Here is a 270,454-nt window from a genome sequence, read left to right as displayed (position 1 = left end):
TGGGCGAGCCGGGAAAACAGCGCCTCGCAGGGCGTCTCGTAGATAAGCATGATGACCACAGAGTTACTATCAGATCGAATGATACAAATTACGGATTGCGAGCCACAGAGCAGCAGCTTGAACTGACCGTCGCAGCTTCATTAGGGATCCCGGAACCCCACGGCAGCCCTCAGGGACGGACTGCCAGCGCTCGGGACTCCGCCACCGCCTCCTTCGCACGGCGGCCTCTCCTTACCTCAGCCGCGGGCCGGCGGTCTCCGGCTCCCTCTGGCGGGGCCTAACCGTCCCTCCGGCTCTGGAACTGCCGCCCCACGGGCGAGCCTCCCACGGCCGGGCCGCCCCTCCGCCGCCATGGCGGTGCGGCTCGAGCCTCTGCGCTGCCCCTCCTGGCGCCGCAGTGGCCGCGAGCTGCGCCCGGCTGGCTGCGGGCGGGCCCTGCCCTCCGAGAAGGGTCGCGCCCGGCAGGCCCGGGGTTGTGAAGGTCGATCCCGTGACAGAGAAGCCCCGTCTCCCCGTGGCAGCAGCCTCTGAGCCGCAGTCCGTTCAGCTGTGCCTTTCAGCGTTGTTCCCTGCTGGTGGAAAGGGATGGGAGGACGCTGCCTGCGCCTCAGTCCTTTAGCCTGTCATCACTGAAGTTCCCCGAACTTTTTGTACCTTGCTGCCACCATGAAGAAGCAATAGTGGATAATACCCACCGTTCTAGGTGACTTTTCTTTTAGCACCTCTCACCCGGGCCTTGCCCGGGGTTGAATCAGGACAGCACACCTAAGGGGATGGGGCTTTTCAGACCCTTCTGGGCACGGCCCTGGAACTGATGGCGCAGCTGTGAGAAGCGCTGAGATGGCAGCTCTGGGAATTTCTTATGGTTTGGTAGCCGCTGCCTTAGGAAGATCTCCGAAGAGATGCTTCTTTGTTGTGCCTTTCAGGGCGATATCTGAGGAGAGGAAGGAACCTCTCCCTAGGTTATCTTATCCCTAGATAAGCCGTGTTTCTTGTAAAGAATAATCTCATTTTAAATGTGAATGGTCTCCTTTAACAGAATAAGCTGTTTTATCGCTTATTTCGTCTGTACAAAACACACCAGATTTGTTGCTAGAGATAAAGCTTTAGCAAAGGACAATGTTTAACAAAAGTATCAAAGGATTTCTCACAAAGCAATACTCAATATACACTTCACATTAGTAATACCAGGAAAGAAATAGATAGTCACTGTAGATCATCCATCTCCAGAGGAAAAGAACTCTGCAGTAGGTTCTGTGTAAAACTTCTAGCAGCCCAGAAGTCCCTGCGTGTTATTTCAGCTGTGTTTCACTGAAGATCAAAGAACAAAACAGTGACCCCTTAAATACGTGCTTGCATTAAACTCACAGTGTCAACCAATATGCCAGCATTACACACCTGGATGAGTGTATGGAGATCAGAAAGTGTTAAATTGCTGGTGGATTGCTTTCCCTTCATTGTTTGCTTGCCCAGCATCTCAATGGCAATTGTTTGGGTATGCTGCAACAAATTACGTTGCAGAAGGAAAACTAAATACTGCCTCAGCTTCCACAACAGCATCAAGCTCACATTGTAGCTCAGCTAAATCTTCCTTTGAGGTCTTGGCCAGACAATTTGTTATTTAACACACCTACTTTTATTTTTTTAATAAAATTGTCTTTAAAATGTATGGGGCGCATCGGAGGGTATGAGGTATACAAGGACGGACAGTGCACTGTCAGCCAAATAAGCAGCTAAATGCAATAAATAAGTAACGAGAGGAAGCAGAAGGTCCTGAAAGACAGGTCCATAAAGATGCTGAAATGCCCGAGACAGCAGTCTCACAGATGGGCAAATAATAAAACTTTGCTGCCAGACAGCCACCCCGCACAGAGGACATGGAAGACAAAGCTGCCACTTCTCAGGGCAGGTGCGGGAAGGCTCTAAACACAGGCACAGTCACTCCCAGGGCTAGAAATACATGGGAGTAGTCAGAGAGATGCTAATTAGAGGTCACAAGGGAAAGGAGAATCTGTTCCTATTTACAATGATAGGCTCAGTGCGACTGTCCCAGAGGGATTAGGTAGTCTGCAGTTTCCATTCACTAAAAACATTTGACATCGTGTGGTAATGATGATGTGACCCACTCAAGAAAATCTGGAATTGATCTCTCTTCTTCCTTTCTCCAAGGCAAGAAGGGCAACAATCACCTCATGCCACATGTCCAGCAAATCTAAGACATGAGGTAGGATTTCTATACCTTTGAAAACAGGGCAGTAAGTAACGTGCCCAGTCTGCGTGCCTGCTCAGATGTATAACAGAAATTAAAATGGAGGTGTGGGAGGGAACACAACTGTGATCTGCCACAACTGGTACATAAAGAAACGCATGAGGAAAAATCCGTTTTTTGGAAAGTGACACTGTTGTGAAACTGTTAAATCCAAGTTGATGCCATTATTCCCAAGCATTTCATTCATTCGTTACATTGCCAAAAACATTATTAACTACCCAGATCACTGTGTGCCCTTGGCTTCTCATTTCTCCATTTAAATGGATGGAGACTGGAAGAGATACTTTGAAATAGAGGACCTGTAAATTTAAGCAGTATTTGATTTTCAGAGGTGGCAAGATTTCTTAACTGCCAGTGAAATGAATCAGAGGGGCATTTGCTCAGCACTGCTGAAAATTAGGGTGGTTTTGCTCAGGTGGTGCATTAATGTGGGAAAAAGAAAGAAAGAAAGAGAAGCCTAGCTTATGCACCCGGGTTGAAGATTGACCATTATTTTTATCAAATATCAGTCTAAGGCCAAGTGCCTTAGTGGTACATGAAGAAAATCCTCATTTCATCCTTCACAAATGTTAAGAGCAGCAATTTTGACTTAGCTTCTCTTTCTTAGTAGCATTCTGTGCTCTGGAGATTCATGGGTTCACTCTATTAATATTTAGATGCTCATTGAGTTGTCTCCATTGGGGCAGAGGCAGGGTAGCAGCAGGATTGATGCCTAAAATTTCTGACCCTGGCAGTGGAAATCCCTTTTCTCTGTTCCTTAGGTGAGAAGAAACTATAAATAGATTTGTTTACCATGAAAATGCAAAGGGCCTGTGGTATATTAATTTTTCATATGGAAAAAGATATAAACAGGTTGCAAGTTTAAATAATTTACTTAGAAGAGCTAATAGCCTCTCTTTTATCTAACTCATTCATTTTTCAAACACAGATGTTTCTGAGAAACAAGCATTTGCTGGCTCCTCAGCTTTTTGCAGTTGGTGTCTTTTTAGCGGCTCAGTGCAAACCCCAGGCGATCAGCCCAACTGATCAGCCTCAGTCCTCCCTCTTCTCGCCACAGCTGGATCCTGTGAACAGCAGTGTGAGAGGAGGAAGCCCCTGTTGGTCAAGTAGAATACACAGGTGAAATACAATGGGCAAGCAATAAAGCTTTGTTGCCAAAGCAGACTAAGTCTCCGCAGTGATACTTTAAGAAATTTATTCTCAAGTCTCTTGGGAATACTCTTTCCTACTGCAGTTATTAGATGAACAGCAAGCTTTGCTGGGCTTTAGTCATCCTGCTTTTGGGTGTTACGCTGTACATAAGGAGGAGAAATGGCTCCCAAACCTTTTCTGGCTACATATTACAGTAGTGTTGAATCTGATAATTATAATTAATACTGTGCAGGAGGTTATGAATACAACAGTGCTAAATACAGAACTAGAACAGAAAATGTTTTGAAATGCACCCAAAACAAAATACTTCACAATATCAGAAAAAAATTGAAGTCATCTCTTTATTTATCACATCAGTTGAAGTCTCTCTTTATTTACAAACAATCCCATCTTTCCGAAATCTCCATTCAAGTATCAATGTTGGAAGCATTTATTTGCCAAGCATTAAGTCTAGTGAGAGACTGAATCAGGAAACAAAATCGTCTGTTGCTTTCAGTTTCATTCCCAACATGAAAGAGCATCAGAAGCACAAAAATAAAGAGTGTGTTATAAGGTATTGCTCTCACACTGGGGAAAGAAGGTTTGAAAACATACTACCTCCAGTCTCCAAGGCCTGTCAAGAATGGAGGAATTAGCAACAAAACTGGCAGAAGAGTGTCTTAATCTTTGCTGAGCAGTGCTGGGTGCAACCACTCCTGAATCTCTACCATGCAAGGTCTGATGATATGAAACCAAATCAGTGTCTGTTTTCTCACTACAGGATGGCACTTTTAGAAGAAAGCATAGTAAAGTAACTGCCTCCAAAATTCCACATTGTGAAGCCATCTGACAGATGGCAGCTGATGGAGAATGTGTATGTTTTGACCTAAATTACATATCTGAGGAACAAAGAGCATTCTGCACTTCGGGTGGATAGCTAAATCATGCTTACGTTATTTGTTAATGATAAGCTTAGCAGAGCTGATGATACTGGGCAGCATCTGTTTTCCAACAGCGATACGACCTCATGGAACAGTCCCATGTCAATCTGATATTAGATTGCAAATATTACAGTGCTAAACAGCGAGGAGTATGAGTGCAGTCCCTCTGCTAAAATTTCTTCACACAAAATACTCAATGAGTAGCTCTGGGTGTGAGATTCATTTACAGAAGCTGTTATCTATTCAGAAACAAAATTCAAGCTCAGTGGGTAAATAATTTGCTGCAGACAGCTTGGGTAGATAGACTGTGGCAGGCTGGGCAGGCTGACATTGTTCTCTGTACCCGCAAAAAGCACTTCTCAGGTTATGTGCTGCAGATCAACGTAATGGAGAAGCAGAACATCAAACATTTTCTGTGTGGAAAAAGTGAATGTGATGTTTTTGTCAGCTGCTTCCAGCAGACAACATGAATCTGCGAGCAGGAAAGAGGAAGCTCTAATATAGCAAAGATTTTCTAAAGGGCAAGTCAAGCAAGCATTTTCTGAAATTTCCAAGAGAACAAGCACACATATTCCAGGCAAATCTGCTGTCCAACTGGATCTGTTTACAACCTGCCTTATCTCGGAGGCACAGCTGAAATAATAACAAGGATTTTGATGCTGGTGAGTTACTTTACATACAGCTTATCAAAACTCAGGGTGACTTGGGAACGTGAAATATTTGCTGCAAGACACAGTAGTGTCAGAATCAGAGACTGACACATAAGAATGCCCTCATTGCTGGCCAGCTTATGGCTGTGTGTTCAGGGGGGTGGAATATGACTCGTTTCACTCTCAGGAGGGGGCTTGAGGAGGTTGTGGGACAAAGGGGGATATATGTAAATCACAGAAGTTGCAGGTCTACAATTCTAACAGTATTACTGTCACGGGAGATGGTAGTAAAGATATATTTATTCTTCCAGACTTTTGTAAGATGCTGAAGCCTCAAAGCAGTCTGGAGAAAACTGCAGTGGGACTGGGTACGACATAGTGCTTTTACTGTTAAAGACACATGATTAGCCTCCTGCTTTCTGCAATTCCTAACCTTGGTTAAGGTTACTTCCTAACCAGTTTGATGCTGACCGTACCAGGTATGCTCCCAGTGCACAGGTCTTTCCTGTAAAGGTAGTCAGCTACCAAGCGGGGATGGTTAGTGGCTCTCCCAGAAGAGGATAGTAAATTAATTTGAAAACCCAAGGCTTCCAGCAGAATTGACAGGAAAACAAAGTAGATACTGAATCAGTAGGAATCTTGCCATAGGCATCCCTGGTCCACTCCTACCAGCCATTAGAGTACACTTGGCTTTTGCACCCTCCAAGGAAGACTCACATGCTTCCACCAGCTCCTGAATCATCTTTGTGTTGTCAGAACAAATGGTTATTCACTGAAGCCAGGGACTTTTAACCAGGACTTGCTTATTAATATTCACTTTACTCACAAAGGTGAGCTATCAAGGGGAGAAAGGGCTCATATTATTTACTGCTTAAGTAGAACAATTGATTCTTCATGGAACAGAAGTACTGCACAGAGGTATCAATCAAAATCCTAGTCTGTAGCCCACAGATGTGTTAGAATGTGTCCACCAGAAGAAAGTGCCAAAAAAAAAAAAAAAAGCCTTTATCTTCCTTTATATGTCAATAAAGAAGATTTTCTGCTACCCTATCCGACTCACCCTTCTGCCTTTTTGTCTCTCTGAAGGGGATGGCAGGACATACTGCGTTACCCCTATTCAGTATTTAAAAACATAGAAATCTGATGATTATACTGCGCTCTGCCAGCTCTTCAGAGGTCTCACAATACTTCATAAATGCTAATTCAGCCTTAGAAACTCCAGTAGAGATAGGCTGGAGTCATAAATATGAGCAAACTGAGGCCCAGTGGAAGGCTATGATTCACACAGTGTTGCATCAGGAAGAGATCTTAAAAATATGGAATTTCTGCAAAAGAGCAAACTAATTGGTGAAGGACGGATCCCCATTCTCACTGAACTCCTAAGCAGTGCACCTGCTTGTCTTATAGGTGTTGGCCCCACATTAGCACTTGCCACCAGTGGACAAATCAGAACATTCCAGGATTCATAATTCTCAAAGCATACACTAATCTCCTTTATTGAACACTTCATCTCTTTCCTTACTTGCTGCATGTATCTGATACTGCTAGCTGTACAAGCTTTAAGAGGACAGGAGGTGCTTTCTTCCTACAGCTTTCTTGATGTCATTTTCTAATACTCTCCAGAGACTCCTGAACTGTGATATGGAGAAGCTACAGCTTAGCCATTCAGGTTCTAGACAAGTGCAGTACCTGCTTTTTTTTTTTTTTTTTTTTTTTAAATTAGAGGCACTATCACAGCCACAACACTTTAAGGAATTTATGACTGCAGTGCTCTATGCTGAACTCAGAGCTGTTGCTGTGATTTATCCTTGATGCCTTCTAGATAAGGCTTCTATGTTTTTCCACATCTACATATTGAAATCCATAATATTTTGGGTTGCTTGCTTTGTCTGAAAGCTACTTTTTTTTTTTGTTTATCACTTGCTAAAATCATACTTTGTTCCTGTCTTGAGGATAGATGAAAAGCTTGGAAAACTTAAGTAAATCTTTGGGGAGGGGTTCTGATGTTCAATTTTCCTTTAGTCATTAAAGATTCAGGAGTCTTACTGATGCAGTGAAAGTAAGCTCACCTCTGTCATCTTTAGAATGACAAGGCTGAATTTAGTGGTTGCTTACATACTCAATAAAGGATCTTTCCTTCCCCAACAGTCAACCAAGAAGGGGAACATTTCCAGTTAGTGCTGTCCCTTGCAGATCTCCGTGTTCTTCCAGGAGGTTAAGGTATGCAGAGGACAAGTGAAACCCGCTTTGGTTCTCTCTAAATATTTGAGTACATGACACTTCCTTTAAGAATTTTCCATTTAGCTGCCTTTCCTTCAGCATGTATGGTTCAGCTGACCTAAAAAACACATCCTATTTTTCTGCTGAAAATACTGATAGTCATGTGTCCAATGCAGCATGACACTGTGGAAGAGAAGCATTTTTCCATTCTCAGCTCATGAGACCTTTGCAATCTGTTTTCCTCTCCTGCATCCCCAGTTCATGGTCACCTTAGCCTTGCAGAGCTATAATTTGCAGAATTGCTCTGCACATTACTCTTCAATCTATATTTTCTAGGATTAAATTATCCCAATAGTGGTTTACCCTACACTATAGATACAGAGGTAGTCAGCTCTGGGACACTTTATAGTTGAGGTGCAGTGGTGGAGAACATGGACATATTGCTTGCAGGCCTGTAAATCATAGAGCTGTTCTATGTGGCAAGGAGCCCCAGCTATAAACTGTGGCAGATCCAAAGTATCTCAGCGTGTGTGCCATATTGGCAGGATCACGTGGGCAGGCAGGATAGCATGCAGGGACAATTTCCAGAGCTATGAGGAGTAAGCCAAAAAACAGCTGTGAACATGAGCTCTGCTCACACTGGATCTGAGCTAACCATTTTGAGCCATGACATAGCTGCAGACCTAGGTCAGGGCTAGCACTGTGTGGATTAATGAATCCTCTCTCTAGAAGACTGGGGAACAGCCAAGTGACTCAGCAACCTGTCTATGGCATGACCAGAAATAACAAGCTTGACAGAACTCAGACCTACATTTGGCACAGACATTGAGTACATCACAATGTGCTCTCAGGGGCACCCAGCAGCATCTGTATGATCTAGGCTTCTCATCTCAGAAGTTTCCCTGCTGCCTTTGATCGTGGATGTTTTCCTAAAGGATCTCACTCTTGTCTTCTATCCAACAGGATTTATGCATGTAGCATGAAAGAACAGGTGTGATAGATGAGATCTGCAATTTGCCAAACTATGTAACTGCAGCATCTCAGCATGCACTTTTCCATTCTTAGTTGCTTTTATTTTGCACGAGATTCTAAAGACAAAAAACCTTACATACAGAACTTGATCAAACACAACTTTGTTTATTTATTCTCCATGATGCTTCAGTTACTTGCAGACATAAGACAGATTAAACCTAGAGTAGTGCTATCTCGCCTTTCCAGGAGGTTGGGGAGGGACCAGGCAGAATGCCAAGATGGGGAAGGTACTGGAGAGCCCACCTGACACTGCGAAAAATGGACTGGTTTCTCTAGCAGGGGTGCTAAATTAATTAACTGTGGTTTTTGCAATTATTTAGTATACTTTGTACCTTTCATGTTCAGAAAAAGCAACAATTTGGAGGGAAATAATGATAAATAATTTTAAACTAGCTGATCAGGGCTACTATTTCTCCACTTCTAGCTTTATTACCAAGACTGTCAACTGCTGTCTTTTGTGACTAAGTTGTGTGCATGATTTCCTTGAAACTGGTTTAATGAAAATCATATTTGCATGCAAATTTCGTTTCACATCAGTGTCTCCAAAACTAAGCTTCTTCACAATTTTTGGCTTCCCACATCTGCTTTTATTTATTTATTTGTTTGTTTGTTTGTTTGTTTGTTTTTTTGCCATAGCCTCTCAGTTTTCTCCTTTTTTTTTGGCTGGCAGACAAGATCTAAGGTTTTGAGCAATGGTGCCTATGAAAGTTTTTGAGTTTTTAAAAGAAAACTCAGTTTTCTTCATGGAAATTCTGTTGGCTGTTTTTCTTTTTAATGTCTCTCCCATCTCTTTCCTAAGGATTTGTGCTGTGTTTTTTATTTATCCTAGTCTTCCAAACCTCTTGTTGTTTTTGTTGCCCTAAGTTTATGGCTTTTGAGCATCTACCGTACTGAGAGCTTAAAAAGTCCTACAGCTACAGATAGTAAATCCCTGGATGCTGGTTTGCTATTTCCTTGCTACAACCATTAGAGAGGACTTTCTCTTGATCAGAGTCCACAAAATTAATTCCTACAGGTCTCAGCTGGTGGGTTAGTTAGCCTCTTTGCTTTTTGTCATCAAAAGAGCATGACATGAGTACAAAGAGGCCATGAACATGGAGAACAGTGTAATTATTTCAAGTTCATATTTTTACCAGCTGTTAATCATGCCAGCAGTTTCTTCCCAATCTGTTTCATGTGCTGAATCTCCTCATTTCCTTTAATCATGAATTAGTGAACTTGTCAAGCAAAAAGTTTCTCATGAAGTCCAAGGCTGAGCCCTGACAGCCTTTCAGCTAAGTTTATTGGGTACATTTTAGCAACTCCTTTCATGGAAAAACAGTTTGTCACCAAGCTGAGAAATCACATTGATCCTGGCTGGTTATATTGTAGGGTAGTCACTTTGTTGACATATCCTAGTGCCAAAGGGGTGCTTGTAGCAAATGCATGCCATTAAATGATTGTCCAGAAGAATAGTAGCAGGACCAGGAAAGAGCAGACAGTAATGTGCAGAGCTTTGAATTTATTCATCTACGTTTCCCTGTTTGCTTGTTGGTTTTTCTTCCCTGTCTCAGCACTTTTTTTTCCCTTAACATAGATGTTCCCTCCTACCTTCATAAATTTTAAATCTTACTTCCCAGGCTGAATATAATTGAGCTGTTTAGTGGAAGCACACCAGACTGAGCATCGGTACAAACACATAGACTTCTGTAAATGTCTCAGTTTTTTGTCCCTTAGTGAAACCACAAGTCTTGGTTTGCAATCCAAACCCCGTTAAAGGGAAATTTAGACAAAATAGATTTTGTGTTTTGAAATACAGATGTATTATTAGAAACACAGCTGTTACAATCTCTTTTGCCTCTAGATATGAATGAAGAAAACCAACTCCCTAAGTTACGTTTCTTTTGTCAGAGAGTACAGTGAATCTTTATTAAGGGCCATAGCAGGACAGAATACACTGACTGCTTTCTGTAGTTTTAAAACCACAATGAAAATAGTATGCTGTGTTTTCTAGGGAGAGAGATCAATTCTCTGTGATTTCCATTTTCATGTAGTAGACATTTGGGCAAGTCACTTAAAATCCACACTCCAGTCTGTGGTACATAAAAATCAGCAATTTTTTTCATTTGCTTGCACAGTCTTTCTGCTTTTCCACAGACCTTTCCATAGCCTCTGGCAATTATTTTTCTACATTACCTTTTATTTTGCTTGAAATTAGATTTCAAGTTCCTCGAGACAGTGACCTCATAACCTGTTTTACGTTGTAGAGGCGGTTAGACTACATTAGAGCAAGTGGCTTAAAAACATATAATAAGGAAAAAAACCACAACATGGTGATGATTCTGACTTTCAGTGGTCCTCCTTAATGTGTGTCTCTACCAGCATTTACTTCCCATACAATCATTTGCTTCCCATACAATGGATTCTGAGTTAGGTTTGAATTAGAGGCTGCAAGTGGGTGGACTGCGAGTGAAGACTATGAGCACAATGCTTTCACAAAATGTTAGTTGCAGAGATCTGCTAGTAGGCTCAGACCCATATCAGTTTTGCTTGAGTATTTAAAGGCCCCTTCATCTTAGGAAAACAGCAGCTCTTTGGGAAAAGAGATTGCCTTCAAGCCATGCATGTTTCTGTGCACAACCAATTCTGCCATTGCTGGGAGACAGATATTTTCTCATGTTTTTACACTGGGTTTTATTTCAAACATTTTTTGTAATTCTACATTATAGAAACAAATGTTGATACAGCTACAAACTTTAATGTTACCCTCCTAATTCATTATTACATCCAATACTCGTTTCTTTATTATCTGAGTGCCTAGGCAGAAAATTCCACTGCAGTTTTCATAAAGAGTAAATAGAGTAGTAACCAGACAACTGTGCAATCAAAAGTCTCCCTCAAATATGCTTTGAATTCACACTGTCTGTTTCACTCTTCTTATTGCTTTTGCCAGAGTTAATTTTCTGGGTGACACAGGACAGCAAGAAACATAAAAGATTTCCAAGAAATCATTGCATTCTCAGTCTCAGGCAGCAACAACAGCAGCACAAATGGACCTTATCTATCAGCGATACAAATAATGCAGGAAAGCAGCTGATATTATAGCTTCTTGGGTAAACCTCCTTGATTTAGTGTGTAAAACAGTGCCGCTTACTGTGTAACTATCATACAAAACTCTGGAATTTATAGCAGTTGACTGTGCAAGACCATTGCTGAGTACTGTGATTTGTATGAAGTAGAACTGGGAGAGTAGAAAGCATGGGTAAATATAACACATGGTCTTTGCTTCTTGTGCCTGCCTTGTTTCATTTTTTTTTATATGCATTAGCCAGTTAGGTGAGAGACTTGGGGAGCTGGATCAAACAAAGCTCTTGTGATTGTGCTTTTTATTTTAAACCCTTGAACATATATTCATACATCTAAAGCATTATTTATCTAGCAATGTGGGTGAAGAGTTACTGTTAGGCTTGTACAGTAGCAGTTGTACAAGCAGTATCTATAACTAATTGATTATTTCTGAGAACAACATCTGATAAGATTTTGGTTTTTTCTTTATTTTTTTTTAATTAGTCTACTATTCCTATTTTTTTACCTTCATGGTACCAGATATCTGATACTTTAGAGGTATGAGGTAATAATGTAGGCAGTAACTATAAATACTGCATGTGCTGCAGATCTTAGAATATGTCTTTCTCTGACTCACAGCTTTTGGGTGTCACCAATCTGCCTGATTTTGACTAAGAGGGAGAAAGAAATTAGCAGAGAGGACCTTAGGGTTGTTGGGCAGAAAATGACAATTGTTAGTGTATTTTCTGTTTGAAATCAAAAGGAAGACAAAGCAAAAGTAATTTAAGATAATGCCTTATTTCACACCAGTGCTGTTTGTTACTATTAATTCATCCTTCTTAACGATATGCATATACTGTTGGCTCTCAAAATCTGTGACATCCTTTAGTCTTGCTTTTCAACATCTGATGAAATTGTAGTAGGACATTATGTGAAATTCCTTTGTGAATATGGGTAGGAATAGAAAAATTTAATAGATATCTGAAGGATAAACATTCAGTATCGTAAATTGTACTATGCTGTGCTATTCCTAACTGGAAAAGGCAGCATCTTCATTTACTTTTCTTCAGCAATGATCTGAATTGGTTCTTCTTCAGTGCTGGGATACAGCACTAAGTATACAAAAAATATTCTGAAGAATCTCACTTAGTCTGCATTTCTTTAGACTGCCTTAGGATGAGTTGCCAGTGTGACTTCTGGCTTCACTGACTCCTGCTGTCCTCTGGAAGAGGAGCCTTAAGCAAGCCAGGGCACTTGCTCTCGCCCACCAGATCACTGAGGGGGCAGTAAGGAGGGGGGTATCTCTCTCTGCTGATTCCCCTCATTTTTCAGTGGAAATTGAGATGCAGTCAGCTGCAGGAGGTAGGAACTCAAGTTGCCTCCCATCTTAGAATGTTGCTGTTTAATATATGATGCCCTTTTTTCACTCTTTGTTTCTACAGCTTCCACTGTTCAGATATCCAACTTTAAAAGCCTTCCCCAATTTAACTCAGAGCGCCTGATGCATCTCTAACTAGGGAGGATAATTAGATGAACCAGGCACACAATGAGTTCCACTAAGGATAGCCTGTGTGACAAACCTTTGAGAAGCAGAAAATAAACTCCCACTGGAATACACAATGAAGTAGTAACCATATGGGGATTGTGGCGTTGAATATATCAGAGAAATCAAGAAAAATGTATCTCAGGGTAAGTCAACATACGGCAGGCATAAGCAAGGCTTAAACAGTCTCAGCTTGAGCTGTGTGTCTCTTGAACAGGTCGCAGAACAAATGCTAATGCCAGGAAAAAAAGGAAAGAAAGATCAAAGTTTGCACATGAGTTAAAAGCAGCTCAACATGCAGGCGCAGCAAGTAATCAGTGCAGCAAAAAGAGCAGCATAACATATTGGAAGCCAATGCTTCTAACACCTCATTGCAACCATGGGGGTAGAGCAAAGTCCATTCCCCCACCCTGCAGCCTGCTCTTCTTCCTACTGGTATTTACAATGGGAAAAAAAAAAAAAAAGTAATCAGACCTCGTATTTCAGGACAGACAGTGATTACCAGAAGGGATTAGAATTTTAGAAGGGGGTAGAATTTTCTGCTCAAAACAAAAATTACACTCTAGGGCTTTTTTCCCCCTCATTCCTTAGAGATTGCTGCCTATCTTCTTCTTCCAGAACTGCTAAACAGGGCAGATACATTTTAAAGAACTTCTATCCCATTAGAAGCTTCAGACATCAGTCCCAGCCAGCAGCAAAATTATGGATTTTACAAAGCATCTGGTGGGTGACATCATCTATGCGAGGAACAGTTTTCTCTTTGAAAGCAATTCATACATTCGGAAACTGGTCAAACATGGTTTGCATTAAAATGGTCTATTGTTCAGTGAAAGTGAGTTAGCAATTTCCAGGTAATTCCTCTGTTACCCTGCCAACAGATCTGACAGGAGCCTCTGAGGAAATGACCATTAAGCAAACATCTGTGCTATCCATCAGCATCCCAACAGCTCCAGAAGTGGGGGCTGATGTGAAGGACCAGCCAGTTTCAGCGGAGCCCAAAGTCTGAGGCAGCTGAGATTAGCAGAAACTCTGACTTAAAGCTGATAAAGACCTAGAGATAGACTGAACAACACAAAGTAGCAAATTGCTGTTTTCCTAAATGCATTATGTTCACCTTGATACAATATATGTCAATTTTTACAATAAAAATCTCCCTTGAGAGCCTACTGCAGGATTAGTATTGTCATCTGTCTAGTGTCATCTGTCTGGTGATGATACATCGTATTGCCATCTTGTCAAAATGATTAAGTGAGCTAAAAAGCTAGACTTTTAGCACTTTCATGATAAATAAAATGTACAAAGTTCTTTTTGTTTGTCAGAATCTGCTGTGCTTCAGTAATGTGGCTCTGAAGAGGGATGGAAAAGAAAAAATGATAGTGAGAATGACACGTAAGGAAAACCATTAATCTTGAGAAAGATAAGGTTGCCTAACAACGTCAAAATTAAAATTACTCCAAAAAAAAACTTGGCAATTTTGTTTATATTTGAGGAAGAAAATGATAAAGCAACTTGCTACTTCGCATTCTCAGGAGTAAAATTTACACTATAGCTGTCAGCTAGTCGCTTCTACAATGTTTTCAGGGAAATGGAATGCACTAGTATCTTCCTTGGATCAGGTGACACTTTCAAACTAAACCTGAAATAGGCATTTGCATAGCATCTAGCACAGAATAGTGTCTTCAGTTACATCACGAGTGCAACTGTAATCTTACATCATCCTTAATGTTCAGTAAAAAAGGGGAGGTGCTGCAAGTGACATTTGTGATGGAGACTGTACTGTAGTTACCTTACTGCAAATATGGATTCGAGTTGAAAACATTTGATATTTTGAGTTTAGATATGACACAAGCATCTCCAACTCAGTAAAAGCAAACCATTAAATATGATGCAGTGTCCCTCCATGTTATCTTAGATTTATGTGCCTACTGCTATGCCTCAACCCGTGACATCACTGGTTGATGTGACCTGTTTCATATTGCAATCAGTGGAAAGAATTATAGATCAGATTTAGTCCACATAATGTAGATACCTATTAGCTTCAGTATCCAGCTTACTTCTGACTGACTGCTTAGACAGTCAGGATTTGGCAGCTTTGGAAAGCAGATGTTATGAACACCAACCTTACTTGCAGGTAATTTGGTTTATATGGCCCCAAATATTCATGTTTCATCTACTTTCTCTCTCAACTTTATAAAACTGAAAATACTTGCAGTCATTACAAGAGCACTTCCTTGACTATGGATCACGATAGCTTTAAAGAAAAGGGACAGGCCTTTTCATGAGCTCCTTCATGTCTGGCCAAAGAATTATTTCTTGAAGATGAATCCCCTTTCCTTATCTTGCTGAGAGAGAATCTGACCTTTAACAGCTAAACTTAGAAACTGTTACATTTAAGTAATCGAGAAAGTCATTTCCCTGAGCAGCTACCACTGTTTCCAAAGTTTATACTTGGAAAAACAGGAAAAAAAATACTCTGGGATATTAATAAACATGCAGTTTGTGTTTTTGAGGTCACTGGTATGAATAACAGCATGAAAGGAATAACAGTGTCCTCTTTGAGGAGAAGCTTTAATCATCCCAGTCATACACCCTAATGTCCAAATAGTGGCCCATCACCAGAAAAATTATGTGGAAGTGTAATGGGCTACAGGAGCTGTTAAACACTCCATCAATCATACCTGAGTCTTGCAAATGCCAAAAGACTACAGGATTTCTTGCTGTCCCTCTCTGGTTTGAAACAAAAAGAAAGGTCAATTTAATGAGGAATTAGGATATAATAAGTGTGCAGGATAACACTCATGTTCATACTAATGCTCCCAATTCCAGAAAGGTGGAAAGACTACTTATGCTAATTGACTTTTCTAACCAGGGGCTAAACTAAAGCTGAGGCAAAACTTTCCCCAGTTAGTTTTTAGGACTTTGAAATTGCCAATGCTGTATTCAGTGTTCTGCCCAAATAATTCTCCAGGTCTGCAGTTGGAGAAAGGAGCATTTCTTTGCATTTAAATAAATATTTTCATCAGTTCTAAATAAGAACATGCAAAAAGAAAGTGTTTGTATAATAAGGACATGCTTCATTTTCCTCGCAATAGACTGAACTTTAAAGAACTTCACTGTGACTGATAGAAACCCCTCTGCACTGGAGTTACAGCAGCACAAAGAGGAGGAAAGCTGCTGGAAGCAGGCCAAGAAAGAGTACCATTAAACATATAGGAGAGAGTGAAGTGTGCATATCAACTGTTATCTCTTCCTGTGCTCTTGCTGGAAAACATGTCTTCTAATACCCTCAAGTCACAAAGGCAGAGCTTTCTTCCCTTATGATCATCCTAATAGGTTTTAACCTAGAAATTACTGTGGCAGCAACTAAACTGTAGGCTAATTCCTTTCATTGTTCTGATCACTTAGAAGGGTAGATGTTTCTGTCTCATATTATCATTAATAACACGAGAAATCAAAATGTTATTGTAATGCAAGCTTATGCATTTGCAGCAAACTTCTATTGGTGCCATTTGGCTTGGAGCATGGCTAAAAGTATCATGGCATATTTTCCATTTATATTAATAAAATCCTATTTATTAATAGTAATACTATTAGCTTAAAAATACTTCTGTAAGAGAAAGTATCATCTCCATTATATGATGTTGAAATCTGGACAGTGCAAGCAGCAATAAAACTATACTGTGTCAGCATTTTAGTAAAAATATGTTCTGTTATCAGCTGCTGGTTGAAAAGATAATAATGTCCTTTCTGAATTAAAACTACAAGGATATTTATCAGCGGTCTTGCAAAAGGCACTCAGCATAAGGAACACACTTGTCAAATCACCTATTTGTTCCACATTCTCATTTCTTAAAAATACATGTCTTAAATGTGCATTTCATGGGAATGATAGAAAGCAAGACCTTTTGAGATCCTTACAGTGGCATCTGTTTAATCCATTGCAATGGTGGACCGATAGCAAATTGCCTTGCTGAGCAAAGCAGACTTGTAGAACTGCTGTAGGGAGCCACAGACATACCCTAACCTTTCTAATACTCTTTTATTAAGCCCCACATTGATATATTCAAGTACACTTGTTTGTATACAATTTCTTCCTACATGTTGTGCCTAAGTAAATCAGGAAACCATGCAAAAAAAGCTTTTTATCAAAAAATAAATACCTCCAAATACAGCTCTGACTTGGTCTCATGCACAGGCTCCAAGGCAAGGGCAGTTATTAGCTATTCTTAGAATCCCTTTTACTTTTATATATTTTCAGCAACAATCCTGGAATTATCAACAAAGCTTATTAACAAAGAATACAACAGTCCACATTTTCAAAGCTCACAAATTCTACAACTCAAATTAGGAATCTCTCATTGTCCAGATATATGCATGCCCACAGCTGATTTGCTTGTAGCAGTTTGCATCCATTGGGTACACAGAGATATGAGCGTCCATACCTGTGCCTCCTTGGCTGGGTGTGGGTTGATTAGCAATACACACTACACACAGAGCCTGAGCAGTGACTCCCATCTTCTAAAATCACACTAAATGCAGTAGTGAAGGAGTCCAAATGATATAGGGGATGGGTAAGAGTGTATGACTCAGAGCAGATAGGAAAGGGTAAAAACTGTTCCACAGTACACACAGCATGGCTTGTCTCTCCATTTTCTCTTTGGTAAACAAAATGGGGACACTCAGGATGGCTTTTGCAGAGGAAATAATTACCTTATAAATATGTTAAGAGCCTTGAAGAAGTCAGTGAGCACAATGGTACCAGTGATCAATTTGGTATATTATATGTAGGTTTCCAAAAAGCTTTTGATAAGGTTCTTTATGAATCTTACTCCGCTATGGACTACTATCAAAGGAGGGATGCCTGACAAAGGAGACCATATCTCTCTCCAAAGGCTTAAAGAAACTGAGCTGTCAGGATACAGAATATCCTCTCTTAAAGAATAAGTGCTCAAAAAATAAGAAGCCAAATATACCTTTCACATTCTAAAAATACCCCCTCTTGCCTCTTTGATTGTATCCTAGAGATTGTGATATTTCAGTGCTAAGTGATCCCACTATATCCCAAAGACACACGCCATGAATCTTAACATTCAAAAACCACGCTTGTTTGATCAAACAGAATGAGAGAAACTAGCATTTCCATGAATGCACTGATAATAACTGGCCCGTGTCCCTTCTGCAAGCCAGGAGGAAACCTGCAGCTGGCAGGCTGTTTGTTGCTGATAGGAGTGAAGATTTATGGTTATTTCTTTTTCTCCCTGAGTCATGCAGCCTTCAAAAAATAAAAGCTTAAAAATTTAAGCTTCAGCTTAAATCTTCAAAACAGATAGCAAAGAACAGTTGTACATAAATGGGACTAAAGTTGGCACTCATGGACTAGACACATGCTATTTCCCAATGACTGCTGCAAAAAGAGATAATTTTGTGATAATTTTGAGATTATTAAATGGAATACATTTTTTTCCTATATACCTTTGCTTTTCTGATACTTCAGAGACAAAAACAAACTAACAAACAAAACCAATCAAACAAACCCCCACCCTTTTCCTGCTACAGAATAACATATATTGGTAAATGTTTTGAAAAGAAAAAGGGAAAGAATGGGAAAGCACAGGAGTAGAGAGACTCAAGTGAGATCTTACATGATTAATTCTTTTTTACCTTAAACTACAAGAATATCTGTTGAGCACAGCCTACAAAGGTATACAAGTAGCACTCAGAAGAGGACAAACTACAAAATGATTAACAAAAATGTCCCATTTATGTGCATTTTGCTTCATATAGTGAAAATAAAATGATTTTTACTTGGTATGTATCTGGTCTTTCCAACTCAGATGACGTTGTCACAGTGTCTGTTCTTAGATTGCCACTACTTGTTAACAAGTGAATCCATCCTCTAGAATTAGAAGTAACTTGGAAAAAAGTCCCTGGACTGTGGCAACCAACTGCCCCTGCACTCCGCTTCTGTTTGGAAAGGTGTCTGCAGACTTCAGTCTGCACTCCCTCATGTTCTGAACCTATTCGTTTAGGAACTATTTTACAAGCCTAAGCACAAAGATAAACTAGATCCTTACCAGAGCAATGAGAAAGAATATTTCTTCCACACTTTGCTCTCATCCAACTTGTCTCTCCTTTCTATGTTTTGTAAGTTTTTTTTTTTTCTCGTATAATACTTCAGCACGATGCTAGGAACTGCATTATCTTGGACATAACCAACATTTTGCCCGAGGGCTGCAATGGAAATTTCTCAAAGCCTTCAAGAAGCCTTTGATTCATTAAGGTAGAGCAAAAAGTGTTCACCTTCTTTATAACTTGGACACATGGCCTGGGAACGCAGATGGTTTCAGAGTTGTTTTTCACTGACTGGATTATACAACTTTCTGGCTTACATTCTGCCTGTACTGTATCAGGCAAACACTATTTCAAAAACAAGTCTTCCTCGCATCACTAATCCCATATGTTAAAAATGTCTAAATTTAGTCACCTCATTAGGTGACTGGCAGCTTATGCTCTAAAATGTATACATCCATTTTTAAAAAGGAACAGCAGGATACGACACTTCAAATCACTGAGCTCTTAGTCTCCAAACCTAACAACTGTCAAACTCATTAACAATTTTACAGCTAATAAATGCACAAAAGTAATCAGATCTAATTATATTATGCCTTTTTTTTATGGTTTACTATGGCATCTCAGCTTGAACTTACAATTTGGCATGATACTTCTGACCTTTGAGTTTGGTCTCTCCACTTAGCAGGTAACAAAGGTTGTGTATTCATAATTTCTTCTTCCTAAGAGTACAGTGGCACATGCTGGTAGTAGCCTACTGCAGCTGTTGACTTCAGCATTTTCAAAGCTTCAAGCATTTTCAAAGCTTCAAGCATTTTCAAAGCTTCAAGGAAGCCCATTGGCATGCAAGTGCCCAGTGTTTTCTATGCTGATATTAATGGAGCTGCATTATGAGCTCCACATCAATAGAGGCCTTGCTGTGCTGGGACCTACGTCCAATTCTGCCAGAAGTCTCAAATTCTTGAATGCAATACATGAACAGCACCAGAAAGGCTCTACCATTACTTTAACAAAACTGCAGATAAGTGTTTGAACATAAAAGATCACTTTATTTCTCAAATTACAGCCCTCTCATTCTTGAAAAGGCGCATTTCTGGTCATCACTATTTTAAATATATCCTATATTTTTCTATGAAGTTAAATACTTAAAAGAAGAATCCCTAAAGAAAAGAATACAAAGCACAAGAGTCTCACTTGATGTTTTGATTTCAGCATTATCTGGTCCTGTATTCACTGTGGAGAGTTTGGCTGCTCTTTGAAACTCTTAAATAAGAAATCCAGAGCTCGCCTTCCTTGCTCTCAGAAGCCTCTGTTTTTCAGCTGTTCATGCAAACTGTTAATATAGTGCTAGAGAATGGACAGAATGGATTATGCTTGTTTAGTAACTGTAACTTGCATTACAAACATGTTGGTTGTTACAGAGAAGAACTGTGATGCTTCTTTTTCTACAAGCTCATAGAAAATGAGGATGTGAATATCTTCTTGTAAATCAGTACTACCAAGGCTTACCAGACTGCTGAGTGGTTAACTTACAAAATCAGGCAGTTCCCAAAGATACTGATCAGATCACTGCAGTGCAATCTGCAACCAGCATTCTCCCTGAAACCTGATCAGCCCAAATGGTTGGCAATGCATATCTACTGCAGTATAAAATGCTACCAAGGTCATGCAAACAATGCTGTGTGGGGGATTATTTGCACCTAATAAGCACAGTCCAATGCAGTAGTGCACTCCTACCAAGCAGCAGTGAAGGTGTGATGTCGCAACTTTTCCAATGGTTGTCACAATAAAAAATAGGTTAAAACAGTCCAGTGCAGGCAATATCATGTTCCTTCAAAGAACTGAGACCACAAAGGTGTACATTTCCCACATCAAAAATCATGCTCCTTAAATGTTTTTCATGAAAGAGTGCTGAGTAGGAGCCCCAGTGGGTGTGCCTGTGAATTCATGCCAGTTAAATGCCTTACTCCAGAGACTGTGCTCCTGACAATGCAATTGCTGTCTGGCAGGCTGATTAAGCTCCATGTACACGCACTTAGCATCTAAAGGACTACGACAAAGTATTCATTTTAAATGAATCTCGTATCTGTTCACAGCAAGGTCTGAGGTAGTTTAGAACCAGGCTATGGGAAATGGATGCTTGGGAAACATGAGAAACAAGGGAAGGGATTTAATGCACAAGACTATCAAGATAAAATGGTAATTGCTACAGAGAAGGCGAACATAATCATAGAGTTATAAACTACCACCAGCTGAGAAAGAGGAGCACTGATAGGAATGAGTGGAAAAAGTTCATTAAAATGGAACTTCTGTTTGGCCTGACTCTTAATATTTAACTTACAATATTTGAAGGAACAATAGCAACCACCACTCCACAAAGAAAACCAATATAATGAAATTGAGCAAAGCAGGAAGGAAAGAAAATTTTGCAATATAACAGAGAAAGTTAATAGACATAGGCACTGAATTGTGAAGCACTGCTATATTTCTCACAAAGAGCCCACGTGCTCAGGGTAATATTTGAATCTACAAGCAGCCAAAACAAGTATTCTGAAAAGTTGCAGATTCCTTCAAGGTTCACTTTTGATGATGCAGTTTATTGAGAAAACAACACTTATATACAACTGGAACATTGAGCAATGAACAACCAACAAATTGAACATATGTGAACATCACAATGAACAAGAAACACAATTATATTTGATTTAAATTAGATAAGCCCACGCAAAGCCTGACCTACTACTTAAATCAACAGAAAATCTCTCAACTGATTTTTCTCTTAAGGAAAACAGAGTTCAGATTATTAAAGTAGAAATTTGAAAACAGCTAGTATTTTCCATATCCACAGACAGTCAAATTAAAGCTCACTATCTCTTAACAGATTAGCAGTAATTGACTTTTAAATCTGATGTGAATGAACTGGGACTAGGTTACTGAATCCTGTATATAACAAAAAAAGGTGTAAATTTAAATAAAATAAATTTAAATACTTAATATATCCCAGATTAGAGAAAGTTCCAGGAAACACTGCAGCAACAGCAATATGATTCCAGATAGGGAGAAAACAAAAAGGAGAAACAGGCAGACTGGGGGAATCCTGTAGGAAAAAGTAAGAGCTGTGAGGACAGGAGACAAGGAGAAGTAGCTCAGACTACAGGAATCAGACCTTCATGTTACTCTTCCCATTAAAATGAATAAAATCTTGCTGCATTACATTCTCTTCATCAGTTCATCATCCACATTCAGTTAAACTATAGATTCCTTGCCAAAATTCACTACACCAAGGAAAAAAAAAAAAAAGAAAAAAAAAGAAAAAGGCATGTAAAAACACTTTTTTGCCAAGTCACTTCAACTTGTGAAACAGATGCATGCATGCAACTATATAACAGCCTTTCTACAGCCTTTGTCCTCACAACTCCAGCTATAGAAGATGCTGATAAACAATTCAGGGGACAAATCATGCTTCAAAAACTCAATATAACTTTTCATTAAAGACAAAAGTTCTTGATGTCAATTGTTAAACTTATTTATTGGATTCTAGGTACTAATCATAAACCACCTAGCAATGATAGCTCAGGAGTACAGAGACATGGGATGTAGAACAAAAACAACAGAGAAAACAGAGAAAATGAATTATTTATGGTATGTGTGCAAATTCCCTACTTTCTCTCCAGAAAGAATCTGCAGCCACTACTGTTCACTTGAATTGCATGGCACAGAGTTTTAGAGGTGCAAACCCTCATCTCAACAATAATACAGCCCAACTTAAGATATTTCAAGGCCAGCTGGTACTGTTTGGACATACAGCATTTGTTGTAAAACAGTGTTGCAAACTGCTTAATACAGGCAGCTGTAGAGATGTATCTGCCGGCCTGCAGGAGTCAATGAGTAATTGTGAAAGCTGTGAAAAACCAGCTTACCTTCTTCTAACAGAATGGATATGCCAAGATGCTAAACACAAAAGAGATGAGTAGAAGATCTGACAAAGAAATGTACTTACACTGCACTAACTGTGTAGCTCTCCATCCATTACAAAAGCTCAGGGCCTTAAGCAGCAGGAGGCACTGGGGAGGCAGATTTATACCTAAGCAGACAGAAGTCACCACTCCTTCAGATTTTTAGCTATGATAATCTAAACTCCGATGGGATTTATGTAACAAATCAATTATTCTTTTTTATTTTTGAACATTTACCTATGCTATTCTATTCGGCTGGAAGGAATGGGAAAAGAAAAACTCTGATTTCCTGATGGGCTGATAATACCTACTACCAGGGCATATTACTTAAGTGGTTGTTCACTTATTTCCACCGTTTTTATTTTTATCATAGTAATCAAATACATACAGTGTTAGAAAATCTAGTCAATCTATGTGTAAGTACCAGATACTTGCATTTTCCTCATATTATACTACATTATGTTAATCTGCGCTTTGTTTCCGTAATAAAACCATTTCCAAAGACAAACTGACTCAAATTCTCTTTGAATTTTTGGTCAGACTCTTGGTGTGACTTCTACATTACCCCAGACAACACTGCAATAAAGCTCATGAATGGCCTTTGAGAAGTCTGTCGGTGGTTTTGAGCAGTTAGCAAAATTCAAATGTAGGCATACTCTGTAAAGAGCACAAGTCACATGGAAGGCACCTAGGAGCAACATGTCTGTGTTCACTGGACTGCAGAAATGTCTTTGAGATAAGCATTTGATTTGCTCTCTTTTATTCACTACAGCCAGATCACCAATCCCTAACAACTTCGGCCAAACCAGCTTTGGACCTGCTCGCCCATAGCTTACTTAGACATTTGCACATGTTAAGCAACCGTAACAGTGATTTCACATCCTGCCACACCACAGAATATGAACATTTCACCCAGTTTTTCTCAATTTAGGAGTTTTAGGAACCTATTCTAAATTCAAGCTAAATGATAAGCTCCATTTAACACATATATGAATATGGTATTCTGATTAAAATTGGTATGTGGGATATGAATACAGTATTCCATTAAAAATTTGACCCAGTACTTTTATTACCTGTATCCTGTACAAAACCTGTGGAGCTTCTACATGTAATTTAACTAGTACAACTGCTGGGAACCAGTTCAGAGACAGCTGAGGATTCTAACCTAAACACATCAAGAGAAGGGAAAGGGAGCCAGGCCTCAAGAATTCTGGGATCCACAGAGTACTATCTTCTAAGCAGTTTTATCCTCTAGCAACTGCTACAACAACATACAGGCCTAAATGTCTACTCTTAAATACTCCATTAAATACCATTGGCTCTGGTATTTGCTGACTGCTCCAGCCACAACAACAAATTACCAATGCTTTCCTTTCATTTGCAAATTTGATGGTAAGTCATTACCTGTCGAAATAGAAACCAACAAACATTTTCTTAGGGGAAAAACAATGTATACCTTTTCTGCTTCCTCTGAAATCACAGCTGAATTCTGATTCCATATCAAGGGTCTCTGGGTGGGTGACAGTGTATAAGCAGAATGATCATGGAACAATCAGACAAAAATGCCTTCTGATCTTCACACTGACTTTAGTGTACAAAGCATGTGAGTAGACATTCACATGCATTTGGCTAGGAAACTTATTTAGTTAAAGTAAAAAAACTACTGATATCATTTGCTTTCTTTTCTCTCATGGAAATCAAGTCAGGTAATAAACTGAAGATTCTCTGATTTGTTGTTATGATTAGTAAAGATGAAGAAGCATTAAGTTCATTTCAACTTTTCAGCAATGATGAAAAACACAGAGCTCCACCATAAACTGTCATACTGAACAAGCAAAACAGATTTGCATGGAAAAAGGATTAAATGGAGCTATAAAGGAAGGAAAGTGCAATGAAAAACAGTTACTTTCCTAAGAACACTGGCCGATTCTTCCTCTCTGCTGTCTTTCATGTAATTCTTGGATTAATTTCTCTCATTGCCATTCCTGTTGTCATTCAAACTTGTTTTAGAGCTTGTTTGAAAGTAGAGCTGCACAATTTTGCTTACTTTAGAAATTCATTTTCACATTTAAATCAGTTTTACAAATACTGAATTTACTCTTGCTGAAGTTAATTTTTGGCCACAGATTTCTGTGAATAAAAATCTTTAAAATTCACTTGGAACTAGTTCATTAAATAAAGAGAATTTAGAAACTACATAGGAGTTGGCCCTAAGTCTGAATTCAATCAATGGAAGAAAAATAAGAGAAAAAGAGGACAAGGGAATTTAAAGATAGTGATAACTACAGCTGAAGTACTAACTAGACAAAATGGTTCAGTGTTGGCAATATAGTTAATTCTGTTGTCTAGAAAGCTGGCAACAGGTCTATCTTACAAGACGACAAGAATGCAATGAACAGGTGGTTGGTTCTGCTCAACCTCTGTTGCAATTAAAGAAAGTGATCATACAGTTTTGAATAATTACAGTATCTCATGACTCAGTTAAACCCTGATGCTTACAAGTGCCCTGATATGAAGCCATAACAGCACAATTTATTTCCACTGCAAGAAAAAAAACCCTAGATTTTAGAAGAACATTCAAGAGCTACATCTCATATTAGGAGTTAATAAATGCAGAGAATACTTAGCATGAGAACACTCACACAAAAGCACAGGTCAGTCCTGTGTGATAATCATCCTTTGCCAGTAGTAATATTTTGCTGGCACTGTGTTTAAGGCAGAGACTTATACTAGGCCACAAAGATTTTGGGGGTGTTTGAGGGTGGATAATGTTAGAAGAACAAGCACAGTTCAGGTCCCTTAGACACTATTTCTTTGAATAAAAAGGTAGAAATTGTTAAGTTGTGGAAGGGATAAAGACCGTAAGAAAAGACAGTGCTATACTGGCTTTTGTTTTGAATGATTTTTGGGGTGGGAATTGTTATTTCTATAGGACCTGATTCTTTTTGCTTTGAGATTCTCTCTTATCTTTTCATTAAGATTCTTGGCAGAGGACTAATGTCATGGGAAATAGACATTTTTCTTCAACAGTGAGTCATAGAACAAGATCAAAAAGAATCTGCAATAGCGTATGGTCTGTAAGGCTTATTAGTATCCAAAAAATTAATTGTGCTCATCAAAGATTACAAACTGAAAATCCTGTTCTTTCTCTGAGCGCCTAAACTTGGAACATCTGGCACAAACTTCTTTTTCTTGTTCTTTTTTTTTTTTTTTTTTAAATTAAATATTTTCTATAGCAGTGACTAACAGCTAGGTTACATCCCTTGCGTGTCCACAACTTGAACAAGTACATTTGTTTGATCAAACTGCAGAGAAATATAATCACTGACACAAAAGGTCTTAACTACCAAAGACAAGACATGCTCCATTCATCTCAGTAAGTTCCTGCATGGACTACAACTACAATCTTTGTATTTTTACTTTTCAAAAGAAAAAAAAATCCAACTTTTTGGACCTACACTTACACAAAACAATTGCACCCCCAGTAGCTAGTCTCAACTCTATCATGCTCCAAAGGCTTCTGAGCCATAACGTAATCGGCAACCAAGACTGGGCGCTGGCTCATAAGCAAGATCCTGCCTCAGAACTCAAGGCTAAATGAGGCGGCCGTGGCGTGTATTAAAAATGATAGACAATGAAGTTGCATGCATCTTCACTGACACACATCACAAGACAGATGACAACAGTGGGAAGGGATGGGACAGCATGCAAATGTCAGTACTCAGAAGTAATTTGGCAATGAAAAATACTGTAATATTCTTGATGAAGTCTAGTCAATTTTATTGGAAACAACAAAGAGAAAGCATTTCTCCTATGTTGTTTCTACTGATTCATTGCTGCCATTTGTTGTATTTCTTCCAGTTTTAAGCACAACCAGCACACAGCAGGGAAATTCTTTCAAATTACATATTGTGATAAATTAGCATACTATTTGCTATATTGATATGTAGCTCATTTTATCACTATGGTAATGCAAAGGAAAACCATATTTATCCTATACTAGCTTTGCTTTCTTCTGACAAGGCTATTTGTCACCACAGGAAATTCCATGTTCATAAAACTGGATGGCTGACATTTCCAGCATATGCTTTGAGAGGAATAACAATCCTCCTAATCAATTTTGCCAATTACATCAGTGTTTGTCATAATACCAAAACACTTCTTCACATGCTGAAAGACCAACAAGGAGCTTTTCCTAAGTCACCTGGATCTGGAAAGCGAGAGGTTGCATTCTCATTAATGTGTAAACACATCGAATAAGTGAAGTAGTAAGCAATTTAATCCAGACGTGGATGGATAATTAATTCTGTGATGTAAAATGAGAGCCAGATCCCTTACAATTCAGTGTAAAAAGCATAACACTCTATGAAGACTATGAGAAAGTTTATGTGGCCCTTAAATTCAGATCCAGGCTGAGCATATCCGTAAAGCATAATTTCTTGGATTAAAATAGCTTTCTGCAACTTCTTTCTTTTGTATTCTGAAAAATTGCTTGTCAGTGACCAGATGAATTTTCACTTTCTAGACCAAAATTTTTTGATGATCTCTTGCAAGTTGTCTTAGAAATATGAGTGAAATTTAAGTAATCACCTTCATGAGTGAAAAATAAGCTTTTCTCAAGATAGAAGTTTGATTTCAAAATTTTCCTTTTGACTATAAGAAATGACAATTTTGTGCTTTGAAAAGCCGACTAGGGTCAAGATTAATACAGCATCCATTAATTAGTTTGTTGATATCATAAAGGCTTTTCTTGACATCCCACTGATGAATGAAGGAATTTGCATCTCAGCAGGTAAACATGTTTGATATTTCCTTAATCTACTGCACAGCATTTGCTGCAGCCAAAAATAAGAGAGAAAGCAGGATGCAGAGTTAAAACAATTTTTGAAAGAGATTACTAGTTACAAAGGAATATGAATGAAGGATAACTTTCAAAAATAACACATATTCTGTACTGATGTGTTCCATAAACATTTTCTTTGCTAATGGAAGCCTTCAAGGAACAAATAGTTATTTCATATGCCTTCCATTCTGCTCAAGTCATGTTAGATTTTCATTGTAGCTCTGCCTTTTATTTTCTTCTGTTCTCCTTGCCTTGGTTAGATTAGAGAGGTAGGGTGTTAATGGGGTACTTGATGAAGATTGAAGGCCTATTTTCTCCCCCTTTGGAGACCAGCCTGATTTGAACAAATTGAGAAGAGTGAAGCAGTCTCTTCATGTCCTTGGGAAAAGCCTTTGCCATTTCAGCATTACAAGACATGGTCCCCTTTCTTCACAGTGAAGAAGAAAGAAAAGGTGCCAGCACAAGAAGGTTCTGAATAATTTTATATAATGTCAGTGGGGCAGCAAAAGCTCCCTTTCAATCTCCTTTATGGTTGGTGAGCATGCGAACGCAAGGTGGATCCAGGAGGGGAATGCAAAGAACTAGTGCTTGCAGCTCGAACAGGACGAGAAACAAGCTGCTGTTCACCAGTCCCCACCTCTGTCGTTGCCACTTCCTTACAACCCTCATCCTTGTGGGTACCACTTTGTGCAGGGCACTCAAAATGCACACAGTGAAACACCTGGAGAGAACAAAAAAGGAAGATAAACAATTAAATGCTGGCAAAAGCATGATCAAAGTAAGATGAAATCTGTATGCAAGTATGCAGGCCAGATCAGTGCAAAAGCACTGATAAGAATAAAATAAGAATGCCTCAACATGAGCTCACAACCATTATTCCATGTGACAGCAATGTTACAAGGTGATACAAGTTATAAGAGTGGAGCAAGAGAAGGCCTACAAATTATACAAACTGTTACATATGACACTGAAAATCAGAAAGATGGTTCTAAGGCAGAAAGAGATAGTTGTGATTTTTCCTTTGCCAAACAACATAAATATTTAATACATGCTATTGGAAAACAACAACAATTACATTAATTGTTTTATACATCTAATATGATTTAAGTGCATCTCCAAAAGACTGCTATTCACACACACCAGAAATGGAATTTAAATCGTTAGCAATATGATCCTATTTCAGGATTGCCCACTTCTGTAACAACAACGGTAGCTCTACAGATGTTTTATGTAGTTATGTAGAAATGTATTCAAGACTGCTCAAGGAAACTGTTACTGAAGCAGATGGAATGTGTCCTTTATTACAGTGATCAGTTTTGGAGGCTTCAAACAATACCTGGACCACTATCATTGATCTTATACGTAGCTGATGTCTTTAAAGTTCTTCTCACAAAGAAATGCAATTGCTTTTAATCCTAACTGCTCTTTCCCAGGCCTTGTCAAGTTAAAATGGACAAAATCAAATACCATAAACAAAACATAGGTATACTACATATTCATAGAGGAATACACAGTATTATATTTTTTTATCCTTTCTTTAATACAACTGAAAATCCTATTACTCTTTTTGTCCATCCTTGCACAAGTGCATATTGAGCAGACATCTGCAATGACATGTCTGCAATAGCCCCTGGGTCTTTTCTGAGAAGGTAGCTAGCTAATTCAAATTCTAACAGCATGAATGAAATGAACAAAAAAAAACAAAAACCAAAAAAACATTCACAGTCACTGGCTCTTTTTTTTTAATCTCCGTTATATTTTCTGGTTCCTTTCAATGTAGAAATTCCTTCAGATTTTATGTAGATACACTGTGATGTATGTTCATATTTCCATACATATGTACCTATGTTCACATAAAGATGCACTGCCACCTCTCTATCTGCACCATTGCCACATGTGCAAGGAATGGAAAAACGGCTTTTTCTCTGCATTTCTTCTGGTGATTTTTTTCTAAAGTCCAACTAATGTCTACAGTGGCGTGAGTTCCCTCCATCTGCTTCTGCTCTTAAGAAGCCAATTTTTGTGTTCAGTTCCATTTCTTGAGAAGCCACTTTTACATTCATTGCTCTCCTTTGCTTTTTAAAGTAACAGCCATTGACATTTTTCCAGCCATACTTATCAGTATCAGTATTTTTAGAAGAGAACAATATATCTCATCGTTGTATCTCTTTAATACATAGCTTTCCTTGAAAGGCAGTACACTCTAAAGAAAGGAATGGGTACCTATGAGTTAGAAATTCCTTATTTCTACTGTATCTTAAACCAACAAGGTTTCTCACCTGAAGTTTCACTTCCTATAGTATGTTAAAACATAGTACAGTTAGCACTGAAATTTACCTGATACTAGTCTATAACATCTGAAGTAACTAATTCTTAAATTACAACTTTTCTTGTTACCACTCTTTCACACTAAATTCTCAGCATCTGGCAAATGTTACTAACTCTGAGAATTCACAACATCATTTTCAGTTACTCTGTCACTTTAACATATGCAGAATACAGCTTGTGAAAGAATCAGATAGACCTCATGTACTTCAGTTTTGGAATTATGTATTTAAGCCCAGTACTGTTGAAACAAAAAATCTGGTATGATTTTCTCTATAAAAGCTGAGATCACACTTCAGTATCATTCTCTAATTAGTAGCATGTTAAGTTCACCTGGAGATTTGAAGGAAGGTTTGACATACAAAGCAAGTACATATAAGCTGGTGCAGTAATTTGTTAGACAAGGCTTTCCCATTAGCAATTAGATACTTTTTCCAGGTCAGTACTACTTGGAAGGAATAACAAGAGAAAGCGTACATAGTCAGTTAGAAGCATCAGATGACCTGCCTGACAAATGGTAAAAAAGGCCAAGAAAAAATTATTTTATTTATGAAGGCGGTATATCTGTAAGCTCAAGAAAAATAGTTACATTTTTATCATGTTGTAAAATACAAAAGAAATTTACTAGGTCAAGTAAATCTATGAGCATCCTATCTTTCAACACACAGAAAATATGGTGAATGAAAGATGAGTTTAAAAGATGAAAACATTTACAAAACTGAGAAATTTTGTGGTTTTTTGTGCTTGCTTTTTTTGTAGCTTCAAAAATCAGATTGTGCCTCAAAGTTAAGAGGTATGCTGTGGCAGTGTACTGACACCACAAGTAGGTAATACTTTCCTGCTTGTTACAGTTAAACTTGTGATGAGAACATGCTGCCATTAACATCTTTTGTTTAAAATGAAAATGGTTTGCCACAACATACCACTTGCTGTGGGCAAATAATTCTGGAAATGCTTACAGTCTTACGGAAGTGACTAGCAAGACTATCCACTCCAGAACAAACTGAAACTTTTGTTACAATGCTGTTATTCGAACTAGATTTATGGAAAATATCTTGCTACATACTTGGGACTTAATGACAAAATATTATACATTATTTGCTTAATATATATATATATCAAAGGAGTATAATATGGTAGTCTGTGAAAGCTAAGAATGTTCTTTTTAGAAGCTCTAGGAGCAATAAACTGTCTAAGAATTAAAATAAATTAGCATGGGGCACTGTTCTTAAAGACAAAAGGACTTAGAATGGCAATGCATTTATAGTTTCACCAAACCTTTGCATGAATAGGCATAACCTCAACTTCCACATGCTGATCTTCAGTGTAGTTATACAGTTCCATCTATCAGTAATTAAACAAAATATTAAATGCCTTGTAAATGTAAACAGACGTAATTAGAATTATGTTTAGAAGTCCATATGCCCATTACTTTTCAGGGCTATCTTTAAGAATTAAAAGCTGGAAGTAGTGTTTCTTGTAGGCTGATTTCCTAAGTTTAGTCAACATGTCTCATATTCTCTTTTAATGAAGATTAAGAAATCACAGGGATTGGCATGAGAGCAAATAGGACTGCCTATACTGATCAGTAATGGAAAAGGCCTTTTTCATGCACATATTACAAACCCAGAGGCAGTTTCTGATTCTGTATTTCTGAGTACTCACTGATGAAGACTGAACTGTCCTCCGTAAGAGGGAGTCCTTATGAAAATTAAAATATAATTGATATTTTTGGTTCGATTTAATGGTCAGCTTCTTTCCAATTGTCTACTGAAAGCTAATGTTGACATCTCATTGTACAAACAATGCTATCTGACAACTCATTCGATGCTAAGAACTAGACCCTCTTACACTAAATATCAGAATGATTGAAGGTGGAAGGGATCCCTGGAGGTCATCCGATCCAATCCTAATTAGTAATCACTAATAATCACAAATCACTAATAAGGGTAGAAATGACAAACTCTAACACCACTACCTATGGTTCACTGTAAAGGGTGAAAGTACAATGTTCTGTGGGTGTAGTACGTAGAAGGACATAGAAGGAGCTGTAGTGCCTCTAGTGTTTTGTTACATAAGGTCCTGATGTTGCAAAGACATATACATGTTCTTAAATACACAGACAGTAAATTGTTCCACTGAAATCAAGAGAATGATATTGCACTTGGTTGTCACAAGACATTTTTTCTGTGTAAGATGAATAGAAGACATCCCTCCAGCCATTGTTGGCTAACTGATTTACCAAATATGAAAGTAGTTATAAGAGAAACTTTTACAAATAAGATTTTCTTATGAAGAATGACATTTTTCTTGCTTTTGATTCATTAAGAAGATAATACAAAAGCAATAAAACCAAGTAATCAGAAACTATACACCTTTCTCTAGTTCACTACAATGCTGTTTTTATCAGTCATCAAAATAAGGAATTGTTTAAATATTAACCAAACCTGACAGAAATGCTTGTTTGCACAATGTTTCAGGTCAAAACCTGAAACACACTGATGGTACTTTGTCTGTGAAACACATCAAACCAAAATTATCTTCAACTCTAGCAACAACCTTACGAGTCTGTAGAGTGCAGAAATATTATAACACCATTCACTAATATTTAAATACAGAAAGCACTCGTTTTCATTCTGCTAGATTTCTGGAGCAAAAAGAAGGAAGAAAAAAAGTTCTCTTTAGAGGGTATTATTAATTTCATTGCAAGATACCAAAAATCGTATAATTAAATATTCAAGAATATAAGTTGTATTAACAAATCCTTACCTCATTAGCTGTGTTCTGAGTTCCAACTATTCTGATAAAAGATGCAGGCTGTTTATCAAAAGTGATTGTTTGCCAGGATCTACAAAAAAAAAAAGATAATAATAATTCAGAAAGACAATAATTCAGAAAGACAATATTACATATGGTCACCACAACTTGCAGTGAAGTACAGAGGGAGTTCATCCAAATGACAGTACATGATCACTTAAAGGGGCAAACAGAGAAACACTCTGTAGCACCTGAATTTCCAACGCAATTTGTTCATTCTTAAGTGCCTTGTCTCTGCTTCTGTGTATTCATACGCAGTTTATATTACTATAACCTCCATGCAGGAATAATATTCATAGTACTACAAACAAGAGAGAAGACAAAAGTAGATGCCCCTTTAACTACTCATGAAAAATTTCAATCGTGAAAGCTCAGTTAAAGAAAATTACAGCTGTAGGAAAAACAAACCACCACCCCAACTCATTCTGTAATGGAGCAGAGTGGGGGGCCCAGTCTTCCAAGTGACCTAATGCATTCTTCTCAGCTCAGACTGTGAGGATTTCTCCATCTCACCCTCCCAGAGCCAGAGTGTAGCTTTGTCTCTAAAAGCTTGATTGGGAACACTATACCCTTCCTGCTTCATTTGTACTCTTCTGATTTGGGTGAGGTACAACACGTTACAAGGAGCTTCATGAATGGCTGGCAAAGGACATCACTGCCAATCACACCTTTGTGCTCACAGAACACACTGACAGTAAAACAGAAAAATTAAAAAGGTCACAGGAGTTAGAGGCTCCTATGCCAGTTTTCCATTGTGGCCGATAAGTGTTTTAACACAATAGAATTTATATTACCTTTTTACTCATAAAACATGAAAGGTAGGTACAGAATACAACTTTTAGACTCTACCATAGAAGGCTTTAGAGATAAAATGTCATTAAGAATAACCAGATTAACTCACCAAACAGGATAAGCATTGGATGAAATTATACTGAAAGTGTCCAAAATACCTTTAGAAATGTTCACAGAAGAAATAAAGGACTCAACAGAACTGGAACAAAACACTTCTCACCATCAGTAAGTAGAGTGCACAAAGCCATGCAGCATTAACAGCTCTGTTGCTCAGTATGTGTTGTGCTGGAAACTTACCCTGGCAGAAAGCTATCATCTCATTGACACAAACATGGCATTTCTGAGTCTGATTTAGTCTACTACTAGGTTTACAACTCCTGTCAGGTTATATTTGCTTAAAGAAGACTGTGAGCCTGATTAAGACCTAATTTCATGTAGTTTACTAGTATTACTGCATGAAGTAATGGATGTGATTAGAGCTGCTCATCGTAATAGAAACATGAGGTCTGAATCAGTCCTTGGAGGTAGAGCTATTACCTATCTGCATTTCACAATTTATTTACAACCCTTAATTGGCTATGTTCTCCTTCAAGCTGTTTCTTCAAGCCCTAAATGAAATAGAAAATGCAAATAGAGGGTTAACATAGAATGACAGGATGGCCTGGATTGAAAATGACCACAATGATCATCTAGTTTCAAACCCCCTGCTATGTGCAGGGTCACCAACCACTAGACCAGGCTGCCCATAGCCACATCCATCCTGGCCTTGAATGCCGCCAGGGATGGGGCATCCACATCTTCCTTGAGCAACTTGTTCCAGTGCTTCACCACCCTCTGTGTGGAAAAACTTCCTCCCTTGTTCTAATGTAAACCTCCCCAGTTCTGTTGACTGCCCCAAGATCTGAAAAGTTGCCATGATCTAAGAATTTTTTTTTTCCCCTTAACAGGAGAAGATTTTACTTGAGTTTTCTTCTCATTTTAGTCTACTACAGCCAATCAGCTAACCTTCACTGCCAAGTGTAGATGTGACAATTAGACAATCGCAACATTATTTCTCTTAACAAAGTATTCCCACAGTTAGCACAATGCATACGCTTTTACATTTATTGATGTGAACTTTAATGAGAAAATTGATGATGTTAAAAATCAGATCTCTCCATCCAGTGATCTGTAAAATATTAGTAACTGTTCTATACAAAAAGGGTTCTGAACCACAGGAAAGTTCTTGAGAACAGCTTATGCTTTCCTAGCCTTTAAGATAGAATGTATTTTTTTGTAGAACTTCTGAGGACTGGTTAAAAAAGACTGCCAGATGATAGCAAGAAGGATTGAGAGAAAGGCCATAGTAGATTCTTTTAGAACGCTCATCTAGATCAGCAACTCCAGGAACCTCTTAAGTTCTTCCACTTCCCTTCCTTTCTCCTGTACTGCTGTTATTTGGATTGGATTATAATTACCCTTTCAATAATTCCAAAACATGTTATAAAATATAAAAAAACTGAAGAATTTTTGAAAAAGAATGTGAGATTTGAATGGAGCTAGGGTTTTCAGTAAATTTGGTCCTAAGAATATTTACTATTTTATTATGCCCATTATGTTCCCTTCCCACTGGGGGAAAAAAAGCCTGAAATGTTAAAATTATACACTGCTTGCAGAAGAGTTATTAAGATTCAAGAATACTGCCACCAGAGAATTAGCACTTGATGAGATAATGAGAACATCAGGTCTTTTAATTTATTCCCTTAGCAAAAAGAAAAAAGCATAGTAGAAAACAAGAAAAACTGATTTGAAAAAAGTAACTTTGGAAATAAGGAAGATCAACCTTCATCACTAAAATGCTGCAACAACTTTGACTATAACAGAGCACTTGAGAACATCATAGAAGAACCACATAGAATCACAGAATCACAAGGTTGGAAAGGACCTACAAGATCATCTAGTCCAACTGTCTTCTCATTACCCTTGCTACCACTAGCACTAAACCATATCACGCAGCTCCTCATCCAGGCGCCTCTTGAACACTGCCAGGGACGGCGACTCCACCACCTCCCTGGGCAGCCATTCCAGTGCCTGACCACCCTCTGAGAGAAAAAGTTCTTCCTTATGTCCAACCTAAACCTCCTCTGATACAACTTATGGCCATTTCCTCAGGTAACATTGATATATACAAGGGAATATCTCTCCAATACAAGTATAATTATGCAGTAGAAAGATAATTTATGCAGTGTAACTATCTATACCCGTATGGGAAGACAGATAACTGAAAAAAATATCATGACTTATGTGTGCTCTCTTTTTATACTTTCTACTAATAAAATAAATTCAGTCGGACTTCTATGTATGTATGAAGCCATAACAACCATCTTCAGTGGCATTTCTCAATTAAACAAAAGACATCCTTGGCAAATCTTCAGTTTCTTTTTAATTTTCTTATTTTACTGCAAGTTACACTTTTAACATAAGAATTTCTCCACAGAATTTTTATTTTGTAAATGTTTAGTCAAGCCATGAATATTTATTTCCTTTCCTCATGAGAAATAATAGATTTATTCTCATAATTCCTTTTACAAAAATTTCCAGCGAATTCAATGAATATCTCTGGTGTTGATGCATTCATATGTCACTATATTCAAGGAACAGCAGCATTAAACCTTATCTAAAGCATCTCTATTTTTGGTCTGGGATTAAATACTTCTGTAAAATAAGAGCCATTTCTTCACCTTGGCTCCCCTATGCCAAGAAAACAAACCTTTCAAGCTAATGACAGTGCTTTCCCATTAAGTGACATTGCCACCTTTGGACTTCCTGTATTTGTGTATTCTTTATTAGTGATTACTGATTTTTCAGTGTTTAGCTTTTTTAAATATTCAGGGAGTGTAGATGGTTTCTTTTTTTCTGCTTTCATACCCACCTTGGTGGCTGATTCTTCTGGGATTTGCACTTCAATCTACAGCAGTCTTGGTCATCACCTCTAAGATAACACTAGGTACTATCAGAGTACTCAGACTCGTACCAGGGTCCTCAAGATGAAATGCATCACTTTGGTTTGGCCAGCAAAGGTCTCCTGATAAAGTAGCTCAATTTTCCAAAAGAAATTAGCCTTGCTACAGCTCCATGGTGTTTTATTTAACACTCTACATCTCACCTCTGCCACCCAGCTTCTAATTCTCTTGTTCTGTCTGACTCCCCTAAGGAGATGCAGTAATTGATGATTAGCATTCCTAAGCCATGCTTGCATCCTGTGAGCCTGTCATATTTAATTACATTTTAACTATATTCGTCTTCTATAATAGACTGAACATAATTTAGATAATTATCTTTTGCTCTCTTATTCTCTGACTCTGCCCATCTTACTTAGAACTCCTTGCAATGAAAATCACTTTCTCTGCTCAAAGATATAAACAGACTCTTGGGCAAAATGCTTTCATCTCTCCAACAGCTGTCACTGAAAACACGATGGTTCTGTGCATCCCACAACCTATTCACTATATTCTATTCTCAGCAAAAAGAAAATCATTAGAAACCCCTCTACTTTCATGTTTTTTTTTCCTTTCTCTTTATTAGCCTATTGCAAGAAGAATGCAAGAAAAACTGATGTCCATGTAAATTATAATAATAGCTTGCCATTGCTTAAGCTATCTATAGCTTTAAAATTGCAATTCACCTCTTCAAGAATTTAATGGCTTTTCTCAGCATTTAAAATTCTTGCCTGGTTATCTCCATGAGAAACTGATAGCTTTCTAGAGATTTATTATATAGAATGGGATATAAATAGTGACTCATCCCATTTATTTTCTCCTCTTCCAGAAGGAACAAATTAAGAAAGAAGTGGAAGCTTATCTTTTATTGAGATTTTCTAATGATCCACTGGCATTACAAAAATACTGCCGTACTGTGGGATCACCAGAGCAGCACTGATTATAGCTGAAACCAAGTTCAGGCTAAAGGCATAAGAGCAAAGAGATAGATATTACTTGTAACCAAAATTCATCAAGATGTAATAACCATATCATATGCATTTCCTGGCTTGCCTTGGGTTAACTATGTGAGTTTTGAGAGTGCATGCTGAAGCTCTTCCTTTTCCAAAGTGTCGTACAACCTCCATTTTTTGTTCCTCCCTCCAAAAATAAGCAAAAGAGTTGAAAGAACAAGCAGAAATGAACAACAGTTGAAGAATTTCAACTTTCAATAAGTAACCTCCACTTTGCTTTCTAATGCTTGCCTGCATGCGTCTTATTCTGTCAGTGACAAAACACACCTCAGGTTATTTGGATGTGGAATACTTCAGTGATGACTACAACTTTTAGCTGAAATCCAGTATTCATTGTGATGAATGCGGAGACATTTGTAAAAGGAGATGAAAGGAAAAGGAAAGAGTAGTTGTGTTGACTTTCCATAGATCAGTCTGATGACTGCACTGAAAACAAGACAGCAAGCAAGTAACTACCACACGAAGCTGCCAAATAAAAAGCTGTGTACACGAGTAAGCAACCAACAGAGACAGGAAAAGCACTGTAGTACATACTGCATGGTAAGTATTACATTTCCTGCTCTATTAACAAATAATATATTTGCCTCTGTTGTAGAGCATCTAACAGTACAGATAAATGCTTTAAAAATGCTATAACATTATTGCAACTTATCTTTATAAAATAAGATCTACAGCTACCTCATAAATTGCCAATAAAAAAAACATGTTTTCCATTATAACAGTACTAAACAATAAAGCAAAATAAAACTATTCCTGCTAAAGCTGTCATTAAACAGCATATTAATTCAGAGTGCCAAAGCCATAAATCACAGAAGTCAGTCACACTTGGTGCTCAGCCACTTCCTTTTCATTCTGTTTTCCAGGTCACTAACGGGGAGAGAGAAAGTAGAAGAAATGCACTGTGAAGACTGAAAGGTCCTCTGCATTTTAGTTTTTAACTTACACACAAATTAAGTGCAGTTCTACCTGTTATCTCTGTCGACTCAAACCTGAGCCCTAAAACTGGGTTTCCATGTATTCCATCATGACAGCACACTCACAAACGAGGGATGCAAGGTAGAAGCTTGAAGTAACAGCTTGCCTTCTGCAGCTCTCTTAGGGCCAAAACTTACCAAATAATAATGCACTACTTCTACATATGTTATAGTCCACTGAAGGGATAGCAAATATATCTTATTCAGTCTACTGAGGAAAAAATATAAAACACCAAGGACTAGCAGTACTAATCGCAGAAGTAATGAAAATGGCTAAGGGAAATATAATGAACCCAGAATAAATGTAAGAATATTAGAAATTAAATATCTGTCACAGTGATCGTTACATGATCGCTTTTATATATATAATATATATAATGCCACCTCCCTTGGTAAAAATTCCCTCAGAAGTTTTTATTCTAAACATAATTCCTATAAGGAGGAGACATAATCTGGAAATAATCTGAAGAAAATGTGTGAATATTTCTGTAGTTATGATTGGTCCTTCCCACTGCAATGACAAATTCTGACAAAATACCTGTACATAGTTGTAGATCTTATACCTCTAATAACAGTTTACTGAAGTACTAAAAACCTTTTATTGTATATGATTTATTGTAGAAAATTCAAGCTTGATAAAGCAGATTAAAAATTCTGATGTAAAATATATTTAATGAAGTCTATACTTCTGAATTATTTAACAAACTCCTAGTACAAGACTGCTTTATAGCTCTGCTTTTGCAGCTTCAGTGCTTACAACCTGCTATCTTAGAAACAATATTACATGAAATGACATTAAAAAACAGTGAAATTAAGCAACAGTAAAGCTAAAAGTAGGTACTACTTTTCAAATATATCCACATTCCAATACAGGCACCCAATTACACTTCTGTATTGCACAGGCAGTTACTTACTGATTTAGCTTGCTTCGACATTTTGGACATTTTAATAAGATTTTTTTCTGTATTTCTAGAAACATAATTTATATTCTAAAATCTTACAAAAAAATGAAATTATTAGCAAATTGCTGCCAAATGTCTGACAGAATGCCACAAGCCAAAATTCTATGCTGTGTCATGAACGAGCCATGTGTTTTCTACGCCTACATCCTGAGGCTGTGGACTTGAGCATCTTGACCTACAAGTTCATTTTATTTACAAACTTTCCTGTATCGCAGCACAAGCAAAAGACAAGCATGCACAGTCCTAGAGGTTGAACTGCTTTCATTGTGTTCACTCATTACCAGTATTTATTGCTTCTGATGTTCATTTAGATAGCAAAGATAATGAACAGCCAGCCAACACATGAACATAACCAGTAATACAACTAGTGGGCTGCTTTTAACTGGAAGGACTTCTTACCCTGTAATCCTAGAACAGTTTGTAAGCTACTGATCACACAATTTGAATAGTTGATTAACAGCAAATATATACAAATATTTTTAGGGATAGGAGACAGAATCACGCTCTCTATTAATCAGTTCCTTTGTAGCATATAACGTAACACTGTATTTATCACTCTTCTCTCTTGCATTCCCTTGTGCACCACTTCATGCACCACTCATAAAAACTTCACATTTACAGCAACTGCCCTTCTGTTATTGTTGATAACATCTAATTGACATGTCAAACCTCCATGGAACGCAGTAAATTGAACCACAGCCTCTAACAAGAACGAAACAGTGAAAAAAGTAAATCAGCATCAGCACCTTCTCATAACAGCAATAGAAACACAGAGGTTTGCTAATGGAAGGCAGGAAAACTATAGCCCTTTATCCTACCAAACTGAATTATCTATTAACCTCACGGTCAGAAAACAAAGCCTGCTGACTTCAGACTCAAACTTGCGTGGGCTGCCTAGAAAAAAAAAATGTAAATACATTCACGACTGCAATAATTTTAGCGATGAAACTGAAGTGAATTACATAAAAACAGCAAATGCAACTTTTGTTTCTGTTATTGTGTTGAACAGAGACAATGTAACTGCGCTCATTTCTGGTTCTGACAAAACCAAATTTAGGCACGTTGTTCCCAACTCAGTACCTTAATACTGAAGTATACAGAGTAGAATAAATTAGGTAAAATTAACAAACATCATTTTAAAAACAGAATAAATGATGAAAGAGCATGAAGTAAAGTCAGGCAAAATTGTTGAAACAGCACACACATAAAGTTAAAGGAAACAGGCAGAATGACTTCATAAATATAGCTGAGGTGTATTAAAACTCATTAAGAAAAAAAAAAGTAGTTTACAGAGATACAAGCAAAATAATGAGATGAAATTAGGTAACACAATGTTCAGTAGTGGCATTGACAAAAAGAAAATTCTCACTTGAGAACTCAGTGTAAAGTGCAAAATGCAGAAGGGAATCAAACAGATGGAGTGTTATCCTAAAAACCACACCACATCCACAAAGTACAGAAATTCCCAAAGGATGAATCCAAAGATATAATAGTTTTTTCATTTTGTGATTATATAAAGATATAAATATATATAGATATAATAAGATTATATAAAGATATAATTTGCCCTGGTAAAAATACTACTGTGAATAAATCAATGGCTTAAAACCGCATGTATCTTTACACAGGATACTTGTAATGCTTAAGACTACACTTGTTTTGTCCACCATAAGAAAATGTTGACTTTTCCAAGTATTAATGAAATTAGATCTCAAATATCAACAACCTAATTAGGGCAGATCCTTAGAAATAAAAGCAGAATGTCATATTTAGCATAAGATGCAATGACATCTGTCTGGCCTCCTGACTATACAGGGAGATGTCAGCACTTGCTATATTTAATGACTTTGCCTGCAAGAAAGGGAGACTGCAGACAGAATAGTAATTCGGCATCTTGTTCATGAACTTTTGGGCATCTCTGTTTATTGGGTTGTTAGATGACCTTATGCAATAATCAATATCAAAGTAAACAAACACATCTGCAAAACAACATTTAAGTATTAGGCATCCCTTTTCAATCTCAAGCAGAAAAATGGGCCAGTTTCACAGGAGATCTATTACTTGCATGACTTTTTGTAGTAATATTGATTCATAAAGGCGCTGAGAGTGTGCATGTACATGCATTCAGCTATAAGCATACAAACGTAGACATTTTCAAAAGAGAGAATATGTTCTGCCTCAGTGAGTACAATCCAATGTACTGCCACAGTGCATATGGAAGGATCCTCCTATAGGATAAAAAAAACAGGCACTGCTGATACTATGGGTGTTATTGGGTATCAGTTGTATTCCCTCAGGCAGAACTGAGCTAACATCCAAACTGACATCAGTAATACTGTGATGTTTTCTTCATTGTCCTCACAGTAATGTGCTGAGAACATGGCAGTCCCATGAATAGCAGAGCAAAGCAAAAAAAGCCATACAACCTTAAATGCATGGAGCGCATGCAGAGCTGCAGCAAAAGAAGCACATGGTAAAGCATTCAAAAGAGGCATATGCTGAAGTTAGCACCACCTTGCTACTCTTTTCAAGGCTTATTTAATGACCTGAAAACTTTCTTGTGATCCTGGATCTCTGTTAAGAAACGTAACTTGAAAAAAACTAGACCTTTCTTAATCAGACTAGACTCAGCTAAAACAAAGGCCAACAAATTAAGTGCTAGAAGCAGTATTTACACACCTCGGAGTGCCTCCTGATGTTCTGAAATTGTATACAGCTCTGGTTTCTGTCTGTGAAATCTTATTTTTTATGCTTAATAACGCAAGTCTTATTTTTTCTTTTGCTTTATGAGCAAAAAATACGAGCATATAAACACCAAGTAAAATATGTACTTAATGCCTCGATTGGCTCAATAATTACACAAAATGACCCTATATATCTGTCTGACTTGCTTCAGCAGGCATTACTAGCAGCATAATGAACAGATTAATGAGAACCCTCAGTTCATTTCTGCGAAGTGCAACTTGAAATTGAGCTTAACAATGTAGCAATTTCCTAGACATCCTGCTTAACTATATTTCATCTTTGTATCATATGAATGTGTCTGCACAAAGTTCTGCAACTCTGGAGAAAACATTTCGATTACCTAGAGTTGCTATGAAATTAGCATCACGTAAAATACTGATGAGCTGTTGTTGAAGTATATTCTGTTTGACATAAGAGGTACAAGAACATTTTCACTATGAAATTAACTCCACGTAAAGCAGGATGAGCTGTGGTTGAAATACACTGTTAACGTAGCAGATACAAGAACATCTCTTTTCATCCCGTTCCACACTGCTACTTGGCAGCTCAGGTGTGAGGCAGAATAAAGGATTATACAAAATTGAGACTTTTTTTTCTCAGTTTAGGTATGACAGGATAATACATGCATGACAGACTAATAGGAAACAACAGAAAAAAAACTTAGCTTATGGAGAGCTGGAAAGGCAAAACAGCTGAGAAGTGCTCACGAGGTTTTATTATGGGACAAAACAGTCATATGAAAGTGGTTAAGGAGAAAACAGTGGTTGGAAGTGGATGCAAGTAAATGCTGCAGTGGGGATCATAGACTGCACTGTAGGAATCGGAGGAGAACAGGAGTTAAAAACTGCTGCTTGTGCTCACGTATGAGGAACTACATATAACACAGAATCATAGAATGGCTTGGGCTGGAAGGAACCTCAAGGATCATTGAGCTGTGAGTATGTAACCACATACTGCGTGCAGTTATGAACGAGGGTATTCACACTGTTCAAATATTACCTCTACAGCAAAAGAAATGTTTACGTCATGATAGATATTACAAAGATTTCACAGATGTACACACAGGAAAAAAAGAATGAGCAAAATTGATTTTGCCACTAATACTAGGCAAACAAGAACTATTTTCTTAGTCTGTGCTCTTAAACAACACGGAAAACTCTATTATGCATTCAAAAAGCTGTTTAGAACAGTTAAATTCAAAAGGTGTTTTTAGCCTCAGATCTCTCCAGTGTGTTCTCCAGCTGTGATTTGTTATCAAAGGAAATAAGCAGTGTCTGAAAACTGGAGATGCTTAAGGGACATTGGTTTGACAAAAATCTGAAACACTGGACAAAGTTGAAAATTATTCTTGAAAAAATCCCTGAGGATAGTTAAAGAAAAATAAATCTGTTAATGAATCTTGTGTCAGTGCCTCAAAGGGGCATCACATGGAAGTATTCCACATAGAAACTATTAAAAAAAAAATTGAGGGGAACTCATTTCAGAATTTAGAAATTGAAATACTTATTGCATAAGATAATAAACAATGGAAATATGAAATTAAGTTTGGAAGCTTTTAAACATCTATCATAACAACAGTATACTTTGCATATCAAATAGCAAACGAGTTCAGAAAAAAAACCTGACATAATGCAGTATGTTATAAAACTTCTGAAAATAAAGTCATACCCTCCACAAAGAAAATGATAAATCTGTCTCTAAACTACCATATAGACAGTTAATATCAATTGCTATAGAACTGCTCATAAATAGACAATATTAGATATTAGATTTCTTTTTCTCCTACTGGGCAACTGAACATAACACATCTGCTACCATGGATCAGATCCATTTCACAGAAAATACTCATGAGAACATTCAAAATGATACTCAGTTGATAACCTTCACGACATCCTGTTGCATATTTGTCCTTACAGGGCTGCTTTTATCAAAAGAATCACTAGCTTTGAGGCCTGACGTCCAATGGCCTTTAGATCTTGTTTTTCATTTGACTTTCTGCATTTCTATTAGCAAATTTTTCTAACAAGTGCACGCCTCTACTGTCCAACACTAACACACTCAAGCCAGCTTATCATACATGTCTTAAAAAGTAGAATGAGACAATGACTGTTTTTTATTGCTGTCACACTGGGTTGAGAAAAGCAGTTTACTGTGGAAATCTACATTGAGAATTTTAAAACTGACAATTACACAGCCACTATGCATTAACTGGCACTCACTTAGGGGAGGTAAGCAAGCTTCCCTGTGAAGATAACAAACATACAGCTTCTGTCTTCAGCCTTTTAAAACTGTGAGAGATAAGAAGGTTAGGAATACTCTGGCAGATTCTACCTTTGAGCACTGAACTATTAATTTACACAAAATACTACATTAAAAATACTATTAAAACAATGCAAAGCGGCATACTGAGAGTTTATAGGGAAACTTCATAGTTCAGTAGACTGTCAAAATCAATACATGCTTTTTAAGCTGAATTCAATTTAATTTTCTCATTGTTTTGTTTGCCACGTGCTGATCATCAAAGATGTGCAACTGAAATCTGAGCCTCTATGGGTCATCCAACCCCTTAGAATCACTCAGGTTGGAAAAGACCTTAAAGATCAAGTCCAACCACGACCTAACCATAGTACCCTAACAACCATCTGCTAAATCATGTCCCTGAGCACCACATCCAAACGGATTTTAAACACAACCAGGGATGGTGACTCAACCACTTCCCTGGGGAGCCTATTCCAGTGCCTAACAACCCTTTCTGTAAAGAAGTTTGTCCTGATATCCAACCTAAACTTACCCTGGTGCAACTTGAGGCCATTTCCTCTTGTCCTGTCACCTGTCACCCTTGTGCCAGAGATGCAGCAAAATGATTTGGCGATCTCACAAAACGCTTGCAAGGCTACGCACTAATGAATGACTTCAACAAAAGATTTTAACTCCACTGAAAGATTATGCAGACAAAGCCAGGCAGCAAAGAGCAAAGCAAACAGCTCTTATCCATGTGTCTTTGAAGAGAGAAAGAGCGAATGGAGAATATAAAAAGTAAATTCTTTCATTGCATGTATTCCATCTCTTTGAATGTGGGCCCCTGTGAAGTTTTAACTCTCTCCACTTTCATTTGCTACTGCAGCAGTAGCAAGTTATTTGTTGAGAGCCTGCTGAAGGATATTTAACACAGACGTAATGCAAGGAAGAGTAAGCGCAGGATTTCAGGGCACCATCACCTACCTAGAATTCCCTCACATACCTAAAATCTATAAAAGAAACAGAGATAATTTGAGGTACACTTTTTGGAAGGTGTTTGCGTTTCAGTCTCACAAAAAATACACATATAACGTTATTTTGTAACAGCTGGCTTGTTGCTCTGCAAAGCAGTCAAGCAGACAGTCTAAGTCCCAGGCAAGGACTTATCTCTTGGATGTCTTTTTTTTTTTTTTTTTTTTTTTTTAAATAGCAAAGTTGCATAAGCCTAAGTAATCACAATTTTTATACTTTTAAGGGCTGGGATGTTCCAGCTTTTATTAAAAAAGTAGGATTTGGCTGAGACAAACCACTGTTAGAACCTGAACAGACTTCGTTTTTTGCAGGATAGACAAATGCTGCATTCATAAATATATGTAGGCTGAAGAGATGAGGGTACTGTTAATTCCATCCTATTATGCCGTAGTCTAATTAAGGCAAATTGCTAAATGTGGGAATTTTAACTGGCTACCTAACCCCCAGGCTGAGTCAGGCACTGCACACAAGTTTGGCTCTCACCTATCCTTGAGAAATTCCTGAATTGCTTGAGTCCTTAAAAGACATTTTGAGAAAAAATCTCTCTTTTGGAGCTGTGCTGTTTGCATAATATACCTATAGTAAAGGAAGGACAAAGACAGAAAGACCAGCATGCTGGATCTGAAAGTCCCATATGAAGTAAGATACCTGTACTCTGCTCATCAGGCTATAGAACATTTCATACAAAATCTCAGCCTAGAACAGATTAGATAAAGTAGCTTAGATAAGAAATTTAAAACTCTGCACTAGAGAAAAAAAATATTTTTCATACATCAGGAGTACCTTCTTCATTACCTGATAATAGTAAACCAGACAAACTGCACCATCTCTGCCTTACTGTAGCATTATTTAATTTTCTCACTTTCAACTTGCTGCAAGATTTATTTTTAAACTCCCAACTACAGAAACAAAATTAAAAACACAGATCCATACATATTCCTATAAGAGACTGGTTCAATTTTCTCTTATCATTAAAATGTTTCCCTCACTGTACTGAAACCTTGCCCAACAAGTGAGGGACTTGATCCAGTGCATGAGTCACTGACTTATAAGTCTTCTGTTCTTTAGAACCAGGTCTTGTACTTACTGAGAACAAGTAGTTAGAGGCAGTGTTGAACACTATAAATCTGCAGACTTTAAATTTAAGACTCTCATTTCATAAGGTGGATATATGTCTGTCGGAGTAAGCTAGTGAAAATGCAATTTTCTAATTCACATGATAATAGTTCCTGAAGCTTTGAGAACTTCCAGAGCAGTTATGTTTTGAGTCAGTACTTTGAAGTATATCATGAAGAACAGCCACCTTTAGTTCAGGAGTGCACTGATTTTTGTCCAAGGTTAAGGGTTTCAAAAACATGTTTTGAACACAGTGAAAAGATACTTGAACTAGGATGTCAACCAGCAATTTAACCCACACTGCCCAAATGCTTCTTTTGATTGTCCTAGACTATTAGTATCAAAACGTAAAAGAACAGCACAAGGCATTGTGACTCTCTTTTTTCTGGTTTCAGCTTCCCAGCGCTACCACTGCTGGGGCAAACAGGATGATGATGTTTTTTCCATTAAATTGAGATGTCTTTGAGCATGATTACAATTCTGTCTCCAGCCAGGATTTCTGCTCACCACTACCAGGGCTCCTTTACAGGCAGTGAAAGCACCTGTCAATTTCTTCTTCACCAACACCCCTAAAACTACATTGTAACTGCATGGAACATAAATTTTAGCAATTGTGTATCAGCAGTGTTGCAACTTGGCACAAGCACAGGACGGGTGAGATCTGTCTCCATATTAGCTAATAACTTCAGTTTTGCCCCACGAAAAAGAGAAAACGTGTCTTCTGGAAAACTACACAAGAGGGGAAAGAAGAAAGGAAATAAGTTTTTTCAAAGTCTGAACGTCCCTAAGGATCATCATAAGAATCATTCAGGAGATTGTATACTACCAACATTCACTGAATGCTGAGCACACCTGACTTCTGGATATGTAGCATGGATAATTTTGCAGCATATCTTTTAATTCCAGCTGGAATTAGAAATATCAAATTGTTTAGGGTGGCTATCAACACTGAATAATTTTTCCACATTAGATTTTTATCAATGGACTCAATAATTACAGAAAGGCCAATGGAGAGTATACATCTGGAGAGCATTCATACTTGAATTCTTCTGGTTGAAGTATACAAACAAAAATGAAAGGGTTTTGTTGTCAGTCTTCCTTTGGTTTTATCTTTTTAAGAAGCATGGTTTTCTTTCCTATGGAAGGGTCCTGTTCAAAAGCAGAGGTTCTGTCTTATATGCATTGACCTCATGATCACCACAGAGAAGACGTTAAGCTTAGATAAATGAGTTCAGTGGTTGACTTGTTATGGTTTGGGCCCTACTCTCATTTCTTCCACTCCTTTCAATTCTGTACAAGGTATTTGTGTGCTCTGATAGGGGCAAAATGCATAGTACTCATCTGTCTCTTCACAGATTCTGGTTTGAAAGTCTAGATATTTAACCAGATATGATGCTACAACTTTGTGATGTTGTATTTGAACAGTCTGGAATTAGTTATCCACAGGCTATATAACCATCATTCCTTTCATAGTTGAGATGTCATCTATGTAAAGATAGAAAAGAAAAAAGAAAAAAAGAAAAAAGAAAAAAGGAAAACCATTTCTCAGTTCTGCTTTGTGCAAATACATGGGAAAAAATCAAACTCACTTGCAGGAAATCTTTGTGCGATCAGCCACCATGGTCCATTGCTGCTGATTTGTTGAAACCTCTATGTAGTAGCTGTAGCTTCGATCATCACAGTCCCAAAGCAGTAACCTAAGTATGAAGAAGCAGTTGAGTATAAGTAAAACAAATGCCAAACCAAGATGCTTACTTATGTTTCCTAGTCCTGTACTTCTGCCTCTTAATCCTTTTTATATTAATTTTATATTAATATGTCTCCAATGCTCAGGAAGGTCTTTACTGTTATTGCCATCTCAATGTTATCTCTATACTTATTATCCTAAGGCCAGTAACTGACTTAAAATAACCATCTTACTAACACTATTCTATGACATTCACCCAATTACTTCTAGTTTATTTGAAAGTCAGTAAATGAACTAATCTATTTGGCAAGTGGCATTGCCTCCTTTAAACCTTAGTCAAAGATCTTTTTTCAAAGGTCATTTAAAATGGGAAAGATAAAAAGATACTGCTGACTAAGAGGATTACACTGTCTTCTTAACTAGATTTTTCTTTTTTCTTTTTTTTTTTTTTTTGTAAATATATAAGAATGTTTTTTTTTAAAAGGCAAGTAAGAAAAATGGGAAGTCTCAGTTCTAATTTATCATAATATATATAAGGAAGGAAGCATGGAATTCTTGAGAAAATTGCTAAGGAAAAAGGAGAAAAAAAAGAAAGAGGTCTCAAAGGACCCATTCCATATGCATCCTCACAAATGTGCATCTCTTCAGGAAGTGGCTAAATGTTACAGCAGAATATCCCAAGTTGGAAAAGATTCACAAAGATCACAGAGTCCAACTCCTGGCTTCACACTGCACCACCCAACATTCAAACCCAATGTCTGAAAGTGTTGTCTAAACACTCCTTGAACTCCAGAAGCTTGGGACCACAACCACTAACCTGGGCAGCCTGTTCAAGGGCCTAATCACCCTCTGGTGAAGAACCTTTTCTTAATGCCCAACCTGACCCTCCCTGACACAGCTCCATGCTGTTTCCTTGGGTCCTGTCACTGTCACCAGAGAGCAGAACTCAGTACTGCCCTTCTGCTCCCCCTTGTGAAGAGCTACAGCTGCCATCAGGCCTCTCCTCAGCTCTGGTCTGAACAAACCAAGCACCTCAGCCGCTCCTCACACTCCTTGCCCTCCCAGAACTTTCACCATCTTCATAGCCCTCCCTTGGATGCTCTCTAACAGGTTTATGTCCTTACATCATGGCACAGAAACCTGCACCCAGTGCTGGAGGTGAGGCCACACAGTACAGAGCAGAGAGGGACAACCCCTCCCCTTGCCTGGTGGCAGTGCTGGGCCTGGGCACCCCAGGGTATGGCTGGCCATTGGGGCTGCCAGGGCACACTATGGACTCATGTTCAACTTGCAACCAACAGAATCCCCAGATCCTTTTCAGCCCCTCATTCCCAAGTTCATATGCACATCCAAGACTGCCCTGTCCCAGGTGCAGAATCTGGAACTTCTTGGACTGAAGTTAAACTTCACGCTGTTGGTGATTGCCAAGCCCCCCAGTTTATTAACATCTCTCTCAAATGCCTCTCTACACTTGAGGAAGGCAACACCATACCTTCAAGACCTGTATCCAAGTCATCAATGAAAATATTAAAGAGAACTGTCCCTGAAATGGAGCCCTGCAGAAACCCACAAGTGACTGGTCAACATCCTGATGAAACCCCATTTGCTTTTGTCCTTTGAGCTGGACCTGTCAGCCAGTTGTTCACCCATCAAGTAATGTATTTGTTTAACTACACACTAGATACTTTATTCAGAAGGATACTACAAGAAACAGTTATCGAAAGCTTTGCTGAAATCCAAAAAGCTTATATCAATTATTCCCCTGTGAAATTTGGGTAACCCTGTCATAAAAGGAAATTAAGTTCATTGAACAGGACTTTCCCCTTATGAACCCACGCTGTCTGTGACCAATGACTGAATCATCTTTTATATGTTTCTCAGTAACTTCCAGAATAAGCTTCTCCATAATTTTGCCACACATTGACTTGAGATCGACAGGCTGTAAATACTGGTATCTTCTTTCTGTTTCAGTTAGAGATGACTAGATGCAAAATCAGCATGATGATAATAATGCTCTTCAAACTACATAAAATTCTTAAATTGCAATGTTCTGAAGTGCACAGTCCACATTATGTCTGCTATGTAAAACCATGCTTTGCTGATTTTGTTGTTATTAAAACCCTTGTTCTCTGAACCCTAACACAATACTTATATGGAGAATATATACCATACTGCAACATACTGCAATTACCAGTTGTTGCTATCTCTTGATCCTCAGGTTCTGTTTCCAGTGCCAGCTGACAATTCCTAGAGCAACAAATTGTTGGATTTTGTTTACCCCGGAAATTGCTAGTTAGTCAATGAACCTGCTATAGACAAGTAAACAAAGAGCAGCTAACCATCCAGAATGGCTACAAGTGCACTGATGACTTAAATCAGAGTAACGACAGCCACGCACAGAGAACTGTGAAAGCCAGGTAAGACAGCCAATCTGGGTTCATTCTTTAGCTGAGTGGAATAGCTACTGCAGATCCACACTTTTCAAAGTGTAATAGACAAGGATCCAGTAATGAAAATAGCTGAGACGTTTGAAAAGAAAAGCAACTTGTGCCACTCTGCAGATTTTCCCAGGCAAAGTTTCAAGCTGCATCTCTTTAATCATATTTCAGAAGAGTGTTCAAGTTTTATATTATGAATTCACTTCTTGTTGAGAAAATCTTTCTTGCTTTTAGCTGCTACTTCTGCTGGAAGAAACATTAACTGCAAACATTATTGCTCACTTATAACATTGAAAAACAAGACAGCTAGAGGGGAAAAATGACCTCACCATTTGCTGAACACAGAATCCTTTCTCTTACAGAGAAATATTGTCCAAAGAAGTAGCTGGACTCTTCAGAAAGGGCTTATTAAGGACGTGTGACTGTATTGTTGCTTTAAAAACAGTGCTATTTCCTTCTGTTTAGAGCAATCTGGTTAGTTCTTTATTTTCCATTTTGGAATCCTAGCATTCAAAGTGGAATTGGGTCTACAGGACAGGCAGATTTTAAACAAACTCCCTCAATGCCCTCAGCTAAGCCCAGCTCATTAATATTATCAAAAATAATGAGCCATCAAAAGTAGCTTTAAGAAGCTCAAACAAAACACTTAACAGAAGCCTTTTTGTACATTTGAATACTCTGCAAATGAAAAAAATTCAGAGCTGGCAGAAAAAAATAAAAATAGTTGCCCACAGCAACATTTAAGACTTAACTAAAAAAAAAAACAAAAGAAAGAAACAAAATCCAACCCCTGAGGCCTCATCAGATCTTCCCCATTCTGCTTTTCTACAGCTAGAAGGTGTTCAAATACTGAGACTGAATGAAGCACACTCTCTGTTTTAAAAAACAAACAAACAAAAAGTTTATGAGTTAAAATCTTTCATCTGTTAACTACTAATATTATGGTAGTTGAATTGATTGAATATCTATGTTTAGATGAATCTTCCAAATGTTAGAAAGACAGAAAAGAAAAAAACATACATAAATTTGTTTTCTTTTAAATGGTTGCTAAAATGTAGCTAATTATAGTTTTCAATAGGATCCTTTTCATCATAGAAGCTCAGTCCTGTTTCTTTGATCGAAGTTTTCAAAGAGTTTGAGTATCAGAAGCATGCTAGTGAATGTAATTACAATTAACAATACTGTAATCAAAACTGGCTTGGCTTCTGAATAAAAGGCTAACTGGAAATATGTATAACATGTACTCCTTTTAAGAATGTGTGCAATTGCTCTCTCCCAAAACAACTTAGCCCAAGTTAAAAAGCTTGAAAAAGCATATGACTTGGGATTATTACAAAACAAACAAACAGTGAAAGAAAAGTGGGAAGAATCTTTCCCAAAATAACTCAGCATGAATGCTTAATATAGCTTTTTCTTTCTTTGGGACTTGTGAAAGAAAAAAAAAAAATTCTTACTTCACCTCTCTGCAGTTTCTTTTGTAAGAGACAGAAAGAAGACTTTACCATAGAGTCTAGTTCAAATTTATTCTGCATGAAATGCCTTTCTGGATAAGCAGTTTGATAAAACGAATATTCACCAGTGCGCACTGGGCACAAGGATCACTTTTTATGCCAGGTACAATAATTTTTCAAACACATCCCAGGCAAGTTACCAGGATAAACTTTTGTAGAGAAACTGTGTTTTGCTATGATGGATATTAATTCACTTCAATGAAAATGTCAGGATTTGCACTGGAAAGGCATCTCTTTAAAGTAAAATTCCCTGTGACCCTAGAACTCTCTATATTAAAATAAAAAGTTAGATTAGCTCTTGTTGCTAACCTGTGCCCTCAAGATAAAGAAGGAAAAACTGTACAAAGCTTTATCCACATCATTCTCTGGAAGATCATGAGTTTAAACATATGGCTAATATGCCACTTCCTTGGGCATTTAAGTGTAAGCCTGTAATCATTTAATGTGATACTATTTTTTCCATCACATGCTGAAGACGCCTCATTTTACACAATAACCAGTTTTCAAATGTAAATAAAATTTCATGTTATATGTATGGGAAACTGACTGTATTGTCTGCTACATCAAAAGAGGCTGCCGTACTTTCTCAGCAGTACCTCCCTGAATGTCATGTGTTCCCCTGTGATTGATTGTTCTGTGCTTGTGTGAGTATTCTGTGTTGTCTCTGCAGAATCCCCCCAAAGACTGTCACTGTTTAGTTCAGGCTGCTATATAACTATTTAAACAAAAGGTGATAGCAGAATACCAAACAATAGTGGTGAAACTTACATGATGGCATTCACTTTCTAAGTCAGCATTTATCAAATACAGCATACATATTTCATAGTATTATGCTCATAAACAATTTGCATGCTTACAGAAATTCCAAAGACAATAGAAAACCAAAACATGAGGTAACGACATTTGTTCAAAAATGGGGAAAAAGAAAAGCAAGCTCATGGAATGAGTATTTTTTTTTATAAAATTATAATCACATTTTTTACTCTGGTTGCCTATAATCTCCTTATATTTTCTGCAGCAGAAAGTTAATCTTTTTTTTTTTTTTTTCCAGGATACTCCAAATGAGTCAAACTCCTGCATATTTTCCATGTGCTTAATGCGATCGTTTATTCTGAGTCATGATCTCACGCTCAGTTCAGGCAAGAATAGAAAATGAGCAGTAAAGAAAGAAAAAACTTTGTAAGGAGAAAGTGGTATTGAATATCAGAAAGTGTAAAAGCTGTACAGGATGATGATATAAGCAAACAAAAAACACATTAAAGCTTCCTGGTACCACTTATTAATTTAAGAATTAATCTGAATACCAAAAACAAAAGAGTTAACCATGAAGTATGGATATTAATAATAAAGTATTCAAGGAGATTAAACGGGGATAAATGTTTAATCTACTTTCACAGAGATGCAATACATTTGTATTTACTTTAATCTGAAAGCCACTATGGTACAGAAGAATTCTGCCTCCCTCTGCTACATGTTATTATAGCAAGTCCTGCTCTTCACTCTATTTTGGAAATTCATAGAAAAAATATAAAGCTATCAGCCAAAATTGCAGTGTAATAGCATTAGTTTTCTGTACAAGATAAATGTAGGGGGAGTTAAAGCTATTGTGATATGGCAGCCATTTCAGTATTAAGGCTTTAGCCATTTAAAAGTTAAAAAAAAGGGAATTATGTCTATTATGTTAAACATGCCAATTGCTGCCTTTCTGCATCTAGTTATATTTAATATTTTTTTCTGTCATTGGTAAGTGCCTTTTCAGAGAGGAAAAACAGTGAGGTTATTTTCTCTACAGAAAGACAACGGTACAGAAGAAGTAGCAGAAGTATGTTTTTCACTACTGACTGTTTCAAGTATCTCAAGAGCTGTAGTATGGAAGAGTAATACAGTCATTATATTAAGTAATAAATATATTTTTAAAATTTCTATAATCTAAAGACATTCTTTATTTATAATTAATTTTAAACAAAAGCTTTTCCAGTTCTTTTCTAGCAGAATTTTCTACTGATCACTGACTAAAGGGTCATAAATAGGATCTAGGGAACCACAGGCCTGTCAGCCTGACCAAGGTACCAGGAAAGGTTATGGAGCAGATCATTTTGAGGAAGATCACACGCCATGTGGGGGACAATTGGGGGGATCAGGCCCAGTCAGCATGGGTTCACAAAAGGCAGGTGCTTCTTGATCAACCTCATCTCCTTCTACAATTGAATGACCCATCTGGGGGGTGAGATGTAGTCTTTTTCCTAGACTTCAGCAAAGCCTTTGACACTGTCTTCCACAGTATTTTCCTAGAGAAGCTGGCAATTACTGGCTTGGACAGGTACACTCTTTGCTGGGTAAAAAACTGGCTGCAGGGCCAGGCCCAGAAAGCAGTGGTGAATGGAATGAAATCCAGCTGGCAAGCAGTCATGAGTGGTGTTCCCTAGGGGAACCACTTAGGGTTTTTCCTATACAATATCTTTACTAATTACCTGGATGAAGGGACTGAGTACATCCTAACCAAGTTTCCAGACAAAACCAATTGGGAGGAAGTGTTGATCTCCCTAGGAGTAGAAAGGCCCTACAGAGGGATGTGAACAAATTGGATAGCTGGGATAAAGTTCAACGAGAACAAGTGCTGGGTGCTGCACTTTGGCCACAACAACTCCAAGCAACACTGCAGGCTTGGGGCAGAGTGGCTGGAAGACTGTGTGGAAGAAAAGGCTGTGGGTGTGCTGGTTGACTCTTGGCTGAGCCAGCAGTGTGCCCAGGTGGCCAAGAACTCTAATAGCATCCTGCCTGTATCAGACGTAATGTTGCCAGCAGGAGCAGGAAGATGATGTACTCAGCACTGGTGAGGCTGCAACTCAAGTACACATTTGCCAATGTGCCTTCTAAGCAATTAAGGCCACCAACAGCATACTGAGTTGCATCAACAGGAACTGAATCAGCAGAAAAAGGGACAGAGATTATCCTCTCTTATTTGACACTCATTAGACCCCTACTGGTATATTGTATCCAATTTTGTATCCCAATACAACACTGATATATCTAAGCAAATCCAGCAAAAGACCACCAAGACACTAGAAGCTGGAGCAGGTGCACTGAGAGACTGAGGAAAATATCTTGCTCAGCCTAAGAGAGCTTGAGACGGTGGAGGGACTCTACAGCATTTTTCAATACCTGAAAGCAGGTTATCAAAAAGAATGAATCAGGCTCTTTTCTCAGGTACACCATGGGAGAAATATAAGACAATGTTCATAAACTGAAGTTCCAGATGGCCTAAAGCCATGAGAAAACAGGAACCACATTAAAGAGAAAAAATGCGTGGTGTGGAAAACTAAATATTGGAATAAGCTGCCCAAAAAAGTTGTGGATCTCTTTTCTTGAAGGTTTTCAAGACCTGTCTATATAAAGCCATGAATAAGATGGTCTTAGTTCTTTCCTGGTAATGCTATTTTGATGAAGAGGCTGGACAAGATCACTTTCTCAAGTCCTTTCCAACATGAATGATTCAAAGATACTAAAATAAATTGACAGATCTGGCAGAAAACACACAGATAACATATACTCAAGAATCATTCAGCTCTCTGTACATTTCTAATGCATATTTGAGCACCAATAGCCCTGCTCTTCTCAATACTCAGAGTTTAGTTGCCATAGTAACACATTTTGACTTTGAGGCTTTCTTCACTGGAATTCTGATTTCTAGAAACTAAAAGCATCTACTACCCTTTCAGTTTTGTTTTTTTTTTTTTTTAAGAAAAAAAAAGTTTATGTATTTAGTATCTCTGAAACAAACATACTTAATGGCATGCTGATGTCTCCAAATGTAAAGGATGTAGACTTTAATTTCTAATTCTTCCATTAGAATCTAAACCCAATGACTCAGTTTCTGGGGGAAGAACAATTCATGACATTCTGTAGTGTGGCTAGCCTAAAGGAAGTGCTCCTAGAAATGTTATCCTACTGGAAGAATGAGATCAAGGAATTTTTCAAGTAAGCATAATAGGAAAACAGGCAATTAATATGATTTAATCCAGTCTGGAAGACCTGCTAAAAAGAATAAATAAATAACTCTTCCACTTGCATTAAGATGAAATAGTAAGACTTCCAGCTTTGCATCTGTATGTTAGTTGACCTTTGTTCCAGCCATAAATTTCCCAGAGTCAGAGATCTTTGTCACTGTCTTCCACATTGCAGAGTAGGAGACATGTTACAGAGCCATGCCAAAGAAGCAGCTGCTATGTAGTAAAACTGCCTTCTCCATTCGAAGGGGCATCCTTTCCTCATCTGCCTATCATCTGACACAGATATTAGCTTAAAACACTTGTTTTTTTTCTAGGCAGAACATGAAAATGAAAGGATGACATACTGCTAACATCTCTCTCTCCAGGCAAGGCAGGATATCATGTCTATCAGATCCTGATGCTGCTGCTGCTGCTTATTATTGTCATTTTTTAAGGAAAGATGTTCATTTTGCTTGTATCGTATATGCAGGAAAAGCCATGAAAAACAGATGAGACTGATCTCATAAACAATTAAATGCATATTCACTTAAAAATATCTAACAAAAATGGTTATTATTTCGCTCTATATGCTTTCCAATTGTGCAATTATTTCCTGACAACCAAAAATCTCATTCATCTAATACATCATTAAATATTAAGTTTTATTAAAAACAAAACAAAACAAAAACAACAACAAAAGCCAAAACAAACAAAAAAACCCCAAACTCCTGCTTAAGAAGAATAAATGCTAGCATTACATTTAATACAGGAAAGCCAAACTATTGCACTAACTTGAAGTGACAGTGATTCACCAATTTAAAGATAGCAGAAAATTCTAAGGCTGGGAGACAGAGGGACTATGAAATGAAAACAATACATTTTAGTTAATACACTCTTCTCTTATTCCTTCACACGTGCAAGTCTGTGCTGCTACTTCAAATTTAAGCTCAAAGTGGCATGAAAATGTCGTAATTACATTTTCAATTACCTCTTTAAAGATATCCGAGTACCGTATCTTTTCAGTTTTCTACTTGCGATGCAATACTTAATTTAACAATAAAAACATCAAACTCAAAAGCATAAAATATTCACTGCCAAAGTGGAAAACTGCCAACTATGCTTTTTATTCAACTTGTTGCACATGGTGAGAACAGTGCTGGACTCACAGTATGCATAACTTGTGTAGCAAGGAAACAGACAAATCAGTACACTTGTAATGGATAGAGTCTGGATTTCTGACTTTAAACTTTCATGTTTATAATATCACAGCAGTGCTACAAGCTGAAAACAAAAGACAGAGCTTTGGAAGAAAGGAACCATTTATTTTCATGATTCAGGGATATTGGAATTTTGTACTTTTTTTTTTTTTTTTTTTTTTTTTTTTTTTTTTTCCTCTCTGAACTCAGTTAGAAAGTCTACTTTTTCAGAATACGAATGTATAGTGAGTAGACAGAGAAGAGGATCCAAGAAAACCAACCACAGTCTCAGGCATTTTTTTACACCTCCTTACTGATTATCTCCTTCAGCCTGAACAGTTTTAGACTTCCATTTTTTCCATTGCTGGAAAACAAAAACTGGCAATTATGAAATGTCACATCTCACTCACTAATCAACTAGTCTAAAGAGACAACTGATAGGCAGATGGCACAGATCGTAGCAATATATACCTATCTTGGGCCTCTGCTGCTAACAAGGACCTAACCTGCAGTTTCTACATTCACTCACTAGAGCTTCAGCTTCAGAAAGCTTTCTTTTTTATCACAGAATTAAATTAAGTTCCTGACAACACACTCTAAATTTACAGAGAACAAACAGACATCAAGACAAGGTTTTGAGTGCCTGATTTTGTTAAACAAAATCATTTACATTCTGAATCTGAAGTTGGAAATTCTATTTTCTTCTTCACCTGTTTACAGTCCTGTTCTCCAATCTATTTCCAAAGCACAAAGGAAAACTGAAGAAGTGCAAAAAGCTTTTACGTTACCCAAAAGCTGGTTTGTCGTATCCACAAACATACCTACTGTGAGAACAGACCAGAAATACAATCCAGATCTATATAACATAATTAATCCAAGACTGGAAAGCAATATTCAGTTTACTGTGCCCTTATTATATACTTCATATACAAGTTAAGAGCTTGTGATAACTGTATAGTGAAAAGGAAACCTAGTTGACTCTGATATGATGGCTCTCCTCAATAAATGTTTCAGTTTTCACAATGAGATGCATATGAAGAACTGCTCATACTGTGATCACAAGTGAGGCTGCAATTGAATTTCTATTCTACTATAAATATACATCTTTAATCTTACAATTTGACTATTACTATTATTATGCCTTTGAAATACAATATTTTCTGGAATTGAACTGCTGTCTCTTGACACACAATTCATGTATTTAATTTTTAACATAACCATTATACTGAAATAAAAATGTCAAAGGACAATTACGAAACTAGACACCTCACTACCATAATTTCCAAACACCCTTTATTCTAAAGAAAATAACTGTATTCAGCAAAAGTCTCACCGTTGCCTTTAATTTAGAGAAAAATAAACCCTCTTACCGTATAGATCCAATCATGTAGGGCTGTGCCAGTTGCACTACAATAGCTCCACTCCCAAGCTGATGGCACGTGTACCCAGAATCCCAATCATAGTTTTTTGTGTCTCCATTCAACAAGGCATTGCGACTTCTACTGACGCCCTCAATCACACTGGCACAATCTGCAATTGTTGCAACGTTTTCAGCAGGAACTGCAAATTAAAACATGAGGAAGATACACACAGTGATACAGTCAGAAAACAGCTCAGAGCTCAGACAGTAATGATAGTCATTGCCAGCAAAAAGACTGGAAAAAAAAGCACCCCAAAACTGAGCTATCAAAGTATGGTCAACACAAGGAAACATTAATTCTTGTTCAATATAAACTATGAAGCTCTGTTATACAAGTGCTTCAACATTTATTTTTGGAATTACATATTCACCTAATTATCTAATTACCTTTGTTTACATTTAAGCCAATACAGAACTCTGTCAGTAACTGAGAGAGACTCCCAAGCTTTTTGAATCTCATCATTCAGTAAGATGATGACTGGACACATAAAAGCTATTTAAGATGCCCTAATCATATGAGACATCTATGTCTCACTCTTTTTTCTTTTTAAACTCCCTAGAAAAAAATTCAGATTAACAAGGTTGCAAAATGCTGTTCTCTGAACATGCAAAAATAAAGGTTATCTGTTTATTCTTTTTATGTGGTAAATCACATTGAAAACACCATTTTAGCTCAACGATAATAAATATTCTTTGAAAAAAAAGCTAAGACTGTCAGCTTCTGATGAAGAATGACCAATATATGTGTGGTAACAATGAACAGTTCAGCACAATTTCCAAAATCTCATGCCAAACAAACTAGAAAATCAGAAAAAGAACAAATAAGCCAAAAGATGAAATGTATAAAAAATTTGAAACACTGACAACTAAAATATAAGGTTATTTGAATTTTCACATAGGGAAACAAGTAATGTATAGTATAGATGAAAATGGATTTATGCAACATCTTAAATCCACTTCAGAGTGAAAACTTAATAACAGACAGTGATTTTCTCTAAAATATATATTAAAACTGCTATATCATCTGAAAATAGCTGACATACTGCTGTAGGAAATCTCAGAACAAATTTTAAAGTCTCCAGTAGCCACAAAAGAGCTAATTTTCTCTGAGGAGCTAGGATTCCAGTACCTGAAGGGGGCATACAGAGAAGATGTAGAAGGGCTTTTTATAAGGGTATGTAAAGATAGGACAAGTGGCTTTCAACTGAAAGAGGGCAGATTTAGATTACTTGTTTGGAAGAAATTCTTTACTGTGAGAGTGATGGGGTCCCAGAACAATTTGCCCATAGAAGCTGGAAATACTCCCTCCCTGGAGATGTTCAAAGCCAGGTCGGATGGGGCTTCGGGCAATCTGGTCTAGTGGAAGGTGCTCCTGCCCACCATAGGGAGTTGGAACAAGATGATCCTTAAGGTCCTTTCCAATCCAAACCATGCTGTGATCACATGATTCTGTGTTTTAAGTGTGCTAGTGGTGCTGGGAACAGAATCTTAAAGTGGAAAAAAATCTGCTCATCTGCAACGTGCTCATAAAATGAGCTCATTGGCTCATTACAAGCCAAGTAATAATTCAAGGTAGCGAAAAAATAACAGTTTTCCCCAAATTTACTGCACTATCAAACTTGATAACATCACTGTGTGCTCATCAGAAACTAGTAAAGTCAGTGCATTCTTATTCTAGAAATGTCTTGATTTGGTATTATTAAACAGAGACATTCAGAAATTCTCAGATTCCTATGGGGAAGAAAGAAGCAGACATGAGGTGTACTTCACTAGAAATTATCTGAATAAAGCAGAGACCAACAATGCAAACAATGTCCACAGGCATCAAAACGGAATTTGCCTTGGTTTTCTTTTCTTCCCCTCTTCCCCGGCAGTAAGAGAACTTTCTGAGTACCCATTTTACTTAGGCATTAAAGCATCTTCTATATAGTGCTGCTTTTTGTAGGAAACAGAAGCTACCAGGTTAAAAAAACATGTACAAGATACAATGTCAAAATGAATTTTCATGCCAACACTCTGTGGAATATTCCAGACACTCCATGAGCTACATAAGTCATTAATTGAACACAATACAACTCAGTTCATAATATATTTTACCTGTGTGCCCTGCAAGCTTCACCCTGCTCATTTTCACATTTATATTTCTGTACTTATCCACAGACTCACAAGATGTTACCCTGATTAGCCTAACTCCTTAACAGCCATACAGAAACTGTATTAGTGTACATTCACTGCCTTTTTTTTTCTACAACGGTTAATTAGAATGTGATTCTAACTAATTGTAGCATGCAGAAGGTGTCATACTGCTTCTTCTCTCTAGGGGAGTCTGCCACTCCCTATTTTGAATGTTTATTATCTTCTTTAATATCTGCTTGATACATTTATTAAAAACACCATCTGGTGGGGTCTCTGATCTATGCTGTATTTTCAATTCTTCTGGTTTTCTTCCTTTCTCCCATTAGATTTTCTGTTTAAATTCGGGTCACTTGTTTACAAGCATGTACTGCCAAAAACCAACAGTCTTGTTTCTATTTTCTTTTTTTTTAATTCATCAAGCATCCAGCTATTACAGTAACCAACTTTGTTAAAGAAAACAAAAGAAGAGATTACAAATATGGATTATTTTTTTCCCCCACTGTTTATACTCTCACAAATTGAATTTGCTTTTAGGGAATGGAAAAGATGTTTGCTAGCAAAGCATGCACATTCTGCAAGCAAACAACAGGAGGTGATTGAAGTTACATTATGGCAGCATCAAAACATTTATTAAAACTTACTTTTTTCCTTGGTCTTAAGCTGCAGTATGGAGCAATGAACTGCTTGGTAGTATATTTAATTATAGTAATATTATCTTAAAAAACTTGGATGCTTTTTAAACTGTTCAAATGCTTCCAAAATATCTGAGAAATAATCTGATTTATAAAGTAAGCTTCTACTAAATTGTAAACACCAATCTATGCCATGGATACTGCAATTGCTGAAACACACACAGTAATGCATACCACAGGCATAACATCGGAATGCGAAGACTTTAACAGTCATGTCTACAGCTTGAAAGAAAGAAAGAATTACAATTTTGACGGATTTTAAAAGAAAATTCCACTAATAATATTTTTCAACTAGCAATTGTCAGGTTGGATTAAAATAATTACATAGAAGACTGATTTTTCAGGTGCTGAGGCTTGTGATTTTCTGATCCCCAAAAGCATACCAAAAGCGTACAAGCCATTAGAATTGGGCATACTTTTACATAATTGGCAACCAATTATCTACCTACAGAGCTGTTTCACTGAACACTAAAGGCTGTCTGAAGAAAGCAATGACAACAGTCATTTCAGAAATGTCCTAGGAAATAAGCCTTTGTTGTAGCACTGGAAACAGGAAGAAAAAAAGAAACGGGAACCATACGAGCAGATCTTTATCGAAGACTGAGTAGCAGCTATGAAACTGACCACATCACTGTCCTTTTCTGTTGTAAGAGGAAAAAAAGAGGGTTTCTTGCAGTATTTAGATGGTTGTAAAATTTTAATAATTTCCTAGGGCTATGGTTGCAGAAGAGATGACTTACAATGCTGGGGAAACTCGCATTGCTTTGAAAGAACACTAACCTCTAAAAAGAGAAGATACAAAATGAAATAACTCCGTGTGTAGTTAACATTAAACTAGACATGAAAACAGCACCTCTTGTGGCTTCCTTGGAGAGAGTCAGCAGAATGAATGCTGAAACAATACAACTGCTTTCTGTCTGTTATACATTTAAATGTGACTTTTTGCTGTTGTTTTTTGTTTGCTTTTCTTTTTTAATGACTGTCAGTGAGCAAAAGATGGATGATTTTTTCTTCATTTTTTTCCTTTACAAGTACTCTTAAGGTACTGAGTAGTGCATAAGTAGATGTTCACAGTGATTCATACGTATTGAACAGCATTCCCCAGAGGGTGAACAAGGACATTCCAGTGTTTTATATCTATCTCTTGCTCTTTGGTCATTATTCATTGTTCCCTCTTCCATATGTAATGCACCAGTTTAAAAACACTCTGATAGACTGAGACAGATCACAGATAAACACAAATTCATGTAAAAGCCTTCCACGTTGCACTGCCTATGACCTTAACCAAGCCCAAAGTAGGACGGTGGACTAGGCAAACTTGTGTGCTACACAGTCCTTAATTACACCTCAGCAGGGAGCACTGATTAAAGGTTTTTTAACCACGGGACTACAAAAGAAATTAATATTTTTCTCCCTTTGCAGCAGATAAAAGGTATAATTTCCTATACATTCAGGGGAAATACATGTATGAGGAGCTCCTGACCCATTACTGTAGCCTCTTGCCATTGGGTAGGTTAGAAGGTATTACCAAGCATCACATCATACTGGGTACTGCATCTGCATTCAGAGGACTATGCCTCCTGTTTGTAAAAACTTTAATTTGTTTTGGATTTCAGATTAAATATTAATGACTAAAGACCATTCAAAATTCAGCAGCTCACATTCATTAAAAACAAACACTGTGCTTTTGAGATTTTAAAAAATTCGCACCCCTGTTAAACAAAGCAGTTAAGTCAATCTACTGTGAATCCAATACGCAAAACTGCTAATGTGCATATGCATTTAGAGATAATATGCCAAAAGGAAAATTACATTTCCACTCTAGCATCTGCATTAGAGAATAATTTCATATGATTGAATTAATTTCTGTCACTTACTTCATTTAACAAGACAACAAAGTGTATACCAACACAGAAACAGCAAGATGGTGCTAGAAAAAGTGCTTCCTGCTACTTCTAACTCAAAACTGTTAGTTAATTGTCAATGGGTGGTATCAGGACCACATCCAGTATTGTGCACTAACACTGTCTAAACCATCTTGCATACAAACTTTTAAATGTAACGTGTCAAGTTAATCATCTGCAATGAAATCTTAGTATCTAAAATCACAGCAACACAAAACTGCTATTATGATGACACTTCATTTTTATTATATGTTTAACAGTCTTTTAATCTTCACTTTACAGTGAAGCCATTAAATCGATACTATATATTAGTAATAACATGTCTGATAAATTACCCTATTTTTATATACAGCTTTCTGATCAAGTTGAATAGGTTTAATGAAAATTCAGTAATTACTTCTAAATCTATAGGATCCCTAAACAAAAACCTCTGTGGTCTTAATATTCTGGAATGAGATTTGAAATGAGGAAGTCCTTGAATAGTATCTTCAGTGCTGTTCGATAGGAGTTAGGGTCACAAAGGCCTTCAGAAATATGACCATAAGACTTTCAAGGAATGAGTAACATTTCTTAATTAAACAGTTTATAGAAAGAGCAGTTACGGTATTAAATTAGGTCAGAACAGACATTTAATCCCATACTACATAAACAATGAAGTCAATAACTTGACCCAATACAACTTTTTTAAGGGTTAAGAATGAAGTTTCTATGCACAATGAAACTTAGAAGCAACCCATTCCGATTATTGCATTTTCACATATTTCCTGGAGCTTTCCCAACTGCTTTCAATTCACTTCTACCTATCCAGTCACACAGAATAGAAATAAAATAGAAATTACAGCGTTATGAATCACATTAGAGCATTAAGACACACCTTTGCCAACTATTCTATTTGTAGTCACACAAAATTTTTTTTATGGAACTGAGACAGTCTGCTTGATACAGTGAGTCAGACAAAATGTTTCCTTAACAGTAACCATTACAGGTATGTAAAACCAAGCACTAAATGGATATAAGGTCATTTTGCTGGATCAAAGCTGTTGAGAGTATTTCTAAAGAGGAAACAGACATAATTTCTGATAGAACAGCCACTGTCCCTGCACCAATTCACAACTGGTCTGTCCACAAGTGGTTCCAAAATCTTCCCATTTGTCCCTTTCTCACCATAAAATCTGCATATATTCAACCACCGCTGCCTCATTTGCAGTCATAAGTTGATCCACATATTTCCTCTTTCAATTAGCTACTCTGTGATTTCTCACTGTTTTAATTTTCTAAGAATTGCATTGACTACCATCATTTCAATATAAAAAGCTCTATGGACCTCTATTTGCTTATTGTAAATTACATCAAATGACATACAGTTACAACAACTGATTTATCCACACTGAAAGACTGCATAGTTCCACAGTTCACCACTGGATACTTAGTATATAGCCAAAACCCTGTTTATAGTAACCAAAAATGGGTTTGGATAGAAGTGGTGGATCTAATTAGAAGATTCTAGAGCAAAGAATCTATGCAAGGACCATTACAATGTCCTTGTGGTATGTGCTGTGATCTCTCACATGCTAAGGTATGTAATTCAGTACATCTAGAGCTCCATGAGCTCTAGAGTCCATTCATGCAAACATCCTGTTATTTCTTCTTGTCTAAAGGGGTTGGAAAGTCCAAGTCCCACTACATGTTTTCTAATACAAAAATGCAAGAAGTATGTCATGATGTGCTACAGAACTTCTCTTAAGACTGAAGTAGGTTTTTCATATCACTACCAAGAAATGATCCTTCCAAATTTTAACAACTATCAGGAGATGGTTTCAAAACTTGATAGCCCAGGATGAAGAGAACTATAACCACAGCATAGGTATCACCAGCACCTATTGATAACTAATAGATTCTAAACAGCATATGCATCATTCCATGTAATTTTGCTGAATGTCAAATTTGTAATCCCACACTGGCTCAAGAGAAGGGTGTAAGTTAACAGCTATCCTTACAAACTCTACATCAATGGCTGCTCAGAGCTCAGTGAATTTTACCTAGTAAGTAGTGAACCTAGTTTACCATATATTCATGCATATTGTCTTTTTCATCCTCTACTTGGTTCCAATTTCCTCTTCACTGTTAACACTCCCAGATGTGTAGCAAGATACTCTGCCATTAGTCAGCAATTTTCTCATTAATTCACACTTTCAAATGTCACCAGAAGTACTTCACAATGCACTCTACTACACATACACTGCATTTCCAGTTGCATTTTAGGAGGGCAGCCTGTTCTGAACAAGGAATAGAATTTCTGTTGTTCAGTGACTTTGTATGCAGCTGCGTTACCATTTGCAAGGCTCAGCACATTTTTATCTCTGATAGTAAGATCTGTTGTGAAAAAGAAAAGTGAAAATGATAGAAGTTCTCTGTAGTGCTAGGAGGCATGGAACATTTTTATATGGGATCGGAGCCCATATATCCTTTTCTGTAAAGGTAGCAGATAGAACTGGAAACAAGCAGAAGACAACCTACAAACATCTCCACAATTTAACAGACAGATGAACAAAAGTCATGAAGCACTGAAACAGGAAATGGCAAGGTGATATGCACATGGCATATGTTGGCAAGAATGCTGTGGAAATTTGATCATGGAATACAGACATATTGACAATCTAGCAACAAAGTGACTTGGCTCTAACAATCACAGCCTACATTCTATGATTTACATAACCATTTATAATATACAACTGGTGTTTGATGGAAGGTAACATATGATCATTCTTCAAAGCACAAAATATGTAACTACAATAAAGCATCTGTCGTAACCCAGTAAGTTTTAATAAGGTCAAATAGAGTCTCCATCTCTCAGATCCAGTTTTTCAGAGTCAGACTGTTTTCCTCAGGAAAAAAAGTTGAAAGTATGCCTCACTAAAAATCTTCCCTCTGATGCTTTTTTTGTGAACTGTTTTCTCTTCCACCTACCAAAGGTGAATGCTTAAAAATTAAAATTTTGAACTCTTGAGGATTTTTCAGAATAAGCAACAATTTGTGATACTGTATCACACACAGCAGTAATAGGTGGTCTGAAAAAAAAATGAACTAGAAGGATTCTGAGTTTGAGTAAAACCACAGATGGCAGAAATCACTCCTACAAGTATACAAAACTAATTATTTTTCCAATGAATTTCAAGAACTTGCTTATCTGAGTTTATAGGAAAGAAAGCTCGGTGATCGCCATACTTGAATTAAGAAACCTACACCAAAACTTACTTTGACATAACTTACTTATTTTGATATGGTTTAGTAAACCATACCTGTCTAGGACTTCTATCTTAAGTAATGCAGTATTACAGAGTCGTAATTAAATTAGTATTAAATAATCTGTTTTGAGCACCAGAAGTAACAGAGATGCACCAGCATGGTGTTCTGGGAATAATGGTAGTCAGTATAATGTTCTGCCATGGATAGATGTGCCTAGAACTCTTCAGGGAAAAATCAACAGAGTTCACTTCTAGCAGCTGAAAGCAGGCTGCATAAGAGGCAGTAAGTGCCCAAATTCATCTTCACTGCAAGAAATAGCTCTGGTTACTCCATCCCAGTTAGGAAGTATAAGCAAACCTACCTGGAGGCAATAGCAACCACACTACCACATGGAAGGAAAAATCAGATTAGGAGCACAAAGAGACTCAATAACTAGTGGTTTTGTCAGCAGCAGTTAATTTAATTTGAACTTTCACATTCCTGCAGCACTACTAATTGATCCATAGCACTGGAATTTCAAAGCAGCCACAAGGACGAGCCAACTAATTCTACGCATACAGCATCATATAACTCAAAGATTTCCATGTGGAAAGGGAAGTACAGCAAGTGTGAAGTCATAGCCAGTCTTAAAAGGCAAGTGTACCCAACAGTTCACGTAAAATGGAAGCAGTTGCATTTCTTACCTATCAGACCCTTCTCCAGAGCAAAGGTTTTGTTGGTAAACATGCATTCAAATGCCACAATATGGAAAACTTTGTTCACTGTGTTGTGGGTTCCAACGATGCGAATATACCTATGGAAGGGGGAAAAAAAACCAAAATGTTTCAGTAGGACTGTATCGTGCCAAACTGTACAAGAGGGATTCATTTGCATAGAATCAAGTAATTGCTAAAAATAATTGAAAAGGAATAAAAAACAGAGAAATTTCACAGCAAAATTTGGTAGGGTGCCAAGAGAAAAAGAGCTGAGAAATGTATTAAAATCTTTCCAGAGTAATATGCCCAGAAAAACAGGAATAGACAGCACAGATGTATACTCAAGGAGACTTAAAAGCATGGATGTCCAACCTTTTGGTTTTCTGGGCCACGCTCAGTGAAGAGGAATTGTCATGGTCCACAAGTAAAATATATCAATGTCTTTGTTGCTGTATCTTTTATTAATCATACTAAATATCTGAACAGAAAAATTTTGTGAAACAAAGCTAGCTCTTGGTTTCATTCCTGGCTGTGTAAGTTGTACATTTAGACTCTAATTCAAAATCAAATAGAGCTTCTCTTGAACATCATAACTTATTCACTTTTATATTACCCTGGAGGCTTCACATTCTATAAAGTCATTAATCTTGACTCAGTCTGATTCCTTCATTTTCAGAAGAGATCCAACAGTTCCTACCATAAATTTTTCATATAAATGGAATATTGTACTCTATTTCAATAAACATTGAACAAACAGCATAGAAAACTATCTTGAACAAGTACCATCATCCCACAGAACGGGTTACCTACAATACAGGAAGCGTTTTGTGTTAAATGAACTCATTTCAATTAAGAACCACGGATCTTTAGCAATATCACTTGTCTGCTATATAATACAATCTTTCGCTTATTCAGTACAACTAAAGTTCCAGAGTAATGGCTGCTCACCAACAGAATAATTCTGGCTTGTGTTCATCATATCAAATTTTAAAGAAATGCAGATTTCAGTTCTGTGACAGTTACTGACCTCTGATCCTTTTAGATAATGTAATGAGTTCATTGAAAAACAAAGTTCATCCATTACATGCCTTTTTCCATTTACAAAATGGATATACAGATGCTCAACATTTCAACTAATTTTAAAAATGACTTATATTATAATTGCTTGAAACAAAACAGACACAGGTATGTTATTCTCTATTCGACTTGTAGGTCAATTATCACAACTAAGAACGATGCAGAACTTAGCTTTTGCCATGTAATTACAAGTCCTGCAAAGAACATGGCAGGAATGTTGATTCACAATCAGGGAAACAGGAGTTCCTCCCCAGACACGTTCATGGAAGTGAGCCAGCTGCTGTTAGCTGATATATGAATGCTGTACTTTGCAATAAGGTGGCAAAAATTGATACCAGCCTCCGTTTTTCTTAACACACTGAGGGTAATCTGTAGTGCACAGTCAGCCACAGCAACAGCAAAATCACAACAGCAAACCAGAAGCAAGAATCACCTAATTCACTGCGGTATGAGATACCCTACGGTTTCTACTCACAAAGCACATGAGAGTAACACTGGACAACAGATTCAAAATAGAGTTGGCTCAGAAGCATGATGCTGATGAGAAACTGCAACGTTACCCATGTCAAAATGAACAGTAAAGTTTTAATTTAAAAGATATAGATTGCAGAAAAACGTCTATTATAACTCATGATATGCTTGAAAATGCAGATTTTCCTAAGCAGTTCTCAGACAGAAGGAAATGCAACTGAAGCACGATTAACAGTAAAAGCATCCTTCATGAAATCAGAGCATATGCACCATCTCATCATTTTGTTGGAGCAATTTATTAGATGATATACAAGATTACAGGTAACAACATTAGTAAGTACAATTATTTAGCAAGTGCGCATTTACGAATGCTTAAAATGCACAGAATGTGAGCTAAGTGATCACTTTTAAAGGACAGTTTCAATATCAGCAACAAGTACATTACCATTACCATCATCACCATCACAAGTACAAAAGGAGTTTGAAACACAGATTTTCCATTGAAGTGATGTGTAGGTTATGGAGTATGTACTGACCTTGAAAACAAAAGCTTCCATCTTTCCTTTTGTTAGCTATATTTTCACAATCTCCAAAGACTACCATTGACTTCTACTGCTTATTGAAAGCCTTAGAAATCATATGAATATTAGCTGTTGTTCCCTTTATTTTTATGTTCACATTATCCATAAAGAGCTGAACAAAATTATACAACACAAATTGAAAATGAAATTTAATGCTAATTTGACGCACAAGACACTGAAGAAAACAAGTGTACCTCAGTTATCTTATATCCACTCCCAGTACCATATTCTAACAGAAACAAGAACAGCCTGGTAATAAAGTACTGCAAAACCTGGGTGGGGTTCTCCGCAATAGGTTCAATCAAAAACAAGGGAACTCAGTTGAAATCATAGTTAAAACATCTCTCATAGAAACTTAGGAATTCCTGTACTGACAATAGCTTAAAGAAAAATAGTGTTCATATGATACACAGCCTCAGCCTGCAGTGCAACAAAATGAAGGAATTCTCTGTTTTAGTTACACTACTCATCTCGGTTGATGGTATCGTGGTCAAAACTGAAGTTATACTGCATACAATAGATTTTAATAAAGAATTTCTTAAAAAAAAAAAAAATAAAAAAATCAGAGAAACAGTAAACTTACTAGGAAGGAGATAATTATTACTTACATTTGCATACCTACTGATTTTGGCTGGGAAAGAGTTAATTTTCTTTACACTAGCTCACACGTTTTCGTGTTTTGGATTCACGACCTAAACAGTGCTGATAAGGCACTGATGTTTTTGATTAATGTTTGAGAAAGATGGATATCAATAGCACTGAAATGCTTTAGAAATTTCATCCACATGTCAGACTTCTCTAGTCACTCAGTGTGACTAGTATAGTCATGCTACACTTGGCCTTGAGATACCCATGACAGGACTACCAGAAGAATCTGTGTTCTCAATATTTATCATTGCATTAATAAGAAAATTATTTTAACTAGAGAGAAACAGTGAGCTCTGCTGGATCTTGGTAGAATCTTAAGCCATAAAAAATTGAATGAACGATCCAGGTTGATAAATCAGGCAGCCCTCACCCACCCCAGAGCAATTCTTCACCTTTACTTGAAACTATGACTCAGGCAGTTTGTTGCAAAATACAAATACTCGTATTTCTGAACAACTACATTATGTTTTACTTCTGCTCTTTTCATTTGTGCAGCTGACGCATTTAATTCAGGCAACAGCTGCTGCTGAGAACACTGCTGATTCAGCTATGGATACCCTGAGGGGACTACCAATACCAAAGATCAGCTGCCTGCATCTTAGCAGTACTTGGGGCATGTGTGGCAAAGCATAACAATTATGCACCTTTTTAATCCTTCACTGTAATAGCACCAGTAAGGTACAGACAAAGTCTGGAATATATTAAGCACAGATTCTAAATACTTAAGAAAACTAAAACAGAAAACTAAGTTAAGAGAGGTAATTAACGGATACTTTGCACTGATATCCCACCCTTAGTTACTATCATGGCAACAAAGAACAGCAATAGGGAACTAAAATAAATAACTAGACTCAATATGTACAAAACTAGCTCTTAAGAATTTGGCATTTTATTTTCATTTTTGGAACACAGTGTTTGAGATAGTAATGCTAACACTTCATATATACTTTAACTGCCTAGAAAACATTAATATTTGCATTCTAATCACTGCCTCAGCGATGTACGAGAATTTGCCCAGCACACAAGGGTGTTAGAAGACATTCTGTTTGTCTTTCAGTGGAAAAGGAAACAGTGCTATTCATAGCCACCTAAACATCATTTATTGACAACTCTGTAAAATCTACAATCCTTCAGTCCCACACAGCTGAATCAACAGACTCCTGGCAGAAGGGATTAAAAAAAAATCTCTTGCCAGAATTAAATCATGTGAAAAAAACAGTGTGCATAAATTAAAAACATAAAAATAAAGAATTAGGTCAGAACAAACGTGGAAAGCATTCCTGTTTTTTGATGAGTTTTCCTGCACTTAGAAAGAAAGCCTAATAGAATCTATTTTATACCAAAGGAAATCCCCACTGCAAATATACAAAGCTATGGATAAGAATCAAGTACTTAAAAGAACATTACCAAACCCTAGTGTACATGACACCCACAAAGCCTGTACAGAAACAAACTTTCATACTCGGTGTAAAGCAACAACATAGCAAATTACAACGAGAAATGTGTTTTCAAAAATGTTTATCTAGATATTCTACACCACAGATTTAAATGGAAAAAATATTGCTATGTGATAACTATAAAGGACATGTAACTGTGCACTGTATATAAGCAGCACATCAACCAACAACCTCAGCCAATGTTTTTGGTCTGGGCATATTTAATCAACTTAACACTAACATAAGTAACATCTTGTTTTCCACATGTAAAGAATAGTGAGCATGCAAGAGCACTTTTGTCACTACTAGTTTCTAGTTCTAGTTTGAGCAAAACAACACAAACAAACCCTGGAATCTAAGATGACCCTGACTGAATCTTAACACTGTGTGCATCCCTAGTGACAGTCCATTTCCGAGCACATATCTCTGCAGGGTTTGTTTCAGGTCAGATCTCAACCCAAAATAGTTGCATTTCCCAGAACTTGCATGAATATGGACATCTACAGTTCTGCATTACCTCTCAAGAGACTTTCATTCATCATGTAAATTTGAAGTCTGTTAGGAGAATATGAGATTTTGGTGTTCCGTAACCAAGCCCTACCTCTGATTCAACTCTGCAGCCAAACCTAATGTAAACACCACCTTTGTTTGTCTTTGTGCTACCTCTGCTGAAGACGTTAAAAAGGACTCATAAACTTTATCTAATGGAGAACATTACTTTTTTTTTTTAATACAGAAGAAAGCACTAGTCTTCTGAAGCCTGGTTCTAAAATCATCTGCACATGGAATCCGGAGCAAAGATGTGGGAACCCACGCTGCATCACTTTCAGGCTGGTGCAACACAAAGCCAGATTCTTTCCAAAAAGCACAAAATGTTTATCAGGACTTGTTTTCTTAAAAACAGCTATACTAATATAGTCTTATGACTTTGGGCCAATTTAGCTTACGCTGTATTATGCAGATATGTTGAAGCCTCCACATTTTATATGTACTGAATGTAATGCAATAATATTCAAGAAAATTCTTTGTGTCAAAATCTGAGAACATTTTCCACTTTCCCCAGCTTCTCATGTTCCATCAGCCTATGAATTTAACATGTAATAATCATTTCTTGCTCCAAGAGCACCTCAGCAATTGCTGTCTAGATTTCCACTGTAATCAAACTATATGAGATATGACAAAAAGAAATATTTAGAAAGTATTAGAGCAAAGCGATCTACAGCTAAGCAGATAAAAAAATGAGATCTCAACTTGCATTATGGTAACTCAACAAAGAAATAGCTGTGTTTTTGATCTTTGTTTGCACAAGCAAGCAATTTTAGATTTATTCTATAAAACTGTAGTGAAGGTACATAAGGAAAATTGTATTTAGATCTGGCATCTCAATATCAGAAAGATGGTGGTAAAGAAGACTTTCAAAAAAGAATGAAAATAATTTTTTTTTCTTTAAATAAATATGGCAATTACTGAAAACTCTTCTTATCAAAGGGTTGCTTGGATGAGCAACTTGAACACATAGAAGTATAGCAACTCCAACTATTTGAGCACACAAGCTAAGAATAAGTGAAGACTTCCAGGACTCACAAAGCAGGGGGAGGTGTCATAATTGTACATGAAACTTGTAATATTAAAAAGCAAAGCAAGCCCAAATGTCAGTAAAATGTTTTGCCTACTGAGAAATATAGCCAATGATAGAGATGAGGGGAGTCACCTACGTTAAAATTACACTAGAAATTCTAAACAAAGCTCTACCAGAAACAGCTAAGTACTGGTAAAAAAAAATGACAAAAAATATGAAAAAAAAATACACACAAGAAAGATGCAGAGCTCTTCGAACAAATCCAGAGGAGTACCACTAAGATGATCAGAGGGCTGGAGCACCTCTCCTATTAAGAAAGGTTGAGAGAACTGGGCTCATTTAGCTTGGAAAAAAGAAGGCTCTGGGGAAACCTCACTGTGGCCTTCCAATATTTGAAGGGAGCGTATAAACAGGAGGGGCAACAGCTGTTTACAAGAGTGGATAGCGATAGGACAAGGGGGAATGGTCCTAAACTGAGACAAGGGAGATTTAGGTTAGATATTAGGAAGAAGTTTTTGACATAGAGGGTGGTGACGCACTGGAACAGGTTGCCCAAAGAGGCTGTGGATGCCCCATCCCTGGAGGCATTCGAGGCCAGGCTGGATGTGGCTCTGGGCAGCCTGGTCTGGTGGTTGGCGACCCTGCACATAGCAGGGGGGTTGAAACTCGATGACCATTGTGGTCCTTTTCAAACCAGGCCGTTCTATGATTCTGTGAAATAGATTGAGATTCAAATTTAACACACTACAATTCTCACTATCTTCTTTTCTCTACAGAAAGAAATCTAAATTCTTTTTTCCCAGCATAACTGAAATGCTTAACACCATTTGCTCCTATCACCACACACCTTAAGCAAACTCTTAACTGTGAGCGTTCTTTACAGACATCTTAGAAATAATTTAATTAAGACTGATATTCACATTGGCACATGTATCAGATACTGCAAAATGAACAAGAAGAAATTATAAGACACTTTTCAGAACAGGGAAACGAAAGTCTGATGTGAGACAGATCACTGAAAGCATTGACCAATTATTTCTAGAACTAGGATGTTGGGAGTTTTATGAGAAAAATCTGTTATGGTATCAATTAGCAATATCACTTGCTATGAATATTTGAGTGCTACCTCCATTAATCAGTGTACATAACCTGCACTGCTTACACTTTCCAGTATACCTGAGATCTAAATATTAACTACTGTAAGTTTAAACTGAGCAAACTAAGGACAAATTGAGTATTATTTATAGGAGTGTTCAACAGATATGGACAGTTCAGTACATTCAACCTGGCAAGCTTCACAGTTCGAGGTATTTTAAAAATCAAATTCTATTTTACTGCAAAAAATGCAGAAAACACGGAAAAAGATGATCATAAATATGGACTATGAGTAGGTCTGTATCACCTTGCACAATCAGATCGGCAGCAGTGAGAATGAGGAAGAGAAGGACAATGACTTCCAATACCTGAAAATACATGTCAGAAAATTCAAGTGTGACAAGAGTGGAATTATTTTATTTCAAAGCTTTCCTCAGAGCATTTAAGGCAGACAACTACCTTAACCTACGTGTATCTTGCTCTAGCTGCTCCTCTGTTTCTGCAATAGAGCGGAACTACCTTGTCAAAGGTTTTCAAGCTGCAGATAGCTTCTTCTAGGTGATATTTATCCATCATAACTAAGTGCTTGAAAATTAGCCATGAAGTTTTGTTCTATTCAAATATACTTTAAGCCTAAGAGCTAAAGTTGCTATGGTTTTGATAAAATTACAAAAATCATTACATTTCTAGGAGCCAGTTTGGATTTGTCTGTGATTGACACCTTATCACTAATCACAATCTGCACTGGGATACTAGCTTGTTCATGAATCCAACTAAAATGAAAGACTGAATATCTTTACCGATACATGCAGTAAAGTCACATTGCTATAAATCAAAATGTTGCATATAATGCTATATTAAGGGAACTTCTAGTTTACCAAAACCCTTTCAATATTCTGTCAATATATGCAGCCCAAGCCATACAAGTACAGTTAGTGCCACAAGCATCTAGGAAAAAAAGAGCTGAATGAAAGAATCATGTTTCATTTTGTGTCTGTTAAAAAACATATTTCCCCTGAACAACGTAGAAGTTAGGGTTAGGTTACATTTTCACGTAGTGTTTCACTTACTGGATTTTTCCATGAAAACTGAAAAGTTACAGGTGGCCACACATTATCACTTATACCACTGGTGGAAGAAAGATCTCACTGGGGCAAATGTAGCAATTTGTCATTTATACAGTGCCTTCAGGTTAGCATAGCTTGACATTAATAGGACACAACACCACAATATAATCACTCTGCACTGCAGTGAAGTGCATTACCATTATGAACTACAATGGGGGGCATTTCACGAAAATAGCTGAATCTTGATGAATAGAATCACACTACTTTTTTCTTTTATCAGTAACAATGAATCTTCCTTGATCTCCTTTAGTAACACATTTCAAATACTTAATAACAGATCACACACAACATAGAAAGGACAGGAAAAAAGTCAATATCTGCTTGCGTACAAATTTCTAACAGTTGTAGGCTACTCCAGCAGTGAAATTAATTTTATGGCCATGGAATAGCACAAGCATAATGATCTCCTTCACTAAAAATACAGAAATTCAAACAAAAGGTATCTTCAGCTACATAAGATCACTTGTTAAAGACAAAACAGGATTTCAGTATCAGGCAGGAAAATGTTAATTACTGAGACGAAGTTGTCTCTAAATCCCTGTGTGAGATAACCTGCAATGAGGGTGGGATAGTTGAAGGGCAGTTTGAAAAACAAGTTGAGATTTACTTCACATCTTTTATTTCAGAATCAATCAGAGCTTTGTCTGGATAGCTACTTAAAGACAGAATACATTAAGCCACGATCCTTTTAGCCATCCATATATTATGAAGTGTCAGAGAGATGCTTCATCACCTGTTTCAAGAAAAAAAAAAAAAAGAAGCAAACTCTCTGTATATAAAAGTTGTTTTGTAAATGTTGTGAATTTGCAAACGGATACACTTAGAGTCAAGTTACGGTGAAATAAAGGCTCCTTAAGCAAATGTAATGATCCTCTTTGGATCCTACAATGTAATAAACTTCTCCATATGACTCTGCCTTGTTTAGTACAGAAAGATGTACTATGTAGAAAGGATAAACTTCTTCCTAGCTTAATCACTGAAACACACCTGAACTTCTGAAAGCCCCAATTCACATAAGCCTTCTTGATATTTTTCTGTCATTACATGCAGTACTACGCTCATGATGAAAACCACTCAAAAGTAGCTTTAAAAATCATCTTTTCCCTTCTTTAAGAAAAGAAAATGTGAACGAGACCTAAGTGCTCTGACACAATCTAAACTTTTATCACATTCAGTATCTCTGATAACACTTTTAAACTGGTGTCCCACATCTGCTTTTTTATCTTGATAGCAGCTAGAACAAGAATTCTGCCCATGCACCACATCTGTATCACCGACAAAACAGAGCTCCTAAAACAAAGGCGTGAATTTTAAGAGGAAATTGTTTTCTTTTACTTTTGCCTGCTGTTGGGTACTGCTGAACTGATGTAGCTGGGAACATTTTAAAATGTGTCTACTCAATGAAGAAATCAGCCATTATATTTGAACCAAAATGAAGAGTTAAAAAAACCAGAACCAACAGACAAATGAAAATCTTCATGTTGAATACAATCTGCTGCACAATCTCGCAATTAGAATCTTTTCAATACTTCCTATCCTGCACACAGCAATGAGACAGGAAAGATGAAATACATGATTTAGGTTATTAGCTCTAACAGCTGTACACTTAGGGCTGTGCAAGGGAACAAGTGAATGGCCTATCAGAAACCTGCACGGACAAGCTGGCATTTGAAGAAAAAGTGCTGAAATGGTGTTTTCACATGCTTGTTTAACCATAGCTGTTCTGATATCTGATAGCTCACCATCATTATTACTTTTACTTGGCCTTCCCTAAGTGGCTATGAACATACAGAATTCTCAAACTACCTTTAGAATACTACATCACCTTTCAATAGCTGCCACTGAAGGGCATTAGCTGGTATCGTACCTTATTCAAGAACAGTTTCTCCTCTAAGCAACACGATTTTTGCTTCAGAAGTGACAGCAGAACTCTGTGGTAAAGAGCATCTCTGGAAGGAATCTTACCATATAGTTATATTAATCTTGATTCTACAGATATACTTCATTAGTATATTAATTCAATTCACTGGAATGTGTTGTAACACCTTTTACACCCTCCACTTCAGTTTATTAAGTTGGTAATTGTAATTCAGCACTGCATTATTTTGGAAAGAGAAGTAGTTTATAGATTATCTTCATATATATTAACATAGTGTTTCAGGAGGCAGCTCCTCATTGTTGTTTAGCATTTTATTCCTGACTGTAATTGATGTCAGTTATGACTAGGAGACTATTATTTTTTTCCCCATAATAATATTATTCTGAGTATAATGAAATAAATCTATGTTAGGAAATAGTAGCAGCCACTATTACTTATTGCTGTATTTTCATTAACTAGAAATGCACAGGGAATACAGAACAGTACTTCAGTTTTGTCCCTGACACAGTGGAACACTTGAAATTCAGAACTAACCTTTGAACATCAGAACTAACTTTACCCGTTTCCTCCCTCACATTTCCTCCTGCTCAAATTTTCACACTTCATTTTCATTTTCATTTTCAGCAGTCTCACTGTATGTACTCCTCCCAGCTTATGCCCACTTTCCCTTACCTTGGCCGCTCACCGCAGTATCGGCGATTGCAATTTCCCTACTAGGTCACACTTCCTGAAGTATGAATCTTGATACAATAAGAACAAAGCTTCCAAAGTCATGTTGAAGCTAATAAGTAACCTGCATAGTTTTCACCATAAAATGATTAAGAATCTGACTGCATTCATGTTTAGCTGGTAATTGTGGTATAGATTGATGCAATGTATGTCCTTTCATGTAAATCATCTTCATACACATCTTCCATCTACTTCACATTTAATTAATTATAGAGGCTTCCTCACTTCCAACAACCCTCAGCAGCTCAAATACATCAAACCCAACTACAATAGACATGTATACATGTTTGCAAGCAATGTATACATATTTTAACATTGTTTCATATTGCAGATACAACCACAATACACCAGCACTGCTCGTCAAAAACATCACACACAACTTCCTGGGCCATTTAAACTCTTTTCATTATTTATTTTTTAAACAGTTAGCAAGAACAACTCATTACATTACTATAGTCTCAAAACTTGTAGTCTTCAATGTGAAAAAACAGCAATCCAGTGTTTCATAAACTTTCAGCTGTACTTAATGTCAGGAATGATGAACACTGAGGTTCTAACATTTCCGTTTCTATTCTGAGTAGCATCTTATCATGAAGATTTAGAAAAGCCACATTTACAGAAAAACTCCACAATAAATTTATTTCAGGTTTACCCATTTCATAAATTAATCTACTATTTTTTTTAACCAGAACTATTGGAAAAGATAAAATCCCACCCCCTGCATACGCTCAAAACAACTGCTGTCTTTTATTAAGCCTTTTTCCTAGTAATTGTGAAATGGCTATGATATTGTCCAAAGAAAAGCAGTACTTTATCAGTCTCTTGTTCTTCCTGGGGAGAGATCCCTCAAAATAAACATAAAAATAAAAATCTCAATTCCTTTCTCTATCACAAGAGAATCAAACTCTTCTAGACTTATTTTCTGTGACAGTTTTTCCTTGAGATGTAAATCATTACTACTTTGGGGTTAAAGACAGCTATCAGAGGAGATTGCAAAGTATTGAAAAATCTTCCCCAGCCACCAGTTAGTGTTCATTCACTTTCAGATTCTTAGTGTTATGTCAGGAAAAAACAGATAAACCAAAGAATTCAGCTGCTTTAAAATATTAGGGAAACGTTTATGGAAACATTTTAAACTGATATCAGGGAACAAAATCCAAGAGCATGCTTACTTAGCAAATGTGACCGAACCAAATGAGTGGAACAAGATGGTATGCTAAACATGCCATTTGAATGACACAACCTCATTAGTATTACACTGTACAATTTGGATTCAAGCATAGGTAAGTTCCATGGAACACAAGAAACCTCAGAATCTAAATAGATGGAAGGTGCAATTTACCTGCCGTTAATCCACGCTGACCAGATTAGACTTAAAACTTACATGCCTAATTCATGTTAGGATCACATTTTCATTTTGTTATATACACAAACCATAGAAATATGATTTCTATATAACCAAAATACATTTGTAATAATCACTTATACTTAGAAATTCTTCTACATTCACTAATTTTCCAAAAATGAGGAAATAAAACAAAAATGTTATGACCTGAACAAATTTCAGCTTCAAAAAATTTAAGTAGCTGGAATACTAAAATACATTTGTCCAATGTTTGAATCTCTTTTTATACATAATGATCAAGTTCACATAATGACCGCTGTCTGAAAACTTTACAAGTAGATACTACTGGATCCAAACCATCCCGTTAAATGAGCTTAAAATTCTCCTAAAGGAGAATATTTTAATCTCATAGTAAAAAACAGCAAATATTCTCACCTCACACAACTGGGATCTGATTTCATTGTGGTATTTGTTAACAGATTCAGACTTTAAAATATCCACCATGTTTTGTGAAGGAAAGATCTTTTAGCAGAACTTGTGTTCCCCTTAAGCACTGTGACAATGTGAGAGTTTATCTGGTTGGATCAGTTCTGTTCTGCATCATGCTATTTTTGTAAATTGTAAGAGAGCACTGAGTTTTTCTAGTTTCTCATTATACAAAGCTACAGTTGTTGTCTTGCACAGAATCAGAATAATTTTGAAAATATCAGGCCTGCGTTGACAATGTAATTTGTAAACATTTCAAACACTTTTTCTATTGCGAATTAACATATTTTTGTTACAGAATATCAGTAAATATCAGCATTTAGTTCCATACCTACAGCTTCATTTTTTCAACTCTGCTTCAAGGTAATAATAACGCACACGCATACAAAGAAAAGAACACCCACAATGAAAAAATGACATATAAAATGACGTCTTATTATAGCACAAATGGAGAGTACTGTAACTGAATCTGTACTCCAGCCATGTTTTTTGTTTTGTGCCAGTGGTCTTCTAAGAACGTCTATTCTACACCAAAAAATTCAACCTTGAAATGACTCTCATTCTCATAAATACTAATCCCAAAGGCCTGAGATATATTTAAATTAGAACTCAAAGTTAAACCTTCATGACTTTTGAAATATTAACTTCTCATCATAAAAAAAACATTTTCAGAGGCATTACCTAAATTTTATGCTGTGATATCCTTTCTGGAAAGTGAAATTTCAGACTTGCATTTCAATAACAGATTTGGGCTACAGACAGAATTTTATTTGAAGCAAGACTGAAACTGACAAGGCAATGAATTCTTTGGCCTGGAAATAACTGCCTTGATTCTGAAGAAACACAGTTTAGTTAGTTTTGAGAAGAATTCATATGTAGCTGACTTACTCCTTTCTTTTTAAAAACCTTGCTGGAAATATTCTGTTACCAATTTCATTCTATGTTTATATGCACAGTTTGTGCCAAAGGATCAGGATTAAACACTGCTCCAGAAGATGAGGACAAGCAAGGCTGATTCTTTTACTGTTAATGGATTAATGCTCTCTGGTCTATTTTTTTTTATTATTTTCATCTTTTAAAGATTTGTTTATGACCTGTTTAACATCAGTACTCTCTGCAGCATAGAGAGTACACAATATTACTGATAATCAATAAAAGCTTAAACTAACTGGTTTTAATCTACAACAAATCCAGTCTGAAAATTATCTCCATGCCATATCAGTGTGTAGTGAGTCAAAAAATACTTTGTGTCAGTGGAGTTCAGAATGATGACATGTGCTAAAAGAGAACTCGTTCAGAAGTTACTAATGCTAGTCACCAACACCTAGCACCCTATACAAATTCCTGGGCAGAAACATGCCAGTTCCAATAGCGATCTCTAAAGTCCCCATATTTGATATTTTCAGAGATCAAAGCATCCAAGCACGTGGTTGTAGAAACTCTATCTGAAAATTAAGTAGTGGTGAGCCCTAAAGAGGGCACAGCTGCATCATAACCATAGCTCACCTGAGCTCATAACATTTTCTACCTCCTCAACCCTTTTTAGAACGTATGACTACGTTCAGTGAATTTCCTCGATGACAATTAAATAAGTATACATATGCATGTGCCAGAAACTACTATGGAAATCAGCTTAAAACCACACTTAACAGCTAAAATGGACACTAAATAGGAGGTTATGAGCACTGAACATCAAAATGAAGTGAAACTTGTCATAACAGTTATAAAGATCCAATCAAAACTGTTTAAAAGCTCGAAGAAGTGTTCTATGCACCCTTATTTGCTCAAGGACACACAAAAAAAGGATTTTCATATGATGAAATTCAAAATGACAGTGAGCAAGTGATGATTAAATGAACTTTGTACACATTTAGAAAAGTGCTCCTATATAGCTTTATAAAGTTTTCTGAGGTGAAAAGTAGCAAAGTTAGCTTCCATAGACATGTGGGTAAATAAAAAAATAGCACTAAGGGTATCAGATAAAAAGATAAACCTTACCTTCTTGCAGCACAGAGATCATGCTTGGATATTACCGTTTTGATTTTACACCTGAGAAGTATTTCTAAATATTTTTGGTTTGCCTGCAGCGTATTTGTTTTCTTTCTCTGTTTTATTTTTATAGGAACACCTCAACACAGAATGGATGAACCTTACAAAATAATGCATTAGCCTCACTCAAGCAGGAAGGAGGCACAAAATGGGCCTTGAATTTAATTTAACATCAATAATACCACTAGTAAATGTCCACATTCAATAAATCTGTAGGTTAAAATATGGAGCAGGTAAACATCTAGCATTTTATGTAAGTTAATTCCAATTTGTCAAATATATTGGTTTTGACAACACAGAGACCGCTGTGGGAATCAAACTCATTTTGTTTAAAAATATCCACAGCAGATAATAGAAGATTTGCCAGTATCATAAAGAATCATCTTATTCAAATCCAAAAACATGACAAACTTTCAAAATCTACCACTAGAGAAGCATCTCGCACTACAATTATTTACTAAGAGTTTTTTATTCCCCTCAGTAGAAAAGAATCAGTTCATGAAGTGACATAACCTACGAGTTTAACAGTGCAGAATATAATGGTCAACAAGACTAGAGATCTTCAAATATCAGTATGAAATTTCAAAACAGACGACTTCAAAGAAGCAGGACCAGAGATTAACTTAAAGGACAAACGACAATGGTCTCACCATTCCCCATCCCACAAAAGGAGAACATGATAATGATTTGATTTTTTTCAATGATATTGAGTTTGGGTTTTGTTGCAACCTTAATACATCAGTACAGCTCGTTTCCAATTCAAAGTCTCTAACCTCCCTTTTTTTTTTTCTTTCTTTCTTTTTTTTTTTTTTTTTTTTTTTCCTTTGTAATCCTTGCTCTGCTGAATTTAATTGCCTTGGCAATGCCAGAATAGTGTCTGATCCTAATAGGTCAGCATTGATCGCTCTAAACCAATTGGTTCCTTCATTACAGAGAAAATGAAGTAAAGAGAAAGGCAGGTGAGCTCTCACACAGACAGCTGGACTTCAGCTTCTCTTGCCCTTCTTCTCCCTCATTAACCAGCAACCAATCAATCAGAAACCTGCTCAGAACCCACAAAAACTATTCATAAGTTCTGACATTGAATAATTTTAACAGATCACTAAAGTAAAGAATATTTGAGGTATCTATCTGTAGAGGTTTTAGAGCCCTTACAGTTTTTAAACTGATGTTCAAGAGAAAGGAAAATTGAAATGTTATACCTCTCATGAAGTCTAGAATAAATCTTAAATCTAAAATAAAATGTGGGTTTGTTACTTGCCAAGACAGGAATACATGCTGTGCCCTAATTTTAAACATTTCTTATTGTGAAGACCTCTGAGGATGGAGAGAGAGGGAGACTGTAACAAGGAGAAATATCACACAGCACCCCTGTCCCAGCATACAGCTCATTCTCTCCTATATTTCTGTAGTCTGTAGTTGACGTAACTCGAAATTCCAGTGAATGTTCATCATTTCTTCCTATTATTTCACCTTTTTTAATATTTGAACAATGCTTGTATTTCCCATCTCTAATAGCCCCTTACTATCAAGCTACTCACTGCTCCTCATTTGCCCGTACAATTGCAGTAAAAACCCTTTACGTCACTTTCCAAAAACTACTAAACGTTCAAATCACTCTTACATTATCCTTCCTGAAATGTTATCTGTAATGACATTTTTACAAGCTTGCAGTCTACTCTGATACTTTCTTTTTTCTTCTTTCTCCAAATGTAAATTCTGTAGAACATGCCTTGTCCTTATGTTTCAGCCATTGAAAAGATTTGTTATTTTACATTACTGTCAGCTCAAAATACTGCCACTGAGGCAATTCATAAGAAGAAACCAAAGAGATAAAGCAATAAATATATAAGCAGGGAAAAGAAAAAACATTAGGAATTAAAAAAAAAAAAAAGTGAGAAAGTCCTCAAGAGACTTAAAAAGAGAACAGGGGAAACAAGGAAAGAATAAAGGAAAGGCAGTAGACAAACAAATTAGGTGAGGAAACAAAGAACAACAGTTCTGCTTTGATTAGGACAAAGACAATTCCAGTAAAAGAAAATGAAAGCTACTAGTCTGCAAAATCTTCAGTGGTTAGGAACAAGGAGACGGAGAAGATGATGAGGTCAATAAAAGGAGAAATGGATTAAAGCGGTTGTAATATGTCTTTTCCATAATAAGACCATCTCTTTTCACATCATGTTCTATCTAATCAAAACCAAAACCTCACTGGGAGCTCATAAGAAAAGAACAAGAGAGACTTTGCAACTCCTTAAAAGCTGTTTACTAAGCCCAGGCACAGTGAGAATTTGTGGGACGAATGGAAAGAAAAAAAAACTACTGGGGACTTGAACTGAATACTGAACTTGGAAATTGCATTTTGGTGCAAGAAAGTAAAGCAATAGGAAACAAGTCTTGGAGAGGAGATTAAAAAAAAAAAAAAAATAAGAACAAAGAAAAGCCTCCCAGAAAGCTCAACATGAAACCAAGTGATTCAGAGCTTCTAAGTTTGCAGTGCAATTTTAATTCTGTAATCCAGCAAAACTCAGATAGGGCAAATGGTTATGGTCACAATTACAAGATAGGAAAGCTGGAAAAAATGATTCTTAAAATATGAAAGAAAGGAAATGCCTTCCTTTTATTTATTTAATAATGCTTGCACAGCATTTAAACAATAATACTTCCTATACTGAAGCCACATTACAGAACTGTGCCTCCAATCTTGGTGAACAAGGGACCTGTAATTCCTGCACAGAAATAAAGCCCTGCAACAGTGCACTGATAAGACAATTAATCTGTGGCAGGGGAATGAAGATACTTATTTTGAGTATTTTGTAAAATTTTTTGTGGAAAGTCATCTGCAGTGAAATAAAAATTGCAGTATTTTTCAAGACGTTTCTAAAGAAAGGAGATTTAAAAAAGACAATCCTTTCAATTTAAAAATTCAAGTTTTTGACAGTTTCTCAAGAATTTAATTTCTTTTTTTCTTACATTACAAACTTATTGCATAAAAATGCGGCACTTCTAGTAGAGAGAATTGGAAAATAGAAAGAACCAACACATCATTTTATGGCCCAATGAATTAGAAAAAAATTTAAAGGGCAACAGAACACAGCAATGTAACCCTTTTATGTGCAAATCATCAGAATAGCCATTTCTCTCTCAGTTCTCTCTATTTCTCCCATAACAAATAGGCTCTCTCTCAAAATTATTTTATTTTAATCTCTGTATATGGAGAAAATGTTTAGATTATTGTTAAGAAGAAATCCATGGAAGTGATTGATTGAATCTCTTGGACTCATGCAAGAAAAAAGTTTCATTTCATACAGTCATCTAAGGCTGCAAAACACCTTTAAGATCATCTATCCAAACCTCAATGCACCCCTACATGCCCACTAAACCATGGCCCTCAGTGCTACATCCACACGGCTCCTGAACACCTTCAGGGATGGTGACTGCACCACCTCCATGGGCAGCCTGTGCCACTGCATCACCACTCTTTCAGAGAAGGAATTTTTCCTGTCATCCAACATGAAGCACCCTTGGCACAACTTAAGGTCATTGCTTCTTATCCTATCACTCACTACCTGAGAGATGAGGCTGACCCCCACCTCACCACAGCCTTTGTTCAGGTAGATGTAGAGAATGATAAGGTCTCACCCAAGCATCCTCTTCTGCAGACTAAAGAAGCCCCATTTGCGTAACAGAAGCATGATGTGAACAGGGAAAGTCATTTCAGTTGGGATAAATATTATCAATCATATGCTATTTATCCCAAATTGCTATTACAGCTCTCAATTATGCAGTAAAATGAAATTACCATGGACAAAGAACTTATCTAATTCTCTTGCTAAAATTTCTTTCCTTCTAATTAAATAGTATTTACTGTGAAAGATCATAAAGAGTATTTCTATCATGAAAAGGGAAATAAATATCCACACACAAGCACAAACACCAGTAACACAGAATCAGCTTGCTTTTTATTGCTGCATCCTTTATCCCTGTGTCATTCTAAAGCCTTGATTTTTGAAAAAATGACATTACTATTCAGGAGCACAGTCTCAATTTATCAATATAGTAAACACTATAAACAGTCGTGTATTGTACATATGCCCTAAATTAACAATTTGATTCTACTTAAGCAATATAGCTCGAGGCTGATTCAAGCTCCCCAGGTCTGTATTGCTTATCCTTTACCACTGAATCTCTCTCCCTAACACACCCACCTATCCACATGCTAAATCGGACAAGAACTGGATGATTACACCTGTTGTGATTGCTGAGTATGGCTTACTATTCAGAAACAATCATACAGAAATGATAGAAAAGAAATACGGACATGTTAAACAATTATGTTAAAGCCGAAATACAATGAGGGAGCTTAAGTATCTTTCACATAACCAGTCAGAAATGACTCCTAATGATAAACATATATTCCAGTGGATTTGTGAGAATGCTACAAAAGAAAAAAATCACTACAAAGGAAACATGTTTCACCATACTATTCACTGTGTCCTCATGAACAGTAATCAATAAATCAAGAGATTAGGTGCTTTTAGTTTTGGCATATCACCTCCAAACTCATGATACAAGTGCAGACAACAGGAAATCAGAAGAAACACCAGGTTTTAGAAAATAATAATAGTATTGCTTCTATGGTTATTTTCATGTTGCTTTTAATTGAACTACCAGTTTGAGTTTTGCACAATTTAGAAATCATAGACCAGAAGTCACAGAACAAAAAAAGGTTTAAAAGAGAATTTAAGAAGCCATGTAGCCCATGCCTCTTGTCACTCTGTCACAAAGAAAGATCAAGACACATTAATATCTTTCCAGAAGGATAAATGTCTAATACATTGTTAAAATTTCCCAGTTAAGGAAGCTTTCACAACTTTCACTATTTTGAGTTTTTTTAGTGTCAAATCCAACCTCTTCTTGCTATACTCTGTCTATTATTTCCTGTCTTATTCATTGTGAAGACAAGGATACCTTTATCTCTCCATTTATACATCTTTTTTTTTGATGTGGTGATTTTTTTGTTTATTTTTTTAACTTTGAGAGGTCAGGTGTTTTGTTTTAAACTCTTCAAAGGCTCTCAGACCTCTCTTCTCTGAATCAATCCAATACAAGTTTTTCTATCTTCTCTTGTAGGTCAAACTATGCTGGTTCTTAGCGTTACCTTCTAGACAATTTCCACATTTCTTCAAGTATGAAATGGTAATGCCCTCAGCAGTCCAAAATTAGCAATTCAGATAAGACTCAATTGAATGACTGATGCCAATTCATCTTACAAGCTATACTCCTACTTTTGTATTCAATTAGATTTTTGGTTTGGTTTGGTTTCATTTAATTGGTTTTATGCTGAAATACTATCCAGTTATTTGTTCCTCAACCTGTGTTTTTTAAATCATTCTTTTCCCTGCACAAGCACAAATTCTTGCATTTGTGCTTCAAAAACTGTATTCTATTCATCTCAATCCACGACTCCAATTCGTCAAGATCCTTTTAATTCTGATTTTGTCCTTTCACATAACTGAATACCCTCTTCATTTCATGCTACTCTCTAATTTAAGGTAATATTTCTTTTTTCAAAGAATTAACCATATACTGAGGAGTACGGAACACAGGAAAGACTACATTAAAAAAATCCCCATTCTTGTATCTTTGTTTTCCATTTCCATATAACTACGCTGACAGGTGAAGCTCTAGTTTTATATCCACTTTATTACATTTTCATCTAGACCGTTTCTCTTGCATACATATAGAAAGTATGATATGCAAGCAAGAGAATGATATACATACAGAAACATGATAATGTTACTGTCAAAAACTGTACCAAAGAAGAAACATAACATGTACTGATTTGTTTCTTCTCCATGCCCTGATTTTTTGCCTCCGAAGATAAGTAAACTGACTATGTTTTTGACAAATATAATTTAGCTGATGGTAATTTCCTTATCTTCTTGTGCTTACAACTTGGTTCAATGAATTGCTTAGGTATATTTTCTGGGAACTGAACTGGTGATTTACGATGTAGTTCCCCACTCCTTCCTTTTTTCGCTTCTAAAGGTGGGAAAATAACAAATTTGGTGCCCATTACTTACTTTTCATGAGTTAAAAAATTAAAATCAATAACTTCTTTATGTGAATGGATATAAATTATACCTACTGGTTCTAATGCTGTTTTCTGGGTTTTAGAATGAAAGTCATATATTTAAATAACTAGACAAACTAGGACTGTAAGTAATAGCACAAGAGTTTTATTTCTGATTTTACTTATACTGATTGTTAGTTGCTACAATTATTGCCAGGAGATGGGAGACGTACATATTGCAAATTTTCAAGACATCTGATAGTTAGAGCTCACCTTGTCATGTTTCTCAATTTGCACTAAATTTTAACAGTTACAGAACAAGAACTTCCATGTCCCTAACATGATAATTTCTACATACACTTCAATAGTAAAAAAAATATAAAATTTTGGAATTAACTCCTATGTATCATGAAGTTATGATGATCTATACACATATGCAACATCAAAGAAAGCAAATTTCAGAAGAGGAGAAATTGCCTTAAACACTATTCTCTACGTGATATAAAATGAGAACACATAAAGAAATTAAACAAATGGCTATAATCTTATAAATACATATTTGTGGATAACTGTTGGAAAGTCAGTTTAAAAGAAAGCATTTGGGTGGGCATATCCAGCTCTAATGGTAAAGAGTGAACACAAACTGTACCAACAGCTCTGTTCTAACATGATGAAATAACATTCTTTATCATATAAGGCTAAGGACCATTTATAGACCTCCAACAGAAGGCTGAGAAGGGGGGGAAAACTGAGATACTGCTCTATTCTAACCTAACCTTCCTACAGAAAGAACTTAAGACACAAAATGATACAGGTCTCTTTGCTGCTTACATTAAGAAAACAACAATGAAAAATTCCACAGCTTGTGGACTTCTTGAGAAGATTCCAATCTTCAGAAACTACTGATCACGACATCACAATGGTAGTATCAATTTTCAAAAATACACTCACCTTGTTTTTAAATAAATGTCTAAAATCATGAAAAGCATGATATGCCACATGCTGATATCTGCTGGATCTATGGAGTATAAGTAAAGATTGTACAACTCAAAAGAAGAATTAGCTCTCCACAAAAACTCTGTTATAGAGCAATAGTGAACTGTTTTTTCAAATCTGCCTCATAGCACCATATATGAAGGTTAAAATAAAATTAAGAGGGGAAGTATTTACATTCTTTTTCCTAAATAAAAATCGGGTAGTGAAAAGCATAAACAAAAGCTAATTGCTAAGAATAGCAATTAGCTATGACTTGTTCTTCCTCTGTAAGTAAAAAAACCAAGGATATTAAAATACACAATGTGGAGACAGTTTTTACTTATTTGAGATAACTATGTTTTATAACATGGTTAAATGGGAAGTAAAACAAAGAGGGTAATACACTATCTTTGTTTTATGCAAATATATTGTTGTTTCAAAATTCAGAGACCCAAAATAAGTGAGTAAATAGAAATTCAATTATGTCAATAACAATTCTTATTATGCTTCCCAACAGACAGCTGAAAACAGCCTTCCCACTTTAAATAAGCAGTCTGAAAAAAAAAAAAAAAAAAAAAAGTTGAATGTAAAAAAAAAGATAAAATTAGAACTTTGGGCAAAAGATTTGCATCTTCCAATCTGATGACCTCAAAGATACCTGCAGTTTTTCTCTTCATGTTGAGCAACGATGAGCCTATCATTGTGACATTGTGTTGTTGATGGCATTGTATATTTTTCTTGAGGTATTCTAATCCACCTAATTAGGAAGGATGTCAGGTGAGAAACAGCAATACGATAATAGCATGAGGTTTTCAAACAAGACAGAAGGTAGAGGAATAGCTTCCTTCTCTACTCAAATGAAGTGTATAGTCTTGAGTATCAATAAAAGTTCTTTATAAATGAAATTCGGCACTGTAACTACTGAACAAGTATTAAACTAAGTCTTTTAAAAAATACCTTCAAGCACTTCTTAGTATTTTTGAATATCAATTATTTCAAAAGTAGCAGTATTTAGGAATTTCCACAAATGCCTATGTAAGTCTCAGAAAAACATTCTAATATTAAACATTTTCTCCTTTATTACTAAACTGTTTTTAGTACTTTAGTACTAAACTACAACAGCAAATCATGGTTTAGGTACCAGACTAAAAACAGTAGTATCCCATTGTGGATTTTATGGAATCTATTTTTCATGTCTTTATGGAGAAGAACACTGAAATGAAACTCAAGAAACTATTTGCAGTTAATTTTCACCCTTGGATCATACTTAGTTTTGCAGCAAATTTCTTCACTATGAATTCAGCTAAAATATTGCTATATGCACTTGCTTACCTTATCATCCCGTTAACATCTTATTCTTTATTTTTAATACATACTAATACAAACAATAGATTATTTTTATACAGAACACTATAAAATAAGAACTGCATGTCACCACTGCACTAAACAAGTGTGAAGTATAATAAACATTCAAATTACTATATTGTTCCAGGAGTCTGAAAAAATGCTCTGATCATCAACAGGAATAAGAAACTTGTCTCAGTCCAAGATCAAATGGAGAGAATCAAGTCATAAACAAAACTTAAAGATTTATTTTTATACTAGAATTTTTTCTGAGTATGAACAAGAAAACAAAAATGCTTAGCATCCCATTATTGGCAACACATATGCTAGGACTATGAAGTATGGAACTTCCCTGAAATACCACAACAAATTAGATTTAAAAAAAAAATAAATAAATAAAAAAAAATTCAACATCAGGGCTAACCAAAAGTTAGAGCATGTTGCTGATGGCATTGTCCAAATGCCTCTTGAATGTTCACAGGTGCGGGGCATCAGCCACCTCACCAAGGAGCCTGGTACAGTGTTTGACCACTACTGTGGTAAATAATTTTTTCCAACTGTCCAGTTTGAACCTCCCGTAATGCAGTTCTGGGCCATTCCCAAACGTCCTGTCAATGATGACCAGGGGGAAGAACCCAGCACCTCCCTCTGTGCTTCCCCACCTCCAGGAGCTACAGAGCTCAATGAGGTCACCTCTGAGGCTCCTCTTCTCCACCCTAGACAAATCATGTGTCCCCAGCATCTCCTCACAGGACATGCCTTCCAACCCTGTTACCAGCATTACTGCACTCCTCTGAAGGCATTCAAGTACCAGAACATCCTTTTCATATTGTGGATGCCACAATATTGTGCACACAATATTCAAGGTCAGGCCACACCAATGCTAAGTATAGCAGGAGAATCACCTCTTTCGAGCAGCTGGCTGTGCTGTGCTTGTTGCACCTCAAAATGCAGTTTGCTCCCTTGGCAGACAGAGCACGCTGCCAATTCATGCTGAGCCTGCTGTTGACAAGAATCTCCTGACCCCCTTCTGCTGAGCTCTCTCCAAACACTTGTACCCCTGCCTGGTGCAGCACTAGCATTTTCATTTTCATGCTGTTGATCATTGCCCAATTAGAAAGTAAACTGCTCAAGTAAGACAGATCTGATGTATTGTCACCAGTGTGGTATGGGATCAATTTCCCAGACACATAAAGTATCTGTAAAATTGGAAAAATATGTAAGCTATGGACTTGAATTGTAGTATAAATTAAGTACATTAGGATGTACTTTATTATCTTATTAATGTACATATTTATAGGTTAGAAATGAATGCTAGGTCTTGGATAGCTCAGAGAAAGACTGAGTTCCCAACAATTTTCTGCCAATAGCTTTCTGTCTTCTCTGTAAAGAAAGATGAGCACTTTCCTTTGATCACAGATTACTAGCTGACAGTCTAACTGATGAGTTGAAATGTGAGAGTCTAGATGGAAGTCACCTGAGTATTCCAAGTACTCTGGGCATTACAAAAGGGTCCTGACCATCAACACCACAGTGGCCCTAGATAATTTGCTAAAATTAGTTTGGAAACAAAACAAAACCAATAGACCAAAAAAAGAGCTAAGAGTATACCAAATTATAAGAATAAAAACTGCTGTGAAAAGTCAACTATGATATTCCTCTATTACACTGGCATTTTTGTTTGATGAATGAACAAGAGATGGCAAACAGAAGTCATCCTCTGAAAACATGTACATAGGCATATACTTGCAGTTCTCAAAACAAATCTTTCACATTTCAGAGTTAATTATTTTAATTTAATATCTCAAATCAAAATACATAAAATATGTCACATAAATCGTTTGGAAATAAAAAAAATATTGAACAACAAATACAAACTTAGATATTTTCAAATAAAATGCATGAGAAAAATATTTTGAGAATTTCAGCTCTGTAGCTATGACATTTTGTACTTTCAGTTAACATCAACAGATTTCAGTTTTGAAAATAATACTAAATCCACAAAATGAGCCTGAAAACTGGTTTCATTTGTTTTTAACACTGAGATAGAATAGAATCGATTTTATCTATTGATCATTCTCCTTGCCTCAGAACCATTAAAGGGTTGTAAAAAAGACATAAGCAGTAGATTCTATATAGCTTTGCTAGTTATAATATTGTCCTTCTGTGTGAAACAGTCTGGTTTTGATATGAGACCACATAACAAGTAACCTATTCAACCTCTGTCTATCTCAAAGATTTATTTATTCAGCCCATTCCAATATTGTCTTACAGTTAATATGAATACAAGAATAAAACCAGAGGTAACAAACTCATTCTGCAGCTTCCCATAACAGCTGGACAGGGAATATTTCCAATCAAATTTATTTTTCAGTATTAAGAAACCTTGATACATGTAATGTACTTCCAGAGTGAACACAATGTGGCTTCCAAAGTCAATAAATGGCACATTATCATTCCCCCTTTCAATATGTTCATTTTATCTCAAAGAGATAAGAGCCCAAAGCAACCATCTCACACATCTCCCCTTCCTTATTATACAATCCACAGCTGCAGGGGTCAATGTTGCTGATGACATAAAAGAAGAGGCTGGAGCAGCCTCAAACACTACTGAATTACCAGGAATGGCAATGATTCAAACACACGGGTCTCTCAGAAAAAGATGGTGAAGGTGTTAAAAATCAAAAAGAAAATTATACAAGAAACAAAGAACACAGCAGTCACTACCGCAGTCAGAAAAGCAAGATTGTATACAAAGTGTAAATTCCTCTTCAAACATATATAAATCAGTTTTATTTTTAAGCTAAAGTGGTCTATTTGTAGTTAAGCTTTCTATTCACTACCACTGTTTCCAACACTAGAAAAAACACATGCAAAGAATATCTTTCATGGAATATGTTTGATTCTGAAATTACCAATTCCAATTAAAAACAAACAAACAAACAAAAAAAAACAATCAAAAGCAAACAAAAAACCATTAACAAATTTTTCAGAGAAAAAGCAGGACTTCATAAAATTGATTTGTCTTTCCTAAGGACTTGTGCTATCTCCTGATAAAGTTGCATAGAAAACTCTTAAGACACAAACAAGCCATTAAAATTTACTTGAAGGATTAAACAATGGCTTTATTTCTGTGACAAAATAACCATAATGATTTAAGATCCTTAACTAATATATATCACTTTCTCACACTAAAACTATTTCACTCTGTAGTTCTCCTGGTTTTACAATTGCTATGTACGTGCAACCTGAGCAGGAATAGTTTACACCCCTCATAGTGGCTACTTTATTATGTTATGTCGCACAAAGTATATTGCCTTATAATGCACAAAGCCTGTACCAGAAATCGACTGTACTACAGTAGATTAGTACTGATGAATTTCTAACGGGTAACAAGAACATACAAACAAACAAACAAAAAACCCTAGGAATTTTAACTATATTCCTGAAAGAAAATTTTACCTCCAATTAAATTAATGGCAACAGCTAACTGTCGCTTAACTCAAGTTCTGAAGAGTTGGTGACAGTCAAACCTTCTATTTCTAATACACTACTCATGTTCTCCTGTCATTCATGTCAAGATTTAAATAATGAATACCACACGTATTAGCAATGTTAAATCATTTTTTCTGCAACTTCTTCTAGCTCAACAGATGCCCAGTGGGCTTTCCAATATGCTCTATTCTATGAAAGTTAGTTCAAGCCATGATAAATTAGCAGTCAATCACTTGTTATGCAAATTGTGCCTAAGTCTGCTCTAAAGCTGTGAAAAAGTAACTACTGCTATCCTTAGTGTGCAGATAAAGGTGAATAAAAGCATCAAATCACTGCATTCCACACACAAATCCTGGAAATGCTGCATTTTAAACTGAATGACTGACGTTCATCGGGTCCCTACACATCTCAAGGTACTCAACTCACACTTTTCCCTACGTTTCATGTTTGAAGGGCTACATCTCCCTTAATTCCCCACTCCTGCCATCTCCGAGTTACTCAACCACCTTCACCCATGAACTCTCATGCGTTTCCACTTCTTCTGAATGCCCTTCTTAGGACAGGTGACCTATATTCTTCCAAACATTTGCTCCTCTGCTTAAACAGATATTGCAGTACTCCAAGGACAGAGCTCTGAGTTCACCCCCATCTTTCCCTCTTTGTTGTCCTTTCACTTTCCCAACAGACACAGTAAAAATTAAAATAAGGGATAATATTACACTGCTCTGTGCCATTAGCAGCCACCAACAATTTCTTAAAGTCATAAACTTTATGAGATGTCTAAAAATGGCAGATGTGCTAAGCAGACCTGTCACACAGAAAGTCTTTCACTCTCCCTACAGTTTGTTAATAATAATAACAAAAACAAACAAAAAAATCCATCAGCTTTTGCCATCAACATCTAAGCAAGTAGTTGCAATTCTGGAAATGACTGGATTTATCATGAAAAATGACTGAATTGGAATGCATCTAATTAGAGAAACATCACAAATGTCACAGAATTGCAGGGGTTGGAAAGGAATTTTAATTTTAACATCTGCCAATTAAGATAAATATACCATTATTAATTTTTCATACTGAAAACTATTTCAATGCAATCTTCAGTTCCTCTTACTATTCCTTAATGGTCAACACTTGGAAAATTCACAACTGATATTTAAAGCAGAACTATTCTTGTTACTTTAATGGGACTGTTCATATTACCTGCCACAGGTAGAAAAGGTGTTTATACTAAAAATGTACATTCTATATGGACACATACATACATATATCATAGAATATCATATAAACATATCAAATACAAAATTCAGGACTGCCTTTATTCAGCATTTCAGACCACTGACATTACACTTAGATTCTTCATATATGTGGATAGATTCCTCAACGGTTTTCTATCCTTCTCCACTATGTCTGCACGTGAGCTCCCCTTCAAAAATAATAGAAGACAGTGTTGTGTTCTAGACTATCAACCAGAGAATACAATAGAGTTTCTGTTTTTGTTTTTGTTTTTAATCTTGTATTCAAGTTTTTGCAGATTAATTCAAGAACCAGAAATAAATATGAGCAACTCAGAGGAATAAGTTTCAGTAGCACAGCCAAAGCTAAGCTAATATTAGCATCATACTGTACTGGCAGGAGTCACTCATTTCTTCCAGTTTTAAAAAGCATTAGTAGCTTTAGCTTTAGCTCTAAGAGATCAGCTAAAATGTCATTGGGCAACAATTTGAAGCCCACAGTGAAAAGACATTAAAGTCATATTTAGTTATGATTCATTGCTGCTGCCTCAACATGAAATGAATAAGGCAGCAAATTGGAAAACCTATCTACAATTTGTTCTGCTAATTTTTTATGTTTTTCAAAAAAGCTTTATGACAAGAAGAAAAAAAGTTACATGCTTCAGTGCTACTGAAACTTAGAAAATAATTAAAGCAGAGCTTTATCCCTTTCAATTAAGTGCATTGTTTAGGAAAAGGTATTCAGACATCAGCTGAGGGCTTTATAATCTTGTAGGTATTTGTGTAAGGTAAAATATCTAACTAAATGCCTACCGTACCAACCAAAAATTAAAGTTAAAACTTCTACTTAATGAAGCCTTGAGTATTTAATTTAGAATCCTCTAACACACGCACAAACATTTGCCAGAGAAAGCTGTTCACCATGGAAAGTCTCCCAGTTCAGTTCTTTAATAGTGAGGGCCTTCCCCACTGGAAAGCTTTGAAATTGCTGCCTTACTTTACAGGTCAGTTTGCGGCTATCTGTTAACACTTTATTGCAATCCTTGATTCCAGCAGCCTAGGAAAGCATAGTCTAAAGGCATACCCTGAACCCAGACATTAACACTGTTCTGACTACGTGTTACAATGCAAACTTGATCAAAGACTCCTGAGCTTACTACAAGCACAGTTATTTCTGTAAGGTCAAGTGCAATGCTGTAATATTAAATTAGGTCCTGTATCTACAGCTACACCTGTTGTGGCCCAGCTAAATACACCCTGCAGAAAAACCAAAAGGTGCAATGTATCACAGAACAGTGACACAAATCTCCACGTCAGAGGCTGGTTCAGGATTTTCACACAAGGTATCATGGTACAGGATAAAAAAACCAAACTTTTAAGATGCAATATGTCATTGTTCTAGATTAACCAAGATCACTGTTCCTTTTTAACGAACACTGTTGTTAATGATAGAATCACAGAATTGCAGGGGCTGGCAGGGACCTCAGGAGATCATTGAGTTCACCCCTCTGCTAAAGCAGGTACCCTATAATAAGTCACACAGGTGGGCATCCAGACGGGTCGTGAACATCTCCATTGAAGGAGACTCCACAACCTTTCTGGGCAGCCTGTTCCAGTGCCCCATCACCCTTAATGTAAAGAAATTCTTCTGCACGTCTGTATGGATCTTCTGATGTTCAAGTTTTAGGCCATTACACTGGTACTATTCATTAGTTTTGCCCTAATTTGGAATTCAAGTAATTGTGTCAGACACAAATAACACATTTTCATCATTTTAACTGTACAAAAATTAGTGGTATCTTACAGGCATCACACACATCAGAGAAATAATCTGCCTAGCATCTTTCCATCATCTAAAACTTTCTTAGATTTTTAACAAAGCATATTTGGCACTGAACTCTGACAAAGCAAGGTCCAGGAACACGGACCCCTACAATCTGATGATTCTGTATGGAGAAAGTGAAATATTTTTTCAGAATAGTGTTACAAAACATCACACAGAAAATATTTAATTGAGCATGCTGAAGACTGAATACTTGTTCAATCAAGCACATTAGATTCAAAGGCATTTTATTTTCCTTAAATTCAAATTCTCATAACATGACTATTTGTTAGAATTATATTCACGTAACTCAACTTTATATTGATGACATTTTGAATTAATTTGGGAATTTCCATAATCTCAGCTCATCTGCTAGTTTCAAAACAAAATTACTGAAGACAGTCGAACTGATCTAACAACTTTTCTACCAACCAAAAGGTCTCACTCTATGTCTGATTTTCAACCTCCTTCCTTACACTACCCCTGGTGCTTATTTCCTACACCCATTCAATTCATCAGGAAGTAAAAAACTACACTGTTGTGAATCAGTGAGTAGAAACTGTTCATAAAGAGGCCAGACATCAGAGCCAGCACAACAGACAGAAGTGACTACATTCTCCAAGAATGGGGGAAAAGACCTCCACTCTTTTCAACCTTCCCAATGTTCACCTAGGATTTTACTAGCACTTAAAACTAACCCTACTTCTGTACTGTTTCATCTCCTAAATACCTTCAAAGTAGTAGGAAACAAAAAGCTCCTTAAAAATCAGAAGAATTACTGTAAAACAGAGTATTTCAAGAAATTAAACGGGCAGATGCTATTCAGCAATCACCAACTTTGAACACTTGTTCTCACTGCACTGCTTTGAAGTAGGGAATGAGCGGAATTCATATTCTAAATAAGGTTTACTGAGGTACCCAAACAATAAATTATATACTTGAAACTCCCCAGAAAAACTAAAGCAAAGTAGAGACTAACAACTCCTATATTAGTTCTTTAAGCAAAATACCCTGACGTCTTTCTAATTAATATGAGGGTAAAGTGTCATCAACAGATGTAACAGATGCAAGAACATGACATAGGGAAAGTATTACTATAGCTTGCACTAAATGCGCTGGTTTTGTTACCAGCCAAGCTGTTGTACTTTTAGAAACACCTTCATTGTGTCATCAGGTCACACTAAGCTGTATATAACAGACCTAGAAGGAAAATTGCATGCAGGTTGCACACTACCCTGTAAGAAGGTGTAGGAAGAGCTAAAGTTGAGTCCATATAATCCTAACTACCAAAATGTTATAAAATTACTTATGACTCTGTAAAATATGACTAAAAATCAGAATCTGAAAAGCAATGCTTTGACTAGGTTACATTTTCAATGTCCCTTTCATTTTCTTTCAAAAGGGAAAAAAGTAGGATTTTCCTTCCAAAATTACTAACATATGAGCGTAAAACAAAAACTGCAACATAATGTATCCAAAGCAATGAAACACATACATCCCTCTAGTAAAATAATTTACATGATATATCACTAAGGAAATTTACTAGCAATATTCATTAGTTTTTTCCCCAAGACACTACTTTTCCTATTCATTCTATGCCATTTCAGGTCTGGTTAAGATATAAAATCTCTTTAGGAAATATTAAGACAACATTATACAGCAATTTACAGCTTATCTGTCAAACTGCAATAATGCTGCATTTCTTATCAAACAACCTAACCTCGCATGAAAATTTACCCTACAATAACTTCACAGTTATTTCAGGTAATAGCAAAATTAAGAAAGCTTTCAATAACATAATCATGATTGGTTGTGCTGAGCTTTATATTGTGTACCTATTTATGGGAATACATATGCAGCATTCACTCCCACTTTCATGGCTTGTTCTGTTTCGAGCTTTCTTAAATATAGTTTCTTGATGTGACAGCAAAAAAGAGGCATGATGAAGTGCCCCATGCACCTGGAAAACTGGATCTGGTAGCTGCACCACCATCATTGTCCATTACCTAAGAAAGGAGGTTAGGTAAAGGGAATTTGAAAAAATCTTGGTTACTGCAATTTTGAAGGTAGTTAACACTGAAATAATAGACCTTACGCAAAGACTGATACCAGTATTTAAATTACAGCAAACAAAACAATAATGAAGACTAAGGTCAGTCTGATGATCCAGCTGGAAAAGTTAGAAAAGGATATGTCACAGCTAAACATTTCATCTCTCACAGAAATGTTTAAACTGGGGAAAATAGTGGGAATTTTGGTTGACTTTCGGTAGTTATATATGAAATTTTCATTTCAGTCAACCAGGTAACAAATTTGCATTCTAAGTTGTAGACATCCCTAGTGAGGAATCTTAAAGTTAATCAAACTGTAGTGATTAAAGAGTTCTTCAGCATATCATGATTTTTTTACCCTCTCTCAAAAGGAAAGAAACGATCAACCTTTTTTTCTGGCTGTACCATCATTGTCAACAATGAGGTTGGGAGGCATTATTTCAACCGTTATAGCTATGGAATTCTGGTAACAAAATACTGTATCAGTGAGTGCTGACACTCTGTAAACTATTGAATTTCAAACAAAAAAAGCAGCCACGATTTTTACAATGTTCTAGCAGCTGTTTAATTTCAGTGCATTCTAACTTCTAAAAATGCACAATAAAGTGCTTTTGTACTCTTTTACTATCTGAGTTTATACCAAGAACAAAAAACATTGCTGAAGAGAACTCTAGGCTTGTATACTGAAGTTTTAACTTCAGCAGTGGGAGATAGAAATGCTGGCACTACTACCATCAGGTAGGCCAACATTTGACTCCTTTGTTTGACAATCACTCTAAATTTGATATTTCAACAAACACAACATTCACTTCTGATCAATGGGTAAATAACAGAGATGAAAAAAAGCTGATACAGTGTCTAAACATTCAAGATTCAGTAGAAATGGCAACTAGGTTTAATCAACACAGTTTTACTGTTAGCTGTAAGTCAACTTAAACAAAACCACAGAAGGAATTCTAGAAGCATTAGAAAACCGAAGACAGAAAATGATAGATTAATTGAAGATTTGAGAACTCATTTAAAAAAGGAAAATGTTCAAAAATAGGTTTAGCTTCAAAATATCCTTCTGAATAACTTCTCATGAACCTGAATGCACCATAAGAAAGTTTTATTTTAGTGTTTTGGAGCGTTTTTTCATTTTAAGTTTTCATTTTTTTAAGAGATGTAATTAAAAAAAAAAAAGCTAAAATAATGTCAGTAGCATCTTACTTTGATGTACTAAAAAAATTATGTACACTTGAGTAAATCATAACATTAAAATTTTAAATAGCTTGCAATGAAACCATTACTGTCACTCAACCACATTTCTACACTTAGAGCCTGCATGTTAAATACAAACTGATTTGGGATTTGAAGAATTTGAAGAATATAAACTGTTTATCATTTAATGTGAAGATGGAAAAATGTAATTTTTTTTTTTTTTTTCTGGAGAGAGAAAATTCTAGTGACTGCGTAGCACTCTCTAGTGGCAAAAGTTATCTTATTCAGCTCGGTATTTGCAGTAAGTCTAAGGAATTTACCAGTTAAGTTACGCAATAATTTTAGATGACTGAAAATATGGTAATTTGATACAAGGGTAATTTGGAAAAGGATCTATGCTGTGGGTTTTTTGGTCTTATTTTTTATTTTTCTCACCACTTACAATCTGTCATACACAACTTTTCTCTACTGTATATCAGATATTTTTATGAAGGTACCGATGCTGAAATCTAATCATCTTTAAAACTCTTTAAATAATGTCTGAACTCCTATCTTTGGGGGATATTTCACAAGCAACAAAAACAGACAGCATTTGCATTACCATTTATTTACACTCTCCGCTTGAAATGTGTGGAAATACTTTCTACAGTCTGCATATATATTTCTTTTTGACATAGTCTTCCATGAGGCTGACAACACTTATAGCTTATGAATGAAGATTTAGATACCCAACTTTATTCACATATAATCATGTATTTTATATATGAGGGCTGCTCTGAAAGTAATGCCTCCTATTATATTATATTGGTCCACAATGTCAGTGGCAGGCGTTGATGGTATAGCAGTAGAGTTTGAATCATCCCATCAATATTCCATTGCATGTTGTTGTTGTGTGACAGATGGCAGAAGAGGGGCAGTCTGACAAAACAGTGTCTGACATGGAAGTGCATGTGAAGCAAAGGTGTGTCACTGAATTTCTCTGAGTGGAAAAAATGGCGCTCACTGACATTCACAGATGCTTGCTGAATGTTTATGGAGACCAAACAGCAGACATGAGCACAGCGAGGTGGTGGTGGTGCATTTCAAAAGTGGTGAAGCAGGTCATCTCTGCTAGTACACATTTTTACGAGTGTAGCATGCAGGCTATTGCTCGTCACCGGTGAAAATGCATAGCTAATGGTGGTGACTACACTGAAAAGTAGAGTTTTGCAGCTGAGAATTTGCTCTATAAAATAGTGTTATAGTGCTCTTTGTATCTGCTGTAGTTTCCATTGAAATAAATAGGAGGCATTACTTTCAGAGTGATCTACGTCTGATTACGTATTTTATATGTAATAAACATACCTAATGCATACAAAGACAATCTCTATAAGCCTGTCTGTCAATGACTTGCAGTATAAAGTAAAAGGTCAACTTGAATTTTTAAAACCAAGTAATTTCTATGATGAATAGTAGTTTTGCATATATATCAACACAAACTTTCTTGTCAGTCACCAGGGAACAAAGACATTGTTGGAAGAAAAAATGACAGCAATAGCTGAATAGGCTCTGACCAAAGCAAACACTTAGCAACCCAAAATCAGCCTTGGAAAGCAATCCAAAAACTCTGCATTCAAAGGATCATCCAGTGCTGGAAAAATGTAAAACTTATGGAAACACCTTAGTGAGATTAATTTTTACTCGAGCAGAAAATTTACATGTGTAACTTCTGGAGTATTATTGGTTCTGATACCTCTTTCCAGCCAATTTTATTACCTAGCAATTAACTAGAAGTCTTCTCTCTCTAAAGAGAAACAAAGTAAACCCTGGAGTTTTTAATAGGTTTCTACTAAGCAGCTAGAATGCCAGACAACTATCCTGAAACAGCATCAAGACTGCCTTATGAACTGATAGCTCATGACAGCGTTGGACTTCATCGTTTACTGCTTTAATGAGCACTGTACTATAAACTGCAGCATCTTCTGGAAACTTTAATAAGGGTGCAAGATAAAACACACATCACTGTCAACTTGCAAGTTCGAAGTAAGAAGCACTTTCTGTCAAAGAACTTTTCTTCCCATGTAGAAAGCCTCTGCTAGAACAGTTTGTACCGTTTAGCTTTCATTTTAAGAAAATAACTGTACAATGGTAGATTCTAGCTGGAAAAAAGCAGTGGTTTTAACACTGTAAAAATTCATGCCAATCCTTTTCAAAATTTCACTGAAGCTTGCTCTATCAGACTGTAGTACATTTATTCTAAATTAAAAGATTTTCTGGAACATTTTTGATCTTTAAATTGAATTCAATTCATGGAGTATGTAATGACAAGTATGCAGTTGTTTCAAGAAGTGAGAAGCGAGGAAAGGAAATCTGCCAGTAGTTTAATGAAAAATGTAATAAGAAGTTCAGAATAACCAACAATTAATAGTTCTCAAATATATAGCCTTCTAAATCAAAAGAACAATTTTCATAAGCATTATAAATTCAGATTTAAAAAAAAATAAATGTGTTATTACCCAGCAAGCTAAATAATCATTCCCAGCTTGACCTTGACTGTAAGTGACTTTTCAAATTAAATATTACATTTATGAATAAGCATAGTATTACTTGAGCATACACTGTGAATTTAAAAGAATCACAGATTATATTTGTAAAGTACCTTTGCTCAATCCTCCTGAGAGTAGCCTTAAAATCCTTAAAAAACAGTTGTGTGTTCACGCATGGGTATACACACAAATGTGTGTGAGAAGGTGTAGAAAATATCACTGAAAGGCACAATCATGTCTACAATTGTTACATTTTTCTTAGTTAGAAGATAATGCCAAAGAAAAGAGGAAATCTGCAGCTTATATCATAAGAAAGTAAGTTTTATTGAACTACTTTATTCTACTTCGCTCAAAAGGCTTTCAGTTAGAATTTAGCACCTATATGGGGTTAAATACATGATACACGGTTTTGCTTGCTAATGAAAAATGTGACTGTATATTTCATGTTAAACATTATTTTACAGCAATTTAATAAGTGATTTCTCTCAAGCATATTGTTTTTTTCTGTGAAAATACACTGTGCCTATATGATAGTTCTAATATACATACTGCTCCAATACTATGTAATGAACTACTCTGCAGACTGAAAGACTCAGTCTCTTTCAAAAACTGCTCTAAAAGCATTTTGATTGGAATAAGAATTTGAATTGAGAGCATGATGGCTCAAACTGTGACAAAATGTAATATTTTGCTAGCATCTTTCCTTACTGTCAAATAAATGGATAGCCTACATATAAACTGTGAGATTTCCTGCTTATATCTCAAAGTTGATCTGTCTTTGCACTGCAAATTTTAGCATAACACTATGGCCCAAAGAGCAGCAGTTTTTAAATTTTTTTTATCCTTTTTAATCTTTTTTATTATTATTATTATTTTATTTTAAATCAACAGGAAAGCAATATTCACGCAAGTTTTCATCCTCCAGCCCCTACACTCCTTTCCAAGTAAGAATGCAAATGGCTCCAGTTCAACAGAAAACAGAAAGGCATCCAACAGCAGAGACAGAAACTCCTTTCTGGGCCCTTAATGAGGTCTCCAGAGTCCAAGGCAAACTGATAACAAATTGTGCTTTCCACATATCGGGAAGCGGGGGCTGTGAGAGGGGAGAGGAAGAAAACCCTAGAGCTTGTCAACAGAAATTAATTGAACTTATCCATGCCAAAGAAAATGCCAGTAATAAACCCCCCCCCACCTAAATTAAGGCTTTATACCATACAATAAAAAAAATAAAATAAAATTATGGCAGTAATTTTATCTTGGGTTTTTCAAGAGCTTGCTGATTTTCTTGCACTCAATACAAAAATCCCAGAGGAGCAATGCAGGCAGCAATAAGGCAGACTTCTAAAAAAGATACCACTTAATTTCTCACTCTTTCCCTTGCACTATTGCTATTCATCCACTTTTATTTAACTGAATTTTAACTCTATCACTGCAATATGCTGCCATCAGGTTTCTCATTGTACAAAGGTAGTAACTCTCATGTCTCACTATTCCCCTAAGAGGGTATTAGATCTCTGCAGATTCATCAGTCACGCTGTTTTCCTAAAAGCAGTCAAGAGATTCCAGATAAATTGGAATTAACAAAATGGTTTAAACATCAAAACAGAAAAAGATTTTAAAATATCAAATCTCAGTCTGGGTCAGATGATAAACTCTCTACACACAAGTAACTGGCACCGTACTTCTTATTCCCTACAGGCAGCAAAACAAAACAATCATGAATTTGGCAACTGCTGAACACATATTCTGCTTCACCCGCTTATGCATCTTACATCCTATTAAAAATTCAGCAACTAATACTGGATGCATCTATTTAATATAAAGCATTGGAGCCTTTCATTCCAGGACTAAAAATAAGACTTTCTGGTTTAAGTTTGTTCTGCAAACGAAAGCAAATTAGTGGGTATATTTTAGCTATATTTTCTTCATCTGCAAAAGGATGATAACTTCAAGTTAGAGGAAATTTTTAAAAATTATATCAAAAAGTATTATCTGCCTACCCTATGAAACCTACAGAAAAGATAAGTGACATCCTTTGCTGCTTCACTCTATTGTCAAAACAGAAAATGAGTATATCTACACAGCTCACACATTTAACTGTTGTGTTATTGAACAGCTTATACTGAGATGTTTTTGGTGTGTTAGAAAAACGACTGCCAAAGTTCTCCAAATCAATCATTTAACAAATTGGGCCTCACTCACAGATCTTTCACACTCTTTAAAACTGTTCAAGCAAACTATAGCCATGCATTTGATGGAGTTCATAGCATCATCTTAAGTCATTGTCTCAAACTGTTCCCTCACGCTGCACAGTAATGACTGTGCATGAAAGCACAGGAAAACCTCTCCTCTGTAATACAGTCTTGAAATTATTCTAGCTTCACCACTCATCTTTGAGGTCATCTGAAAATGAAATCTGTCTATGCTGCTGAACCATTAGAACTATCTAGGCTTAATTTCAGCCTAGACCAAGTGGCTCTCCATTCTAAAGCAGTGCTTGAGAGTCTGCATAGCCCAGAAGCTATTCCTTACCACAGGCAGTGGGAACAGTTAATCCATTCTGGAAGCTGAAAGAATTTAATTAGACAAATGTTGCCAAATTGTGACATTTGTGACACAGCTTATTTCAGGATTAAAGAATGGGCCTTGGAACTATTCAGTTCATCACTTTAGATATGGTTGTAAACTACTTGGAAAGGTTTCAAAACCCTATTACAACAATTACTGGAAGCAAACATACTTTCAAGGTAGAACAATACATTATTGAAATTTTTCTAACGTCCCTAAGCACTCTTAAGCCTTGTCTCACACTGTTCTTGCACTTGCACACATTATGTCCACATTTAACACATAACGCCCCAGATCAGCCTGTCTTCTGTATACAGCTTGCTTCACTCCTTGGCTAATACCCTCAGTTTAAAATACCTTCTTTACTTTGAAAGCTTATCCTCTCCTATTCTCCTCTTGTGTTGAGACATTTTAAACCTCTCCAATCTCTTCTCTCAGAAGAGATTGCTACAAAATTCTTTAGATCTTATTTAATCCCCCTGATCATGCTAATACCGTATTTTTGAAGACAGTCTAGAGAAAGCCAGCTGCCCTTATACAGGATGAAATAGCTGCTTTGTTAGTTCAAATAAGAACCATATAATTGAGATCAAGAAAGAAAATTGTGTAGTATTCGCTTCCCTTTAAATACAGTAATTATCAGGTTGATTTTCTGATAGGAACTTACAGAATACAACAGTGACACTGAAAGAACTGCATTATCCTGCATTTGCATTGATCCAATTATATTATGCACAGATATTCAAAAATGTGTTATAAATAATCTTGACTACCTGGCATATACATCTGCCACTTCACTTGCTATAGAAGATGCATGGAAGCCAGCAAAACATTTGATGACTGCATCCAATTTTACCACCGGACAGGAAGTGGTAGAAAGAGAAAAGGGAGCCTAATGCTTGATCCTTGGAGCTCCTGCTCATATTTAACTCAGCAGATACTGTCTTTCTGCAAAAGGAGGCTGTGAGAATTTCCCTCAAGTTTAGCATGGGAGAACAAACTCTCAGTGCAAGCTTAAGAGGTCAAAAGGGAAGGGAGGATCAGTAGCTCAGCCTCAAAAATCCCTACTCTGAGCAACCTCGAGCAGAGGGCAGCAGATGACCAGAGGGAACCACTGTTAAATCCAGTAAGGCCTTCTGAAGGAACATGAAGAACCATGTTTCAGTAACTAGAGCAAGAAAACAGCTGTCTTAACATTTATTTTTCTGATCCAGAATGAATCATCTTTAATTCAGCACTGGCCTGGAACACTCTATATTACTGTTCAGTCATTTCTGCTAGTCAGCGTAGCTGAATAATTCTAAAAACCAGGAGCTGCAAGGAAAAGCAGTAAAGTGTGAGAAGAAAAACAACAGACATTCAGAGAACCCCAGAAATAAAACACAAAACAGTATGAAACCTTTTTCTCCTTAAAAAGAAATCAGCAGAAATAGGAAAGAGACAGCAGAGATAACCAAAAAGTTCAGTCTCATCTATCAGCCTGATATGACATGCATTCTAAAAAAGCACTCTCCATTGTTTGTGGTTCCTGCAGTGACCTCTGTTTTATCTTAAGTACTGTAAGTACTCCAAGTAATTTCTTTGGCAACCACTTATTTGGTTCCTAATTTTAACAACCAAAACAAATTCTGATCTGAACGATTTCAATAATATACGTAGAAACAATATGAAAATGAGTTCTGAAAATGAATTCAAGGCACCCAAAATAACTGAAAAATAAAAGAATGTCGTTTTTCATTTTTATAGCTGCTTTCAGAACTTTGTCTGAAGGATTACACTCTGCAGCTATTCAGCTGCAAAATATTACTTCTATTCCATAGATTTTGAATGTGAACTATTAAATCTATTAGATCAATAGTCATTCCTCCCACCTGCACTTTAGAAATTGATGTAACGACCATACAATTTCCATACTGCAACATTTCCTTTTTATGTAACACAGAAGAGAACTAATGCATTTAACTTTATCAATTTCATCACAGTAGTTGCATACAATGTAATGTATGAAGCTACATAAAGATGAGATTATGTATTTAACCACGATGACAATTTTAAACAATATATTGCAGGACTTCAAAATAAAATGAAGTAACAAACGTTTTTCAATGCCTAAATGAATCCTTTGCCCATGCAATTTTATTTTTTTTATGTAGCTAACAAATTTGGTGGTTCATTTCTGAACAGCTCAAACACTCATTATCCACAGTACAAACTGGAAAAAAAAAAAGTAAGTTTAACTGAAATAAATAGTCAGAGAAGAGATACTTTTGAGTTAGATGGCTAATTTTAAAATACTTATAAACAATACACCTGTGAAGTCCTGAAAGAAGCTCAAGAGGCTGGTCAAAAACTGCGCTGCCTCTCAGTTTTCCTATCTCCCATCAGAAAAAAAAAGCAAACACCACATCCACCACATTTAAATACAATCATCCTGAAATAAGCAAAACAATGCATTATTCAGTAACATTTTAAACTGTGTTGCCTCACAGTAGAGCCAGTAGTTCCAAAGCTAATAGAGGATACAGGTAAATACAGGATAGGCAGACACAGTCTGCATTTTGTGCATTACTTGAAGCAATACTTCTTATCAGATGATTTGGAAGATTCTTTAACAAAAATTTTTTGAAGAAACACATGCTAAACAAGTCTGTAATACAGAATAAAACATTCAGTCAAATCTTCATTTGCCGAATGCCTTTTTTGCATTATTTTAGACACAAACTAAGACTGTTAATCAAAATGAAAAAAATACAGATGAAATTGTATAAATTCAAATAATTCATTAAAAACTATATCACAATACAGAAATAAACACCAGTGAAGTAAGGGGGCAACTCTCTGTTGCCCCTTGAACTTAGACCTTCAAGCTCATCAAGTCCAACCACAACCTAACCATACTACCCTAACTCTAACAGCTCTCTGCTAAATCATGTCCCTGAGCAATTCCTTACTTCAGACCAGCAAAATAACTTGTTCTGAAGATATCCTCCAAAATTATTTTTTCTTTCAATATCAATATATCAACAGCAATATTCATTTCCTAAGCATAGGCCTTACCTGCACCCTGTCCTTGTACTAACATTTCTCCAAAGAAGCAGTATTACTCTCTTCCATCACGTATCTCTACTTCATAACATGAACACTCATAACAAAAAACACTTCCCAAATGAAAGAGTAACTATTCACATCATTTAGCCCCAAATGGGAAAGCTACTCTGTAGAAAGGAGTCATCTGAGGTTCCCCAACACTGTCAATAAAAAAAGGATCGTCTAAAAGGCCATCAAAATACTATTTAGGTTCTAGTTCCCTATCAGGTCTCAGGGGAGTTTCTCTGCTCTTTGTTAAATAAACATGCAACATAGGAAAAATAGTTTCCTGCAACAATATTTTACCTTAAGTTAATATCCAGAATTATGTCGCTGTGAAGTCACCCAATCTTTATCCTTGTCACGCTGTAGCTGTGAAAAATTATATGAATCTGTGCTTTGATATATGAGAGTAATGACCTCCAAACAATTCTTATATACCAGAAAAGTATATATCTAGCTGCATATCTTTCAGCAGAGCATCTCATCACATGAAAACTAAAGCTAGCAACCTCAATCTCTAGCATTTGTACTGCTGAGAAAATAACAACCCAATACACATGGAAAGTTGACTTAAAAACACTCTCCTAAATTTTTATTGAAATTTTAGCAACGTAAGAATTCCTAATAACAAATCAGTTATGAATAACATAAGGGAATCAGTTTTTGGTGAAGAAGAATAAACTATTAGCAAGTATTTTGGCACACTATTAATCTGTAAACCAATCCATAAAAATTTGGATTGAGAAATACTTATGAGTACAGTGTCCAGAAGATAGTCATTTTCTAGCTATTCTGCCACGACCATCATCAAGACAGAAAGATGTTGTCTTTTGCACGACTAGGACAGCTTGCTTTGATTGCCTCTGTCATCATAAAGATGATAGGAAATCAACATTTCTGGTGGCTGTAAATACTTTTCCTTATACTTTGCTTGTACATCATTACTACAAACTCAACTTGCACTTTTAAGGTGGTCTCATTCTCTACAAAAGTCCAAGAGACTGCATATTATTTATGGAAGTGAAGTACTCTAGATATGCTGACTCCAAATCTGATTAAATTCCAGATACCTATGGCAAAGACCAGTTAGGAGGTAATGTGAAAGTGACAATGCATACCTAACGGAACTACGAATTGGAAGTCTACATAGAGCTTATAGTATCTTCCCACAAATCACACGACACTTAGGAACTCAGAGGTAACTACAAACTTTCCATAGTGCAAAGAATAAAAAGGGTTGATGGCTGAAAATACAGGTTTTCTAACAATCACAGAATCGTACAATGGCTTGGGTTGAAAGGGACCACAATGATCACCTAGTTTCAACCCCCCTGCCGTGGGCAGAGTCGTCAACCAAGAGCCCAAGTGCCCAGAGCCACATCCAGCCTGGCCTTGAAATTAATACCAGCTTCTATTAAAATGATGAATTACATGCTCTTCTATGTAAATCACATGAAATTACGGTGAACCTCTCTTTCTCAACTATAATTCAGTATACATGAATGTGTTTGACTACCGTTGGGAACGTTGTCTTGTTACTAGTCTGCAGAATGTCAATTTGCTGCAAGAGGAGAAAATACATTTATAGTTTCTAGTTTCACACAAGAGTGAATGTCAACGGTTTATGGGCTGGTCCGGCCCAGTTCCGTGACCGGCAGGGCGGAGGGATCTGCGGATCCGCGCCTCTGGGAAAGGGGAAGCAGGGGACCCCAAAATACTTGAAAACAACAGCACTAATCTGAGGTGGAACAAATGATTTTACTAAATATAGTATTAGTAAAATACAATGAGAGAGAGAGAGAAAATCTGTTTGAATTGTATAGACCTCACCACAATGCTGGGGTGAGAAGTGCAGTCCAGTTGAGTGACTGAAGTACAGACGGCAAAGTGCAGATGGCGAAGCGCAGGCAGCGAAGCGCAGATAGCGAAGCGCAGACAGCGAAGCGCAGGCGAAGAAGAAGGATCAGGTGACCTTGCATGGAGTTATATCCCCTTGCTGACCGCAAAGCCTCCTGGGGAAATGCAGTTCTTCTCCGTCGGACGAACATTCGGCAGATATCAAACCCCACCCCCAGTGCATTACATGATGTTATGGTGTGGAATACTGATGACCAAAAATCATAAAACCATGACATTCCACCCCTTATTCTACATCACTACATCATGCTTAACACATGGGATTACAGACTGCACTCCCCCAACATCAAATTCCCTTGTGGTACACACTGAACATCCCCGTTTTTCTGCATCACCCACCAGGTGGACCCAGGTCCCTGGGCAAAGACAGTTCCGCGAAGAGGTTTGCCCTTCCCAGAAGCAGGAAAAACCCAAACTGCTTTTCCTAACATGTTCTTTACATGTACTACAGGGACCTTATCTCCCTCTACAATATGTAGGGAGCTGGATTGGGTAGGACCATCTCGACTGATTGATCCTCTGGTGTTAACCAGCCAGGTGGCTTCTGCCAAATGCTTCTCCCAGTGTTTAAATGTTCCGCCACCCATTGCTTTCAACATGGTTTTTAACAACCCGTTGTAGCGTTCGATCTTACCAGAGGCTGGTGCATGATAGGGGATATGATAAATCCACTCGATGCCATGTTCTCTGGCCCAAGTATCCACAAGTGAATTTTTAAAATGAGTCCCATTATCTGACTCAATTCTTTCCGGGGTGCCATGTCGCCACAGGATTTGCCTCTCCAGACCTAATATGGTGTTTCGGGCGGTAGCATGGGGTACTGCATATGTTTCGAGCCACCCGGTTGTTGCCTCCACCATGGTGAGCACATAATGCTTACCATTGCGAGATCGTGGCAAAGTGATATAATCAACCTGCCATGCCTCCCCATATTTGTACTTTTGCCATCGCCCTTCCTCCCAGAGAGGTTTCATCCTCTTAGCTTGTTTAATTGTGGCGCATGTATCACAGTCATGAATGATTTGTACAATGGCATCCATAGTTAAGTCCACCCCTCGGTCTCTGGCCCATTTGTATGTTGCGTCTCTCCCTTGATGACCTGAGGTCTCATGGGCCCACCGAGCTAAAAATAACTCACCCTTGTTCTGCCAGTCCAGGTCTATTTGAGCCACCTCAATTCTGGCAGCTTGGTCTACCTGATGGTTATTTCGCTGATCTTCTGTAGCTCTACTCTTGGGCACATGAGCATCTACATGACGCACCTTTATAACCATATTTTTTGTTCGGGTAGCAATATCTTTCCATAGGTCAGCAGCCCAAATAGGCTTGCCCTTTCTTTGCCAATTATTTTGCTCCCACTGCTGTAACCACCCCCATAAGGCATTTGCTACCATCCATGAATCAGTGTAGAGATAGAGCATTGGCCACCTCTCCCGTTCAGCGACATCTAAGGCCAGTTGGACAGCCTTTACCTCTGCAAATTGGCTTGATTCTCCTTTCCCTTCGGTGGCCTCTGCAACTTGTCGTGTGGGGCTCCACACAGCAGATTTCCATCTGCGATGCTTTCCCACAATACGACACGATCCATCTGTGAACAGGGCATATTTCTTTTCATTCTCTGGTAATTCATTGTATGGTGGGGCTTCTTTAGCACGAGATACATCTTCTGCTGGTGGTGTTCCAAACTTTTTACCTTCAGGCCAGTCCATGATGACTTCTAGGATTCCTGGACGGCTGAGGTTCCCCATCCGTGCTCGTTGTGTAATCAGTGCAACCCACTTACTCCAAGTGGCATCAGTAGCATGATGGGTGGAAGGAACCTTTCCCTTGAACATCCAGTTCAGCACTGGCAGTCGAGGTGCCAGAAGGAGCTGTGTTTCAGTACCGACTACTTCGGAAGCAGCCCGAACCCCTTCATACGCAGCTAAGATCTCCTTTTCAGTTGGAGTGTAGCCCTCCTCCGACCCCCTGTAGGCTCGACTCCAGAATCCCAAGGGTCGGCCTCGGGTCTCTCCTAAGGCTCTTTGCCACAAACTCCAAGTGGGGCCTTTCTCTCCAGCAGCAGTGTAGAGGATGTTCTTCACATCCTGTTCCATCCGTACTGGCCCCAGGGCCACAGCACGGGCTATCTCTTGTTTAATCTGCTCAAAAGCCTGCTGCTGCTCAGGACCCCACACAAAATCATTCTTCTTCCGTGTCACCTGATAAAGTGGGCTTACAATGAGGCTGTAGTTTGGAACATGCATTCTCCAAAAACCCACTACACCCAGAAACGATTGTGTCTCTTTCTTATTAGTGGGGGGAGACATGGCAGTGATTTTGTTGATCACATCTGTCGGGATGTGACGACGGCCATCTTGCCACTTTATGCCTAGGAACTGAATCTCCTGGGCAGGTCCTTTCACTTTGCTTCGCTTAATAGCAAAACCAGCACGGAGAAGGATCTGGATTATTTGCTCTCCTTTCTCAAAAACTTCCTTTGCTGTGTTGCCCCACACAATGATGTCATCAATGTACTGTAAGTGCTCAGGAGCACCTCCCTGTTCCAGTGCAGCTTGGATCAACCCATGGCAAATGGTTGGACTATGTTTCCACCCCTGGGGCAAACGGTTCCAGGTATACTGAATGCCCCTCCATGTGAAAGCAAACTGTGGCCTACATTCTTTGGCCAAAGGAATGGAGAAAAAGGCGTTAGCAATGTCAATGGTGGCATACCACTTAGCTGCTTTTGACTCCAGTTCGTATTGGAGTTCTAACATATCTGGCACAGCAGCACTCAATGAGGGTGTAACTTCATTCAGGCCACGGTAGTCCACCGTCAGCCTCCATTCTCCACTGGCTTTACGCACTGGCCATATGGGGCTGTTAAAAGGCGAGTGAGTTTTGCTGATCACTCCCTGATTCTCTAATTGATGAATTAACTTCTGAATGGGGAGCAAGGAATCCCTGTTGGTGCGATACTGCCGTCTGTGCACCGTTTTTGTAGCTATCGGTACCTGTTGCTCTTCCACTTGTAGCAACCCCACAACAGATGGATCTTCTGATAGGCCAGGCAAAACAGATAACTGCTTAACACCTGTGTCTACAGCAGCTATTCCAAAGGCCCATTGATACCCTTTGGGATCCTTAAAATATCCCCTTCTGAGGTAATCAATACCAAGTATACATGGAGCCTCTGGGCCAGTCACAATAGGGTGCTTTTGCCAGTCTCTACCAGTGAGGCTGATTTCGGCCTCCAACATAGTCAGTTCTTGGGAACCTCCTGTCACCCCATGAATATAAATTGATTCTGTCCCTTGGTGACTCGAGGGCATTAGAGTGCACTGTGCACCAGTATCCACCAGGGCCCTATATTTTAGTGATTCTGATGTGCCAGGCCATCTAATCCACACAGTCCAATAAACTCTATTATCCCTTTCCCCCCCCTGGCTGGGGGCAGGGCCCCTCTATTTGTTACCTCCGTTGTCTGCAGCAACTGGAGCAATCACCTTTCTGGAGAAGTTCACCTTGGTGGTTGATTTGTCTTGTAATTCTTTTACCCGTGCTTGAAGTGCTGGAGTAGGTTGCTTATGCCACTTCTTCATATCTTCTCCATGGTTGCGTAGGTAATGCCACAAGGCAAAACGTGACGTGGTCTTACTGTTGTCACTTGTTCGAGCAGGAGGACGTCTTCTTTTGATAGCTGAGACGTTGGATGACACTGACTGGGAGGAAATCAAGTTGATTAGCCCCTCAAGTAGGCTGTTTTGGGAATTCTGTTCCTCATTGGATGTATCTGTTACCACCATGTATTCATCGGCATCAGGCACGATTGATAGTTTACCTATTATATCTTCTTGTTTGTTCTCCATTCTGTCCAGCTTTTCAGCTACTTTTTCAATGGCTGAAACACAAGCTCGTAGAGGGCTTAAATGTAACTCAAAGTCTTGAAGTTTATTAAGCAACTCATTTATAAGGGGTCTTCTTTCCCCTCTGCCATACATAGCTGCAAATGTACTGGCGTACCTTTCTGGTGCAGTCTTTGTGAATGTACGCCACATGTTTGGTGTACACCTGGCTCTCTCGGGATCATGCTCTTGGTCTGGCTCATCAGGAATGAAATCGGGGCTATGTAGTGTTTCCACCACAGCACATTCTCTCAAATAACGGATGCCTTCTTCCATATCAGCCCATTTCTTCTTCTCAGGCATCAGATCGTCTTTGAAGGGGTATCTTTCTTTTACAGCTAACAACATCCGCTTCCAGAGGGTGAAGGCCTGGTTCTGGCATGTACTAATACCTCTGTCAATGGCTGAGTCCCTAGCAATGCCACCCAGTTGGCGAGCTTCTCTACTATCTAGCCACACACTGTTGGCCCCATTGTCCCAGCATCGAAGTAACCAAGTAGCAATAGGCTCATTTGGGTGGCGTGAGAAGTCTTTTCTCAGACTTCGAATTTCATTCATTTTCAGAGATCGATCAACAAAGGTAACAATATCTTGCTCACCTCTTGCTCTTCCAGGACTTCTTGCCCTTGTAGGTGTTGGTGACCGTGGTCTTACTGAGGGCCCCTCCCCTGGACTCAGAGGTGCTTCTCTTGGCCCTCGGAGCCACTCCTCTGGACCTCTTTCCTCCTCTTTTTTCTCTTCTAACTGAGTCGAGATTCGCTTTGTTTTCCGTCCTCTTACAGGGGCAACTGACATCGATTGTGGTGCCTCCTGTGGTTGATCAGGTTGGTCAGTTCCAATGCTCTCATCCTCCAGTTCAGCTTGGAGCTTGTTTCGTTCGATTATGACAGTATCTAGCTCAGATTGGAGGGTGTGTTGTTGAGATTGAAGATTGTCGAGCTTGGATTGCAGGGAGTCTCTCTCAATTCGGAGGGCATCTCTCTCAGATCGGAGGTTTTTCCTCTGGAGCAGGAGACTCTCTCGCTCATTTTGAACTTTTTCCCTGAGACTCTCCCTTTCAATTTCAGAAGCTCTCTCTCTCTCCAGGATAGTATTGAATAAGGCCCGATAAGCATTAGCCAGGCCCCAAATCATATGTGCCTCCTCAGAACTGCCCAAGCCGCAACATTCCTGCCTTAAATAGCTGTTTAGACTCTCGGGGTCTTTCAGGTGTTCTGGAGTAAAGTTCCATGAGACTGAAGATTTCCATCTGTCTAAAGTCTTTCCCAGACCTCTCCACACTCCCTGCCACTCAGTATTCTCTGGTTTTGGGGAGGACATGCTCAAAATATAATAAATACTAATACTGAGCGAAATGATGAGCAATACATTCAGGGAGATTAGTAATGCGACTAGGTGTTCATTCAAAAACTGCATTACAGGCTGAAAGGTGAGACTGGAAACCTTAAAAAATCCCAGTCCTGTAAAATTGACAGCTGTCTCCGGAATTGTAAGCCACATTGTACGAACGTGCCAGGTCCATATTTCCACCCATGTTTTCAATTGATTGTATATGCCGATTGCTCCATAGAGCAAGGTGGCCAGCTTAATTAATGCCCAGTATGTTTTGAGCATTAGGAAAGAAGAGGCAGCAGCGTGCAGCCCTTTAAGAGTCAGTTTCACTACAGAAAGCATTTTTTTTTTTTTTTTTTTTTTTTTACAGAGGCAAGATAGTAAAGCTCAGAGTTTACAAATATCCTACGATACTGGCAGTCCGCCTGGAGTTCTCAAGGTCACGTTTTCAGAGAGTAGTGGTAAAACAGATAAGCTTTCCCAACGGAACTCTCCGAGAGCAGAGAGTCTAAACAGCTAGAAAGCAACTGTTGCCCGCATTCTCCACCAAAAATGTCAACGGTTTATGGGCTGGTCCGGCCCAGTTCCGTGACCGGCAGGGCGGAGGGATCTGCGGATCCGCGCCTCTGGGAAAGGGGAAGCAGGGGACCCCAAAATACTTGAAAACAACAGCACTAATCTGAGGTGGAACAAATGATTTTACTAAATATAGTATTAGTAAAATACAATGAGAGAGAGAGAGAAAATCTGTTTGAATTGTATAGACCTCACCACAATGCTGGGGTGAGAAGTGCAGTCCAGTTGAGTGACTGAAGTACAGACGGCAAAGTGCAGATGGCGAAGCGCAGGCAGCGAAGCGCAGATAGCGAAGCGCAGACAGCGAAGCGCAGGCGAAGAAGAAGGATCAGGTGACCTTGCATGGAGTTATATCCCCTTGCTGACCGCAAAGCCTCCTGGGGAAATGCAGTTCTTCTCCGTCGGATGAACATTCGGCAGATATCAAACCCCACCCCCAGTGCATTACATGATGTTATGGTGTGGAATACTGATGACCAAAAATCATAAAACCATGACAGTGAATTATTTCAATTTCATTCACTTTAATTCAAAAGAAATAATATCGATTTCCTATACTGAAACAATTTGTTTCCCTTTCATTTACACACTTATCTACTACAGCAAGATAAAATATGACCTAGGAAGCAATCTCTCTTTACAGCTGTGATATATGCTTTATAATTTAGTAAAAGCTGGAATAATCAGTGATAATGTCTTCTAGCCCTTCATTCTGTTTCGATCTACTGAAGTTTTAATATCAGTTTTCATCTAAATATACAATAAATCCTTCAAGGTAAAAAAAAAAAAAAAGAAGCAAGGGATGAAATACAACCTGAATGGGAAGGACGTCTATGAATGCACATATGCAGTGTTCTACCTATCTTTAGTTTTCCAAAATATTAAATCAGAATTAAGAATACTCTGGTGCCTTTCTTAAAGAACAACAAACCTTAAGTAAATCATTATTACTAGCAAAAGAAAAGAAAACAAACAAACAAAAAAGTGGATTTACATTAAATATAAGGAAGAAATTCTTCTATGACAGTGGACAGTGCAGGAGGTTGTCCTGAGAAGCTATGAATGCCCCACAGCTGGAGGCAATCAAGGCCAGGTTCGATGGGGCTGTGGGCAGTTAGATCTATTCAAAGGTATTTCTGCCCATGGCAGGGGTGTTGGACATGAGCTTTTCAGTCTAAACTGTTCTATGATTCTGTGATAATCATTTTACCCAGTAAATTGCCCTCCTACTTATTCTTTCGTTAAAGTAATAACTACAGAATAAAAAAAAAAAAGAAGTATATTTTTCACTCTTTAGTTTATAGTTCTTAAAAAGTGAATTTTATACATAGCAAGTTTATTAATATGCACTAAATAATGTCACTGCTGGATGTACACACTGTAAGGCACAGTTAAGATAAATTACATTCTTTAATACTAGGTACTCAAGATTTTATCTTTTTTTTTCTTTAGATGTCCAAGCAAGTGACATTTCAACTCTTTAATTTCCAGACTAAAAAGCTTGTTACAGAAACAGCATTATGTTACTGTCTCTTGAATATTTTTTAAAAATAATTATTTTCATCTCTTCCTACTATCCAAATTTTGGAACCATAAAAAAAAAAAAAAAAGGGTGTCTGAAAAGCCAATGCAAAAATAAACTTATAACTTTGTATGATTTGACATCACATACTACCCTCCACAAGTCCTGCACATTGAGTTGAAGAAGTTGAAGAAGTGTCAAGCTATTTATTCATAAGATCTTTTCGAGATTTTTCCAATTCTTAGCCACTTCAGAACAAACCAGCAAAACAATCAAATTTACTCCTCAACGCCATATAGGAGAACTTGAAAGAAAATATTGATTTTAACCCCAGAATTTATCACTTATTTTAAAAGACGGCAATTGCACTCATTAACTAAGGAAAATGTTCCAAATCCCTCTTTCCCCAAAGAGAAGGTGTTACGTAACTAGTTTATAACCCCCCCGTTGGTCAATTAATTCTGAAAGTGAAATAAGTTTCAGGTTTCTTTAATTTGAAAAATGCTGTCAATATGAGGTAAAGATAACCCATGAAAGCTATTAATTTGCTTCTAAACAGATTAGGAATGTTCTCATCAGTGCAGCTGCAAGTCTTTTCTTTCTTTTTTGGAGCAGTCAAATGCTGCGCTGATGGCAAGTAACTCCAAAGCGAGTAGACAAAAAGGCATGGAATCACAGAATCATAGGATTAGCTTAAAAATGATAAATCACATGTGTTTTTTCCTATTATCGCCACAGTAGAAAACAGTTTATTCTAAAATACTCTTCACCTCACTTTGAGATTTTCTTTTTAAAACATGCTGTGTATTTTGTGCCCTCTCTTTCTCTGCTCTTGCTTTCTTTCCTTTACTCACTTCTGTCCACTGCAGATGCTTATGCAACTTTATACAAATAGTCTATTAATTCAAATGTGTTCGGTTTTGCTTTTAGTTCTTTCCAGCTTGACTTTTTAATTTTCAACTGGTGGTGTCCTATCTTCTCAGCCTGTTTTTCCTAGCTGAATCTGGGATGAGAAAGCACAGTCCAAACCCAACAAGCTCCGGTCTATCACAGGTTCTACAAGCACTTTTTCAAAGAGCAGAGCGACACTGAATCAGGCAATGGACTTCAGAGCTTTATCATTCATACACTGGTTCATACCTTGAAGAAGAGCTACCTAGAAGATAATTATCAGTTTCTGAGTGGAGAAGTTAAACTACAGATATGTTTGCTTTACTACAACATTCTTAATGTCATCCAAATTATTCCACAGCTGTGCTTGGCCCAGCACTGTTCGACAGATCACTTTATAAACTTAGAAATTGAGAAGACAGAATACACAAACATATTATTAGGTTTCTCATATAAAATTTGAATACTAATAATGTGTGATTTTAAGTGTGGTACAGTTTTTTAGGCACATCAACAAACCAGGCCCGTTATTTCTAAGCATGACCGTGCCTAGAAATAGGGAGAAAGATAAATGCTTTATACAAGGACATCAAACAAATTCCACAGATGGCCATGATTGATAAACAAACTAAAATAAATGAGAATTCTTACAAACTTGGCAAAAGAAAATCTCCTTGTGTAAAAGTCTGTCTTTGTAAGCATGTACGCTTTCACAGTTAATTCTAGCTTTTGGAAAGCAATAAAGGGTTGAAGATATTTTCTAAATACAGATTTGTCTTATGCAGCAATAACTTTAAAACTGATCTTGCTGTAAAATTATTATGTACAATTTTATGATTCAGTGCTTAGGTGTATCTTTATGTAAAGCTGAATAGCTACTAATAATTTTCAATTATGTTGGATTTCTCATGAGATGTAACCACTTAAAAATAGACCTAAAAACAATTTCTGAATTCATAATGAACACATAGAAGTTCTGAATACATACTTTTTAAAAACAAATTACAAAAGTACAAGTCAAACAACAAGAATGTGTAACCTAGATCACTTGAAGTTGATTGCTTCTTCTAAACTATAAACCAAAGAACAAGACAAATCATATATTTGCAAGATATATAAATATATTTGCAATTTAAAGCCAACAGACTGGCCGGGCAGGCTTTTTTTCACATTTCCATACAAGCTGTATTAACTCCTCTACACACACTTGTTCACAAACACGATTTTCAGAAGATGAGCTGTCTGGCAGGTTGTCATCAACTGCTTAAATTCACACTACATTTTCTGCTTTTTCATCAAAGATGAGTTGGGTTCTTTAAGTGAGGATAAGTGAAATTATTATGGCACAGACAAAGGAAAGAATTAAGAAAAAAGCTGCCTTGATAAAGTTCTTGATGAAAAATGTTATTGATTCTGCCTGCAGAGAAATCAGCTTCAATATGGCTACAAAAAGAACACATTTGCAGCCAGACTCAGAAGTGCACACTTAGGATCAAAAGTACACATGAACTAAGATGAAAGGAGGATCTTTTAAATCAATAAACATTCTGCCACAGGCAGGCAATAGCCTTCTTGATCTTCCACAGAAGATTTACACCATTTTAAAAATCTGAGACTATCTCCTTATCTAAGAAAAAAAAAAAAAGTCAGACTGAATACATACTGAAAAGAAAAATGCTAAAAAAAAAAAAAAAAAACCATGAAAAAACACAGAGAGAGGAAGATAAGCAAGCAGCACCTAACAGAGACTTCAGAAAACCATTTCCATGCATTTCAGAAGTTTAGAAGGCAAGGGTCAAGAAACATGCCAAAAAAAAACACCTTGATGCAAGCACCTTCTAGAAAGAATGAGTAGCTCTTCTCCCCATCCTCAAAACATAAGGAAATAAATAAACAAACCAACAAAACCACACGCACACAAACACACGAAAACCCAACCACAACAAAACTATGTGCCTGAAGTGAAAACCAGTTTGTCAAAATAACATCAGTGAAGACTTTAAAGGTTTGGAATAACATTTCAAAATTGTTATCATTTAATAGCATGTTACTATAAAAACAAGCCATGATACTTTCCAAATTATCTTTTGACATTACATTATCACTGTATTGTATACAGTATTTAATTAGTTAAAGATTTTAAGCTTTTAGTTATCCAGAGATAAAAAAATTTCCTTACCCAGAAAGATATTTTTTCTAAACTCTGAAACGTCAGCATTGCTGCACAGTTAGGAATAAAATATTTTCACAGCAGTAAATGCCTCCCAAAGCATGCTACACAAGCTAGTCAAATTAACATGTTGCCTACGTAATCATTCATATTCCCCATGTACAGTAAGTAAGGGAAGGATGTCTCAGTTGCACAATGTTAATCAATACATTTATAAGAAGTCATTTTTATAAGGCTATTAATGACAGTCTTCACCCCTTTCCGATGCTTTTTGGACCTTCTGAAGGCCCTACCAGTGCTCATGCCAACAATTCTCTGTGTTCTTCAGTTACATCAGTGATTTAGCAGAGATGGATTTTAAGTGAAAACAACATTCAAAATCCCCTTTTTGATGTCTATGTGCTTTTACTAAACACCACTCTACAGGGGCACCAGGGTTGGAAACAGAATAGCTTGTTTGAAAGAACACAAGTGCTGAATTTGAGTTGCAGACACTGTTTTCTATTTTAAGTACCAGGTAAAGTGTTTCAATTGCTTTTTCCTCAAGAGTCAACTCCTCTCTTGTTTCAACATGTCCTCAGATTGAGCCATATTCCAAATGCCGTTTGGCAAGTTACTGCATCTCTACTAAGCACAGGAACACTGGGTACTACAGATAAGGTTTTCAGAGATGTACTGGTAAGGCTGAAAGTGAAAGACTTCTGCTTAATCAGTTACTAACTTCAATGCTTCATACAAGAGGAAAGAAAAATAAAGCAACTGTGCCACCACTGTTAGTAAGCACACGTCTGAAGCCATCTGACTGAGGTGAATTAAGGAAAAAAGAACTTGTCTAACCTATATTTTAAAACAACACCTCTTTGCCTGTCACTACCTTGCCTAATGTTGGCAATTACCAACATTATAAACTAAGGAATGTTTAGAACTGTGTTCCTATTGAATCTTTTTTACATTTTGTCTTTTTTTTTTTTTCCTTCCAAAAGCTCAGGAGAAGCAGGGTCTAGAATTTAATTTGTCTGCGCTCAGGTAGAGGATTATAAATGGTGTAATCACTAGTATCAAAAACTCTTGAGGCACAGAACAAAAACAGCACCTGATACCAGTCTGCTTAATAAAAGCAAAGTGTCTGTCTCAGACTTTTGTTACAGTGACACCTTGTGGTTACATTTGATTTGAGACCCCTTAAAATTTTCAATTTTTTCTAACAGCTTTAAATAGGTTTTCATGACTTGTGAACTAGGATAAAGCACAGAGATGAAACTGCAAAACAAAAACGAAAGCACAAAAAAGTGAAAAGGATAAAAATACAAAAGAGCACTGCCTGTTTGAAGACCTTTGGAATTTTTAACATTCATTTGCTGAGGTCCCAGTGTCCCACAAGTTCTTCCCATGAGGGATGTACAGTAATGTCCTTAATTCTATATCTACTGTGGATAATTCACAATGCTCCATACAGTAAAAAAATCAAAGTCACAGTAAAGGTTATAATAGACATGATGCAATAAATGACTAAGCAAGAGCACTGGGCTGGTCTTAATTCATTGTATATAAGTTACAAGCATTTTACTCAACAACTGTCAGAAAGTTGCATCCTTTTCACTCTGCTAGTGTGAAAGAGACACTGAATTTGGTTTCTAAAATGGGTAGTGACTCAAAGAGTTAATTCAAGAGAAAACTGAAAAGATTTAAAGAATGTAAAAGATAACTCAAGAAGGCAACTATCCTTGCCAAATGTTTCAGGTCTAATTATCTCTTTATAATCTACATTTCATCAATTGCTCTACTGTATTAGACAAACAGGCTGACCTTCAATCTGGCATGTTCTACTCTCTTGTTTTGAAAATGGTGTGTAAAATAAAATCACAGTCAATAACCTCCCCAATTCTCCATTACTCCTCAGTCATCCAATACAATGTTACCACAAAACACTTTGCTTTATGACAAGCAGACAAATTGAGGTTGAAACAGAAAATCAATCTGGGACAAGTCTTTGGATAAGGCCATAGAATTGCTGTCCTTTTGAAGGAAGATTAAGAGAAGTCCCACTCTAACGCCCTACATCTCTCCAAATCTTCTTGCTTACAGGAGGGAATAAAAAAAAAAAAAGGCCTAGTAACAACCTGTCCATTTTCTACCAAGTGGGGGAAAAAAAAAAAAAGAAAAACAACCTACAAAAAAAGCAACAACAACAAAAACAGAAACAAAATCAACAACAACAACAACAAAAGGAAACCAAACAAAAAACCAAGTACCTATAAACTCCATGAGGCGTTTCATAATTGTTAGATGATTTAACAGAGATACCTTTAAGCTTAGACTTTATCAGACATGCGACCATTTCAGAAAGAAAAAACAGTAACAGCAGAATCACAGAACTTACAGGGAAAAGGTGAAAATGCATTTTTCTGCATCATGAAAAATAAAACGCCAATTACACTCAGAATGGATGACGAAAATGACAGGAATTCAGTTATTTCTGGAATGGCTCACAAGTAACCCACCATATTTTTTCCACATAGACAACTGTTTTCTGCAATTTCCTATAAAGCAGTGACCATCAGAGTAAGAAAGCCGTGACCATCAGAGTAAGAAATCATTCTTTGGGGGGGAAAAAAACCAACAACAGCGCTTCCCTTTGTTGAAGATTCCAGTAATTGCTGAGTGATTAAGAAGTCTGTCTACATAATAATTACTACACACAAGCCCTATATATAGGGTATTTCCTCTAGAAGGCAAAGCGTAATGACAACAGTCTCTTTGGAATATACAGAGATACTAGTTTCTCTACCAAGAAGATTAACATAGATTTTGCTTGGGCCAATTTGGTGTGACTACAAGTCTCTTCCAGCATTCCCAGCACCTCCAGTAAAACGACACTATCAGCTCAAGAATGAATAAGCTCATCCAGCTGCTTTGTGCTTCACACAACACTACTCAAACCTCCTACACCTTAATTCTCTCCTTTCTCTCTTCTGCAACTGTGAAAAACACTTTTTCAGTGCAACAACAGAAGATACGTGAATATATATGAAAATACATTTCCAAGCCATAAAACAAATATTTAAAAGCATTTAAAAGCTTTTGACAGCCAACGAATGATGTTTACTTCTAAGCGAATTTAAAAATTAAAAAAAAAAAAAGAGAGAGAGAAACTACCAGAGATTTCAAAACAGGATATCTGAAATTAATCAAATGCAGTTATATCAAAATGCAAAAGTGACATTTTCTTTTGTTTGAAGATGGCTGATGAAAGTTGTGTATACCATACATTACCAGAAAGATGTAACATAGTAGCAAAACCCAGCAATTTTTCTGGTATCTGCATTATTTAATGACAGTCGTGCAACATTGCATTCAAGCACTAACCTGCAAACGCGGGCAGGAAAATACAGGTTCTGCCAGGACCGACAGAGGTATTTAGAGTGATCGATAACTCGAATCCAGTCTAACTCATCCATGGACACCTCAATGTAGTAGGAGTAGGACCTTTGGATTTTAAAACAAAGGATGGGTTAGAATATGAACAGCCACACCTTGGATATTAACTTCTTCAACTTCTTCTGGATGTCAGTCATGCTGAAAAGAAGGCTATTTGCTCTTACCACAATCCTGCATCTAAAATATCTAGACGAGATCCTTATTCTAAACTAGCTTTGATACCAAATTCACATGCAGTTATGTTGAGACATTTTCAGAATGACTTGAAACATCCTAACACACAATCTGCAGTAATCAGGTGATCAAGTGAGACCATCACCTTAGAAATTCAATGGCAACTTTCAAATTCAGTGATATTTAGCCATAAAATAATTTCTATTCCATCTGCATGGAATAAATCTAAACTACCAGTGATGCAGATATTACTATTGCCATATCAATAATAACAATAATAACATCTCCCACAAAAAAAAAAAAAAAAAAAAAAAAGCTAGGGTGGCACAGAAACTAATGAAACTAAATACTAAACCACAAAACCACCATAATCTCTGTATTTTATGAACATAAGAAGTGTTTCAGTGAGAATTATTGGTGATAGGTGGATGGTTGGACTAGATGATCTTATAGGTCTTCTTCAACCTTGGTGTTTCTGTGATTCTGTGTTGAAGAAGTTCACCCTCTCTGATTCGGCTGCCACAATGATGGCTTGTTCTACTTAAGTTCAAAATATTTTTGAGTAAACTGTGCTAAGGAGAATGTTTTCCACAATCTCCACTCCCAGCTTCAGCAGCTGCTAGTTGATTTACATCTTGTAAATGAGAGGCAATTTTCAAGCTACCAGTTCTCTAAAAAAATTCAAGAGAACTACTCACTATTTTCACCTCTAATACTTTTCAAAATTTCATTGAGTTTACTTGGTTGATCTGTGACAAATAGTTAAATATTGTAAAAAGTTGTTTATTGCACCTTTTAAAGTTTTACTTTTCAATCTTTCCAAAAAGAAAACATAAAACTTCAGCTGAACTCACTTCAAAGAATTAAATAGCTAAAAAAAAAAAAACTTGTTTTGAATGATAACTACAATTGATGTTCTAAATAAATTTTAATTTACCCAAAAATAATAATAATAATCAGTAGAACATCAATGTTTTTTGTTCTAAAATAACACAGCTTGCTCAAGAAAACAAAACTTTTGCAATTTTCATTTGTTAGTCTACAAGTACAAAAAAAAATGAAAGATAATGATGCGTTAGGAATATAAATAGCATGTTCTATTGTTTTTTGAAAGAATATTGCTTATGAATACCTGCATTAGATATTTTCTAAATTAAAAATTTTCTGTGATGACATTTTAAAGTGCTTACAGCAAGAGCAGGGTTGGTCTCTTCTCACTGGTGACAGGACGAGGGGAGATGGCCTCAAGATGTGCCAGAGTAAGTTCAGGTTGGATATCAGGAAAAACTTTACAGAAAGGGTTGTTAAGCACTGGAATAGGCTCCCCAGTGAGGTGGTTGAGTCACCATCCCTGGGTGTGTTTAAAAACTTTGGGTGTGGTCCTCAGGGACACAATTTAGCAGAGGGTTGTTAGAGTAGTATGGGTAGGTCGTGGTTGGACTCGATGATCTTTAAGGTCTTTTCCAACCTGAGTGATTCTATGATTCTATACCAAACAAACTTTTATTCCCTGAATTACCATCAGAGATGTTATCTCTTGACAATTTTGATACACTGAAAAAACTCTAAAAAAACATTCTTCCAATGTGGGATGAGTCGGTCTGCATAAGAACTAGAATACCCAATTTTACATTAATAGTTGGAAATTAAATTACAAATAGAAAACAAAACAACTAAAAGTATTTAAATTACATAACCTTTCAATAAAAATATACTTAATGAAAATAAAGAATATGCCTGACATGTCAGGAGATATTTTAAGACCGCTTAATAAGGTCTTGCACATATGTAACAATGATTATACTTAAAAAACAGTGTTTTCAAATAAAACTTGTCGTTGTCATCCCCAACATGGTATCATGCTGTTTTCATAAAGTCTTTATAAACATTCTGCATTCTGTTATCACAAGTGAAAATGCCTTCCCCTCTTTAAGTCAACTTGGCACCTACCGACTGTCTCTGTCCCACAGGAGTATTCGTATGTGGTTGATTATTGATGGCTGGCCGAGTTTGATTTCAATACCAGAACGGCAGTCGTCATCAATTGGGTGTCGAGAGAAGCCATGATCCAAGTCATAGTTCTGAGTATCCCCATCTAATAAAGCAGACTTCAGCTCCCCTTTTACAACCTGGGCTCCATACTTCATTGTTGCAATATTTTCTCCTGGTACTAAGAAGAAAAGGAAATAACTGTTTAACATTTATACTCACATCATGCAAGTTAGATGTTCTGAACATCAACTGTATTCAGTTAAAATGAAGATTGACTGCATTATCAATTCTCCAGTACTGGTTACAAACAGACGCTCAAAGAAAGAATTACAGAAGGAGGGTCGGCACAGAGCAATACCTCCTCTGTAAACCCATTCTTTCCAGCAATCCACAGTTCCATTTCCTAAACCAGAAGATACTGTTCTTTGCTGTTTTATACAGAGATGTAAACTTTAGAAATTATTTTCACTGTTTTAATAAAAGCTATTTTATAATTCCACAGTATAAGATTATGACCATGAAGTAATAATGCATCTTGAAAATAGATTTTAGAAATTCTGCATCTTCCATTTCATTTGATGCCACCTAGATCTCACATGATATAAGTAGTGATCATTGATGAGTATACTGTACCTATATTCTTAGGGTGTTTCATGATTTTATGGAATTTTAATGTACCTTCCCTTATTCAACTGTCATTTTCCACTCGAATAGAAATTTTTGGACTAGTCAGTCTCTCCTTGCAATCAGTCTCTCACAATCTCTCTCATCACTTTGGGGCCTTTCTTTCTGACTTTTTGCCTTAAATTCAATTTTTAAAATTTATTTTTATTTTGAAATAGAAGGAAGCTAAAACCACGTGAAATGCTCAAGACATTAAAGCCAAATGAACCTGAGTAAAAGACTATGAAGTTAATGGAAAACTTTTTAATATGTTGGCTCAAAGCTAAAGAAGCCAGTAAAATAAGCCTCCTTTGTCACCATTTCAAAGTCTCCCATCAAGAAAACTGGTGATAATAATAGCTACCTACAAAGCAATACATTGACCAACTACTCTGTTAAAAAGACATTTTTAACAGCCTTTTTTGAGGAGAGAACCTGGAAAATATGGCACTGATGTTAAAAAAAAAAAAAAAAAAAAAAAAAAAAAAAAAAAAAAAGTCCACCCCAAACTCTTCAAATATGTCAGCAAGAGAAGTATGAAATTTAACAGGATATTAATTAACCTAATTGGTGCATCTAAGGAACATTCAGTGGTACACTTGAGCATACAACGTTTAAAGAGGTAAAAAATTTAACCACACTGTATTGTAGTATTTCTACACAAAAACTATAAAAGAGGTAAAGCACAACTGTGAAATTGCAAGTGGTCATCAGTGCTCCTACAGAGAAAAACCCAAGTGTCTGAACTAGTACTAAAACAACATAGAAAATCAAATTTTTAGACAGCTGTGATTTTGGCAAAGATAGAAATTGTGAGATTACAAACATCTTGTTATTGCACTGTAAGGTTGCAGGAAAAGGAGTCACCAAAAAGGTACCATTCCACTTTGAAAAATGTATTTTCTGGACAGTCAACAGAATGTTTTGTATTTATTTTTACAGTATCAAAGTATTAACTCAGATTTTTAAATATTAAGTATTAACTTCTAAAGAAAAACAAATGGGAGATGCAATTCTAGGAAATCTGTTATCTTTTTCAAGGCTTATTCTACGTGACTGACAGACTACAGGGCAAACTGTCAGAGAAAACTTTATTCTTTGCTGTGGGGCAAATAGTCTATACATCATATACTACATACAAAGCAACAGTATCTTCAAAAAGCTCAGCATTAGATATTCTTGTTGGATTAACAGTGAGCAGAAATAAGAGAAACCAAACAAAAGGCTTTTCATGTTTTTTGTTTTTTTTCTCACAAATTGTTTCCACTAAGCAATTTGGAAAATCTGTTTATGCTGTTTGGGCAAACATGTCAACAGTAACAAAAAATCAAAAACATCGGAGAAAAGATGGATATCTCATAAACAAGTCAGCATCAATGTAAAACCATTGAAATTCCATTTAGCACACAACAAATCATTTTTCCCCCAAAAGATTTTTTACTAAAATAACAATTCCTCAAGGAAAATACATTCTTAAAACAAAGCACATATTCGAGCAATTCCTGAGACACAAACCTAGAAAATATGCTGACTAACGTTATTTCCCACCTGAGGAATAAAAACTCAAAGAACAAGTTAACCATACCTTCCAGACAGCTACAGCACAGCAGTCACTAAAGAGGCAACAAAACATAAAAATGCTTACTTAACATGCCCCTGTAGTTGAGATCCATGTCCCGACTTTCAGAACGAATCTTAATGGCATCTAGGATGGCATCAGGCGACAACAATCCGGAAGGTCTTACAACATTTAGCAGTTCTGTTAGACTCATTAGTGGCAAACGCACTGCTTGCATGATTTCAGCGTGGTTTTCCTTGGGGTTATGTTTACACCAATTCATCAAGGCTTGAAAAATGTCCTTCTCAGGAGCTGCAAAAGAGTCCCTCAGTACGATACTCAGAAGAGCAGCCTGGAAGAACGTAAAAAAAATACAAGGGGGGAAAAAAAAGAAAAAAAAAGAAGTTTTTGTTTGTTTCTTTTTTTTTTTTTTAGACAGATCATTTGAACTTGTAGTTGTTAAAAATAAACTCCAAAAGAATGACTACTAGAAGCAGCACATAGTAGAAGCAAAAGTCCTCTTAAGATTCCTGATATCCAATTTAGTTTCTCTGATTAAGAAACAACAAAAAAATCCACATTAGTCTACAGTAACTGCACTAAGAGTATTGCTCAACAAGACAATCTTCAGTTTCAGTACTGTTTTTATGCCTTTAGTTTCTTACTGAAGATCCAATAAATCTCTAAGATAAATATTAAACAATATTATTAATCCACTATGAGAAAGAAGATGGAATGGAAATGTGGGAAAAAAATCAATTTTATTCCAAATTATATTAAATTACATAAATAAATTTAAGGTAATAAACAACATAAGAACTAATTTGGGGATTTAGCAGTACAATATAAAACATTCCTTTAAACTTAGACTGACATAAGATGACTGATGCAAAAATGTCAACTGAGGGTTGGAATTCCTTTTTCAAACCCTTTCTAATTACATGGGTATTTTTATCCCTTTTCTTTTGGGACAAACTTGGTAGCAACAGGTAAAACCCTCAGTGACTCCTACAAATGCAAATGCAAATAATCCACAGATAGCAAAATGAGAACAAAAAGAACTGAATGGATTCTGACTTCCATTTAACAAGCAAAATAATTAGAAGTCTGCCTCAGAAAGGCACAAATCTCTTCTATATGGCAGGATTGGTTACAACAAAGATTTCAGAAAGTATATGCCTTCAGAACTCAGATTTAATAAGCTGAGTATGACAGACTACCGTAGGGAGAAAAACATTCTTTCCCTATACAGCTAGCAAGTTAGTCAGCAAAGCAGAAAGCATCTTGCACTTATTCAAGGAACTGATCCATCACAGTTTTTCCACTAACGCTTTTAACACTTTTTTCTTTATTTGTTCAAGTATAATTAAGCTATCTTTCATTCAAGATACTTTGCTGCTTCACTTGAACACTACTTGAAAACATTAAACCACTATTACGCCCAGCTCAAAGACCATTCCAGAGAATGTGGAATAATTCAATAGCACAGAATTGCCTGAATCTTACACAAATATTTATGCATCCAACAACAACAAATATATTAAAACAAAATTAAAAAAATACACCCTGCAATACCATCATATTACATGATTTCAGGCTGCACAAATAATCAGCAATATAAATCACATGAAGCCTCAGGATACTGCAGCCTACACTGTGGAAAACTGCCTATGACAGAGATTGCCTATATCAAGAAATTAATAAAATGGAGTACCTTCTATCTTCAACTCTTTACAACTACTGGGCAACATTCAGAAACCAAGTTATACTATTCCAAGGACAGATAAAAAAAAAACAAGGTAAAATTAAGTTTTCTGGACCCAGCTACCAGAATACTCTTGTTTTTAGCTACAGTGAGTGGTCAGAACTAAATTTCTAAAAAATTCAGAATGGATCACCAAGGTTTTTACTTCATCTTGGTCTGAATACTTTCAGTATTCAGTCTCAGTCCATGAATACCAAGAGATAACTGTTAACTTACAAGCTTGTATTTTACACCATTAGTATTTAATCATGAAATGTATGCAAAAAAAATTAATAATACTGAAGAAAAATGCAAACAAAAACCATACCTTAGAAAGTGACAAGAAGCCTTCACTGGAGAGTACCTCCTGAGCATTTCTATCCATGAACATACAGCACATACAAGTCAATTTGGGAAGGGAATAAAGACTGGCAACATCAAATGTCATACAAACATTCTGAATATTGAGTATGGTGCAAAGATACTCAGATGTGGAATCCTCCAGTTCTGGAAATCCATACTTATGTGCCAGGCTTAGGAAGTCTAGGAGGACCTCCTCCTTCTCATCTCGTAGTGTGGCACGACCAGTGTAAATATATTTCATCAGCATGGTAAAAGCTTCTGCAGTTGTGTCCTGAAGAGGAATTTCTGCTTCAGGCTGAGATTCTCTCATTCCACCATACAGCAATGCTCTACAAAGAAGATAAAATTTAAGAAATTTACAACTTAGAAATATCTGTTTTATTAACAAAAACAAACAAATAAACAAAAAACATACAAAAGATAAACAAAATGCCAAGTAACAACACAGGGGATGCAAAGGGGATGCATTTCCCTACAGCTACAAAAGAAAAAACCCTACATGTCATTTAAAGTGCAGCTGACCACTGAAAACAGTGCATAGGAGAGAATAATATTCTAATGCATCATGCTTTTATTCTGTGGAACAATTGTTCCATCTCTACTTTGAGCAATAGTTGCAAAGCAGAAACTCAGTTGGGTTTTCTGTTGCTACTGATTTTGTTTGTTTGTTTTCGTGTTTAAATAGTGTTAAAAGTGAGGAAGAAAGAAAAAAGAAAAAATGGCAGAAAACAAATGAAACAACTAGTTCATCACTAAAACAGCAGTGGTGGATTAAAGTAAGGAATAAATGATCAAGAATCTGGGACTTGCTAAACCCAACATGAGACAAGCCTAAAGATGTCCTGAATCTTTAGAAGGAAAAAGAGAACTAAATACACCCATAATCTGTTGGATTTTTTTTGTTTTTAAAGTGTGGTATAGAGTTTGAACACAATTTGCTCTCATGCTGCAGTTTTGTCAGAGGTTTATGTTAGTAACTAAATTACAACCTAAATTCATAACAATCTTTTTCCAGAAAAGTGATTCTATTTAGAGTGAAAAGCCCCAGATCTTTAGAATGAGATGCATTAGCATTATCCCTAGTTTTAAAATATCCTAATTTGAGTCAAACAGATCTTTTCAAATACTTGATTTCAACACATCAAAAGTAAACTTCTGATTAATACAGTCCACGGAAGCACACTATCCATGCTCTGAGAAATCAAAAAATTTTACAGCAAAACTTTCCTGTTCCAAAGTTATTTTTCTCCTGAATTTATGAAAATAACTTCAAAGTCCAATTTAATGAAGGTCAAAAGAATAACATCATGACATGATATTTATCTTCTTATATCTGGACACAATGACTTGATGTGCTGGGAAACATTCGCACAGAAAAGGTCACACTCAATGGACAGATGATTACACGCTGAAAAGTTCATAGAGAAACAATGTTTATCTTATCTGCATGAAAATTTGCAGTGAGCCCCACAAAAGCTGTGCTTCACCTGAAATAATGGCACCTCGCAGCCAGGATCACTCTGTGTGCTGGAAAACGTTTCTTTTCCACAATGAAGGTAACATCACTATATTCTTCCCCATTCATCAGAGCGCCGATGTGCTCTGACAGAATGTGAACATGGTCAATCTCACCAACAGCTGTGTAAGGACGAAGCGGATGGCTGTTACTCATCTTGGAGGGATGATGATATTGATAGCCTACAGAGAGAAAGAAAATAACTGCTATAAAGGGCACATTTAGAAATAGCAATGATGAAAAATGCAGTTATGAAAAAAGAAAGGAATAGTGAAAGCTCTCTCTCTGATTCTCTCATATATTACGAGGAAAACAAAACAAAGAGGTTTTCTATTAAAGGTAATTTATAACAGGACTCAGGGCAGCTCCCATCAAGAACTCTAGTCAAAAATATTTCAGAGAATTCCATCATCTCATTCCTCCATCAATCCATTTACTTAAAAATCTTAAAACAAAATGAACAAAAATTAAACAATTTTAATTACAATCACCATTATAAATAATATTATTTGTCTGAATTAAAACGCAAACAATTACAGAGAAAAAAGTCAGCTGGCCAATTTAACTTAATCTCAACTCTGAAGCCTCTACTAAAATCAGCAATGAGTAAAACCAACAGTGTTTGTAATCCATCCTTGAAGGATTCCAATCAACTTTTCAGAACTGGAAGAACATAAGTATTCAAAGTTATGCCTGATGCTTTAACAGACTAAGACTCAGTGGCAAGAGCATCCAGAGGACTATTTCAGTCTTCAATCAGGTTTTCTTGTCAACTTTCAGTTTACTTTTCAACAAAAAAGGTCAGCTCCCTCACATAATAATCACCTGTATTTTCACTGTCACCTCCTGTGCTACAATGGGCACATTTTCAGTGCTAATGTGAGATGGTGTGTACAGAAAAATGAAACCATATACTGCATACAGCTAACACATTAATCTTCTACGTGAAATACTCATGACATGAATGCATTTTTAGCCCCATTCTGAAATATAAACAAAAAATGCACGTCTATTTCCAGGCATTTTTACAGAACAAAGAAAGGAAAACACATGGATAGGGGTAAAGAATTGTATGTGCTTCAAAACACCTGGAAACTCTTAATACAAAATGAAGATATCACAGAAACACCATTTCAAAGAACTCTAAACTAGAAAAAGTGATACAGACAGCAAATCAGACTGGAGAAGAAGATAGCATAGTAAATAGTGAATTGATCTATGACAGATCACAATATGAGTGGGAGCAGAACCCAGCTTTCCTCAGGCTGTCTCTGCCATCTGAATTAGAAGCTGTATGCCCACAGAGGCATTAATGTGGAACAAGCACTACTGGCCAAGGAACTTGAGGCAGTCTAGCTGTAACACAGAACACTGTATAAAGTTATTCTCCTACACTGACATAAGAATAAATTATTTTTTATGTTTGTTTTCTTTTCCATGACTGAATGTTTCCTCCATCTGCATTGGTTTATTTACATTTATGTAAAGCAACAGTGCACCAAGCAGATCTATGCAACAGATCCAATTCTAGTAACGTTTGCTTTGTAACAAGCAAGATTAACTTAATTCACATCAATCAAGATGCAACAAGCAACGGTATTTATCACAGCATAATTACTTGAGAATGCATAGACAACAGTGAAATGGAAATGTCCTCAAAATGTAAAACCCTTTATTACATTAAAGGAGCAAACAAAAGACTGAGTTTGTTACTCAGCTGCAAATCAAAAACATCCATATTCCTTCATACTTTCCATATCTTTTAAGTCTGTAAATACTGTTGTTGATCTTCATTGTTATGCACAATAGCCAGGCAACCCAATTACATACAAATTACATGCGTATTATCAAACAAAATTTACCCTCTCTCCTGCACCAGTTCCACTTATCATTAATTAGAGAATTTCATTTAAGATGCTACAAGCATGTATTAGGATAGGCACATTTTGGTTTTAAAATCTATTTTACTTCCATTTTCTCTACATTTTACTTTTTTGTTCATCCAGGTTTGGGTTTTTTTCCTGTAAAATTGGGAATAGATACTGCTTGAAGAAAACTGGGAGACAATAAAAGTGCTAAAATAAGGAAAAGCCATTGGCTGCATGCTCATTTTGTTTGCTGCTGCTGTAGGTTTTGTCATATGCCTACAGGGCAAAGGGTCCAAGAGAAAATTGTTCCCATTTCACATAAATGAATCAAGAAAGAAATAGAATCAAAATAACACTTCCCTGTTAAGGGTACATAAACCTACCTCTAAACAAGCACAAAGTCTGAGCTGGGGGCACTTGCTAATAAGCTGATAATGACAGTCTGATATCAACATCCTGGACTTAGGCAGGTGATGATGAAAGTAGAAATTTCCAAGCCCTTTTGTGTCAGATGCAAACTAAATTTGTTTCATAGATGTTCAGCGCTCCCCATACTGCTGGCATGATGCATTATTCTAGATTACTAGTTTCAAACTGCTCACCGAAACTGGGGGATACAAAGAATAGCTGCAAGCCCTGGCTGAACAGCCTTTCAAATGCTCAGTGATGCAGAGGGTTGAAAACTTAGAAGTCTATGAGAGCTATGCACATACTTTATATTCTTTCCGTGGGTAACACTTGTATACTGAAGAACTCAAATTTATTTACCCATCCACTACACACTTCTAATGCAAGTTTCATCAGTTTTTCACACAAAGCAGCACTGTATGAGAGCCATCTTGTCTTTGAAATGTAGAACCAAGTAATACATGACCTCAGATCCTCCCAGACTGGATTATTTAGAGGTGTTCATAGAGCCAGCCCTTGAAGAGACCTGCCCATTTCTTGTTTGAGAAAGTGGATAGTAATATACTGGTTTAGTTGTGGCGAGTTGCACAGTTTACCTGTGTAGCTGAACTTTACAACCAGCATTCTTGGTTGTAACTCAAAGTTTTAAATACAGTAAAAAAAAGACAGAAGCTGCCTGGAGCTCAGCAAAATCCTTTATGATGAACTCTCCAGCATCTTCTGTAATCACTGACATTCCATTCAGATACAAGCCTTTGTTCTTCCTTGTGATCAGAGAAGAACATTTAACAAATTGCAGATAAAAGGCCAAGCCATTTATAAACCTCTTACTAGCACCATAACCTAATTTCCAGGAGCTATTAACAGCTAATCAGGTGCTTCAGAAGTCAGCTGCTGCAGCTTTGTTCACGCCACAGATATAGGATAAGTACAACAATCTTCTCAGTAAGTTTGAGAAGCTATTAACATTGAAATGATTTTAAACTGCACCTATGATGTCAGAAAAGTCTACAAATCTCTTCTCTTCAGAATTGAAACAGAAGACCCACATCCTGGTGGCCATCTTACTACTAAAGATGCAAAAAATGTGGCCTACTATTTATCGTATAACATAACACGCAATGTTATACACCATGTCAAGGTTAGAAAAAAAACACCAAGTCAGTTTCCAGCTTGCTATATTTCCTTTCTGATAAATAACCTGTAACACATCATAGCATGCAATACTGTGATCTACAACATACAGCAACAAAAACCACAATGACTTCTTGACTAAACTGCAGCAAAGACCAACACGATGTCACCTCCCCTGCCCCATTTGGGCTATCATTAAAGACAGCCTTCTGAAAAACAGCGTTGTTTCACTTGAAAGGGGGAAGAAATACTTTTATACTATGCAGAAAAAAGGATATAAGAAATTGACCATGAATATGTTGAAATTTCTTTTTCTTTATATTTAAAAAAAAAAAAAAGCCAAACACCAAAACTACTGGAAGTTTAAAAACAATTATATGGAAAAAAAATTAGCACGTAAACAGACAAATGACAGAATTAAAAACTTTGTGAAATAAGTCCAGATTATAAATATGGAGTTAAAATTTCACATCCCTGAAACAACGGCATTCCCATCTGGTTATATCACAGTAATACAGCCCTTGTTAGAATTACACAGAGAATTTTCTTAAATGCTATTTATACAAAAATATTATTATTCTCTTAAGTCCTGGTACAATAAAATAACATCTCTGGATTTGATAAATATTTCAATGTGTACAGAAAAAAAAGTAAGCACTTCGATTCTGTCAGAACCACAAAGCTCCTTTGGACTTCTGCGTAACAGTAACAATATTCATAGGCAGAGTGAAAACTTTGACAAGGAGAAAAAGCAACCAAAAATAACACCCATATTCCAAAAGAGAAATTGTTCACACTGCAGTACGTTCAGGTTGCAAAGAATTTCAGTTTACATATGTAAAGCTTTCATAAGCACCTGGAGTAAAACAAATAATTCTATGGCTTGATGCGAGCCCACAAAACTATGAAAGTCTGTCCACTGTTTCTTTTAGGTTCACAGGAGAAAGGACTTATGTTTTGTTTATGTATTGACAGATGTGATGTTTAGAATTTAGTTGCAAATACCATTAATTTACTCTGTAACATCAATGTCAGGAAAAATGTAATTCAGCACTGAAGCACAAGTCAAGTAATACTTCTGAGGAAAAAAAGTATCCTTCTATCATTAATTCTCTCATCCTTTTATTTTGATATAGTATTTCCAGCCTTTGTTCCGTACAGTTCTGAGGTTTTCCATAATGTTACCCAGAGAATCAAGCTACCCTACATTACAAGGCACCAGAAAACAAGTGTTAAAAGGGCCTTTAGAAAGAAAATGGAAAAAGATGCTGTATTTATCTTAATGTCCCCCTAACTTGACAAACACACAAAATCCAAACAAAAACACAGATTCAAACACCAGGAAGAAAAAGTTTTAATCAAGATAATCCTTAAGCAGAAAGCGTCCTGCATTCTGGAACACCATTGATTAAACATGTCCTCAACTTTTCCCAATTCATTAACATACCATTATGGTATTTAGAGAAATTATGTCTCATACATAAGTCACAATGCTACAGAACAAAAAAAGTTACCCACAACACTACAACATTTTAAAACACACTGACTTACATATGAACAATTCACAGTGACACCTCATTCAAAAGCTAACTAAACAAGTATAATACTCCTGGTATTATTGGAATTAATCTGTATGAGATCTCCACAATGCACATAATAGTTCAAAAAAAAGTAAATTCTAACTTTAATTAAAATCTTGAATCACACTAACTAACTTATATTAATAACTACCTGTGCGTGTCCAAGGAACTAACTGGCCCTGCTTATCCAATACCTGATAGTAACATAATCCACACAGTATGAATTCAGAGATTCAGAATGTGAAAAGCCAAATAAATGGAATTCCCAGAACTTTTAAGTAATCAACCGTTCTTTGGGGAAATAATTAAAAGAAAACTGGATGTTAATTCTATTTACCACGTCTTTCAATGACAGCATCAGTACCAAAAACATTTTTACTTCAAACACATGGACAGTTACACACTACTACACCTTCCAGTTCCCAAGCATAGTTGTGCTACTGTTTTGCATTTTGTTTAGAGACATATTTCTCTGATAGGACAGCAGGAATAAATTCAGCTACATACCAAGAACAGTACAGCAGGATTTATTAAAACTCATGTGAAATCAATATTAGTGCACCTGATGTGATATGATTAAAATAGCATATAACTAAATTCTTAAGTTTCTCAGGAAAATATCACAGAATCACAGAATTGTAGGGGTTGGAAGGGACCTCCAGAGATCATCGAGTCCAACCCCCCTGCCAAAGCAGATAATATATTGGTGTACTTACCAGTAAAGCTCTCTGAAGGTCTACAATGGACGTAGCCTGTGGGCAGGTGACCAACTTCCTGAAAATTAGGGTTTTTTGCCATTCTGAACAACTGACAGGTGGAACAGCAAGCTCATAGAAACACTAGTCAGCAACATCCAGCTGCATAGCAGCAACTGTACCATATTCCTGAAAGAATGCATGAAACATATCACTAAGAACAGGTGGCATATAGCAGTAAATGTTAAGAATCCTTCAGTGTTCTATGAGAAATTTTTAAGTACCATTATACCATAACATTAGAAGTCTCTTTAAAAAAAATAAAAAATAAAAATTGACAATACATTTTTTTAACCAGAAAGGCAATAATATATCATAATTCATTTTCTCATTTGAAGGCACAGAGAGTGATCACATTGTTTCTCCATATGAGTCTCTTAATTAAACCACGTCTATGCAAAGCCTGTCATATGAACATTATTCCCCAAACATCCAAATCCCTGTAACTGATCTTGTCTAGCCCCAAGTGGTGGGTGAGTAGCGCTGGGTTTTGTTTGGTTGTGGGGTTTCAGGTCTTGGGGTTAAGATAGGGATGTCATCCAGAGGAACCTAGACAGACTTACAAAGTGGGCCCACAAGAACCTGATGAGACGCTGCACTTGGATTAGGGCAATCCCACATTTGTCTAAAGACTGGGAGAAGAATTCCTTTGGAGCAGCTCTGCTGAGAAGGACTTGAGGGTCCTAATGGACAAAAAGCCGGACAAGCGCCAGCAGTGTGTTCCTACAGCCTGGAAGGCCAGCCGTATCACGAGCTGCTTTAAAAAAGGGACGGCCAGCAGGGAGAAGGAGGTAAATGCCCCTCTTGGCTCTTGTGGCCCTCACTGTCCTTGTGAGGCCCCATCTGGAATACTGCATCCAGGCCTGGGGCTCTCAGCACAAGGAAAGATGTGGAGCTGTTGGAGAGTCCAGAGGAGGGCCACAGAGATGATCAAAGGACTGAAGCACCTCTCCTATGAAGAAGGGCTGAAGAAGTTGAGCTTGTTTAGCTTGGAGAATTCAGGGCTCTGGGAAAACCTCACTGCAGTCTTCCAGTACTTGAAGGAAGCTTATAAACAAGAGTGAGACCAACATTTTAGGCATAGAGAGAATGCTCACCTTAAATCTTAAAATGCAAACAAAAAAATCAGTGACAGCAGCACAGGGTTTTTGGGACAGGTCTGTGCACTGTGCTTTAAAAAGAGTGCAAGCAAGGGGCACTTCTGTGAAAGTATGATTACTGCTGCACTGAGAACAATTTAACAGTCCAGCTTTTTTATTATTTGATAACACAATGATTTAAGTCAATAGCTATTTGAGTGAATCATAGCAGGGCATAATCTGCAGTAGTACTTGTACTATGAACCCAGTAGAGCTGATAAAACACTACGTGCTATTATCATCAGGCAAACACGTTGAGCTAACTTCAGAAGAAAGCTACAGCACAGCACGGATAAGCACTGCGGGCAGGCAATGCGGAACGCAGGAGTGCCACACGCTGAGCATCTGCCAAGGTCACACCCGGAGCAACTCGGGGCAAAGCGGGCCCGGAGCCGCGGTTCCTCACTGAGGGCTCTCAGCCGGCAGTCACCCCGTGCCCGCGCAAACGCCGCTCAGCGGACAGCTCGGCTCCCAGAGAACTCAGCACTTCCGCGCGGAACCCCCGCGCCGGCCGCTCCCTCAGCGCACCCGGGTGCCGCAGAGCGCTGCGCTGCCGCCGGGCCCGGGCAGCCGACGCCGGCGGGTACGACCCGGTATGGCCGCTGAGGGGCCGGAGCCCGCCGCAGGGAAAGCCCCAGGAGCCGCCCGGCCACCACGGGCACCGCTCAGGCGGGAAGCACGCCACAACTCTCCCAAACACCCGACCGCAACCATCCGCTCCGCTCACCGGCCTCCACGACGACCGGGCCTCCAACCTTCTCAACCCGGCGCCGCCGAAACGTCAGGCGCCGCGATGACGCCATCAGCAACAGCCGCCGTCCTCCTGCGTGCTGACGTAGCGCAGCGGGCCGGGTCTATGGACGGCAGCGGGACTACAGCGCGCCTCGGGAGTGGGGTATTCGTTCCGACAAAGCTCCTAAAGTAGGAACTGCTATTCACATTCCCCTCTTTCTCTTCTGCCGTAATTCTGAATACACGCTGCCTTTCCTCAACTTGTGTCTGCCAGGCTCCTGCAAATCGGCTTGTATGTCCTCACATCGCGGTGAGGCAGTGGCACGAGCTGCACAGGGAGGGGGTGCAGTCACCGTCCCTGGAAGTGTTCGAGAGCCGTGTGGCTGTGGCACTGACGGACATGGTCAGTGGGCACGGGCTGGTGGTTGGACCAGATGGCCTGAGAGGTCTTTTCCAGCCTTAACGGTTCTGTGATTCTACGTTCTGCTTCTTGAAATTAGCAGAACTTCTGTCTAAAAAGAGAATGCAAATTTGTCTCTACTCCCACCTGGAAAAGCACTACTGCCATTTAACTCAGTGCTTTATTTAGCAGGGGGGAAAAAAAAAAAGCATTACCTTGGAAGATGCAAAATTAGGATTGCCTATAATCAACACAAACTGTAAATTTCACAAGATCTCCCATATTAATACTAAACAGGGAACATTCAGTTGGGGCTAGTGCTTCTTGTGTAGCTGTCCACTGAACTACACACCCTCAGACATACAAACATGCAGTTTACAAACTATTCCTCTTAATTACTGGATTCCATATAATTGTGTCAATAGCGTTTCCAGTCACACCTGTGCTTTGAAGTGTCATGAAACACATCTGAGTAAAATACTGTATGTAGATAAAATACAAACTGCTCAACTCTTTACAAGGGTAAATGATGGCAGGACAAGGAGAAATAGTGTTGAGGGAGGGAAGATTTAGATTTAGATCAGGGGGAAGTTCTTTACCAAAAGATTGGTGAGGTGCAGGAACAGGCTGCCCACAGAGGTTGTGGAAGCCCTGTCCTAGGGGACAGGGAGGTGTTCCAGGCCAGGTTGGATGGGGCCCTGGGCAGCCCGGTATAGTATTAGATATGGAGGCTGGCAGCTCTGCATGCAGGAGGGTTGGTGCTTGATGATCCTTGAGGTCCCTTGCAACCCAACCCCTTCTATGAAACTACTTTATTAATTTACATGCTTGTAAAACGTTGAGATTTTCCTAGCCAATAAATTTATTATAAAGCTTTAGACGTTGCATCTATATTTATCAAATAGTTTCAGACAAATTCACTCAGACTAGCATTAGTCTAAGTAACCTCTACTCACAATCTACTGCAAGATTCTGCAGTCAGCATTTGCGCTTCAGCTGAGTTCTACTTCATTTTAAGTTCCTTATTTCAGAACAAGAGCATTAGAAGGGATACAGTTTATTAATAAAAAAAAATATATATATAAGCTGCAAACAAGAGCTCTGTCTCATCTCATTTCTACAGCTCTCCTTCTTGGCTCAACTCACATCCAAGGAGCTCCTAACTTTGAAAGATATCACACTAAAGCTATACAACAATAGTCTTCAATTTAGAATTTTTTTAATTGCTGCTGTAAGATAGTATGAAACATTGTGTATGTCTTTTTCAAAGTAAGGTGAGGTTTCCTTGGCTGAGTCACCCTGAGCCAAGCTGAATGGCCACTAAAGGGATTGGTCTTATTTACTTGTTCAGGAAACTGAGAAGCCTTGAAATCCTTAATTCTGCTTAACGAACTTGGGATAAAGCTGACCCAGCATTTAAGAACACCACCAGTTTTTTGAGTAATAAGTAGACTGCCTAGGATTGGGCACAACATCAGAAGTGCTACATCTAGAGGAAGTTGGCTGAGATTGTGTAGCGACAGCTGTTAAGACTGCTCAGTTTCTTAGATCATGCTACAAAAAGTTGTAACTACATCCTCCCTATCATCTCCCTAGCATACAAGGGAATCATCAACTACACAGAGACAAGATAGAGGACAGGCCAGGTATTCTAGAAATATAGGAGGGCACACAGAATGCAAATGTGAGCTAGCTGCAGAAAACAGTAAGGTGTTACAAATTGAAAGTCAAGACTGTATATGCATTACACCTGTAAGGTGTACCTACAGGACAGTACATGTTTAAGTAGAGACCACCCAGAAAATATTACTCAAAATTTAATTTGAAGCATCTAGTTGCTTTTATGATGAGTTGCTTCATAAATCAAAAACAGATGATCTTCTGAGTTACTGTTTCTACCTTCCAATAAATCCATGGTTGTTTGTACATCTGTAGGGGGCTTTAATCGGGTAACTGTTTTCATTTTCACATTCTGTATTTCCACACCTGTACAAGCTCAGTGGAAACATGTAGCATATTTTACTTATTTCCAAATGGAAACAATATCTTGCTTCAACTTTAATGATTCTTCACATGGAGCTTTGTAAGATTACTGAATTTAAAAGGTCTGTTGTTAAGCTGAGCTGTACAGAATTAAGGATTTTTCAGACAAGGAGACAGGACAATAATATTTAATATTATACTTAATATTTGTCATTATTATCTACATTAGCACAGTAGAAAATAAATTCAATAATTTCCACACTTCTCTTTTAACTGAATAGCTAGGGAGTTATTGAACAAATTAATGAAAACTCTGCAAATTATTATTAAGCATTCTGCTCATCAAGTTATCTTCACTACTGGATTCCCAATAAATATTTTATCCTGCATGACCAGGTTACTTCCCAAGGAAAAAAAATAATCCATGAACCAAAACAGTGTTTTGTTTACCTAGGATTCAAGAATTAGCAAAGATACATGTCATACTGCTTTAGAAATGACTTTTCATCAGTGCTTTATTTCAAAGTGAATTGCAATGCCATTTCATTATCCAATAGTCACATAACTGAACTCAATAGGAGTTACGTGCTAGTAGGAAAAATCACAATAAATAGTGCAGAGAAAAATTTGCTTTGGTTTTGTTAACCAAAACTTGGCAACTCTTCATACAAATATACAAGTTTAATTTCAGTAACCATCACTGACTTTGAAGGGGCAGATCAAAATGCCTACTAGTAGGAAGCTATTTTAGATGCTCTTTTTCCTTACATTCCTAAAACAGAATTGTACGGAGCCTGTAAGTGGAATACAGCCCAGACTTGCATCAAAACACAAATTATGAACAAGCTCTAGTGTTGGAAGAGACAAGAAGAGCCACTGTTAGAATCTATGAGACCTATTACGTTGTCTGGCAATCAGCAGCCAAAAGTTTAAATACTGAATTCTTCCTGCTGGACTAATTTACTGCCTTTCCAAAGTTTCTTGTTCCGGGCACAGCTTTTTAAGTCTGGTCAATAAGGGATTTTGTTGCTTGGCATAATGTAAGTAAGACTTTCACAAATATGCTGCTTATCAGATTTCTTACCTGAGTTTTTGTTTTCTAATAAACAGGGAGGTGCACAAAGCCTTCAGGATATCCTTTGACTTAATGAAAAAAATATACATTATATATGCTCCTCGGTGAAGCTCATCAGCAATAATGCGGGATCTTTTTTTGTTAGTTTAAATCTAGGTAGTGTGAGATGATGTAAACTTCTAGTCATGCATCTTAGAAAGTTTAGTGAAATATTGGTAGAGTATGTTTAAGAGCAGAGTACATATTCGTGCTCTTTAAAAGATGGGTGAGGATTCCAAACTGGAAGCAAATAGCAGTGGCATCACAGGAGAACAGTTGGGAAGCCTCAGTTTAATTTTAGAAGAAAATCTGAACATAATTGATTCCTCTCCATTAAGCAAGAATTTCACAAATACTGTTATAGATTTTCTCCAGGGAACTAAAAGTTTGTATCTTTTATACAGTGTATTCACTTAGATCTAAGTGAGAGTCACCATATGGTTAGGATTCAAAATTTCAATCCAGTAGCCATCGGGATCCTGAACAAATGCAAGTCCTTTCATTTTACCTATTAGGAAAAAAATAGAAGGAATGATGAACACAAGGATAAAGGTAGGGCATATGAATAAATCTTAACATCAAATGCAGTTACTTTCAATTTTTTTTTTCCCTTTTGTATGAGTATTAATTCAACTTTAGACAGCTACTTCTGAAAACATCCAAATTAGCGTTTGATCACAACTAGGCCTTTGTGTGTGTGTGCTGAATTGTTAATCTGATACTTAATAAAGCTGCAATTTAAAGTCATTATGAAATCTTATCTTTTGTTGATTTTTTTATTTTATTTTTTTTTTTTAACCCCTGCAAGTGTTCAGCCCTTAATTTTGGAAACGTATTTCTGTGTTCCAGGATATTTTGGCATGTTTTGAATGTTTTAAACAGTTGGAAAAAATATTCTTCATGAAAATAGGGTCCCCTAAAGTATTCAACAGTGAATCACGACAGCACAGCTTAACATTTTATCCTAAAGAGTTAGCCACACAGTTTCCATTTTACTTGCCCTATTACCCTGTCTACTGTAAAAAAAAAAAAAAAAAGTTAATTATTATTACATTCTAGTTACAAAAACTTCTGAGAACAGCAGCTAATTCACTAATACAGGGGAAAAAAAAAAATACCACGAACTTTCTCATCCAGCCCCACAAATAATGAATATTAAATCCAAAACCTCATCATCTTTGACATTTGCTGCACAAGTTTAAATTCCTAACATTGAAAACTGCTTTTGCTTTTTTTTTTTTTCCCCCTTCTATAAACAGGACAATTCTACATTGTCAGTTTTGTGCATTTTGTAAGAGGGAGCACGGTTAGTAGGTTCCAGCACATCCTAAGGAGTGACAGCTATAGAAATGTATCACAGAGCTGTTCAGTACAAAAATCTACCAGGCACAATATATTAAAAGCAAACAACTGGAAAAAAAAAAAAAAAAAAAAAAAAGAGAGAGACTTGCATTACTGGCTAAGACTTACCATCATCTGGTTTCTTCACAAATTTCACTCCTAGTTCTTCGAACCTCTTACAAGCTTTATTGACATCAGGGACAGCAATTCCAATGTGCCCTGTGAAACAGAGTAAAAACAGTAAAATACACTAAGTATTTCTATGCATTTGAGAAAAAGTTTGCTCAGCATTTCATTCTTCTGCAATAAGTTCACATGCTTACACAAGAGACATAACAAACTCAAGAAAATCATTTCTTACAGAAAGAAGAGCATTCCAGATTTTAACAATACCCTCCTTGACAAAATTGGCCTTTTAATAATGACTTTACAATCAGAACTTTTCAGTTACAATAGCTCATGTTATTTGGATAAGAAGATTATTTCTTCCTACTGCAGATAAGTTACTCAAACTGTTTTATCTATATTCCCTTTCTAGAGAGACATCTACATAACAGGATTTTGTTGCATTTGCTTAGTTCAACAACACAAGGCTTTTATTATTAATGCTGTATTTGTAGATACTAACAGCAACACCATGCTGAACTTACAAGTAACTTCAATTTAATATGTCAAGTGGCTATATTCAGTACCAGACTTATTTCACATACAAGTGACCTTTCAAGCACTCAAAATATCAAGTTGAGCCACTTGAATGCTATCCTTGATGCTACAGATAAATCCTCCTTCCAGCTCAAAACTGGTAACCGGTGCATTATAAAATACAAATCCAAATTCAAAAATCAATCTGAACATCATTATAATCAATATGCAAGAGCAATTATTGAACTTCACTGAGTGGTTAGTATTAAAATGTGTTAAATTAAATTTAAAAATTAGCTTTATAACAAGTGTAATTGTGGTTCTTCACTCTGAAACATTTTTTATTTACCCATTTTCATGATGCATACCATGCATACATGCTGCAAGAAGTAAAATAAAGACGCTGGTAGTACTTACACTTCAAAGTAGCTTACTAGAAAAGTCTTTTCGTCTATACAAGTTTTACAAGTTTACAAATCCCCCATGAAATAATACCTTAACCTTTGCATTGATTTCATACAGATGTTTTATAAAGAGAAAACTGAAACTCCATTTTTCCCTAATACATCTAACTGTAATACATGTAACTGTAATCAAAGCACAGTAAAACAACGCATAAGAACAACATGCACTAAACAAAAAACCTACCAAATCCTCGGGGATCTGAATTGCCATTATGATAGGACTGCTTTTCATCATTCTCAGAGCCCCAGTTGCTGTAAGAAATAATTATTATACACTGAAGAAAAGCATCAAAATTAATTCCTTAGTGTTTAGCTTCCTCAGAAAGGCAATTTGTTTCTTTTCAAAACCATAGAACTTCAGTTGTTGGCTATATTCATTAAACTATCAAAACTTTCCTTTAACACAGGTCCTGGAAATAGTCTTCAGAGTAGACATAAGGGCTAATTCAGTCTAATTCCTACCCTTCTCTAGTACTCATGTTCCACATTTGAATGAGTCTGAGAAACGCTCCTATCTCATCCAGATTGCAAGGATGGCTGTGATGCGTGAGTGAATTTACATATTAATCTAGATGCAGAACAGTGAAGTAGCTAAGCGCAGTGGCAGGGTATTTGTGAGAATATCTCTATCTCCACACTTAATTATAATCATTAGTATTAACAAGATTGTCCAATTCATATGAAGTGTTTTGACCTCTTTAGATAAGCCATCAAAAGCAATACTCAACCCACTACTTTAGAGGCAACTTCAGAGGATACAAAAGAAGTTCTAACTGCATCACTTTTGCCTCAATCCCATTGTTTTCCTACCCAGATGAGCAAACACTATTTGGTACTTATATACTACTATTCACCTTGTAGTAGCTCTAGAAAGAGTAAACTTGGCAAATATCTAAGATCTCAGCCTATTTTAAGACTTATTATATAACACCAAAGATGCTTCCACAGAAATTACTGCGTTTCTTTTCAATTCAATGAGACGTAAACTCATCCACGTCTCTTAGATGTGGTTGTCATCTCCTACTATATTAATACTTACTGTGTCAGTTCAAGTGTAGCTTTTCTGGAGAAGGTCCAAGGTGTTCTCTCAGCTTTATCTTTTGGGATATCGTTTTTATTTTCATAACCCAGGAAAAACAGTGAGAACTTCATGGGAGGAAAGTCAAATTTCTGAAGCAGTCTACATGGCAAAAATTATTTTGAAACAGTAACTAAAAAAAATAACCACACAGCCTGAAAATAAAAGTTGTTTCCCCTGTGGAACAATTACAGCTGTGATTTTTATCTTTCTGAACTGCAATCCACATCTTAAAATACTACATTTTGAATTCTTAAATAGAAACATTCCAGCACACATTATAAACCTCTAAAAGCTAGAAGAATCATATGCTTACAGGCAATCAGTAAATGAACAGCAAAGCCAGAATAAAGGCTCAAGTCTGAAGCTGCCATTTTGTTACTTGTACAGATTTTCTCAGGAAGGACAAACAGATAATTTATCCTCCAGGTTTACAGAAACGATTCCTATTTAAAAGCATCACAAAAGTTACCAGTTGAGAGTAGAATCAGTGAGGTAAAAGCTGTACAAGTTGTACACTGATAATTAATGACCTACTTAAAAGAGGAGAAAAAAAATTCTAGACAAAGCCACTGTTCATTCATTTGCAATTTAGGCATTCAATGCGCTGTGAAGTTCTCAGAGATTGGCAGGCTATCCAACTTGGCATTAGCAGATAGGTATAACTACATCAACAGAACAAAAATACTTTTCATAAGAATGAAGAAACACCCAAAGTTATTGTGGTGTACAGCTTCCACTCACGTCATTCCAAGAACTCTTGTATAGAAATCCAGTGACTTTTTAGGATCCTTTACTCTTAACATTGTCTGCTGAAATATAAAATCCTGGAAGAGCGAAAAAAGAAGAAAAAAAAAAAAAAAAAAAGCGTTACTATACATCAAACAGAATTTAATTGTGCATCAACAAAGATATCAGTTAATAATGAAAATCAAAACCAGCAAGTCTAGAGGTAACAAATACGGTACTACATACAACGTAAACAACATATTTTATTTTAGAATACTGCAAGTTGGAAGAGACCCACAAGGATCACCAAATCCAACTGCAGCACTACCTAAAAATCAGACCACGTGTCTGAGAGCACCGTCCAAATGCCTCTTGAACACCAGCAGCTTGGTGCCATAACCACTGTGTTGGGTACCTGCACCCCATCGCAGCTGCAGGATCCACTACCACTCGAGCCGGCCTCCCCCATGCCGCCCCACCGGTCACCGCACGTCCGCACGCCAAAGGGGCGGGGATGCTGGCAGTACCACCACGGCCTCCGCCACCCGCAGCCTAATGGCGCCCTGCTCGCCCCCACCAAGCCCACCTTCGTGCTGGGATCCGGCTCCGAGCAGGCGCTATAGGCAGCCTCATCGCTCAAGCCACTCGGTTCCGCCATGTTGGGCGCAGAGGAGATGGGAGGAGAGGGCAGTACAAAGGTGGTGCTCCGCCCCACAGTTGCTCGGGTGCGCGCAACGTGGCCTGCGCATCTGAGTAGCCTGTAGGCGCTTAAATGAAACGCTGCTTTGTTTAGCGCTTCTTTCCAGCTGACAGTACTTTCGGCGTTTTCACAGCCCGGTGTTTTACTTTCACTTCTTAAGTATAAAAACACACCTAACGTGTGGTTTATTCCTTTGGGGGGATTAGAGATTTTAGTTTCCACCTGTCTTGAATACTCAGCAAAATATTATCGCTGTCATTATTATTATCAATAATAATTAAATTTTTGTTAAGAAAAGTGGCACGGGACGTGGCAGACGGCTGCCCCTCCACTTTACACCTTCTTCGTCCGAGCCGAGCCGGGCCGAGCCGAGCCCCGCGCGAGCCGAGCCTCAGTCGTTACGGGCGCCCCATAACGGCCAGCAGCGCAGCAGCGCGCTGTGTCGCCCCGTCCCGGAGGCAGACGGGCTGGTGACGGCCGGCCGGTCGGGGCGGGCACTGGAGATACTGAGTAACACTGAGGCTTATTTTTCTCGTCCTTCTCTCCCCCTGGTCCTCGTGTCACGTTGCTGCTGCATTAAAAGGGTAAGGAGCAAAGCTGAGAGAGTCAAAGACTTGTCAACGGACTGGGGGTGCTGGTGACTGAGGTAACAGTCGTTAGGAGTGATGCAGAATAAACCTCAAATTTGAGTTACGAGAGGAAAGTTGAATGATTTTGTTATTTTGTGCCGTGTTTGAAGTGTATGTCCAAGGGCGTGATGGAAATCAGGGTAGGCAGCCAGCTGGAGCTCATGCTCTGACCTGATGAGCATGATCTTCTACCTCACATCCTTACCAGTATAGAATGTATGGTTGGCTATACCTGGTTGGCTGCCTTAAGGCCTCATGAGAACTTCTGTATAATCTATGATATTTGTTTTAATCTTTATGGTAGTAGTACTCTGAGTTACAATGGCATTTTCAACATTTTTATCTGTTACTCTGTATATTTATATAGGTTATGCACATATTCTAACATCCTTGTGTAACTGAACAAGCTATTTTAAAGAATAAAATCAAACACAAAGACTTCAGGTATAGGTGTAATGATGGTGATAGTGCCTTAAAGATAGTTGTTCAGTCTGTGTGTAGAATGAGAATACTGAATGATGCATTTAATTTTCTGTATATTCAAGAGTGTTAAGATCTACTGAGTGGGACTGATGGCAGCTAGCAAATGCTAGTGGATAAATATGCCTCCCTGTACGAAGAAAGGGAGAGGATATTTACGTAATTCTTTGTAACCCTGAATTGGCTTGGGATTCACAAACCAAACCTTTCTTGGGCTTTTCAGATAGTGAAATAGACAGGGGAAGAAAACAGCAGAGTTTCTTTTTCATAACAGCTTAGCAGTCAGTCATGAATATACCTTGCTTTGTCCATTTTAGAAATTCTCACCTGGGAACAATTACTCTACTAGTATTCTAGCCAGCTTAGGTTACTCACAGAATTAAGAGGAAAGTCTGTCTTTTTTATACTGTGGTGAAGAAGTCTTGATGTGCTCAACACTCTAGGAACTTTTAATATATTGTATAAGACTTCATAAGTCACTACATGCAAAGGGCTCAGTCTGTATGAATTTTAGGGTGCAGCCTTGTCTGATACTGCTTACCCTTTCAACAGCATGCTTTTAATGATGAAGATCTGATTTTTGTATTAATTTAAATCAAAATCAAACTTATTAAGTAAGACATAGAAATACTGTAGAAATTAAACACTTCCACTGAAGAAATACTACCCAACACCCTCCATCCTACATTTTATCTGAACTTGTGTGTGTTTAGGGTATCATGTATGGTGGGGCATTCTGTATATAGTTCATGATTTATATACACACGCTATTTTTTCCTTTTTTGACTTTTTTTCCTTTTTTGAAATCTTCCTTCTGAAGATTTCAGAATGGAGAATGTGCAAGAAGATAATAATGAAAATTCCAACACTGGAGAAGATTCTGGGTCCAGTCAAGTGGCAGCGGATAATACTGGGCAAAATCTCACTACAGAGGATTCTGTGTCTGGCCCTGTTGCACCAGGGGATGCTGAAGACAAATCTATTCACCATGCTCAACAAGTAGTAAACTCTTCTCCTTCCCAGGAATCTTTTATTCCTGTAACCAGAAGGCTGTCTAGGTTTTACCGGAGCTCTGCTGGAGTTCTGTCCATGCAAGAAATTTTAAAAGAAAAACAGGTTTAGTATTCAATATTAGGTCTTGACATAGATTTCTGGTTCTTTCTCAGATAATTAAATTCAGTTTAAATGAACTGTTTCTCTTTTCCTTTTATGTTTCCATGTCTTTCATTTCCTTTTTTTTTTTTTTTTTTTTTTTTTTACTTTTTCATTTCCTTTCTTCCTCTCTTTCTTTTTAATTATATTTGGTTTTCTTATTTCAGATAGAAAGTGTATCTGTTTGTAATGGTTTCAATATTTTAAGATTTTATCTTAAAGTTGTAGTAGAAGGTGGCCAAAGATATTAATTGAATAATTTACACTGAAGCAAAGCTGTACCCAGCTTGATTCCTGAAAATATTTATTTTCTGTAGATGTTTTAGCTTGATATTATTACTGATATAGGCTGGCTTAGGAATAGATTATATATAAATATAAATTATGTAAGTTAATATAAATATATTAAGGAACATTAATTAATTTAATAATTCAAAATATTTTTGTGAAAAAGCAAACTATTTAATATGGCACACGAATATGTTAAGATCTACTGTAATATATTTAACATTTGATTCCCCTTGCCATATCCTCTGTTTGCATTACGTTTTTTAATAATTCATAGTAATTTGCTCTTTGGTGAAAGTACACATACTTTTAAAGAATAAAACAGTTATGGATCTATAATACAAGACATTCAACCTTAGTTGTAAGTGAAGTAGCAGGATACAGTTATGATCAATTTGTGTATTTTCTGTTTGAAAGATGTTTAATGTTGTAGGCTCGATACAGAGAAGCAAGAGAAAACCGAAGAACAAAAATTGATGCTTCATATAAATACATATTTGAAGTTCTCAGCATCAGGCTAGGTTTAGACTTAACAACTGTGGAAGAATTGATTTTGGATGTCCCTTCGGTGAGTATGTTCTGTGACTCTGTTGAATTTCAATTATTAGTCAAAATATGCAGCAGGTTACCCACTGTTAATCATCATTTAGATCACTTCTACCAGAAAATGTGATAAATAAGGCATGCAGTTCATCTGGAACGATATCTGACTAAATAATTCAGCTTAGCTTCCTGGAAGATTTTCAAGTTTCCCTTGGTTTTGATAGCAACTATTTCTTATTTCAAGTAGAGCTTAATTATTGCTATTATTTTGACCTAGTGGATTCTTGTCATATCCACCAAGTTTCATTCTTTTCAGCCTAGAATTATAATATTCTAAAAATAATTGTTTTTGTTTGTAAGGCAAGTCCTGATTGAAATGTCAAAGATAGTGCAAAAATAAGCGAAACTTCACAGAAATGTTTGTAAGAAAAAAAAAGTTCTTTTAGGAAAAAGGGAGAAGATGATCCGTTTCACCAATGTTGTTACATTTGGAAAGGCCTGCTATATAATTTCCAGTTTTGAGCTCCTCAGTTATTTATAAATGTGTGAAGGTGTTCCACAGTGCTTGAACAAACACGAGCATTCGGCTTAACTGTTCTTTTAGTGTCAAAACTGAGCATCTATATTTGTAAAATACAGCCCTTGCCATCTCTGACTGCGTGATGTTTTTGTTGGTTAGAGATTAGACTTAGCCTTCAAAATTTAACCAGGCGTTATCAACTTTGATTAGATACGTCAACTTCAGTTCTCTGATACAAGCTGAATATATACTCACATTCAAAATTATTGTTCATTGTTTCTTTATTGATATTTACACATCATAAAATAGGTATAATCTTTTTTATTGTTATGCTTACATAATATCGAGGTGCTTTAAGCTTTGTCAGCTGATGTTTTGTTGCTTTGCTGTTGATAAGTGGAATATAGTCTTAGATCATCCTGACTTCATGTCAAATTGCTGTTCTGCACTGTTTGATTAACTCAGACACATAAGAATCTTTGGGATGGTGTGTGTTGCTTTCTTGTTTGTTTTTTTTTTCTTATTTATCACCATTTCAAAACTTTTATGGTTAGAAATTGTCCTTTTTTAGTTCATACACAGTTTAGGCCTCAGGGGCATTGTTGACATTGTCTTTTAACAATTCTCAGTTAGGAAATTCCCATATACATGTAATGTCTCTGACATTCATAAGTTTTATACTTACAACAGTAGCCTCTATGCTGTATTCACATAGCAAGTGTTTGTACCACACGTGCTTGAAACACGCTGCATTTGCAGAAGCCGTAGGCACAGGGTTAGCTCACTTCTTACCTTATTTATAAAATCATTCAAGACCATGATATATAATTTCTCCTTTTTCTTTTTCCGAATCTGACCTTCCAGCACTTTATCCATTTATTTTATATGTACTATATAGTACTAATTGAGGGGGGATTTTTTTATTATTTTTTTTATTTTTATTTTTTGCTGTTATAGCACTCATCCCCTATTACCTATAAAAAAAATAGAAGTGCAGTGTGCACTTCTAGATCTGGCTTGCTTATACTTCTTTTATTTTTGCACAGCTTTGTCTTCTCAAAGGAGCAGGTTCAAATTACATCCACCTTGTGGACAATCATTTCCCCACCTCTCTTCTAATTCAAGTTATATTTATGCTTATTTTCTGGGGAAAAAAACCCACAAAGTTGCTTATATGAGAGATAACATATCTAGAGTTTTATGCTTTGTGTTTGAATAGGTGATGCTTCTCCAGACACGTTTGCTAGCTAAATTTCTTACTCTGTTTTTAACGGGAAGGAGTTCACTACCTAAGTAGAGAGCCGTTTAGTCAAATAGTTTGAACGCTCTTGCTGAGTCGATCATTCTTACAGGTAACTATAGAGACTGTGAAAGAAGGTAGATTTTGAACAGATCAGTACAAAGAAGGCTTATGCCATACTCTGAAACCTTCTGATCTCCTCTAGGCCTTCTTTCAGTGCTTTACAGAGCTTTTCAGCTATGTTCATTTCTTTTTCTAACTCATACAGTATGGTTTTATCAGGAAATATCAGTTGCCGAATGTGTTATGTTACTCCTTTTTTTTTTTTTTTTACCACTGAATCTTACCTTCAGGAGTAGAGTTGCTATAGCAGGACATGTCAGATCATGAAAGTTTGCCTTGTGTACTTCTAAGTCTCTTCATGACCGTTTGCTTAGAACCTTGCAGATCTGTGAGGGTAATAGAATATTATCTAGTTTCTCTGCACCACTGGTAAAAACCATGAATGTATGATATACAGATATCAGAGCTAAGTCATCTGGGTGAGTGAGATAAGTAATTCAAGGCAGTATTTCAACAATCTGCTGTTTTGTGACTTCTCATAACATTTGAGTATGAATAGCACACGCCATCAAAACTTGAGGCAGTACCGTGGACAAATGATGTTGCGTATGTTACAGCCAAGTAGAAAATAATGATTTGAGTAACAAGTACTTGCATTTTTTTAATTTGTTTCAATTTAACAGTTTGAAGAGTTTGATTCATTTTTTGCCAAGGGAGGAAGTAAAGCATTGAAAATTTTCTATCAAGAAGGAGATGTACCAGGAATAGGTAACTTTTTAACATTAATACAGGCAGATGTAATAATATCATCTACTGTTAAATTTACTGTTAGCCAGAATAAAAACTGGTTTTCATTTCAGAGGATGAATCTTATATCAATAGATTATCACACGGCAGGGTTAATAGTGAAAGTAATGCAATAATGAGCCTGCAAAATGAGGAAAAAATAAAATCCAGTTTACCAGAATAAATGTAATTCATTTTCTTTGTGTGCCTACATATATTTTTGAAAACAACCTTAAAGCTATCCCTATAATACTTCCTTACTTTTTCCCACCATTTACCTGTTTTCCATACCCTGCTTTTTCTACTTTTCCTTCTTCCTGCCTCACGCCTAATTCCTTACTAATTCTTTACTTGTTTCCCTATTGTTTTCTTGAGTATAATATCTTTGATAAGGTGAATGAGAATCAGCATATAGTATATCTTAGTCACCACCAAATGGAAAGATGATGGACCAGAGCAAATTCCCTCTTCAATGCAGCACAATACACTGAAATTGCTTTGTAAGACGTACATTCTGTAAGTTTAGCCATGGATTACTCCTTTTTTTTTTTTCTTACCTTACATAAGAAGATGAAGATAAGTGTTGATTTCTGTGTTGAATTCTATTTCACTGTATTTCAAGCATTTTGTAATAAATCACTTTAAAAAATAAATAGTGACATCTATGAAATTCTTTTCAGAATGTGGTCGGACAATTCCAGGAGTTACAAAAGGAAGTAAAATGATGCGATTTTATGTGAACACACCGGGCAAATTAGTAGGACTATGCTTGTTTTTCGTTCGTCTTAAGAATGACAGCCATATAAAGGCCAAAAGTATACATGAGGTATTCTCTCACACAGTTTTAAAAACAAAGAACTTAAAAAGCAGATAGTTTTGTTTTGTTATTTGTTTCACTATTGTTATGTTAATAAATTTACTGTAACTCCATATTTTTGAATGTTAAGTTGTATTGCACTGTGCTCTCATCTTTGGGGAGACAACGAAGCGCTATATTACTTCAGTAAGTACTTAGGATATCTGGTGAATTCTGTCTTGCAGGGCAGTTGTTAAGGAAGCAGTCAGCATTTAGATTAGTTTATCATTCTCTCAATTTTTTTTTATTTTTTTTTATTTTTTTTTTTTCTTTCTGAAGAAGGTAAAGCCGCTAAGTACATTTTGGGTCTGACAAAACCCTAAGAATAGAAGGACTCACATTTGCCTAGAAGGCTTCATACATAGCAAATTTCAGCAGAGAAAGTTTATTTGCATCTCTCTATCTTTTGTGTCTTTGAATGTGTGAAATGCACGTTTATCCTAAGGAAGTTATGTAGCGTGAGATTTTCTGCTGTACAACTATATGAGACAAGTTATTAGATTTGTGTGGAGTTGATTCTCATCAATGATCAACTCACTTCTCCTTATGTTAAAATTTTCATATACAAAATCAGAGTGCTTTTATTGAAAAAAAAAAAAAAAAAAAAAAAAGCTGATTTTGCAATACTGTTTCCATTCTAAGTTACTACATCACTAACAATTATTCTGTTACAATGCAGGATATATTCTTTTGTGTTTTGGATGCCACTGAAGGGCTCTTACGTGGTGTTAGGAACATGTTAGAAAACATTTTTATCCCAGCTATCCTTGCAACAAACAACTGGGGTGTTTTAAGTCAGAACAAACAGGATACAAAAGACAAACAGAATTTTGTGGAAAGTATTAGGAGATACCTTTCATTTCTACAAGGTAAGCTTTGCATTTAGAAAGGAATCAAATTAGAGGAATTATATTTAAGAATTTTATTTTAAGTACAGTAGGGTACAGGTAAGCAATGTACCTAAGTCTTCAAGGAAAAATGAAATTATCAAAAGCTTGCCTGATAAACGTATGGAGAGATTATTGATTGAGAAAATTATCTAGTGATAGATTACTTCTAAGAAGGAATACACGGGATTTAAAAGAATTTTCTGTTTTATGTAACTTCAATAAAATGCCTATTATATCGAAACATTACATTTTACAGATATGTATTCCCAAATGTAAATTGCTTACACTGGTAGAAACAAATTTTCAAGTCTTAACTGGTTCTGTATTGTAATTGCTTTCTTTCCTTCTTTCTTGGTTTCATTTTTTTTTTTAATTTGTTATTATTCAGGGGCTATAATAAGTATTGAAGGAACTGTTGAGTTGAAAAAAATAGATCACATCAATTTTTCTAAACTCCAGTCCTTTGAGGAAGTAGCAGCAGCAGCAGATAATCCTGATATGATTCACCAGTTAGAAGAAGCACTTATGATCTGGCATAGACAAATTGAAAGAGTAAGTTGTTTTAACACATCTATCCAATATGAATGTTGTTAGATACTTATAAATGATATATGAGACTTGCCTGAAGTTATTCTAAGGTTACATCTAGATTTGTGTCTGAGTATACCTGCCATTTGCTTCTGCACACACACACATGCTCATGGTTATGAATTATGTGCTATGTTTCTGCTAATCATCAAGTTATAAGAGAGGTAACATTGTTAGAAAGATGTTTGACTTGGCCAAGTATCTCATCACCAGAATAAAAATGTTAGTGAAATGTAGAAATATCTGGCTATATGAATATGTACATGCAGGTGAATGCATTTATGCATTTACATCTGGTTTACTGCACTTATTAAATAACTGTTCCATTTTTACCATTTTTTCCCTCCAAAAGTGAGTGTATTTCAGATTCTTATTAAATAAAAAACATGCTGAGATCCACCCAGTTTTAACAACAGGTGAACATGCACATTGATTGCCTTGACTTCAGTATAAGAATACCATTAATCACAATTCTGAATTAGGATTCTTTTCCGAATCAGAACCATTTTCAAATGTCAATAAAAACAAGCTTGTTCCTTTTAAGTTAGTATCCTTAGAACATTTCATCTTCATAACAATTTGTCTATTCTCTAAAAGAGCCTTTTCTTTTCTTTTTCCAATTTGATTGCAGGTTCTGATTGAGAGTCAGCAGATGAGGAAGGAAGCTGATAATTCTGGTCCATTGACTGAATTAGAGCACTGGAAATGTATGTCTGCTAAATTTAATTCCATTATTGAGCAGATCAAAGGATCGGACTGCAGAACTGTCATTAATATTCTGAATATTGGACATTCTAACCTACTAAAGGTAATTTTTTTTTCTTTTTTAGTAGACAAAACTTGCAATATTTATTTCTATATGTATTTGAGAGATTTTTTTTCTGAAGAGAATTAGAAGGGGAAAATTTAGATATGTTGCTGATGTGCTTGATGTAGTGAGAGAAGAAATTATAGATACTGGCCAATCCCCCCCCTCCCCCCCCCAAAAAAAAATTAAAAAAAAACCCTAATTGTAATCAACATGCATTACTTGTTTTGATGGTGATTTTAATAAACAATTTTCTAAGGTTTGTTTCAAAGCACATCAGTGCAAGTTAAAAGAAATAGTTCATTATCTATGAAGTCTTTTCACAGTAAAGTTTTCTGTCTAGACGTGGCAAGAGCTAGATGCCAGAATCACAGATGCTGCAAATGAATCGAAGGATAACGTGAAATATTTGTGCACGCTTGAAAAAGTTTGTCAGCCTCTTTATGACTATGAGATTGTAAGTATACCTTTCATTATTCGCTAAGCAAAGTTCAGTTATTTAAAATGTCCATTAAAAAATTCCAGTGTAAAAGGAATCTTCTTTGTATTTGTTTACATATATTGATTTTTATTTTTTTTGAGACATCTGTCTAGCTGAACTGATAACTAAAGTAAAACATTATTTTATTAGAAGTATGTTTATAAATATGTTTTATCAATAAACAAGTACATGTGATTGCCTAGTTAGTCCTCTGCCGATACTATTTTAAAATGAGCCAAAAATACTGATTTACAGTGCAAGGATCTCAAAAGACATAGTTCACTGAAAATTCCATATGCCAATTAATATTACACAAATGTAACCAAAATGCCAGAATTTCAGCTATATAAAAAATAATGGAAACCTCATGAGGCCCTAAATGCTTCTTGCACGGTAAAATAATATTTTGATGCTGAAAATTTTGTTAGCTGCTTCTTCTGCAGAAATTTCAGCTAGGCAGTACTTAAATGTTAGATTGTTTGTGTTGTGCTAATTAAGAAAAAGATATTAAGTTTAATTTTTACCATTAATTATTATAACAAGTACATGTTTGTAAGGGCTGTTGCAGGATAAGATGGAAGGAAGAAATAGCCAAGGGAAGAGCTGTTTCTTCCGTTCTTTTTTTTTTTTTTGAGTCCTCTCTGTTTTGATCCTACATGCTTCCTGTCCTCCACCAGAAAGTGTTGCATATTTTTCTTAACTTCTGGCAATTCAGTATCCTAATTGGAGTTTAAACTGAAGGGAAACAAAAACAAACAGCAACCCCACCAAACAAACACAAAAACAAAGCAACGGAAGTGTAGAATGGCAGGAAAGAGGACTAAGCAGCTTATCTTCCTCAGTGCTTCAGTCTATCGCTAGAGGGTGCCGGGTACCAGGGAATAAAAAACATAGTCACGCGTCTATCAGACTTGTTTCGTAGGAGTTACTAAGATATTCTAACATAAATACATTTGTGGGTAGGACCCATTAAAGAACTTATTAGTTTAGTAACATGAGAGAATTAGCTTCGTTCTTTATTTAATCAGGAACACTTTGCATAAATCTGAACTTCTGTTCTTTCCCTACTAAGGGGAGAGCTTAGTGAGGAGCTTAGTGCTGCTTAGCTGGTTGCTGGATTAAATCACAACAGTTGAATGCTACTTTTAAACTGCTTGTTTGGGTAATTTTTTTCAGTGTCACTACAATACTGAATTTCATACCTCCATGAAGGAAGTGCAAATAATTTGCTGCTAGCTGTGACTCATGAGTACAGAATGTTATAGACGTCAAATAAATAAATATTTTTCTCATTAAGTAGGTAGTATTCCTCCAGTGATCATATATGTTTTGCATGCTTCCCATGCTTAGGGTTAAGTAATGTTTTTCTAGCAGAACCCCTTTACTAGTGAGTAGTTGACAAATGAGAAAGTCCTATCCTGTAACCTTCCCATGTCGTATGTGATATGACTTGTGTCACATGTGTAAGAGCAACCTGGGCCTATTTGATATTTGCTAAGTAACTACTATTTTTCAGCAGTGTCTGGATGTTATTTATGAATAATCTTCTCTTTTGCCTTTTTTTTTTTTGGTGTGTTTCTTTGAACAAAGTATTTTGGAAGTGGTTCAGTGACTGAACAGCAGTAATGTGGTCACTTAGTTTTAATGGTATGAGCGTTGATTTTTATGAAATGTGTATAGGATTTCGATCTTTTATATGACTAACATTCATTAATAAAATTAATGCTGTGACAGTTTTGACTTCTGTGGAATCTCTGAATGAAACATTTTATGCAATGGTTATTTTTACAATGTAAGTGCGTAGAATACATTTAACAGCTGTACTTGAAGAAAAACAAAAACATTAATCATGAACAACCACTGTCAGCTGCCAGAAGAATATTTTCTTTTGTGCCAAAAAATGCAACCTGTACTTCTGGATTCAGTGTTCAGTTATGGGGATCAAAATAACATTAAAAATACTCATACGAATCTCTTTATCTGACCAAATAATCTGAGAGTTTTATTGTGTATTAGTTGAGATTCCTCTGACAACGTGTTGAGCGCGATTAGATTTTTTGACAGGAAACTTTTTTGTATGATTCAATGACATTTTAAAGATTGCTCAATGTGATTTAGGCAAAAAATTAATTTAGATATTGTCAATATAAGAAAAATAGATTTGCTAGCAATAGAAAATAAAGTTTTTCTCAAAACTCTGCTTTAAGATGTCAATGAGAAATGGAATACCAAACTTGATAAATGCTATCCGAATGATTCACAGTGTTTCAAGATATTACAATACATCTGAAAGAATGACATCTTTGTTTATAAAGGTAAATATATTAAGCTTAATAATACTCAATGTAAAAACCATGAGGTTTTTTTCCTGAAAAATATGAGATATCTAATTTTGTTTAAATCAGAAGGACAGTTGTTAAAAATTGGTGACAAATAGTGGGTGTATGTAAGGGAAAGGAAAGGAAGCCTTTTGATCAAGAGCAGTTTGAATTCAGAGTAGAAACATCTTTTGGAATGAACTTTATTACCCTTGGTTCAGCAAAACTGAATTTTTCCTCTTAATAATTGTCAGGATCTGAATTAATCTCATCTGTTACTTGCTAAATGAAAATGAGAAGTTAATGCTTCATCTGTGATGTTATATCACTGCTTAAAGTTCTTAGAGGGTTAAATCTATAGATCTTACATTTTCACCTTGAGATGACTGTTTTTACAATGTTAAACTGTTGTAGCTGTTTTCCAATCCATTGCTTAATTGGACAGTGCTGATAAAGATATGTGAATATGAGTTGTAAGGTATGAATTAGGTAGGAGACAAAAGTTAATTTCTGTGGGAATGAACTGCAGGATGAGAAGAAAGTATTTGCTTTTGCAGGCGGTAAATTCATTCTCTCCCTTGGGGAGACATGATTGTGTCTCTCAGCATATCAGATGTCACCTAATTTCCAAGTTCACTGTGAATTTGCTGTCACTAAGAGCTTTGAAAACAGCTGAAAACATCTGGGCAATTCTCATAACTCAGCTGAGCATTCATCTAGCTATTTTATTTGTGTACTTCTCGAAGAACTTGGAATGCTAGTGAGATTTGAATGCTCTCCTCATGTCTGTAATTGGTAAGACCCCTTTGGCCCTCTGGCAGCCTATTTCTTTGGTTGCCAGCAAGTATGAATTTTCTGTTAGCTATTGCTTCCAGTAAGCATATAGGAGACATTGATAGTACACCTCAATACATAACTTTCTTTCTTTAAAAAACAAAAACAACCCAGGATATAATATAGACTTTTCAATTTATTTGAACTAGAAGATTAAGATTAGCCTTTTCTGAGGCTATCTTTGTCTATTACTTGAGCTGTTTTCTATGCTTCAATTGTTAAGTATGGATTATGGAACAACATTTATATTTGGCTGGTCAATAATTGGTTTTTAGATTTTTGTGTACTGACACTTGTTAGGGTCTATTAATGATCTAAGGGATTGAATGTTTCACTGCAGAGGCTGGTTTACAGCCAAACTGGTTACGTGAAGCTATGAAACAGCAAGGAGAAATTCTATTGCAATCTAAACTTTTTTCATCAAAGCTCGAGTGTTCATCTCTTACTGAATGCTTCCATTTAAAGATCATCAGAGGGGATACTGGAGATCCTGCTTATAGCCTTAGATCTTATTGTGTAGGTGAAGAATAATTAGGATGAAAATTACTTTGTTATTGAATTGTCTTTATTCATGTGTTTAGTGACATTCTGGTTTTATGCATATATATTGCTATTCTTATGAATTCCATGTACATAACTTGAGTATGCTTCTGGGGACGTTTTAAGACATTCTATAAAGTGTTTTTCTTTTATGCTGCATATATTATTTTGCTATTATTATTCCCACAAGTAAAATTCATTCAAACTCCGATAGTATTAATACATGCAAGTAGGAATTTTTACAGATGCTGTGAAAAAGACAAATTTTCTTCTGAGCTTCAAACCCTATTGTTTCATTTGTCTACAATAGGTTACAAATCAAATGGTTGCGACATGTAGAGCATACATTACTGATGGCGGCTTGTCTCATGTATGGGATCAAGAGACACCAATAGTTATTGAAAAAATTAAGGTTTGTATTTTGGTATGTCTGTTATTTTTCTATTAAACCTATTGATTACCTACTGCTGTGCACGAGGAAATTCATATCAATATGTATCAAGTACTTTACCCCTCTGCTAATTTATTTCATGCTGCTTTGATTGTCTTCTCATTTCATATCCCACTAGCATTTGTTGAAATTAGAATGGCTTCATTTTCATCAGCTTTTTCCATCACTGACCTTGGAATTGGCATCTTCACCGTATCTGTGAACAAAAATCTTATGATCCTGCGTAATCCATGTTCTTCCCCGCTGTCAATCTCTGATATGGTGCCGTCTTCCTCTGCAATAGGAAACTGCATTTGAATAGGCTTCCCTCTTTAAATAGGCTTCACTCCTTCCAATTCCAGACTTCCTTGGCCGTGAAGGTTCAATGGTAATAGAGTTTTCGTCTTCCTCAGGTGATGGTGGCATAGTTTGCTTTTACTTCTCATTATTCTTCTCCATTACTAATTGGCAATAAATTAATGTTACTGTCCTCTAAACCATCCTTTATTTTTCACATCACCTAAAGCTTTCCTGTTCTATTTTTGATGGCTCATTTCCTATTGTGTCTTTCACTGGACTGTACGGTATGATTATATACTGCAGATACCTGCTAGGAATACTAAAACAAAACAGTTGTACGTAAGCCATTACTGCATGGTGACTGAAACTAGACTCAGTGATAATTAACTACTTGGGAATAACAGTGGATTTTGATTCTCTTATTTGTTACATATGAGCGTAGCTTAAAGAATGATATTTATTTCTTCCCTTTTTAGGACTGCATTTTCCTACTGAAAGAGTATCAGAGATGCTTTCAGGAAACAAAACAAGAAATTTTGGAAAATTTAGGAGAAAAATCATTTGAAGTATCTGAAATGTACATTTTTGGGAAATCTGAAGCATTTTGTAGGAGATTAGAAAAAGTGAGTAAATTATTTGTTTTTATTGTCAGTATAGAAGTAGGGCTCCTCCAGAGAGCAGTTGACAAAGCAAACCTAACTTTACATGCTCTTAATAGAAGTGTGGAAGAGATTTTAACTTTTCTTTTGAGAGAAGTTTGACACTTCCATAAAGTAAGCTAAATATTTTAGAAAATTACCTTGCAGTGTTCTACTGAATTTGTCAATTTTTCTGTGTTAACTAGGTGGATTATCTCCATTAATCTAGATGTACATTGCTATTTTTGGAGGTTTAGAGTAATATGAAGAATATCAAACTTTTATTATGTGAATGGTGACCTAAGTCATTAAAAACTCCTGTTAATGCTGAGCACAGTTCTTCAAATGATTCTGTTGTTTGCTGTAATCTTAACATTTATTTTGCTAACCTAATAAAAGGACTTTATAATCTGTGGGGTTTGCATGGAACAGATAATAGGTGTTTCTAGATGCAGAATACAATTAATAAAGTAATAAGAGAGTAGTGAAGTAAGGAAGGCAGGAATTATGTGCTTCGTTGTTGTTTTTTCTTATCATGCAGTATGCATATTGCAGTCTATATAGTGTTCTTCTGTACAGTGAAACCTCTTCATATCATCACTCTGTATACATCATGTTTATAATCTATATGACTCTATTTAACTAATAGTCAAACATGGGGGGAAAAAAACACCTCCAAAAAACCTTTCCCAACAAGCAAAACAAATATGGATTTGTGTTACTTTGAGTTATGGTGATAACTGATGTTGAAAATGGAGTTAACTATGCTCTGTTGAAGATATTTTCTTAGAAGCTCAGAAGCCAAGCATTTCTGAATGCATTAGTTAATTTGAGAGGACTAGTTATCATTTAGATTATTTCCCTCAGGTTTTAGTTAATAGAGGAAGTAAACAAAGTACTTTTATGAGCATGATTATAACCTTTATATTTCAGATTACAGAGATGATAAATGTAGTGCAAACCTTTCGTGCACTGAGTATGTCTACCATTGAAGGTATAGATATTATGGCAATAAAATTCAAAAATATCTACCAAAGTGTTCAAAAGAAACAATACGACATCCTTGATCCAAGAAAAACGGAATTTGATGTGGATTTTGTGGACTTCATGGCAAAAATTGAAGGTTTAGAGGTAAATAGTATTGCAATTTATAACTTAATTGGTGGAGGATTTCATCACTACTGTCTGAATAGTACTACATTAAGTCATTATCAGACATCAAAATATTACAGTTTGACTAGAAAAGCTTTACTAAATTATATGTCTCTTAGGTACAAATACAAACATTTATGCGAACTTGTTTTGGAAGAATTTTGTCTTCACAACATGCACTCCGGTTACTTCAAAGGTATTGGCAAATATGGTTTAAAATATTTTAAAGCAACATGAAATTACTGATTAGCTCAATTTGAATTGCGTGATAAATTTTGTAGCAAAGGATCTAATAATTTTTTTTCATTATTGCTATTATAAATCATTTATTTACGAGAAAGTTGTATTTTAGCTTTCTAATACGAATCAATATATACTTCTGTTTCTTCATTTCATTACAATGTCTTTTGCATGTACAAGTTAATAAAACAAAACAAAGAAAAATGTATGTAGGTAAGTAAAACTAGAGTAGAACTTTTCATGTTGCTCGAACTTGCCCAGGACAACAGCCAAAAAATTACACTGGCTGAGAAACAATTCCTAGATCTGCGCTTCTTTCATTTTACTTAATATTTATGTATCTCAAAATAGAAAGAAGAAAGAAGAAGAAAATGTTGTTTTATAAATATAATTTTAGAAACTTGTTTTTAATTCAGATTTCAGAATCTGAGAATGCCATGCCTTCAAGAAGAAGTAATATATACAGTTGCTTGTATTCTTCAACATTATGTAGCAGAACTTGAAGTTATTAAAAAGGTACTTTATTTCTTTGCAGTAAATTTCAAATATTTTAAAATAAGAACAAATACTTTACTATGCATAATTTGTATTTATTCTGTCTATTTCAACAACTGACTTTCAGTGCTTAACTAACAAGGCTTTTTTTCTATTACAGAAGAGAGGCCTGAGTACATAGGAAAATATGACAGATACATTGCTCTTCCTAGCAAATGTATCATAACACAAATTCAAATTTTGAAGCAAAACCTTTGCTTTTACTACTTCTAGTAAATAAAAAATTATATATGTACTGACAAATGTACATCTGAAGATACCTTTTATTTTGTTATTTTATGAGTCCTCTTAAGTTAATTCTCGTTTATCTATGTGTATTTTCCGATGCTGTGATAGTGTAACTAGTTAAAAAATGTGGGTAAATCATATTTTTGTAATTTTGCATTTGCTTACGTAATATACAATTACTACAGAGAAAATGCGAGTTCACTTCTGGAGACTGTTCACATCATTTGATTTAAACATTTGAAGGAGAATTCCTTTATCATCATTTTATATGTCTGCAAAGGCAACATTTGTATCTGAACTCGATGTCCATATTCCCTTTCTACTCATGTATCATGTTATAAGCCAGTTAATTTTTCTCTGCATGCTACCATGTCACTTCATACATATTTAATTTGTTTGTAAGAAGATGACTGCGGTAGTGGAGGAAGAGCAGTTTAAGATTTCAAAAGGTTTTTTGTGTTTTTTTTTGTTTTCTTTTTAATTCATTTATCTAACAATATTGCAGATTTACCAAATTCATAAAGATGACCCCCCTCTTGCACGAAACATGCCACCTGTTGCAGGAAAGATACTGTGGGTGAGACAGCTCTTCAGGAGGATAAATGAGCCAATCAACTATTTCCATGTAAGTTGATGTGAAGAATAATCAAATGTTATTATTAGCAGTGACCTTACTTCAATAGAGGGACCGTACAGTTTCTGGCTATGATGTAGAAACTTCTCATATGCTGGATAACCTGTATATTTGTATGTGAATTGCTGTTAAAAATATATTCTCCACAAAGACTACTGCTGTGAATCCAAGCTGTAGTGTTTGACTTGTGTCCCAGCTAGCACACCAAGCGGGAAATATGCGCTGTTTTGTTGATGCAATTTTATTCACCCAAAGTTGTATTACACCATTTCAGCCACTGCTGTTTTTCTGCTTCTGTTTATAATGGCAGTCTGAGGCCCATAAAGTTGGCATACATTTTGTACTTTAATTGAATACTCACCTCTTCTGTTCTTCTAGTCATGAGGTCTTCTATGGAGAGTAATGTCTATTTACTAAGCCTAACTAAGTAACTAGGAGTAGCTAGTAGCTTAAGGCATGAGTGTGGTCTGCTGGTCATCCTGGAATCGTCTGGTGTGTGTATTGTGGTACCACTCAAGGAATTTATGAGTATCTTCACAACAACTGCAGCATTGTAACTGGTAATCTGATCACAAGTTCCACTGCAGATAATCTCTGTACTAGTCCGGGAACAAAGGACTCCATTACTTATCTACTCAACTCCCCATTTTCTGTAGAGTTTCACATACAATTGAAGATTCATACTGCCAAAATAATCATTGACGTTTTTAATCCTAGTGGATTTTTTTGTGTCTTCTGTTGGAATAATCAGAATCTTGCTAACATTAAAATCTGTTATATTTTATGAAACTTTCGAAAATTCTCCAACAAAGTTTCTAGGGTCTGCTGTTAAATTCTAAGTGAGGGATTCTTTTTCTTGTTTCCTTCATATAAGAAAAATGATTGCCTAAATATATTCCAAAGAAAAGAAAACTTAAGCATCACATCAGATCAGTAAGGCATTTTAATCAGTAAAAATCACTGATCAATGAAGAGGATTTAAAAAAAAAAAAAGAATTTTTATTTACCATTCAGTTTTAAGTAGAACTGAGCATCCATTTCACTGGAAATTACAGATGTGTAACTTTTACATATATAATTACTATTCATTACTCTACAAGTTCATATTGACTTCACTGTCCTGCAAAATTGAGTCATAAGTACAATTTTTAAGGACTCTGTAATTATAATTTGTAGTAACTTAAATGAGGTATAGTCAGTAGTTAAATTGAGAAAAACTCAAATGGGGTGAATGTCTTTTGATGTGATTTTAATTTGAATGTTCCCTGTTTTAATAGAAAAATTCAAATATCTTGACAAGTCCAGAGGGTAAAGCAGTCGTTCGATTATACAACAGAGTTGCGTATGTCTTGGTGCAATTTGAGGTAGTCTATCACAATGCGTGGATGAAGGAAATTTCAGAATTACAATATCGTAAGTAATTGAAATTGTAATTGGCTTCTTTTAATTGTTATTGAATTCTAAGTAATGCAAATCAATTTATTTTTAAGTCTCATTCACTCTTATTGGATCATTTTTAATTTGCATATTATATGTTGGTCCAATAATGCAAATTAGTATTCCTGACTATTATTTTAATCCAATGGATTGCAGATTTGGTACATTTTTTGACAGATAACTGGAAGAAATGTACTGAAACAAATTTAACGTCCACGTTTTGTTTCTATGTTCATATTGTCTATGTATACCATTTAAGAAATCTTTATATTTCATTTCCACTGTAGTAACTTATATATTTGAGGTATCACAGTCCCTCTCAGGACAAGTTTAGCTTTATGGCTAGGAAAAAAATGTTTTATGATGAAGTAAGTGTTGACGTTTTTAGTATATTTTTGTATGTAAATTGTAGACACTTTGTGGCTTCAAATCTACAAAAAGATCTAAAAGAATAAAGTATTAATTTTGTGTAATCCCTCACTTAACAGATATTTATACTTTTGAGATTTTTGAAATATTATTATCTAAGCACTTGTCTTCTGAATGAACAAATTCCTGTAATATCCTGAGCATCTCCTGAAAATTTTCCATTTCTTTAAAAAATATGTGTTCATAATTTTATAACTCAAACCAAAAAAAAGTATGCCACAAATAATACTGTCTCTGATGCTTGCTTTGTTCATGATGATATAGAGATTATATAGCGAAAACTGAATATGGTGTGTTGTTTGCATATTTTCTTTTCTGAAAGTCATGTAAAGCTACTTTGCAAATAACCACATATATTTAATCACTCTGTAGTAATGTTAGAAATCCGTGTTTGGTAATAAATGAAACTTTTTTTTGTCTTAGAAACTGATATAAAAATGTCTTTACAGCCTTACAAGCCACAGTGCTTGTACGTCATCCTCAAACTGGAAAGTTCCTGGTTAATTTTGATCCCCAGATTCCAGAGATCATTCGAGAGACCAAATGTATGATAAAGTTGGGTTTGGAAGTGCCAGAGCAAGCCAAAAAGATAGCAAAATTAGAAAATAGCCTGAAGTCAAACAAGTTGCATTTAGAGGTAAATTTAAAAATTGTTATTTTTACTTTGGAGAAAAACAAGCATCAGTTTTTCTAAGGTTAATCATTTTGATCCTTATTATCCTTTGGTAAAAGTAAAATTTATTTATCAGGATAGACTAAAATGAATCAGCTCTAGAATTGTACTATTGTAGTTTTTCCTTAGATCATCATTAGTATTTAGGAATATGCAGATTTAGACAATAATTAGCAAATTTTACAAATCTCAAGTATTTGTAAAACAAACAAAAAAACCTCCAAAACCAAACAACAACAAAACTTGTCTGCAGAGACAAATGTGAAAACTGGAAATGAGGTAAATCAATGGAATGTGCAGGTGGACATAGAGGATCTCATTTTAAACACCTGTACTACTGTGTGCTATTTGATATTTGTTGTACCTTGTGGTGCATTAAGTGTATTCTGGTGATGAAACAAACCTATCCAAAATGCGTTTACTCTTTGAAAATCAGTAAAAAGCAGTTCAGCAGAATTGAAGTTTGGAACACTGTGTTTAGAAGATATGATGAGCCACAAAAACATGAAGAATTTTACAGACTATCTGTGAGAGAAGTCAAGTGTCTTCTATCTTTTTCAGTATTTACTACAGTCTTGTCTATAAGTTTGTATTTTGGGGATTAGGTATACCATATTAAATTTTGAGTATGTCTTCTCTCTTCTTTTTTTTTTTTTTTTTTTTTGGTATGTGTGTATATGTATGAGAAAAGACAAGAGCATATTTTGAAAATGAGTTTACGTGTGACTCTAATTATTAAAGCATGTAATACTCGGTTTTGAAAGGGTCTTGCAAGTTGTGATCACTATAGTTTCAAACTGTCTTTAGCTTTAGAGAAAGATCATACTTCGTACAAATAGCCAGTTTTATTACCTTACAGATACAGTGTACATAGCTATGTAATGCCAATATAAAATACTACTTTTTTTTTTTTTTTCTTTTTTTTCCCCAAGAGTAGCCCTACACTGCCTTCCTTGTTGTTTTGGATTTTTTTTTTTTGCTTGTTTTGTTTACTTTTTATTTGATTTTTTTTTTCCTTGATGATTTGATTACATAACAAGTTGTTTACATCACTGAAGAAAGCACTTTAAAATGTTCCTTTTGATACTACCCTTTCCTAATAACTTACAGGGTCTTCTCCAATATTATGAAGATTTATGTCAAGACACACGAACCATTTTTGTAAATCTAATGGCACCAAAAATGCAAAAGGTTGGTATCACTAAATGCACTTCAGGGCACTTCAGAAGAGTTTAGAGTAACGTAATAATAGTTTACAATTTAAAAATATTTAGAGTGATCTGTAAGTCGAATAGTTATGAATTTTGCTAAAACCTTCAAGACCAAAAATTTGCTCTTTGTGTCCCTCAGACAGTAATGCTCAAATAATATGTATTACAGTAGAATAATCTCAATGTCTTTGAGATATAAACCCAATAGAACAAAGGATACAGACTTTATGGGTGTTTTTGTCTACGCAAGTCTGTCTTTGACATGGAGATACATGATCACTTGTTTCAATTTATAGATTTTCATATATTTCATTTAGCTGCAGTACTAAATGGTGTGGTCTTTGGAGATAATTATTAGCTTTGTGAATAGAGTCATTCAGTTCACTGGCATAGAAAAATTGAGTCCGTGGTAAATATGATTATACTGTGGAAGGAATAATATATCTGTGTATGTATTTAAGGGAAAGCTATTGGCAAAAGAGAATGACCACTACTGTACAAACAACAGAAGACAAAAATGTTTTTTGGAGACAGAAGTCTTCACTGCTTACAAAGATGGGAAGAAACAACTAATCCATAACTGAAATGAACAAGTCTAAACTTTCTTCGATGGGCTAAGTTGGTTAATAATAGCATCATCCCCACAATGTGGAGTTAAATACTTAGCGCAAAAGCACTAAAAGTCTATCATTCAAATCCATTTGGGTGATAGAAATAGCTTTATTTGCAGATAGCCGTGTGTCTGTACAAGTTGAATTATGTTTTCAGTCTGTGATCCTGATTAACAAAAAGAAGCATTAGAATGGAATGTGTAGAGTCCCACTTCATAAATGTCAAGCTGAAAGAGCAGGCATGATAGATGACAATTAAAAATAAACCATGAGTGAAACTAACTCCAAATTTCTCAGTAATATAAGCAAAACAAAATTTCTGACACTTCAGAGATGATGAAGATGTCAAAGTTTTAAACTGTGGTGGCTTTATACCATGACATTAATGAGAAGTTTAGAGAGAATAATAAGGAAAAGTTTCAGGAGAGCTCTGTGAAAGAGGCTGAAAAGGTTGATTTCTCAAGGTTTGTACATCGTATAGAACTTCCTTTTCCTCAGAGTTTCATCTCCATAGAGGTTCCAGGATAAAAATAAAGGACCTTCATGTATATCAGTGACAGGAAAAGGAACTGATTTCAGCTGTGTGCTGAATATTTTGGAGGTGACAAGTACAGAAGAAATAGACCATAAGAAACCAAGAATTTAGTAAGAGAAATGATAAGGAAATGTGGTAGTGTTTTTTTTTTTCTTGTTTGTTTGTTTTTGTTTTGTGTTTTAAATATCAAATTGTATATAATAAAAGGTTTGACAACTGGCTCAGCAAGAGTGTGCCCTGCTACCCAAGATGACAAACTGCATTTTGGGATGCATTAAACACATAGCCAGCTGTTCAAAAGAGATAATTTTCCTGCTATATTTAATGTTGGTGTGGCCTCACCTTGAATATTTTGTGAAGTTCTGGGCTCCACGATGTAAAATGATATTAAGGTAATTGAAAATGTTTAGAGGAGGGGAACAAAACTGGTAAAAGCTCTGGAAGGCATGTCTGATGAGATGAGACTGATGATACATATTTTGTTTAGTTTGGAGAAAAGGAGTCTGAAGCACATGGCAGTGGCACAAAGCTGTACCAAAAGAGATTCAGACTGGACATTAGGAAACTTCTGTTTACCAGGAGTGTGGCCGAACTCTGGAATAGCTTCCTAGAGAGGTGGTTCATGACCCATGTCTGTCAGCGTTCAAGAGGCATTTGGACAGTGTGTTCATTAATATGCTATAACTTTTCATTAGCCTAAAGAGGCCAGGTGGTTGGACTAGATGACCTTCCAAGATCCATTCCAGCTGAATTATTCTATATTTTTCTAAAGTTTGGAGTGAAAAATACAAAGTTCTAAATGGCAAGAATAGAAGATGTCTTTAGTGTTGCATTGCCAGGATGCCAGGGGATCTCTGTGGATAAACAAAGAGCTCCTGAACTTATTTTGGTGCAAAAAAAAAAAAAAAAGTTTATAGGGAGTGGAAGCAGGAACTGGAGGACTACAAAGAAGTTGTCTGAGTGAGCAGCCAGAGATCAGGTTAGGAAAGCTAAAACCCTTACAGCATTAAATCTATCCAGGGAAATAAAGGAGAACAAGAAGAAATTATTCTACAGGTGTATCTGTGATCAAAGGAAGGCCAGAAGGAAACTGGTTGCAAGTGCCACAGAGAAAGCTGAGGTACTCAATGACTTCTTTGCCTGTGTCTTCACTGGCAAGGGCTCTAGCCAAGCTACCAAAGTTGTGGAAAGTAAAGGTAAAAATTTGGAAGGTATGCCCACTATAAGTGAAGATCAGGTTTGAGACAATCTAAAGAACTTGAAGATACACCAATCCACAGAAGCCCATGTGATCCTTCCACAGTTTCTGAAGGAACTGGCGGATTAAGCTGTGAAGGTGCTATCCATCATATTTGAAAGGTCATGGTAGTCTTGTGAAGTTCCCCACTGACTGGAAAAGTGGAAACATTAATCCCATTTTCAAGATGGAAAAAAAAAGAAGATCCAGAGAAATACAGATATATATATGTATTTAACTTGTGACAACCACTGAAAGATCCTATCCAGGAGGACAGAAAGAGGAAGATCTTTGCTAGGCATGTAAATTTAACAGCTGTGAACAGAGGCTATGTATGTGCTACCCTTCTCCCATTGAAAATTTGTAAGCTTCTCTACAAAACTTACACAGCTCTTTACCTCATCAGTGATGTTAGTGATTCTAATAATAATAGTATTTGTTTTATATTTCTCATTTTAAAATAACCCATTAAATATGTTTTTATGCTTAGATGGAAGCTGTGCTGAGGCAAGGACTTACTATGTTGACTTGGTCATCAGTGACACTGGGCAGTTTTTTTCAAGAAGCTGATGAAGTTCTGTGTATGTTTAAACAATTTTTGAAAAAGGTATGCTTTTGATCATTACCTGATTGAAATGCTGTTTTAGAGAAATTATTCCAAGTAGATTGCACTTCATATTGCATATTAATGTAGGCTTACCGCTCGAAACATTGTAATTTTATTTGTTTTCAAAGGTATGCTTTGTGGGGTTTTTTTTTGAAAAAAATTCCCTTTATAATTATGGAAGATAATTCACAGTTTTGTTTTGTTTTAAAAAGCAGACTATATTTAGCCACTGTAAATATTCCTTAAATTGCCATAACTTGAGGGGCATTGTTTTGCTTCCTTTTTTTTAATGTGTTTCTTTTGTCTTGAGAACTTTAAAGTTTGCGCTTTTACTTCAGCTATTTTTTAATTGTGTTTTTTGTCTTCCTGTTATGGTTCACTTTCTCAGAGATTTTCTTAATTTTTAAATGGTAGAGAGAGAAAATTTTATTCTCTCTGCAAAATATTGTATTGAAGTATTATCTGTTAGAACTCCCTGGAGGAACAGATTATGTTTAACATATAGATGTATGGCACTAACATGAACTTCTCCTTCTAGGTAAATGATATATGTGAAGTACGGATTGACTTAATATTAAAAGAAATATCAAATACTCTTTTAATTGTCTTACCAGTAGATGGGCCTGTCAAAGTAGAGGATATGTTGACCTCTAATGAGGTATGTGGTGCTTTACATACATGAGCAAGAATTCTTGATTCTGTTAGAAGCAATGCCTTAGTAAATTAATATAAATCCAGAAAATAATTATTTTCCCAGCAGAAATACAAAACATTATTTTGTTGTTGTTGTTGAAATATTTTAAGAGTATTTAGATATTGGATATATAATATCCAATATATATAATTTTGTTGCACATATAATTTTATTTATGAACTGCTTTATATAGGTATTTTTTTGTTGGTGGTGGTTTCTTTTTTTTTTTTTTTTTTTTTTTTTTAAGGAAGATACTTGGACATATATGTGGAGATTTTTAATTTTTACTTTTTTTTTTTCCCAAACTGTTGCTTTTCTGGTTAAAAATACTTTCCAAAAAACATGTTTGAGAATTTGAAAGTTTTCTTGACTTTAAATGAGAATTTTTAACTGAATGCAGGTAAACAAAATCATAAAGATTACTCAAAAGGGTTTATTTGAATTACACCAGATTCAGATTTTGACCTTCCTTCAGTATTCAGTGATTTCTTCCTTTTCTTTATTTAAAACTGCCATCGCATCTTTAAATTTTGGAAAAAAAAAAACAACATCAAAATGTAGTAGAATTGAAAATTTTTCAAATACAATAAAGATTTTGGTTTTAGTTTGTCAATTTATTTTTGTTTCTTCAAAATGTTGCTCTTTCATTGAAATGAATTCTTTCCTTGATGTGGTTTCTGTCTGAAGATTGTAATATTCAGAAAATTATTTGGTTCTCCATGAAAGGGAACAATGAAAATATTATTAGTGGTAATAAGAGAATTCCTTTATATTTTTGCTTAACAGATTTATACTAAAGAATGTGCTGAATTATTGAACCACAAAAGTATGAATATTGAAGATGCTGTTCATGACTTAATCCCTGTATTTGAAAAGAATTATGAAATTAAGTATTCTAAGAAAGCCCCAAAAAAGCAGGCACCACCAGGTGGGTAATTATGATTGTTTAAATATATATTTTTTTCTGTAGATTTAACTAGTACATATCAGAATTGAATCGTTTTAGATAATTTTCTTGAGTTTTCTTCTTCTGGCCATGGTTTCATCTGTTTACCCTTCTGCATTCATTAATGACTCCTATATTAAGTCACTGGTATAATTGATTACTGATGGAGTTTCTAGAATTGAACTCTTTCCTGTTTAGATTTACCAAGATATTCTTTTAGTAGCCTGCTGTTCTTGTAACTTTACAGTTTCTTTTCTCCTACTTGTTCTTTTTTTTTCTACATTTTGTTCAATTTTTTTCCAACTTCTTATTTTCTTTAGGTGAAATATAGTGTTCTTTTCAGCTACATCAAATATTTTGTACTGTCTATCTCTTAGTAATTTTTCTGTCACAGTTGTATTTTATCATAGTTATCACTGCTCCCTATACAAAAAAAACAAATTCTACTGGCTGGTCAATTTAATTAGTACAGTCAACTGACCGTCAGTTGTTCGTACAAGGCTCAATGTTGATCAGTGTATCTGGACCCCACTGCTCTGGGGTGTGCTGCAAAGATTTTTAGAAGTCCTGTAGCATTGTGTGTGTAGGTTTTTTTCAACAACAGCATGTATTTTGAAGTTTAATCAGTAAGGGACCCCCTATTTTTTTTAGCCAGGATTTTTTCCTCTGGGTTCAGTTTCTTTGAGGTATAGAGGTGTGGTCAGGGTTAGCACTCCAGATAGTTAAAAATCATATAACCAGGACAAAAAACCTAATGAAAAGAGGCTCCTCTGTATGTTGTTAAATAGTTTATATTGATTTTTGGCCTCTTCCAGCTGATACATTCATATTCTTCTACCAGTCATTACACACACATTTGTACTGTATAACGTTTGTTAGCGTGAAGCTTGTAAACTGACCTCCTAACCAGGTTCCTATAAAATTATATGAAAGACATCCAGTTAGCTGATCCAGTTACTACTAAAACTAATAGCAATATTGCTTTGACTTTAATGGGGGGACAGCGTACGTCAAAGTACAACAAATATTTCAGTTAAAAAAAAATGCATCTATATATATTTATTTTACAGGAAAAGGAAAACGTATAATGTTTGAAGGTATTGACGATGAAGATGGAGATACTGCAGCTCTTCACGCTGATGACAAGAAGGGCAAAGATAAAGAAGATGAGTTTAAAGAGGTATTTTGTGATAAGAAGAGGTTTATCTATTTTTAAGACTGATCAAATTAGTGTAATTGAATATCTTGAGGATAAAATTGATATAAATAAGTCCTGAACTGATCCTACATGGACTTCCTGCAGGCTATAGCTCTCCATGCACTGCTCCAACATGGATCTGTGCTGTGGGGTGCAGCTTTCAGGAGTGGAGTGCTCCATCAGTGGTCCCCAGAGGCACCAGCTCTGCAGTACTGTGGGCTCCTCCATGGGCCACACGTGGAGATCTGCTTTGCATGGTGGCCATTGGCTGCAAAGGGACAGCTCGCTCAGCATTGGCCTGCCTTGGACTTCAAGGAACATCTGCTCTGTGCCTGGAGCACCTCCTGCCCTCTTTTTGCACTGCCCTTGGTGTCTGCAGGGCTGTTTCTCTCACGTTCCTCACTCTTCTAGCTTCTGTGTTGCACAGCAGTTTTTTTCTCTTTCTTATATCTGCTCTCCTTGAAGCACAATCAGTGTCACTCAGTGCCTCAACTCTGGCCAGCAGTGGGTCCCTTTTTGTAGGAGCTACCTCTGATCTGACATGGGGCAGTGCTGGGCTCTACTCAAAGACAATCTCTGTAGCGCATCCCCTCCACTACTGAAACCTTCCCATGTAAGACCAATAGAACATATTCCTAATTTTTTTTGTTTTCTTCTTAATCCAGTACAGTGAGGTTTTACCATTTTTGTCTCTTATTCAAGAAAGATAAATGTGAATACGCACCGTTCTTCTTCAAAAATTTACAATTGGGGGGAGGGGGCAGTGTCTTTTTTGTTTTATGCTTATTTGAAGAGCTGAACACATGCTTTTCTGAATGCATATGTGACTTCAGCCAGCTCTCAGTCTTCCGAATAAGACAAATTGAGATTTCTCAGATGTTATACTATATTTAGGTTGCTCCGAAAGTAATACTTTCTGTTTTATGTCAGTGGAAACTACAACAGATACAAAGAGCATAATAACGCTTTTTCATAGAACAGTTTCTCAGCTACAAAACACTGTTTTTCAACATAGTCAACACTATTAGCTATGTGTTTTCACCAGCAATGAAGAAGAGCCTGCATGCAATGCTCATAAACATCTGTACCAGCGGTGGTGACCAGTTGTGACTGTTGCCACTGCTGAAATGCACCACCCAGCGCCTCACTGTGGTCATATCCACTGTTTGGTCTCCGTAAACAATCAGCAAGCATCAATGAATATCAATGGATACCATTTATTCCACATGGAGAAATTCAGTGACACACCTTTTTAGAATCATAGAATCACCAAGGTTGGAAAAGAACTAAAAGATCATCCAGTCCAACCGTAAACCCGTTTTTCTCATACACACTTCCATGTCAGATGCCATTGTGTCAGAATGTCCCTCTGCTGCCATCTGTTACATGGCAACAAATTGGTGGAATGATTCAACCTCTACTGCCTCTACCAGCAACATCAGCCTCTAACTTTGTGGCCCAACATGATAAAAAAGGAGGCACTACTGTTGGAGCTGCCCTTGTATATGTACTTTTTTTCATACAGTTTTTACTTACTTATTTCACTCACAAGGTGGTTTCCTACCTAGCATCAGCCCTTGTGTTTCTCATGTGGCTTACAGCATAAATTTTCTTAGACTAGGACTATTGCATTTGACCAATAGATTTTGAAATAATCTTCAGCTTCCTGTCTGAGTACAATACTAAATGATGTATATTTTTCTCGTTACAGAAATGTAAAGAGATGGTTGCCTATTTCAGTTATCAGCTGCTAGATAGTCTCCAGAAAGCTACTCGACTATCTTTGGATAGTCTTAAAAAACGAATATATGTTTCAAAGTGAGTTGCAAATGCAAAATTTCTTCTGTAGCAGTACCAAAACAAGATTGTTATTTTTATGTATAATTGCACATATGTATTAACACTGAGTGCCTGTGTTATTAGTCAAACAGCTCCCGACCTTTCGCAGATCAAGAAGAACCAGGAGAGCCGTCACTCTGCAGCAGTGATGCTTCAGGCTCACACCTTTATGCTTTATGCTTCATGTCTTTAGGTTGTCAGTTATAGCTTTTTTTTTTCCCCCTACTTTTATTTCCCCTTGGCCTGCACCCTTTTGATTTTATTCTTATTCTTCTTATTTTTCTTGGAATTGCTTGCAAAATGCTATACAATTTATTTTCCAGTGTGAATAACTAAAACTTAAGTGACCTTTCTGTGCCATTCATAGCAGTGTGACCATCTGTTCATTTTACTTCAGCATGTTGTTGGATTGTTTCCTATTGGTTAAAGATCATCAGTGCACTCATTATGAATTTTGTGTGACTATGAAAAGATCCATGCAGTTTAATGTGTTTTTTTTATTTGTTCAACTGTTTTGTAGTATTATTTCTATAGAGTTCTCTGTGGTGAATGAAACGTATAGACAGAATTTCTTCCATATAATATATTATCTATTGAAGAGCTAGCCTATTTAGATTTCTGTTAAGATGGTTTATTTTAAGTGTATAAAGTTGACAGTATTTTATCATCATTACAAGTTGAAGTTTGTATTACCTTTTTTCTTTTTATGGATGTCTTTCAGCAAAATTTATTCAAATTCTGATCTAACTGAAGTCAGTGAGAATTTTGTTGGATACAATACAGTTGCAACAATTACAAACGTTTTCATCTTTGAATTTGTCTACAATATCATATTGTTGAATGCTCAATTTTTTTATGTCACTCAGTCAAGTGGTAGCATTCATAAACTGTTTGTTCTTCGCACTCTGTCTTTAATTTTAGTTTTGAGGGGCTTCAGATTGTGTGTTTGGCATTTTGTACTAGCTTGTCTTTGAAACTGTCAAGTTGTATATTTATCTAAACTTCCAGGAGGCAACACTTAGTGTTGTAGATTGTTGCACGAAATGGTCGGTGAAACCTTTTTATGCCCTACTCAAAACACAGGGAAATCACTGTCATTCTTAAACTAAGAGACTGAAATCCAGAATCAGAAAATATTCTGGTTAAAAAGTTCAGAAAACGATGTCTATATCTAAACCTTTGTCTGAATAATGAACTTGTGGCTATTTTCTTTATCCTTAAAACATAAAACTTGTCAAATAGCTACTACGCTAATAACGTAAAAACTCTCCATGAAGGTTTCTGCTGAAATAGTAGCTCAGCTGACATTTCTAAGATAATTTGAATGTGTTTCATAGTGAAGTATGTATGACATGTTTCAAAATTATTTTCAGCAAAACTACATTTAGAAGATCAACGTTTTCTGCTCACCCAAGCAAATCTGAAGAGAATGTTCCTTTTCTGAAAGCAGAAGTGCACCTTGCTATACCTAATGCGGTAAGATATGTGTCTCATAGGTAAGGTAAAATGCACTATTTTATAATGTCTCTGCATTTGTTCCAGCACAGGATGTGTGTACACTTCTACTGAACCAGCACCAATTCAGAAACAGAACCTTATTTTAACAAATAGGATTTTGCGAGTTCCTTGTTCTATTGCAACAACTGCTCAGTCTGTTAAGTTAATTTGTAAAACATTATAGTCTCTTTTTAGCAGTTCATATACAAGTTCTGAGTACTCCTGTGGAATAGTTTAATCATTTCAGAATAATGACTTACGCTTCAAGAAACTGTAAGGTAATTTTCTGAGGATGACATTTAGGACTGAGTGTACCCCATGATTGATGTTTGTTCCAAAGTTTTAAAAAAAGTTGGTTTTCTGTTCTCTCCTGTCTCGCTCTCAGGTAGATTCTTTCTCCTATTCACCATTCTGGAGAACCTGATAAGTACCTTTTCTCAAGCTTATCCTACATATAATTATTTTCAGAGAAGAGCAGGATAAAGCTACAATTAACATTATTCTGACAGTGCAGTTGAGAAAGCTCTGTATTTGGGACTTCCTGGCTGTTTGTGTAATATTGAATAAAAGAGGCTAGTGGCTGACTTTTGGCTTCAAAGCCAGCTGACCTGAAATGGCTTCTGTTTACAGTTACAAATGCTTTTACACCTGAATCTAGGAGATTGTGTTTAAACTGTCTTAGCATCTATCATAATTTATACTCCAAACTGTGCCTGACTATTTATTTTGAGTTTGGTATTTTTTTTGAGAGGGAGTGCTATTTTACATCATCTCAAACTATGCCAGGGAGCATACTATTATTTATACAGTGTGGAAGATGGCACACTAGAGCCGGTGTTTTGAGTCTGTTCTGTGTGCTAGTTGCTCTGGATCAAGAATTCTTGTTTTACTCTGTCACTGAATAAGTTCTCTACCTGTTTGGCTTGGGAATTCTGGATACAAAAGCCATTGTGAAAATGTAAGTTGAGATTAGGGCTAATGCATGGAGTTCAATTCATTTTGTATTTACTGTGCTTTTTATAAAGTTTTTGAAGCAATACTGCTCTTGGGAGGAAAAAAAAATAGATCAGTACTTATTCAAGTAGAACCTTTGTCGCTGTGGTATAGGTGATTGTTGTCTTCCTTAAGTTGTATGGCATGAAAACATATATATGAAAGCACTTAGAAGGAGAGGTGATATAGTTTTAAATATTCTTTAAGATGAGCACCCACATGCACATTTATGACCAACCCTCTTAAAATTCTCTCTCACAGAACTTAGGCTCTAGAGGTTAAGAGAAACAGAGAGGAAGATCTTGGTCTGATGTTTCTAATGCTTTATAATTCTAGGTTGCAGGGGAAAAAAACCTGGTAACGTATATTGCAGATTATAAAAACGTTTTAGGAATTGTAAAAACAAAACAAAAAAAAGCTACTAATACTTGGATGACAGTTTGTCTGCTGCAGTGTAAGTCTACAAATAGGTGGCAGATCAGTACAGTATGTTTCTTTCCTTGAGAGGCAATTCTGAGGCAGACATACTCTAAGAGTTACATTTTTTGGATCCTCTTCTGGGGCATGTTCCACAATTCACTGTGGATGAAGTAAAGCTGAGATCTTAGAGAATGACAGTCAGTTGCATTTTTTCCAACAGTGTTCCAACTGTTTTGAATAGGTTATGGTTCCTAATTTAGATGATATGCAGCAATCCATCAATCGTATGATTCAACTGATTCTGGATGTAAGTCGTGGAGTTTCTCAGTGGGGACAGAAGCATTCGCTAAAATCTAATTTAAAAACTGGATTATTGTCTGCACCAAGAGTAGGAAAATCAGCCAAAAAGGAGGAAAGTAAGTTGATTTATTTTGATTTTTTTAATTAATTCAAGTTCGAATTCAAATGAAAATGCCATATTCTTGTTATGATTCCTTTGGAAAATTGTTAACATCTAGGAAATTTTTTCTTCCTGATAGTCCAGTATTGGGACTTTAAAATTGCTGGAAAAACAGAAGTGGCAGAAGACAGTCCTCATGATACAGCCCTTTTCTCTTCTTTGTCAAAATACAACATTAGCAAGTAATCATTTTCATCACCATCAAGCCATTCATCAGCATTGGTCAGGGAGGAAGGAATGCAAGAATGGTAGATTATATTATTGTTTGGTCAAGGAGATCTAAGGGAGTGTGTTGGTGTGGATGAGTCAGTCTGAGACATTGTTTCTGGTGCCCAGATCCCCGTGATGGTCTTCATGCTAAAATAAAATGCTCTGGTTAAACAGTGTGAGCATCAGGAAGAGTGAGTTTTCCTCCAACATTCTGCTAAATCTGCTTCAAAATGCTCAGGCACTTGTCATGACAGAAAGGTTTAATTAGATCTCACAACTGTCAATGTCTAAAATGATTCGGATTGTATCAAAAGTTCATTGAATATTTAGGGACACAATAGATTGCATTTTATTTTCCTTCTATGTGAGTTTACTTTTAAATCTTAAAGGAGACAGAGCTCCTGTTTCAGCATGAACAGTGTAACTGGAGCAGCAGCTACCAGTGTTTAAACCTTTCAGTTAAGACTGAAAAGACTTAGATACCAACAGTTAGATAAGTGCAGACTCAAAACACAAAGTTTATTTTTGCACTCATAAATGTTGTAAATTGGCGAAGTTTTATGTTTGTGTTTCTTTCTTGGTTTGTGTTTTTTTTAAATCTCTAGAGCCTAACAAAAAGCTATTTATTGAGATTTCTTACAGTTTTAGAAATTTACAGTATTTTAAGGGGTTTAAATAATTTAAAACACTCTATGAATTTAAAAGGAAAAAGCACATAATATTTACTGGACCTTGTCATGTTCTAGTTGCAATTAAACTAGACAAAGTAAAATTATAGTTGTGAGTATAGAAGACTCTTTTCTTTCTGTTTGGAAACATTAACTCCAGGCTGAATATGGCCTAACTCTACAGAGCCTGACCTGAACTAGCACCTGACCTGGTACCTATATATTAAGCAGTTATGTAGAGAAGGTTGTTCAGCCTTACTGAACAGCGTAGTTGCTGTTTAGAGGAAAACTGTCACTAACTGGACTTTTAACAACTTTTACATTTATATTTTATTTTGCAGAAAGAGCTGAAGATGGGATGAAAAGCAAACTACGAAATTTTTACTCAGGTGTTGCTGAAAGTGAAGATGTTTCTAAATTAGTTGTGCTCCTCTCTTCTTCTATGAATTCTTTAAGAGAAATAGCTAGTGAAACTCTGCAGGATTTTCAGAAATATAAAGTGCTTTGGACAGAAGATAGAGATGCCAAAATTCAGGTGAGTTTAATGTTAATCTCCTGCAGGACTGTTCATTAATCATCTTTTCATAATTTAAAACTAGAAAACATTAAGAAAAAGAAATATGAAGGAAAAGAGCATAGAAAAGAAAGCTAAGAGCTCAAATTCTTTTTCGATTTTAATAGTGGTAGGAGTGATAGTGTATTTCCTAAGCAGAAGGGATTGCACACTACCTACTTTTAGGTTGAGGGCAGGGTTTTTCTGTTTCTATGCCTTCATAGGTGCTGATAAAGTGGTCTTAATTTTTTAGTTTGTTAACTTTTTCTTTGTATGTCTCTGGATTTAGGGCCCCGTAAGAAAACTCTAGTCTTGCATGATATATGCAACAACTCATAGAGCTTGTTACAGCTTCAGTACTGATTACCTGTTCTTTTTTCTGTGTGGAAAGTATTTAAGGCTCTTATTTTGAGCTGAATGCTTATTTTTATTCACTGCTCTTCCTTTTACAGTCTCTATTCAGCAGATAGTTCTCTATTCCCTTCCTTGTTTGAATTATAGAATCCTGGTTGTTGTTAAGAGGGTGACTTCTCTAAGTTGAATCCTCAGAAGTGGTAGAAAAATGTAGCACCTACTACAGAAAGAAAAATATTGTTTCTAGTAATTATAAGTTTTTGGGAATTCTACTTCAGAATGTTCACATTACAACACATCTACAACAGCATTTTAATTAAAATTCAGTAGAAGAAAGTTGTCTGCCATGTCTCCTTTATTTAACCTCATTTTAATTCAGTTTTCTATTTAATAGAAAGATTCTGTATGTTGCATTGTTTGTAGATAGATCAGCGAGTATTACATCACCTTGTTTACTGGTTGAGTACTGGTCTCTTGGCTGGCACACTGCATCTTGTACTAAGAAGTATGCATTATATGCAGACGCAAGAATTGTACTGTTAGTCTAATTGAATTTTAAGTCTAGACAAATATTGTAACTTTTGACCTAGATAATGCTAAAGAAAAGAATATTGTTACAAAAGAAGCCTCAATAATTGGGCGTTTAGTGTTTGTGCACACATGCCCCTCCTTTCTTCAGCCTGTGTAGGTATTCTCAGACAAAAGAAGTATGAAACATCTTATAGTGTTTATTGCTTACCCATGAAATATAGACATATTGAATACAGCTTTTGAGTAACAGTTTCAAAATGCAGCTTTTCAGAATGACAAAACCTTTGTACTTTTGACTTCTTCTGCTCATGGAGTTGCTTACAAAATTTGTTTTACTGTGGTTGTTTTACATTACACTGATGGTGCAACTTTTATGTATGTGCAGGCATGTGCTCTTTTTTAATCTCTGTTAAGATCATCTGTTTTCACAAATAGTCAACCAATGTGTTTTGGATGTCTATTTCTCTGTTAAATTTGATTGGAATTTGTCAATAAAATTGAGAATTATTGACAGATAATTGAATATATTTTCATGCATAATCCCGTGCATATTAGTAATCTAGTAAGTGAATGGAAGGCTAAATTCAAATGTAGTATTAATGTGGTATTAATATAAATTTTCAATAATTCCTGAATAAGACTCGCTCACTTTTTTTTTTTTTTTTTTTTTAACCTTCACATAGCAATTTTTGGCTAGTTGTCCATCTCTGACTGAAATTAGAGAAGAAATACTTCATTATGCTATGTTTGAGCAAGAGATGGAAGATTTGAAACCCACTCTTCTTCTTGGTCCGATTGAATTGCACACGGGTATTATATTTTCTTTTCTTTGTACATACTGAGGTAATAAAAAAAATAGTCATGTTAATTGGTTTATTCTTCGAAATAAAAAGTTTGCAGATATGAATAGAAATTACAAAGGAGTTTTATTTTCATATTGCTGCAAGATGCGTTGCAGTTTTATTTGTCAAGTATTCCAAATCCCAGTACTGAAATCCCAAGATGCCATTTAGAATGCAGATAAAAGCCATTTAAATATCACTCATCTTCATATGCTTGGGTAATATATATTAATTAAATATAATCACTAAGAATTTAAACTTACAAGCAGACATTTTTCTTTTTCATTCATCTTTGTGTGCTCTATTATATAAGTTTGTCTTTGTGTTTTATGGATATACCATACAAACACAGAAATGTATTTCAGTATAGTAGAAACTGTTAAAATACAGTAATTGGATCGCACTTCTGCTGACATTCTTCCTAATTGCGCTACAGAACTATATGTGTTGTGTGATTTTTTTGCTTGTTTGCTTTTGTTTTTAAATCAGGACCATTGAAAACAGCTTTATCTGCTGAAGCCAAAGCCTGGAAGTTACTCCTTTGTCGTTATTTAAATGAGGAATATAAAAAGAAAATGACAGACATGACATCATTCATCACCACATATTTAAAGAAATTGTCTCGACCTCTGAATGACCTAGATGATGTCAGGCTTGCAATGGAAGCTTTATCTATCATACGTGATAATAAAATAGAAATGGATATGACTCTGGGACCTATTGAAGTAAGATGACTTTTAATTTTTTGTTTTTATTAATACAGCATTATATAGTAGGAGTCATAAAATAAACAGAACAAAACAAGGTTACTGTCACGAAGGATTTGGGCAGAAGATAAAAAGCAAAATAATATTTATTGCTATTTTTATTAAAAACTATGAATCAAAATAATATACATTGCTTGATCCAGTATAAATACAGAACAAAAAAAACAGATTCTCTATTAAATTACAATTTAAATACAATATAGGAAGAAATATATGCAGAAATAAACAGATGAAAACATGAGAGAAGATAACAGTAATCTCCCTTTTTCTGTATGCTTTCATTAGATTTAATCCTCTTCCTAATTCTTCTATATCTATAAGCAAAGATTTTGATCATATAACCCCATCAAATATACCCAGAATACATTTATGAAGTCACACATCAGTGTATGTTGTCAGAAATTGTCAGCATTCTTCAGGTTTTCCTGATATCACTCAATAAAAGAAGCTCATTAAGCTTTATATATACTTGGAATTTTTTTCTATCATACTCAGAAGCAATCAATTTAATGTAACATGTTTTTTCACATTTTCATCTAACTTTTGCAGAAGAAATTGTACTGTTGAATACCAACACTTTCATTCTGAAAGTCGTCTATTCACATGATACCAGAAAGGACTTTTAGTGGATTGCTGTCTTTTTTCATAGCTTTATGTTAAGAAAGTGTGTTCTGAATATTCTCTTAGGCTGAGTGTCTGCAGGATACTTTTCAGGCTAAAGATACAGACGTGATAATTATATGCATAGGTATTAAATAAAATATACAAGAGAAAATGAGGTCAGCACTATTTAAGAAAACTGTATAAGAAAACTCGCATTTTTTAATAATTTGTGCCCTGTTTGTAGAAAGAGAGTAATAGAAGAGGGTATTCAAACTACCTGAATGCAAATAAGTTGCAAAAATGAAAAAAAGATAGGTTCATTATGTAATGATACATGTACAAGCATTTGATAGTTTGAAAAATACAGCAATAAAGATTTTATAAATGGCAAAATATTTCATAGCTAACTATTTTAGTGTGGATAATTATTCAGTGTTCAGAAGAAATCATTAAAATCAATTAAAATTAAGGTTCTAGAATACAGAAAGCATTGAGATAGTAAATCCTCTTATATAAGATTCATTTTCTTTTGTGTGTTTTTCTGATATTTCATCACTTACAAGCCTTTTATTTTAAAGAAATATATTCTTTTTTTACTGTTTTGACCTCATTCTTATTGATTCTCTAACCTTATTTTAAAAGAAAAAAATCAATATTTTATGCTTAAATTATATGATGAGATTTTATTTGAGATATATATAACACATGGAAACTGTTTCTGCAAATGAGTTAAAAATGGATCGTTACTAAGTTTTGTTTGTTTTAAATTTAGGAAGCCTATGGCATTTTAAACACGTTTAAAATTGAGGTTACAAAAGAGGAAGCAGAAGGAGTTGATACACTCAGATATTCTTTTAATAAATTACAAGCTAAAGCTGTAAGTGTATAAAAGTATGTTTCTGTGTTATTCAGTGTATAAAAGGTGGTGTGGGACCAATTGTAACTCCATCCTGTTTTCTCATTCCTTCTCTCAGTTGCACACTAGTGTCTCTATCTCTACCACTGAATATGGTGTTCATTTTCTAATTTTATTTTATAAAGCAGTTCTTTACTATTTAAATATTATTACAGCTTATAGGTAGAGGTTTAAAAGCTGCAAGAAAATAAGGGATTTATTACTTTTCTTCATTTGTCCTGCTGTTTTAATTCCTGTTTTTGCTTCATTCTTAGATCTGATCAGGAAGATCGCTGCACTTATGTTACAAGAGTTTAATAAGTGCATACTTTGTCACTGCCCTTTCCCTTAAATTGTGATTTCACACTTACCTTTATTGTTTAGGACAGACTTATATCCATCAAAGCTCATTGTGTATTGGATGTCGTCCTGAAATGTAAATTTTTTTACGTGGAAATATATAAATATTTTACTGCAATAAACATCTTGTCACACATATTAATAATTCTAGAAAGGACTCAAGAGGTCAAGTGGTATTTTTTTCATTTCCATTTCATGCAGTTCTTGATTATTTCTCTAAAGCTTTTGAACAAATAATCAAAAAAATGTTTTGCATTGGAAAGGACCTTAATATTTGCAACTCCCTTCCTGTTGGCAGGGACACTTTCCACTAGACTAGATTGCTCAAAACCCCATCCAACTTCACCTTCAACAACATTTCCAGGAATGGGGCATCCATAACTTCTCTAGACAACTTATTCCAGTGCCTCACCACAATCTGAGTAAAAAATTTCTTCATAATATCTAATCTAAAACTAGCCTCTTGTCCTGTCATTACACTCTCTGATAAAGAGTCCCTCTCCATCTTTCTCGTAGGCCTCCTTTAGGTATTGGAAGTTGTTAAAGAAAATTCTGAACTGTCACTGAAGAAGAATGTCATATTTGGGGTTTAGACAGTTTTGTGGAAGGAAGGAAGTACCCTTTTGTTCCCTTCTCACACTTCTTCATAACGAAATATGTTTATTTTATAAGTGCAGGAAGAATTTTTTTTTTTTTTCTACTTTTTATCTAAGAAAATAGATCATGTAGCACTGTAAAGAAAAACAATACCTGTTTAGCTTCAAATAATTCATTTCAGTAGTTTAGAAGTTTGATAATTTTGTTTATAATTTTTTGTTTATATGTAGTTCTGGATACCTGTTCCTTTTTTCCTTTTTTTCTTTTAACAACGTTCATTATTAACCTTCTGTCTGTCAGATCAGTATTCAAGATGAACTGACTCGAGTTCAGCCCAAATTTAAAAGCAGTTTACTGGAATCAGTTGCAGTTTTTCGGGAGGATGTATCAAACTTTGAAACATCATATGAAATGGTAACTAACTTGAACTTTTTGGTACAGTTTGTACTTAGTTTTTCAGTATTTTTTCTTTGCATCATGTAGATGTCAGAGTATTATTCTGTTGAGCTACTGAATGTATGGTTGATTTACTAATGCCATGGTTCCTAAAAAGGCATTGTTTTACGTCAATGTTTTCAGTCTGGAGTAACAGCAGCACAAACAGCTCTACAGCTGAAAACAGTTCTGGTGGGGATTCTTTCCATGAGAGATATATTTGGAAATGAGTTTAGGAATTGCGGCACGTTATATAATATCTTTTATTGTACCACATTATGATGTTGTTGATGTATACCACAAGAAGATATTGTTGGCCTACTCACTGATTTTGTTTAATTTTAACAAAAATGAGAATATGAGAGTCTAGTACTATCAATTCAACTAAGCCAGTGGGTGAATATTATCTATAATTAGATTTACCATTGTAAGTATTACATCACCAACAGACATATGTTGATTGGAACTTGACTGTCAATTGATTATGTAGTTTGGACTTCAGTCACTTTGGAAATTAAAATTCAGTTTCTGTTTATTGATTGTTTAAAAGGAAGGCCCTATGGTTCCAAATATTCCACCTCAGGAAGCTAGTAATAGGCTACAGATCTTTCAGGTAAGCAACTATACAGTTTATTTTTGAAAGAATTAAGATTAGATCCAGTGTTCCTTTTCAAAGTAAGTTTAGGAAGATACGTTTACAGAAGATTGCAGTCTTCACTAATACTCTATGTAGAATTCTGTTAGCTATAATTTTTTCAGGCACTGTGTTCCTTAATGTAGAGGAATTGATTGCTTTATGTGTAGACTTGCTCCACGCTTCATGTTTCATGAGCAGAAATTATCTACTTGAAACAGTGTTTAAAAAACAACAACAACAAAAAACAAGTATCATGGCTTGAAAATGGCTGAGAAGAAGGCAAGTTACATATCAGCCACATGAGACAGTATTTTCCTCCTCCTGTAAACATCACATCTTCCATTAGATATTTGCCTTTCAGCTTGATTTTTGTTTGTTATCGGCCTTAGATCATGGATCTCCAGTTGACTTTATTCAGTTTTAGTTTTTAACTTTTCTTTGCAAATAGTAATACATTGATTATTTTTTTTCTGTAGGACTTTTCTCAGTCAGATATTGTATGTGATTCTGCAAAAATGAACTCAACGTTCTTGAAAAGCACTGACGAAGTAGAAAAATGTACTTAAATCCCAACACGTCTCTAATATAAACAGAAAATGGAGAGACTTCAAATTAATTTGCTTTTCAGATACATTGTTTTTAGATACGTTTATTTTGCTAAAAGAATGCTTTGTACTACTTATTACTAAAATCATTCTTCTTTCCACTTTCCCATGTGGGTCCAATACTTTAGAAAGCAGTTACACTTTTCCTGAAAATAATTGTGTTGGCATTCTCCAATGTTTTTATCCATGCTGAACAATTTATCAACTAATACAATTATTATTTTTTTTTTCTGTCTGGAGGATGAGTTGAATGTTAATGGGTGCCATTTTTTCCATATGGAGGAATTCAGCCACACACCTTTTCTGCATATGCGCTTCCATGTCAGATGGCAGCAGAGGGGCATTCTGACACAAAGGCATTTGTCACATGGCAACGAATTGGTGGAATGGTTCAACCTCTACTGCCATACCACCAACATCTGCCTCTGACTTTGTGGCCCGGCATAACAAAATAGGAAGCATTACTTTCAGAGTCACTCTCATGTATTTTCACTAACTGAATTCAATATATGGATTTGAGCATTGCTTTACATGAGAATCGTTTAAAAATTTTATGTGAAAATTATTTTTCAGACATTTAAATATGCTTCTAATAGAAGTTTTTAAAGACAAGTTTAGAACTCTAATGATTTCTTATTAGATAATTTAAAATGTAAAGTATTTTTTTTAACTTTGTCTGTATGAATCCTAATTTATTCAGAGTAATTTTGATGAGCTTTGGAGAAAGTTTATCACATACTCTTCTGGAGAACAGTTGTTTGGATTGCCTGTCACAGACTATGAAGTTTTGCATAAAGTCAGGTAACTATTGAAATACAGCTGTGTTAGATGTGTATTAGTTATATTAGAGAGGCAGAGGGTAACTTTATTTATATATTACGGTGGCAGAACCACACGAGATTATTTTGATAGAGGTGTCATACTAAAGAAGCAGAATGCCATGTCCTAAAAATATACTCACATATATGGGTATATATGTAATATTATACTTATAAAATAGTAACAAGAAGAAAGAGACAAGGAAAAGTCAGTGTGTAATCATATATGATTTTATATCATTAGAGGTTTATGAAGTCTAAATTTTTTGAGCAGCTGTACTAACGAAAATCAAATACTAATGGTTCTGCACCAGCCATTTTAGTGATTGATGATGATTCATACAAATGGGGATCTGACCCTTTCTGGCTGTTTTTGCATTACCATTTTAGTTCAGATTCAGAGAGTGCTTCTGAAGTAAATTGAGTAATTGTCACCACTTGCCATGGCACACTCTGCTTTGCCCAACAGTGCCAGCTCAAGGTGGGTAGAATCATAAAATATCCATATTTGAAAGCAACCCAGGAGGATCAGAGCCTTTCTCCAGACTCTGTACAGAGAACCATAAAGGTTAAACCGTATGTCTAAGAGCATTGTCCCTATGTCTGTTGAATACCAACAGGCTTTAGTACATTGATCCTTTCCTGGGGAGCTTGTTCCAGTTCTTGGCCACCCTCTCAGTAAAGAACGTTTTCCTTATGTTCAACCTGAACTTGCCCTGACTCAGGTTTAAGCTGTTCCCTTACATCCTATCACCAGTCACTAGAGAAAAGACATTAGTGCTTTGCTCTGTGCACCTTATCTTGAGAAAGTTGCAGACAGCAATGACGTCACCCCTCTGCAAGTATCTTCAGCCACTCCTCATAGGTCATGCCCTCTTGAACTTTCTTCATCGTTGTTAACCTCCTTTGAAGACATTCTATTAGTTTTATGTTCTTATATTTATATCCCAGAACTGCATACAGTACTTGAGGTGAGGCTGTTGATGCTGACTATAGGGGGATGCTCGCTTCTTTTGGGTGAACTGGAATTGTTTTGAACTAAACCAAAGCAAAACATCCCCCACATAAGTTTGGTGTGAAAAATAGGTATTTAGTATAGTCTACTTTTTGTGCATGTGGCTTTTATTAATGAACTGTTATTTTCTGGATAAAAAAAATGTAATCTATTTGATCTATCTCAAATGTTGGTAATAATAGAGATACTATGTAGAGATGCTATGTATTTTAAGTACTGATAAATATCCAAATAGGTTTATTTTTTTTTAATATGATTTTTTTCTTCCAGAAAGGAGTTAGCCTTTCTTCAGAAACTGTATGGATTGTATGATACTGTAATAAACAGCATAAATGGTTATTATGAGATACTTTGGACGGACGTAGATATTGAAAAGATTAATGCTGAGCTTCTGGATTTTCAGAACAGGTGTGATCATAACATGAACTGTAACTTATGCTAAATGCATTAATATTCAGGTGACTTCAGAAAAGTTCTTTGCTATATTTACACATAAAACTTACACAAATAAGGTTTATCTTAAAGAGATGAGGCTTGCCAAGGAGAGCAGGATAATGCTGTAGTTTCATTTAACCAGCCTTTTACCTGTGGTTTTGATAACAGATGTTGTGGTTTAACTCATCAGGCAGCTAAGCATCACACAGCCATCCACTCACACCCCATAGTGGGATTAGGGAAAGAATTGGGAGGAAAAAAAAGGTAAAACCCAAGGGCGGAAATAAAGATGGTTTAACAGGACAGAAAATGAAGGAATAGTGGTAATAATAACAAAAGAATATTCAGAACAAATGATTCACAACACAGTTACTCACCACCCACTGACCAATTCCTGGTTTGTTCCCAAGCAGTAGCTGCCCGGCAGTAGCCAATTCCCCAGAGTTTTATTGTTCTGCTTCCTCATCAGCATAAGAAGCTGAAAAGTACTAGATTTAGTATAAGCACTTCTCAGCAACAGCAGAAACACTGGTGCATTATCAACATCATTTTCATCCTAAATCCAAAGCAGGGAACCATACCAGGCTGCTAGGACGAAAGTTAACTTTGTTTTATTAAATTCTTTCAGAAGTATTTTATTTTGTTAGATTGCTTCAGAAATATTTTCTAACCTTATTAAGGAGTATCTTAATTATTATTGGACGAAATAACAGTAGGACAAGAATTACTTTGCGACAGAATAAATAACTTATTTAAGTTCAGGCCACCACTAAACTGGTATATAATGCAGTCCTGCTTTATGACGAGCTCCATCCTATTGGGCAGGCTCTGTAAAAGTAGGGTCAATGCAATAATTATTCCTTTAACTCTCTTTCCTTGCCATGCTCTAAATAGAAGTATTTAGTTTTCATTTTCTTAGCTAATATTTTATGGACCTCTAACCAGTATGAGAAGATAATGTTATCATGTATTTCTAAATTGTGTATTTATCTCCAAAGTGTTGCGATAATGTGCGTTGTGTATTACTGATTTCTGCAAGATTTACATATATGAAGTTAACAATTTTTTTTTAATTAATAAACATTTGTAAGGAAAAGCAGTTAATGGACTAATGTTTTAATGCAAACTGAAATATTTCTGTTTATTTGGTAAAAAAAAAAAAAAATGTTAAATATTATTGTTAGGGAGGATATTTACACAAGTTTTTTTCTAAAAAGGTGACTAATTTGATGGTTTTACATAGAAAATGTTGACTTGGATGGCAACTAATTTGCAGCTCCTATCTGTTTTTAGAATGTTTTTAAGATTTCCTGTATCTATAAAAGGCCATTTACTACTGCACCAACTTAACTCAATTGCAGGTGCCGTCGATTACCTAAAGGACTCCAAACCTGGCAAGCATTTTTAGATCTAAAGAAAAAAATTGATGATTTTAGCGAATCATGTCCTTTGTTGGAATTGATGACTGACAAAGCAATGAAGCCAAGGCACTGGAACCGTATAGCTGAAACAACAGGACATCAATTTGATGTAGAATCTGATTCATTTTGCCTTCGAAACATCATGGAAGCCCCGATTCTTCAAAATAAAGATGACATTGAGGTAGGTAAATGCCTTTTTTGCACTTCATTTGATGATATTATCACAGAATATTAAAAGTTATGTGCACCTAACTTTTAAAAATATTTTTTGCATTGTTAAGGGTCTTGTCTGTCAAGCAGACCACACTGGTTTAAATCAATACTGTGTTTAGAAATCTCATTTGTATGAAGAAAAGCAGAAATGGGAACTGGAATCTTTGGACACATATTTGTAGATAATCTCTTCTTCCTTGTCCTGATTTTCTAGCCTTTGTTTAGCAGAAAATAAACTTCATATGATCGCATTCACTTAAATTTTTATTGTCTGATTTCTTTAAAGATTTGGAAATGAATGAGATATTTTACAGAGAAAAACTCCTTGATTCTTCATTTAACACTAATACCTGTCTGGACCTTTATAGAATCTTCTAAACCATAGAACTTTGAAAATTTCCCACAAATAACCTGAAAAGAACTCTCAGTGGAGTTTGTGAGTGTTATAGCTTAAATGCAGATGCAAACGATATTATTGTATTCATACTTTATTTGATTTTTTTAATGGAAGCATTACAGGTTGATCTGCTTAATTTTAAATTCAATTCTGATTTGAATGGGATATTGGATTTGATGATCTCCAGAGATTCTTTCCATCTGAGAGATGCTGTGATTCTATAAATTGAAATGAGACAGGATTAAGAGTTGATAACAAATATATCTATGTCATTACTCAAAACCATATGGAAATGATGATTCAGAAATCTTATGATGCAGAAATAACAAAATATGAAGCCACAGAAATGGGATATAATACATTTCCAATGGAATATTTTTCACTTTTCCATATACTTCATTTCAGAGAGATTTCAGCAAAATTAGTACAGTGGTTTCTGCATTTGTGATACAGCCACATTATCTTACAAAATTTCATACACTGATTTTAAATAGACCATCGTTAGAAGATTAACATTTGGAACAGTTTCATTTTTAAAAACTCTTTTTTTCTGTCCAGGATATATGTATTTCTGCTACAAAGGAAAAGGATATAGAAGCCAAGCTATCTCAAATAGCTGATATCTGGGGAAACCAATTTCTGAGCTTTTCGCCATTCAAAGGAAGAGGAGAGTTACTGCTAAAGGGATCCGAATCAGCAGAAATCATAACTTTGATGGAGGACAGTTTAATGATTCTTGGCTCTTTACTGAGCAATAGGTACTTCTAAAATGATTTTGCATGGTGTTTTCAATAACTGTACTATTATTAGAATAAATCAACAGTAAATTTGAATTGGATGTCATTTGTTAATGGAAAAAAAAAAGAATAAAAATTAAAATTTCTGATTTAAAAACTTCCTCTACTGGCAGACATTGATATATTAGTAGCAACTTATTATCTCAATATACTTGAGTATTATAAAGTTGTTAGGAACTTTGTCTTGCTCTATAAGTTCTCTCCGTTCTCTCTTAGCCATCATATTTTAGCTTCCTGTTTAACAGTAGCTTTCTTGAGAATTAAATTTCTCTGTCTTTCTTCCTTTATTTCAGATACAATGCACCATTTAAAAAAGATATTCAGAGTTGGATTTCTAAACTAAGTGGCTCTACAGACATAATTGAAGAATGGTTGGTTGTACAAAATCTCTGGGTTTATCTTGAAGCAGTTTTTGTAGGAGGAGATATTGCAAAACAGTTACCACAGGTAGACTCGTAGTGTTTGCCTATTACTTATTAATAGCCTTCTGTGTACTAATTTCCAATGGAGGATGCTATGAAAGCACTTTTTTTTTTTTTTTGTGTGTGTGTGTGTGTGTATATAGGAAGCAAAGCGTTTTCAGAATATTGATAAGTCATGGGTAAGAATAATGCAACGAGCTCATGAAAATTCAAATGTAATTTCCTGCTGTGTTGGAGATGAGACTATGGAGCAACTTCTGCCTCACTTACATGAACAACTGGAAGTATGTCAGAAGTCACTTACAGGGTATGAATTCTTTGATTATACATATATGTATATATGTATGTTCAGCAGTAAAACGTCTAAATGGTTTTGTGAACATCTCCAGAGTCTGTGACTCCACCACCTCCGTGGGCAGTCTGTTCCAGTGCCTGATCACTCTTTCAGGGAAGAAGTGTTTCCTAACATTCAACCTGAATATCCATGGCACAACTTGAGGCCGTTCCCTCTAGTCCTATTGTTAGTTCCAAGGAAGAAAAGACCAACCCTTATGTCACTGCAATCTCCCTTCAGGTAATTGTAGAGAGCAATAAGATCTCCTTTGAGACTCCTCCAGACTGAACAATCCCAGTTCCCTCAGCTGTTCCTCTTAAGAATTGTGGTTCAGACCCCTCACCAGCTTTGTTGCCCTTCTCTGAACGTGCTCCAGTGCCTCAGTGTCTTTCTTGTAGTAGGGGATTCAAAACTGAACAGAGTACTTGAGATGCAGCCCCATGACTGCTGAGTACACAAGGGTACACACTTCCCTGCTCCTGCTGACTGCACTATTTCTGATACAAGCCAAGATCCCATTGGCCTTCTTAGCAACCCGGGTACACTGCTTGCTTATGTTCAGTTGAGAGTCAACCAATACCCCTAGATCTGTTTCCTTTACACAGTCTTCCAGCCACTCTGTCCCAAGCCTGTGGCATTGCATGGGGTTGCATGCACTATAGCATGGTGCAGGACCTAGCACTTGGTCTTCTTGAATTTCATTCCACTGGCTTTAACCCAGCTATCCAGCCTAACTAGACCCTCTGTAGAGTTTTCCTATCCCAAGTAGATTGACAGTTCCTATCAGTTTGGTGTAATCTGCAGACTCACTGAGAGTGCTCTCAATGCCCTCATCCAGGCTATCAGTAAAGATACTGAACAGAACAGGCCCAAGTACCAACCCCTGGGGAATACTGCTCTTGACTGGTTGCCAGCTGGATTTAACTCCATTCACTGCAACTCTTTCGGTCCAGCCATCCAGCCAGTTCTTGGCTCAGCAAAGAGTGTATCTGTCTAAGCATGAGGTGCCAGCTTCTCTGGGAGAATACTTTGGGAGACAGTGTCAAAAGCTTTGCAGAAGTCTAGGTAGATTAGTCAACAGCCTTTCCTTCATCCACCAAGCAGGTCACCAGATCATAGAAGGAGATCAGGTTGGTCGAGCAGGACCTGCCTTTCATGAACCCGTGCTGGCAAGGCCTTATCCCCTAGTTGTCCCATACATGTTGTGTATCTCCCTAAAAATGATCTGCTCTATAACCTTTCCTGGCACTGAGGTCAAGCTGATTGGCCTATAGTTCCCTGGGTCCTCTGCATGACTATTCTTGTAAATGGGAGTCACATTGGCAAGCCTTCAGTCCTCTGGGATCTCTCCAGTTGACCAGGAGCATAAATAGATGATTGAAAGCAGCGTGGCTATCGCCTCCACCATCTCCTTCATGCATCCATCTGACCCGGTGGAATTATGGCAGTCTAGGTGGAGTAGCAGGTCTCTATTTTCACCTGAATTGTGGGGCATTTATTTTGTTCCTCACCCAAGACTTCCAGGTCAAGGGGTAGAATATCCTGAGGATAAACTTTTAAACTGGTCTGACTTTTAAAGACAGATTTGAAGAAGTCATTGAGAACCTCAGCCTTTTCTTTTTTTGTTCCCTTTTACCCCAGTGGCCAGCTTGAGTTCAAGCTGGAGTTTTCCATTTCTGATTTTCTCTGAGCACATCCCTAACAACTTTGTACTCTCAGTCTTTCTGTTTGTGAACAGCAGTTTAAAGGGGCACCTCCTCTAATGGGCTCTCTTACTAGCTGTATTGGGAAGTTACCTTCCATACACTCTAGAAACTTTTCAGACTCCTCCTTCTGCACTGTATTGAATTTCCATTTTATATCAGGGAAGCTGAAGTCACCCATGAGAACAAGGGCTAGTGATTGAGCGACCTCTGACAGCTGCTTGTAGAACATCTCATCTGTCTCTTCATCCTGTTGGGTGGTCTATAATAGACCCCACCAGAATGTCTGTCTTGTTGGCTGTCCCCCTGATCCTAACCGATAGAAATTCAACCTTATCATTCCCAGCCTCAAGCTCAACAACATCAAAACACTCTCTAGCATAGCGAGTCTCACCACCACCCCTCCTTCCTTGTCTTTCCCTTCTAAAGACCTTATAGTCATCCATTGCAGTCATGGGATCCATCCCACCACGTTTCTGTAGCAGCAACTAAGTCATAGTTTGCTGCTGTGCAGTATCTTACAGCTTCTCCATGTTGCCCATGCTGTGTGCATTTGTGTAGATGTGCTTTAGCTGAGCCTCATCCCCAGTCTTGTCATTGTTCCTCTAGGCTCATCTCTAGCAGGCCTGGTGTTATCCTATTCCCCCTTCAAATTTAGTTTATAGCCTTCTCAACAAGCTTTGCCAGCTTTTGGGTAGGATCCATTTCCCCCTTTGGGGCAGGTGAGATCCATCAGCAGATATCAGGCCAGGTGCTGAGTAAAGAACATTTGCATTGAGGGATTATGATCTATAATGATGATATGATCTAGAATATATAAAGAAAGTACTGTTGCCAGTGAGAAAGCTGGTGAGCAAACATTCTTGGTGTGTGTACTTTTCTGTTATTGTGAAAAATATTTCAATTTGTTACTCTTTTTAAAAAGCATTTTCTATTTTAAAAACTTTAAAATGTTCTGAAATGAGATCTACTTTGGTGTGAACCCAAGTCTTCTTTTTTGAATTAAATTACAGAAAATGAAGTATTTATGTTTCAGTTCTACGTAATGGGGGGGGGGGGGGGGGGAAATACAAAGTGAAAGATTCTAATGGGAGTCTTGTTCAATTTTAAAGATACTTAGAGAAGAAGAGGCTACTGTTTCCTAGATTCTTTTTTGTTTCTGATCCTGTCCTTCTTGAAATTCTTGGACAAGCAAGTGATTCTCATACAATTCAGGTACAACCCAAGTGATTTTCTTTTTTGCTGCTTAGAACAAAAAGGAAATTCAAATGTGGAAAAATAGTTAAGAAGTTAGAATGTTAACATTTTCTTGCAAATTCTGGAGATTTTTGTTTGTTTGTTTCTTGCTCATTAGTCTTTAACAAAATAGGGAACAGATATTTGTAATTAAAAATATTTACATTCAGAATCCAGAGCACTAGAATATGGTCTCCTTTTAAGATTTGCTGGAGGTTCCTTTAATAAAAGGGACCCCATGAGAGACCTTGTTGCTTAGCATAGTGCTAAGTCAGTCTGGCTACTCTGCATTGTAGCTGAGAGCTGAGATAAAATAGTAGATCTAATGTAATAACTGATTTTTGTTCTTCTCGATCACCAGTGGAAACTGTAAAACCATAACAAAAAAAAACAGATTGAGATAAAATCCTACGCAAATATTTCTACACTTATTACCTTTGGATGGCCTGAAGTTCATCCATAAGTTCAGAGAAATCTTCACATGATTACCTTACCTTCAATTTTGTTTTTTTTCTATGGTAATGTTATGTAATGTTAATGTTATTGAATAACTTGAATGTCTTTTGAATTATCCTTACAGCCGCATCTGCTTTCCATATCTGACAATATAAATGAAGTAGAATTTCACCAAAAGGATTATGATCGCATACTGGCAGTCATATCAAGAGAAGGAGAAAAAATACTGGTAATTTGCTGATATTCCTCTCCCTTTCCTTCCTCTCCCTTTCCTTCCCCTCCCCCCCAGAAATCTTGTAATAGATAAATCACTCTATTATCCAACATATCAATATATATATTAAGTTGAATTGCTGTTAATTACAAGTAAATGTTTCAATCATCAATGTAATAAAATTGTTATAATTTTTTGCAGTAGTTATAGTATTTATGATTTTTGTGCAAAGATCTTTAGTAACTATCTTTTAACTAACAGTGTTGAAGAGGAATTTGTTAACTATGTCTTATTTTCTCCCTTTTATTTATTTCTCAGTTGGACACTCCAGTGATTGCAAAAGGACCAGTAGAGCTTTGGTTACAGAATTTACTACATGTGCAGCAGATTTCATTGCATGCTATAATTAGGGCAGCATATTACCAAATTAGTGACACGGGATATGATTTGCTGAACTTTCTCAATCACTTTCCAGCACAGGTGAGAATACAGAACATGGTTTTGTGTGTGAAGTCTAGACTGCATGTTGGGGAAATAAACAACATATAGACTAATGGACTGTCTATATGAGGAATTTCCCAAAGAGAAAACAAGCGTATAAATCTAACCAGTAGCAGGCAGCTTTTACAACCTCAATTTTGGTACACAATGTATAGCATAATATTTTTCTTGTTATCCACATTAAAATAATTTTGTCTTCTCATAGAAAATGCAAAGTAGAGCTTACATTGTCTGTGATGGCTATTGAACCTCTTTGATATGCAAAGAAAATTTATTGTGCAGATCGATTTCTCTCTCATAATTTATGTTTGCAAGGGCTATTATTATGGTTATCTCATCTCATGAAGATTTATGGGACTTCATAATTCATGTATTTGTCATTATAATGCACACCTAATAGAAGCCTATCTTCAAAGATTCTAGTTTGTGTAGAGACTTCTCCATCTTAGTGACTGATAATAAATTTCATTAGCAAATAATGAACTGTTTCTCAGCCTTTCTGTATTGTGACCCTGCCATTTATTAATCACTACAGCAGTAGGCATAATTATTTTATATGCAAATATTAAAACCAGACAGTACATTCCTGATTTCAAAAATTGGTCAGGACATTTAGATTTTGAACAGAATTATCTTAAAGTTGTGTTTATGACAATTGCTTCTATCTTAGCAGAATTTAAGATGTATATTACTTTTAAGAAAAAAAAGAATGATGTGCTGCCTGTTTTGCTTACATGTCAGACATTTTGAGGTGGCTTTATTTTCACCAGGAAAGATCTTGTTTCCCAATCCAAATGTTAGGATTATTAAGACTGCACAAATTAATTGTGTTGAAAGTAGTGGACAGGGTGGGAGGAGCAGGGAGAGAAGAAAATGGTCTTTTGACAAGAAATGTAAGGTACAGAGAAATAAATGCTTTGTTATAGGACAGAGAAGAAATTAGGCAAAATACTTAAAAATATTTGATATACTTTTAATTCCTTTGAATTACCTTTTCACTGTCTCAGATGCTTCTGGTTTAGACAGCTTGGAAAAAGTTGCATCCAAAGGTGTTTTTTCCCCTCTTACTCAGCTGTCATTCTAAAATAAATTTGATTTTTGGTAGCCTGGTTATTCTAAAATGAGGAGATATTTCCTGCTTCACAACCTCTGTAGCCTTGAACTAGTGAGATATTGGAGACAAAAAGTAGAAAGTGGATGTCAAAGGTGCTCTTGGTGCTCTATAAATTTAACAGTGTGGGAAAGAAAGGTACTGATAGAATTCTCTTCTATCATGTTTTGCTATGGATATCAATTGGATTCATGGAAATCAAATGTCATTTACATGGATATGTGGAAACCAAAATCTGAGACCGCAGTTTACGCTCAATGTCCCAGATTTATTTGAAACAAAAAATACTTTCTAGTTCAGAGTGCTCTGATGAGGACAACCAGTAATCAATATAGTAATGCATCCCATGTTCAGTAGAAAACGAACACATTTTTTAAAAAATGTTCTTTAATTAGATGTGAACTGCCAGAGAAAAAATTTCAACAGAATATCTCCCCACAGTTTAAGATCTGTTTGTTTCTGATGCTGGAGTACACTTAGACTGGATTGTAAGTGAAACTGAGGATTGTGCTTAATTTGTGCATATCTCAGTTTATGATAATTTTTTGTAACTTCAAAAAAATGTTTTCTTAGGAGTTTGAAATCCTGTAACAGAGCCAACTAACTCAAGCAGAGCGTTATGGTGAGGTATTATCATAATGAAAGCTAGTGATCATTTAGCACTCTTGATGCTGTAATTTATTTTCACATTATGCCGAAAGCATTTAACAAAGGGTTAGTATTGAATAAGTTATTATTTTGTATTCATTCACATATTAAATTTGTAGGTTGGATTACTGGGAATTCAAATGTTGTGGACACGTGACTCTGAAGAAGCTCTACGGAATGCTAAAGAGGACAAAAAAATCATGCAAGCGACCAATGGGAGATTTCTGGATATTTTGAATATGTTGATTAGCCAGACCACACATGATCTTTCCAGCTTCGACAGGGGAAAGTTTGAAACACTTATTACCATACATGTACACCAGCGTGATATTTTTGATGATCTGGTAAACTGCAGGTTTTGATTTCTAACAAATGATTGTTGTCTTCCCTAACATCTAATTTATTCTTTGTTTCTCCTGCTCCTTCAGAGAGCAGGCTACTGGGATTTTCTTTATGGTTTCTAAAGGATATATGCAGAAGAAAAACAAATGAAAAAAATCCTAAGATCTGTCATTTGCTTGAATTTCTTAGAGTCTGCTAAATTCTTTATGTTCATTTATTCTGTGAGAAATGCTATCTGTTCCTCAATATTTTTTACTGCTCATGATATGAACATACTAGAATATACAGATTTTATCTTCTATGTCTTCATTAAATCCTACACCATGCCCTCTGTTATTGTGTGTTTGGGGAATTCACATAATGTGGCTTGCTAATTTCCCTTGGAGGATTAGATGCACAACCAAAGTAATTTAAGCTTCATTTGATTACAATCAATTGAAATTATCAGATCATTTGTTAGTCAGCTTAAAATGCATCTCTAAGTATTATATGAGGTTTATATTTACTTCACTTCTTAGGAATTCTAACTTAAGAAATCACTCATTATTCTAATTATTTGCAAACTAGGATTTTATTGCAGTTATCAAATATAATAAAATGAGTGTCATAACATAGATATGTTTACTTTTTTTTCAAGGTAAAAATGCACATCAGATCACCAACTGATTTTGAGTGGCTAAAGCAGTCTAGATTTTATTTCAAGGAGGATCTCGATCAAGTTTTGGTATCCATTACAGATGTTGATTTTATTTACCAAAATGAATTTCTGGGTTGCACTGAACGTCTGGTTATAACACCTCTTACAGACAGGTTAGAAACAAGATTATATGTAATAAAAATTTATATATATAGTGTTTACTTAACATAGTATCTTCAAGGAGAAATATTCTGAATTAAGCTCTGTGTGTTCTAGGTCATAATCAAAAGTCTTCTCCTACATTTGCTTAACAGTACCCTTAAAAAAAATAAAAAAAGAAAAAAGAATAAAAATAAGAAGTAAAATACATTCCCACTATTTCGTACACTTAGTCATTCTTATAACAGTTTTATCATTCCATGGTCTTAAGAGATCTACTAGCAGAACTGAGTAATCACACAGTAGTGTAATTTTTGCAGAATTTCTATTCTGAAAAGAGAGATTGGATCAAATGTTTCAAGCTCTGTAATAAAGGATTCTATAAGGATTTTGTTGCTACCTTTGATGTCAGGCAGTACCCTTACTACCCTGATGTCTTTGAAAGTCTAAGATAACCAATTATTACTACCGGGAAACAGCCATTAACTTTGTTTCAAGTGTGGATTCATGTTGGGTTTTTGGTTGTTTGTTTTTTTTCTTTTTTTTTTTCCTTCAGAGTTCCATGGCTTCTTCCTCAATTTACTCCTTTCTTTGAGGTATCACTTTTGGCCAAATGGGAAACTAGGCTGTATATGCCAAAAGATACTTTACTTGCCAAAAATTCCACTCAGTATATTGCAATAACTTCCATTATGCCATTATTAATTTTGCTATTTATGTGGAATATGGGTCTGTACAGCTTTTTAGAATATCTTTATTTCTCCAGTATAGGTAGGACTGCTGTTGTGACAATATGGAAAGCTCAGTTCATTTCTGCAGTATATTGTACTTCACTCAGCAATCAAATATTTTTGGACAAAAAACTTAATTTCTACTCCAACTTTGTCTCCGCTCCAATAGACACACAAAACCTACAGTTCTTTTTAGTTAACAGAGTCAGATAATAAGCATCAAGAACCTTGTAGTGCAAATTTGACGTAAAACACCACAATGATTCAATCTAATCCATAGGAACTAGGTAGTTATTAAACTCTATAGACTAAAAATTCTGAATAAATACTTCTTAGCAATGTTAGTTATTTAGAACTGGTTTGACAGTGAAGATACCTCCTCAGTTGTATAGAAACTTGGTCACTCCATTTTGGTCAAGTATTACTCTGGCACTTAACTGTGTGAAAATCATAAGGATTGCATATAACTAAAATGGCAGTCAAGACTCTTCAGGACTGAAAAAAAAATTGGTGATTCAAAGTTTTAATATATCATTATGGTGAGGGCCACGTATCCTTATTCCTACAGACTTCAAGATTTATACAAAAGTAACCTAACCTGGTGAATGCTATAGAGATTAAGATATTGCCAAATATGATAATGGTATCATTTAACATCAGAATTGTCTCATTTTAGTTTCAAAAATAATTAATGACAATTAAATTCCTTTCTGTTGTTCATTTATGTGCTAGTTTATCTAATATTAACAGTTTTTAATGTACTAGATAAAGATCACATTACTTTTTCTTGTTTTGTTAGAAATGCTTAAATTCTGCATTTTATGATTTTACCACTCTGGAATTGCTGTATTTGAGTGAAATCAATGGTATTGCTTATGAAGAATTGATGCTTTAACACAAGAATATATCAGATAATTCATTTTTGTATTTATATTAAACATATCTTCATCGCAATTTAATAAATTGATATGATTTAACATTTATAGGTGCTATATAACTTTAGCTCAGGCTTTGGGAATGAACATGGGAGGAGCTCCAGCTGGACCTGCTGGAACTGGTAAAACGGAAACGACGAAAGACATGGGAAAGGCTCTGGGAAAATATGTAGTAGTCTTCAACTGTTCTGATCAAATGGATTTCAGAGGTTTGGGTAGGATTTTCAAAGGTAAGATTTCATAGAATCATATAGGATGGAAGGGACCTCCACAGGTCGCATAGATTCCCCCCCCTCATACTCAGAGCAGGTGCAATTAGAGCAGGTTGCCCAGGACCTTATTCCTATTGGTTTTAAATATCTCCAGGGATGACTAGAACGCTTCAGGGCCACTGTTCAAGTGTTTGACCAACCTCATGGTAAATGTTTTGGTAACTGTATTGTCTTGGACTTTCCAATATTGCAACTTGTGTCCATTGGCTTTTCTTCCAATGTTTACATCTGAGAAGAATCTGGCTCCAACTTCTCAGCTTTCAACTCCAATAAACAGCAGCAGTCTTTTCAATTAGCTTTCTCTTCAGGCTGAAGAACCTGTATTCTCTCAGCCCCCCTTTTGAATCATGTCCTCCATACCCTGGCAATCATGGCAGCCACCTGCTGGGCTTGTGCCAGTAAGCCAATGTCTTCCCTTCACTGGAAAGCCTCTGACTGTATATGCTACTACAACTGCTATCTCCCAAGTGTAAGGTAAAAGTGAACAGTGATTTCCCTCAAACATATGGATAATAAGCAGCTGGGTACCTTTGCTGCAAGGATGCATTTCTGATTCATGCTCATTTGTTAAGGATGACACCAGGTCCTTTTTGCAAAACTGCTTTCTAGCCAGTCAGCACCAAGCCAGGACTGCTGCATGAAGTTATTCTCTCCCAGATAAATGACTTGTTGGATTCCATATAGTTTTTGACAGTTGATTTTTCAAAGTTATAGTATTGTCTGTAGTGAGAAGCAAAGGGTGAAATTATTCAGATTTTTATTGTTTTATTGAAGAAATAATTGTAGCATAAAATTGTTTAAAGCTGTGTGTTTCTAAAAGCATCTTCTTTGAAAATGAAAACACAAATAAAAGTTAAAAAGCAGGACTTTTTCTGCAACATTTTAGAGCTAATTTTTTGAAGATGTAAGTCACTCCTTTTTTATTTTTTAGATGAACCATTGCTATTTGCAAAATAATCAAATTGTCACTTTAAAGGTTCCATTCATGATAAGATCAGTACCAAAGTCTGCAGAATGCCCTGAGATAACAAAAAGATGTTTCTGATTTTGATTCACTAGCAAGCATTTTGAAGAAAACTGAATACTGATATGAAGATACTCAGGTGGTTTGGAAGAAGTTTGACCTTAGCCCCAGGGCGATAAATAAAGCCAATTTTATTTAGTTATTTGAAGAAAAAGACAAACATATAGTTCAAGTATCTCAAATATACCTGAAGAAAAAGCAGATTACACATTTTTATATCCCTTTTTTTTTTTTTTTTTTTTTTTTTTTTTTTTTTTTTTTTTAGGTCTTGCACAGTCTGGATCTTGGGGATGTTTTGATGAATTCAACCGGATTGAGTTGCCTGTCTTGTCAGTTGCAGCACAACAAATTTATATTATCTTAACAGCAAGAAAAGAAAGAAAAAAGCAGTTCATTTTTTCTGATGGAGACTGTGTAGATTTAAATCCAGAGTTTGGAATTTTCCTAACAATGGTAAATATAGCAATAATTCCCTAGAAGTGACAAATTATGCCATATGACATTAATGACGTGACAAGGTGAAAGGAAATTACTTGATTAATTAGTTGAAGCTGTTGCTAAGAAATAGACCGAACTAGAGAACGCACAAATAATTCTCCATGAATTGCGTGCCTTAGTTTTTGCTTGAAGATTATTGCTCAGTTCGGCGCATTGCACCCTCTCATTACTGTACTGCAGTTCATTGTGTCATCAACCTAGAAGTTTGGCCAAACTTTCAGAATTCTCTGTGCTTGTTGAGAGGATCAAAACAGTAACATACTTAACTACCTTAACCTGAAATGCTTCAACATTATTATTGAGAAAAGTACTGGAGGGAAAAAAAGAAAAGAGACCCTTTTCCTAAAACTGAAGGTTTCTTTCCAGGAAAGACAATTTTCAAATAGATGTGTCTTGTCTAATGGATACTCTATATGGATAAAAAAAGATAAAGCTGATTTACAGAGGATGAGTATGGGGATCCCCCTCCTCATATATTTGTGACAACAGGTTTTCCAAAAAGAAAAAAAAAAATTCTTTCATGTGGATGTGCTTACTAGTTTAGACACAATACTAAGTTGTCCGGTTTTGCCTTCTGTGGCAAAGGGATCTCTGCTGTGTGCTCCAATCCTGGATTTAGCATAGGCATTATGAAAAAGTGTGTCTTGCGTCATGAGACTTTTATGGGTGACATTTATGGGAGACCTTCATACAGTGGCAACACGTGAAAAATTCTTGCAGTATATATACATTAAAGATAAGTCCCACAGCTCTTGCTAGTCATTGAATCTTTACGACATACCTCTTCTAAACGGTACTTAGGAAATTCTCTTCCCCAAATGCCTAACATTTGATCAGTATGAGTTAAGCTAATATCAACTATATACTCTTTAGTTACTCCAGAGAAAATGATGAACTTTCATTTTATCATATTTATCTTGCTGAAATCTCAGTGTAGAGCTCTGGGAATACACTAGAAGCAATGAACCAAGTAGATTTTATTCCACAAAAATTTTAAATTATAATTACTGGCTTATTATGATAGACAATTTCAGTTATAATGCAATTTTATGTAATTATTAAATTCATAGTTTGGTTGAAGTTTCTACTTCATATTTTAATCATTAGTGGAGAAAGGATGTAATTCAACAGCTCTAAGCATTTATGCATAAACTTGCTTTTCTCAAAAAATAAAAAGAGTATTATTTGATGCAAATAATAACGCAATTTATTTTCTTGTATAGAATCCTGGATATGCTGGACGCCAAGAGCTACCAGAAAATCTCAAAATTCTGTTCAGAACTGTGTCAATGATGGTTCCAGATAGACAGGTAAAATTAATGACTGAACTGAAAGAAAAAAATGTACTTTGTTATTTGACTATTTAAATTTGCTTATCTATTAAAAAACAAACACAGAAACAAAAATACCCAACACCCTTATTTCTAAAAGGAAAACATTGTGTTTCAGATAATTATAAGAGTTAAACTTGCAAGTTATGGATTTATTGATAATGTGGTTTTGTCTCAGAAGTTCTTCGTTCTTTATAAACTTTGTGAGGAGCAGCTCACTAAGCAGGTAATGTTATGCATTCTCTTCCCCTTTGTCTTAGTATTTATGCAATGCAACCCTTTGGATTTTCATTTGTGCAGGTTGTTTCTGAACAATCACTTTCATGCTTTTAGTAAAATATTGAAATAGTTAAAATATAATCCAAGCATTTTTCTATTAACATTTTTGAACCACGTAAGTTCTTGTGTATGTAGTTACATACACACAGTCATCTAATTCTTAAAAAAAATATAACTTGTAGTTGCCCATATATGAAGTTGTCTGCCTAAATGTGATCAAGGCAGGGGAAATTAACCTTGTGTCTCATTTTTCTGAAATGCTTAGTGAAATCAAGAGAAAGCATCTGTAGCTTTCTGCAGGAGGAATGTCTTAAGTTTGATTTTAGTTACAGAACTGCTCTGAATTTCACAACACTGCTTTGATCTGTAGCCTTGGGTTTAAGCTGCCTTAGTTGGGACTATCCAGGGTAGAATGCAAATACTGTTTTTTAAAACACTGATGTAGAGAGCTACAAAATAGTTGCTATATCAGTTCGTAAATGATGAAGTCAACAAAATCCAAACTAGAAAGGTTATACTCTCCTTCCTGAAAATAAACTTCTTATCTGTTGTTTATTTTAATAGAATAATTTCTAAAGAACAGCAACAATTCCAAATGGAGTTAACTTTTCCAGGCAGTGTGACTATACTATAGAACAGACAAGTAAGATTTGCTATTCTAATGAAATAAAGGTAGAGAACTTGTTATTGATGCATGATCTATATTTTCACATTCTATTAGGTTCATTATGACTTTGGTCTGAGGAATATCCTTTCAGTACTTAGGACTCTCGGAACTCAAAAAAGGGCCAGACCAAATGAAAGCGAATTAAGCATTGTTATGAGGGGGCTAAGAGATATGAATCTTTCAAAGCTGGTAAGAATCTAATAGTAATTAATTAATTAATCTAATAGTGGTTTGTCTGGGGTGTGATGTTTTACATACTAATGGGTGTAGGCTGATTACTATCAATAAATGGAATAATTTGTATATGCATCAAATTTATGTGCCATAAATCCAGTGTATGTACCAAATCTGTAGGGTATGATATTGAGCAGGGCTGAGAAATCTATCTTTCATACGTTTTTAGAAGTTCTTATAGGTGCTCTTTAAGCATCAGAATTGAATGATCATACACTTTATAAATATAGATTCAGTGTGTACTGAGTGAGAACTGAAATAAATTTCAAATTTGTTTTTCACATGACATACAGATGACATTATGAAAATGCTGCCAGCTTAGTGATTTGTCTTGTTGGCTGACTGTGCTTATGAACAAGCACTTGTGTTTAAAAACTACATTCTTATTGTTAAATATTTTACAGTAGATATCAATTTGGGTTTAAGAGCTGTGGATAGCTGGGCTTTAACACTGAATAACTTTTTCAGATAGACGAAGATGAGCCCTTGTTTCTGAGTCTTATCAATGATCTGTTTCCGGGGTTGCAGTTGGACAGTAATAAATATAATGAGCTTCAGGCTGCAGTAGCTAATCAGGTAGAAGAAGCAGGATTGACTAATCATCCACCATGGAATCTTAAGCTTGTTCAGGTAAAAAAAAAAAATTGTAGTATTTCCTTAGCAAATTCAAGTCAAAACACCATGTTAGTGGTTAAATCACTGTCTCGTTCAAAGACTTGTGCTGCTAGTATAAGAATAAAATAAAGACTATGTGTAAACCACACTTGGAAGACTAATCTATTATTTATTTATATCCAGAAAAAGAAAAAAAAAATCTTAAAGAATGCTGCTAACTCAGCCTTTCCCATGTATTTTAGTGCATCTGAGCTATTTGAATGAAAAAGGAAAGTATGTACTTAGCTCTTTAAACATGAGTTTTGTAGGCTAGCGTAGGGGCAGTAGGGCATAAGAATGCATTTTGGACTGTAGTAATTTGTACATAAATACTTCAAGGAAGTCCTCAAAGTGTTAGATTCGTTAATCAGCTGTGTGGTCTTAACTTACAAAATCCCATAGGAAGTGTTGTGTCTGTTTCATGTACTTAAGATGCTTTCGCACTTTCATTATTATACACTCTTGTGTTAAATGTTTTGCTACTCTTCATTTTTTTCCTTTTGAATAATACAGAAAAAGGCTAGATTTAGTTCTGTAAGCCATTTTATAGTAAACGTCTGTGTTTATAATAGATAAGGATAAGAAGATATATACAGTTCCACAAAATGCTACAAATAAGGAAATACAAACTGATTTCTGAGTTCCTGACCTTGAATGTCTAATGTATTTATAATCTGTGACTATCAAACACGTACAAGTGTAAGCGAAAATCTTCCAAAAGCATATTTCTCAAAATGTTTTGCTTTTTAATAGTTGTATGAAACTTCTCTAGTACGTCATGGGCTGATGACACTTGGACCCAGTGGATCTGGAAAAACAATGGTCATAACTATATTAATGAGAGCACTGACAGAATGCGGACAACCTCATAGAGAAATGCGAATGAATCCCAAAGCTATTACAGCTCCTCAGATGTTTGGAAAACTAGATGCTGCAACTAATGATTGGACAGATGGAATATTTTCTACACTGTGGAGGAAAACATTGAAAGCTAAAAAGGGTATGTAAGTGCTACATTTGGTTTATCGTGAAAATGAATGATGTTGAAAAGAATCCCAAGTTTGAAAATATGGTGAAGTTTCCTCTTGAAAACAACTACAGACGATATTTCACATCTCTTCACAAGAAAGAGGAAGAGTTTAAAAACTTATTGTTTCAATTGTTTCAATATTAACATTAAACAGTAAAAACAATAATTAAATTGTTTGTTCCCTTGCCACTTTGGTTCTGCAGTGCAGATGTATTAGGCTGCACTGATAAATTACAGTGAAGATTTACTTGTACTTATTGCACTAGCTTTAATATTTTCTTCTGTTTTTCTTGTATTGACTACTTATATTTATATTGCAGCATACTGAAATTCCTTTTCACAGAAATATTCATTTGCATCTGAAAGAATAAAAATATTTGTATTAATCAAAGGGAATTCTTCTAGGGTACCTTCCTAGAAGGTGGTTCTTTTTTTTTTTTTAAAAAAGGGGATTAAAAAGGGGAACAGGGGCCAAGAGGGCAGAGATCCAAGATGCCAAGGCTCCCTTTGATTACCAGGGAAAAGAGATCAGTACCTCTCTCTCCACTTTCCCTCAGGAAGTTGTAAAGAGCAATGAAGTCTTCTCTCTGCCACCTTTTGTCCAAATTAGACAAAGCGACTTCCACTTCCCCTCATGTGCCCCCCAGGCCTTTTACCTGGTTGGTTGCTCTCCTCCATAAAAATTCAACTATCTTAACATCCTTTCTATAAATATCTTTTATATGAATTTTATTACTTTTTTCAAGTCAACTCTGTTTTGCATAACAGTATCTAGTAAACAATCTTTCTGTCTTTGCCTTAAGCCATGAGCATTTTCTTCTTAATATCTCCTCTTTTCCTGTTGAGGAGGGAGAATGAGGGAGTAATGATCTGATTCTATGTAGATAGCATAAGTAATGTCATCGCAAATGTATGTTGTAAAGATATAGGCATGCCATAGTCATTTGTTTCTTTCAGAGATGATGCCTTTACTAGCTGTGCAGTTCATACAGTAATGAATATCTGTGAAGACAGTAGAATTTGCAATAAGCTTGTTCTTTAAGTATATGAACTATAGCTCTTTTCATTGTTTGTTTTTGTTTTGTTTTGTTTTTTCCCCAGGTGAAAATGTGTTTCTGGTTTTAGATGGTCCTGTAGATGCAATCTGGATTGAGAATCTAAATTCAGTTTTGGATGATAACAAGACTCTCACTCTAGCAAATGGAGATCGAATTCCCATGTCTCCTACTTGTAAGCTGTTATTTGAAGTCCACAACATTGAGAATGCTTCTCCAGCAACAGTTTCTCGTATGGGTATGGTCTACATCAGCTCTTCTGCCCTTAGCTGGAGACCAATATTACAAGTAAGATTGTCATTGCTAGCTACTCCTGATTTTATTTGGTGATAAGTTTATACAGAATAACATTGTGGATGTTTTTCAGTCATGGCTGAAAAAACGTTCTGCTCAAGAAGCTGAAATTTTGCAAAGTTTGTATGACAGAATCTTTGAACCAGCATATACATACATGAAACTAAACCTTAATCCAAAAATGGAGCTTCTGGAATGTAACTACATTATGCAGGTAAAACAGGTAGTGTGTAATCTTGTATGAATTGATATTGCAAATCTGCAAAATTGAATGATATGATAGCAATAAAGTTTCATTTGAAAAGATTGTTTTGTGATGAAGAAAACCACAGCTTCAGTATTAGTTTGGGAATACAGGAGTAATTAGAAGTGTGCAGAATGAACTTCTCCTTATTGCTTTGTATTTAAACTGGTCCTGAGTTGAATAGAAGTTGAAGGCTTTATTTGGTTTTCATAAGCATACAGTTAATAAGCTAGTGGTTTCATTCCAATTCCATAAACACCAAACAAACTGCAGTAAAGGTCAAAATAACCTACTGGTACTTTCAGCAGAGAATAATTCTGTTTTTATCTCCATGTGTGATTTCTCTCAGTCAGTGCTTCCAAGGTCAACATAGTTACTTTTGCTTTCCTGTCAGTCAGAGTTTTTCTTCAAGTGGGAGCCGATCAGTGATTTTTTTAATAATAAAAAATATTTACTTCACAGATCTACTATGATTGACAATCCTATACTGCATGTCTCCAGCTGTTTTGTTTATGAATCAGTTGTCACGTGATGATTCTTAGATTCTTCCTTATACTTTCCACTGATTTTCTAACTGTATATATTCTACCACTGTTTCCAGATTATCTTTTTTCTGCCATTTTTATTTTTATATTTGTGTTTTAGCTGTTTACCTTCCTCTGAACAACCTCAATAGATAGACAAGTAAAATTTATTTGAGAAGAGTCAACAGTTTTATTTAGGGCTATCCCACCTTGTAAGTATACATGTAAAGTCAGCTTCCTGTTAATGTGGTCTTCATGAAGAAATAAAAGTGTTCAATGAAGCTCTTTACCGCAGATTTACATGCAACCTAAGCAATAATAACAAAAGGCAAGCGATACATTTCTAGGTAAAAATAATTGATTACAAGATAGGAAACGAATGATTGAAATAAGGGAGCAATTCTTACAAAGTAGAGATGATAGAATTGATCCTGAGGCAACAGCAGTGGGCTGGTGCCACTCAAAATGTTAATAAACAACTAGGAAAAGTTGTAGCTGAAGAAGTTTACTGATGACTGAATTGTTCAAGGTGTTGAGGACAAAGCAGCTAATCATGAAGAACTATAGACAGACTTTATGAGACTGAATAAATTGGTAGTGAAATGGCAAATGAAATTCATGGAGAGGTTGACACAAGCAAAAAACAAACTGTACCGTGCTGTATGTAGCAGATCAATGGAACGTCTTGCTGAAGGGTGTTATGGATTGTAAAAGTTTATGTACGTTCAACACCAGCCCTGAAATTTTCATGGTTGAAAAATCTGTAAATGATTACTAAACCCAGAGAAAGTCTATTTGATTTTGAAAGCCCTACACTGGGCAGAGTACAGGAAGTACCACTGCCAGTACCACTGCAAGCCAAGAGAGTACCAGTACGATTTGTCATAGCTTTCCTTTGTTTTTATTTTTCAGAAAGTGTCCACTTTTGGTCACTGTTACAGATGAGATGCTGGGAAAATGTTGTCATCTGACTTTTTAGAACCATTTGTGTATTTTGAAGCTATTTGTTTCTGTTTTCTTTCTCCAAAAACTTGTTGCAAAATACTTTTATAAGCCAGTGCATCAAAATTTAAAGTGGTGTTATGTTTGAGAGGATAAACAGATTTTGTTCAGATAAACAGATACAGCCTGTTTCTGAAATAATTAGATAGCTTATAATTCTTCTTTCTAAGAAAATTAGTGGCATTATTTTAACAGTCTTAACTATAATTAATAGTGGTTAATCATCTTTTTAAAACCGATTTTTAAAGCAATTAAAAGTATTTAAACTATTTAGGTCCCTAGGCTGTATTATATATTTTTTCGTATAGATACTATTACATATGTGTTTATATAAGTGTGTGGGTGTGTTTGTTTGTATATGGTACTGCATTACTTCCTACTTGTGAAATATGAGATTATGATCTAAGACAACATAAATAATTTATTAAAAAGCTAATTCCAAGTGCTGACTGAAAATCTGATTCTCAGTTAGAAAGATATATTTTGAACCAATGTGTTTGATACTGCTATGTATAAAAAAGTCTTATAAGTGATATTATTTAAGACTATCAAAATAAACATCTGGCTTGAGGGCGACAATAAATAGCGAGTTACTAGATTTCTGGAATCTAGTTCCTTAGAGAGGGAAGAAATCATAAAAATTGATACTTCAAAGATTTATTTCCTTTTTAACACAAAATAGAAGTCGATGTGATATATTCAGTATTTGACCATAATTGAGATAAAAACATTAAACAGCAATTGAAAATTTTTCTATGCTTAAAGATAGAAAACTACGCTTTAAGGACTTTCCAGTGGTGAGGAGGCACATAAATTATAATGTTTAATGGTGGGTATTTGGTTTTGAATTAGGAATATCCCACTAGATACTATAAATATTATTAAAATATTGCTCAATTACTCTAGCTTGTAACTGACGTTATTCAGTAGATGTATTTTAAAAGAATATTTGACTGTCAAAATACTGAAGTAATTTTGAAAATGTGCAGGTTTACATGGATGCCTTTATTCTCTTTGGTTTACAGTTCTGAATGTCATGTTATTCCTTGATATTCTGGAATTTATGTTATTCTTTTGTAATCTGTACCTGTTTTCGATTATAATTTGAAGTTTGAATACATGTGAATAATTTATGTAAATACATATATGGGGATATAAAATTAAAAAGTGATTATGTGATGCTTTCTTAATGCATTATGTTTTAAAATATTTTCAGTCCATTAATCTTCTGGAAGGTTTGATTCCATCGAAGGAAGAAGGTGGTTTATCGTCTATATCTCATCTGCATAAATTGTTCTGCTTTGGAATAATGTGGAGTTTAGGCGCCCTTTTGGAGTTGGACAGCAGAGATAAACTTGAAGCCTTCATCAGAGCTCATGATAACAAATTAGATTTACCAGAAATTCCCCCTGGCACCAATCAAACGATGTATGAGTTTTATGTCACTGATTATGGTAAGAATAATCTGAATAATAAAAAAAAAGATGGTTATTTTATTGCTGTTTTATAACTTAATATGGCTCACTAGAATTTTAAAGTTACTACTTCTTCCTTGGTTGTATAAGTAAAGATTTTGGAAGTATGGTAGTAGCTCATATTCTCTATGCATCAGGTGTCAAGATAAGAAGTTGGAAACCAGGGATACATTTCTCACCGGTGATACTTTCTTATTTCTTTTGCTTTTAATTTCATTCTTAAAGATTTTTTTTTTCTGTTATTTATCTTTAACCAGTCTACGTTTTTAGAATAATTTATTTCCAGTCTGTTCTAGATTAATTTAATTTTACATTTGTATTTAATTTCCTCACAATATTTTTTGTTAAACATATGACCTGATTTAAATTCCACTTTTAATCATTGTTTATCCATGTTTGATAATCACTAGTAAATCTTAGAATTCATAAGACCTCAAATAGTATATTATTTTCCACGGGGAATTTATAGGTAAACTAATGCAGGTACATCAATTTCACTAAGAATTTACTGATCTATTACATGATATTGTCATGGGAATGCATCTATTTGTAATTTATCCAAATTCAGTTATTTTCCTGCCAGCAATATTGATTTAGTTTATACACTCCACCCATATTTTCATATTCTGTGACTTTTCACCAGCAGAATAAGAACAAGTTTTCAGGTAACCATTGTTTTGACTTTTTTATTTAAGTAGCTATATGTATATTTAAATAGTACACATTATTGTTATATATTTTTATATTTTATAGGGTTGGGGGTTTTTTTTACTAACAAAATCTTTTTTTAATTTCAGGTGATTGGGAACATTGGAGTAAAAGTGTTCAGGAGTATGTGTATCCAACAGATAATGTCCCAGACTATGCATCTATTCTGGTTCCAAATGTTGACAATGTCAGAACTCAGTTTTTGATAAACACAATTGCAAAACAGCACAAAGTAAGTACAAAATTATTATTTTAATTGTAGAAAAACAGAAACTTACATATGTGGTAATTGAGGGTTGCAGTCATTCTCTGTCTCTAGCCGTGGCTTTCTGGCTGCACCATTATTTACATATTGCTCTGTTTTTATTTCCTTAACTTGAATCTTCTATAGTTTTTTCTGTCCGCCAAGGAGGTTTAAAATATTTTAATAAAATATTTATTCTCTTAACACTTAAACCCAACAACATATCATCTTTTTTAGAGAAAAGACTTAAAACCTTGTTCCTAGTATTTGCACCATAGTCCTCATTCTAATTTATGCTTTTTGAACAGAAAAATAAGGATAATGAGCTTCCTATGTCAATTCAGTATAAACATGAAATCACTAGCCTTTACTGCATTTTTTTCTTTCATTAGGAAAGCTGTATTTAATAGCATTTTCCCTGACTGTAGAAAAGGAGAAAATACTTTATACATTGATTTAACCAGTAAAATCCAATCTGGCATCATGGCCAAAAGGCCATCAAACAATAGTTATTTACAACATAAATATGTATAGTCCAATTTGCACAGTTGATGCTCTGGAAAAACAAACAGACAAGAAAAAGCCACAAAGAAAAAGCACAATGTTATTAACAGCCCCAGCAACTTAGTGTGGAAACCTGTGCTGGATTCTGAAGTACAGTTCAGAGTACTTCTTTCTTGGTATCTGAAGCCAATATTAGAAATACCAAAAGTGCACGATCCAGTGATGGAACTTGGCTTTTCTGTGAAATTCTGGGATTTAGCACAAAACCATTTACTTGGACTTGATAAACTTTTCCTGAGATCATAATGTGGCTGTCTCTTTCATGTATCTGACACAGATTATAAAAACATACCAAATCTTGATATTTGAGAACAAATGATTAATCTTTGTATGTCAATGCCTTGGGAGATATTTGTAATATTTCCAGGTACGTTCTTGTGCAATCATTACAGTGCACACAATGAATACTGAAATATTCTAAAGATAGTTTCTTAGCCATACTCCTTTTCACGATTCAGTGCTCCTGTAATGTATGGTTTTACCCACCTTTCTTGAGTTCAGAATTCAGTGTACTGTGGAACTAGTGTCTGCATCTTGGTTGAGCTAAATTCTCCCATCTATGATAGCAGTCAGTGTGCTTTATTTTCAAGCATTCCTATTTTCTAAGACATTGAATTTTGATTTGAGGAATGCATTTATTATTTTCTCTCATGAATCAGATCATAACAGCATGAACTTTCTTTCCAACTACAGCTGAAATACAGGAACTAGATTAAAAAAAAAGTGATGTTTTCTGACTTGTTGATTCTCCAAAGTTTATTACTATCTGTGTTAGTGTGGTCAATTGATCTCTTGGATATTCAAGAAATTGGATAAGGAATTAAACCATATGGGATCATCATGGTTATCTGTTGGAGAGCATTAATTTAAAGTAGAAGAGACTGACAAATATTCAAATATTTCACTTCAAATGCTCTTCAAATACAGTATTGTCAGAGATCTCCTGTGTTATCAAGTATAGTGACCATAAATACGCCCCTCTTTGAACTGATTAAATTTGTTTCATGCAGTAATGATGAAGAAAATGGCTATAATATATATAATTATAATTATATTTTTATATATATAATATAGATATATATTATTTCTATATAATATTAGATATAATATATAATTAGGATATAATTAGGTATAATTAGGATATTATATATATATAATATCCTAATATATATATAATATATATATTTATATATATAATTATATATAATTAGGTTGAAAACATGAAGGACTCTTATGTCTGAAGAAAAAAGTGAGGTTCCTATTTAGCTCCCTTTCATGAAATGAAATGGGAGATTTCTATGGGAGTTTTAAAAGAAAGGAAAAAAGTACCACTACACCATTAATCCTTTACTTAGCAACATTTTGATTTTAACTCATATTTTACCAATACAAGAAGGAAACTAGAAAACCTTTCTTTTTCTGGATGTATTTATTAGGGTTTTTTTTACATGAAAATGATGCTTAGCATACAGATTAACCAGGAAATGAGATATTAGAAGTGAGGGCAAAAATAAAATATCTACTAAGAAAACAACTTGAAAAAACATTCAGATTAGATGTTTGAGACCACTTTCCATTATAAATAAAATCCTCCTTAAGGTCATCTGCTGCAAATCACTACTGCAATGAATGTGTTAGAAAATTGAAAAGTTAAGGAACTGGCTTTAAAAAAAACAAGCAAACAAAAATACCCACATCTCTACAACATTCTCTCTTTATACTTTATTTTTTGACTCAGTAAGTAATCTGTCTTCGAAAACGGAGGTGGTATGAAAAACACATACATGTCATTGCATATGGACACACTGAGAAAACTATCAGAACAATATGCCATCTAATATTAGACCAAAGTATTAGAGGAAAAATCCCTTTGTCTAAAATAGCTCTGTTATGCATATTTAGTTAACAGTTTTGATACCACTTATGGAATTTAAATGTCTATTGCAGGCAGTTTTGCTCACAGGAGAACAGGGAACTGCAAAGACAGTCATGATTAAGGCATATGTGAAGAAATATAATCCAGAAGAACATTTGTCAAAATGTTTAAACTTTTCATCTGCCACAGAACCATTTATGTTTCAGGTAAAAATATACCATTTAAGCAGTTCTTGAATATATACTTAAATGTAATTATTTCTTGAGGGTAAGTGAGGTAGAAATATAGTTTAAAGGAACTTTTTTTTGCCTAAGTCACTTAAAGTCTTCAGAAAATTCCGTAAGATAATTGTTTTTTGCAGACAAGAGTGAAATATAGTCGCTCATATAGGGATGCATATATTTGTGATTACTGTGTGCTTTTTCACTATGGAATTTTAAGAATTTTTTTCTCTAAAGACCCTTCACTTCTTGTTCAATTAATGATATTTTTTGCTTATACAAATTGTGTCCCACTCTTTCTTTATTGTTTGTGAAGCGTGAGAAAAAAGATATGCAACAAACTTCATAATTTCCAATCTCCTCTTTTCCTTTTATACTTGCAGTTCCTCTTGCATTAATCTTGATCTGTTTGAAGACTGTAACAGACTTCACAGAAGATGTTATATTTCCTGTAGAAATAATGCAGCATACTAAAATAAATGACATTTTAGTTTTGTCATTTTTAAGAAAACTTTTCTGGTAGCTAGAGTTGGGTTGTATATTATAGTCTTAAGTCTGGAGAACTGCAGTAGCTGAATAGAGTTCCTTCATTATCAATGCCGAGCGACTAAAAAGAAGAGGAAATCGTTGTTAAGTAAAGTGTTGTAAAAGAAAGCTAGACTTTTTTTTTTTTTTAATCAATACATTATATATATTGTGCTTTAGATAAAAAACCAAGAGCTTTCTTTAATTTTTAGAGGACGATAGAAAGTTATGTGGATAAACGTGTTGGAAGTACTTATGGACCTCCTGGAGGCAGGAAAATGACTGTTTTTATTGATGATATCAATATGCCAGTTGTCAATGAATGGGGAGATCAGGTATGTTTTTAAAAAGTACAGTCTATTCTAAACTGATATTTTTTTTCATATATAAGGAGATCAGGGGACTTATGAAATTTTTAATTAAATTTAAGTCATTGGTAATGCTATTTAATAATTTAATCTGAATTTGGACTAAGTCTCTGTGGGTGTTAATGGTAACATTACAAGAAGAAATCAAATTGTCCCATGATATGTTGTGGCTTGAATTTCTGATCTGTGTGTTACATAAACTTACAGATAACAAATGAAATTGTTCGTCAAATGATGGAAATGAAAGGAATGTACAACTTAGATAAACCTGGAGACTTCACCACTATTGTAGATGTACAAATAATAGCAGCAATGATACATCCAGGAGGAGGCCGTAATGATATTCCACAGCGTTTAAAAAGACAATTTTGTATATTCAATTGTACATTGCCATCCAATGCATCCATTGACAAAATCTTCGGTACTTCTTTCTCTTTGTTCTGCTTCTTGGTTTTTTTTTTTTTTTTAATAATTTCTTTAAAATGTGTAAAAGTACATTGTCTATTTTCATCTCATGCAAATACAAACTACTTCCATTGAAACAACTGAAGATGTATTATAACAAAATACTGCCATGGAACAGAAATTAATCCCCCTTAACGCTTACCTTTCTGATTTTAGACGCAAAAAATAGTTGCTAAGGAAATAATTGATTTTCTGAAAGATTATGAGCACTGCTCATAATCTTAGTATGTAATACATATGCATTGTCTGAACAGACTTCTGTTCCTAAAATTCTTTTGACAGTACATTTGACTCCAATTGTTTCTACACCAGTTCAGAAAAGCCATGGATAAGAGAGACAATGTTATTTCATCCATAATTTAAAAGCAAATTAATTTAAATTTGTTTTTTAATGTTGCTTACAAATTAAATTATTACATCGTGCACCCCGAGATTAATTATGTATTTCATTTCATCTTTTCAGGTGTTATTGGATGTGGGTATTTTCATTCATGTAGAAACTTTAGTTCTGAAGTATCTGATATGGTGAAAAAATTGGTCCCAACAGGTAGAATATTGTGGCAGTGGACAAAGGTATGAATTACAGAGAAAGCTTTATCGTCATCAGTATGCTTATCTAGTCTACAGGAAGGTGCCCCTGCCCATAGCAAGGGGGGAGCTAAATGATCTTTAAGGTCCCTTCCAGATCAAACCAGTCTATGATTTTATTTATCTCATCTGAGCTCATACCCCTTAAGAATAACTGTTGGAGAAAGAATCTGGAAAATACCAGATTTAAGTATATATGACAAATGAATGATTGTATCATTTCATTCATTCTTACAGTTTTATTCATGTTATCCAAAGCTTTGATCACTATAACTTGGCAACAGAGTGTGAAATTCTTTATTCTTTATCATTTTTAATTTCTAAAGCCCAAAGCAACATATGAGATAATCACACATTATAAGTGCTAGATCCTGCTTCCAAATAGATCAGATATTTTTAGGTGACTTCTTAGAAACAGTTTGCCCAGAGTAGTACATGAGAGAATTAGTGTTTTTGTTATTTTAGTAAGTACATAATTATTTATAAATGTATAATTTATGGTATTCTCATTTCATTCTAAATATTACTGATTTTGAATATTAACAATACTTTTCTTTAGACAAAGATGCTGCCTACGCCATCTAAATTCCACTACATCTTCAACCTTCGAGACCTTTCTAGAATTTGGCAAGGGATGTTAACTATAAAGGCAGAAGAATGCACGAACACAACGATCCTTCTAGCACTTTTTAAACATGAATGTACTAGAGTAATTGCTGACAGGTATCATAACTGTATCATTTTATATTTAGTAGGTTTCATTTTCATTTTCCTTTCACTTCATTTTATGTTCATACCCCTATGATTATTTAACAAGATAAATGTAATTAGGCAAATATGAAAAATGTTCTCTTATTTTGCACAGTCTCTGCTGTATGGTGTAATCCCAACAGATGTCATGTTCTCTGCTAATAGGTTATCATCCAGTCTCTTTTTGAAAAAAAATAAAAGAGGATTGTACAGTATCTAATTTGACACTGTGGCCCACAGACAATAATATGAAATTGCTTTGATCTTTTCATTGGAAAAAGTAATCATCACAAGCCTATGATTGAAAAATAGTCATTCTCATCAAAAACTCCTTTAAATGATACATGACACAGATAGTTATCAGCACAATGTGTTAAAGATTCAGTAATATTTTTTTCTACAATGTCTCAATTTTCTGTGAAATTTCAGAGGTAAGGTAGCTGCATGTAAAAAGCAACATATATCCACAACTACTGTTGATTTTAAGTAACCTAATTATTTTACTTTCTGATGGCCTGAGGAACAGCCTTCACATTTTTTACAAAATGCAGGCTTTCTAATTAAAATATTGAAGTTAAACATTTACTTTTCAAAATACCTATCAATGATTTTATTACATTGAATTTACTTTATAAAATGAAAGCCAGACACAGAAGAGCATGTTATGCTGACCTTGCTTTAAATTAAACCTGGAGACCATGAAATGGCGATATTTAACAATTACCTGCCATGACTTTTTTCAGTGAATTTTTTCTGTGTGAAGACAGTTGTAGAAGTCTATAATAGAGTTTATTTTAAAATGTTCTCTGCTAATAGGTTATCATCCAGTCTCTTTTTGAAAAAAAATAAAAGAGGATTGTACAGTATCTAATTTGACACTGTGGCCCACAGACAATAATATGAAATTGCAAAGTATGTGCAGTCTGATGCAAATGATTCAGTGCTGTAGCAGGCAAATAACATAACGATGGCACAGTCAGTCTTAATAACTGTTACTCCAGTAACCTTCCAAAGAAAGAGCGATGATACAAACCAATTGTCTTAAGAAAACGGAGACAGAACTTCTTATAAGAGAGACGAGGTAAAATCATTATCATTATACTTTGGTAGATGGACTTCAACGTGTACTCAATTTGAAGCAGAAATAAAACAAGGAAGATAAGTAAAGCTTTGAAATCACACATGCTTGAAATTGGTATAAGAAAAAACTGTCCTTACCTTTCTAGGTAAATGCTAGGAACAGTTTCAGGCAGAACACAGATCACAGTCAACCACTTTTAATTACCATCCTTTCCCATATCCTCTAGAATCCCACTTCTTTCATGGAAACTCTGAATCATTTTGCAGATGCTTTCTTATTTTTTGAAGGAGGATGCATTCACAGACTGAAGTTATTGCTCTATATGATGAGCTCAGATATCCCAGAGGAGCTCTAATTTGGAAACCCTGCTTGCTTTCTCTCCTTATATACAAATACTGAGTTCAGAAAATGCATATGAGAAATCTAAAAAGGAATCTTATCCATCATTTTTCAAGTTATATTCTTGAAATGAAATAAAAAATATAAATGAGTTTTCAGCTGACTTTCACTATTCTTTGTTTCCTTGCGGTTTCACTGACAGCACGGTAATAACATAAATTGTACTATTCCACTGCTGGTCAAAAGAATGTAAGGGAATCTTAGCCATGGTTATTTTGGAACAATTCAAACCTTTTCATCTGAGAAATTAAGTGGTTTGTCTTTACATAGTTCTTGGTAAAATGCAGAGATTTGTTTTCCTCTGTTCTAATGACTGAATGTTGTACCTGTGGAACATGAAAGTGCTTAATTTCTGTGAATACTGCCTTATCATTTTGGTAGCTATTGCCTACTACGTATTTTCCAGTGAAATGTTACAAAGTTTTGGTGTTGTTTGTTTGTTTTTTAGTATTATCCACTTTTCTTCTTACTCAAGTTTTTTTTTTAATTAGGCTTATCTATTACTTTTAGATTTATTACCCCTGAGGATATAGCCTGGTTTGATAAAACTATTACAAAAGCAATAGAAGAATATGTGGGTACAGGTGTATCAGTTCCTCAAACAGAGCCATATTTTGTTGATTTTCTGCGGGATGTACCTGAACCAACGGGTGATGAACCAGAAGATTTTGTGTTTGAAGCACCAAAAGTTTATGAGGAGGTATTTCATTTTACACCAAAATATTCAGCACTGTAGTTTTCCTTTAAAGTATGTTATGTTGCCAAATTCGTATCATACAGAAAGTTTTGCTGAATATCTGCAGCACTTTTGTCTATACCTACCATATAAAGGTAGCTTTTTCATTCCTACATTCCTTGCCCCTATTTTTTTTCTTACAGCGTGTGACGAATTCTGCTTACACACAGGCACATGCACTGAAGTGATTTAAAAGGATAATTTCATTATGTGTGACTAAAATATGAACTCATGTTAGAGCATGAAAATGCCAGCAGGGTTTTAAATTCTGAAGAAATGTGCTAATGTTGTTTGCTAATGTTATTACTGATTTTTTTTTTTTTTAACTTATTTTTAATCTTTCAGGTTCCAAGCTTTGAGTTTCTTTGTGAAAAATTGCAAATGTACCAAAGACAATACAATGATTACATTAGAGGATCGTTTCTTGACTTGGTGTTTTTTAAGGATGCAATGACACATATTATTAAGGTTTGGGATTTTTTACTTTTTAACTAGCTTAACTACATATGTAGTTAATATACAGTGCTCTTTAATCTTTAAGGATTCAGAAGGCACTTCAAGGGGATATGTACCTGACGTGATGAAAACAATGTGAGGTAGAGTCTGATTGGATGAGAAACAAGATAAGAGGCGTAAATATGAGCTGCAGTAGAAAGTTGTAGGGTAGAAGAAAGTCTCAGATGGCAAAAAAAAAAAATTGAACCCCTATTCAGAAAGCAAGACATAAGGGAAGAACTCATTTGAAGTAAAAATTAAAGTTAGCTTTAAAAAAAAAAGCTTAGCATGTGCTTTGTTGGAAGCATGGTGCCTCTGGTTTAAGAAGTTGTGTTGTTTCAGAAATGTGTGAACTTGGTGATATGTTTGCCAAAGTAAATGTGGAAAAAACTTTGAAACCAAAACAGAAAAAGAGAAGTTTTATTCTTCTCTCGTTAATCTCCAGAGAATTAAATAACTTCTTTATCTTTGAAATTTGGGTAGAAATAAACATTTTATTTTTAGATTCTTTCAATGTAGTGGTAGGTAAATTTCAGAAGATGTTGTAAGTCTTTGAATTTCCATTTCCTGGGATATGCATGTGTGCAGTAGAAAGGCACTGTTGCAATTCTTGTGGCAATAGATGTTTGTTACACTCATAATGATGTTGAAATAGAAGTCTTAAATGTGGATGCACTCCGAGGGAACTGCATACAAAACTAAAAATTCTTTTAAGGAACAGATCAATAGAATTCAAAAGCTGTATGTAATCCGCAAAGCAAACTATATTAAGAGTGATAGTTCGCTGCCATATAACAAATCCAAGAAAGATGTGATGTATACAGACAAGTTCTCAGAAGAAAAAAGAAACTTGCAGAAAAAAAACAACCAAACAAACAAAAAAACCACAGTAGAATAGTAAGTTTTGTATCTGAGAAAATTGTTACAGAAATAACTTAAGAAAAAGATAGAAAGTAGATAAAATAGATGGTCACGATCAAATTATTTTCTTCAGCAAAAATATCAAGTATTTCAAACTCTTAAAATTAATGTAGCTTTCATTCCTGTAAATAGTTTTCTTAATTTGTATTTTTAAGTACACTACATTCAACATAGCTTAAAGAGACTACATTTATGTATTTAAATCCTATGTGTACCTCTAATTATAACCATCCTATAGAGTTATGTGCGAATTCTTTTATTTCAGTTCCACAAAATTCCTGAAGAATATGAAATTGTTCTTCTGAGAGGAAAAATTTTCATCAAAACTCACAGTCCTCTTAATAATCTTTACATTGTATTCTACTAAATGAATTGTTTTGTATAACAGATTTTTAGTTTTTCAAATTCATGTTTTGGGTTTTTTCTGTGTACTATTCTTTTTTCCTATATAGATTTCCCGGATAATTCGAACCCCGTATGGCAATGCTTTACTTGTTGGAGTTGGCGGTTCTGGAAAACAAAGTCTTTCAAGGTTGGCTTCCTATATTGCTGGCTATAAAATATTTCAAATTACTTTAACCAGGTAAGAAATGCAAGAAATATATAGATGCAATTTATGCTATTTGTTCTCTTTACATAGTCATAACTGTATGTTTTTAACAGCTTATTGTTTTCATTTTGTGACCAACCAAAAATGGAAATTAAAAAATATACATGTGTGTATATATATGGTTTATGTGCAATATTGAACAAAGTTTTGAGTTCAAAAAGCTGTACCATGTGTACCTATTCCCAAGCAAAAATATACATATTTATATACAAAAGGTGTTTGTGCTATCATTTATAAAACACTGTAATCTGAAAAATAGCAGTATTCTCTCTTTTGAACTAACAGATCATGTTTCTTATTCTTTATAGATCATATAATGTAAGCAATCTGTCAGATGATTTAAAATTGCTGTATAGAACAGCTGGAGCAGAGGGACAAGGCATCACTTTTATTTTCACTGATAATGAAATAAAAGAGGAGGCATTTTTGGAATACATTAATAATCTTCTGTCTTCAGGAGAGGTAAGGAGATTCATTGTGACAACGTAGGTTGCTCCAGAAGTAGTGCCTGTATTTATTTCCATGGAAACTACAACAGATACAAAGACTACAACGATTTTGATAGAGCATATTCTCAGCTACAAAACACTATTTTTCAACACAGTCACCACCATTAATTGTACATTTTTGCTAGCAGAGGTGACCCCCTGTCACTGTCACCACAGGTGAAACACACCATTCATAGCTTCACTGTGCTCACATCCACTGCTTGGTCTCCATAAGTGTTCAGCAAGTGTCAGTGAATGCCGGTGGATGCAATTTTTTCTGCATGGAGAAATTCACCAACACATCATTGCTTCAAAAGCACTTCTATGTCAGATGCCATTCTGTCAGACTGCCCCTCTGCTGCCATCTGTCACACAGCAATGATGTGTAATGGAATATTGTTGAGTAGGTTCAACCTTTACTGCTGTACCACCACCACCACCTGCCACTGATACCATGAACCAACATGATAAAATAGGAGACATTACTTGCGGACCTACTCATACACATACACACGTACACATACATGTTCTATGAGTTCTTCCTTTTTTCCCCCCAAATCTCTTCCCCGTCCCACTGGGAAGGCAGGGAGTGAGCAAACAGCTGTTTGTTGCTGAGCTGTCTGCTGGATTAAACCGTAGCACTTTTTGAGTTAGAATTTCTCGTTCTTAATGGAGTTGAATGAAATCTAAATCACAGATTTGTTTTTTACTATGTCTAAACTGTGAGTATGCACAGAGAAGAGAAAAAAAACTAAATCAGTACTGTTTCTTTTATTATCACTTTTAATTTTATATGAAGATTTCTAATTTATTTGCTCGTGATGAGTTGGATGAAATTACCCAAGGATTAATATCACTGATGAAAAAAGAGATGCCTCGGTGTCCTCCTACCTTTGATAACCTGTATGAGTATTTTTTAACTCGGGCAAAGAAGAACTTGCACGTTGTCCTCTGCTTTTCTCCTGTAAGTATTTTCTTTATATCTGTCTTCTTTATTTCCATTAGCAAAATATCCTGGAAGTCATGACAGGATGATTCAAGGTTTATATTTTTAGGGAGATTTAAAGACACATAAGATTAGTGAAGTCTGGATTATAATTGCTGATACATTAGAAATAATAGTGCAGTTGTCAGAACTTAAAAGCAAATACGTGAAAATTCAGTCATTTTTTACACGTTAAATTGATTTTCATTTTTCCCTCCTGACATATTCTTTTCTTTTACAGATCAGTGTATGCAACTTTATGAAATTTTTTCTTGTTACTCATTTTCATGGAAATGAAAATACGTTAATTGAAATTTTGAAATATTGAGACATTCATACTTGTCATCTTTTTCAAATTTCGTAAAATACTGAGTGTTGCAAATGTAACAAAATATCTAAAAGAAAAAACGATGTGGAAAATTAGCATGAAAAAATGTAGTCTATTTAGTTGTTGATATGCATCAAGCATTTTGATTAACCTAATTTAGATATTGTATCATAAACTGACAGTGTTTTTCTGTGTAGGTTGGTGAGAAGTTCCGTGCACGTTCTTTGAAATTTCCTGGTCTCATCTCAGGGTGCACCATGGATTGGTTCAGTCGATGGCCCAAGGAGGCTCTTGTAGCTGTAGCCAGTTATTTTCTTTCAGAATTTAATATGGTCTGTTCTGCATCAGTGAAAACACAAGTAGTAGAAACCATGGGTCTCTTTCATGATATAGTTTCGGAAAGCTGTGAGAATTATTTCCAAAGGTAATGTTTTAAACAAATGTGAAAATCAATCTCAAATGTATTGCTTCTGATATTGTTTTGTAACTCATTGTATTGTAAGATTCAGTAACTGTATTTTAAGGCCAATATTAAAATGAATCTTCTAAAACAATGTATGAAAAGGCCATGTAAAGTACTATTATGTTGCAAATTCATTATCTTCATTCCTGCTATTAATCAGTCTTTAATGTTTATGTGGATAAAAACAATTTAATAATTTAATTGGAAATAGGACTTTATATTGCGAAGAAGAGCAGCATTGAATGCTTGTTTGATATAACATTCCATTTCACTGCAAGTAATCAAATTGCTGTATATATCAAAAATATATATGAAGTTAATGCTGCCAATATACCTTATTTTAGGTATCGAAGAAGAGCTCATGTAACACCTAAATCTTATCTCTCCTTCATCAATGGCTACAAAGATGTTTATGCTGAAAAGTTAGCAAGTATTAATGAACAAGCTGAACGTATGCAAATTGGTAAGATAAATGAAGGTGTATTTCCATGTTTTTCTCAAATGATCTGTATTTTTAATATTAAGCATCTTCATCAATGATCACTTAGAATCATTTCTGCTAATCACAGTCCTGAACTAGTAGCTGGTGAGAACCACTTCTGAGCCCTTCACGTATCACAGAACAAAATAACTCACTTAAAAGAATGCCTCAAAGAACTAGTCAATTTAATCATACATCACAGCATTATATTGAACTTTAGTACTTCTGTTTTACCATTTTTAATAGAAAATAGGACATGGTCTAAGAGAGCACCTGATTTCCTCTAGTAGAGAGGCTGTTGTTAATTTATTTCTGGACTTCATAGAATCATTTAACTTGGAAAGGACCCTCAAAGATCATCTAGTCCAGATCTCAACTTGTCTATGAAATCCTTTCTATACAGTCTAATTGCTTCGTGGTTGATTTATTTAAGATTTCTGCTGTGCAATGAGCAGCTCTTATGTGTGGTCATTTTCTAAATACAGATCTGAAATACAGGAAAGTGTGACTTACATGTTCTTGTAATTTGAATATTTGTTTGAAGTGATCGAATTTTCCACTTACAATAGTACTTACTGGGTTCATAATACAGTTTCAGTTTTCTGTATGCCTTTAGACATATTTTTCTAGTTCTACAATGGAACAGTTTAGACAACTTGATAGAAAAAGGTACTCTATTTTAATTTATCAGAACAGAGAAAGCATATACATAGTAAGATTTTTCTAACAAACAAACACAGCTTTTGACGAGAATGAAGAATAGAGTGAGCATGTGTGGGTATTTTATTCACTGACTGCTGAATCAGAGTGGTCCATAGACAAGTAAGTGATCCACGACGTTTTGACATAATGCACATTTCCCTGCACAGTTCAGTTTTAGAAATCATAGGAAGCATTATAATGAACCCCGCTAATGGCATTTAAATCTGGGTGCCCTGATGATTTGAGTTGGTTGTTGTTTGTTTTTTGTTAATTTGTGTGTATATGTATACATATGTGAAAATTCCTTGTGTAGTCTTCAAAACAAAAGGATCTTGTTCAGATGACCATCCTTGTCTTCTGTGCAGCATCTCCTATTATCGATGCCCAGAAAGTCATATCTATCAGTTTATGGGCACCACTCATAACAGTTAGAAAAAAATCTGAATGTTTTCGTTTGTGTGTAAAAGGTTTATTACAAAATCACAGAAACACTTTGTCATCCACAACTCCAACATGTTCCAGTTTACTGCATCCTACAGAATGATCTCAAAAACTTTATTGGTTGTTTATCTACTATCTCACATGTCCATATCCTTAGTCTCACATCGCTTAATACTAAGAGATTTAGAGGACGTCTTTATTCTGTATGTTATGGTGTTTAGGACAATTGAAAATACTTGTAAGGCAGCAAAATTGTGACAAAATTACATGATCAGTTCTGCTTTCCTGAAAATGCCCTGGTTTGATCACAGCAAATGTGTGCTGTCAATACAAGTAACACATTTTGAAAGATATAAGAAATCTCTTCTGCTTCATCACCTTGGGTGGGCAGTCTTTTAACACAAATAAGGAAAAACAAAGATAGCTGATCATGGAATCCATGAAACCTCTTCTCACTTCTTTCTTGAAGCTAGAAGGCAATTATGAATCTGCATACTTATGTCATTTCCCAATAAAATGTTAGAAATGCATCTAACTGCATCATGTGTTTTTTTGACACAATATATCTTCAGTGTACCACTTTTAAATACTGTATACAGCTGCAACAAACCAAACATAAAATTTTTGATTTTTTTTTTGAAGACTTAACAATATTTGCAATCATTTTGTACATTTTGAAATTGTATCTATGAAAAATGAATACAAGGCACAGTCATGTTAGTATGATCACTTACATCCATTTTTTTATCCTTTACACACAAATCTAAAAGAGAGCAAAAAGGCATTTGGGATCCAGAGTTAGACTGCATTATGTAATTAGGAAAACCAAGAGTTCTCATTTTTCTTATTTTTCTCTTTTACTTACAGGTCTGTCTAAGCTGATGGAAGCCAGTGAATCTGTTGCTAAACTCTCCAAGGAACTGGCTGTTAAGGAAAAGGAGCTTGCTGTAGCATCTGTCAAGGCAGATGAAGTAAGTACTCAAGTGTTAAATAGCAAAACGCAGCGGACAACCTCACGTTATATACTGGAGTAAAAGCATGTGTCTAAAAAGATTTCACCTCTGTGTCCACATCATGTTGATAAAGCACATACTTCTGAAAGTGAGGCACTTTAAGACTGCAGCGGAAGTTGGGATTATACTGACTGGGTAGAAGATCATGAACACATTCAAATACTGAGTGCCTTTTTTGTTTTCCTCCCATTTTCCCCTCCTATAAGCATCAGATATTGTTTTCTTTGTTTGTTTCACAGGCTTTTGTTTGTGTGTTTGAAGTTTATTAACTTATAAAATTGTTATTAAATTGTAATTAAATGATAGAATTGTTATAAGAGCACTTATTGGTGGATAAGAAGTTAACAGATGGTAAGAGCACTTTAGTATTTCGGAATTGCTTTTAAAAATTCATCCATCTTCAGTTTAGTTTCATATTTATTTTCATATTAGCAAAATATTTATGCGTTCATGAGATTGGTGGTCTAATGTAAATTGAATATTACTATAGACATTCTGTTTTCTGAAAGATTCCATAATACTCTGTCAGTGCATGTATAGTATGCACTTGGGAGCAAACTGTTGGCCAGCAATGGCTAAAGGACTATTTGTCCTCAAGGCCTTTACTCATGTAAGAGAAAATAATGACAGAATTGAATGAATTGACACAGCTTAGATTTCAAGAGTATGATAGATATCTGGGAAGGCTCACTTTTTTTTAATATTTGTATTTGATCTGCATTTTGAAAGAACTGTCTTAGAATAATTCTTTACATAACCTCTGGATTGTCAGCTATTTCAGTAGGATACTGCTTATGAGGCTGAAGATGTAGAAGATTTGCAGACCAACAATAAAAGAACAGAAAAATGTAATATTATTTATATTCTCTAACCTTCTTTCCACTTAATAGTGAGCCCCCTAGGATTCAGAATTGGATAGACAAAGTCATTTGTTTTTATCTATCATTTCTTCTCATAGGTATTTAAGAACACAGTTTGTTTTTGTAAATGCTTTCAGAGTGCTGATCTTGACCCTACTGTTTACCCTGATAAAAATCTATTCTGACATCAACTGTGTGTTGTGCATAAAATAGAACTGAATGCGTGTGCACTGAGGAAACAAATGCACATGTGGATACCTTAATTACACAAGTTCACAGTTAGTTATATTGGACTAAAGTAAAAGAGAGGAGGCTTACTGTTCATCAAGCTGGTTTGCCATCCTCTACTAGTTAAATGAGCTGCATTATTTTTGTCTTTATCTGCAGAATTATGGTGAAAAAATGCAAGAATTGTTTGCATTGCAATTCATGCAATTGTTTGCATGAAAAAGTAGTTTCAAAGAAGATGAAAATCCATCGTAGGATAAAACACTGTAGCTTTAAAAGACATTGAAGAGCCTTCTATCTATCATTGAAGGAATTTGACTATCCAACTCCAATTCCAATGCTGGGAAACTTCTCCATTATTTCTCTGTGGGGATTCTGTAAATGATAGATTTGATTCTATACATAGGTAGGGTCAGCTTCATATATACATCTGTAACAGGCCCTTATCTGTTTTCTCCCGTGTCAGATTCCTTCCTTACTTGTTGCAGCATTTTGATGTCTACTTTTTATGTGTTTACTATCAATCCCAGGTACTAGCAGAAGTCAAAGTAAGTGCTGAAGCTGCATCTAAAGTAAAAAACGAAGTCCAAGCTGTGAAGGATAAAGCACAAAAAATTGTGGATGAAATAGATTTAGAAAAAATGAAAGCAGAAAGTAAACTGGAGGCAGCAAAACCAGCCTTAGAAGAAGCAGAAGCTGCACTGAATGTGAATTTTTTTTTTTTTTTTTTTTTTTTGGCTTTTATGTTGTTGGTTTGTTGGTTTTGACTGCTGACACTAACTTACCACTATTATCATGGTGGTCATGTCTCTGATAAGTATTTATGGAACTCACAATATGCTTCTAAAAACACTGAGAATATTTTGTAGTATTTGCTATTATTTGGTCATTAGGAAGATGCAGAGACATAAATCTTTCCAGAAGTTACAGTTTTGTTTTGTGTTTTCATACCTTGCTCCTCTTTAAGAGGAGTGAAAGGCTGTTATAGTTCACCAAAAAAACATTATGTCTAAGGGACTTGGGAGTCTTGAATTATTGTGAATTCTGTACTGAGTCTGTAACTACGTTTTCCAGATAGACGGTGATATGCTTATATTTTTCAGACATAAATTACTTTGTTAGTTTTGAAGTTTGGAGTCATTTAGAATTATCACATAAATCATTATTAAGCTAAGCGTAGTATCAGTGATGCTACTAGGTAATGAATTTTTAAAAATCTCATACCTATAATAACTTAGAAAGCAACAGAACACCCAATTCATCTCAGAATAAATTGGTGTCACTTAACCCTTAAAAATCCTAAATACTGTCCAAGTATATTTCCAAGTAAACTGCTTTTAATTAAATCCTCTGCAATCTTACAGTATACTCTTCTACAGTCACTTCAATTGTCAAATTAAGTTAATGCTGCCATTATATCTATTTAAATTTAAGTTTTGAGTGCCTTCTTTAGGATTGAGAAAATGCTTGTGTCTGATATTTATTATTAGTGTCATGAAACTAGGAAGTTTAATAAAGTAAACCAGTGAGTTGTTTTGGGTGTGTGTGTGTGTTCTCTATACAGCTTGCCTCAGAGTAATGTCAAACAAACATTAAAATCAAGATATTGAATAGGAAAATAGAATGATGGTAACGAGACAGCAGTGTGTTAATAATTAATTAATTAATTTTTCAATAGACAATCAAACCAGTGGATATCGCTACTGTTAGAAAACTGGCAAAACCTCCTCATCTAATTATGAGGATCATGGACTGCTGTCTGATACTATTCCAAAAGCAATTAGATCCTGTTACCATGGATCCAGAAAAGCCTTGCTGCAAACCATCGTGGGGAGAATCATTAAAAGTAAGTTGAGTTTTTTAAAAAATGCTAGAAAAAGCTAGAAATGTTAGAAAAGTTAGAAATAGCAACTTGAATAACAGGGAATTTATAATGCTGTTTGCTCAAACTTGGACAGAAGTTTGTGAAAATATAAACGTGGTTTTGAGATTCATCTAGTATGCAAAGGCTACTACAGGTTGTAGGTGAATCACTCAGATAATTTTGCTGGTCCAGTTCCATGTGACGTACCTGAAAAATAATTCTTGATGGCAGATTTATTTCCTTCCAACATTCACTTAAAATGTGATTGTCTTTTGTTCTATGTATGTTGCCATACATAAAGCATGAGAATTCTTAAACATCACTTGTTCTCTTTGCTGGTTTACATTTAGACTTTTTTTTTCTTCTGTTTTTTTTCCTAGGCTACAAGGCTGTTTGAAAAACTATACAATTAAGAGATAATAGGTTTTTCTCTATACTGTATTTCAGTATTCCTTGCCCAAGTCCTTGGGAAAGTCTGGAATTCTCTCAGAATGCTCTTTTTTTTTCCATGTCTTCTGCAATTCTTTACATTTTAAATTTTTTTAAACATACTCACCAATGAACAGCCTTTTAGACATAGAATATGTAGTAAAGAGTAAAGAGCTGACAAATATCCCGTGTTGCTTTTTTATTTTTTTTACTGTAGCTTATGAGCGGCCCGTTCTTGCAGAGTTTACAGCAATTTCCTAAGGATACAATCAATGAAGAGACAGTAGAGTTACTCCAGCCTTACTTTAACATGGAGGACTATACACTGGAGAGTGGTAAAAAAGTGTGTGGCAATGTGGCAGGTCTTCTCTCTTGGACACAAGCCATGGCAGTATTTTATGGTGTTAACAGGGATGTCTTACCTCTTAAGGTAATTCATCACCTCTTTATTTTGCTTTCTGTGTAAATTAACTTCATTTACTTTAATGGTAGTAGGATTTAATATACATGTATATACACAGATATGTATGTATGTATAAATACATTCAGACTTAATTACCTGTAGAATGTGGAGGCTAAGGATGACAAGTACAGAAAGAAACAGCTGATATCTTGCCTAAATGTTGGCATTTTAAAGAGATTTGGGGCTTACATGAGTAAAGGAGTTAAGTTCCAGTAGTGGAAACCAAACAGTAAAATATTTTAGGAGCCATTTTTACTTTAGTATGCATTTTCTTTCACATGTTCATAAACATTGAAACAGAAACTTTTTATCAGAAGTAAGGACCTTGAGTTAAACACAAGAGTAGCATCTAAATTATATGTATGACACAGGAATTAGCATTTGTATAAATATCAATATAAAATTATTTCAGTATATTATTGACTGCTGATTTCCAGTTAAGCGGGCTGAAAATAATCAAAGAACATTCAAATTTCATACCATTTTTTTGATATTCCTTCTCTTTGCAGGCTAACTTGGCAAAACAGGAAGGCCGTCTGAAAGTAGCTAATGCAGAATTAGCAAATGCTCAAGAGCAATTGGATGAAAAGCAAGCTGAACTGGACAAAGTACAGGCAAAGTTTGATGCAGCAATGAAGGAGAAAATGGTGAGATACAAGTATTTCTGTTATGAAATTACTTACTGGAAAACTTACACAAAAAGGAATTGATACAGACATCCATTTAGAGCCTACTACCTTGAATGGATGGTGGATGAGGTTCATGTATTAAAAAAAAAGAGAGAGAGAAATTTAAATTTGCGCTCTCTCGTATTTCCTTCTTCCTGTGAATAGGAAGAACATATTAGACAAGAGTGGCACATGCAGCTCTCCAGAATGGCTTCTAAATATTTGACTTAACCGTAATAAGAGGATGAGTGTGTGTATATATACATATATATATACACACAATAACTACTTCAGATTATTCCATTTTATTATTAAATGAAATAGGATATTCTTTCATTTTTAGGACTTAATGAATGATGCAGAAACATGCAGAAGAAAGATGCAAGCAGCCTCTACGCTTATACAAGGACTGAGCGGAGAGAAAACTAGGTGGACAGAGAAAAGAAAAGAATTTAAATCTCAGATTAACAGGTATCAGTTTATCAGAGAAAAAAAAAAAAAGCAACAAATTACCTGTGAAAAATGTAGAGTTAGCAATTTAAGAACTGTATTAGTTATGCTTCATTTTCCTCCTAAAAAATCTTTATATGATTACACAATCAAGTGAACTGTCCTGAAATTTGAATTTTCCTCATATAATTAATTGTGAGTAGCTAAGTGCTTGTATTTTTAAACTTAGAACAATGCCTCATGTTTTTGAATGCATTTCAGAAGAGGTTATGTGCTTGTATTACAGCTGCCTCTGCCCTGATGCTGTTTCCTGTGCCACTATTACTGGGAAAGTAATATAGGCAGAAAGTAGGGATGATCTAAGGCTGACTCTGAGAAGGAATAAGGAAGAAAAAGGAATTTCCCAATTTGATATTAAGTTATGGCATATTTGAATGAAAGAGGGAGTTACAGAAACCAAACATTATCTCTTCTCCTATACTCCATGCGTTGAAAAACATGGAGCACAGTAGGCCTTGTTTTAAGAAACTAAGAAACTTGGAGTCCATACCGTGTACCACTCCAAATGACACAATGTTGAGCCACCCATGAGCCAAAGGTACATGAGCTGTCTAGAAAACAGGAAACCTGTCAGATTGGCTGCTAAAGGTAAACGGCTTGAAAGTTTGGATTAGTTTTCCGTGAAATGTTTCTGTGAATTTCTGTGAATGAGAAAATTGGACATTTTTTTTATGAGGGTTTGTTCATACCAAGAGAATTAAGTATTATTTTTTTATAAATAATATATTGCAGGCATATTTTTAAGAAATAAATTAATTTCTTACTTCATTTATTAAAAAAAAAAAAAAAAAAAGGAATAGTTCTGGCCTCATTTTCTTTGCACGGATAAATATAATATTTTGGCACAGTTCTGCTCTTAAGTTTTGTAATGAAGATTTTATCAGAACACAAACAAACCATTTGTTGTTCTCAAAGACCATCAATTCTTTCCTTAAATAAGCATGTGGAACAGAAATCTTCATATTAGTATGTTTCAGAAGCTGTTTATGTAAATAAAAAGAAAATGAAATTGTGCATCACTTTTTTTTTTCTTTCTTTTTCCTAGACTTGTGGGAGATGTACTGCTTTGCACAGGTTTCCTTTCATACTGCGGACCTTTTAATCAAAATTTCAGGAATCTTTTACTTAAGGATTTATGGGAAGCAGAGATGAGAGCCCATAAAATCCCCTTTTCTGAAAGCTTGAACTTGATTTCTATGCTGGTAGATCCACCAACTGTAAGTTCTCGGTGATCAGTAGACTTATTTTAACCTCAGTGAGCATGTTCTTTTGGTGCTAGCCATCATTATGCTTAGCTGGAACAGGATGATAGTTCCCTGATATTGCCATGCAGTATAGTTTTGTTGTTTTCCAACAATTTTTTGTGGCAATTTCCACTGCAGATGTAAGTAATGAGGAGTGTTTAGATACAAGCAGATAAGCAAGTTATATATTATGCAATTAGAGAGTTGCCAGTAAGACAATGCACTTTCAAGTATATTGGTTTGAGAATCTGTCACCAGATTTACAAAATTCATATCTACTAAAACAGTGTTGCTTGTTGCTAGTTTTCAGTTCTCTCAGTGTTTTCTGAGTCTAGTTAGAAAAATAAATTTTATATTAAAGTGAATGTTTAACAAAGAACGTATGAAATATTTTCACTGAAATCAAACAGTAAACGATGTCTCTTCAGCATTTGTCTTCAGCAAATACTAAACCCCAAAATCTCTTTGTCTAGTTTCCCTTAATTGATCCCAACACTTAATTTGGCTGCCAGGTTGACTTATCATTTTTCTAGACTTTCAAGACGTATTTTTTATCATTGAATATATATGATATATGATTTTTTATCATTTATCTTATCTGAAGGATAATAGTTTAAGTGAGATTTTATTCCAAACCACTTTTTTTTTTTTTTTTTTTTTTTTTTTTAAATATTCTGTAGATTAGTGAGTGGAATCTTCAAGGACTGCCTGGAGATGACCTCTCAATTCAGAATGGTATAATTGTCACTAAGGCAACTAGATATCCCCTTCTGATAGACCCACAAACTCAAGGGAAAACGTGGATTAAAAAGAAAGAAGAGGATAATGAATTACAGGTGAGCAATGTTTTGAAAATGTAATGCTCTTTCTTTAAACATTACTGACTACACCTGGGCTTCCCTGATTTGTGTGTCCAGTAATGAAGGATCACTTTGCTCAACCCACCAGTTAGACTCTTCCTAATGCAGATCAGAATGCTGTTGGCCTTTGCTGCAAAAGGAGATTACTTGTTCGTGCCCATCTCATCCATCAGGACTTCTGGGTCTTTTTATACAAAGCCATTGCCCTATTTCATAGCCATAGTGAAAATCCTGAGATTAATGAGAGCTTTCTGAAAACTAAATTCTAGAAAGCAATACAGAATTAGTATCTTTTAAATTAGTTTTTTCTTTTTATTTATGATATCATATGTTATAAGTCAATTTTTGTGCTACTTCAAACATCTGAGTTCATAATATTTTACTAGTGAATAACAGTTGCTCAACACTAAAAAGATAAAATCATTAAATATTTTCTAAGGACATCAAATAGAAAATAAAAGGTTAAGTATCTCTGATTTCAAAAATACATGTAACATTTTAACCTCCGAGTTATCTGTGCCAATTGTTCTTCTGCTTTGATAGTGGAGTTTTGAAGATTCTATTAGATCCAATCTTTCACTTCACATTTTTATGGTACTTTGATTTGTGCACACAAAAGTATTTCTTTTTGCATAATTTGCTGCAAAGCCAGCATTTGTTACTGCCTTTAAAATTCAAGCAACAAAAGCAGTTAAAACAGTTTTTCTAATGAGATCTACGTTTTTTCATGTACATCTTTGAATAATTGCTTTTGTCCTTATATCAGTTTATAATTTACTTTTTAAGGTAACAACATTGAATCACAAATATTTCCGTACACATCTAGAAGACAGTCTTTCACTGGGACGATCACTTGTGATTGAAGATATAGGTGAAGAGTTGGATCCAGTACTTGATAATATACTGGAAAAGAATTTCATTAAATCTGGAACTTCTTTTAAGGTTAGTAATTGAATAAAAGAGGCGGAATGAGTTAGTTCTGTGATGAATTATATGTTGTCTGTTTATTGCAAATCTCTGTTGAATCAGGTAAACTTTGTATTCAGGAGGGTAATGTTGAAGAATCAAACTAAACTAATAAAACAGACAGAGCCTCAGCTGAGTAATGAACTAATGAATCTAGAATTTAACTACTGCAGTTAATTCTGAAGTTTCCAAGCTAGAACCAGTTAGGTTTATCCCATTGAATGCTTACAATACTTTCTATTCAGTTTCAAGCAATTTCATTTTATACCTTGTAATAGAGTTATAGGTTTGAGAAGCTGTCTCAGATCTGAGTGTGGAGTGTTGGTGGTAGCGAAAACAGAGTGTTTTATCAGGAAAAGAAATATTTTCTAAAGAAACAAGCCCCAAATCTGAAGTTCATTAATAGCATTAAATATACTCCCAAACTTGAAAAAAACATGCAGATTTCTGACCTTCATTCAGATAAATAAATCACTGTCAAATTCTAAAAGCATTCTCCTTTTACATATTCTGAAATAAAATGACTGTATGTACTATATATATATTGTGCTATATATTTTTTTTTCCAAACTATCTTCTTTAACTGTATGAGATATGACAGATTGTAGAAAAAAAATTGCAGATGATGATTGATAAAATTATTCATTTTATCTATATGACTCTGACTTATTTCACAGGTGAAAGTTGGTGATAAGGAAGTTGAAGTAATGAGTTCCTTTAGACTATACATTACTACAAAGCTAGCCAATCCTGCTTTCACACCTGAAATTAATGCAAAAACATCAATTATTGATTTTACTGTTACAATGAAAGGACTTGAGAATCAGTTACTGAGAAGAGTAATTCTTACTGAGAAACAGGTAACCTGAAGGTGCACATAAACCATAGTGCTGCTTAATTTTTGTTTATTAATCTGTGTTAATATATAGGAAAAAGAAGTGTTTAAGTGAAAATAAATGAAAAAAATTAAAAAATTGTCAAGATTCAATATAGAATTTTCTAAATGCAAAAAAAAAAAAAAAGGAAAAAAGCACAGGTCATTTTCTTCAAGTGGTTGTCAGTACGACCTAAAATAAAAGTTGCAGTAACGTATTCCATACAATAGAAAATCTAAAATGCACATTCCATGAACTTGAAAAATCAGTACTTGGATTTCAAGTGTGGGTCACCTCTACAGCCCATCAAGTGTCATGCCTTTTTCTTGTTTGTTTAATAATAGGAACTCGAGGCAGAACGAATTAAACTCATGGAAGATGTAACTTTTAATAAAAGAAAGATGAAAGAACTGGAAGACAATCTTCTATACAAACTGAGTGCAACCAGAGGTTCTGTATCAAACTGTAAAATAAGTAGGAATTTTATATGGCTAATTAAGCAGCTGAACATTAGAACTTTACCATACAGAAACCAATTTGTCCATCCAAAATGTAATGAATGAACATAAAATGACAGAGATTTGAAGTACGTGAAACTTGGTATGATAGCATGCCAATATATATCTGTTCCAGATACCAAGTGTGTTTAAGCACCTAAACAGTTAAGTTTTACAAAACAAACCAATTTCTTCAGATGAAGTACAGAATCTGATCACAGCAAAACCTTAAGCCATTGAAAATGCCAAGTTAAATGGGCTAGATAAAATGTTACTGATGCAAAATCTTTTGCATCACATTAGGAGCCTGCACATGATCATTTTGTTTTATCATCAGTAGAAAAGAAAGTTGGTAACTTCAAGTAAATGGAAATGCTTTTGAATGCTACTATGTGACTGTCGCTTTCAAGATTCTAAGACTTTTTGAGTGAACAACCAACAAATTTTAAAAATAATTAAGTAATAGTACATGAATACTGTATTTTATGTGCCATAGAGAATTGATATCTCTGGTGCAATGGTCTCTGTACAGATACACTGAAATTGATACAAATTGAATGCATTTGTTTAGTGCCCTGAGTATAAAATATTTTTTAAGATTGCCTATCCTGTTTTGTCTGTGTTTTTAAATGTTTTCTGCAATTCAGAAAAGCATTTCTGTTTGGTGTGAATAATTCATTTTGATTTTGACAATTATGAAATTTTTTAGAAAGTGATAAAACTGTCCTAAATATCTGATATTTCACTTTTTAGGCTCACTAGTAGATGATGAATCCCTAATTGGAGTTCTGCAAACAACTAAACAAACAGCTGCCGAAGTAAATAAAAAGTTGTCCGTAGCAGCAGAAACTGAAGTGAAGATTAACTCTGCTCAGGAGGATTATCGACCTGCTGCTACACGTGGGAGCATTCTTTATTTTCTTATTACAGAAATGAGCATGGTCAATAATATGTATCAGACTTCACTGGCTCAGTTCTTGAAGTTATTTGATCAATCCATGGCCAGGTGGGAAAACACAGATCTTTCTACCATTCCGTGTGTGTCTTTGCCATGTGTTTGTTGTTATTAAAATGCTTTTCTTGTTCTTTTGTTTTCATGATTCAGATCTGAGAAGTCTCCTGTATCCCATAAAAGAATCTCAAATATTATTGAGTACCTTACCTATGAAATATACACATATTCTGTTAGAGGCTTATATGAAAACCACAAGTTCCTTTTTACCCTTCTCCTGACGTTGAAAATCGATCTTGAGAGAGAATATGTGAAAAACACAGAGTTCCATGCATTCATCAGAGGTGAGTATAAAAAATTATGTGTTATGTAGAAGTAATTTCAATCCTTAAAACTCTTACAGCATTTCAAATTATGGTTTTTTGTTGTTATTGCATGTTTTCTGCCAATAGTTTTGTGGGATCAGGCACTGTCTCCATGAATTTATGACTGCTGAAAAACTTGATCACAATTGCTTGTGCAAGGGTCCATAAAAAAAACCTGCTCAAATCTTATAATGTTCAAATGAATGTTGCAAATGTCTAGTGTCAAAGTAGTGGAAAAAAAAAAAAATATATATATATATATATATATATATATATATATATATATATATATATATATATATATATATATATAAAATTATATAAATAATATATAATATATAATTATATATATAATTATTTAATTATATAATTATAATTATATAATTTAAATATATAAAATTATATAAAATATAAAATATAAAATATATAATATATAATATATATAATATATATATATATTTACACACACACACACACACACACACATATATATATACATATTCAGTATCTGCCCTTACTGAATAAAATGGATAGGAAAAAGGATTGCATTCATATTCTGGTTTGCTTTCCAATTTGTCATAGTGACTTTATCTTCTGACAGTAGTATCCAGTGGCTGCTTTACCACTGATGTCAGGCAGGGGATGCTTAGAACTGCTTTCACACTGACCTGTCAGCTTTCGTAAAGCTTTACATAAGGAACCATATTTTGTGGCTTCTCAGCTCATGGATTCTTGTTTGGCTGGAGGAAGATATACCTTGGCACCTGATACAGAAATTGGATGCTTACCTCTTTTTTATTTATTAGAATCTGTAACAAAATATGGGTATAATTTAACAGTTTTTTTTTAATCTGGAATAAAGAAAGCCTTTCCTGCCTATGTTTGCCACAATTGATTTGATAATGAGAAATGGTGCACAAAATGACACCACAGTGATAACGGATTTTCTGTTCTTCTCTTTCCTGCTTTCATGATTAACTTTCTCTGTATCCCTTTCATAGAGAATTTGGGGATGAAGTGGACACAGAATAAAAAAAAGATTCTTGTTAAAATTGCTTCTTAATCTATAGAATGATTACAAACAGTTTATAAAAGTATGAATATTTGAATTGAAAGGGAATATATACTTATGTATGTGTTTTGATGAGTGTGTATAACTAAAAAGTATTTAAATAATTACAGCCTATGTGTATAGGTTATCTGTACATGCATTCACATAAACATAGCTCTTAAAAATAATGATAATTTTTTACAAGATGTTTTTTTTTCAGTCTGTTGTAGCAAATTGATGTAATTCGTTATACCACTGAATTAAATAAAGAAATGATCTTATTTCTGAGAACTCTGGAATAATACCATCCAGTTTTCCTGCAAAGTGGCATTAGTTAATTTGCAGAGGACCAGAAAGGATGCAGCTACAACATGAAGAGAACTATGATTAAAAAAGGCTTACTTGGAGTCTTTGTACTTCTTTCAGTCAGTCTAAAATTGGATTTCAGTCTTATTCCCGAGTTTTCTCTTCAGCTGCATATTGGAGTATGTAAAACTTGTATGACCTGCTGGCTTTCTCACTTTATCTCTACTATTTAAAATAATTTATACTTGATATTGAAAATGATCTGTGCATGAGGAATGCGTGTAGTACCTTAGTGAAAATGACATGGTCCAAAAAACATAATTTAAATCACAATTTAATAAGTACTAACAAAAAATCTTGACCTTTGGAATGTCTGTATGTTTTGTCCAAATGTTTCTACCTGCAGGAGGTGCAGCACTGGATCTAAAGGCTTGCCCACCTAAACCATTCCGCTGGATTCTTGACATGATGTGGCTAAACTTAGTGGAATTGAGTAAACTTCCAGAGTTTGCAAAGATTTTGAATCAGGTGATACTTATTAATTATATTAATCACTAGTTTCCAATCATAATTTTGTTTCCATACATTGGAAATGCACTTGAAAAATGCAGTTAAGAACAAAGCCAAAGAGAGTGTAGAATAAAGGCACTGAAATGAACAGTTAGGTGGTGGGAAACGGTATATTTATTTGCTGTACATCTTCTCTTTACCTGCTTTTTTTGCTATTGTAATTGAGGTAGAATGAGAACAGGGCCAAAGAACCTATCAAAAGATCAAAAAATCAAGAAAATCAAAAGAAGTCAGAGAGAAAAAAAACTAGAGATATAAAAAATCTCGGAAGGTTTACCTATGAGTTTCAGGTTTTTATTTTGCCTTGAGTCTGTTCAATTTTACAAATAAACTTCTTGCCGTCTTTTTAAATAATAATTTCTGATCAGAGGTCAAAGTATTACTCAGTTATGATAAGTTAGCTATAAAAATACTATTTCTGTTATTGAGACATAAATGAACTTCTACACATATAAGATTGTGATGTTTATTAATTTATTTGCTAAATTTATATTTTATTATTATTATTATTATAGCTATAATCCTCCCTAAGCCTTTCTCCTTCTTTTCTTGCCAAGCAATGTTAGTCAGGCTTTTGGTCTGATCACTGACGTGTTTTTGCTGTTGCTTTTACAGCAGTGGTCAAATGAGTCGATTTTGTGACAGTATTTAGTGCCCTGAATGTTTGCAGAGTCTTCACCTTAGTGGTGTATCTGGAAGTGGTCCTGACTGTTTCCCAGCTCTGTATCAAGGAAAGATTGGGATACTTACCTCTCATTTTTCTCCACATTTTGGTTTGTGGAGATACTAAAACAGTACATTGAGTCTGGAGCAAGCTGGAGGAACATAGGTTCTGACTGACAGCTCTGGGCTGTTAGGGAGCTAGAATCCAAAAAGCATGACACTGTGCTCACTGCTGAGATGTTTAAACTTAGTCATGTGTTTATCAGTTAAAATCTTATCAGTTTGTAGTCTGTAATGGTTTTCTGCCTTGTTGGCAGGCATAGGATCCTGTTCTTTTTAATTTGTGATTTTTTGGCTATCTACACTGTAATGGAACAGAAAGGTTTTTTCTCTTAGTACTCTGTATTACAGAATCACAGAATCAGAATCACAGAATGGCCCAGGTTGGAAGGGACCTCAAGGATCATGAATTCATATATTAAGAGAAAATATCATGGTGCATTTCTCTTCTAGTGTAGAATCCTTCTGCTAGTTACTGATTTTTAAATAGCTGCACAATGATACTAGCATTTCTAATTGTAATATCGTAATTCTGATGTGTCTCAAGTGCTACAGTCTGTTACTGTTGCTTGTAATATATTCTAATATAATAAGAAAATTTCATTTAAATATACATTTCCAAGGTGATTTTACTGCAGCTGAAATGTATTTATTTATACTAATGTAATAAATTTAGATAACCAATAATGAAAAAGGATGGAAAAATTGGTATGATAAAGATGCTCCTGAGGAAGAAATTCTTCCTGATGGATATGATTCACTTGACACCTTCCATAGGCTTTTACTTATCAGGTGAGCATCTTCAGAAATTTGGGAAATGACATACATTGTTGCAGCACATGTCTCAGAAAATTGATATGCTGTTGTCATAATAGCATAATTGTATTTATTTTGTAGGTGATATTAGATATTATTAATTCACTGTGACATGATATGTCATATTATTAAATTTACTCATTTCAAAGCTGTCCTCTGAAGAGTCAACAGATATTTTTTTTCTAAAAAACAGCGTGTTGGCTATTTTTGTGATATGAGGCAACTTAGGATAAGGCAACTGGTGATCCTATGGCAGCCTTCTCCAGGAAGCCGGTGGTATAGTAGGATCATTCAGAGAGCTTTTGAAACGACCTCTTCTCACTTTTCTTAAAATAAGCTACTCTAAATATCTTATGTAATTAAGAACACTGATATGTGTATGTATTTTTTATGTTTTGCAGAGAAGTCATATTATTAGGTCTAAAAGAAGTGGTGGTTTGTTTTCTTTTCCCCGTGGCAACAGTAAGGACTCATCCCAAACACCAAGATAATCCATTCCAAGAGATATGTCTTAAAGACTAACAGACCCAATTAAACATCTGTAGAATTTTACTGAGGAGTGAAACCAATTTTATGTTTCCCTATTTGTGTTCTCTGTACAAAAGCTCTATTTAAAATGAAGTGTGCCCCTATCTGATGAAGGTACCCAGAACGTATATTTCCAGAGCCAATGCTTTACTTGTGGCAAAAATGTAAGCAACTGCAAAGTACTGACCAGTCATAAGAACGGAGAAGACTACCAGCTCTTTCTATTATTATAATTGTAGAGACATAAAGATATTTATATATATATATATATATATATATGAATGTGTATATTATGAAGCAAAAATGTCTACTTGATTAAAATAGAATTTCTCTGCAACAAAAAGAGGAACTGAATTTGAATTTTCATGTATTTATATTTTATTTCTAGATCGTGGTGTCCAGACCGGACTCTTTCCCAAGCGAGGAAATACATTGCAAGTTCCTTGGATGAGAAATATACAGAACCTGTCATTCTGAATTTAGAAAAAACTTGGGAGGAAAGTGACACACGAACACCTCTGATCTGTTTCTTGTCTATGGGATCTGATCCAACTATTCAAATTGATTCCTTGGCTAGAAAGCTTAGATTGGGTAGGAAAATAGTTAATCGTTATGTTGAGTCTTTTAATATAGAGAAGAGTAATGTAAGGAACTTCACATTCTTTTTTCTGAAAAGTATTTTTAAAATTCATTTGTACCACCATTACTGTTCCTGAACTGTTGTCTTAGAGATAATGTAATATTAAATAAAATATAGCATGCTGAGAACTATTCTATACACAGTTGGAAAGCAGTGTTTTCTGTTCTTCTTTTATAAACTGCTACCATCCAATTGATTATGTTTTTTAACCAGTAACTGCAAGATAGTATTTCCTTTTTACTAATTCAGGCATGATGACAGTGCTGCCTTTTTATTTTAAATATCAAGAGCAGGCAAAGAAATAATCAGCAATCTTTTTAAAAGATTACTTTGTAATAATAATAAAAAAAAAAGAACCAAGCACATTATTTGCATGTGAATATTCTGGACTTTGTATTTACATTGTATGGAAATTTTGATACTTGTGTGTACAAACTGAGCTGGATGTAGATACATACATTTGTGATACTGGTCACACTAAGATGCTCATAATTTCAATATGGATATTGTTAGCTCACATGGCTTCATCACCTACAAAAAAAAAAAAAGAATTAAAACTCTCAATTCATATTTCAAAGTAAGCTGTGACTCAAATACAGTTTGGCTTGAATTCTCATTGACAATAACTTTAGGCACAGTATTTCTCTTCTGTAAACACTGTAATCATTATGGATGTTTTAAGGCAAGTGTTTCAGTATTTCAGTGTTAAAAAAAACTTATAGTGGATGAAAGGATTCTACTTGTATTTTTTCTTGTAAGCATATTTAGTTGTGTTATATTTATATCACTTATTTTTTTACTGAATTGGAATTATTTTTTCAAGAACTGTAGTTCATTAATCATTGTCAAATTCGTTGCAGAATGTAGGACCATCTCTATGGGTCAAGGACAAGAATACCATGCACGCAAACTCATACAGATGTCAATGCAACAGGTGAGAAAAAACACTGCAATATAAATTTATTTTCTGCTCTAGCAGAAAAGCTCTTCTTGCATGCAGTCTTTCTTTTTTTTCACATTCTCACCCTAGTAACAGATTTATTTCGGGGTAAGCAAGTCTCTGAGAACCAGAGCCTTGAAAGCATTTCTCTGGGGGATATTCCCATACCTGTGGAGTCCAGCAGTACTGTTGAGCACCATTTCAGGAGCAGCTTGTTCCCTTCTTTTAGCTGCACTGTCATCAAGAGCAGAAAGAATATTATATCCTAATTCTATCCTGCAAGGCTTGCAGAATCCTCTTCTTTTAAGGAGTTTTGTTGCTATTGTTTGTTTTGTGTTGGTCTGGGGTTGTGTTTGGTTTTTGTTTTCTTTCCTTATGAGAGCTACGTAGAAGTTGCAAAAATTCTACAGGACAAAATGGCAAGTCCAAAGCAAACACAGCTTAAAGTTGTAGATGCAGAAGGCTGAGGTTCCTCTCATTTTCTTCCTTGCATATGTGCTATTGGCAGGGCCCCTTGTTCCACGGCAGTTGTTTTTGGTTCTTTCTTTCTCTATTTGTCAATTATTGTAGCTCTGAGTCTCAGGGACTTCAGAGAAAAACTTTCTGATGTCCCTGAGACATGTTGCAGTGTATTTTTTTTGGTAGTTTTTTAATTTATTTATAGGGGTTTTTTTATAGGTAGATGATATTCTCAAACAGTAGAAACTTGAGAGCAGCTCTGAAAAGATGGTAACTGAAAGTCTGGATACAACATGAAAGTTATAGTGTAAAAGTAGCACAGTCAGCTGAACACTAGAGCTGGAACACAAGAGTTGTGGACGGAGTTATAGCTGAAGATATATAGTCATAGTTGCCTGTAAACCCAAAATATCAGGAATTCTAAAGGATTAGAATACTAACTGAAAAGTGAAGAAGTTGCTTATGAATTGAAGACTGCAAGAACTATATTGATAAATGAAATAGCTTTGGTCTGACCATAACCAACTATTCATCTTTTCTGAACCACAAAGCTAGCACCCGTAATATTCACCTAAAGAATTCTGAACTGACTTGTGTTTAGTAAAACACAAGTCTGTTATACCCTCTAAAACTTGGTGGGAATATTCATGAAAAGTTAGATAAAAAGTTCAAGATGAATCCATTGAGATCTGAGATTTAAAGCTTCCAGAATATATGGCATCCATTAGATTCCTTGGCTCTCTGTCTCCATCCATCTACTTCTTGGAACGATGAGAAACTGGGCAGCTGCACCTTGCTCTCTGTTGAAAGCACAAGGATACTCAAAACCATACTCTGGTACAACTATTAGTATCAATTTCTGAACCAAATCCCTTGGTGATAAACACATTTTAGAGAGGAAGGAATGTGTGAACACCAAATATGAAAGAAAAAATAAAAAGGCAGTGAATACGGAAACAAGCATCTGTTGGTTTTTCTGCCTCTGGCTAAGTGTCTATAATATGATTAAAGCTGCTGTGTTGTGTTATATGTAAATAGTTTTGAAGAACTGGGTCTCATTCGTTTGGAAATGGCACTGATCAAAGATCTTCCTGAAAAATAAACAAAAAAACCTCTCTATCTTCATGAAAGAAAGAAAGAAAGCCTTCGTAAGGCCTCTTTTTTCTGTTGTAGCTTTTTTAATGTTTTTACTTGTTTATTTTGGTTTTTTTGTTGTTGTTGTTTTAATTGTCATTAGTTCACCATAAATATTTTTATAATATTCAGTAGAAAATGTTATTTCTCTCTTTCTAAATAGATTAAAACAAAATCGGCAATATGAAATTACAAGTTGTAATGAAATCCACACATCATTTTTTAGAACTGATTAAATAATGTCCAATTTTAATATCAGGCTTCAGATGCACCAGACTTCTAAAGTGATGCTAGGAAAGCTGATTGAATTTAAATCCATAAGCAGAAATGCGGAGAGAGAATAATCAAAATACAGCTTTGATGCAATTGAGAGCTGAATGAGAACAAAATTAATATGCAGCAGGTTGAATTTCATAAAAATGTGCTTACTGCAGGTAGCCTAATTGAAGTTAGAAAGTTTTGGAGTATTGATGCAACCTCTCTATGCTAACTGTGTCCTTAAAAATACAGGGTTTTTTGTGTGTGTTTTTTTAAGATATATGTTTTAGATTTTAGCTGTTAGTTTTTCATTTGTATTCTGTTGGATCTGATGGTAGGATTGCTTTTCACTGGTCTTTTGCCAGAAGAGGACAGAAATTATTTCTTTTTGCCACTAGGTAGCACTGATACTTTACTTAGAACGTTTGACTCTAGTTATGTTATTTTCATTATGAATTTATAGAATGGGAAGTTAAGTTTTACACTAACTTTTTCTATTTGTTTTAATTATGTCAATGTCAAATCAAATGATAATACATATTTAGAAACAGATCAAAAGTAAATTTACTCAAAAATTGTACCAAATTTGATTCTGATGTTTTATATAGTAATAGTTAGTGTTCCTATTTAGGGTGGCTGGGTGTTACTACAAAATTGTCATCTTGGGCTGGATTTCATGGATGAACTACTGGAGACACTTCTAACTGCTGAGATACAGGATGAGTCTTTTCGAGTTTGGATAACTACTGAACCACACCCTCAGTTCCCAATTACTCTGCTACAGGTTTGTTCAAATGTTTAGTTCAGGCACTTTGTGCCATTTAATTTATTCTGTTTGAGTGTGTAAAATGAAATGGAATAGATAGAGAGCAGAGGAGCGTGAAAAAAAATGGACGTTACAGTCTAAATGACACTAAACAGAAGGTTTCCTACCAGTAACTGGAAGTTCTCTCAATTAAAGATGCATTATGTGTGTGTGAATTCACACTAAGTCAGTGCACACACAGTTGAATCAAAAATACCAGGCTTTACTTGTATCCTTTTTTACCCTCGTGCCTTGAGCATGGAGAAATGACTGCTCTTAGACTCTTTTAGATTTCTCTAACTGGAATAAAACATAAGGGGAACAGAACACATAAGAACAGCACAGCTCAAAGAACATTATCTACCAAGAAGTAATCTGGACTTTTTTGGCTAAACTGTAAATGGTTGTTCTGTTGATCCTAAGGAGACATTTTTCGTCACTACCAAGATAATGCCCTAACCTCTAACAAAGTGCATTTAAGTCACTGTTTTCTTGTCAGTACTTTTGCAGCAGGTCATAATTCTAGTTAATATCTAGTGTAATAGATTTGTGCTGACTCTTTGATGTTCAAAGACCTCTTTCCTCTTTAAAGGAGTGGTAGTCTTCTCAGTAGTTTCCATTTTCTGCAAATAAAAAAAGATAGCATTGTTGATTCATAGGATACAAAGGGAAGCATTAGCCTATGTATATACGATTTCAGGCAGTGTGGAGAAGGGAAGAGGAAATTCCTTTCTGGAATGAATTTAGGAGAGAGCTTTCAGTTAGAAATGTATGTCGCCATGTATATAGAAGATAGCTTTTAACAGAAGAGGAAATCCTAAATATTTGAGTTTATGAGTAGTAGGGTTTGTAAATACATAATTTGCTAAATTGCAAAATAGAGAACTATGAGGATTGCTAGATTAATTTTCACTGCATTTACCTCAAATCTGTGATTTTTCAGTCAATAGTGGCACATTACCTGTTAAAATACTGTTACATGCAAGGATACCAGAAAATTAGTAACTGATAAATCAAAGGTTATCTCATTAGAGAGAGAGTCATTTGCTTTTTAAAAAAACTCACTAACCAAGTAGGCTAACCCTTAAAATATGGAAATACTGCTTAGCAAGTGTTCCCATTCAGACAAAAACTTCAGTGTGTTCATGTGCAGATAGGTCTAGAGCTCGTGTCTCTGAGACAGCTTGCCTAGGTTCTGCAGTCCGGAGATACGAATTTGTGAGGCTAAGTTGAAAAGCCATTCCTTAAAAGTAATTGAAGATCCTTATTACAAACTCAGGCATAGTAAAACTGCTCGAATAAGTACCTATTCATTAGTATAGTCCTTTAAAGTTCTCTCACAGGTAGGAGCAGTTCACAGTCGTGCTTGCGTTCAGCCCTACAGCATCCTGACATTCACTGTGCCTTCAGTGCATGTTATGCAAGCCAGCCAGACAGGTGCATACTGCTGGAGCAGACAAATGCTTTGTTTTTATTTGAGTCCCTCCAGCATTTGAAAGTGTCTTATGGAATATATATCAGATTCTGGTAAAGCCAGTCTGTGTCTGAACCAATAGATTCTAGTGTGCCCATGAACATTAACCAGCAGAATGCAATAGTCCAGAGGAGAAAGTAGTTATAACGTTCTCTGACATGGAAACTCCTGGTACCTAGCACACTTTTAAATAACTTGCAGATATGGTTTGGCAATTAAAATTTTCTAGAAACCATTTCCATTAGGCAGTTTGCATGAAACCTAGGGGCTGTTGCCGAAAACTTGGGCATTTTACTGCCACAGGTTTGGCTTTCAGGCCTGCGAACTGGAGTGCCCAGGAACTTTCACAGGCAATCTCCTAATTTACTGTTGCAGACACAGCAACAGAGTCCACAGTAGCTTCTGTGAACACTTAAGACCTGAACTGAGAAGAGGTGCTGTGTATTTACTGTGAAGTCTTGGGAACAGAAATACAACAGAGTTACCATCTACTCTGGATAGTTCTTTTCATTCAGGCCTTGAACTGGGGATAAAGGGTCGTATGATGCATAATGAAAAGCATGGTGGCTGCTTGCAAGTTGTTGGTGAAAATTCTTACGTCTGCTGGCTTTTGTCAGCGATGGCTCTCACCAACATAAACAGAAAATCTATGTTCAGAATCTTAAAGTAAAGCATGTCATTAGGTTTTACAGTCTAATGTAATGCATACTCTATTTGCAGAGTAAAGCAGTATCAATTCTGAATCTAGAGTAATTCAACTACTGACATTATATATTCATTTACAACTGATATCTGTGACATTTCTGTATGTTGCTTCTGTTTCAGCTCATAAGTACAAATCCTTTATCTCTTTACATCACAGGTTTCTCTGAAGTTCACAAATGAACCTCCCCAAGGTGTACGTGCTGGTTTGAAAAGAACATTTTCTGGAATTAATCAAGATCTGTTAGATGTTAGCAATATGCCTATGTGGAAACCTTTGCTTTACACCGTAGCATTTCTGCATTCTACTGTTCAGGTATTTCTTATAAGGTTTGAAAATCAAGTCCTGGTAAAATGTAGTTGCTTTAACAGTGTTTCCTAATAGAAAACACACATTCTGATACTTACTATAGCATTATGTTGCAGAGCTGGAGCTTTAATTTTTATCATCTGTATTTCAGTTTACTTTCTTCTTTTAATTGACTTCTACATTATATATAATTTTCATGTTGTCGGTGTTTAGAATGAGGATTTTTTCATCCAAATTTAGCTGTCCACGTTAGTCATAGAAGGGGTGACATCTAAACTCTAAATTCTCTCTCTGTCACTAACAGACATAGATAAGCACCCCAAAACATCCAGTCAATTTATCTATCAGGCAGCTCACTGTAAAAGTATAATTTTCTGAAGAGGTATCAGATTTTTTTTCCCATTAATTTTAAATGTAATTCATGTTCCTAGTTTAGAGTAGCTGTCTACTTTCTAGATGGCTAAGATCAAAATTCTGTCACTTAGTGCCTTGTTTTTATTTAATTTTTATGTGATGTTTTCTATTCTAATATCAATGCAGCAAGATGGTATGTGTATTTGGTACATTAATATATATATAATATTTGAGATCACAATTTCAAGTATTTGGCTTCTCTGAATATACCTTCTTTTAAGCAAGAGTCTCAAAATAGTTTTATAACTCTATTAAAACTTCATGGTCTGTTGAGCTTCTTGTATTTTCAATGCAGCAAATATGGTGAAAGAGAAAGGCTTTTTGTAGGAGGTCCCTATTAATAAACTGCATTCTGAATTATTTTTCTCCTTCTGCCTGTTATAAACAGTGAGAAAGTTGTCATGTGTACTGTCTACTGATTATAATGTTCCTATAGAGGCAGAAGACCTAAGTCTGTTCAGTCATCCGTACTTTAAAAAACATTGTGTTATTCATCCGTTCAGAAAATTTATTGCTGGATTGTCGACCAGAAAGTATTATATACATTTCTTTTGCTTTAAACTGACCAGTATATAATATTTTTTCTAGACAAGATTGCCATGATAAATATAGCTGAAGAGGTAATTCAAAGAATTTTCTAGTTCTTTTCAAATAGTGTAGCTAAGGCAGCTAAATTCTGCTTAGTGATATCAGCAACTCTAAGTCATTGTTTTGAAGTCCAATAAATGTACTGTAACTTTAGTTAATTTTAGAACATCAGTATTACACTGTTTATTCATTTCATAAACAGTAGCATTATTCAGCAAAGTAATTCTTCATGGAACAAGCTGATCATCCACATAGACCTGAGACATATAAAAGCTGTGACTCACACACTGATTAATAAAAGTAATTTGCATTGAAAGTAAATATATGATTCTGATGATTTTTCTACAAATTTTTATCCCCATGGTGAGGCTCAATACCATGTTGTTAACTACTGATATGTTTGTGGCACATAGCTGTTATTTAGACTTTTTTTTTTAACTTGAGTTTAACTTGAATCATGAAACAAAATGATGCATTTCATTAACATATCTGTTTTTAATTGCATTCTTAAGGAACGACGAAAGTTTGGGCCTTTGGGTTGGAATATTCCATACGAATTTAACTCAGCAGACTTTACAGCCAGCATTCAGTTTATACAAAATCATCTAGATGAGTGTGACATCAAGAAGGTGAATATTACATTTCACATACGGTATATTTAATTGCTTTATGCAGTACTTTTAATTGGTTTTCATCGTGTTTCTCATAGTCTTTATTCCTTCAGCACAGCTAATAATGATCAAAGTTCAATTTTTTTTATACTATCCTCCATGTTAAAAAATTTAGTAGTTAAGAACTTAGAATCATAGAATCATAGAATCACCAAGGTTGGAAAAGACCTAAGAGATCATCCAGTCCAACCGTTCACCTATTCCCAATAGCTCCCACTAAACCATGTCCCTCAGCACAACATCCAGTCTTTCCTTGAACACCCCCAGGCTCGGTGACTCCACCACCTCCCTGGGCAGTCCATTCCAGTGCCTGACCACCCTTTCTGAAAAGTAATACTTCCTCATGTCCAGCCTGAATCTCCCCTGCCGTAGCTTGAAGCCATTCCCTCTGGTCCTATCACTAATGACACGAGAGAAGAGGCCGACCCCCAGCTCGCTACAACCTCCCTTCAGGAAGTTATAGAGAGCAATGAGGTCTCCCCTGAGCGTCCTCTTCTCCAGGCTGAACATTCCCAGCTCCTTCAGCCTCTCCTCATATGGCCTGTGCTCCAGACCCCTCACCAGCTTTGTTGCCCTCCTTTGAACACGTTCCAGGGCCTCAATGTCTTTCTTGCAGTGAGGGGCCCAATCACACTGTGTTTCTGAAATAGGATTGCTGTCTGCTCTCAAGAGCGCTGTGGACATTCAGATATATTTTCTTACACCAGGCTCTGAAATATTACATCATAAGAACCAAACTCGTACTTCAGAACTTGATTTTGTTTTTTCAGTACCATAAGCAAAATATTAATGAATCTATACAATATCTGTTTTGAAAAGGGAGGTGAAATATTTTTCAGGATTTGACACATTCAATCAGACTATTCTGTGGCTGCTAGTTCGGCTTCTGCTTCTTCACAATGATAATGTAGAATAGCCATTCCTTGCAAAGTAGCAGTTTGCTGACTAAGAAATATGAGAAACTGCGGAGGAAAAAACAGACAAAAGAGGCAGTAGCATTTGAGAATCTTTGGAAGAGATTCCAAGTCACACAGGAAATGATAAGATGTGTGTCTTGAAACTATATTAAGCCCAATTCTAGTTTAAAATTACAGAGATAGGCTTAGAAAACACATTAGAATTCAATATCATTTTTTGCTCCAAGTGTAATCTTTTCAGCTTACACTTTAGAAGCGGATGAGCTTGAGATTATATCTGAATTACTATTCTTATGTGTTTTAACTATAGTCCTTGATTTACTTTATTTACATGCAGGGAATATCGTGGAACACAGTACGCTACATGATTGGAGAAGTGCAATATGGAGGCCGAGTTACAGATGACTTTGATAAGCGCCTTCTTAATTGCTTTGCAAGGGTGAGAGTCTTTGAAAACACAGCTATTTGTCTTTTGTTTTTTTTCGGTTGTCATATGCAGAAATCAAAAGCCCAGCTTTCTATTGCATATGCACTTCTTCACCAGCTTGTAAGACCCTTCAAAGTAAAATGAATTTTTCATAACATTGTTCTTTGCCAGGGAGGTTCTTCCTCTTGATTTCTCTTTAGTCAGAAGCAGAAATTATTAAAAAAAGTAACATAACTAGAAGTCAAACTTAGATATAACTCCTAATGATTTACTTATATATTCAAGAAAAAAAAAGTATTATCTAAAACAAGAACTCTTATTCTCTAAAACTGAGATTCAAAAACTCTAAGGAGCAGAATAATGTACTGCTTTCCTCTGGATTTTGCACAGGTGTGGTTTAGTGAGAAGATGTTTGACAGCGCTTTCTGTTTTTATACTGGATATAAAATTCCAGTGTGCAAAACCCTGGACCAGTATTTTGAATACATCCAGTCACTCCCTGCTGTGGACAGCCCAAAGGTCTTTGGTCTCCATCCTAATGCTGATATTACGTAAGTGGCACTCAATATATTGAAACTAGTGACTCTTATTTAGTATTAAGAAACAAAATCTCTGTGAAATATCTATTTTTCGAGAGCTATCTAGGATTTGTGTGAATTTCACTATTGAGGTAGAACACTTCATATGCATGTACATGACTATGAATGCAGTATCTTCAGGTACATTTTACATATTATTTTAAAGTAGTCAGAATTTACTCACTTATTAGTGTTGGTTTTTTTTTAATGTGCATTTTTATGTTTTAGATATGAAAGTATTATGAAACATCTCCATTGAAATTCAATATAATATTTGTACACTTCAACTATAGAAATTTTCCACTGTTTGCCTTGTGCTGTTCCACTGTTTTTAGTGTACACTGTTGTTAAATGATTCTCTGGACTGTCATTTGGTTTACATCGTGCCTTTGCACATAACTACAATTTTTTACTGCCATCTTTCCTGTCACTCCCATTATTTAAAAGAGACTTTTCCATCTCACCAAATATTAATTCAATTTAAAATTTTATCTTTGACTTAATTCCTTTTTTAATCTTTATTAATATTTGTAACACCTGGCTTTTATTTTCTTATACTGTTATATACACTACGAAAGATTGTGAATCATTTTTCACTTTCACAGAAGTTCTTAATTCTACCATGAATTATTGCATTTTCAGCATGTTCTCATTCACTGATTCTTAATGTAACTTTTTTAAAGCATGGGAAATATTATTTAAGTGCCTGACTATTGTGGAAACCTATTATTTTCTAACATTTTTGGACAAAACAGTAACTTCCCAGGATTTTTCAGTCTCAGATTTGAGATGCTGATATCATGTAAAAATACCAGATTCATAAAGATACTGTGAGAACAATACACAGTGTTATTGTTAACTCCACCTAGTACCTACCATTGTAAATGTGTATTTCTGAGGAAATTAATGAAAGAGCCAATTCACTGTATTTCTTTCTGTTTAAAGTCATTGTTTTATACTTGCAAGATCTCCCTGCCATAACTGGTTAAAGAAAATCCAAGATTTAATTTGGAACTAAACAAAATTCTAAGAAGAGATAAAATTTGGCCCTGAAATCAGGCCTATAGGGGAGGAGTAATTTATTAGAGAAAACTTGAAAATAATAATACTGCGGAAGATTTAGTGAGTAGGAACAGTTTTATTGTTTATCTCTAGTACTGATTTCTTTCTTTTTCCCACTTGGCACATCATCTAATTTCTGAAACTACATACTTTTGTTTTTTTGAGATTTCTTTTTTTACATATTCCTCTAGAATTAGGGGAAGATTTATCAATAGTTTTATGCTTTTCTCCATGTCTTAGCACAGAATGTTATAGGCAACACTGTACATGTGCATGCCTAGCTGAATTCTGTTTTTTATACACAGCCTGAATGATTTGTATTCCATACAGTATAAAAAGCTGCATTCAAATTCCCCTTAAATGCCTTATATTTGGAAAACTAGTGGTATCCTAGGCTCCATCAGAAGAGGACTGGCTAACGGGGACAGGAAGGTGATTGTCCCTCTCTACTCTGCCCTCATGAGTCCCCAACTGGAGTACTGCATCCAGGTCTGGGGCCCCCAGTACAGGAAAGACGTGGAGCTGTTGGAGGGAGTCTAGAGGAGGGCCACGAAGATGATCAGAAGTCTGGAGTACCTCCCGTATGAAGACAGGCTGAGAGAACTGGGCTTGTTCAGCCTGGAAAAGAGAAAGCTGTGAGGAGACCTCATTGTAGCCTTCCAGTATTTAAAAGGGGATTCTAAAGAGGAAGGGAATCAACTTTTTTACCAAGATAGACAGTCGTAGGACAAAGGAGAATGATTTTAAGCTCAAGGAGGGAAGGCTTAGATTGGCTGTCAGGGGGAAGTTCTTCACAGAGTAGTGAGCTGCTGAAACAGGCTGTCCAGAGAGGCTGTGGATATTCCATCCCTGGAGGTATTTGAGACCAGGTTGGATGGGACCCTGGGCAACCAGATCTAGCACCAGATCTGGAGATTTGTGGCCCGGCAGAGGCTTGAAGCCTGGTGGTCCTTAGGATCCCTTCCAACCCAAACCATTCTATGATTCTATGCAGAAGGCTAACTGAGCAGTGGAACACTAAGGCAGCCAAGACATTTCCATGGTATGATTACCAAAGATGATAATGACCTTTCTATCTCTGGTTTAGTGGAACAGTTTTCAAGATCAGTCAAAAGTTTGATCCAAGTGTTCTAACTCTAAGATTTCACTGAATGTCAGTATTTTCATCCTCGAGTTTAACATCTGAAGTTGCTGCAATATTTTTAACTTATGTTAATTCTGTGAATTCTGCAAAGGCAGTATTGTTGACAGGTTCCTGAGTAGGCAAGTAATATCCTGATCACCTTCTTTCAAATTCCCTTTACCAGCTGGTTCTATACTGAAGCCTTAAATCTAAATGAATTACTGCAAGCTGTAATCTGCTATCTGAAAACAGTACAATCTCCCATTCTCCCTTCCTTGGTGAATGTAAGCTTTTTAGTATTATGTTGCAATTGATATTGCTGTTTTCTACACAAATTTGAGGTAATGTTTCTTTCAAACTCTGTTTTTTCTTAGTTTCAATTTCCAGCACAGAAAATTTCTAATGGCATAGATTCCAGCTACTTTGATAGTCTGTTAAGACCAAACTCTGTCTCTGTGAAAAACAGATTCTTCAGATGATTCAGGTCGTTTTTCTTTCTTTCCAGAAGATTTCAACCTAATGTCATTAGAGAAAGGAGTATTACTTCCCTTTGAGTCTCCTATTTTGAGAATATGTTTCAAAAACTGCTCCTTATTATCAGCTTTTCCCTAAAGTTTGCACATTGCTTCCTTTTAAGATAGTTTCTATTTTTGTTTAGACACAGAGAAAGAACAAACATTTCTATATTTTAGTTTTTAATTAACATAATAATAATGGGACTTGCAGTATGAGGAAAAGTTTCATAGCTATTCTGCCAGTAGTTGTGTGGTCATTGAGTCACAGAGAAGGGATTAAAAGCAGTGATGTGGTACCAAAATTAGGAACAAAATCACGAGTCCAAAAGAAATCTTATTTTATCCAACTTCTCTAATAGTATGTAGTCTTGAATAAATATGTCATTTTTTAAATGAAGGGGCATAAATGGAAAACAGCTTGTGAGTTTTGAATCTGAAGTCAAATGTTATTAAAAACCATGAGAGCTCCACCATTCTTACATTCAGAAGCAGAAATTATATCGTCTGAGAGGCAAAGTGCCATCGAATGTCTTCTATTTTTTCTGATTTATAGTCTTATAATTGAATTCAAAAAAGTTTATGTTGAAATGCACAGTATCTAGCTTCTGTTGTCCTGTGACACTATCTTCAATCTTAGATACTTTATGAGTTCGTATGTTCTAGCCTGGGGAATTTAATTTCTTAAATAATTACGTATGACAAAGTAATAAGAGGGATGGATGTCAGATGAAGGTTGAAAAGTAACACTTGCATGTAAAATTATGCTTTGAATTGTAATAAATTTATGTTCTGAGTCAGACTAAGGCTATATACCTGTTCCTCACGTATGCTATGCTATAAGGTAAAAGCAGACAATGCCACCACTGAAATATGAATAGATTTACTTTATGCTTGCTTTCTTACAGCCTGAGAGAAAGCTATGCCACGTGATAGCATTATAACAGAAGTACTTCTGTGGTTCTGCTTGTGCTGAAGAACTGACGTGGTCTACTATATTTTACCATTAATGCTATGCTTTTTTTGTGTTGATTAAGAACATAAATTTACATTAGCATTGCCCATGCTGTACTATTAAATAGAAGGTTTTAATCTACAGTGTTATAAATCTAGCAGCTTTTTTATAATTAATCCTGAAATAATGCCTCAAGGAAGAATGAAAGTTCTAATTAATGAAGAGGCAGTGTGCAGAGTTATGCCTTCACCTTTTCCTTCATCTTTATTTCACATTTAAGTAGTATCTTAAAGAAATAAATATTCTTTCTTGTAACAAAACTAGGATCCCTAGAAATCGTACGATAAGTTTTTCTGCAGTCTCATTTTCTCAGAGGTTAAGCAGTAACCTCTGGAACACTCTCTTTTTCTTGTCTCTGAATTAGACAAACAAGTGTGTAACAGAATGGATAGATGGCAGACCAGATTCTTTACAATCACACAAAGCCAAAAATTGTTCACAAAGAGCGTGTTTGGCTTAGGACAGTAAGCACAGGAAAACAATTTGTATTGAGAGTTTCAAATTAACCTGGTGACACAGTTTGTTTTTTCTGCACTTTCAAATTTTGTGTTCTACCAAGCATATGTTTTAACCTCTAAAAAGCCCTCTGTAATTTATAACACATTTCTTATCCTTGTAGATACCAAAGTAACACAGCAGCTGATGTTCTAGATACTATTACCAATATTCAGCCTAAAGAAAGTGGTGCAGGACCTGGAGAAACTCGTGAAGCAATTGTTTATCGTTTAGCTGAAGATATGCTGGAGAAACTTCCTCCAGATTATATACCTCATGAGGCAAGCTCACCTTACTAGTTTTCATACTATTCTTTCTCCTGAATTTTCACAAGACCCCAACTTCTCCCTTCATCTCCGCACCTTCCCTTTCATATTTCATATTTCGCTAAATTCATTCTTCTGGGCATCTGTATTTTAGGTAAAAGCTCGTTTAATTAAAATGGGACAACTCAACTCTATGAATATTTTTCTTCGGCAAGAAATTGACAGAATGCAAAAAGTTATCACAGTAGTCCGCAACAGTTTGAATGATCTTAAATTAGCCATAGAAGGGACTATTATTATGAGTGAGGCAAGTATAAATACATTTACTATGAATGGATTATTCTATTTAAGCTACTACCTTGATGGTTCTAGATCATATGTTATCTATTTCACTCCTTCAGAATTTGAGAGATGCACTGGATAATATGTATGATGCTCGAATTCCTCAAGTATGGAAAAGAGTATCTTGGGACTCTTCAACACTGGGCTTCTGGTTTACTGAATTTCTGGAAAGAAATACTCAATTCTCTACTTGGATATTTGAAGGAAGACCAAATGTGTTTTGGATGACTGGATTCTTTAATCCACAAGGTAGAGTACCGAAAGGATTTGAGTAATAATGTATTTACCATAATTTCATGGGTTTTACTATATGTTTAATTTAATATTACACCTAGAAAGGTTTTCTTTCCATTATTGTCAGAATGCATCTAGAAGAGGAAGTTATAAACAGATTCAGAAAAAGACATTAACCAAAGTCACGGGAAACTCAGTTCAAAGGCAGCTATGAACATGATTGTCTAAACTTAACCTTCAAGTTGGGAGATTCCTAAGTTCCACACTGACAGAATTTGGAAGGACACAGAAGGGAAAGAGTCAGAGACAGGGTGCTGGTACAGATGGCCATCTGGTCTGACCCACAGTCCCAGTTTTTACACTAAAAAAAAAGCACACAGCTAACAAGCTTTATCTTGCTGCCGTATTATAGCGAGGAATTGTAAAACTTCTAGAGAAAATGTATTTTTCCTGTTTTTCCTGTGGCTTCGAACTCTTTATCCATTTCCAAAGTGCAAGTTGCAAGCTGTTTCAGCTTAATGTATTTATTGAGAGGAGCAAAAAACAATTATAACCATCTTCATAGTTAAAAAAAAAAATGTTACCTGATTAGATGTATGTTTACAGAATGATAAATTTTAGCCTACATAATTATCCATACAAAATGTCCATGGAAAATTTCTCACATGTAACAGCTATGCTTTTTTTTTCATTAAGATTAATCTATGAAACCCTGACCATCTTATGAGTTGTAATGCTTCCGTTCTTACTGATCTCTTTATGACTAGGACTGTACAAGTCTTTTTAAGAGTTGCACTAAGGAACAGTTAAGGTGCCTGGAGAGCATCACAGTTATTGTTAAAAGATTATTTTGAGATGTCATTACACCAGTTATGTAATAAATAGCATAGCTGGTGAGTGCACTGATCTCCAGTGTGCACACAAGAGCATATATACGATGACGATGGAATAAACTGTATAAATGATGATAATGGAACAGAAAATACTCAGCCTAAGAGCTAACCCCAGCACAGAGACGATCTTGAAGCTGTAGATTGAAGCTTGAAGCTTAAGTTTCTTTGTTCCAAAATACTAGTACTGGAAACTGAGAAAGTAGTCTGCTAAGCATAGATGGTGCGCTCTGGGATTAGAGCATGGTATAGTTACTGTGTTAATAATACAGCTCACCAGGAAACTGAATAAATCAAATCACAAATTAAAAATTAAAAATTGACTGGGGTGAGCCAATTCAGCAATTGGACTACCTCTTACTGGCATTGCAAGTAAACACAGACTGATTGCAATGGGGAATCAAGCTCTAAATCGATCGTGGTATTGGCAAATACATTATAATGTTAAAATAAGAGGACTGTGTTTTATCAGTTTATTGGAAAAGTCTCTGTATAAAATTATAAAGTCTCACCAATAATTGTGTTTAAAATCTGTTGTGATGTTTTGGCAAGTATCAGCATCTATAAATTATAATTATTTTGGGAGAGAGAATGTTTGTGGTAATACAGTAAGTATTCCATTAAGTAAACATTGCACTTCAACAGGCTTACAAAAGATAAATTTTTGTATATAATTACAGATATTATTAATTTTAGTGAAATTTAGAAACTTAGATCAAGCTGTTTTATTTGTACTAGAATAGATGGCATTTGAGGAAATTATTATGTGTTCATTTCAGGTATTACGTAATGTTTGCAACACATATGAGTATTTCAGCTGTGACATAGCTTCTAGTTGAACTTCTCGTAATTAGTGTTAAACCACTTCTTACATCTGGAATTGCTGCCTTCCACTTCACAACTGTACTGTCACGCTTTCCTTCCTGGCTTGTCAGTATTTCATTCAGTGGTTTCTCCCTTTATGCACTCAACAGCATCCAAAATGCTGATCTTTCTTTTCTTTATGCCCCATCAAGTAGGAAGTGATAACATTTAATCTTTAAGACTTTGTAGTAATCACTCTCAAGTGTGTAGTTCCCTCTGTTAACTTTTCTCCATTTTCCTCAGTCTTGTTTTGACAACTCCGAGTAGTACTTCATCTGCCAGCAGAAAATAGTAGCTATTGTTTTATTTTCGTGGCTACCATATTCTGAGACATCTGTAGTAAATACCTGGTTGTTTATACGTTTTACTTCCGTAGCTTTTTCTATTACAACACATCCAAAGTTCCCTCTTGCACAATTATTTATCATCTTGTCTATTCATCCCTTCACCTCTCAAACATTTCATTGCAAATCTCTGCAAAGCCTACTCTAAACATTACTCTGAAAATCACTGCTTATGTCATCCTCTACTTTTATTTCTTCCTTTTCTTCACTAACAAAATAATAATAATAATAAACCTTTATAAACACCAACTTGTTTAGATTCTCCTTGCATATAGTTATTTATACTATCACTTCAGACTCACCTTTGGTTTGCCATCATTGAAATTCTGCATTTTTGAAATGTATTATATCTTCACAGAATCACAGAATGGCCAGGGTTGGAAGGGACCTCAAGGATCATGAATCTCCAACCCCCCTGCCGCATGCAGGGCCACCAACCTCCACATTTAATGCTAGCCCAGGCTGTCCAGGGCCCCGTCCAACCTGGCCTGGAACACCCCCAGGGATGGAGCATCCACAACCTCTCTGGGCAGCCTGTTCCAGCACCTCACCACTCTCTCTGCAAAGAACTTCCCCCTGATGTCCAACCTAAATCTCCCCTCCCTCAACTTAAAACCATTTCCCCTCATCTTGCAGTTGTCAACCCTTTCAAAGAGTCGACTCCCCTCCCTATTGTAGGCTCCCTTTAGGTACTGAAAGGCTGCAATGAGGTCACCCCGCAGCCTTCTTTTCTCCAGGCTGAACAAGCCCAGCTCCCTCAGCCTGTCTTCGTAGGGGAGGTGCTCCAGTCCCCTGATCATCTTTGTGACCCTCCTCTGGACCTTCTCCAACAGCTCCCTGTCTTTTTTGTACTGGGGGCTCCACACTTGGATGCGGTGTATCTTTTACATTGTCCATTTAAAAAACAAATAAAAAATACTAAAAACTTTTTCATAAGTTGCCTTTACATCAGTATATGTTCACCTATCCTCACGTTACTTCTTTAAGCACAAATCTACTGTGGATCTTGTAGTGGATAACATAAAGATAATAAGCAATTCAGTATCCTGAGCAAACATTTTCTCAGCTACTGAATTGTTTGACGTACAAAAACTGTATTGTATGCCATTTAAAAATGTTTATCCCTTCAATGACTTCTACAGGGCCAAAATAGGTACAAAAAGGTGGCAAGTAAGTTTGTTTTCATTAATGAAGGTGCTTGGTTTCTTTAGAACTTTGAATGTCTGCCTATGACATTGAGTGTAGAACCATACACATTATAAACAAAATTTCTTCGCCATGTAGGACATATACTAAATTATGGCTTAATTTTTCAAGGATTTCTAACAGCAATGAGACAAGAAGCTACTCGAGCACATAAAGGCTGGGCTTTAGATACAGTTACAATACACAACGAAGTGCTAAAGCAAAACAAAGAAGAAATCACAGCACCTCCTTCTGTAAGTGTGACATGCAAAGATATTTATTATATATTTCAGTACGTAATTTGTATAACTCACTAATTAGGGATTGCTAAAGGGGAAAATTACTAACCTCTTCACTGTTTTCAACTTCGAAGATAACCAACAATAATAAATCTTTTCTGTATTTTTTTGCATTTATAAAAGGATTATTTAATAGCCACTAACTTCAAAAAAAGCTATTTCTCTTAAATGATCTTCAGCCAAAGAAGAAGATGTGTATTTAATGAACATATAATAAACTTCAAATAAAACTGTATGCAGAATAGATTTCATTAAACTTCTATTGCCATCATTTTCAGTAGCATTATCTTATGAAAGGGAGGATATTATGCTTTAATTTTATAGGCTAGAAAGATTCAATGTCAGATAGTCTTCTTATAAAAGTATTCCTTTTGATAGCTTGTGCAAATTATTCATTTTACAAAGCAAATGTTTTCTTTTGTGTGATGTATACCCACTTACTGTCCACACAGGAAGGCGTATATATTCATGGACTGTACCTGGAAGGAGCAGGTTGGGACAGAAGAAACAGTAAACTCATTGAATCTACACCAAAGATGCTTTTTGTCCAGCTGCCAGTAGTACATATATTTGCTGTTAATACAACTGGTCCAAAAGATCCCAAGCTCTATGTTTGCCCTGTTTACAAGAAGCCCAGCAGAACAGATCTGAACTATATTACAGTGATCTATTTAAGGACAGCAGTGCCTCCAGACCATTGGATATTGAGAGGAGTGGCTCTCTTATGTGACATCAAGTAAAATGTTTTTCATAGCAGAAACAAACTAAAAAAAGCATATAGTTATATTTAGAATATATAACCAGTTACATCTGTAATTCTTCTGCTTTTTAGTTGGGGGCCATCTGTTATTATACAATAAAGCTTTCAGAGTTGGCTTATGAATTTTTGTCTCTTTGGTGATATGTTGAAAACTTTACCTTAAAACTAAATTAACTGATTGTATGCAGTCTTTGATGTTTCCATTATATTCTTAAAAAAAAAAAACAAACCTTAGATGATACAATTAATGTAAAAGAAAGAGAAGAGAAAGAGGAAAAATAGCTTTTTTTTTCATTTTCTTATATGCAGCTTTTAGTTTGTGTTTCATTAAGATATAATGACAACAGAAGACAGTGTAGTAAGGCATAATAAAATTTAACTTCTCTGAAATACAAGTATTCCTGGACTCAGACTGATAAATGCATGATTCTGTTTGACTGTGTGGGAAGCAAAGATAAAAGACTGCATTTGCTCCATATTTTTTGCTTGTGGTTTTTCAGAGTTCACTTGTTCCTGTTAAACTATATAGATTATGCAAACCAAGGTTATTACACCAAGAATGTTTTTTCCACGCTATCTGACAGGACACAGGAGCTTCTATGTTCAATTTAGCAGAGTAGGAACATAGCTACAGAAGTAGAACAGTACTAGCTAGTTAATACAGATGCTTTTCTGGTTGGAATAATGGATCAATTTATATATAACTACAATAATTTTCCTACATTTCACCTTTACTCTAAACATAGGCTGGAATCCTGGGAGTGGCTATCACACATTATTTCTGATAAATCTGATAAGTATCCATGAATTATCCACAGATAATTAATACTACATTAATTATATGCACATAATAGTAAGGAAGATATACAGTCTACACTCTCCTTAGTAATCTGTATCAGATTTGTTCTTCCTTCAGATTACTCTATTTGGCAGAAGTTTTTCACTTACATGACTGGACTATAATCTTTGTTTTGCAGTTCAGGAATGATCAAATCTGTGTGACGTGGAAAAGTGCAGCTACTACTGCTTGATGAAGGCCTTGGGCATCTGATGGGATGGTAAAAGCTCTTCCTTGAGTTGGCATTCTATTGATTGTTAGAAGTCACCATTCCAGGATATCCTCTGGTAGATACAATACACAGATAAAAAGTATGTCAAAATGGTGAAAATGAAGATCTTCAAATGCATTTCAGTAAATAGTCCCTTCCCTTTTTCCCCTCTGTAGACTTGTTCATATCCAAATGTAACAATACTCAAGGTGAGGCTGCACAGCACAGAGCAGAGAGGGACAGTCCTTTCCCTTTGCTTGGCTGGCAGTGCTGGGCCTGGTGCACCCCAGGGTACAGTCTCGGGGTGTATTTTTGGCCCCCTTTTGGTACGTTCCCAAATTAATTTCCTGAATCCTTAGTTGCCTTTGCAAATGCTGAAATATTGAGAAGCCCAAATTGAAAGTCCCAAATATCAATTAGCTCAGCTGCCATCCTGAGCAAAGAGCCTGCCCACTTGATAAATGCTGAGCGATCGAAAGTAGTAGTGATTCAAACCACTGCCCCAAAAAAGATGAGAGGCCTTGATTTTTGTTACAGGTCACTAGGCAATCTTAGCACTAGCAAATGCTAGCTAGCTCCTCAACACTAACCTGAAAATTCTGTTCAGCAGGCGACACTGCCAGAGCCCTGAAAGGAGCTGCATGGAAGGCTGTCATGGAAACAGTGCAAATATGTTGGGTCTTAAAAGAAAGGGTTTTCAATGACACCTGATCTTTGTAAAAGCTTCCTTACCCCAACTCATTTATTATCCTTTGCAAGTATTTAGAATCATAAAATCACTTGGAAAAGACCTTAAAGATCATCAAGTCCAACCACGACCTAACCATACTACCCAACTCTAACAATCCTCTGCTAAATCATGTCCCTGAGCACCACATCCAAATGGTTTTTAATCACGTCCAGGGATGATGACTCAACCACCTCCCCGGGGACCCTATTCCAGTGCTTAACAACCCTTTCTGTAAAGAAGTGTTTCCTAATATCCAACCTAAACTTACCCTGGTGCAACTTGAGGCCATTTCCCCTTGTCCTGTCACCTGTCACCAGTGAGAAGAGACCAACCCCACTCTTTCTGTAAGCACCTTTCAGATACTGGAAGAGAGCGATAAGGTCTCCCCTCAGCCTCCTTTTCCCCAGACTAAAGAGTCCCAGTTCCTTCACTCTCTCCTCCCAGGGCATATTCTCCAAGCCCTTCATGAGCCTTGTTGCCCCACTTTGGACCTGCTCCAGCTTTCTTTGGACCTGCTCCATTTAATTGGCAATTGGCTTGGTGCTGGAGGAAAAAACAGAAATTCTGGTTTGGAGTATAGAATATCTTAGCTTGTATCCCAAACCATCACAACAACTTAGTTGATTCATTCCTAAAATGCCTTTCCTGCTGTGGTCTCTCAGCTTCATTACAATATGAAAACTGTGTAACTGTGCAACCATTGCCGCACATGGAAGGTGCGCATTGCCACATTTATACCTGAAAGTCCATACAGGAAAATATAGGCAAATGTGTAAGTAAATAATGTCCCAAGTTATGTAACAGAAGATGATTTCATTCTCCAATCTGTATAATATCAAGATAGTGGTAAATAACGTATTGTTGCTCTTGACTAATTCATATATTGCATTAGGTTCTTGACAGCTGTATCTGATTCCATTCACCCTTGCCTATATTCTGTGAGCCTGTCTGGTGTTTTGTTCTATCAATACATTTCTCACAGTTGACATAATCTGTGGGAATTCAAGATCACAGTAGGTGACCTTTCACTCCCAGAAATGCTCTGTATGTACAGAACAAGCTTTAAAATTGCTAAATTAACCCTGACAAGTTTTATCCCCAAGTTATTTCCTGATCTTTTTTTAATGTGCATTTGCTATTCAAGATACTTCTGTTCCTGTAGTGAAATGGTATTATGCTGCCTGAATCAACAAAGACAAGAATACCCCATCAGCAAAATATAAATATTTAACAGATGATTAAAACAAAAAGGAAAACAAAACAAAACAAAACAAAACCACAAACCAACCAAAAAAAAAAAAACAAAAAAAAAACAACCCACCAAAACCAATCGTCACCACACACAGACACAAAAAGGGCCTAACTCATGAATATATGAATAAGTTAAAAAATTACTCAAGAACTAGCTTAGAGGGCACATCCATAGTCTTAATCAGATTCTTTCTTTATTCTTTGGAGCTGTTTTGCAGAAAACTTTTCCCTCTGATTTTCAGAGGTAAATTCAAACAGGTGAGACAAGGTATGGCTTTATTATTTCCCATTGCTTTAGAGTGGAAAAGTTAATGAGTGTCCTTCGATCTGCCAGGTACGTCAAGATGATCACTTTTCACAGAAATGTTCAACAGAGGTCTGAAGCATGGCTGTATGGTAAGCTTTTATATAACAGTAGGTAAAATTACTGGAAGCTATGGAATATAATTTGAAATTGAGGGGAAGGGAAGAGAGATCACAGAATAATTAAGGTTGGAAAAGACTTCTAAGATCATCTTGTCCAACTGTCCACCTATCACCAATATTACCCACTGACTGTCCCTCAGTGCCACAACTGCCCTTTTCTTAAGCATCTCCAGGGACAGGGACTCCACCACCTTCCTGGACTGCCCATTCCAGTGCATCACTGATCTTTCTGAGAAGAAATTCTTCCTAATATCCAACCCGAACCTCCTCTGGTCCATCTTAAGTCCATCACCTCTTGTCCTATCACTGTTACCTGGGAGAAGAGGCTGACCCCACCTCGCTACAACCTTCTTTCAGGGAGTTGTAGAGAGCCAGAGCCTCCTCTTTAGACTGAACAATTCCAGCTGCTCCTCATAACACTTGTATTCCAGATGTTTACTTTGCGAATGCCTGCTATATCTCACAAAACCACTGATGGACATGAGCTTGTTCTGACAGGATAACATTTCAGCTAAACTTCATTTAAAAGATTTATTGTTTTCAAAGAAACATTTTTCTTCCATTTCTGCCTTAAGATTCTGGTTGCTTGTAACTATAATTTGTTCAAAGATTCAGAATGTTCACTTTCAAGGTAAAATATTTTATGGAAAGACCTAGGATTTTCTTAATATGTTCAGTAATTTCGCTTCATGCTGATTACATCTATTCTTACTGTTGAGTTCAGTGTTATTTTTGGGTAGTCTGGAAGAACATTTACCAGTAGTATTTAAGTATAAGTTCGTTAATGCATGTAGTAAAATAATAAAAAAATCAAGTGTATAGAATTTGCACACTGCAGTTTTAAGTATACTGTTGTTTCCGCTGGTTTGTTGTTGTTTTTTGCTTCTTCAATTTTAAAATTGGAATATAATTGGATGATTATGTTAAGTCTCTGGATCAACTATTTTTTCAGAAGCACTGGTACTGGCTCCAGGGGCAGACATCACACAGCCGAAAACAGGCACTGTAAGATATCGTACATGTATCTGCACCACACAGACAGGGTATTCCTGAGGCAAATCCGGTTGTATAAAAGCCAAAAGAGATGCCTTTCCTAGTGATTAATACTGCTTTCAGAATACGAGAGATACGTGCAGAGATCATCTCTGAAAACATCAGTATAAGTTTTGTTTTTTAAAAAAAATTTTGCAACAGTCCACGATAAAGGTCAAATCCAGAAACAGACTTCAGAAATAGAAATGCCATGAGTCTTTACATAGCAGAGGTTAGAATGGTGAAAAACAACTGGTAACGTGTGCAGTATACTTTTCTGCCTCTATTTCTATTAAAATTTCTAATTTACTGTAGAAATGAAATGTAGAAGTGAAGTCCTTGGGGATATCTGTAGTTTCTGATTTGCTCTATTGAATATTTAATAAAGGGAAAGAGAAGGCTCTGACGAGACCCAGTTGTGTCCTTTCAGTATCTAAGGGGGGAGCTATAAGAAAGATGGGGACATACTCAGCAGAGTTTTGTTGTGATATAGCAAGGGGAAATGGTTTCAAACTATGAAAGAAGAGGAGAGATCTAGATTGGGCATAAGGAAGAAGTTTTTTTACAATAAGGGCTGTGAGGGACTTGAACAGGTAGACCAGAGAGGTGGTGGGTACCCCATCCCTGGAGACATTCAAGGTCAGGCTGGACGGGGCTCTGAGCACCTGATGGAGCTGTAGGTATCCCTGTTCTTTGCAGGGACTTGGACCAAACGGCCTTCAATGGTCCCTTCCAACTCAAATGATTCTATGATATTGACTAATCCATAATTCCTCCTATAACCATTTGTATTTGACATTCAGATTAATTAAGTGGTTGTTTGAGAGGTCAGCTAATTAAAACTTCTCTAAATTTTCAGTTTTTGAAGTAGCTACCTAATCACCAAAGCAGAAGAATACCTGTGAACAGATACTGAAATGTAGAATGAATATTTGCCCAACAGATGCCCAGATAATTGTCCTTCTTCCCTGTATCTTCAGGTGCTGTGTAGTGAGAAGAGAATCTGCTGTGTAGTGATGGAATTGAACAACAGTTAGGATCACCTTCTTTTACTGGGGATGTTTATTATGTGAAAAGTTATGGCCTCAAAAGACACTGTGGTTAACAGTCTGTGTTCTCCTTACTGGACAAGTGAGAACAAAACATAAAATTCAAATGAAAAGAACAGATATATCAATGTAGATGGCTATTCTTTCCTGAGAAAGATTTTAGCCTGTATATTTACTACATAGACAGTACTTAAGGTAGCCGTGATAATAAATAGGAAACCCATAAAATCAATTTCCCATCTCATTCATTCATCCAGGGAATATTTTTTAATCAAAACTGCTAGTCTATAAGAGATCACCTCTCTTTCTCAACAAACGTATCCTGCACACTTTCAAAAGGATTTTTTGTCCCCAAAAATCCATCAGATGTTGCAGACAAGCTACTAAATGCTTGTCTCAGCATTTGGGCAACCTTTTTCTGTTGAAATCCAGGTCGATGCTCGACATCTAGCAGCTGAGATGGCAGACATCCTCCCTGCCTCTTTAGAAAAGATCAGCACTATGAGTATCATACAAAACATATATCAAAACATACAGTATCTCTGTATCATAATTTTCCCTTGTTGAGAAAATACTGAAAAGAGTAATTTCCAGACAAAATTGATCCTCACTTCAGATGTTCTAGCTTTTATTGAGCTTGCAAAGACCCGTACTGACAATTCCTCTTAGTGGGAAAAAGAATGAACCCAGACACCTCCTTGCTGCTACACACTACAGTTACAAACCACAGGACTACGCAGCTATCAGCCTTTCAGACACACAGCCAATGCTTACATTGCATTAATTGCTGTACAGAGCAGCATTTCCCTCCATTCTTCGTGTAAATCCGGAGCTCAGGTAAAACACCTAATTCTCCATGTCTCAGCAACTTAATACCCTACAACTTTCAATATACATAAGGTAGAAGGAATTAATAGAAGGAAAAAGAAGTTACAGAGGTCGTATACGTCAAGTAGTATTTGCAGTCCTTCTACAAAATAAGCAAAAGAAAACCAACAAAAAAGTGCTGGACAAAGCTTTCTCAACTCATTGTGCTGTATTTTTCAAACTGAAAGAATCTTAGCTTCTTTCAGTTTTAGATAGCATCATTTTAATGTTTCTCTTAGCTCTCAGTTTTGAGATTACCTTTCTCTAACATTAACACAGAAGATTAAGTTAGATTTTAGTATTGAAAAAAAACACTAATAAATTTAACAAAAATCCAATAGAGCTTGGTTTTAGAGACAACTTTTGTCATTATCCACTCCTCCCAAGAGGACTTGAATTTGTTGGACAAATACCCTTCTATCTCAAAGAAAATAACCTTTCTTTTATCACAGTGATTTAAGTCAGTAGTTTTTTTTCAGTCTTCTGAAATGAGATAATAGTTTCCTAATGGGCATAATAAAAACATACCTGATTAGAGTTCACTGTTTATAGATAAACTTCTTGAGTAAAGTCAGTCAGCGTTTTTTCTATCACAATCCCTTTTTCGCTCTATCCTCCTCTAGAAGAGGAACTGAGCTCTAAGAACAATCAAGTTGCCTGGTCTTAATGAAGCTA

The 270,454-nt window shown here is 35.7% G+C and overlaps 3 protein-coding genes across 4 annotated transcripts; 1 reads left to right on the top strand and 2 right to left on the bottom strand.

Annotated features, from left to right (window-relative positions):
• Nucleotides 1-28,225: 28,225 nt before the first annotated feature.
• Nucleotides 28,226-138,016, bottom strand: BTBD9 (BTB domain containing 9; the record flags this gene model as incomplete). 2 transcript variants are annotated; one of them, XM_079550269.1, is made up of 11 exons in its annotated part: nt 28,226-28,420; nt 32,794-32,872; nt 48,281-48,388; nt 58,883-59,072; nt 67,594-67,703; nt 124,147-124,266; nt 126,343-126,562; nt 128,693-128,957; nt 130,678-131,041; nt 132,200-132,410; nt 137,935-138,016. In XM_079550269.1, the coding sequence occupies 11 exons, from the start codon at nt 138,014-138,016 to the stop codon at nt 28,226-28,228; spliced, it is 1,944 nt and encodes a 647-aa protein (XP_079406395.1). The 2 variants fall into 2 exon arrangements, with proteins under 2 accessions (XP_079406395.1, XP_079406396.1); XM_079550270.1 differs by lacking the exons at nt 132,200-132,410; nt 137,935-138,016 and having other exon boundaries at nt 67,594-67,789; nt 124,143-124,266; nt 130,678-131,040.
• A 5,744-nt stretch (nt 138,017-143,760) lies between these two features.
• Nucleotides 143,761-148,253, bottom strand: GLO1 (glyoxalase I; the record flags this gene model as incomplete). Its single annotated transcript, XM_079550240.1, has 6 exons — nt 143,761-143,849; nt 144,812-144,901; nt 145,973-146,040; nt 146,828-146,968; nt 147,611-147,693; nt 148,182-148,253. 6 exons carry the CDS (start codon nt 148,251-148,253, stop codon nt 143,761-143,763), a joined length of 543 nt encoding a protein of 180 aa, XP_079406366.1.
• A 7,891-nt stretch (nt 148,254-156,144) lies between these two features.
• On the top strand, nt 156,145-263,355 carry DNAH8 (dynein axonemal heavy chain 8; the record flags this gene model as incomplete). Its single annotated transcript, XM_079550301.1, has 87 exons — nt 156,145-156,294; nt 156,962-157,138; nt 157,482-157,595; nt 159,827-159,934; nt 161,622-161,723; nt 162,518-162,664; nt 163,613-163,810; nt 163,951-164,027; nt 164,488-164,587; nt 165,360-165,479; nt 166,766-166,901; nt 167,804-167,991; nt 169,138-169,218; nt 172,112-172,228; nt 172,767-172,886; nt 173,709-173,850; nt 174,939-175,048; nt 176,778-176,884; nt 178,279-178,381; nt 180,057-180,231; nt 181,495-181,688; nt 183,275-183,401; nt 183,923-184,158; nt 185,576-185,680; nt 186,956-187,069; nt 187,641-187,703; nt 189,033-189,133; nt 190,436-190,573; nt 191,962-192,202; nt 193,190-193,389; nt 193,722-193,875; nt 193,994-194,157; nt 197,000-197,102; nt 197,704-197,808; nt 198,112-198,273; nt 200,173-200,397; nt 201,033-201,205; nt 202,909-203,087; nt 204,419-204,606; nt 205,875-205,961; nt 206,101-206,208; nt 206,983-207,117; nt 207,631-207,792; nt 208,570-208,816; nt 209,948-210,189; nt 210,269-210,409; nt 213,182-213,419; nt 214,238-214,380; nt 216,904-217,038; nt 217,791-217,913; nt 218,154-218,367; nt 218,875-218,984; nt 219,559-219,722; nt 221,740-221,929; nt 222,311-222,433; nt 223,834-223,964; nt 224,300-224,453; nt 225,279-225,443; nt 225,990-226,216; nt 226,600-226,718; nt 228,747-228,850; nt 230,511-230,687; nt 231,659-231,826; nt 232,491-232,703; nt 233,246-233,383; nt 233,748-233,875; nt 234,960-235,131; nt 235,839-235,994; nt 236,805-236,960; nt 237,662-237,844; nt 238,204-238,309; nt 239,110-239,362; nt 239,462-239,652; nt 241,437-241,558; nt 243,000-243,115; nt 244,056-244,258; nt 245,168-245,241; nt 247,730-247,882; nt 250,240-250,395; nt 251,904-252,020; nt 253,317-253,418; nt 253,797-253,957; nt 258,316-258,472; nt 258,612-258,764; nt 258,859-259,048; nt 262,449-262,570; nt 263,068-263,355. Exons 1-87 carry the CDS (start codon nt 156,241-156,243, stop codon nt 263,353-263,355), a joined length of 13,065 nt encoding a protein of 4,354 aa, XP_079406427.1. The 5' UTR covers nt 156,145-156,240.
• Between the last annotated feature and the right edge of the window lie 7,099 nt (nt 263,356-270,454).

Source organism: Tetrao urogallus, assembly GCF_951394365.1.
Source record: "Tetrao urogallus genome assembly, chromosome: 2".
In the NCBI taxonomy this organism is placed as follows: Eukaryota; Metazoa; Chordata; class Aves; order Galliformes; family Phasianidae; genus Tetrao; species Tetrao urogallus.
The sequence above is the reverse complement of the archived record's forward strand: the minus strand, read 5'-3'. Positions and strand labels throughout refer to the sequence as shown.